Source organism: Chlorocebus sabaeus, chromosome 19, assembly GCF_047675955.1.
Source record: "Chlorocebus sabaeus isolate Y175 chromosome 19, mChlSab1.0.hap1, whole genome shotgun sequence".
Classification (NCBI taxonomy): domain Eukaryota; kingdom Metazoa; phylum Chordata; class Mammalia; order Primates; family Cercopithecidae; genus Chlorocebus; species Chlorocebus sabaeus.
Window position 1 is genome coordinate 9,877,104 of NC_132922.1, and position 243,793 is coordinate 10,120,896.

Here is a 243,793-nt window from a genome sequence, read left to right on the forward strand (position 1 = left end):
GCTTCAGGGCCTGGAGGACTGGCCCTCTGCCTCCACCAGAACCTCTGTGGGAGCCGCCTGGCCTCAGCCTGCAGAGCCCAACTGGGATGCTCCTCCCACCACACCTCGTGTCTCTGTTATACTCAGTCACCGTTCAAAATGTCAGCTCCTCTAGTCATCTCTTCTCTTCTGCTGTCATTTCCGCACTGCTAATTCCTCTCTCATCTTGACAACTCCCTGTTCCCCACCTTCTGAGACCTTTTTACTTGGCCCTTCGAAAGCTGACTCTTGGTCAACAAACGTGCTCTCAACCCCACCCTTCACACCACAGTCTTCCCCTGCCTGGGGTTTGCTCTGGGGCCCAGCAGGTAAGGAAAATACCTGGAGGTTCACGCCTGTAATCCCAGCACTTTGAGAGGCCAACGTGAGCAGATCACCCGAGGTCAGGAGTTTGAGACCAGCCTGGTCAACATGGTGAAAACCTGTCTGTACTAAAAATACAAAATTAGCCAGGCATGGTGGTGGGCACCTATAATCCCAGCTACTCAGGGTGCTGAGGCAGGAGAATTGCTTGAACACGGGAAGCAGAGGCGGCAGTGAGCCAGGATACCGCCATTGCTCCCCAGCCTGGGTGACGACAGCAAAACTCCGTCTCAAAAAAAAAAAAAAAAAAAAAGAAGGAAAGAAAATGTATAGAGCATGAAGGGCCAAAGGCAGTGGGTAATGTCTGTGCCTGGACTGTGAGTAGTGAGAACCCGGGAAGGTGAGCGCCCACGTTTCCTGATCCAGTTCCAGGCTGAGTGCTGGCATGTGGGAATGTAGACCCAGCATGGCCAGATCTTCAGATAATTTAAAAGAGGCAAGAAACCCTCATACAATGCTGGTAGGGATGTAAAATAGCACGGCACTGTGGAAGACAGTTCGGTGATTCCTCAAAAAGTTAAACATAGAGTTACCATATGACCCCGTAATTCCACTCCTAGCTAGGTATCTACCCAAGAACTGAAAACATATGTCCACATGCCAGCTTGTACACGAACGCTTATAGCAGTGCTATTTATTTTAATTTTTTAATTTTTATTTTTTGAGATGGAGTCTCACTCTGTCACCCAGGCTGGAGTGCAGTGGCACAATCTCGGCTCACTGCAGCCTCCACCTCCTGGGTTCAAGTGATTCTCCTGCCTCAGCCTCCCGAGTAGCTGGGACTACAAGTGCGCACCACCATGCCTGGCTAATTTTTGTAATTTTAGTAGAGACAGGGTTTCACTATGTTGGCCAGGCTGCTCTTGAACTCCTGACCTCATGATCCACCCACCTTGGCCTCCCAAAGTGCTGGGATTACAGGTGTGAGCCACCGCGCCAAGACATTTTTTGTTTTGTTTTGTTTGGTTTGGTTTGGTTTTTGTTTTTGTTTTTGTTTTTTTGAGACAGAGTTTCATTCTTGTTGCCCAGGCTGGAGTGCAATGGTGCAATCTCGGCTCACTGCAACCTCTGCCCCCTGGGTTCAAGTGATTCTCCTGCCTCAGCCTCCTTTAGCTGGGATTACAGGGGCCCTACCACCACACATGTCTAATTTTTGTATTTTTAGTAGAGATGGGGTTTCACCATGTTGGCCAAGCTGGTCTTGAACTCCCGACCTCCCACTTCTCTGCCCACCTCGGCCTCCCAAACTGCTGGGATTACAGGCGTGAACCACTGCACCGGGCCAATTTTTGTATTTTTAATAGAGTTGGGGTTTCTTTATATTGGCCAGGCTGGTCTTGAACTCCTGACCTCAGGTAATCTGCCCGCCTCAGCCTCTCAAAGTGCTGAGATTACAGGTGGGAGCCACCAGGCCCAGCCTTCATTGGCTTAATTTTTGAGCAGGCAAAGCGAACTACTGTTTGGCTTATTGGCTACCAGTTTGGAGCCTATGTTTTAACAGAAACCATGCGCTCATCTGGGGTTCTCACTTCCCAGCACCCCTCCCCCGGGGAGGCTGCTCCTTCTTCCTCATCCCTTGACCCTCCAGAGCCAACCCTAAAGCTTCTTCCAACCATCATCACTCACTATCTTTTATTTTGTTTATCTATTTATTTATTTTTAGAAACAAAGTCTTGCTGTATTGCCCTGGATGAAAGGCAGTGGCACGATCTCAGCTAACTGCAGCCTTGAATTTCTAGGCTTAAGAGATCCTCCTGGCTCAGCCTCCTGAGTAGCTGGGAATACAGGTGCGCACCAGTGCCCCCAGCTAATATTGTCTTTTAAAGATCTTGTCACCTTCGAAGTCCTTGCTTCTCAGTTATACTCATTCACTGACAACATTAGACCCAGGTGTACTTTCCTTTTCTTTCTTTCTTCTCTTTCTTTCTCTTTTCTTTCTTTCTTTCTTTATTTATTTTTTGAGACACGGTCTCATTCTCCAGTCTCCACCCAGACTGGAGTGCACTGGCATGATCTTGGCTCACCGCAACCTCCTCCTCCCAGACTTAAGAGATTCTCTTGCCTCAACCTCCTGAGTAGCTGGGATTACAGGCGCGTGCCACTATGGCCCACCTAGTTTTTGTATTTTTAGTAGAGATAGGGTTTCATCTTGTTGACCAGGCTGGTCTTGAACTCCTGACCTCAAATGATCCACCCACTTCAGCCTCCCAAACTGCTGGTATTATAGGCTTGAGCCACCATGCCCACCCCCAGACATACTCTTTCTCTTTCTTTTTTTTTTTTTTTGAGACGGAGTCTCACTCTGTCGCCCAGGCTGGAGTGCAGTGGTGCGATCTCGGCTCACTGCAAGCTCCACCTCCTGGGTTCATGCCATTCTCCTGCCTCAGCCTCCTGAGTAGCGGGGACTATAGGCACCCACCATCACGCCTGGCTAATTTTTTGTATTTTTAGTAGAGACGGGGTGTCACCGTGTTAACCAGGATGGTCTCGATCTCCTGACCTCATGATCTGCCTGCCTCGGCTTCCCCAAGTGCTGGGATTACAGGCGTGAGCCACCGCACCCAGCAGACATACTTTCTATTTTCCTCTTTCTTGCAGTCCCTGACTCTGTTCTGGGTATCTCTGATGTTCGCTTAGATGACCCCTACAACCACCAACCTCTGTCAGTTCCCTGACTTCCTTCCCCCCCAGTCATTTCACCTTCCCTGGAGCTCTGCCCCCTTCGCAAGGCCAGAACTTGCAGCCAAGGGTCCCACCCTGACTTACTGCATTCTGGGTGGTCCTTTCTCTCTCTGTGGTCATCTACTCTGCTGCTGTTGGCTGCTCTCACTTCCATCCTTTCTCCTGCAAGACAATCTTTGACTTCAATCCTCCTTTCTGGCCTCTTTCTCCAGTCTTTGCTTCCTTCTCCAGCATGGATTCCACAGTTCCCCATCTTGGCCAATCTCTTAACAACATCCTGACTTATCTTTTTTTTTTTTTTTTTTTTTTTGAGATGAAGTTTTGTTCTTGTTGACCAGGCTGGAGTGCAATGGCGCGATCTTGGCTCACCACAACCTTCGCCTCCCGGATTTAAGCGATTCTCCTGCCTCAACCTCCTGAGTAGCTGGGATTACAGGCATGTGCCACCACGCCTGGCTAATTTTTGTATTTTTAGTAGAGACGGGGTTTCTCCATGTTGGTCAGACTGGTCTTGAACTCCCGACCTCAGGTGATCCACCCACCTTGGCCTCTCAAAGTGCTGGGATTACAGGTGTGAGTCACCACGCCTGAAATCCTGACTTTTCTTGACTTGTCTCACTGATGCACTAACCTGGAAGCCCTGACTCAGAGCCAGTCTCCTCATCCTTCTTGGCTACCGCTGGGTCCTAAGCTGTGCTGGAGAAAATCACATCACTGCAGAATCTGGTGCTGTCAATCCATGGACATCAACCGTAACTGTGTCCTCCAATGCTACCTGCCAGCCGCTGGACTCTCCTCGTCAGCTCACCCCCAAAATCTTCCAGCATGGCTATTGAAAACCTCACTTTCTATTATACTCAGAAACTGGCAGCCTTCAGATAGGAACTCTCCCATCATCCTGCCACCAAGGTGCCTACCTGACTGCCCCACCTGTCACCTCCCGGAGGGGAAATGTGTCCTTTTCCCACTGAAGCCAGTCCTCCCTGCTGTGCACTGATTCCTAAATTCCACCTTTGGCTCCTGGATGCTCTTGAGCGTCTTCCATCTCTCTCTCTCTCTACTGACTCCTTGCCAAGAACAGACAAGAACCCTTCCATGTCTACCTCCCTCTCTCAACCTTGTGTCTTTTTCTAACAAGTAACCTGGCTCTGAAGCCAAACCACTTTTTTTTTGATGTTGTTGTTGTTGAGACAGGGTCTTCTTCCGTCGCCCAGGCTGGAGTGTAGTGGTGCAATCACGGCTCACTGCAGACAACCTCCTGGGCTCAAGCGATCCTCCCACCTCAGCTTCCCAAGTAGCTGGAACTACAGGTGCATGCCAGCACGTCTGGCTAATTTTTTTTTTTTTTTGTACAGACAGGGTCTTCCTATGTTGTCCAGGCTGGTCTTAAACTCCTGAGCTGAAGCAATCCTCCTGCCTCAATCTCCCGTAGTGCTGGGATTACAGGCATGAGCCACCGCAACCGGCCCCAAAGCACTTTTTCAAAGAGTTGTTTACATTGGCTGCCTCAGTTTCCTCACATACCACATACTCCCCAGAGCCACTTGGCTTCTGCCAAATTCCACCGAAACTTTTATTGCAGGTCACTAACAACTTCTTTATTGCCAAATCAAACCAATTTGGGCTGAAGAGCATCCCAGCTGGATGGCCCACGGGTGACGTGCAAGCAGCTGGTCCTGAAAGCCCTCGCCCGAGGGCAGATGCATGGCTCAGTCCTCCTGGATGCAGGGCACAGGTGAAATGCATAGCAGAGCTCTTTCAAGCAGCAGGTGTCTCCTGGTCCTAGCAGCTGGTTCAGTCACCTGCAGAGTCCTTGGCACTGGGAGAGAATTGCTACTCCTGCTCTTCTCCTGGGTCAAGAAGACCCCAACAAACTCCCTACAAGCCCCTAAAAGTAACTTCCTCCCACCCTGGTGAATCTCTGGTGAATCTCTTCCCTTCTAATGTACTGTCAGTGGATAAATACCATGTCCTTCCCCATTCAGGGGCTCAAACTGAGCGTGTGACATCAAAATCTCTGGCTCGGCCAGGCGTGGTGGCTCATGCCTGTAGTCTCAGCACTCTGGGAAGCCGAGGCGATGGATCATGAGGTCAGGAGTTCAAGACCAGCCTGGCCAACATAGTGAAACCCTGTCTCTACTAAAAATACAAAAATTAAACGGGCATGGTGGCGCATGCCTGTAGTCCCAGCTACTCGGGAGGCTGAGGCAGGAGAATCGCTTGAACCCAGGAGGTGGAGGTTGCAGTGAGCCGAGATCGTGCCACTGCACTCCAGCTTGGGCAACAGAGTGAGACTGTCTCAAAAAAACAAAAAACAAACAAACAAAAAAAATAGCTCTGGCTCTGCTTCAGCTCTTTCTGCAGCGGGACAGTGGGCATCCTCAGATTTGTAGTGAGACGGTCGTGCCCTCCCGACAAGGCCACCCCACTTCATCCCAACAAACTGCCTAAGCAATGAGTGCTAAGGAGGAGGCCGTGTTTCGTACTGATTACTTCTCTGCCTCTCAGAGAGGTGGGAGAAAAAATGGACCAGAGAAGGGTGATTGGGTTGCTGACCAGAACTGAGGTTCTATTCAGCTTTGTGTCATAAAGTCAAAGTGAGGACGTTCAGCATGGCTGAGTGTTCTCCAGCCACTTTCAGCTGTTCCGCAAGGAAAGAGTTAACATGATGGCGCTTGGATCTAATCTGGGTTAGGACATAAGAATAGGAAAGGGGGTCAGGTGCGGTGGCTCACTCCTGTAATCCCAACATTTTGGCAGGCCGAGGTGGGTGGATCACCTGAGGTCAGGAGTTCGAGACCAGCCTGGCCAACAAGGTGAAACCCTGTCTCTACTAAAAACACAAAAATTAGCTGGGCGTGTTGGCGGGCACCTGTAATCCCAGCTACTCAGGAGGCTGAGGTAGGAGAATCGCTTGAATCCGAAAGGCAGAGGTTGCAGTGAGCTGAGATTGTACCACTGTACTCCAGCATGGGCGACACAGCAAAACTCTGTCTCAAAAAAAAAAAAAAAAAAAGAATAGGAAAGGGGATGGTGACTAGTTAAAAGATGTGGCTTTTAACTGGTGGCTTAAAAGTGGCTTAGGGGCCCCAAATATTAGGAGGTTGTCACATCAGGAGACTAAGAGGAAAAAGACAGAGTATCGTTTGGAGGTGGAGGTCTGAGACGGGGGATTAAAAGTGGCAGTTCTGCAGCTGCTACTGTTCTTGCCAATGATAATATGACCAGGTCAGCAGGTGGCCAAAGAACAGATCCTTGGCAGCAGGGAGGTCTAGGCCCTAGGTCCCAGGTTGGATGGGCCGTCTACATCCACGATGCTGAAATCATGGCGAAGGGAGGTGGAGGGAACAGCGGCCAAGAGACGGACGGGGAGCCACTGCACGTGTGATCCTGGCTTACGCGGAATGCCTGGGAGGAAGGCATGCGACTGGAACCAGGGAGATCACCCCAGGGCCTGTGCACCAAAGGCGCTGCGAGGCTTGAGGAAGGAGAGAGGGACAGTGATCGTGAAGAGGCAACCAGGAGCTTGGGAGAGCCTGACCCCACCTCCAGCCTTTTAGGACAGGGAGCCTGGAAGGAAAAAGCCCCCTTGAAGGGTTAAAAGGAAGCAGTGTCCTCACTCAGGGAAGAGTCAGGCGAGCAGAGAAGAGGGTGGGGACATAGAGGGCTTTGCTGTGGGCAGGGGTTGGGGCCTGAGGACAGGTGGAATTTGTTTATTTGTTTTTTTGAGACAGAGTCTTGCTCTGTTACCCAAGCTGGAGTGCAGTGGCACGATCTCGGCTCACTGCAACCTCTGCCTCCCAGGTTCAAGCAATTCTGCCTCTCCTCCCAAGTAGCTGGGCTTACAGGCATGCGCTACCATACCCGGCAAATTTTTTATATTTTTGGTAGAGATGAAGTTTTACCACATTGGTCAGGCTGGTCTCGAACTCCTGACCTCAAGCGATTCGCCTGCCTTGGCCTCCCAAAGTGCTAGGATTACAGTTGTGAGCCACCTCGCCCAGCCAACACTTTGATTTTGGACTTCGAACCTCCAAAACTGTAAGACAATGCATTTCCATTTATTCATTTATTCATTTATTTTTTGAGATGGAGTCTCACTCTGTTGCCCAGGCTGGAGTGCAGTGGCACAATCTTGGCTCAATGCAACCTCCGCCTTCCAGGTTTAAGCGCTTCTCGTGCTTCAGCCACACAAGTAGCTGGGATCACAGGCATGCTGAAGCGTGCCCAACTCATTTTTGTATTTTTAGTAGAAACAGTGTTTCACCATGTTGGCCAGGCTGGTCTCCAACTCCTGGCCTCAAGTGATCTGCCCACCTCGGTCTCCCAAAGTGCTGGGATTACAGGCGTGAGCCACCGCGCCCGGCCACATTTCTGTTTTTAAACCACCTAGTGTGTGGTCCTTTGTTATATCATCCCTAGAAAACTAATATAGTAAATTAAAACAATGTTGAGATCACTTTAATTTTTTTTCCATCAGTTGGCAAAAAAATGAAAAATATTATTATATCCAGTGCTGGCAAAGATGTGAGAAAACTCTCACTGTAATTCTGATGGGAGTTGGATTTAGCGACACCCCTTGGGTGGCAATTTGGCAGGACACCATCAGATAAAAATGAAAAGGCTCTTGTCCTACAACTTGGCAATTCCAGCTCTTTCTGTCTAACCTGGAGAAATACTTACGCATGTTCACAAAAGACTTGCGTATTAGAATGTTCTTTGCGGCATTTTTGTAACAGCAGAAAACCTGACAAATCTATGACATCCACGGACAGGAAATGGCTCATGAACTGGTCTCTCTCCTCAGGGGGGATTCATGATGAAGTTGCTGAAGTTTATTTATTTATTTTTTTTTTTGAGGCGGAGTCTTGCTCTGTGGCCCAGGCTGGAGTGCAGTGGCCAGATCTCAGCTCACTGCAAGCTCCGCCTCCCGGGTTCACGCCATTCTCCGGCCTCAGCCTCCCGAGTAGCTGGGACTACAGGCGCCCGCCACCTCGCCCGGCTAGTTTTTTGTATTTTTCAGTAGAGACGGGGTTTCACCGTGTTAGCCAGGATGGTCTTGATCTCCTGACCTCGTGATCCGCCCATCTCGGCCTCCCAAAGTGCTGGGATTACAGGCTTGAGCCACCGCGCCCGGCCGAAGTTGCTGCAGTTTAAGCTGCAGGTGTCCCACTTGCACCACCCCCTTCCAAGGCCCAATGAGGGGCTTTAGCAATTTCTATGTGCAACGCTGTATTATGTCTTAAAGAGGCTCCCCCTGAATGCATAAGCTCCAGGCTCCATAACATTTGAGCCTGCTTCTGTCATACTCTATAATGGATGATGGCAATTAACAAAGAAATAGGGCCAGTGGGCCAGACATGGTGGCTCACCCCTGTAATCCCAGCACTTTGGGAGGTCGAGGTAGGCGGATCATTTGAGGTCAGGAGTTGGAGACCAGCTTGGCCAACATAGTGAAATACCATCTCTACTAAAAATACAAAATTTAGCCTGGCATGGTGGCGCTTGCTTGTAATCCCAGCTACTCGGGAGGCTGAGGCAGGAGAATCGCTTGAACCCAGGTGGCGGAGGTTGTGGTGAGCCAAGATCACGCCATTGCATTCCAGCCTGGGTGACAGAGTAAGACTCCATCTTAAAAAAAAAAAAAAAAAAAAAAAAGATAGAAAGAAAGAAAAAAAGAAGTAAGGCCAGTGGCTAGAGAACAGAGGGTTTCACTGAGCAGAGCCTCTGAGTTCTTGGAGAGGGTTGGAAGTGACAAGTTGAGAAACAGAGCAGGCATCACCTCCTGCCACCCACCCTGGGCAGCTGGCGTGGGCATGTGACACAGATTGGGTCAATCTGAGAGGCTCCTATATAGAAGGTGGGATTAGGGGCCAGTGGTGGGCAGTGAGTATCCCAGGGGCCACCTGCTTGCAGGCCATGATGATTGTCCAGGAGTGGTGGTGTTGGCCCACAGTTCCTGTGGTTTGGTCTCAGCTGCCTTTTGTCCCTCTTGGTTTGGCCTTTTTTTTTTTTTTCTAAGTTTCTTCTCTAGCTTTCCTGCCATTTGTTCATTTTGTTTGTTTGTTTTTGAGAGAGGATCTTGCTCTGTCACCTAGGCTAGAGTGCAGGGATGTGATCATGGCTCACTGCAACCTTGACCCCCCCGGGCTCAGGTGATCCTCCCACCTCAATCTCCCAAGTAGCTGGAACTACAGGCATGTGCCACCACACTTGGCTAATCTTTGCATTTTTTGTAGAGATGGGGTTTCACCAGGCTGGTCTCGAACACCTGAGCTGAAGCAATCCTCCTACCTTGGCCTCCCAAAGAGATGGGATCACAGGTGTGTAATCCTCACCTGACACTTCCTGCCATTTGCTGAGCTTTCTGATGGTCTCCTAATAAATCCCTTCCTGCACAAGCTAGCCAGTTGGTTTCTTCTGTTTGCCACCAGGAACCTGACTGGTACCAGTAGCTCACCCCAGTTCCCAGAAATATTTAAGGGAATACATAGAATTCTTTTCAGTCTAGTGCTTTTCTCCCGCAAATTTTTCTGAAATCTTTGATGTCTACTATGACTCATCTCCACTACAATTTCATAAAAGGTATTTAATCTGACACGAGAGGTATAGGTTTATTTATTCTGGCTTTGGCACACAGCTCAACCATGGTGCTCTGCCACTGAGGAACCCAGAGCCCTGGAAAGCCTGAGGTTCCCTGGGCAGATCCCTTTCTATTGGGAGATGACCCCCGCACACCCCAAATAGGAAGATTGCTTTCTTTTTTTTTTTTTTTTTTAGGTGGAGTCTTGCTCTGTCGCCCAGGCTGGAGTGTAGTGGTGTGATCTCGGCTCACTGCAACCTCCACCTCCTACGTTAAAGCAATTCTCCTGCCTCAGCCTCCCGTGTAGCTGGGACTACAGGCATGCATCACCACGCCTGGCTAATTTTTGTATTTTTAGTAGAGACGGGGTTTCACCATGTTGGTCAGTCTGGTCTTGAACTCCGGACCTCAGGTGATCCACCCGCCTCGGCCTCCCAAAGTGCTGGGATTACAGGCGTGAGCCACTGTGCCCAGCTCCAAATAGGAAGATTTTCATAACACTTAACACTTGGAGAGTTTGTTCCCTGCATAAGAGGTAAAGTCACTCAGTGGAAAGAACATGAGATTTGGAGTCAGGAGACTGCTCTCAGGTCCAAATCTGCCTCCGGGCACAGTCTCTCCAACACTCTGAGCCCTGTACTCTCATTTGTAAAGGGGGTAACAGTACTTACTACAGATCAGCCATCCAGGAGACCCTGGGCACTGCCACTCCACAGCCCCAACTAGAGAAGGTGTCAGAAATTCTTTTTCTTTTTCTTTTTGAGACAGAGTTTCGCTCTGTCACCCAGGCTGGAGTGCAATGGCACAATCTTGGCTCACTGCAACTTCCATCTCCCAGGTTCTAGCGATTCCCCTGCCCCAGCCTCTTGAGTAGCTGGGAGTACAGGGGCCTGTCACCACACCCAGCTAATTTTTGTATTTTCAGTAGAGACGGGGTTTCACCATGTTGGCCAGGCTGGTCTCAAACTCCTGACCTCAAATGATCCACCCGCCTTGGCCTCCCAAAGTGCTGGGATTACAGGCGTGAGCCACTGCACCCGGCCCACAGATTGTTTTTATGAACAAGTTGGTATGCTCTATTCCTCGGACTTCAGACACGTGGACTAGAAGAGGATCAGGTGACTGTGGCAAGGGCAGCCATCTCTGGAGGTCAGTGCCCTGTGAGCTGGGCTAGCGTGAACAGTCCTGCCCGATCACCTGTTTCTCGTGGACACATGAAATGCAAGGCTTCCGCGGAGATTTGTGCAGCAGGGACACAGAAACCCAGAGATCCACAGAGATGACAGCTAAAAGTAGAGGCTGAGGCAGTAGAAGCTTTAAGCATGCAGGAGTATGCAGGAGTAAGGCGGCAGAGAGGCCGTGGTGGTTGCTGGAGCTGTTGGTCCCCTGCGCTGTATCCCCTTGGGCCTTCTTAGTCCACTGCAGGTGTAGGCGGTGGTTCCCTGCACACACAAAGCTTCACTTCACTACCCCCATCTCTCTGCTTCTCAGCCCGAGGGGTTTTTTCTGGAGCAGTGAACACTTGTTCAGCCTTTTGTGCAGGGGAATCCAGAAGGGCCAGGTATTTAAAACCTCCAGGGCCTGGCTCAGTACCCGGCTTCTCATCGCTGGGTGAGGAGTGCTGTGGTGTGCTCTGCACGACCCCTCAGCGGGCCCAGAGGGGGACTGAGCCCAGTTGCCCACAGAGGTGACCCGCCCAGTGCCTTTCCTCACTCCCCTGTCTCACATTCCCTCTCCCGCGCTGTGCTTCCTGGAATCAACTCCAAAATAAGCTACCAAGTTCTCGTCTCAGGCTCTTCTTTAGGGGAATCTAAATTTAGACAGTGGCACTAGAAGAAAAGAGAAACAGCAACAAAAATCTGCTGTGGGTGCTGCGAAGCAGCGGACACTTCTGCAGGGACAACCAGATGGAGGCCTGTGGCCTACTAAGCGACATTCCGGTCTCCCAGGCCAGACTGTGCAGACAGGGAGCATTTCCTGTGAGCCTGCTGTGCTACCAGTGTGCCTGAGGGAACCCGAGGAAGACTCTGGTCCTTTCAACCTGAAGACACCAAACCAGCATTCTCCTAAGGAGAGCTGCTGTTTATTGAGCACCTACTATGTGGCCAGCTCTGTGGCAGGCACTTTCCTTTCATCTCTCATTCTCTTGACAACTTGCAAGGGAGGTAATATCTTAAAAAATAAAGTAGGCCGGGCGTGGTGGCTCACACCTGTAATCCCAGCACTTTGGGGTGGGTGGATCACCTGAGGTCAGCAGTTCATGACCAGCCTGACCAACATGGTGAAACCCTGTCTCTACTAAAAATACAAAATTAGCCAGGTGTGGTGGCACGCGCCTGTAATCCCAGCTACACAGGAGGCTGAGGCAGCAGAATCGCCTGAACCTGGGAGATGAAGGTTGCACTGAGCCGAGATTGCACCATTGTACTCCAGCCTGGGAAACAAGAGCAAAACTCCATCTCAATAAAAATAAATAAATAAATAAATAATTTTAAAAAGCCAGGATTGGTGGCACATGTCTGCAGTCCCAGCTACTCAAGAGGAAGAGGCAGAAGAATCGCTTCAACCCAGGAGGTGGAGGTTGCAGTGAGTGGAAATTGCGCCACTGCACTCCAGCGTGGGGGATAGAGGGAGACTCTGTCTCCAAAACAACAACAACAACAACAACAACAACAACAACAACAAAAGTAAGAAGTAGGTCAGGCATGGTGGCTCATGCCTGTAATTCCAGCACTTGGGGAGGCTGAGCTGGGCAGATCACTTGAGGTCAGGAGTTCGAGACCAGCCTGGCCAACATGGTAAAACCTGGTCTCTACTAAAATTACAAAATTTAGCCAGGTGTGGTGGCAGACACCTGTAATCCTCCTAGCTACTTGGGAGGCTGAGGTAGGACAATCGCTTGAACCTGGGAGGCAGAGGTGGCAGCGAGCCCAGATCTCACCACTGCACTCCAGCTTGAGCAACAGAATAAGACTGTGTTGGTCAGGTGTGGTGGCTCACGCCTGTAATTCCAGCACTTTGGGAGGCCAAGTGGGCGGATCACAACGTCAAGAGATGGAGACCATCCTGGCCAACATGGTGAAACCCCATCTCTATAAAAATACAAAAATTAGCTGGGTGTGGTGGCATGCGCCTGTAGTCCCAGCTACTCAGAAGGCCGAAGCAGGAGAATCGCTTGAGCCCTGGAGGCGGAGCTTGCAGTGAGCCGAGATCGCGCCACTGCACTCCAGCCTGGCGACAGAGTGAGACTCCGACTCAAAAAAAAAAAAAAAAAAGAAAAAAAAAAAAAGACTGTCTCAAAAAACAAAACAAAAACCAAAAATGGCTAAGAAAGAAGCCATGAAAAGATGCTCAACAGCATCAAAACCACAACTAGTTCTCATTCCCCAGGATTTATTATCAAAATTCGTAAAATGACAAGTGTTGGCAAGGATGTCGCTGTGGACTGAATTGTAACCCTCCCTGCAAATTCATATGTTGAAGCCCTAGCTCCTGGTACGACTGTATTTGGAGATAACGTGTTTTGGAGATAATTAAGGTTAACTGAGGTATATAGTTGGGGACCTAATCCAATAGGACTGGTGTCTTAGAGGAAGAGAAAGAAGAAGAGAAAGAAGAGACTGGGCTTCCCATCCCTTGGTGTGCAGTGCTGTGGTGTGCTCTGCACGACCCCTCAGCGGGCCCGGAGGGGGACTGAGCCCAGTTGCCCACAGAGGTGACCCGCTCAGTGCCTTTCCTCACTCCCCTGTCTCACATTCCCTCTCCCGTGCTGTGCTTCCTGGAATCAACTCCAAAATAAGCTACCAAGTTCTCGTCTCAGGCTCTTCTTTAGGGGAATCTAAATTTAGACAGTGGCACTAGAAGAAAAGAGAAGCAGCAACAAAAATCTGCTGTGGGTGCTGCGAAGCAGCGGACACTTCTGCAGGGACAACCAGATGAGCCCTGGGCTATCACCCAGAGCTCGCTCTCTCTCTCCAAAGGCCATGTGAGGATGCAGCAGGAAGGCAGCCGTCTACAAGCCAGGAAGAGAGCCCTCATCAGAAACTGAATTTACTGGCACTTTGATCTTGAACTTCCAGCCTCCAGAACAGAATAGAAAATAAATTTCTGTTGTTGAAGCTGCCCAGTCTATGGTATTTTGTTAGAACAGCCTTAGTAGACTAATACAAATTTGGAAAAATTGAAGTGCATTACTGGCGGAAATGTAAAATAGTATACCTGTGGAAAAATCTGGCAATTACTAAAAAACCTAAACATAGAATTTACTGTATGACCCAACAATTCTACTTCTTGATATATACCCAAAATAACTGAAAGCAGGGTCTTCTAGAGACATTGGTACACATTGTATTTATTGCGACATTATTTGTGACAGCCAAAAGGTTAAAAAAAAAAAAAAAAAAAAGCAGTCAGACATGGTAGCTCATGTCTATAATCCCAGCAATTTGGGAGGTCAAGGCAGGCAGATCACCTGAGGTCAGGAGTTCATGACCAGCCTAGCCAACATTGAGAAACCCCGTCTCTACTAAAAAATACAAAAATTAACCGGGCGCAGTGGCTCACGCCTGTAATCCCAGCACTTTGGGAGGTGGAGATGGGCGGATCACGAGGTCAGGAGATCGAGACCATCCTGGCTAACACAGTGAAACCTTGTCTCTACTAAAAATACAAAAAAATTAGCTGGGTGTGGCGGTGTGCGCCTGTTGTCCCAGCTGCTGGGGAGACTGAGGCAGGAGAATGGCGTCAACCCAGGAGGCGGAGCTTGCAGTGAGCTGAGATTGTGCCACTGCACTCCAGCCTGGGTGACAAAGCAAGACTCCATCTCAAAAAATAAAATAAAATAAAATAACATAAAATAAAATAAAATAAAATAAAATAAGGCCGGGCATGATGGCTCACGCCTGTAACCCCAGCACTTTGGGAGGCTGAGATGGGCAGATCACCTGAGGTCAGGAGTTTGAAACCAGCCTGACCAGCATGATGAAACTCCGTCTCTACTAAAAATACATATATTAGCTGGGCGTCATGGCGCATACCTACAATGCCAGCTACTAGGGAGACTGAGGCAGGAGAATTGCTTGAACCCGGGAGGCGGAGGTTGCATTGAGCTGAGATCACTGCACTCCAGCCTGGGCAACAGAGTGAGACTCTGTCTCAAATAAGTAAATATATATATTGCATAAAAAATAAAAATCTTGTCTACTCTGAATCATGAATGATGATACTGCGGGGTGGGCAGCCCACCGCAAAGGGTAGGGTGAGGTAAAACCATCATCACCAAAGACCAAGAGAGGGTAAGCAAATCCTCTGGGTGGGTAAGGGGACAGGGCTTGGTATCAACCATGGGCCAAAGATGAGGACGCCAGCCTTGGAGTCAGATTCTTGATTCAAATTCTGAGCCTTGATTCAAATTCTGCCCCTGCCATTTCCTATGGCGGGAACTTAAACGAGTCACTTAGCTCTCTGGGTATCAGTTTCCTGATGTGCAGCATCGGGGCAATAGCAGAACTAATTTCACAGGCTCTATTTTTGTTGTTTTTTGTTTTTTGAGATGGAGTCTTGCTCTGTTGCCCAGGCCAGAGTGCAATGGTTCCATCTTGGCTCACTGCAACCTCCACCTTCTGGGTTCAAGAGATTCTGCTGCCTCAGCCTCCTGAGTAGCTGGGATTACAGACATGCACCACCACGCCTGGCTAATTTTTGTATTTTTAGTAGAGACGGGGTTTCACCATGTTGGCCAGGCTGGTCTCAAATTCCTGACCTCCAGTGATCCATCCCCCTCAGCCTCCCAAAGTGCTGGGATTACAGGTGTGAACCACAGTGCCTGGCCCACAGGCTCTATTTTTGTGATGAATAAGTGGATGGTGCAGTTTCCCCTTGTGCCTGGCACATCATTGAAAGTCAATGAATAGGCCAGGCACGGTGGCACACACCTGTAATCCTGGCACTTTGGGAGGCCGAGGCAAGTGGCTCACCTGAGGTCAGGAGTTCAAGACCAGCCTGACCAACATAACAAAACGCTGTCTCTACTAAAAATACAAAAATCAGCCAGGCATGGTTGCACACGCCTGTAATCCCAGCTGCTAGGGAGGCTGAGGCAGGAGAATCGCTTGAACCTGGGAGGCGGAGGTTGCAGTGAGCCGAGATCGTGCCACTGCACTTCAGCCTTCTGGGTGACAGAGCCAGACTCTGCCTCAACAACAACAACAACAACAACAACGACAACAACAACAGAAACTTCTTACCCAGCCCAACATACCTCCAGGTGAACTGGCCCCAGTCTTCCTCTGTAAAAATGATGCTCCCTCCTGTGTTCACAGAGCTCCAATCACACTGGAGCAAGTCATCATCTGCCCCGGGGACTTGATCTTGAACTCCCCACCTATCTCCGATGACTGGCTTCATCAAGTCTCAGAACTTGTGTATCATGTCCTCAAAGAGGACTTCCCTGCCACTCTGTTAGAAATGGCCAACAAGTTTTACTCTATGACACCTCAACCCGCTTCACTGTCTACATGACACTTAGCACTATCTAAAACACTAGTCACATATGTGATTACTTCTTTTTTTTTGAGACGGAGTCTCGCTCTGTCGCCCAGGCTAGAGTGCAGTGGCCGGATCTCAGCTCACTGCAAGCTCCGCCTCCCGGGTTTACGCCATTCTCCTGCCTCAGCCTCCCGCGTAGCTGGGACTACAGGCGCCCGCCACCTCGCCCGGCTAGTTTTTTTGTATTTTTTAGTAGAGACGGGGTTTCACCGTGTTAGCCAGGATGGTCTCGATCTCCTGACCTCGTGATCCGCCCATCTCGGCCTCCCAAAGTGCTGGGATTACAGGCTTGAGCCACCGCGCCCGGCCATGTGATTACTTCTTTACAGCCTGTCTACCCTCCTGGTTGTGAGGCTTCCTTCAGCAGAGCGAAAGCCTTGTCTGTCCCATTCACCTGTGAATCTCCAGTACTCAACACGGTACCCTAATGGATACCAGCTGAATAAATGAACGAACGAATGAACAAATGAGCGGCCCTGACTTTGACTTCATTCGTGTCTGCCAAGCCAATTATCTGGTCAGGATCTGGCGGTCCACTAGGAGACAGTATTAAACTGATGGTATAGAAGTAAGTATTTGTCCTGACCCTGTAACTTTATGTAAAGTTATGGTTCACTTTGAAATAATTTTTTTTTTAATATGTGAGTCTAGGAGCTTGATAATTATTGGCATTGTTATTATTGTCATGCTCTATTACTCACTGACTTTTTTTTTCTTAATCTTTTTTTTTTTTTTTTTTTTTTTTGAGACAGAGTCTCACTCTGTTGCCCAGGCTGGAATGCAGTGGCACAATCTTGGCTCACTGCAACCTCCACTTCCTGGGCTCAAATGATTCTCGTGCCTCAGCCTCCTGAGTAGCTGGTACTAGAGGTGCCTGCCACCACGCCCAGCTAATTTTTTTTTTTTTTTTTTTTTTTTTTGTATTTTTAGTAGAGACAGGGTTTCACCATGTTGGCCAGGCTGGTCTCGAGCCCCTGACTTCAAGTGATCCGCCCGTCTCGGCCTCCCAGAGTGCTGGGATTACAGGCGTGAGCGACCATGCCTTGCCTTTGTTTTTCTTTGTCTTTTTCCGAGACAGAGTCTTGCTCTGTCGCCCAGGCTGGAATGCAGTGGCGTGATCTTGGCTCACTGCAACCTATAGGTGAGCGCCACCATATCTGGCTAATTTTTTTTTTTTTGAGATGGAGTCTCATTCTGACACCCAAGCCGGAGTGCAGTGGCGCGATCTCGGTTCACTGCAAGCTCTGCCTCCTGGGTTCACGCCATTCTCCTTCCTCAGCCTCCCATTTAGCTGGGAGAGGTGCCCACCACCACGCGTGGCTAATTTTTTGTATTTTTAGTAGAGACAGGGTTTCACTGTGTTAGCCAGGATGGTCTCAATCTCCTGACCTCATGATCCACCTGCCTCGGCCTCCCAAAGTGCTGGGATTACAGGCGTGAGCCACCGCGCCCAGCCTGTACAGCTAATTTTTATATTTTTTACTAGAGACAAGGTTTTGCCATATTTGCCAGGCCGGTCTTAAACTCCTGGCCTCAAGCGATCCTCTCACCTTGGCCTCCCAAAGTGATGGGATTACAGGCATGAGCCGCCGTGCCCAGCCAATTCATTTTTTAAAGAAAGAACTTGGAGTTGGTCCCTTGCCTGTGGCAGAAGCTGTGGGAAAGGTGGCAGAGTCTTTGGCATCCAGAGTTTTCCTGTCATGTCTGAAGCTGGTCTCTGTGAGAGAAACAGTGAGGGCCGGGTATGGTGGCTCACACCTGTAATCCCAGCACTTTCTGAGGCTGAGGTGGGCGGACCGCCTGGGGTCAGGAGTTCGAGACCAGCCTGGCTAACATGGTGAAACCCCGTCTCTACTAAAAATACAAAACTTAGCTGGGCATGGTGGCACATGCCTATAGTCCCAGCTACTCAGGAGGCTGAGGCAGGAGCATCACTTGAACCTGGGAGGCAGAGGTTGCAGTGAGCCAAGATCACGCCACTGGATCCCAGCCTGGGTGACAAAGCAAAACTCTGTCTCCAAAAATAAAAATAAAAATAAAAAAATGAAAAAGAGAAGCAGTGAGAATCCCAGCAGCATAGATTCCCTGGTTCTCTTCAGTCTTAGATCCAGCTGCGTCTCCAGCCCTTTCTGCTGTTGCATTGCAGACCTCTATAGCCCTCCAAGAAATTTCCCTTTTGCCCAAGCAGAAGCTGGATTTCTGTACTTTACGCAAAGAATTCTGATCAAAACCCAAGCAGAATTCTGCAAATATGTAATGTGTCATCTGTGCAAAAAGCAATGTGTTTTTCATTAATGAAAGTATTTATGCAGTCTGAATACTGCCTGGAAAGGGTTTAAAAGAAGGAATTTCTGCTGAGGATGGTAGTACCAAAATGATACAAAAAGGAACAGTAGCAGCTGCCTCCATTTGAGTGCTTGCTACATACTAGGTACTGTGGTAGTTTAGTGGGGAAGTCAGTTTTGTTCCAGGTTAGACTTTGAAGTTCTTTTAGTTCTTTTTTTGAGGTTTTTTTTTTTTTTTTTTTTGAGACAGAGTCTCGCTCTGTCACCAGGCTGGAGTGCAGTGGCGCGATCTCGGCTCACTGCAATTTCCACCTCCTGGGTTCAAGCGATTCCCCTGCCTCAGCCTCCCAAGTAGCTGAGACTACCACCATGCCCAGCTAATTTTTTGTATTTTAGTAGAAAGTTTCCTCATGTTGGCCAGGATGGTCTTGATCTCCTGACCTCATGATTCACCCACCTCGGCCTCCCAAAGTGCTGGGATTACAGGTGTGAACCACCGTGCCCGGCCGAAGTTCTTAATGACTAAGCTAAACAAAGCTTTTCAAACTTTTTAGTATCAGGACCCTTTTATGATGTTAAAAACTGAGGACTCCAAAGAGTTTTATGCGGGTTTTATCTACAAATATTTACAATAATGGAAACCAGAACTGAGAAATTAGCCTGGGGAACACAGTAAGACTCTGAGACAGGGTCTCCCTCTGTTACCCAGGCTGGAGTGTAGTGACAGGATCTTGGCTCACTGCAACCTCCACCTTCTGGGCTCAAGCAACCTTCCTGCCTCAGTCTCCCCAGCAGCTGGGACTACAGGTACATGCCCCCACGCACAGCTAATTTTTATATTTTTTGGAGATGGGGTTTCACCATGTTGCCCAGGCTAGTCTTGAACCATTGGATTCAAGCAATCCACCCATCTTGACCTCCCAAACTGTTGGGATTACAGGCGTGAGCTACCATGCCCGGCCAAGACTCTACACAAAATTTAAAAATTAGCTCAGTGTGGGGCCTGGTGGGGTGGCTCACACCTGTAATCCCATCACTTTGGGAGGCCAAGGCAAGTGGATTGAGGTCAGCAGTTTGAGACTAGCCTGGCCAGCATGGTGAAACCTCGTCGCTAATAAAAATACAAAAATTAGCCATGTATGGGGGCATGTGCCTGTAATCCCAGCTCCTCGGGAGGCTGAGGCAGGAGAATCACTTGAACCTGAGAGGAGGTTGCAGTGAGCCAAGATGGTGCCACCGCACTCCAGCCTGGGCGACAAGAGCGAGACTTAAAAAAAAAAAAAAAAAATTAGCTGGGTATGGTGGTGCACGCATGTAGTCCCAGCTACTTAGGAGGCTGAGGCGGGAGGATCACTTGAACCCAGGAGGTTGGGGCTGCAGTGAGCTGTGATCTCGCCACTACACTCCAGCCTTGGGGACAGAGCAAGACCATGTCTCAAATCCCGCCCCCCCCCCACAAAATAAAAGCCCCAGAAATTTGAAAAATGACTGAAAAGAATAAAAACCCATCACTTATGAACATATTTTTATTAAAATTATTTTTTAAAACAAAAAATGTGAGACTCGCATTGTTTTTGTATTTTTGCTAATCTCTTTTACATCTGATTTAATAGAAGACAGTGGATTCTTAAGTCGGTTTCTTCATTGGATATGCTGCTTTGGTTGAATATAAAGAAAAACTGCTTTCACATAGACTTGCAGTTGGAAGAACTTCATGAACCCCCTGAAAGGGTTTCAGGTACCCCCTTGTCAAGAATCCTCAGATGATACTTTGAGAGCCACTGCAACAAACTATATTGCTTCTCAGTTAAAAAATCTGTATTATTAACCATTGAATTAGTATTAGAACTGACAATTCCTTCCATCTCCCAAGATTTTTTTTTTTTTGAGACGGAGTTTCACTTTTGTTGCCCAGCCTGGGGTGCAGTGGCGCGATCTCGGCTCACTGCAACCTCCACCTCCCAGGTTCAAGGGATTCTCCTGCCTCAGCCTCCTGAGTAGCTCAGATTACAGGTGCACACCACCATGCCTGGCTAATTTTTGTATTTTTAGTAGAGATGGGGTTTCACCATATTGGTCAGGCTGATCTTGAACTCCTGACCTCGTGATCCGCCCGCCTGATGGTAGGCATGAGCCACCGCCCCGGCCAATATCAATTTTTTTTTTTTTTTTTTTGAGACGGAGTCTCGCTCTGTCACCCAGGCTGGAGTGCAGTGGCGCAATCTTGGCTCACTGCAAGCTCCGCCTCCCGGGTTCACGCCATTCTCCTGCCTCAGCCTCCCGAGGAGCTGGGACCACAGGTGCCCGCCACTGCGCCCGGCTAATTTTTTCTATTTTTTTAGTAGAGACGGGGTTTCACCATGGTCTCGATCTCCTAACCTTGTGATCCGCCCACCTCGGCCTCCCAAAGTGCTGGGATTACAGGCGTGAGCCACCGCGCCCGGCCTTGCCAATATCAATTTTTAACTTGAGTTCATAAATTGTCCTTTTGCCAGCCACGATTATATATATCTTTATTTTTCTAAGCCAAGAAAAGAAAGAAACATGTCGTACGCCAGGGGTCCCTAACCCTTGGGCTGCAGAGCGGATACCAGTCCATGGCCTGCTAGGAACCCGGCCGTACAGCAGGAGGTGAACAGGTGCTGACCAAGCATTACCGCCTCAGCTCTGCCTGTCAGATCAGCGGCGGCATTAGATTCTCACAGGAGCTTGAAGCCTATGGCGAACTGTGTATGTGAGGGATCTAGGTTGTGGAGTCCATCTAGTGCCTCATGATCTCAGGTGGAACAGTTCCAGAACCATCCCCAGGCACACCCCCACCCCATCCCCACCCGTGGAAAAATTGTCTTTCATGAAACCAATCCCTGGTGGCAAAAAGGTTGGGGACTGCTGTCATACACAACCAAAGGTCACATTTGTATAGTGGTTTTACATTTTACAAAGCTTCTCTCTGTGACCACATGATGCCACTTAGTCCTCAGAAGCCCACAGTACAGACAAAGTTCAGAGTAGAGAGGCAACTTTGCCAAGATTGCCATCAGTAACCAGGCTGTGGAACCAGGACTCAGAACTGGGTTTGACGACTGAATCCCACATTCTTCCCTCATTCAGCTGCCCGCTGCTGTCACACAGGAGGAGAAAGAAGGGCTGACTGCTGTTTTCGGGTGCCAGCGATCCATACTTTGCCTCTGTCGGATCCCTCATGACTAAGTGATGCGCTCAGAGGACAACCCTGCTCTGGCCCCGATGAACGAACATTTCACTTTCGAAAGCTGAGTTTTCAGCCTTGGAAGGGGAGACTCTTCATTTATGTTCACTTTGTTCACATACACAAGAGAGAGCATCCGTTCTAGAATCTAACTGGACTTTATTTGACACAGAATACAATATGGCTACAGAAACAGCAAACTGAAAAAACAAAGCAGAAAAAACACGGTTCCATCTAATCTGTAATTAGGTAACAGCAGGGAAAGTCATTAAATGAATAACAAAACAATTAAGCTTGATGGAAGAAGTCTTTTCCTAGTGCCCATACCTGAAAGACAAAGCAAATTACTCTGATTAATTCCGTGGTAATTTCCTGTGTGAGACATAAAACCTGCTTAAACACCAGCAACTTTAGTTAGAACCTAAGTGATCACAGTCTGCTCCAGGACTGAGTGAGACACTGACACTAGCTTAGCTGTTATTGTGATCCCCTTTCCCCTCCCCATCTTTCAGGACTCCTTGCCTACTATCCCCTCTTAGTGACAGGCTCTCCCTGTGACTCAACCACGCCCACCTGACAGGTGCGAGTAGCTGCTTGGTGGTATTAGGGAGGTGAGAGGGAAAAGTCATTGGCGGGTTGTGAAAGGCAGCTCCACCTGCTCACTCCAAGCAGGGGCTCAGTTTAAACTTTCGGGCTCCCCTGATCATGGCGGCCTATGTTCACCTGAACTCCGTTACTCAGGCATGTTCAGGGTAAAGCTAATAGTGAGAATAGCGACTGATCAGCCTTCAATTTCAAAATCTGTCATCAGCTCCAATTACAACTCTGATTACATTCAGTTCTATACAAAGAGAAGAGAAGCTAGGCGTGGATTTCAGGGGTTTCTGTTTTCCCCAGAAACTGAAATTTGGCTCTAAAATTATAAAAAATAAACAAGGGGCTGGGTGCAGTGGCTCACCCTTGTAATCCCAGCACTTTGGGAGGCTGAGGTGGGCAGATCATATGAGGTCAAGAGTTCAAAACCGGCCTGGCCAACATGGTGAAACCCTGTCTTTATTAAAAAATACAAAAATTAGCCAGGTGTGGTGGCAGGTGCCTGTAATCCCAGCTACTCGGGAGACTGAGGCAGGAAAACTGCTTCAACCCAGGAGTTGGAGGTTGCAGTGAACTGAGAGATCACACCACTGCACTATAGCCTGGAGGACAGAGTGAGACTCTGTCTCAAAAAATATATATATAAATAAAAATAAAGAAACAAGGCCAAGGAATTTCTTCCACATATGAACAGATTTCTTGAACACAAGATCCCTCATTATCTTTTGTCCTGGATCTTTTTAGGCAGTTAACCTGATTAAAATAATTTGTTGTATGGATAGAAACTAGGGCACTGGAACTCTTGATCACAGCTTCTCTTAAGAAATCTACTTGAATATTGTCTTAAAAAGAGCTGTTATGCCAAATTCCACATAGGTTAGGTTCTAGCACGTGATATGGGTTGTAGAACAATCCTATCAGATTAAAGAATACTGAAGAATTTGTTTTCCCAATGCACTGATAACTACCACCTGGGAAAGTCACCAGTTAGAGTGGCAGTCAAAGCCCCAGACAAGGAATTCTTCATACCCTCGCCAATTCTCAGATTTAGCCCTGGGCACATGTACGGGCAAAACAAGAACGTTTTGGTCTAAAACGGAACCTTGAGCCTGCTGTAGGGCAGAGCCAATTACACAGGCCCCCTGAAAACTTAGAAAAGTCCTCTGCCGGCCGGGCGCGGTGGCTCAAGCCTGTAATCCCAGCACTTTGGGAGGCCGAGACGGGCGGATCACGAGGTCAGGAGATCAAGACCATCCTGGCTAACACGGTGAAACCCCGTCTCTACTAAAAAATACAAAAATCTAGCCGGGTGAGGTGGCGGGCGCCTGTAGTCCCAGCTACTCGGGAGGCTGAGGCAGGAGAATGGCGTGAACCCGGGAGGCGGAGCTTGCAGTGAGCTGAGATCCGGCCACTGCACTCCAGCCTGGGCGACAGAGTGAAACTCCGCCTCAAAAAAAAAAAAAAAAAAAAAAAAAAAGAAAAGTCCTCTGCCTTGACATGTATTCCTGTTATGGTTTTCCGTAGAATGCAAGCTCCAAGGGCTGGAAGGACCATCTCAAATGTTTTTATACTTTACACGGCACTTAGCATACATTTTGCTGAAGGAAGCCCAACAGTACCACTCAGATACTGAGTATTTGGCAGGTTTCTTAAAAACTGAATATACACTGATAATACTTCCAAATGTTTTACCAAATAAATTATTGAATTTAAAAGCAAAATCACTGTACTAATAATAGATTTCTAAATATTTCACAAACAAAAGGATCCTATTTTTTTGTTTTTTAAATCCAAGAATAGCCTAATAAAGACTTATATTTAAATTTAAAAACTCCTTTCCCAGAAAAAACTCAGTAAAGAAAATGACCAGTAATTCAAAAGAAAACAACATGCAGGAAGATAAACACAGTGGCTCACAGAAAAGCGTAAGAGATATAAAAACATGAACAACTGCCCAACCTCACTGAAAATTCAAAAATGAAAATCGAATACTGATTGTCACCTATTAGAGTGGCTAAGATGGAAAAATTGTATAAGGAAGCCTTGGCAGGAAATGAAGAAAGGGGAGTTCTGCTTCACTGTTTGGAGGGGATTGTAAATCAGTGTATATTCTTAGGAATGGAAAAACTGACACTATTTCTCAAAAATAAAAATACATATTTTTTTTTTCTGAGACGAAGTTTTGCTCTTTTGCCCAGGCTGAAGTGGTGTGATCTCAGCTCACTGCAACCTCCAGCCCTCCAGGTTCAAGCGATGATTCTCCTGCCTCAGCCTCCCGAGTAGCTGGAATTACAGGCGTGCACCACCACGCTTGGCTAATTTTTGTATTTTTAGTAGAGACAGGGTTTCACCATGTTGGCCAGGCTAGTCTTGAACTCCTGACCTCAGGTGATCCACCCGCCTCAGTCTCCTAAAGTGCTAGGATTATAGGTGTGAGCAACTGCACCTGACCTTTTTTTTTTTTTTTTAATTGGCTCTGTTACCTAGGCTGGAGTGCAGTGGCCTGATCTCAGCTCACTGCAAACTCCGCCTCCTGGGCTCAAGCCATCCTCCCACCTCAGCCTCTAGAGTAGCCAGGACTGCGAGTGCATGGCAACACATCCAGCTAATTTTCTTTCTTTTTTTGAGACAGGGTCTCACTCTGTCATCTAGACCGGAGCACAGTGGCGCGATCTCAGCTCACTGCAACCTCTGCCTCTCAGGCTCAAGTGATTCTCCTGCCTCAGCCTCCTAAGTAACTGGGATTACAGGCACGCACCACTACCACCCAGCTGATTTTTGTATTTTTTTAAGTAGAGATGGGGTTTCACCACGTGGGCCAGGCTAGTCTCAAACTGACCTCAAATGATCCACCTGTCTCAACCTCCCAAAGTCCTGGGATTACAGGCACGAGCCATCACGCACAGGCTAATTTACTATTTTTTGGTAGAGATGGGGTTTCAACATGTTGCCAGTTGGTCTCGAACTAGTGGACTCAAGCAATCTGCCCACCTTGTCCTCCTAAAGTGTTGAGATTACAGGTGTGAGCCACCAAGCCCAGCCATGCTCTTTACCCAGAAATTCCTCTTTTAGGAATTACTGCTCCAAATACATCTACACATTTACATAAAGCTTCATGTATAAGGATGTTTCTCCCTTCACATTGCTTGCATCAGTGAAAAACTGGAAGCCCAAATGCCCACCAATAGGGACTGACTTGTTTTTTGAGACGCAGTTTCGCTCTTGTTGCCCAGGCTGGAGTGCAAAGGCGCGATCTCAGCTCACCGCAACCTCTGCCTCCCGGATTCGAGTGATTCTCCTGCCTCAGCCCCCTAAGTAGCTAGGATTACAGGCATGCACCCCCACGCCCAGCTAATTTTGTATTTTTAGTAGAGACAGGGTTTCTCCATGTTGGCCAGGCTGGTCTTGAACACCCAACCTCAGGTGATCCACCCGCCTCGGCCTCCCAAAGTGCTAGGATTACAGGCGTGAGCCACTGCGCCCGGCCAGGGACTGACTTTTTAAAAAATGTAAAAAATGTTAAAAACATGCAAACAAATAAAAAAAAGAAAAAAGTTAAGGTACATTTACATAAAGAAATACTCTGCAACCATTAAAAATGAGGTAGTTTGTTATTTGTGGAAATGGAAAATCTCCAAAATGTACAAAATGGAAAAAAAAAAAAAAGGTGAATTACTGTATAGGATACTCACATTTATGTTAACAAAAAAATATATATACACACAGCCATGTAAATGCTGGGACATATAAGAGATAGTCAGAAAATCTACTAAGAAGCTGTCCTGTCGCTGATGGCTAGCTCCAGCAAGCAGGAGCAGGGGCCTATAGTGGGAAATTCATGTTTTGTGATATACACTTTCAACCATTTAAATTTTTAAAAATTTACCAGGCCATGTTTTATTTATATAACAATAAAATCTAATCAGGATAGCCATAAATGCTATATTAGAATTAATCAGTATGGGATAAACTACTGAAATATGATAGGTGGATACAAGTCTAGTCAAAAGCTACCTGACATGAGGTAGCCCATGGAACCTCATTAGGATGTAATTTATGAAATATTTAAGAGTTTATAGATTATCACATTTTCTACTTTCACAGACCCTAGAAGGCTGGGAAACCTGCTGGGCACAGTAGCTCACACCTGTAATCCCAGCACTCTGGGAGACCGAGGCAGGCAGATCACTTGAGACCAGGAGTTCAAGACCAGCCTGGCCAACATGGTGAAACCCCATCTCTACTAAAAATACAAAAATGAGCTGGGCATGGTGGCACATGTTTGTAATCCCAGCTACTTGCTAGGCTGAGGTGGGAGGATTGCTTGAACCCGGGAGGTGGAGGTTACAGTGAGCCAAGACAGCACCACTGCACTCCAGCCCGGGCAACAGAGCGAGATTCCATCTTAAAAAATAAACCAAAAAAAAGGTTGGGAGACCCTAGGCTGCAAATGTCTAATGTTGGCTAATCCTCTGTGCGTTTTCCATACAGATAAGTCCTAGCTTAAGTAACCAAAAACCAGCTTTACAAAAATAAGGCATGTATCATGTCTCCATCCCCCAAGACCACACTCCTTTCAGCCTGAGGCAAGTCAAAAAGCCCCGTCAAAACAACCAAAGATACCTACTTTTGGAATTCCCACTCTCTGTTGTCCAATGGACACACCTGTCGTGTTTTGAGCCAGCGAGAGATGCAGTGGAAGTGAAAAGCATGCTGGAAAAAAAGATATTTTATTAAAAATAACTCCGGTTTTTTTACAGGTCCCACAGGGCAGTGGCATGGGTGACACATAGTGGGCTAGAAAAGGAGGTAACAACGAGAGGCAAAAGTTCAACAACTGACTGTATCTTGGTTAGATGCGAGGATATTTCCAATAAAGCATTTGTTAGAAATGTCACTACTACTAAAGGAAATCATTCAGGAAGCACAGGAGTATGTGCTAGCACTGAGCTCTCTTCTCTTTAAGAGAACATGGAATGTGGCTCCTTGGTCCCATTCAGTCTGTAAGGGGATACTTCCACTTTCCCTGGGAAAGGAGGCCCCTGATCAATGCAGATTTCAAATATCGCCATTCCTGGTCTCTAGCTTCCCTCCCACCCTCCTGCCCCTGCAGAATACGACCTGCAGGAGCAGAGCCTTCTTCCCAGCCCTTGGTAGAGAAGTGCACGGTCACTGCCACCCACCCAGAGTTGAGACGGGCACTTCCCCAACCTCCCCACACCCAGCTCAGCTCTGGTCAAAGGAACTTTATTTCCAGACTTATTCACAGACATATTGATATTACAAGAGCTCAGTACTTCACATGCCTGTAATGGGTGAGGGACTTCGTCTTAGGGAATGAGATAAAAGAAAATTGGGGTAAAAGGAAGTATTCTTACGAGGGACAAACAGCACACAAGCAGCCTAAAGAGCATCAAAAGGCTTATTTCATAATCAAGACAAGAAGTAAAAAGACAAGAGTACCAAGACCACCGGTAACTGACAGGGAGCTAGAAGTCTGCTTAGATTTGGGAAAAGGACAGGCTGCGTGCAGTTTTTTGGTGTGGGCTCATGACATGCAGATGCTAATCACAATGCCTCTACAATAAGCACTTCTCCCCCTGCTCATGTGCGTATTAGGACAGGTGTAGCAAGTGCTTCCTTCACTTCGTCTGTGACTGGTGCGCTGTGATGGGGCACGGGGAGAAATACACCCTAACAAAACAACAAAAGCTTTGCAAGCTTCATTTAATAACAACTGAAATCTGGTCAGTACATCTCCCAAAGTATGTATGGAACTTAAGGGATTATATAATATGGATTATTATCTTGGGAAATATCTTTTGACAAAGACAAAAACATAATTCAGTAATTAAGAGTGGAATCCATAGCTACTACACTAAGGATACCCAAGAGGACAAATATTCTCCTAGAGTACAGCCTTTTGGAAGATCCCTTTTCTGTTGACTCTTGTATAACTCACTGTGAAAAAGAGAAAAGGCAGAATTTCCAAAAGGCAGAACGCGGCGACATTTTTCTTAACCACCAGGTTTTAGGGTCGGGTTCACCGAAGGGTATTCGACAGCTTCTCCCTCTCTCTCCTCAACCACTAAGCACTTTGCAGCAGTACAGGGTCCTGGTATAGCCCAACTAAGTCAGAGAACACCAAGCGCTGGGGAGAAGGGGGCTGTAATGAGGTGTCAGGGAGGTGACAGCACCCTGAACGTTTACTAAGACGTGTTAATGGATATATTCAGCGGTCAGAGTATAATTTACAGAAGATAAATTTACAGTACTTGACAGTTTACAGAAGATGTTGACATGTATTACCTCATTTGAGGCCTCACATCAACCCTGGCAGGCAAGCATGACAGATATTTTTATCTTCATTTTACAGACAGGAAACCGAAACCCAGACAAGTGACTTGCCTAATTCATGGAGCTGGTTTGTAGAAGACCCAGAACTGGAACCCAGGACTAATCCAGAGGCTTCTGCCACACCATGCTGGCTCTCTTTTACGGCAGGCTCTCTGAGAGAATCTCTCCTTAGCGAAATTGAAGAGGACGTTCACTCTCTTTTCTTTCCACATAAAGGAACATGGTTCTTAGTATGTCTGCATGCCAGGGAGGGCAAAGAGCCCGACATACTTCTTTTATCCCCATAAACGATTGAAGTTCCCCCACGGCCAACACGGTCTACTGTGAGCCTGGCCAAAGGGTCACAACAGAGATGGAAGAAGGTGTACCAGAAAGTGTGGGTAGGGGCTGGGCACGGTGGCTCATGCCTGTAATCCCAGCACTTTGGGAGGCCGAGGTGGGCGGATCACCCTGAGGTCAGGAGTTCAAGACCAGCCTGGCCAACATGGTGAAACCCCATCTCTACTAAAAATATAAAAATTAGCCGGGCGTGGTGGTGCACACCTATAATCCCAGCTACTTGGAAGGCTGAAGCAGGAGAATCACTTGAACCCAGGAGGTGAAGGTTGCAGTGAGCTGGGATTGCGTCACTGCACTCCAGCTGGGGCCACACAGTGAGACTCCACCTCAAAACAAACAAACAAACAAACAAAAAACAGTGGAGGTAGGAAAAAGGGTTGCAAGGCAACAGGAAAAAATACCGAGAACACCATCTACACAGTAACACCTCTACCTCTAATTTGTATTTATTTAGATTTTTTTTTTTTGAGACGGAGTCTTACTCTGTCACCCAGGCTGGAGTACAGTGGCACAGCCTCAGTTCACTGCAAGATCTGCCTCCTGGGCTCACACCATTCTCCTGCCTCAGCCTCTCAAGTAGCTGGGACTACAGGCTCCCGCCACCACGCCCAGCTAATTTTTTGTATTTTTAGTAGAGACCAGGGTTTCACCTTGTTAGCCAGGATGGTCTCGATTTCCTGACCTCGTGATCCACCTGCCTTGGCCTCCCAAAGTGCTGGAATTACAGGCGTGAGCCACCACACCTGGCCTATTTAGATTTTTTTTAAACAAGCATTTGTGCTTACTATGTGCTGGGAGCTGTTTAATCACATTTTAACATAAATCATCTAATCCTGATTACAATTTTATGTGGTCTACTATCAGCCCCATTTTACATGAGGGAACCCAGGATTAGAGATGTTAAACGCCTTGCCTAACGTCACTCAGCAAGTCAGTCACAAAGACAGGGAATGGTGGTCTGACTCTAGAATCTCTTAGCCCTGTGTCATGCTGGAAACTGTGGGTATTCTGTCCCCATGACACAGGAGGCCCTGACAAGACAATTTTAGCTCATGTGACTGGGACTTTACAGCTTAAAGGATGAATTTTTAACACATGCTAGAAATAACATATTTGGTATTTGTTATCCTTCACAGCTGTCACACTCTTGGAAGGCCATTCAGTCCAATAAAGCTACACAAAGCATTTCTGGTATAAGCCATGTTTAAAAAAAAATCCTATCTCAGTACATATGCCACACTTCACACACACACACAAACACACATACACAGAAACTTAAACACTCAATTTACTCATCAAACTTAGTTCCATTAGACACGTGGTCTTTAAAAAAGTCTGTTTCAAAGGTACAAAGTTCTACCAAGAGAATATTCCAAAGGGTGCACGCAGGTTTTGAAGGCAATTCCCATAGATGAAGCCCTAAAATATTGCTAACAAAAGTGGGTCCACTTTATAATTAAGACAAGTAAGTGCCTTTTTGCAGTAACTGTAATTTTTACCCTGTAACAGGTGAATAGTATCATGATTTAAAATTTTTTTTATTATTTGTATACCTTTTAGGAGAAAGCTGGACTAGTCAGTTTTTTTCCCTAGTTATTTTCAAGACTAGCAAAGCAGGAAAAGTGGAAATATGTTTACAAGCCATGCTGACAGGTAAAGATGCTTCCTTACGTTACAGACTCCCCATGCGACGGTACATTCTTCTGAAGTAGCAGACGCCTGGTTAGCTTGACATTCTATGCCTGTGGGAACAAGAGCAACAGGATCACTGGACCTTGGGAGCAGGAACGTTTCAATCTATAGCAGCCAAAACAATTCTCAAGTGGTTAATTAGCCATAATTGTTTTTTAATGAATGTGGGAAAGGACGAACAGAGAAGACAGAGGTAACAGTATGCTTTCTGATGATTTCCTATCCTTGTTTAAAAAGAGTAACAAATGGGAAACGCACATCTCACTCCCGCTGTCCAGGCTACAGTGCAGAGTGACATGAGCATGGCTCACTGCAGCCTCAACATCCTGGGTTCAGGTGATTCTCCTTCAGCCTCCTGAGTAGCTGGGAATACAGGCACGCACCACCATGCCCAGCTAATTGTTTGTATTTTTGTAGAGATGGGGTTTCACCATGTCGCCTAGACTGAGTTTTTTTCCTTTTTTTTGAGACGGAGTTTCCCTCTTGTTGCCCAGGCTGGAGTGCAATAGAGCGATCTTGGCTAGCTGCAACCTCCGCCTCCCGGGTTCAAGCGATTCTCCTGTCTCAGCCTCCCAAGTAGCTGGAATTACAGGTGGATGCCACAACACCCGGCTAATTTTTTTGTATTTTTAGTAGAGACAGGGTTTCATCATATTGGTCAGGCTGGTTTCAAACTCCTGACCTTAGATGATCCACCCGCCTCGGCCTCCCAAAGTGAGCCACTACGCCCTACCTACCCATCAGATCTTGATCACAGTCAAGAACTCATCGAAGGCCAGGCAGGGTGGCTCACGCCTGTAATCCCAGCACTTTGGGAGGCTGAGGCAGGTGGATCACGAGGTCAGGAGATCAAGACCATCCTGGCTAACATAGTGAAACCCCGCCTCTACTAAAAATACAAAAAATTAGCCAGGCGTGGTGGCGGCCGCCTGTAATCCCAGCTACTTGGGAGGTTGAAGCAGGAGGAGAATGGTGAACCTGGGAGGCAGAGCTTGCAGTGAGCTGAGATCGTGCCACTGCACTCCAGCCTGGGTGACAGAGCAAGACTCCGTCTCAAAAAACAAACAAACAAACAAAAAGATCTGATGGGTAAAGTACAACTGGGTATAAATATTTAAAGAACAAGAATTACTAATGCATAATTTGCTTTCTCTGATGATAGTAACTAAATGGAGTCTCCCTTCTGAAGAATAAAAAGCTTCAGGAGAAACTATTTAATAGGGGAGAATCACTTCAAACCATTACAGGTGAAAAATAGTAAAACTATGGTCAGGCGCAGTGGCTCATGACTGTAATCCCAGCACTTTGGGAGGCTGAGGCGGGTGGATCACGAGGTCGGGAGTTCAAGACCAGTGCACCCAACATGGTGAAACCCTGTCTCTACTAAAAATACGAAAAATTAGCTGGGCGTAGGCCAGGCGCAATGGCTCATGCCTGTAATCTCAGCACTTTGGGAAGTCAAGGCAGGCAGATCACGAGATCAGGAGATCGGGACCATCCTGGCCAACATGGTGAAACCCCGTCTCTTCTAAAAATACAAGAAAAAGTTAGCCGGGCGTAGTGGCGGGTGCCTGTAGTCCCAGCTACTCAGGAGGCTGAGGGAAGAGAATTAATTGAATCCGGGAGGCAGAGCTTGCAGGGGGCCGAGATCGCATCACTGCACTCCAGACTGGGCGACAGTGTAAGACTCCTGTCTCAAAAAAAAAAAAAAAAAATTAGCCGGGCATGTGTGGTGGTGGGCGTCTGTAGTTCTAGCTACTCAGGAGGCTGAGGCAGAAGAATTGCTTGAACCTGGGAGGCAGAGGTTGCAGTGAGCCGAGATTGCGCCACTACACTCTAGCCTGGGTGACAGAGCTAGACTTGTCTCAAAAAAAAAAAAAAAAAGGAAAACTAAACAAACAAACAAAAATAGATGTTAATGGGCATATGTGGTTTTAGGGGAAGAGATACCACAATAATATATTTTTTTTCACCCTTCAAAAATTTAGAAACTGGGCTGGGCATGGTGGTTCACACCTGTAATGCCAGCACTATGAGAAGCTGAGATGGGCGAGTCACATGAAGTCAGGAATTCGAGACCAGCCTGGCCAATATGGCAAAACCCAATCTCTACTAAAAATACAAAATTTAGCTGGGCGTGGTGGTACATGTCTGTAATCCCAGCTGCTTGGGAGGCTGAGTCAGGAGAATTGCTTGAAACCAGGGGGCAGAGGTTGCAGTGAGCCGAGGTTGTGCACCATTGTACTCCAGCCTGGGCAATGCAGCAAGACTCTATATCAAAAAACAAAAAATCAAACAAAGGCTGGGAGTAGTGGCTCACGCCTGCAATCCCAGCACTTTGGAAGGATGAGGCTGGCAGATCACTTGATGTCAGGGTTTGAGACCAGCCTGGCAAAATATGGCAAAACCCCCTCTCTACTAAAATAGCAAAAATTAGCCAGGCCTCGTTGTGGACATCTGTAATCCCAGCGACTCAGGAGGCTGAGGCAGGAGAATCACTTGAACCCAGGAGGCAGAGGCTGCAGTGAGCCCAGATCACACCACTGCATTCCAGCCTGGGCGACAGAGTCACACACACACACACACAAAAGGAAAGCAAAGAACTTACTTTTGCTAGCCAGATTTACACTACAGAGTAACTTGGCTTGCCAACTGATAAAAATAAAGAATTGGGGCCAGGCGCGGTGGCTCATCCCTGTAATCCCACCGCTTTGTGAGGCTGAGGTGGGTGGATCATGAGGTCAGGAGATCGAGACCATCCTGGCTAACATGGTGAAACCCCATCTCTACTAAAAATATAAAAAAATTAGCCAGGCGTGGTGGCGGGTACCTGTAGTCCCAGCTACTCAGGAGACTGAGGCAGGAGAATGGCGTGAACCTGGGAGGCGGAGCTTGCAGTGAGCCGAGATTGCACCACTGCACTCCAGCCTTGGTAACAGAGAGAGACTCCATCTCAAAAACAAAAAATAAAATAAATAAAATAAAAATAAAGAATTGGGCCAGGCACAGTCACTCACACCTGTAATCCCAGCACTTTAGGAGGCCACGGCAGGAGGATCACTTTAGCCCACTCAAGACCAGGCTGGGCAACACAGCAACATCTCATCTCTAGAAACAAAAAAATTAGCCAGGTGTGGTGGCACATGCCTGTGGTCCCAGCTACTAAGGAGGCTGAGGCAGGAGAATGGCTTGAGTGCAGGCAGTTGAGGCTGCCGTGCACCATGATTGCACCACTGCACTCCAGCATGGGTGACAGAGCAAAACCTTGTATTTAAAAAAAAAAAAAAAAAAAAAAGCCAGGCATGGTGGCTCGACCAGGCATGGTGGCTCATGTCTGTAATTCCAGCACTTTGGGAAGCTGAGGCAGGCAGATCATCTGAGGTCAGGAGTTCAAGACCAGCCTGGCCAACATGGTGAAACTCCATCTCTTCTAAAAATACAAACAATTTGCCGGGTGTGGTGGGTGGCACATGCCTGTAATCCCAGCTACTAGAGAAGCTGAGGCAGGAGAATTGCTGGAACTTGGGAGGCAGAGGTTGCAGTGAGTTGAGATCACGCCACTGCACTCCACCCTGGGTGACAGAGTGAGACTCCATCTTAAAAAGAAAAAAAAAAAAAGGATCTAGGGTCTATGCAGTGTATTTAATAACTTATTGGGACTAGAATACACTACTATATTTAAAAGAATGGAAGAGAAAAGTAAAAATATCCTTTAAGTTGGATCCTCTAACTTAAGAGGAGGACTATATATTATAAAATTAAATAACAGTCACAATTATTAAAGTGAAAATTAAAACTGTTTCAAGGTACATCACCATGTTTAAATTTGATCTGGGTCTTTCTTTTGACTGTGGCCATGGCACTACTAACCTAAAGAATCCTTCAGGCTCCCTTCATGGTATAGTTCTTTCCTTCCTCTCTGCCACACCTGCAACATGCTCCTCCTCCTATCACTCTCAATTAATCTCCACCCTTCAAGACCCAGCTTAAATCCCACTTCTTGACTGAAACTTTTCCTGACGCTTCCACCCTGAGTCATTTTCCTCTCCTTCAGGCACTCTTAACACATCAATTATGAGTATCTCTTTACATACCTGACCTCCCTCCTTCCCCCTCAACTCAAAGCTCCCACAGAGCAGGGACCTAGTCTTTGCCAAGTGCCAAGTAGGCTCTTGGTACTTGAACAAGCAAACAAAAACTATTTCTATAAATAGAAGAAATACAAGACAAATACAGATTCATTCTTATTCTTTTTTTTTTTTTTTTAAATTTTTTTTTTTTTTTTTTGAGACGGAGTCTCACTCTGTTGCCCAGGCTGAAGGGCAGTGGCACAATCTCTACTCACTGCAACCTCCACCTCTTGGTTCCAGCGATTCTCCCACCTCAGCCTCCCAAGCAGCTGGGATCACAGGTGCGTACCACCACACCAAGCTAATTTTTTGTATTTTTAGTAGAGATGGGGTTTCACCATGTTGACCAGGCTGGTCTTGAACTTCTGACCTCAGGTGATCTGCCTGCCTCGGCCTCCCAAGGTGCTGGGATTACAGGTGTGAGCCACTGCACCCGGCCAAGATTCATTCCTTTTTTTTTTTTTTTTTTTTTTTGAGACAGAGTCTAGCTTTGTCCCCTCAGGCTAGAGTGCACTGGCGCAATCTTGGCTCATTGCAACCTCCGTCTCCCGAGTTCAAGTGATTCTCCTGCCTCAGCCTCCCAAGTAATTGGGACTACAGGCGTGCGTCACCATGCCTGGCTAATTTTTTGTATTTTTAGTAGAGATGGGGTTGCACTGCATTGCCCAAGCTGGTCTTGAACTGAGCTCAGGCAATCCACATGCCCTGACCTCCCAAAGTGCTGGGATTACAGGCGTGAGCACCGCGCCCAGCCAGATCCATTCTTTGCTAGAAAATTCCTAAGAAAGAACAAAAAGATATAGGAGTGATATTACAGCAATCTAGAATGCCAGATAAGAAGGGATATAGCAGGGAAAACGATTGGTGTAAAATGTGCTCAATACAAACGTTTTCCAGCTTTTGTTGCAGAGAGTAAGTAAGGGGTTGGGTCCAGTTAGTTTAAACAGGTGCAGGAACTGTTCACTGTCAACCCAGAACAGGTAGACAGTGGCACACAATGCGTTCATGTCACACCCCTGCCAAGGCCGAAGGCTATCATGTGATTCTAAAGCTTGGGGACCTTTTGGCTTTGATAGAAAGGCTATGCCACCAAAGAGCTGTTAAGGAAGCAATGGCTTCATCTCAAGAGCAGACAGATTACACTTTCAAAACACTGATAGGGCCAGGCGCAGTGGCTCACGCCTGGAATCCCAGCATTTTGGGAGGCAACGCCGGGTAGATCACTCGAGGTCAGGAGTTAAGAGACCAGACTGGCCAACATGGTGAAACCCCATCTCTACTAAAAATACAAAAATTAGCTGGGCGTGCTGGTGCATACCTGCAGTCCCAGCTAGTCGGGAGGATGAGGCAGGAGCATAGCTTGAACCTGGGAGGCAGAGGTTGCAGCGAGCCGAGATCATGCCACAGCACTCCAGCCTGGGCAACAGAATGAGACTCTGTCTCAAACAAACCAAACCAAACCAACCAAACCAAACCAAATCAAACCAAAACACTGATGGATCTGTAGTTTTAGGTAGATACTAACATCTTCTGGGCCAAGGCTGGGTCTAAGGTGATGAAGATTCCCCATCATCCGGAATAAGATTACCAGAGGTAACAGAGAAAATAAAACCTAGCATATTTGATTTTTCAGCAACTCCTTAATACAACCAAGAAAGGAGACAAAGTAAAATAAAATAAATACAAAGCTATAGGAGGGCATGTAGAATCAATATGGACTTAAAAGAGGAAGTCTTCAGAATCCTACTGAGGCACAGCCATATCATTGTTATTTACTTAGAGCTATGTATATAATTACTCATTTAAGGCCAGAAAAGATTTATTAAAATACAGCCATTGCTAAATCTAGATTCTTACTTTCATCTTTAACAAAAATTGTCTTTACAAAAATAAATCCATTTTTTTGTTTTTCTTTACTAAGTTCTTTTCCCATATAAATCCTTTTTTTTTTTTTTTAAATGTTATGATACTCAGACTTCTCCTTAGTGTGTACAATAGAAGTGTGTGGCCAGGGGCAGTGGCTCACACCTGTAAGCTCAGTGTTTTGGGAAGGTGAGGCAGAAAGATTGCTTGAGTCCAGGCGTTCAAGACAAGTCTGGACGACATAGCAAGACCCTATCTCTACAAAAAATTTAAAAATTAGCAGCCAGACATGGTGCTTCACACCTGTAATCCCAGCACTTTGGGGGCCGAGATGGGTGGATCACGAGGTCAGGAGGTTGAGACCAGCCTGGCCAACATAGTGAAACCCCGTCTCTATTAAAAATACAAAAAATTAGCCAGGTGTGGTGGTGGGTACGTGTAATCCCAGCTACTCGGGAAGCTGAGGCAGGAGAATCGTTTGAACCCTGGAGGTGGAGGTTGCAGTGAGCCGAGACTGCGCCATTGCACTTCAGCTGGGTGACAGCGTGAAACTCCGCCTCCAAAAAAAAAAATTAGCTAGGTGTGGTAGTGCACGCCTGTGGTCCCAGCTACTTAGAGGCTGAGGCAGGACTGCTTGATCCCAGGTCAAGGCTATAGTGAACTATGATTGTGCCACTGCACTGCAGCCTGGGCAATTGAGTGAGACCCTATTGCTAACAAAAAAAATACATAAAAATAAAAAAAAAAAAAACAGTGTTTCTCTTGAGATAGAGTCTCACTCTCTCACCTAGGCCGGAGTGCAGTGGAGAGAAATCTTGACTCACTGTCACCTCTGCCTCCCAGGTTCAAGAGATCTTCCCACCTCAGCCTCCCAAGTAGCTGGGACCACAGGCATAGGCCACCATGCCTGGCTAATTTTTGTAGAGACAGGGTTTCGCCATGTTGCCCAGGCTGGTCTTGAACTCCCAGTCTCAAGCAATCTGCCTGCCTCACACCCAAAGTCTTGGGGTTTACAGGTGTGAGCCACCTCACCTGGCCAAGAGTGTCTTTTTTTTTTTAAGACAAAGTTTTGCTCTTTTTTTCCAGGATGGAATGCAATGGCAGGATCTTGGCTCACTGCAACCTCCACCTCCCAGGTTCAAGTGATTCTCCTGCTTCAGCCTCCCATGTAGCTGGGATTACAGGCGTGCACTACCACGCCTGGCTAATTTTGTATTTTTAGTAGAGATGAGGTTTCACCATGTTGGCCAGGTTGGTCTCGAACTCCTGACCTCAGGTGATCCACCCTCCTCGAACTCCCAAAGTACCGGGATTCCAGATGTGAGCCACCATGCCCGGCCCAAGAGTGTTTCTTAAAGGTAAAGACTTGAGGTCGGGCATGGTGGCTCACAGTTATAATCCTGGCACTTTGGGAGGCCAAAGAAGGTGGTTTCCTTGAGGCCAGGAGTTTGAGTGGGTCACGTCTGTAATCCCCGCACTTTGAGAGGCCAAGGTGGACAGATCACTTGAGGTAAGGAGTTCGAGATCAGCCTGGCCAACATGGCGAAACCCTATCTCTAGTAAAAATACAAAAAATTAGCCGGGTGAGGTGGCCCACACCTGTAATCCCAGCTACTTGGGAGGCCGAGGCAGGAGAATCACTTGAACATGGGAGGCAGAGGTCGCAGCGAGCCAAGATTGCATCACTGCACTCCAGCCTGAGAGACAAACAGAGACTCTGTCTCAAAAAAAAAAAAAAAAAAAAAAAAAAAAAGGTAAAGACCTGATCTCTGTCATTGTTTTATCCTGGTGCCTACCAGGATGCTCAGGATATATTCATTGGATAAATAAAAGATACGACTTAGAAAATACTTTCATAAGGTTTTTGTTATAAGATTTCAATATCCTACTTCATCTGACATTCGAAATATGTTATGAAACAAAACAGGTATTCCACTGAAAGCCTAATGTGATGTCTCAAGCATTTCACTCTAAGAGAAGACAGAATATGGATTGCCTTTGTCTTCTGTGGTCCTTCTAAGAAGTACATTCTCTCATATCCAGAGACACATATACACTGACTTAAATATAGAGAAAAAAAAATCAGGGTTGTATATAAGATCATTAAAAATCGTTAACTATTTTCAAAATAGAGCCCCAGTAAAGTAAAATTTTCTCTGGGTATAACTCCTTGTGAAAATGCAAGGCCCAGAAACTGGCAAGCATGTAATCAAAGACCCCACCCAAACACATTTGAAACCAATGCATATGTTTTTCTGTGATGGGCTCATGTCATCTATATTAAACATCATGGTAGCTGCTGATCTCCCTTGGCTGTAGTGTGAAGAGATAAACAGTGTCAAAGCTCAAAGAAGCCAAGGGCAATACATGACCAGTATATGCCGTGACTGCTTTCCAACAGAAAATATTTGATTCGTGCTTTCCAAGTTGAAAACATCTGAGCAAGTTTAAGATAAGATCTAAAGCTCAACTCTGGGTTAGTGTTACATTGCACAATAAAGTAGTTATTAACCACATGTGACTATTGAGCACTTGAAGTGTGGCTAGTCTGAATCCAGATGTGTTGTAAGTGTAAAATACACACTGAATTTCAAAGATGGTGCAAAGACAGAATGTAAAATATCTCCTTTTTTTACATTAATTACATGTTGAAATAAAAATATTTTGGCTATAAAAGGTTAAATAAAATAGATTAATTTCACCTTTTTATTTTCTTTTTACTTTATGAATGTGGGTACTAGAAAATTTCAGGCCAGCCACAGTGGCTCACGCCTATAATTGCAACATTTTGGAAGGCCAAAGTGGGAGGATCACTTGAAGCCAGTTCGAGACCAGCCTGGGCAACAAAGCGAGATCCTGTCTCTGAAAAAAACAAAAGAAAAGGAAAAAAAACCTTAAAATTATATATGTGTTTGTATTTGTGGTTTACATTCAGATTGGACAGTGCTGGGTTAGACAAAACCAAGGAAGAGAACAGGTGAAGAATATTCTAGGCGAGAAAGAATAGGCTATGTAAGGGCTCTGAAAAAGAGCATGGACACTTAAGAATGAAAAAGCAGGCCGGGAGCGGCAGCTTATGCTTGTAATCCCAGCACTTTGGGAGGCCGACGTGGGCAGATCACCTGAGGTCAGGAGTTTGAGACCAGCCTGGCCAACATGGTGAAGCCCTGTCTCTACTAAAAATACAAAAATTAGCTGGGCATGGTGGCAGGCGCCTGTAATCCCAGCTATTGAGGAGGCTGAGGCAGGAGAATTTCTTGAACCCAGGAGGCAGAGGTTGCAGTGAGCTGAGATCACGCCACTGCACTCCAGCCTGGGCGACTCCATCTCAAAATAAGAAAAAAAAAAAAGGAAAACCGGCCAGGGGCCATGGCTGCTTTGGCCACCGTAGTTAGTTTAAAAAAAAAAAAAAAAAAGGGCCGGGCGCGGTGGCTCAAGCCTGTAATCCCAGCACTTTGGGAGGCCGAGACGGGCGGATCACGAGGTCAGGAGATCGAGACCACCGTGGCTAACACGGTGAAACCCCGTCTCTACTAAAAAATACAAAAAACTAGCCGGGCGAGGTGGCGGGCGCCTGTAGTCCCAGCTACTCGGGAGTCTGAGGCAGGAGAATGGCGTAAACCCGGGAGGCAGAGCTTGCAGTGAGCCGAGATCCGGCCACTGTACTCCAGCCTGGGAGACAGAGCGAGACTCCGTCTCAAAAAAAAAAAAAAAAAAAAAGTGTCCAGGTAAACTAACAGAGTGAGCAGGAGTGACTCAAGATGAAGTTGTAAAGGCAGGTGAGTGATCTGAAAAGTAAGTTCCTATAATTCCAATTCTAGAAACTTGAAGTTTCTTTCCTCCATTTCTGGCCTCAGTAACAAATCATTTTAGTTCCCGGATGAAAAAGTAATCTCTACTGTTTCTGGTGTCATCAACATTCTTGTTCCTTCTATTATAAGGACAGGAAATCAGTCCATCAAAGACTATAATCGGATCACTATGTGTTGACCACTACATGTAATAAAATATGTGGAGATTTAAATGAAATTTCTTTAGTGCAATCAATTACCTATTTAGATGTTGGCAATGATTTCCTTTTTATTATGTTTGGGCCTAACATACAAAATACTTACTCCTTAGGCTTCTTTCCTTTGTAAACAATGACGAGCAAAAATCAGCTCAGATAGACTTTTTTTTTTTTTTTTGAGACTCTGAGTCTCAAAAAAAGACTGTGAGTCTTGCTCTGTCGCCCAGGTTGTAGTGCAGTGGTGTGATCTCAGCTCACTGCCACCTCCACCTACCAGGTTCAAACAGCTGTCCTGCCTCAGCCTCCCAAGTAGCTGGGATTACAGACATGCACCACCACGCCCAGGTAATTTTTGTATTTTTGGTAGAGACGGGGTTTCACCATGCTGGTCAGGCTGGTCTTGAACTCCTGGCCTCAAATAATCCGCCCGCCTCAGCCTCCCAAAGTGCTGGGTTTACAGGCATGCACCACCACACCCGGCTAATTTCTGCATTTTTAATAGAGTATTTTTGCATTTTTAATAGAGTCGGGGTTTCACCATGTTGCCCACCTTGGCCTCCCAAAGTGCTGGGATTACAAGCATGAGCCACCGCGCCTGGCCTCAGATAGAATATTTTAGCTCAAAGTTTATTTTCCTCCTTTCACTATTTCTACCTTTTAGTCTAGGCACAAGATGGGAGATATGCAGGAAGAATCAACAGTGCCTATTGTCCACAATTAATTCTAAATGTGTCCCTGCCATCTTTATATTGAGTAGATTTATTCTGAAAGCTGGGTATGCCTCCAGGACATCATAAAAAAACTACTCTATTTCAAACACACCAAGAGACTAGACACAGAAGACCGAGTGCTCAGAGTAGGCTTGATATCTGCTTGTGAAGGAGAAAATCGGTCACATCAAGATAGCCACAAGCTCTGCAACCTTCTCAACTTCCTCCCATCCTCCTCCAATTACTTACAAAGATCCATAATGTGGTTCCTGCAGATGGCACAGTTATCAACCACAATATCCCAGGCCCAGAGGGCTACTGCATTCCACTGCAAAGACAAAAAGAGGGAACAATGCATTCTCCTTATAACACACATACAGTCTTTAGGACTTCAGGCTGCAGTTGTAGTTATCATCTCTGGCCACAGGGAACCACCAAACAAAAGTTTTTGGATATTATGTTAATCTTATTATACCAAAGACAACAGTAGACAACACATATGTTCTCCTATTCTCCAAAAGACTGAGTATATGAACACATAAATTAATGTCATCTTTTAATTTGTTTCCTATAGTTTAAAACAATTTAGTCTGGCCGGACGCAGTGGCTCACGCCCATAATCCTAGCATTTTGGAAGGCTGAGGCGGGTGGATCACCTGAAGTCAGGAGTTCGAGACCAGCCTGGCCAATATGGTGAAACCTCGTCTTTACTAAAAATACAAAAATTAGCCAGGCCTGGTGGCGGGTGTCTATAATGCCAGCTATTTGGGAAGCTAAGGCAGGAGAATTGCTTGAATCTGGGGGACAGAGGTTGCAGTGAGCCAAGATCGTGCCACTGCACTCCAGCCTGGGCGATGGAGTGAGACTCTATCTCAAAAAAAAAAAAAAAAAAAAAAAAAAGCACAAACTTGAATTTCTGTGCAGGTTTTGGTGGCAGTTGCAGAAGAGCTCAAAATCTGAATAAGTATCTGCTCTTCCAGGCAGCTTTGGAAGCATGAGCAATGAAGTGAAAGCTAGGGAACAGAATGAACTAAGATGATGACTGGATCATAAAACGGGTAATCGTGGGATAAGCTGGATAATTAACTACCCATGTCAGTACACAGAACAAGGTCATCACTTAAATCTTACATTACTTCATAACAAATTCTACAATTCACTAGAATTTTGTTCGATTCCTACCATAAAATAAACTGATGTTCTCAACTTTTATATGTTTAGACTCTTCTATTAAGATAATAATTCCAGTAAGAGTTTAACTAAAAGTGGCATTTCATTCATTCAACTCTGGTTTCCTCAATTACAAATACTCCCAAACCTTCATCGCTTTCAAACCCCAGTCTCAGTGCCTAGTAACTTCTTCACCACTTTTCACATCACAGCTTCAACTTGGAGGAAAAGCCCCTACTTCTATTATTCTTCAATATGGCTGGCTGTAACAGCAGCAGTGGCCACAATGAGACACCAAAAAGCACTAGGAGGCGGGATATTGTCAGTGTTTAGCCAGACGTTCCAGGAATATCTTCCCTATTTCAGAATCTCCATTTTGAACAGTTTTCATGTTAGGTGGGAATCGACACTTTTCTCCCAAACTGTGGCAAACCACTAAAAGGCATTTCATGCAAAAAGACACGTTCCATTTTTGCTTTCCCCTCTTACCAAGTCATTCGCAACTAGTACTCAACCCTCCCGAAATGCCACAGGATTTGGGCTCGGATTTTCTTAACCAGTTCCACCACGCTTTTTATTATTATTTCGGAAGGGGGAGATTCTGGACGTGACAGAGAATCCAAGAGTGGGGTGGTTGTAAAGCCAACAGACGTCTCAGAACAGCCAAGCATTACACTCCAGACTCTAACTCGGCGGTGTGAGGCCCAGAGATGGGGTTAATGGAGGCCTCGGTTCAGCGGGGACCAAGTCTGATCCCTTCAAGTGAGAGGACCCCAAGCTTCAAAAAGGGGCGGAGCAAGATCACCAGCGGGGCTCCTCAGAGGCCTCCAATGCGGTAGGACCTCAGGTTCCAGGCTTTCGCCGCACTGCCCCATCCTCCACCGCCGCAGTAGCTCTGACTCCCCATTCCACCCACCCCACCCCACCCCACCCCACCCTGTCCTTCCCCCACCTCTCAACCACTCCAGTGACAGCTCAGGCGCTTGGCTCCCGCCGCCAAGTCGCAACCCCGCGTATCTCAACAAGCAGCTCTGTGATTGGCCCCTCAGCCTCACAGCGAAACCAACACTTGCCCTGACAGTGGGCCGCCGTCACGCCGATCAACTCTAAGACCCGCCCCCCAACTTCCTTTCGTGGTACCCGGTCCCAGGAACGCCCTGAAATGAAACCCTTTACTCCGCGCCTCGACCATCCTCGGGCCTGCCAGCCAGATCCGCGCCTCTCTAGATTCCCTGAGGAAGGCGCTGGCGAGACCCAACCTTTTTCACTTCAAAGCGCTTCTTGCCCGCGCCGCTGTTGGTGCCGCTCGGGGTATCCACATCCATCGCTGCCGCCATTTTGGAAACACACGGTCTGTCGTCCGACCACCGCGCCTGCGCAGCAGCGCACACCTCGTTCCCCCAGCCTCCCCGGCACCTCCTCCCGCACCCCACCCCTTACTGGCGCGCGAGGGGGAGGTGGGGGCGGAGCACGTGACCACGCCTCTTAAAGGGACTGTCGCAGGTCGCCCCACCCGCGAAGTATCGGCCGGGGAGGGGGCGGTGGCCGGAGTGGGTGGGGCGGGGCCGGGCGGGGCCGAGGGTACGTGAGCTAGCCTGGTAGCAACGTTCGAAAGGGCTCGATGTCGCCGCCTCCTCTGGGAAGCCCCCGGCCGCACTCCGTCAGCTGGGGCGGCGGCTGCTTCCTCCGCCTGAGCCGGACCTGCGCCGCAGTCCTGTCCTGCCTACCGGGCTCGCCGGGTCGCCCCGCGACTCCCAGTACTAGCCGGGGTGGGCGCCCGCCGCCTGCCCCGAAACCTAAGAGCCCTCGCTGGTCTTTCGCAGACTCTGACCCGCCTCCGAGCCAGGCCCAAGGTGCAGTCCCCGTGGGAGGGCTGGGGCCCAGGCACCGTCTGGTCTCCGATTTCTGTTCGGGAACTGCGCAGGGATCGATGGGGAGAGAGGAGACCTCCGAAGGTCCTCCCTAAGGCCAGACTGAGCAGGCCCCCAATGCTGTCCTCACCCCCCCCGCCAAGCCTGGAGGGTGGCCTCTGCGCCCGCTTAGTCGCAGTCCTAGGACCGCGTTTGGTCGTGGTGCGCGGTTTCACCGTGGCGTGTGTTAGTCCCCACTCCTCATTCCTCAGTTGTCATCTGTGTGGGGTGATTTCTCCCCAGTCTGCGTCCTCTTTCCGCTACTTATGCTATAGTGAAACCGACCCATCTGCAGTCGCTGTATTTCTTTAATTTTTGTGAGGCATTCTGACTTTTTGGTTTTTTTTTTTGAGACGGAGTTTCGCTCTTGTTGCCCAGGCTGGAGTGCACGGGCACGCGCGGTTTCGGCCCACTGCAACCTCCACCTCCCGGGTCCAAGCGATTCTCCTGCCTCAGCCTCCCTAGTAGCTGGGATTACAGGTGTCCGCCACCACGCCCGGCTCATTTTTTGTATTTTTAGTAGAAACGGGTTTTTACCATGTTGGCCAGGCCGGTCTCGAACTCCTCACCTCAGGTGATCCGCCTGCCTCGGCCTCCCAAAGTGCTGGAATTACAGGCTAGAGCCGACTTTTTTTGTTTTAAATAGAGACAAGGTCTCACTATGTTGCCCAGGCTGGTCTCGAACTCCTCGGCTCAAGCGATCCTCCCGCTTCGACCTCCCAAAGTGCTAGGATCACAGGAGTGCGCCACCGCGCCCGACCCAAGCACCTGTACTTTGTATCACTCTTCCATTTCTCGCTAGACCAGGACTCCCTTTGACATCTCTAACCTTGCAGAGGTGTGACTCCGCCAGAGCACTCCTAGATCTTGTACAGGTGATTTGAAGCCTTTTATTTTCTCTTAAAAGATAACTGGAGAGTAATGGAGTGTGCTGACACTATTGCTAAAGAGAAAGAATTGGCCAGGCGCGGTGGCTCACACCTGTAATCCCAGCATTTTGGAAGGCCGAGGCGGGTCGATCACCTGAGGTCGGAAGTTCGAGACCAGCCTGGCCAACATGGCGAAACCGCATCTCTACTAGAAATACAAAAATTAGCTGGGCGTGGTGACACGTGCCTGTAGTCCCAGTTACTCGGGAGGCTGAGGCAGGAGACTCTCTTGAACCCGGGAGGCGGAGGTGACAGTGAGCTGAGATCGAGCCACTGTACTCCAGCTTGGGTGACAGAGTGAGACTCCGTTCCCAAAAAAATAATAATAAAAGAAAAAGAATTGCCATTTGTTTATTTGTTAGTCATAAACAGGCACAACAGATCCGGGAAAACACCACCACAGCTTTAACCAGACTTGGAAAGAAAAATTGTGTGAGACAGACCTTAAAGGGCTACAAGAACCCTACGAAGTTTTTTTTAGCCCAAGTTGTAATGACTTTATGTTAAAATTTCTGTTGTTAATTTATTGTGCGCCTACAGGCCCTGACAGGAATACTAGAAACCCATTGTAAATTAAGGTATTGAGGACATATTTATCCATCATTCAACAAAAGTATTGATATTTACCAGGTTCTGTTTTAAACAGAAGAGACATAATAACAGTCAAACCCCTAGTTAGGGAATAAGATACAAGTCAACAAATAAATACATCAGGAAGTTTCAGGGCCAGTCGAGGTGTCTTGCGCCTGTAATCCCAGCACTTTGGGAGGCCAAGGCAGGTGGATCACTGGAAGTCAGGAGTTAAGAGACCAGCCTGACCAACATGGTGAAAGCCCATCTCTACTAAAAGTACAAAAACAAAAATGAGCCGGGCGTGGTGGCGGGCACCTGTAGTCCCAGCTACTGGGGAGGCTGAGGCAGGAGAATGTATTGAACCCAGGAGGTGGAGGTTCCAGTGAGCCGAGATAGTGCCACTGCACTTCAGCCTGGGCAACAAAGCGAGAGTCTATCTCAAAAAAAAAAAAAAAAAGTTTCAGGTATTTGCCAGGCAGGGTGGCTCAGGCCTGTAATCCCAGCACTTTGGGAGGCCAAGGCAGGCTGATCACTTGAGTCCAGGAGTTCCAGACCAGCCTGGCCAACATGGCAAAACGTCGTCTCTACAAAAAATACAAAAATTAGCTAGGCAAGGTGGCACATGCCTGTAGTCCCAGCTACTCTGGAGGCTGAGGGGGGAGGATTACCTGAGCCCTGTACATGGAGGTTGCAGTGAGCTGAGATGGTGCCACTGCATACCAGCCTGGGTGACAGAGCAAGACCCTATCTCATAATAAATTAATAAAAAAATGCTGCATTGAAAAAAGTCTCTGGCTAGGCACAGTGGCTCATGCCTGTAATCCCAGCACTTTGGGAGGCCGAGGCGGGTGAATTACCTGAGGTCAGGAGTTCGAGACCAGCCCAGCCTAAATGGCAAAACCTCGTCTCTACTAAAAATATAAAAATTAGCTGGGCGTGGTGGTGGGCACCTGTAATCCCAGCTACTTGGGAGGCTGAGGCAGGAGAATTACTTGAACCTGGGACGTGGCAGTTGCAGTGAGCCAAGATTGTGCCACTGCACTCCAGCCTGGATGACAGAGTGAGGCTCGTTCTTAAAAAAAAAAAAAAAAAAAAAGTGTCAGGTATCAGTAAGTGCTATGAAGAAAACAAGGTAATGAGATTGAGAGGAGAAGGAGGCCACAGTAAATTGGGTGATTGAATAAGGCTTCTATGAAGAGTGACATTTAAGCTGAAGTCGTTTAAATGGCCCTACATGATCTGCTTCCCCATCCAATTTACATATACCTTTGAAAATATCTTTTCTAAGTTGGGCATGTGGTCCCAGCTACTCAGGAGGCTAAGGACGTGGGAGAATCCCTTGAACTTGGGAATTCGAGGCTGTAGTAAGCTGAAATTACACCACTGTGCTCCAGCCTGAGTGACAGAGAAAGACCCTATCTCCTAACAAACAAACGTATTTTGGTATTTTGACATTTACTTGTATATTAGGATTATTGTTTTTTGTGTGTCCTCTGCAAGAAGAGGAAATTTTGATTTGTTTATTGGTAACAAAAACTGGTACATTGTATGTGCTCATTATGTGTTGAGTAAAGAAATTTGGAGCTTACTGAGCAAGCAGAAAGTAGTAAGAGATGTCAGAGAGGCAGGCAGGGGCCAGAGCATCTATTTTATTGTGGATCTTATGGGAAGGCATTGAAGGTTTTTTTTTTTTTTTTTTTTTGAGAGTCTTGCTCTGTTGCCCAGGCTGGAGTGCAGTGGTCTAATCTCAGCTCACTGTAGCCTCCACCTCCTGGGTTCAAGCAATTCTCCTTCTGCAGCCTCCCCTGTAGCTGGGATTATAGGCGCCCCCCCCACCACACCTGGGTAAGTTTTTGTATTTTTAGCTCAGGTATCTGTGCCTATAATCCCAGCACTTTGGGAGGCCAAAGCAGGTGGATCACTTGAGGTCAGGAGTTCGAGACCAGCCTGGCCAACATGGTGAAACCCCATCTGTACCAAAAATATAAAAAATTAGCCAGGTATGGTGGCTTGTGCCTGTAATCCCCGCTACTTGGGAGGCTAAGGTAGGAGAATCACTTGAACCCAGGAGGCAGAGGTTGCAGTGAGCTGAGATTGTGCCACTGCACTCCAACCTGGGCGACAGAGAAAGACTCTGTCTCCAAAAAAAAAAAAAAAAAAAAAAAAAGAAAAGAAAAGAAAAGAAAAAGAAAAAAGAACCAAGTGGAAGTCTTAGAACTGAAAAATGCAAATAACTGAATTTAAAAACTCTCAGTGGATGGGATCAACAACAGAATGGAAGTGACATTTTTCCCAACAGAAGCTGGGAGGAAAAAAAGACATGGAAGTGACAGAAGAAAAAAAAATAATTGAACTGGAGGATAGAACAATAGAAATAAGGCTGGACGTGGTGGCTCACACCTCTAATCCCAGCACTTTGGGAAGCTGAGGCAGGCGGATTGTCTGAGCTCAGGAGTTTGAGACCAGCCTGGGCAACATGGTGAAACCCTGTCCCTACTAAAAGTACAAAAAATTAGTCAGGTGTGATGGTGCGTGCCTATATTCTCAGCTACTTGGGAGGCTGAGGCAGGAGAATCACTTGAACCTGGGAGGCAGACCTTGCAGTGAGCTGAGATAGCACCACTGCACTCCAGCTTGGGCAACAGAGTGAGACTGTCTCCAAAAAACAAACAAGAAACCAAAACAATAGAAATTACCTGATCTGAACAAGAAAGAGAAAATAGACTGAAAACAAAATTAAAAACAGCCTGTGGACCTGTGGAAATACTACAGAAGATCTAATATTTGTGTCATCAGGGTTCCAGGAGGATAGGATAAAGAGGGCCAGGTTGAAAAGGTAGTTGGCAAAATAATGGCTGCATACTCGCCAACTATGGCAAGAAAAATCTATGGATTTAAGAAGCTGAGCAAACACTACACAGAATACACCCACAGAAACCCATACCACAACGCATCACAATTAAACTTCTGAAAACTAAAGAGAGAAGAAATTTTGAAAGCAGCCAGAGAAAACACCTTACCTAAAGAGGAAAAATCATTTGAATGGCAGATTTCTCACCACAAACCACAAAGGCCAGCAGAAGTGGCAAAATGTTTTTCATGCAAAAAGCGAATACAAAAAAACACTTGTCAACTCAGAACGCTGTATGTAGTGAAAATGTCCTTCAGGAATCAAGGGGGAATCAAGACATTTGGTTGTCTCTGTCGCTCTGTCACCCAGGCTGGAGTGCAGTGGCACGATCTCAGTGGAGTGACAGAGAATATGTCACCAGTAGGCCTTCCCCAGAAAGGGCTAAAAGAAGTTCTCTAAAAAGAAAGAAAACAATAAAACAAGGACTTTGGAAAATTAGAAAGAAAAAACAAACCCAGAAAGTAAAAATATGGGCAAATACAATAAGCTTTTCTTCTCCTTTTGAGTTTTCTAAATTATGTTTGACAGTTGAAGTAAAAAATTTTTTTGGAGACAGAGTCTTGCTCTGTTGCCCAGGCTGGAGTGCAGTAGTGTAATCTCAGCTCACTACAACTTCCACTTCCCGGGTTCAAGCAGTTCTCATGCCTCAGCCTCCCAGGTAGCTGGGATTACAGGCATGTGCCACCATGCCCGGCTAATTTTTTTTTTATTTTTAGTAGAGATGGGGTTTCACCTTGTTGGCCAGGCTGATCTCGAACTCCTGATCTCAGGTGATCTGTCCGTCTTGGCCTCCCAAAGTGCTGGGATTACAGGCATGAGCCACTGCACCTGGCCTAAAATAAAAATTACAGCATTCCCAGAACTTTGGGAGGCCAAGGCGGGCAGATCACGAGGCCAAGAGATCGAGACCATCTTGGCTAACATGGTGAAACCCCATCTCAGTGAAACCCTATCTCTGGCCGGGCGCGATGGCTCACGCCTGTAATCCCAGCACTTTGGGAGGCCGAGGCGGGCGGATCACAAGGTCAGGAGATCGAGACCATGGTGAAACCCCGTCTCTACAAAAAATAGAAAAAATTAGCCGGGCGCGGTGGCGGGCGCCTGTAGTCCCAGCTACTCAGGAGGCTGAGGCAGGAGAATGGCGTGAACCCGGGAGGCGGAGCTTGCAGTGAGCCGAGATTGCGCCACTGCACTCCAGCCTGGGCGACAGAGCGAGACTCCATCTCAAAAAAAAAAAAAAAAAAAAAAAAAGAAACCCTATCTCTACTAAAAATACAAAAAATTAGCCAGGCATGGTGGCACATGCCTGTAGTCCCACTACTCGGGAGGCTGAGGCCGAAGAATCGTTTGAACCTGGGAGGCAGAGGTTGCGCCCGGGATGCAGAGGTGGCAGTGTGCTGAGATCGTGCCACTGCACTCCAGCCTGGGTGACAGAGCGAGACTTCGTCTCCAAAAAAAAAAAAAAAAAAAAAAAATTATAGTATCATCTAATATAGTCCTAAGTCTATATGGAGAAAATATTTCAAACAATTATAAACTGGGAAGGGTGAAGGGACACAGAAGGATGTAAAGTTTTTATAGTTCTCTCAAACTGGTAAAATGATGACATTAGTAGACTGTCATAAGTCATGTATATAAGAGCAGCCACTTAAAAAGCTATACAAAGAGCTGGGGGCGGTGGCTCACGTCTGTAATCCCAGCACTTTGGGAGGCCGAGGCGGGAGGTCAGGAGATCGAGACCATCCTGGCTAACACAGTGAAACCCCGTCCCTACTAAAAACACAAAAAATCAGCCAGGCCTGGTGGTGGGCGCCTGTAATCCCAGCTACTCGGGAGGCTGAGGCAGGAGAATGGCGTGAACGCGGGAGGCAGAGCTTGCAGTGAGCTGAGATCGCACCATTGCACTCCAGCCTGTGCAACAAGAGCAAAGCTCCGTCTCAAAAAAAAAAAATGAAATAAAATAATCACTTCAACCTGAGGAAGCTGATTAGAAAAATAGAAAAAATTAAAATTAAAAAAAAAATGACAGAATTTGGCCCTAACATATCAACAATTACATTAAATGCAAATAGTCTAAATATACCAATTAAAAGACAGAAATTGGCAGAGTGGATTTAAAAAAAAAAAACCGGTTGTATGCTATCTGCAAGAAATTCACTACAAATACGATACAGGCAAGTTGCAAGTAAAAGGATGGAAAAAGTTATGTCATATAAGCATTCATCAAAGGAAAGCAAGAGTGACTATACGAAAATAAACTAAAGTGGACTTTGGAGCAAAGAAAATTAACATAGAAAGAGCGGGACATCGGCCGGGCGCGGTGGCTCAAGCCTGTAATCCCAGCACTTTGGGAGGCCGAGACGGGCGGATCACGAGGTCAGGAGATCGAGACCATCCTGGCTAACACGGTGAAACCCCGTCTCTACTAAAAATACAAAAAATTAGCCGGGCGTGGTGGTGCGTGCCTGTAGTCCCAGCTACTCGGAGGCTGAGGCAGGAGAATAGCGTGAACCCAGGAGGCGGAGCTTGCAGTGAGCCAAGATGGCGCCACTGCACTCCAGCCTGGGCGACGAAGCGAGACTCCGTCTCAAAAAAAAAAAAAAAAAAGAAAGAGCGGGACATTATACATCGCTGAAAGAGTCAATCCACTAAGAAGACATAGCAATCCTAAATGTGTACGCACTAAAACACAGCACTGCAAAACGTGAAGTGAAAACTGACAGACCTAAAAGAAGAAATAGATAAGTCCAAGCCAGGTGTGGTATCCCACACCTGTAATCCAAGCACTTTGGGAGGCCAAAGTGGGAGGATTGCTTGAACATAGGAGTTGACTGGTCTGGGCAACATAGTGAGACCCTGCCTCACAAAAAATAAAAAAAAATTAGCCAGGCATGGTGCCACACACCTGTGGTCTCAGCTGCATGGGAGGCTGAGGGTGGGAGGCTGCAGTGAGCCATGATTGCCCCACTGCACTACCGCCTGGGTAACAGAGTGTTTCAAAAAAACACTCATTTTTCCTGTTTCAAAAAAAAGGAAAAATGTAATGACTCAGGCAAAATTGATCACTTTCTCAAAAAACACAAATTACCACAACTCATCGAAGACAAAATAGATAATTTGAATAGCCATATAACTTTTTATTATTTATTTATTTTTTTGAGACAGAATCTCACTCTGTTGCCCTGGCTGGAGTGCAGTGGTGTGATCTCGGCTCACTGCAAACTCTGCCTCCCGGCTTCAAGCGATTCTTGTGCCTCAGCCTCCTGAGTAGCTGGGACTACAGATGCATGCCACCATGCCCGGCTAATTTTTGTATTTTTAGCAGAGGCAGGGCTTTGCTATGTTGCCCAGGCTGGTCTCAAACTCCTGCCCTCCTTGGCCTCCCAACGTGCTGGGATTATAGGCATGAGCCCGGGAGGTAGAGATTGCAGTGAGCTGAGATGGTGCTACTGCACTCAGCCTGGCCAATAGACCCAGAAATTGTCTCAAAGGAAAAAACAAAAAGTTGAGGATCATGTATAATTTTAGTTTTATCCTGATAACAAAACCACACAGAGTACAAAAAAGAAAGCTACAGAAACAGTAACTCTCATGAATATACACACAAAAATCCTCAACAAAATATTAGCAAATAACACCTACAAAAATTTAAAAAAATTTTGTTAATGGGACAAAATTAGCAAATATAATCCAACAATTTATAAAAATAATTATTCATCATGACCAAGTGGGGGTTTTTCCAGGGATGCAAGGCTGGTTCAGTATTTCAAAATAAGTCAATGGATCCTTCCATATTAATGGACTCGAAGAAAAATCACATGATTATGTCAATAGGTGCTCACAAAACATTTGCAAAATTAAACATCCATTCATGATATAAATTCTCAGAAAAATAGGAATAGAAGAGGAACTTCCTCAATTTGATAAGGAGCATGTACAAAAACCCTACCGCCAACGTTATACACCTGGTCCTCCGTATCTGTGGATTCAACCAACAAGGGATCAAAAATACTTGGGGAAAAAAAACCCCAATAAGGATGTTGTGTTTGTACTGAACACGTACAGCCTTTTTTTCCTTGTCATTATTTCTTACCTAGACTATAGGGTATGTGAACTATTTACGTAGCGTTTACATTGTATTATAAGTAATCTAGAGATAATTTAAAGTATGCAGGAAGATATGCCTAGGTTATATGCAAATACTACACCATTTTATCTCAGGGACTTGAAGATCCCAGGATTTTGGTATATGTTGGGGATCCTGGAGCCAATCTCCCATGGACATCAAGGGACAAGTGTACTTAATGGTGAAACGCTGGATACTTTCTCCTAAAATTGGGAACAAGGCAAGAAAGGCCTCATCACTCTTTCACTCTTATTCATTATAGCACTGGAACCTCTAGTCAGTGGAACGAGACCAAAAAAAAAAAAGGAAGTAGCCAGGTGCAGTGGCTCACGCCTGTAATCCCAGCACTTTGGGAGGCTGAGGCAGGTGGATCACCTGAGATCAGGAGTTCCAGACCACCCTGACCAACATGGTGAGACCGTTTCTACCAAAGATACAAAAATTAGCCAGGTGTGGTGGTGTACACCTGTAATCCCAGCTACTCGGGAGGCTGAGGAGGCTGAGGCAGGAGAATCACTTGAACCAGGAGGTGGATGTTGCAGTGAGCCCAGATCGCGCCATTGCACTCCAACCTGGGTGACAGACCGAGACTCCATCTCAAAAAAAAAAAAAAAAAAAAAAAAAAGGAAGTAAAAGGCATACAGTTTGGAAAGGAAGAAATAAAACTGTCCATTTTTAGACGACACACGGTTTATGTAGAAAATCTCAAGGAATCTAGCAAAACTCTTACAACTAAATGAGTTCAGCAAGGTTACAGAATACATGATAAACATACAAAAATCAATTGTATTTGTATACACTAGCTAAGAACATGTGGACACTGAAATTGAAAGGAATATGCCATTTCTAATCATCCAAAAAGTGAAATAGTTAGGTGTAAATCTAACAACGTATTTCAGACTTGTGTGCGGAAAATTACACAACACTGATAAGAGAAATAAACAATATATGCATATTTTTGCGACACAATCTCCCTTTGTTGCCCAGGCTGGAGTGCAGTGGTGTGTGATCTCAGCTCCCTCCAGCCTTGGACTCCTGGGCTCAAGCAATCCTCCTTCAGCGTCCCAAGTAGCTGGGACTATAGGCATGTGTCACCATGCCCGGCTAATTTTTTGGTATTTTTTGTAGAGATGGGTCTCACTAAGTTGCCCAGGCTAGCCTCCAACTCCTGGTCTCAAGCAATCATCGCTCCTCAGCCTCCCAAAGTGCTGAGATGGCAGGCATGAGCTACTATACCTGGTCTAAACATTTTTTTTTTTTTTTTTTTTTTTGAGGCGGAGTGTAGCTCTGTCGCCCAGGCTGGAGTGCAGTGGCCAGATCTCAGCTCACTGCAAGCTCCGCCTCCCGGGTTCACGCCATTCTCCGGCCTCAGCCTCCCGAGTAGCTGGGACTACAGGTGCCCGCCACCTCGCCCGGCTAGTTTTTTGTATTTTTTTAGTAGAGATGGGGTTTCACCGTGTTAACCAGGATGGTCTCGATCTCTTGACCTCGTGATCCGCCCGTCTCGGCCTCCCAAAGTGCTGGGATTACAGGCTTGAGCCACCGCGCCCGGCCTAAACATTTTTAAAAAAATAAATAGACACACGGTGTTCATGGGTTGGAAGATTCAACATTGTAAAGATGTCAGTTTTCACCAAATTGATATACAGTTTAACAAAATTCCTATCAAAATCCCAGTAAGTTTTTTTTTATTTATAGACAAGATTATTATTATTTTTCTTTTTTGAGACAGAGTCTCCCTCTGTCACCCAGGCTGAAGTGGAGTGGCAGGATCTCAGCTCACTGCCATCTCCACCTCCCAGGTTCAAGTGATTCTCCTGCCTCAGCCTCCCAAGTAGCTGGGATTACAGGCACCCACCACCACGCCCGGCTAATTTTTTTTTTTTTTTTTGGGATGGAGTCTCATTCTGTTGCCCAGGCTAGAGTGTAGTGACATGATCTTGGCTCACTGCAACCTCTGCCTCCCAGGTTCAAGCAATTCTCTTGTCTCACCCTCCCTAGTAGCTGGGTCTACAGGCGCCCGCCACCATGCCCAGCTAATTTTTGTATTTTTAGTAGAGACGGGGTTTCACCATGTTGGTCAGGCTGGTCTCAAACTCCTTACCTCAGGTGATCCGCCTGCCTCGGCCTCCCAAAGTGCTGAGGTTACACGCATGAGCCACCGCACCTAAGCCAATTTTTGTATTTTTTAAGTAGAGATGGGGTTTCACCATGTTGGCCGGGCTGGTCTCAAACTCCTGACCTCAGGTGATCTGCCTGCCTATGCCTCCCAAAGTGCTGGGATTATAGGCATGAGTCACCAACTCTGGCCTATTCTAAAATTTATATTAAAAGGCAAAGGAACTAGAATAGCTAAAACAATTTTGAAAAGGAAGAATAAAGTGGGAGGAATCTTTTTACCTGCTTTCAAGACTTATTTTTTACAGCTGCAGTAATCAAGACTGGTGTTGGTGGAGGATAGACACGTAGATCAGAGGAACAGAATAGAGGAACCCAGAAAAAGACTCACTCAAATATGCCCAACTGAATTTTGACAGAGGTACAAAAGTAATTCCATAGAGGAAAAACACACCATTTTTAACAAATGCTGCTGGAGCAATTGAACATCTATAGGCAAACAAAAACCAAACCAAAACAAAACACCCTCGACCTATGTCTCACATGTTATTCAAAAATTAACTCAACCTGTATCAAGAACTTAAACCTAAAACTATCAAACTTTTAGAATGACGGCCAGCCGCGGTGGCTCATGCCTGTAATCCCAGCAATTTGGCAGGTCGAGATGGGCGGATCACTTGAGGCCAGGAGTTCGAGACCAGCCTGGCCAACATGGAGAAACCCGATCTCTATTAAAAATACAAAAATCAGCCAGGCATGATGGCGGGCGCCTGTAATCCCAGCTCTTGGGAGTCTGAGAGGCATGAGAATCACTTGAACCTGGGAGGCAGAGGTTGCAGCAAGCTGAGATAATGCCAATGCACTATAGCCTGGGTGACAGAGTGAGACTCTGTCTCAAAAACAATAAAAAAAAAAAAAAAAAAAAAGCCAAAAAAATAAATAAATAAATAAAACAAACTTAGAATGAAAGAGGAGAAGATGTGCAGGATCTAGGGTCAGACAGAATTCTTAGACTTGGCACCAATAAATAGCATGATCTATAAGTGGAACAATTGATAAATTGAACATTAGAATTTAAAATTTTTGCTTGGTGAAAGGGCCAGTTAGGAGGAACAGACAGCTACAGAGTGGGAGAAAGTATTTGCAAACCACATATCTGACAAAGCACTAATAGGCAGAATATATAAAGAAAGAATTCTTAAAATTCAGCTGTCAAAAAACAATCCAATTAGAACATGAGCAAATGGCATGAAAAGATATTTCATTGGAGAGGATATATATAATACTAATGGCAAGTAAGCAGATGAAGAGATGTTCAACACCATTAGCCATCAGAGAAATGCAAATTAAAACCACAATGAGATATCACTACCCATCAGAATGGCCAAAAAAACCTAAACACAAACAAAAACAAAACTGTGACAACACAAAATGCTGGTGAGGATGTGGAAAAATAGAATCACTCATACACTGCAGGTAGAAATGCAAAATGGTACAGTCACTTTGGGAAAAGTTTGCCAGTATCTCCAGTATCTTTTTTTTTTTTAAATGGAGTTTCACTTCTGTTGCCCAGGACGGAGTACAATGGTGTGATCTCGGCTGACTGCAACCTCCGCCTCCTGGGTTCAAGCAATTCTCCTGCCTCAGCCTCCCAAGTAGCTGGGATTATAGGCATGCACCACCACACTTGGCTAATTTTTTGTATTTAGTAGAGATGTAATAGGGGTTTCACCATGTGGGTCAGGCTGGTTTCAAACTCCTGACCTCAGGTGATACAGCTGCTTCAGCCTCCCAAAGTGCTGGGATTACAGGCGTGCACCACTGGGCCTGGTGGTAGTGTTTTGTTTGTTTTTTTTTTTTAGACAGGGTATCACTCCCGTTGCCCAGACTGGTGTACATGGTCTGCAGTGGCATGATCATGGCTCACTGCAGCCTTGACAGCCATGGGCTCAAGCGATCCTCCCACCTCAGCCTCCTGAGTAGCTAGGACTACAGGTGCGCGCCACCATGCCTGGCTAATTTTTTGTATTTTTTACAAAATAAAGCAGGCAGAGGTGGGAGGACTGCTTGAGACTAGGAGTTTGAGATTAGCCTGGGCAACATAGCAAGACTCTCCACCCTGTCTCTAAACTCTCCTTCTCTCTCTCTCACACACACACACATGTACACACACACATATTTCACTGAGTGTGGTAGCAGGTGCCTGTACTCCTAGCTACTCAGGAGGCTGAGGCTGGAGGATCACCTGGGCCCAGGAATTTGAGGCTGCAGTGAGCTGTGATTGTACCTGCATTCTAGCCTAGGCACTAGAATGAGGTCTTGACTCTAAAAGAGAACAAAAACAGAAACAGAAAACCCCAGCTATTGCACTCCTGGCATTTATTCCAGAGAAATGAAGACCTCTATTTACATAAAACCCATGCATAAATGTTTATAGCACTTTTGTTCTTAATAGCCAGATATCCTTCAACGGATGAGTGGCTAAACTGGTAAATCCATACCACTCTGCAATAAAAAGGAATGAACTATTGATACGCAACAACGGGAGGAATTTCCAGAGAATTCTGCTGAATTAAAAAAAAAAAGTCAGTCCCTCAAGGTTACACACTGTATGGTGTGATTCTATTTACCTAACATTCTTTTTTTTCTTTTTTTTTTTTGATACTGAGTCTTGCCCAGGCTGGAGTGCAGTGGCGCGATCTCGTCTCACTGCAACCTCTGCCTCCTGGGTCCAAGCATCAGCCTCCCCGAGTAGCTGGGATTACAGGCACCCACCATTATGCCTGGCTAATTTTTGTATTTTTAGTAGAGACAGGATTTTGCCATGTTGGTCAGGCTGGTCTTGAGCTCCTGACCTTGGGAAATCCGCCCACCTTGGCCTCCCAAAGTGCTGGGAATACAGGCGTGAGCCACCATGCCCGGCCGGCATATCTTTTTAAAAACAGGTGCCCCAAAATGCACATGATACTTCAGACATAATAATCTAATTATTGCAGGGGACCATGAGATTATAAACTCCTGGTTTTTGTTTTCATTTTTTGTATTTTTTTGAAACAGAGTCTCACTCTGTCACCCAGGCTGGAGTGCAGTGGTGTGATCTCGGCTTACTGCAACCTCTGCCTCCTGGTTCTCATGCTTCAGCCTCCCAAGTAGCTGTGACTACAGGTGGTCACCACCAACATTTTTTATTTTATTGATTGATTGATTGATTGATTGATTGATTGTAGAGATGGGGTTTCACCACATTGTCTAGGCTTGTCTTGAACTCCTGCCCTCAGGTATTCTGCCTGTCTCGGCCTCCCAAAGTGGTGGTGTTACAGGCACGAGACACCACGCCTGGCCAAATTCCTGCTATTTGATTTTATTCTCATTTTAGTTACTTAAATACTGTCAACCTCAATCTGCCTTTAGTCCTCCTCTTCCTGTTGCCCACATGCAGATATAGTGTGGTGGTGTTGTTGTTGTTGTTTTGAGAGTTTTGCTCTTGTTGCCCAGGCTGGAGTGCAATGGCGCCATCTCAGCTCACCGCAACCTCTGCCTCTTGGGTTCAAGCGAGTCTCCTGCCTCAGCCTTCCGCAGATATAGTTATTTTATTAAAAATTGTTATTGCTGGGCGCGTTGGCTCAAGCCTGTAATTTCAGCAGTTTGGGATGCCGAGGCGGGTGGATCACGAGGTCAGGAGGTCGAGACCATCCTGGCTAACACGGTGAAACCCCGTCTCTACTAAAAAATACAAAAAAATTAGCAGGGCGTGGTGGCCGGTGCCTGTAGTCCCAGCTACTCGGGAGGCTGAGGCAGGAGAATGGCATAAACCTGGGAGGCGGAGCTTGCAGTGAGCCGAGATCGCACCACTGCACTCCAGCCTGGGCTGCAGAGCAAGACTCTGTCTCGAAAAAAAAAAAAAAATTATTGTGGCAAAATGCACATACAATTTCCCAATTTTACGCATTTTTCTTTCTTTCAAATTTTTCAGTTCAAAGGGCACCTGTGCATGATTGGTACATGAGTAAACTGCTCATCATGGGAGTTTGGTGTGCAGATTATTTTGTCACTGAGGTAATGAGCCTAGTACCTGAGAGCTGGTTTTTCGATCCTCATCCTCCTTGTTTCAGCCTCCAGTAGGCACCGGTATCTCTTGTTCCCTTCTTTGGATCCATGTGTACTCAATGTTCAGCTCCCACTTATGAGTGAGAATATATATATATATGTTTTTTTTTTTTGAGAGGGAGTCTCGCTCTGTTGCCCAGGCTGGAGTGCAGTGGCGCAATCTCGGCTCACTACAAGCTCCGCCTCCCGGGTTTACTCCTTTCTCCTGCCTCAGCCTCCTGGGTAGCTGGGACTACAGGCGCCCGCCGCCACGCCCGGCTAATTTTTTTTTGTATTTTTAGTAGAGACGGGGTTTCACTGTGTTAGCCAGGATGGTGTCGATCTCTCCTGACCTTGTGATCCACCCACCTTGGCCTCCCAAAGTGATGAGATCACAGGCCTGAGCCACCGCCCCCGGCCATGCCTGGCTAATTTTTGTATTTTTAGTAGAGAGGAGGTTTCACCATGTTGGCCAGGCTGCTCTGTAACTCCTGACCTCAGGTGATCCGCCTGCCCCAGCCTCCCAAAGTGCGGGGATTAGAGGTGTGAGCCACCACACCTGGCCTCAATAGAATATTTAATAACATCTTTCAAAAAGATGAGTATTTTTTTTATTTAATTGCTAAAATGTGAAGTGTTAAAAATTTTAATTTTTCTTTTTTTTTTTTTTTTTTTTGAGACGGAGTCTCGCTCTGTCTCCCAGGCTGGAGTGCAGTGACTTGATCTTGGCTCACTGCAACTTCCACCTCTCAAGTTCAAGCAATTCTCCTGCTTCAGCCTCTCCAGTAGCTGGGACTACAGGCTCCCACCACCATGCCCAGCTAATATATTGTTGTTGTTGTTGTTTTTGTATTTTAGTAGAGACGGGGTTTCACTACGTTGACCAAGCTAGTCTCAAACTCTTGAGCTCAGGTAATCCGCCCACCTTGGCCTCCGAAAGTGCTAGAATTACAGGCATGAGCCACCGTGCCCGGCCATTTTTTTCCAGGATACATGTGCAGAACTGTGCAGAACGTGCAGGTTTGTTACATAGGTAAATGTGTGCCATGGTGGTTTGCTGCACCTATTAACCCATCACCTAGGTATTAAGCTCTGCATGCATTAGCTGTTTATCCTGATGCTCTCCCTCCCCTTGCCCCTCCAAGATGAATATTTTAATAAAAATGTTTGTTCTAACCTTGAAGGCTTCCCACTTTCAACTTTGTTTCCTAGGAAAACGTAGTATTTAGTGACAACCATTCAGTACCAATGGGGTTTAAAAATTGGTTTTATATATATAAATCAATATTACATAGTGACAGATACTTTTTTTTTTGAGACAGGGTCTTGCCCTTGTCACTGAAGAGTGTAGTGGTGTGATCATAGCTTGTTGCAGCTTTGGGCCTTGGACTCTTGGGCTCAAATGATCCTGCCACCTCAACCTCCTATGTAGCTGGGACTGTATGCGTGCACCATAACACCTAATATAATTTTTTTTTGTAGAGATGGGGATCTAGCTATGTTGTCCAGGTTGGTCTTGAACTTCTGGCCTCCAGTGATCCTCCCACCTCAGCCCCCCGAAGTGCTAGGATTACATGCATGAGCCACTATACCTGACCAGTCACACAAATTTTTATGTCCAGAATAATTCTTACCAGTATAATTCTAGATCTTACGACCCTAAATTAAATACCCTAAATGGTATTTCAATTAGGGTATTTAATTTAAGGTCGTAAGATCTAGAATTATTTTTCAAGAGCTCACTGAAACACGGAGAAAGAGGGATGTTACCATTTGGTCATCTACTTCAGTGGCAGCAGTTGAGCACAGTTTCACATGAAAGACAAGGCAGCCGTGGAATTGCTAGAGTGGTTGGTGTTTCAGATGTGTAAGGGCTGCTAGCCATAGGTGTCATGGGGGCTGAGGACTGGGCCAGGGCTGCTTCCAGATACAGCTTCAGACAGCCCAGATCTCTGCTTTACATATGCTGAATACTTATGACTTTTTTGGATGAAGTACCTCTTAGTGGAGTCCAAGCTGTGAGCAGGGTGACTGTTCTTACATGTAATATGCTGCAAATTATAGCTTCATTATTTTGAAATATTTGATATAAAATATTTCAACTGGATTAGAAATCCATTCACATTATAAGAAATTTTATGTTTGTTGGTCAGCCATGGTGGCTCACGCCTATAATCCCAGCGCTTTGGGAGGCTGAGGCAGGTGGATCACAAGAGGTCAGGAGTTTGAGACTAGCCTGGCCAATGTGGTGAAGCCCGGTCTCTACTAAAAAAATACAAAAATTAGCCAGATGTGGTGGTGCACACCTGTAGTCCCAGCTACTTGGGAGGCTGAGGCAGGAGAATCACAGGAGAACCGCTTGAACCTGGGTGGTGGAGGCTGCAGTGAGCTGCGATCACTGTACTCCAGTCGGGGCGACAAAGCAAGACTCGTCCCAAAAAAAAAAAAAAGAAAGAAAAAAAAATCACATTTGTTAGTTAAAGGAAGAATTGCTAGATTCTTTTTTGTTGTTGTCGTCGAGATAGGGTCTCACTCCACTTGGCCAGGCTGGAGTACAGTGGCGTGATCACTGCAGCCTTGACCTCCTGGGCTCAGGCAATTCTCCCACCTCAGCCTCCTCAGTAGCTGGGACTACAGGCACATGCCATCACGCCTGGCTAATTTTTGGTATTTTTAGTAGAGATGAGGTTTTGCCATGTTGCCCAGGCTTAGATTCTTTAAATTTTACTTCAATGGTAATAATTATTTTTTCAGTTTTTAAGAAATGGAGTCTTGCTCTGTCACCCAGGCTGGAGTACAGTGGCATGATCATAGCTCAATGCAGCCTCAAACCCCTGGGCTCAAGTGATCCCTCCTACCTCAGCCTCCTGAGTTTCTGAGATTACATGCATGGGCCACTGCATCCAGCATAAATTATATTTTAAAAGATTTATTTAACATAAAGTGAACAATTTAATGGTTTTCACAGAGTTAGACATCTATCACCACTATCGAGTTCTACATTTTCATCACCTAAAAAAGAAACTCTGGGCCATGTGCAGTGGCTCACACCTGTAATCTCAGCACTTTGGAAGGCTGAGGGGGAAGGACTGCTTGGGCCCAGGAGTTTGAGACCACGCCTGGGCAGTATGATGAAACCCTGTCTCTACAAAAAGCACAAAAAAATTTAGCCAGGCATGGTGGCTTATGTCTGTAGTTCCAGCTACTTGGGGGGCTGAGGTGGGAGAATCACCTGAGCCTGGGAAGTCGAGGCTGCAGTGAGCCGAGATCACACCACTGCATTCCAGTCTGGGCAACTGGAGTGAGACCCTGTCTAGAAACAAAAACAAAAACAAAAACAAAAAACACAAAACAACCCAAACAACAAAAACCAAACCCCAAACCCCACAAAACTCTGTACCTGTTAGCAGCCACTCTCCATTTCCCCTGCCCTCAAGTACCTTGTAATCACTAACCTACTTTTTGTCTGTATGGATTTGCCTCTTCTGGACATTACGTTTAAATAGACTCCTGCGACAGTCCTCTTTTTGTGTCTGGCTTCTTTCCCTTAGCATAATGTTTTCAAGATTTATTCATGTAGTAGCATTAACTATTCCTTTTTTTTTTTTCTTTTCTGAGACGGAGTCTCGCACTGTTGCCCAGGCTGGAGTGCAGTGGCACGATCTCAACTCATCGCAACCTCCGCCTCCAGGGTTCAAGCGATTCTCCTGCCTTAGTCTCCTGAGTAGCTGGGACTACAGGCTCGCACCACCATGCTTGGCTAATTGTATTTTTAGTAGAGATGGAGTTTCACCTTGTTGTCCAGGCTGGTCTCAAACTCCTGACCTCATGATCTGCCTGCCTCGGCCTCCCAAAGTGCTGGGATTACAGGCGTGAGCTACCGCGCCTGGCCTACCTATTCCTTTTTATGGCTGAATATCTTAATGTATGGATATACCATATTTTATCCATTTCATCAGTTCAGTGGTAATGTATTTTTTCTTTTCAGATTGGGGGTCTTGCTATGTTGCTTAGGCTGGACTCAAACTTCTGGGTTCAAGCGATTCTGCTGTCTCAGCTTCCTAAGTATGTGTCTGTCTCAGGCTATTCTGCTGTCTCAGCTTCCCAAGTACCTGGGACTACAACTACTACTGTGCCTGATGGTAAATTTTTGAACGGTCCTAAAACTGGTTTAACCTATTTTTTTTTTTTCTTGAGATGGAGTTTCGCTCTTATTGCCCAAACTGGAGTGCAATGGCGCGATCTTGGCTCACTGCAACCTCTGCCTCCCAGGTTCAAGAGATTCTCCTGCTTCAGCCTCCCAAGTAGCTGGGATTACAGGTGGACACCACCCGGCTAATCTTTTGTATTTTTAGTGGAAACGGGGTTTCACCATGTTAGCCAGGCTGGTCTCAAACTCCTGACCTCAGGTGATCTGCCCACCTTGGCCTCCCAGAGTGCTGGGATTACAGGTGTGTGAGTCACCGTGCCCGGCCTGGTTTAACTTTTTCTTCTTTTTCTTTTTTTTTTTTTTTTTTTGAGACGGAGTCTTGCTCTGTAGCCCGGGCTGGACTGCAGTGGCCGGATCTCAGCTCACTGCAAGCTCCGCCTCCCGGGTTTACGCCATTCTCCTGCCTCAGCCTCCGGAGTAGCTGGGACTACAGGCGCCCGCCACCTCGCCCGGCTAGTTTTTTGTATTTTTAGTAGAGACGGGGTTTCACCGTGTTAGCCAGGATGGTCTCGATCTCCTGACCTCGTGATCCGCCCGTCTCGGCCTCCCAAAGTGCTGGGATTACAGGCTTGAGCCACCGCGCCCGGCCAACTTTTTCTTCTTTTTCTTTTTTTTTTGAGATAGAGTCTTGCTCTGTTGCCCAGGCTAGACTGCAATGGTGCAATCTTGGCTCACTGCAACCTCTGCCTCCTGGGTTCAAGCGATTCTCCTGCCTCAGCGTCCCGAGTAGCTGGGATTACAGGCATGCATCACCATGCCTGGCTAATTTTGTATTTTTAGTAGAGACGGGGTTTCTCCATGTTGGTCAGGCTGGTCTCGAACTCCTGACCTCAAGGTGATCTGCCCGCCTTGGCCTCCCGAAGTGCTGCGATTACAGGCATGAGCCACCGCACCTGGACAACTTTTTCTTCTTTTTTGAGATAGGGTCTAGCTCTGACTCCCAGGCTGGCGTGTAGTGGCATGATCTTGGTTCACTGCAGCCTCAACCTCACAGGCTCAATAAATCCTCCCACCTCAGCCTCCCTAGCAGCTGGGACTATAGGTGTTACACTACCATGCTTGGCAATTTTTCTATTTTTAGTAGAGACAGAGTTTCACCATGTTGCCCATGCTGGTCTTAATATCCTGGACTCAAGCAATCCACCTGCCTTGGCTTCCCAAAGTGCTGGGGTTAAAGGAATGAGCCACCGTGCCTGGCTGATTTTAAGTTTTTTATCACCTACTTGTGTAAGAAGAATCTGAAGACATTATCGCTAAAAAGTCTGGATCAGGTATAGTGTATAGGTGTTTCAGCCTGATAGCAAAAACTCACAGGTTCCCAGAAAGCTCAAATCTTTCATTAACATTTTAAAAATTATTTTTTTGGGACATATAACATTTAGGATGGATGCGGTGACTCACGCCTGTAATCCTAGCACTTTGGGAGGCCGAGGCAGGCAGATCACTTGAGGTCAGGAGTTGAAGACCAGCCTGGCCAACATGGTGAAACCCCATCTCTACTAACATACAAAAATTCGCTGGGTGTGGAGATGTGTACCTGTAATCCCAGCTACTCAGGAGACTGAGGCAAGAGAATTGCTGGAACCTGGGAAGCAGAGGTCGAAGTGAGCTGAGGTTACACCACTGCACTCTACCCTGGGTGACAGAGCAAGATTCTGTCTCAAAAACACAAAACAAAACAAAAATGGCTGGGTGAGGTGGTTCATGCCACCCTATCTCTACTACAAAAATTAGCCAGGTGTGGTGGCAGGCAGCTGTAATCCCGGCTACTTGGGAGGCTAAGGTGGGAGAGTCGCTTGAGCCCAAGATGGCTACACTTACGATTCATTATATGGTTGACAAAGTTCAAATATTCCTAATTTTGCAACTTGATCCTATTTCCCCACAAAATTCATCCTTCATAAAATGTGCACGGCTAGAGTTTACAGTCTTGAGTACTATGGGGACTTTCTGGAGACCTTTCAGTCACTTTTGTGTCAATCAGTTTAACAGGCTGGATCAAATCCATCAGATTCTTCCTCTATAAGACTGATAAAATCATTTCAAGTTTGCTATCATGATTTTGAGACAGCAGCTAATGAATACTTTGTAAAATATTTTGTAAAACCAGATAGTCTCATGTTTACACTAAACAGATTGTAAACTCTAGATTCTAAAGTAACACACACACACCATACACCTCTATATTGTTTTATAGTTTTTTTTTTTTTAAATGACAGTTACAAATGCTTTTCCCTTGATGGGGAATGACGTATCTATTTTCAGTGAATAGTAATGCCTTAAAAAGTAACAGCATTTTGTCTAAATTGAACTTATATAATTGCACAAAAGTCATGGAAAGCATTAAGAAATGCTAGTAAAGATTGAAGTTTCCTCAGATTCTTGCGCAGCAACTCCAAGAAGCCTTAATCCCAGTGGGTCCTCTGATTCAAACAATAATGATGTTCGAACTCAGTGACACACAGGCAGAGAACAGCAGCACAACCAGGAGGACCTATGCGGTTTGTAACAGTGAAATTCTGCTCTACTGTTAAGGTGTAATGATGCATTCATTCATCTTTTCATTAGGAGCATAAAAAACACCTCAAATTATATTTTCTCAGGCTTAAAACTTGTTTTGGGCTATGGATTCTACTTCAGGAAACAACAATTAAAAAAAAAAAAAACACAATCACACCATAAAAACCTCTTCTAAGCAGGTTCCTTCATGCTGCTACTGTCGGTGGGGCCTGCCTAATTTTCTTTTCTTTTCCTTTTTTTTGAGACAGAGTCTTGCTCTGTCGCCCAGGCTGGAGTGCAGTGGTGCTATCTCGGCTCACTGCAAGCTCCGCCTCCCGGGTTCACGCCATTCTCTTGCCTCAGCCTCCCGAGTAGCTGGGACTACAGGTGCCCGCCACCATGCCCAGCTAATTTTTTGTATTTTTAGTAGAGACGGGGTTTCACCAGGTTAACCAGGATGGTTTTGATCTCCTGACCTCGAGATTCGCCCGCCTCGGCCTCCCAAAGTGCTGCTAATTTTCTAATAGACACACAAACAAATTACATTCTCGGCTATCAGACACTAGTTGAGGGACAGCAGATAGGTTCTAACTCAAATTCTAACTGTTTTATTGGCAGCAGTTATTGGAAACACTGTTACAAAGGACTCCAAGGTCACTGCTGGACTGGTGAACAGCTCACTGTGCTTTCTTCTCCATCTCTGACATGGGAACAAGAGGGGGAGAAGCAGCATTTGTGCTTCACATTTGTGATCTTTGTATTATTAACAAAGCTGAACAGGATGTGGGTATGGATATTTGGAAAGACATAACAAAGGTATATTTTTCCGTTTTAATGAGTTGCAATGTCTTTATATGGAGGTTTAACATGTTTTATTTGGATCTTAATCTCAATTAAGACAGTACTTCTATGGTAAAGGTTTTTCCCTTTCTCACCTTACAAAAACTGAGAAAAAAGCAAGGTTTTGAAAGAAGATGCACACAGAGTACTTTAAGTTACTCTCAGAAGCATTTTCCTAACGTGGATACTATGATTATGAGAGGAGGAGAGTTCTCACTCCAGTTTTTCTCTTCTCTTTTATTGAGACAGGGTCTTGCTCTGTTGCCCAGGGTGGCATGGAGTGGCACAATCTTGGCTCACTGCAGCCTTGACCTCCTGTGCTCAAGTGGTCCTCCCACCTCAGCCTCCTGAGTAGCTGGGACTATAGGTGCACACCACCACACCCGGCTAACTTTAAATTTTTTTGCTGAGACAAGGTCCCTCTGTGTTGCCTAGGCTGGTCTCAAACTCCTGGGCTCAAGTGCTGGGATTACAGCCGTGATCCACTGCACCCAACTTTACTCCAGTATTTATACTGTTGTGTTTCCAATAAAGAACACAGTCTGTTTCCTAATTATGGAGACAAAATAGTAATTCCTGAAATAAATACATAAAAGTATATAACACTGGATATCCAGATATGTTTCCTTCATTTAGAGGGTATTGCTAATGATCTAACCACATACCTTCAATTCAGGGAGAAAAATTCCAGTGGTAACATTTGAGTAATTTTTTTAAAGATTTTTAATAGGAGTGACTGGTATAGGTATTATTTACTTAGAACTAAAGGCTCAGCTGGGCATGGTGGCTCACGCCTGTAATCCCAGCACTTTGGGAGGCCAAGGTGGGCAGATTACAAGGTCAGGAGATCAAGACCATCGTGGTCAATATGGTGAAACCCTGTCTCTACTAAAAATACAAAAATTAGCTGGGCATGGTGACGCGTGTCTGTAATCCCAGCTACTTGGGAGGCTGAGGCAGGAGAACTGCTTGAACCAGGGAGTCGGAGGTTGCAGTGAGCTGAGATGGCGCCACTGCACTCCAGCCTGGGTGACAGAGTGAGACTCTGTCTCCAAAAAAAAAAAAAAACAAAAAAGACTCCGTCCCAAAAAAAAACTAAAGGCTCAACACAAATGATAATTGTTCAATGTGATGGATATGCTAATTGTTCCGATCTGATCATTATATATGTCTCAAAACATCACTATGTACCCCGTAAATATGTACAATTATATGTCAATTAAAAACTTTAAAAAGGCTGGGTGCGGTGGCTCATGCCTGTAATCCCAGCACCTTGGGAGTCCAAGGTGGGCAGATTATGAGGTCAGGAGATTGAGACCATCCTGGCTAGCATAGTGAAACGTGAAACCCCATCTCTATTAAAAATACAGAAAACTAGCCAGGCATGGTGGCATATGCCTGTAGTCCCAGTTACTCAGGAGGCTGAGACAGAAGAATTGCCTGAACCCAGGAAGTGGAGGTTGCAGTGAGCCAAGATCGTGCCACTGCACTCCAGCCTGGGTGACAGAGTGAGACTTTGTCTCAAAAACAAAAACAAAACAAAACAAAACAAAACAACCTTAAAAAAAAAAAAAGCTAATATAAAGCCCTTACCTTAAAACTCTGAATTTATCTTATTCACTTTGTACCCTTACAAGTTTATGAACTTGCAAGGCGGCTGAAAACTATGGTAAGTCTTTTAAGTCCCAGCTTTATTAAATGTAAGAGATCAGCAAACTTTAATCTAAATTTTAAGAATTTTAAGAAATATTTGGAAACATTTTATTTCTGAAGTATTTTTTAATTATTTGGAAAACTGACTTAAGTGGAATGGGTCATTTCCTGACATTAGAAAAATAAAATTATTTGATATCAAATAACAATTAATAGCATTCTCTGTATAAAAAAAATAACTAAAGGGAAATGTGGGGTATGTCTGTGGCAAGGCTGAGAATGAAAAAGATCACACACAGCACTGTGCATAATTATCTGCTCAACAAATCCTGAATATATCAGACAGCCCATAATATTGCTATGAGAAGTCTGATTCAAATGCTTAGCTGCTATAGTTAGTTAATCTGGGACTCAAAGGACAATATACCTGGGTCAGGGACTAAAAGCAGGGACTAAAAGTCACCAGAAGAATTCCACAACAGCCTTTCTGCCTACCAGTAACATCTATAGAACTTGACTGGAATCTAACCAGAAGTCTGTTTCATGTCCAAGCATGCTGCCATACATACAAGCCACCTAGGCTTTTAGCTAGAAAAGTTTAGACCAGAGACAATGATGCAGGAGGCGCGGTGGCTCACGTCTGTAATCCCAGCACTTAGGGAGGCCGAGGCGGGTGGATAATGAGGTCAGGAGTTCAAGACCAGCCTGGCCAACATCGTGAAACCTTGTCTCCACTTCAAATACAAAAAAACAGCCGGGTGTGGTGGCAGACGCCTGTAATCCTAGCTACTTGAGAGGCTGAGGCAGGAGAATCGCTTGAACCTGGGAGGCGGAGGTTGCAGTGAGCTGAGATCTTGCCATTGCACACCAGCCCGGGTGACAGTGCGAGACTCCATCTCAAAAAAAAAAAAAAAAAAAAAAAGAAAAAAGAAAATGATACAAGAAGAAAAGGAAATTCCTTATTCCTGGATTATAAATGAACAAAGGAAACACAATCCAAGGAAAGGGCTGCTGGTGGCACAGAGCCTGGGAAGTGAGAAGCCAGAGTTGTGGAGTTGTTTCCCTCCCCTTCTTTTAAAAAGTAGTGCTGGATTGAGAAGTTGGAGGGAGGTGGGAGGGTGGGTATGGGGCATGGAGACTCCAGCTGTGCAGCCTCCATTCTGAGAGCTGCTTAGATAAGGTGCGCAAAGCCAGGCGTTCCTGGGCTAGCACTGTCAGGATACGATTTATATCACTTTTGTTTTCACATTATCTGTCTCTTGAGGAAGTCACTGCCTGTCTGCTTTTCACTGTGTACCCTGGGTTTCCCTGATAAGATAGGCAAACTTCCAGCACTGCAGAGATTGTTAATCCCCTAGCTTGTGCTTCCCTAATACAAATTGTTTTTTAAGAAACCCTCAAATTTGTGTTCTAACAATTGGCATGCTTTATACATCTTGAGCTCATATCCAGGTTTAAAGGAGGTGAACATACTGGTTCTTAAAGCTTCCCTCTATCACAGAAGCTCCTAAATAAGCTATCTGTGGTAATCTAGCCCTGTTCACCTTGCAAATTGACTTGTTGTATAATTGTATCCAATGTTTGTTTTTAAAGAAATATGACTCTTACGCCAGGTGTGGTGGCTCATGCCTGTAATCCTAGCACTTTGGGAGGCTAAGGTGGGCGGATTGCCTGAGCTCAGGAGTTTGAGACCAGCCTGGGCAACAGGGTGAAACCCCGTCTCTACTAAAATACAAAAAATTAAAATACAAAAAATTAGCTGGGCGTGGTGGTGTGCGCCTGTAGTCCCAGTTACTCGGTAGGCTGAGGCAGGAGAATTGCCTGAACCTGGGTGGTGGAGGTTGTAGTGAGCTGAGATCACGCCACTGCACTCCAGCCCAGGTGACAGAGCAAGACTTCGTCTCCAAAAAAAAAAAAAAAAAAAGAAATATGACTCTTTACCACTGCACTCCCAATGCTAATATCAGAGAAAGATAAGAATCATAGGATATTTATGGGTATTTGGTAGATTCCGTATTTTGTTTCTATTAGCACTAGAGGAAATCACAGAATAACAGGGGTACTTCTCTGAAAACTGGGCGCCACTACTGTGACTCTGACAGGGTAAGTAAGTAGAGGATCTGCTTCTGCGTAGCACAACAGCTACAAGGCTAACCTGTGAGGGTCAGTGCGTCAAGAATCTATAGAGGGAGCAGGGATGTCTGGGAAAGAAATCATTTTTTTTCTTTTCTTTTAATTAATTTTTGAAGCCATCATTAAGAAATCATCTTTAAATCGAAGAGAAAAGATGGCAGGATGTCAGGATTTTTTTTTTTTTTTTTTTTTTTTTGAGGAAGAGTCTCACTCAGTCACCCAGGCTGGAGTGCAGTCACATGAGTTCAGCTCACTGCAACCTCCAGCTCCCAGGTTCAAGCAATTCTCATGCCTCAGCCTCCCAAATAGCCAGGATTACAGGCATGTATCACCACACCCAGCTCATTTTTGTATTTTTAGTAGAGACGGGGTTTCACCATGTTGGCCAGGCTGGTCTGGAACTCCTGGTCTCAAGTGATCCACCTGCCTCAGCCTCCCAAAGTGCTGGGATTACAGGCGTTGAGTCACTGTGCCCAGACCTGATGTCTGGATCTTTAGTATATACATATACAATTTTCTTTCTCTTCCATTTCCTTCTTTATCTAGAATCTAAACACTTTCCAGGTCCCAGGCAACCAAATGGGAAGAAAAGCTCAAAAGTTTTTTGTTTGCTAGGTAGCTAGTGTTGCTGGAACCTGGACTGTGGCTGACTAGTAAGACTGCAGGACGCCAGTGCCCCTGAGGGCTCATATGGCTCCAGTAGATATGCAGGATCTAGAATAGGTAGGGAGGAGTTACAGAAGGTATGTATTGGCCACCCACAATCACCAACAGATGAATTTTCGCATAGGCAGAGACCTTGGTAATTACCTAAAAATACAGGGATCACACAAACTTCTTATGATATTGGGTGGATCTCAGCAAAAGTATAGAAAGGGAAGGACTTGAAAGAAGAAGTGAAATTTCTGTATGTTTAAATGTGTTAACTGGAATGCATGGATATATGTAACTAAGACCTTTATGTTTAAAAATTAAAATTGCTCTGGTCATTAATTCTATAGAATTAATGTTACCAAAGCTGCAGTAACATACTATTCCAAAATTCATTTTTCCAGACTTCTAACTGCTTAAAACAAAAAAACCCCACACACACGATTACATACATTCACACAGCTGCTGTGCTCCCAAATGGAACCCATATATTCCTGCATACACAGAGACACTCAGAAAGCACACGTGCAGGGCTGCCAGCATACACCCATCTTGAACCTGAGGTGCATGTGGGCCACAGTGAAGGTCAAGAAGCCCGGCTGCATATCTGTTCAATGTCATTCATCTCTTTGGGACAATCTGCAGAAAGGATGAGAGGTGAGTCCTGAGTCACCACTACATCATCCTCAATTCGTACACCAAGACCCCGAAACTTCTCTGGGGCATCTCTGTCATCCTCTGGAATATAAATGCCTGTGAAGTAGAAAGAAGAACATGCTGTTCAGGAATGACAGTAACTGGGTGGTTTGGGGCAAGTAAGTTAACCTCTGGGTTAAAATTCCTTCCTCTGTAATACTGGATCTTTATGGTACCTACCTAGTAAAGCTGTGAAGATTAAATGAGATAATACATGTCAAAGTGCCTGGCATATAATGGTCAACACATGTTGGTATCATTACTAAAATTATGATTGTGGTTATCTTTATATTGGACTACAAGCTCAATACAACTATGGCAATGCTGATCATGATTCTGTCATATTCCAGTGGCTCAAGCAGGCCAGTAAAGTTACTTAATTTAAAAGTACGTCAATATATGTGGGGTACAAGCAGATTATATAAGTGCTTTCTTCCCCTGCCTAAGAGTCCCCTGGAAAAAGAGCACTTTGCAAAAATGAAGACAAAATATATTTAAACTGTATGAAAAGAAACATTTAGAGATTATTAGCCTTGACAACTGGAAGCTGCAGAAATAGTCATTATAAGGTTTAAATATATCTGATGTGTATAATATAAAGTAGAAGAGAAACTGAAAGACTTTAATGTACATTTGGAAAAATGTAGGAACCCCAGGTACCCTTTCTAATCATGAAGTTAGACACACACCAGGGCTTTGTATATTAAACAAGTTGTAAACTTCCTCCACTATCCTCACAGATCCTGCTCTACGATGAAAAAACAGAAAAAGATCGGCTGGGCGCGGTGGCTCAAGCCTGTAATCCCAGCACTTTGGGAGGCCGAGACGGGCGGATCACGAGGTCAGGAGATTGAGACCATCCTGGCTAACACGGTGAAACCCCGTCTCTACTAAAAAGTACAAAAAACTAGCCGGGCAAGGTGGTGGGCGCCTGTAGTCCCAGCTACTCCGGAGGCTGAGGCAGGAGAATGGCTTAAACCCGGGAGGCGGAGCTTGCAGTGAGCTGAGATCCGGCCACTGCACTCCAGCCTGGGCGACAGAGCCAGACTCCGTCTCAAAAAAAAAAAAAAAAAAAAAAAAAAGAAAAAGATCAGCAAAGGAAAATGGAGCACAGTTAAGGAAGCGCTCATGTACCAACCAGATTGAACCAAACGATATAGCTATGGCCACAGATAGCAATGTATGACTGGGTTCAAAGGGTGGCATAAAAGACATTTCACAGCCATAATTTATATAGAGATTACAATACTTGAAATCTAAAATTTAGATCTGTTTTCAAAACAAAACCAGCATTAGTATTTAACCATCAACTCTGACAACATCAATCTTCACACACCACTGTGGCCACTGCTCCTCTTCCGAATCCTGCTCAACACCCAGGACCATTCAAGTTAGGTAATGTATCCGACTGTGAGCTTCCTCTGAAGCTTACAAGGAAGGCGTTGGGTACTAACGAGTGGGATGGTGCTGGGTAGTTCAATGCAGCTTGCAGAGGTGTTGAAACTGAGAGCATAGTGTGTCTGCCTGTCTTTCTGCACACAAGCACTGGGGGCTCTGGAAGCTTGAGCAGCCCCCAGCTACTAAATGGGAGACCAGTACAAACTGGCCCTGGGAAAGGCAGGATTAAAAAAGATTCATTTCTTAATATCTATTCATTTCTATATATCTATATATAGGAAGTATTCTCCATCAGTTGTTTATTGGAGGAGTCAAATTGAACAAATTGTGTGATGTTAAATAAGAATACGAAAGATAAATCTAAAATAAAATTATCTTCCACACTGGAGAGACTTTTTTTCTTGTCTCTTCTAACTTAATTACATTGGTTGAGGTAAAAACAAACAATGTGGCTGGGCATGGTGGCTCAGGCCTGTAATTCTAGCACTTTGGGAGACCGAGATGGGTGGATCACCTGAGGTCAGGAGTTCGAGACCAGCCTGGCCAACATGGCGAAACCCCATCTCTACTAAAAATATAAAAATCAGCCAGGCGTGGTGGCGGATACCTGTAATCCCAGATACTCAGGAGGCTGAGGCAGGAGAATCGCTGAACCTGGGGGGCAGAGGTTGCAGTGAGTGAAGATCACACCACTTCACTCCAGCCTGGGCGAAAGAGCAAAACTCCATCTCAAAAACAAACGTTTACCTCATAGTAGTATTATAACTCCTTACCTGGCTCAATTGTGATTACCATCCCAGGCTGCAGAGGGAGAGAACGGGGCATGTCTGGAGTGTCATGGACATCCATCCCGAGGTAGTGGCCAACATGATGAGGGCAGTATTTTCGAGCAGCCTGGAAAGATAATTATCACAGTATCATCAGAGCAATGACCTCTAACGGGGAATGCTGGGCAAGTATAAATCAGTGAGATATGTGTTATTATCTCCCCCATGGTTCTGCCACTTCAGTTTAATTCCTCCTTGGGCTAATACTTAAAGGCACCTGAAAAACTGCAACCTCTTATATGCAATTCTGCCAATGGCATTCTCATCAATCCACACTTCCATTCCCACTATTTAATATACTACCTACATGCTGACTTGGGTAATCCAACTAATGACTGTGGCAAATGAAAGTCTGTTTTCTTCAGTACCATAGGAAAGGTAAAAATAAAAGAGAGAAAAAAAATCTCTTTTTTTGGGAAAGAGAGGATGACTATTACCACAGTTCTCTTTCCAATGTTCCTTCACACATCCCTCTCAGGAATCTACTCTGGAGACCCTAAATATCTCACAGCAACTTGTGGAGAAGGCATACTTTTGGGCACGTACCAGCTTGGGTATTTCTTTTTTTTTTGAGATGGAGTCCTGCTCTGTTGTCTAGGTTGGAGTACAGTGGTGTGATCTGGGCTCACTGCAAACTCGGTCTCCTGGGTTCAAGCGATTCTCCCACCTCAGCCTCCCCAATAGCTGGGATTATAGACTTGTATCACCATGCCTGGCAAATTTTTGTATTTTTAGTAGAGACAGGGTTTCACCATGTTGGCCAGGCTGGTCTCGAACTCCTGACCTCATGTGATCTGCCTGCCTCAGCCTCCCAAAGTGCTGGGATTACAGGTGTGAGCCACTGTGCCCAGCCAGCTTGGGTATTTCCATCAGTTAGTTAAAGATTTGTTGGCCCGAGCAACAGCCAATTTATAGCTTCGTTTTTATTGATAATAGAAGTCCTAGAAGCCTTAACTTGTAGGTAGGAGATGCCTAATGGTCTATCTGACTTGGGCATCTAGCATCTTAATTTTAAAGCTGAGGTTTTACATTTTTACTGAACATCATCACATTTGGGATGCAGAAAAAAATTCACTAATGACATGGCCTTTGGGAATATTGCTGAAGTCTCAAAAATGTCACTTAAACAAATACCTTCTCCTTTGACCTACAGAATAACCCATAAAGGGATTAAAAGTTAATCTCTCTCTCTCTCTTTCTTTTTTTTTTGGACACAGGGCCTTGTTCTGTGGCCCAGGTTGGAGTGCAGTGGTGCGATCATAGTTCACTGCAGCCTTGAACTCCTGGGGTCAAGTGATCCTCCCACCTCAACCTCCCAAGTAGCTGGGACTTGAGATGTGTGCCACCACACCTGGCTAACTTTTAAATTTTTTGTAGAGACAGGGTCTTGCTATATTTCCCAGGCTTCTCCTCATTTCTTGTTTCCTTTTTCAGCCTGTCTACACCAGACTTCATTTTACGTTTTCTGAATACTGAGCTAGTTATGCAGCATGTAATGAATCAGAATGTGCTGCCATCTTCTGGAAGAAGTAAGTACTGACTTCCTTTGTTTTAATCTATGTTAAAGCTAAATCCCTCTTATAGATCACAAAGATGATTTCTAAATCTTTTCTTTTTACTTAAAAAACCCCGTGTGTGTATGTGCATATATATATATCTATGTGTGTACGTATATATATGTGTGTGTATACATATCTATATGTATATACATATAGATGGGTCTCGCTATATTGCCCAGGCTGGCTTCAAGCGATCCTCCTGCCTCAGCCTCCTAAACTACTGAGATTACAGGCATGAATCACTGCATCTGTCCCATTTCTAAATTGAATTAGCTTTATATACGGTAAAAGCCTAGCAGCATGCTAGGTGTTCTTGAGAACTGGGGTCAAGAGAAGTGAAATACCTTGAAGACATTATTTTCCTTAATGTTCTTCATGATTCCCAAGTCTTTAAGCTTCTGTCCTATCAGGGTCAGCATCATGCTGTAGATGTTCTCCAAGCTTGTCCCAGGGAAGCAGAGGGCCAAACAATCTCTCTGGATCTCTAGAACAGCTTCATAGAGTTCTGCCTGAGGTGCAGTGAACCTAGGGATGGGAAAACCAAATAATCTGAACTTAGATAATCTGATACTCTAAGAAGTTTGCTACTAAGTTTGATTAGAAAAACCCCAAGATGCTGCTGCTGGGGCACTGTTGATGTTTAATAAGTACCAATCTATCAATATGGCCAGGAGCTCAATCATGTCCTAGGTGCTCAGCAGGAAGGGCAACAATCCTTCAAAAGCTGGAGCAGCAACACAGTCTCTTCCTCAAATGGTCAGGAGAGACATGAAGTAGGGCCAAAAGCAGCACCCAGCCACGAGTGCAGTCAGTGGGCAGACGAGGCTCAGCCTTGATCCTGTCTAATCCCTTACAGCACAGACTACCATTAAAAAAAGGCAGGAAAGCCTAGAGACCCACTTCTGACAGGTGAAGCAGATACCATGGGATAAACTAGTCAACATCTGGGCTACTAGTAACATACTAGCACTTAAGTGTCTTTAGAATAACAGTTTCTTTAGCAATTATGAGATAAAAAAGTGACCTGGGATAATATATGATATGTATTCTCACATACTGTTGATAGGAGTATAAACTAATACAGCCAATTACATCAAACGCCTTAAAGATGCTCATATAACTAGAGCTTATAATTCTACTCATATATCCAAAGAAAATATTTGAAATTCAAAAAAGCTGAATGTATGAAATGTAATTTTATTGTTGTAAATTATGTATAATTTGAATATATAAATGAATGTAATGTAAAATGAATGTAATTTGATAATTGTAAATTATTAAACTCTAAATGTCCTCTAATAGAAGAATGGTTAAATATAATAGCATAAGGAACCCATAGCATAATATACCCATACCCCACCCCACCACAGTATTACTAAATAATTATTTCTGTAACATTTTTTTTTTTTTTAAAAGAGACAAGGTCTCACTATGTTGCCCAGGTTGGTCTGGAACTCTTCAGCTCAAACGATCCTCCTGCCTTGGCCTCCCAAAGTGTCTTTATATACACTAAAATGCATACATTTGAATGGTACAATTTTGACAGATGCATGTACCAAACCTATTGAAGCTGAGGACAATGAACTCCTAAATTCTTCTGAGTCTTCATTGCCAGCAGAAGCGGCCCTTCCACCCCTGTCTGAGAAGGCTACCCTGTTTTCCTGAAAACCTGTAGGTATGTCCCTTGAGGTAGTTGCCTTGGTTCTTCTAGTCCGAGCAGTCCTCAAGTCCCAGCAGGCTCCAAATTAGGTAGAAAGTATGACCCACGAGGAGGTCCACTCCACTCCAAAAAGAACTGTATGAGGGGCCGGGCATGGTGGCTCACGCCTGTAATCCCAACACTTTGGGAGGCCAAGGTCGATGGATCACCTGAGGTCAGAAGTTCGAGACCAGCCTGACCAACATGGAGAAACCCCATCTCTACTAAAAATACACAATTAGCTGGGCGTGGTGGTGCATGCCTGTAATCCCAGCTTCTCCAGAAGCTGAGGCAAGAGAATTGCTTGAACCTGGGAGGTAGAGGTTGCGTTGAGCCAAGATTGCACCATTGCACTCCCACCTGGGCAACAAGAGTGAAACTTCATCTCAAAAAAAAAAAAAAAGAAAAAAAGAACTGCACGAGGTTTCCAATTTCTGACACACAAAAATCTGGGAATATGGGTGGGAATGAATATTTATGGTGTGGGATAATGGTAGAAGGAACATAGTTGCATCAGGCAACTTTACTGATATGGGTCCACTAATCAGAGATTCTGGATTCAGTGTTGTAGCTGAAGGGGTCAGAAAAGTTCTAACAGTTTGGTTGCCTGGCTGGCTGAAACACAAACCAAAAGGTCATCCATAATACATAAACACAAATGCCACAACTGCTTTGGTATACTGGAGAAGGAATTCTGCCTCAAGACTATAATATAAATCCTGCCTGAGTTTGGACTGAAGTCTGCCCTATAGATTTTGGACTCAAGCCTTATACAGAGCATTTCCATCTCCCCCGAAAGCTTCCTCATGTTCATTTCTTTTTTTCCTTTTTTGAGATGGAATTTCACTCTTTTGCCCAGGCTAAAGTGCTGTGACCTCGGCTCACTGCAACTTCTGCCCCTACTGGGTTCAAGCGATTCTCCTGTCTCAGCCTCCCAAGTAGCTGGGATTATAGGCGCCTGCCACCATGCCTGGCTAATTTTTGTATTTTGAGTAGAGATGGGATTTTGCCATGTTGGCCAGGCTGATCTTGAACTCCTGATGTCAGGTGATCCGCCCACCTTGGCCTCCCAAAGTCCTAGGATTACAGGTGTGAGTCACCATGTCCATTTCTAATCAATATCCCTACTTTCCGAGGCAAATGCTGTTGTGATTATTTTGACCTTAGTTTGCCTAATCTAGAACATCATATAAATGGAATCATATAATATATACTATTTTGTGTCTGGCTTCCTTCACTGAGCATAATCTATGCTCTGTGCACCACTGCACTCCGGCCTGGAATGCAATAATCTATGCTCAGTGAGGGTAGAATGATATCTATGCAGTACATCCATGGTGTTGCTTCAATCAATAACGAAAAACATTCAATCAGTAATTAAAATGTTCCTTTTTATTACTGAGTGGTATTCCATTGTATGAACAGACCACAATTTGCATATTCATTCTCCTGTTGATGGGACATTTTGGTTGTTATGCTATTGTGAATAAATGCTGTTATGAATGTCCTTGTGCAACTCTTTTTGTTGAGAAATGTTTTCATTTCTCTTAAATACCTAGAATTTGGCTGGGCATAGTGGCTCATCCCTGTAATTCCAGTGTTTTGGCAGGTCAAGGCAAGAGGATCGTTTGAGCCAAGGAGTTGCAGACCAGCCTGGGCAACATAGCAAAACCCTGCCTCTATAAAAAAACAAAATATTAGCCAGGCATGGTGGCATGTGCCTATAATCCCAGCTACTTGGGAGGTTGAGATGGGAGGATCGCTGTCTGCCTCAGCCTCCCAAGTAGCTGAGATTGCAGGCACCTGCCACCACGCCCAGCTAATTTTTGTTATTTTAGTATGGACAGGGTTTTACCATGTTGGTTAGACTGGTCTCGAACTCATGACCTCAAATGATCCACTCGCCTGGGCCTCCCAAAGTGCTGGGATTATAGGTGTGAGCCACTGCACCTGGCCTTTTTACAATGTAGTTCTATTCTTCCAGCTGGATAATTTCTTTTTTCTTGTTTTTTTTGAGATGGAGTCTTGCTCTGTTGCCCAGGCTGGAGTACAGTGGTGCGATCTCCACTCACTGCAAGCTCCGCCTCCCGGGTTCAAGCCATTCTCCTGCCTCAGCCTCCCAAGTAGCTGGGACTATAGGCACCCACCACCACGCCTGGCTAATTGTTTCTATATTTTTAGTAGAGACGGGATTTCACCGTGTTAGCCAGGATGGTCTCGATCTCCTGACCTTGTGATCTGCCTGCCTCAGCCTCCCAAAGTGCTGCGATTACAGGAGTGAGCCACCGCACCCGGCCCCAGCTGGATACTTTCTTTTTATCTTCAAGTTTGCAAACTTTTGCAGCCTCCAATCTACAGTTAAGTCCACCCAGTGAATTTCCTATTTCAGTTAATGTACTTTTTGGCTTTAAAATTGTCATTTAAAAATTAAAAATTTTTTTATTGTAAAACAAAACACAGATATAGAAAGTCAAACAAATCAATCAAACATAAACCTTAAGAAATTATTTGGTGGCTCTATTAGAAATACAAAAATTAGCTGGGCGTGGTGGCACCCGCCTGTAGCCCAGCTATTTGGGAGGCTGAGGCAGGAGAACTGCATGAACCCGGAAGCTGAAGGTTGCAGTGAGCCAAGATTGTGCCACTGCACTCCAGCCTGGGCAACAGAGTGAGACTCCGCCTTAAAAAAAAAAAAAAAGAAAAGAAAAAAGAAAAAAAGAGAAATTATTATAAGGTGAATACCAGTCAGACAAAAAAATAAAAATAAAAAAAAAACAAACTTAGCAGACTATCCCAGAAGACCCTTCTATAGGTCCCAGAATAATTACAATCTTACTAATAAGTAACCCTCATCCTTTTTTTTTTTGAGATGGAGTCTCGCTCTGTTGCCCAGGCTGGAGTACAGTGGTGTTATCTTGGCTCACTGCAACCTCCACCTCCTGGGTTCAAGTGATTCTCCTGCCTCAGCCACCCAAGTAGCTGGGACTGCAGGGGCCTGCCACCATGACTGGCTGATTTTTTTTTTTTTTTTTTTTTTTTTGGTATTTTTAGTAGAGACAGGGTTTCACCATGTTGGCTAGGCTGGTCTCAAACTCCTGACCTCAGGTTATCCACCTGCCTTGGCCTCCCAAAGTGCTGGGATTATAGGTGTTAGCCACCGTGCCCAGCCTTTTTTATTTTGGAGATAAGAGCCTTGCTCTGTTACCCAGGCTAGAGCACAGTGACGTGATCATAGTTCACTGTAACCAAAAATTTCAGGGGTCAAATGATTTTGCCACCTCAGCCTCCTAAGTAGCTGGGATTACAGGTGTGCGCCACCATAGTTGGCCAATTTTTTGTATTTTTTGTAGATATAGAGGTCTTGCTGTGTTGCCCAGGCTGGTTTTTAACTCCTGGCCTCAAGTGATCCTCCTGCCTCAGCCTCCCAAAACACTGGGATTACAGGTGTGAGCCACCACGCTAGCCGTATCAGTTTGTAGTCAGTTAATTGTGATTTTTTATTTGTGTGTACTATTATTTACACATGAATTTAATTTTTTTTTTTTTTTTTTTTAAAGACAGGGTCTCACTCTGTTGCCTAGGCTGGAGTGCAGTAGTGCAGTCACAGCTCACTGCAGCCTTGACCTCCAGGCTCAGGTGATCCTCCCACTTTAGTCTCTCTAGTAGCTGGGAGTACAGGCCCATGCTACCATACCCAGCTAATTTTTTTCTTTCATGATTATATATGAAATGCTTCACAAATTTGCATGTCATCCTTGCGTAGGGGCCACGCTAATCTCTGTATTGTTCCAATTTTAGTATATGTGCTGCTGAAGGAAGCACTTTTAAAGTTTTTTTGTAGAGATGGGGTTTTGCCATGTTGCCCAGGCTGGTCTGGAACTCCTGGGCTCAAGTCATCTGCTAGCCTTGGCCTCCCAAAGTGCTGGGATTACAGGATGAACCACAATGCCTGACCAAATTTATAATTTTTATTGAGATATAATTCATTTATCATAAAATTCCTTCACTTAAAAAAGTGTACAATTCAGTGGTTTTAAGTATATTCACAATGTTGTACAACCATCACTACTACTAATTCCAGAAAATTTTCATTACCATCTCCTCCCAAATCTTGTATCTGTTAGCAGTCACTCCCTTTTCCTTGCTTTTTTTTTTTTTAATTTTAATTAAAAAAAATTTTTTTTTTTTCTTTTTACAGATGGGGTCTTGCTCTTTTGCTCAGGCTGGAGTGTACTGGCTATTCACAAGCTTTTTCCCACTACTGATCAGTACAAGAGTTGTGACCTGCTCTGTTTCTGATCTGGGCCAGTTCAGCCCTCCTTAGGTAACGTGGTAGTTCCCTGCTCCTGAGCGGATACCATATTGATGATGGACTTGTTGCAGACACCTGATCAACATAGTGGACTGCAGCTTAGAACCCTTGGACTCAAGTGATCCTCCTGCCTCAGCTTCCTGAGTAGCTGAGACTATAGGTGCATGCCACTATGCTTGGTCATTGTGGGGTTTTTTCTTTTTATTTTTTTTTGCGACAAGGTCTGGTTCTGTCACCCAGGCTGGACTGCAATGGTGCAATCTTGGCTCACTGCAACCTCTGTCTCCTGGGCTCAAGCAATCCTCCCACCTCAGCCTCCCAAGTAGCTGGGACTACAGGCACGTGCCACCATGCCTGGCTAATTTTTTTGTATTTTTTGTAAAGACTGGGTTTCACTGTGTTGCCCATGTTGGTCTTGAACTCCTGAGCTCAAGTGATCCTCCTGTCTTGTCTCCCAAAGTGCTAGGATTACATGAGGCACCTCGCCTGGCTGTCCTTTGTGTTTTAAAAAATATTTTTATCACCCAAATATTCACCCCAAGATAATTTTCTTTGTGCTCATTTTTAATGTATTTGATACACTCATTTGTAATATATTTGATATAACTAAAACCTCTTTTAGTTAATAGGCTTCTCCTCCACCTCTTTTCATTTCCTTGTAATGTATTTGTTAAAGAATCCAGGCTGCTTGACGTAGTTTATCAGTCTAGATTTTGCTAATTGTGCAGTTACAGACTGAATGTTTGTGAATTAGGAGGTAATTATTCTGAGGTAACAAATATTACCTAGTGTTTGGTTTTGTTAGCTAGTTGCTCTATGTTTATGTGACAATTTGAAAAGTTTGAAAAACTATCCTGCTGCTGCCGTCTTCCCAGAATCCCTGGTTCTTTTTAGTTTCTATTTCTCATTGAGATTCTCCATCTGTTCGCTCATTATGTCTACATCTTCCTTTAACATATCTGTAACAGCTACTTTAGAGTCCTTCTGTTAATTGGAACATTGAGATCATTTCTCTCTTTTTTTTTTTTTCCCTTTTTCTTAAGATGGAGTTTCGCTCTGCCGCCCAAGCTGGAGTGCAGTGGTGCAATCTCAGCTCACTGCAACCTTCCCCTTCCCGGTTCAAGAGATCTTCCTGCCTCAGACTCCTGAGTAGCTGGGATTATAGGCACCCGCCACCACGCCCAGCTAATTTTTGTATTTTTAGTAGAGACAGAGTTTCACGTGTTGGCCAGGTGGTCTTGAACTCCTGACTTCAAGTGATCCACCTGCCTCGGCCTCCCAAAGCGCTAGAATTACAGGCGTGAGCCACTGTACCTGGCCGGGATTATTTCGTCATCAGATTTTCTTGAATACAGGTCACAATTACCTGTTTCTTCTTACGTCTAGCAATTTTGTTAACTTGGATAGATTCAAACTACAAACTCTGTTTTCACTGGGAAGCAACTAAAATATCTTCTCAGTTTATTCTGCTTCTAGCTGCTGGTATTTTGCTGAGCCTCGTGAGGCCTCCTCAGAACACATAGTTTAGTGATCAGCCAAGGATTTTTAAATATTCTGTATGCAGATTTTGGGGCTCACAGTTTCTGTGAGCCCTTCTCGTCAAGGATTTTCCTTCATCTTTCTGGCTTTTCTGCCAGCACCTAAATCTATCCTTTGATATCTTAAATCAATAAGGCTGTGGCTTTCTGCTGCCCAAGCTATGTGCACTGGGCAATGTCCACAGGCAAAAAGCCCTATTCACCAAATTTATCCATTATAGTTTTTCTTTTTTTTTGAGACAGAGTCTTGCTCTGTCGCCCAGGCTGGAGTGCAGTGGTGCGATCTCAGCTCACTGCAAGCTCCGCCTCCCGGGTTCATGCCATTCTCCTGCCTCAGCCTCCCAAGTAGCGGGGACTACAGGTGCCCACCACCACGCCCGGCTAATTTTTTGTATTTTTAGTAGAGACGGGGTTTTACCGTGTTAGCCAGGATGGTCTTGATCTCTGGACCTTATGATCCGCCTGCCTCAGTCTCCCAAAGTGCTGGGATTACAGGCATGAGCCATTGTGCCTGGCCAGTTTTTCTTTTTTTTTTTTTTTGAGATGGAATCTCACTCTGTCACCCAGGCTGGAGGGCAGTAGTCCAATCTTGGCTCACTGCAACTTCTATCCCTTCGGTTCAAGTGATTCTCCTGCCTCAGCCTCCCGAGTACCATGCCCAGGCTAATTTTTGCATTTTTAGTAGATACGGGGTTTCACCATTTTGGTCAGGCTGGTCTTGAACTCCTGATCTCAGGTGATCTGCCTGCCTCGGCCTCCCGAAGTGCTGGGATTACAGGTATGAGCCACCACGCCTGGCCCATTATAGTTTTTTAAAAATGGACTTTTACCTGGCTAACACAACAGTCTTAGAAAATAATGAGGAGCTTTGCAACCTAACTTGACCAGGAATGGACCTATAGTATTTCTTTAGTCATTCACTCCAAATATAGCCATATTCCAACTCATACTCCTAAGAAGCAGTGGGGTATGTTACTCTGTAGAAACCCTACCTGCCATTGACTGGCCAGGTACGTGTGATGTCACTCACATAGCAGGAAGACTCACAACCTCCATCCAGAAGCACCATTTCCCCATCCTGGAACAAAGTAAGACAGGTTAAAGTGGATAAGCTCATGATTATAAGTTGTTTCTAGTAATCCTAATCCAAAGTATGCTTTTTTTTTTTTTTTTTTTTTTTTGAGACGGAGTTTCACTCTTGTTGCCCAGGTTGGAGTGCAATGGCCTGATCTTGGCTCACCACAACCTCCACTTCCCAGGTGCAAGCGATTCTCCTGCCTCAGCCTCTGAGCAGCTGGGATTATAGGTGCTTGCCACCACACCTGGCAATTTTGTATTTTTAGTAGAGATTGGATTTCTCCATGTTGGTCAGGATGGTCTAGAACTTCCGACCTCAGGTGATCCGCCCGCCTTGGCCTCCCAAAGTGCAGGGATTACAGGCGTGAGCCATCGCACTTGGTCCATTTTTTTTTTTTTAAAGCTCTAATTTGAAGGACACTAATTGCTGGTTTCTTCTTTTTATCTACACAGCATCTAAACTTTTCAGATGTTTGAAACGGGGCATGTGAAAATAAAACAAAACTTTTCAGATGAATTCACACTGCCTCAAGAAAGTTGGCAATGCATAGTATTTAAGTGTATAGGCTTTGGAACCAGATTCCTTGGGATTGAATTACTAGGTATAAACATTAGCACATCATAAATATCACTATTATCGTTTTTTTAAAGAAAAAAAACCCATATGCTTTTGCTTTGTTGGTATATGAAAAAAGAAAAAACTAATCCTATATACGTTGGTATGCCAGGCCTTATTCAAACACAGCCACCCTTAAACATTTAACCTTGGAATATCAATTCCCTTTTTTTTTTTTTCGAGACAGAGTCTTGCTCTGTCGCCCAGGCTGGAGTGCAATGGTGTGATCTCAGCTCACTGCAACCTCCGCCTCCTGGGTTCAAGCAATTCTCCTGCCTCAGTCTTCCAAGTAGCTGGGACTACAGGCGCACACCACCACGCCTGGCTAACTCTGTTGGCTAGGATGGTATCGATCTCTTGACCTCATGATCCGCCCGCCTCAGCCTCCCAAAGTGCTGGAATACAGGCATGAGCCACCGCGTCAGGCCCCATTCCCCTTTTGCTCTCCATCATAATACATGTGGGGAAAGAAGAAAACTTTAAGTATATCTCTAACTTTCTAATTGTCATGTTATGCTGAAATTATCTCTCTATGCCCGTGAAGACAGAGTATATATCATTCATATCTAAGTAAGTACAACATTTGACAAACAGTAGAATAATGAGTAAATGATAACATACAGTAACGGCAACTTAAAATAATGGATGTGATTTTTCGTTTTTGGTAAAAGATTGAATAAATTTCTGCTAATAAACAACTAAATCCTGGATAAAATGTATTTTATGAAATGTTGACTTTTTTTTTTGAGATGGAGTCCTGCTCTATTGCCCAGAGCTGGAGTGTAGTGGTGCAACCTCAGCTCACTGCAATCTCTGCCTCCCAGGTTCAAGAGATTCTCCTGCCTCAGCCTCCCGAGTAGCTGGGACTACAGGCATGCGCCACCACGCCCAGCTAATTTTTGTATTTTTAGTAGAGACAGGGTTTCACCATGTTGGCCAGGATGGTCGTGAACTCCTGGCTTCAAGTGATCTACCTGCCTTAGCCTCCCAAAGTACTGGGATTACAGGCATAAGCCACTGTGTCTGGCCTATATTTTATTTTTTTTTTGAAGACAGGGTCTTGCTCTGTTTCCCAGGCTGGAGTGCAGAGGCGTGATCACAGCTCACTGCAACCTTGAACTCCCCAGGCTCAGATGATCCTTCTCACCTTAGCCTCCCAAGTAACTGGGACTATAGGCATGTGCCATCATGCCTGGTTCATTTTTGCATTTTTTTGTAGAGAAAGGGTTTCACTATGTTGCCCAGGCCAGTCTTGAACTCCTGCGTTCAAGGGATCTGCCCGCCTTGACCTCTCAAAGTGCTGGGATTACAGATGTTAGCCACCTCACCCAACCTATGATATTTATGAGTTAAAAAAAATCCCTCCAAACTACATATACAGTATACAATTTGTATAGAGTTTATAAACAAACAGTAGCTAATTAATACTGTTTGGGGAGTCCTATGTATGTAATACAACTATTTCTTAAAAGTCAAGGGAAAAACAAAATTTAGGTTACCAGTTACCTTTGAGGAAGTGGGATGGGACAGCATAAGGGTAGGTGTGCTGTATTGCTACTGTTCTAGCTCTAAAACTGACTGCCTGGTTCATGGGTATTCATTTTTGTTTTTGTTTGTTTAAATTATGCTGTATAATTTACATGTTTCCTATATTTTTTTCTTTTGGATTTATTGAATACTAAATCAGTAAAGAAATGGACTTAGTAAAGGAATACACAATTCCTTCACTTGTAGAGTCACATGGGAAGAAAATCATAGAAGATATGTTCCCTCACAGCTAATAGCGATTTCTTAAAGTCTTTCTGCCCAGAAAATCCGCTTGGCTCACTGTTGTTGCTGCAAGTCCTTAGAGAATGAGAGTTATAGTGAAATGAGCAGAGGCTTTAGAGTAGAATACTTGGCTCTGCACTAATATGTTGTTTTAGGTTTTTAAATATTTAAATATTTATTTATTTATTTAGAGACAGAGTCTTGCTCCGCAGCCCAGGCTGGAGCGCTGGAGTACAGTGGTGTGATCTCGGCTCACTACAACTTATGTCTCCCGGGCTCAAGCAATTCTCCTGCCTCAGCCTCCAGAGTAGCTGGGATTACAAGCACATGCCACCACGCCTGGCTAATTTTTTGTAGTTTTAGTAGAGACGTGTTTCACCATCTTGGCCAGGCTGGTCTCGAACTCCTGACCTCAAGTGATTCACTTGCCTTGGCCTCTCAAAGTACTAGGATTACAGGCCTAAGCCACACCTGGCCTATTGTTTTATTTTTTAAAGTTCATTTTCCTCATCTATTAAAAAGTCATGTTAATATTTGCTCCTTTCTAACAGAGCTAATTTAAGGATAAAATGAGATAATGTCTGTAAAACCATTTATAAGCAATAAAATATTTTTAAAATGTCAGCTAATTTGTGAAAGCTGAAGGTTAGGGGACCATGAAGTTAGCAGGTTTTCTACTAGGGTATCTGGACCTAGTGGGAGTAGCACTGAGGGCATTTCACATACCTTGATGAGTTGATTATTCTTCACATAGTGCAAAGTGTTTGACCGATTACCACCAGCCACCACAGGTGGATAGGCTAAGATGTCTGCACCACGAGCCCGGCATTCAAATTCAAACTGTGAAAAACAACAGCAAGGTATGACTCAAAGGCTTTCTGTAGGGCTGCCCCAGCCCAGGCTCTCTTCAACAGCCCATACCTCCATACCAGTACTTATCTTAAGTCACTACTGGAAAACTATTCATCATACCTAACCAAACCTTTTATGCTGTAATTTCAGTCCATCACTTTTATTCTCACCCCATGTACTATAATCTATGTTAAGTATACTCTTTTATTCCCATAAATCCTGTTATTTCAACCCTATTATTAAATCCGTTCTTTTTTCTTTAGTGTTCTCTAAATCTCTTATAATTTTCAAATTAAGTCCAGAAGACAGAAAACTATGATGAAGGCTGAGCCTTGAAATACAATCATGTAAGGTTACTATTTGTTTATTCTTATTTAGCTAAACACTGAAATGTGACTTACATTTTTAACAACAGCTCTAAATTACTAATTCCAATCTTTCAAATAGCTACGAATCTAAATGCTCTGGAAAAGTGAAAATGGATGCTAGGAAAATTGCAGTCCTACTAATTTCACTACGTTCTAGGATACAGGATGGAGCTGGAGGTTGGTGAGTATCTGCTACTATCTACAGCACTTTCTCAACCTCTATTTTTTTTTGGAGACACGGTATTGCTCTGTCACCCAGGCTGGAGTGCAGTGGGGCAATCATAGTTCACTATAGCCTGAATCTTCCAGGCTCAAGTCATCCACCCACCTCAGCCTCCAGAGTAACTGGGCTATAGGTGTGTTACCATGCCCAACTAATTTTTTAAAATTTTTTGTAGAGATGAGGTGTATGTTGCCCAGGCTGGTCTCGAACTCCTGGACTCAAGTGATCCTTCCCTCTCAGCCTCCCAAATTTTACAGGCATGTGCCACCACGCCTGTCCTCAGCCTTTTTTTTTTTTGAGACAGTCTTGCTCTGTTGCCCAGACTGGAGTGCAGTGGCATGATCTTGGCTCACTGCAACCTGTGCCTCCCAGGTTTAAGTGATTCTCGTATCTCAGCCACCTGACTAGCTGGGATTATAGACATACGTTACCACACCCAGCTAATTTTTGTATTTTTAGTAGAGATGGGGTTTTGCCATGTTGGCCAGGCTGGTCTCGAACTCCTGGCCTCAAGTGATTCACTTGCCTTGGCCTCCCACAGTGCTGGCATTATAGGCATGAGCTCCACGCCCAGCCCTCAGCTTCTTTTTGACATTGACCTAAACAGTATTACTTTTGTCACCTCGCATTGCTAAATTTTCCCTTCATCATCATCTGTTCTACTTTGCAATTTTCTTCCTTTAATTGTAACACAGTATATTTTAGACTTTAAAATGACCAGTGATATTTCAGAAACACATCCTCTCCAATGACATGCTGGTCATCACTATCATGAAAGCAAATTGCACTACCATTTCTGCAAATCTAATTACTTTATTATATTCACCTCCAACAAGACGGTGAAGCTAACCATCTGAATCTCACCTTAGCATAAAGAAAGCCTTCTTCCACAGGGGCTTTACTGGCAAACATGGTTTCTATGAAAGCCTGCAAAGAGAAAGGAGGATGAAAAGAACATGATCTCATTCTATGTTGCTTACTTGAACATTCAAAATACTGGAGCTCAAATGAAAAGCACCTTTCCCCACAATTTTGTCAACCTGAAGTTGTGACTTACTGGGGATAATAATATAGATTTCTGAAAGGAAAATATTTTGCTTTGATGTGAATGTGTCGCCTCCAAAATTCACGTTGCAATTTAATCCCCATTGGGGTGATAGTAAGAAGTGGGGCCTTTTGGGTAGTGATTAAATCATGAGGGCCCTGCCCTCATAGATGGGATTAGTGACCTTATAAAAGGGCTTGGGGCAGTGAGTTTGGCCCCTCTTGGTTTTCTGTCCCTTCTGCCATATGAGGATACCTAGAGGGTGTCATCTATCAGGAATGTCCCTTCACCAGACACTGAATCTGCTGGCACCTTGACCTTGGACTTCCCAGCCTCCAGAACTTTGAGGAAATACATTTCTATTGCTTATAAATTATCCAATCTCAGGTACTTTGTAATAGCAGCACATACTAAGATACACATTTGTGATTTACGTAACAAAATGCCTCAATAGCACCATGTATGAAATTATGGATTGAATGGTCTAGTCTACATCAAGGTTTCCCAACCTCCGTACTACTGACATTTGGGGCCAGATAATTCCTCGTGGGAGAGCTGTCCTGTTCTATGTAGGATGCCAGAAGCATTCCCAATTGTGACAACAGGACATTACCAAAATGCTCCCCGGGGGACAAAACTGCTCCCCCACTGAAAACCACTGGCCTATAGTATAAGTACTTTTATTAATTCTCTGTGATAACCACACCATATGCGTGTGCATTTTTTTTTTTATTTTTTTTTTGAGACAAGAGTCTCACTCCATCCCACAGGTTGGAGTGCAATGGAGTGATCAGAACTCACTGTAGCCTCAAACTCCTGTACTCAAGTGATCACTTTAGCCTCCTAAGTAGCTGGGACTACAGGTGCACGCCACCATGCCCAGCTAATTTTTAAATTTTTTGTAATTTTTAATTTTTTCAGCCTCCTAGGGTGGCTCACACCTGTAACCCAGCACTTTAGGACGCTGAGGTGAGAGGATCACTTGAGCTCAGGAGCTCAAGACTGGCCTGGACAATATAGTGAGACCCTCTCTCTCTAAAGAAAACAAACAAACAGGCCGGACATGATGGCTCACGCCCGTAATCCCAGCACTTTGGGAGGCTGAGGCGGGCAGATCATGAGGTCCAGAGTTTGAATCCAGTCTGTCCAACATAGGGAAACCCCATCTCTACTAAAAATACAAAAAATCAGCTGGATGTGGTGGTGTGCGCCTGTAATCCCAGGTACTCAGGAGGCTGGGACAGGAGAATCACGTGAACCAGGAGGCAGAGGTTGCAGTGAGCCAAGATCGCGCCACTGCACTCCAGCCCGGGCCACAGTGCAAGACTCTGTCTAAAAAAAAGAAAACATGAAAACATTTCTTAGTATGAGGTAATGGCATTGCCAAAATGCCCAATAGAGTAAAAGCAAGTGGGGCAATGGTGGGAATATTTGCATGGCTTGCTCCCTCTAGATTCAAATCTGTCCTCAAATGTTTCCTCCTCATAGAGGCCCTTCCTGACTATCCCATCTAAATTAGCACCTTCCATCACATTTCATCCCCCTTCACTGCTTTGTTTTTCTTCATAGCATTTAATTCCAGATGACTTCATGTCGTTTGTTTACTGTCTCTCCTCCGCCAGAATGTAACTGTGGAGAATGAGCGTGGATAGTCTGTTGTGCTCACTAACGTATCCTCGGAACCTAGAGCAGTGCCTGGTACATAGTTGGTACTCAGTAAATATCTGCTGGATAATGAGCAATTAAAATCAATTAAAGGGGCCGGGTGTGGTGGCTCATGCCTGTGATCCCAGCACTTTGGGAGGCCCAGGCGGCAGATCACGAGGTCGGGAGATTGAGATGATCCTGGCTAACATAGTGAAACATGGTCTCTACTAAAATACAAAAAATTAGCTGCGCGTGGTGGCAGGCACCTGTAGTCCTAGTTACTTGGGAGGCTGAGGCAGGAGAATCGCTTGAACCTGGGAGGTGGAGGTTGCAGTAAGCCAAGATCATGCCACTGCACTCCAGCCTGGGTCACAAAGCGAGACTCCATTTCAAAAATAAAAATTAAACAACTGGGTGTGCTGGCTCACGCCTGTAATCCCAGCACTTTGGGAGGCTGAGGCAGGTAGATCATTTGTGGGCAGGAGTTTGAGACCAGCTTGGCCAACATGGCGAAACCCCGCTGTCTCCACTAAAAATACAAAAAACTAGCTGGGCATAGTGATGGGCACCTGTAATCCCAGCTGCTCAGGAGGCTGAGGTAGAAGAATCACTTGTACCCGGAGAGTGGAGGTGGCAGTGAGCTGAGATTGCAACAGTGCACTCCAGCCTGGGTGCCACAGCAAGACTCCGTCTCAAAAAAAATAAAAAAATAAATTAAAGGACACTTGCACACACAATCACAAATGTTGACAAATAACTTATTCAGCACTATATTTTTAGCATGAAACCTAAAAAATATGGCAGTCCTAGTGGCTTCACTCACTCAAAAGAGGGATTTGTCTTTTTATTAATTTTGCTTTTAACCCTTATTGCCTGGCATAGATAATTGTTGATGTCATGGCTTTAAAAAAATTTTTTTAAAGAGATGGTGTCTTGCTATGTTGCCCACACTGGAGGGCAGTGTGGAGCACAATCATGGTGCACTATTGCCTTGAACTCCTGGGTTCAAGCGATCCTTCTGCTTCAGCCTCCTGAGTAGCTGGGACTATAGGTGCACACCATTGTGCCAGGACAGTTGTGACTCTTTCAAACTGTTACGCAGACTCAACAGGATAGAAAAGTTCCTCTTCCTTCCTAGGTGATCAAATGCCTAATCTTGCTTTACTTCTTTTCGTAATGAATGTGCCTCCTATGAGTCAATTTCTTTACAGAGCATTCCAGGTACACATGACACGCAGTTCAAATGCTACCTACCCTTACTATATACTTGATGTCCTTCCAGTAAAGATCAAGAGTTAGACTGTATGATTGGCACTTCTTAGGATTGTCTTGTCACAACGTAGTCCGCACTCCCAATAAAGATTTAACACTCTTACTTCACTAAGTGCTACCTGAATGTATTTTGACTGTTAAAAAATGTAAAATGGGCTTTCTTTGCATTTCACCCTGCATCTCATAATCAGAACACATCACAAACGAACACTGTAAAGCTAATGGAGAAGGGAGAGTAGAGAGAAAAAGCATTTCACAAACCATTTCATGAAAGGTGTGTGTGTGTGTGTGTGTGTGTGTGTGTGTGAGTGACAGAGAGAGAGATAGGGGGAGGCAGCCCTTAATATTGTCCCATGGATCGTTTCTTAGCTTCCTTATTTTAAAAATTAGTGATTTGAGGCCGAGCGCAGTGGCTCATACCTGTAATTCCAGCACTTTGGGAGGCTGAGGCAGGTGGATAATGAGGTGAGGAGTTCCAGACCTGCCTGGCCAAAATGGTGAAACTCTGTCTCTACTAAAAATACAAAAATTAGCCAGGCGTGGTGGCGGGCACCTGTAATTCCAGCTACTCGGGAGGCTGAGGCAGAGAATTGCTTGAACCGGGGAGGCGGAGGTTGCAGTGAACCTAGATCGCGCCACTGCACTCCAGCCTGGGCTACAGAGTAAGACTCCATCTTAAATAAATGAAAGGAATGGTTAAGGAAAACAAGAATGTTTAACTTTGGAAGACTAAAGGTAGAATATAGAGAAGCAGGCCTCAAATGTTTGTGTGCTATTATGCTATGAGGCTTAATTCTAGCAGGTCTGAAATTAGCCTGAGCTGTTTTGCTAAAGTTCTGTATGACACTGATTCGGGCCAAGGCCTGAAGCACACTGATAAACAGTGTTGCGGGGAGTTTCAGAGCAGTTTGTATGCGCTTGTCAGTACTTGATAACAGATCAATGCTTTGTACTGGGTCTCCATGAGCTCGCCAGAGGGCTTTACTATTACATAGCAGGGATATGCCTATGTGACCAAAATCAAAAATCCTAAGTGAGATTCCATTTTAGGCTCTTGGGTTCTGAGGTGTTCTGGGCATTCATCACTGGTTCCTGGTCTGTAAGAGAACCACCAAGCCCTTATCTAGGGAGAAAAACAGGAGCCTGCACCTGTCTTCTCCAGACTCCTTGCTGTGAGACAGACACAGGCTGTGATACGTATCTTTAACTTTAATGCAGTTGCTCTATGAAACCTTTTTCCTGTAATGACTGTGTATTTGTAAGCACTGTCTCTGGGTCTTCTTTAACAATTGAACTCTAACTGCCACTTAGAAGTAGGAATGTTGGCCAGGCGCAGTGGCTCACATCTGTAATCCCAACACTTTGGGAGGCAGAGGCAGGTGGATCATGAGGTCAGGAGTTTGAAACCAGCCTGACCAACATGGTGAAACCCCATCTTTGCTAAAAATACAAAAATTAGCCAGGGGTGGTGATAGGCGCCTGCAATCCCAGCTACTTGGGAGGCTGAGGCAGGAGAATCGCTTGAACCCTGGAGGCAGAGGTTGCAGTGAGCAGAGATTGCGCCACTGCACTTCAGCCTGGGTGACAGAGAGAGACTCTGTCTCAAAACAAAACAAAACCAAAACCAAAACATAGTAAGGAAAAGAAAGGAATGTTTAGAAGACAACTAATTCATTCTTGATTTTTTTACTGAGATACAATTCACATCATATAAATTAACCAATAAAGTGAGCAACCTAGTGACATTTAGTACATTCACAATGTTTTGCAACCACCACCTCTCTCTAGGTCCAAAACATTTTCATCACCAGTAAAGAAAATCCCTTACCTATTAAGCAGTTAATTTCTGTTCTCCTCTCACCCTGTTCCCTGCTTTTTGTCTCTACGGGTTTACCTGTTCTGGATATTTCACATAAATGGAGTCACACAAGCGGGCGCAGTGGCTCACGCCTGTAGTCCCAGCACTTTGTTTGGGTGGACTGCTTGAGTCCCGCAGTTTGAAACCAGCCTCAGCAACATGGTGAAATTCAGTATTTACAAAAAATACAAAAATTAGCCAGGCGTGGTAGCGCGAGTAGCTCTGCCTCTCAAGTAGCTGGGCCTATAGGCATGAGCCACTGTACCTGGCCTGTTGTTGAACTGTAAGAGTTCCTTAAATAGGCTGGGCACGGTGGCTCATGCCTGTAATCCCAGCACTTTGGGAGGCTGAGGCGGAGGGGAGGGTGGATCACCTGAGGTCGGGAGTTCGAGACCAGCCTGACCAACATGGAGAAACCCCATCTCTACTAAATATATAAAAATTAGCCAGGCGTGGTGGCAGACGCCTGTATTCACAGCTACTTGGGAGGCTGAGGCAAGAGAATTGCTTGAACCTGGGAGGCAGAGGTTGTGGTGGGCCAAGATCAGGCCATTGCACTCCAGCTTGGGTGACAAGAGTAAAATTCCATCTCAAAAAAAAAAAAAAGTTTTTTGTTTTTTTTTTTTTGAGACGGAGTCTCGCTCTGTCGCTTAGGCTGGAGTGCAGTGGCCGGATCTCAGCTCACCGCAAGCTCCGCCTCCCGGGTTTACGCCATTCTCCTGCCTCAGCCTCCCGTGTAGCTGGGACTACAGGCGCCCGCCACCTCGCCCTGCTAGTTTTTTGTATCTTTTAGTAGAGATGGGGGTTTCACATGTTAGCCAGGATGGTCTTGATCTCCTGACCTCGTGATCCGCCCATCTCGGCCTCCCAAAGCGCTGGGATTACAGGCTTGAGCCACCACGCCCGACCAAAAAGTTCTTTAAATATTCTAGATACTAGTAGAACCTTATCAGATACATGATTTGCAAATATTTTCTCTCATACCGTTTTTTCACTTTCTTGATAGTGTCCTTTTAAACAATTTTTTAAAAGTTTTTTAAATTCTTTTTTTTTAATAAAAAGAGAGGAGGTCTCACTATGTTGCCCAGGCTGCTCTTGAACTCCTGAGTTCAAATGATCTTCCCGCCTTGGCCTCCCAAAGTGCAAGGATTACAGGTATGAGCCACCATGCCCAGTCCCTTTGTTTTTTATTATTTTAAAAAATTATTTTGTTTTGAGACAGGGTCTCACTCTGTTACCCAAGCTGAAGTGCAGTGCTTCGATCTCAGCTCACTGAAGCCTCTGCCTCCCAGGCTCCAGTGATCCTCCCGCCTCAGTCTTGTGAGTAGCTGAAACTACAGGAGCATACCACCACACCCAGCTAACTTATTTTTGTATTTTTCATAGAGATGGGGTTTTTCCATGTTGCTCAGCCTGGTCTCAAACTCCTGGGCTCAAGAGATCCACCCACCTTGGCCTCCCAAAGTGTTGGAATTACAGGCGTGAGCCACTGCGCTCAGCCTTTTCATTTATTCTTAAATTGTTTAATTAATTACTTTGTTTTTGAGACAGAGTCTTGCTCTGTTGCCCAGGCTGGAGGGTAGTGGTGTGATCTTAGCTCACTGCAATCTCCGCCTCCCAGGTTCAAGAAATTCTCCTGTCTCAGCCTCCCAAGTAGCTGGGATTACAGGCACCCACCACCATACCTGGCTAATTTTCTGTATTTTTAGTAGAGACAGGGTTTCACTATGTTGGCCAGGCTGGTCTGGAACTCCTGACCTCAGGTGATCTGCCCACCTCAGCCTCCCAAAGTACTGGGATTACAGGCGTGGGTCACCACGCCCGGCCTTTTTTTTCCTCTAAGGCTGTTTCTCAGTGTGAGAAAAGTGTCCTTTGACGTACAGAAGTTTTAAACATTGATAAATTCTAATTTATCTGCTTTTTCTTTTGGTGCCTGTACTTTTGGTATCATACTTAAGAATCCTGTGGCAAATCCAAGGTCAGGGAGATTCACCCTTATGTTTTTCCCTAATAGTTTTATAATTTTAGCTCTTAAGTTTAGGTCACTGATCCATTTTATTTATTTATTTACTTAATTTGTGAGAGAGAGTCTTGCTCTGTTGCCCAGGCTGGAATGCAGTGGTGTAATCTTGGCTCACTGCAATCTCCGCCTCCTGGTCTGGGTTCAAGTGATTCTCCTATTGCCACACGGCAGCCTGGGAACAAAGGGAGACTCTGCCTCCCGAGTACTCAGGATTACAGGCATATGCCACCACACTTGGCTAATTAATTTTTAGATAACGTATGAAGTAGGGGTACAACTTCATTCCTTTTTTTTTTTTTTTTTTTGAGACGGAGTCTCACTCTATCACCAGACTGGAGTGCAGCAGCATGATCTTGGCTCACTGCAACTTCCACCTCCCAGGTTCAAGCAATTCTCCTGCCTCAGCCTCCCAAGTAGCTGGGATTACAGGTGCCCGCCACCACGTCCAGCTAATTTTTGTATTTTTAGTACAGATGAGGTTTCACCATGTTGGCCAGGATGGTCTTATCTCTTGACTTCGTATCTGCCTGCCTTGGCCTCCCAAAGTGCTGGGATTACAGGTGTGAGCCACCATGCCCAGTCACAACTTCATTCTTTTGCATGTGGCTATCCAGCTGTCCCAGCACAACTGACTCATTTTTTAAAAAATTCATCCTTGGTTTGCTGTGGTACATGTTTGAAATCATGGAGTGTGGAAATGATAGACCCTGAACTTCATGAGCTAGCAAAATGGATTCAGAGGGAATTCTGAATTGCTGGTAGGTCTAAATATTCAGTAGTTTGGTTAGTGCCTTCAGTGCTGGCTGAAAGTAAGCTCAGAATCTCTTTTAGATGAGCTTCTCTTTTTGATCAACAGATGGAGCTCCAACCCAACCCAAAGAAACTGTCCTACTATCATTTTTTTGATGAGTCAACTGAGACCAACCACAGCTAAAATAATTCGAGCAGCAAGTTGACAGCGATGGGTAAAAAAACACGGATATAAGGGGCTATTCAGTGAAGAAAATGAGCCATTTTCTAGATTACTACATGCAATACCTTGAGGAACTCTTGTTAAAAATGGTTCCTGAGAATTTTAGATCAAAGAACAGTATCTCTCATTCTGAATACTGCTGAGTGAGAGAGAATGGTTCACAGGGAAACCCCTAGTTTATTAAAATGGATGAAGGGAGGGGCCTATCATATGTTATCTAGATATGGGCGACTGTCCTGCCCCACCCTTGTCATACAGTCAGTGCCTCCTGAAGTTGCAGAAATGCTATGGATGCAGACGGTATGGTTCTGGTTGTATGAGGACAGAAATGAACTCCATTATGGGCTACCCCTCACCCAGGTTATGACTGATACTGTGATAACAGGCATCCACCAGCATGAACTTCATATGTGACTTTGCTGTTAGATCTCAGGAAGATGTAAAAAGGCAGTTTAAGATCTTTTATCCCAACTTCCTGGATAATAAAAAGATAGTAAGTTTAGGACTTTACAAAAGAAATAAAATCAAGAAAGAAAGGGGGCATGAAAAAGAATAAGGTTAGACCCTTAATTTACACCATATATAAATATTAACTCAAAATGGGTCAAAGATCTAAACAAAAAACTATAAAACTCTTAGAAGAAAACACAGGGGAATATCTTTATGACACTGGGTTTGGTAATATTTTCTTGGATATGACACAAAAAGCACAGTTAATAACAACAAAAAAACAAACTGGACTTTATAAAAATTAAAAAATCTTGAGTATTAAAGGATGCCATCAATAGTAAAGAGCCAACCCTCATAATGGGAAAATATTTGCAAACCATATATCGGATTAGGAATTAATATCAAAAACATATAAGGAATTCCTACAACTCAACAACAAAAATACCCAGCCCGATTTAAAAAATGGGCAAAGGAACTGAACTGGTATTTCTCCAAATAAGATATACAAATGACCAATAAACACATGAAAATATCCTCAACATGTTAAGGAAATGCAAATAGAAACTATGAGATGTCATTTCATACCCGTTAAGGTGGCTAGTACTCAAAAGGCAGAAAATAACGAGCATTGATTGGCAAGATGTAGAAAAACCGGAACCCCTGTGCATTGCTGGTAGAAATGTAAAATGGTCCATGTGCTGTGGAAAACTGGATGGTGGTTTCTCAAAAAATTAAACATATAATCAGGAGGGTGAGGTGGGAAGATCACATGAGCCCAGGAGATGGAGGTTGCAGTGAGCTAAGATGGTGCTGCTGCACTCCAGCCTGGGAACAAATGGAGACTCTGTCTCAAAAAAAGAAAAAAGAATTAAACACAGAATCACCACAGATCTAACAATTCTACTTCTGGGTATATACCCCAAAGAACTGAAAGCAGGGACCTGAACAATTATTTGTAAACCCAGGTACATACCAGCATTAGTCATCATAGCCCAAAAGATGGAAACAACCCAAGTGTCCAAAGACAGATGAAAAGATGAAGGAAACGTCTATACATACAATGGAATAGCATTCAGCCACAGAGGAATGTCATTGTGATAAATGCTACAAAATGGATGAACTCTGAAAACATTTTACTAAGTGAAGTAAGCCAGTCACAAAAAGACAAATACCGTATGCTTCTACTTATATGAAGTACCTAGAATAGGCAGAGTCACAGAAAAAGTAAAAGTTACCAGGGGCTGGGAGGAGGGGAGAATGGGAAGTTATTATTTATTGAGTACAATTTCTATTTGGGATGATAAAAAAGTCTGAAAAAAGATAGTAGTAATGGTCACACACAGTATGAATATACCTAATGTCACTGAATTTCCATTTTTAGCCATTTTTAAGACATGCATTTAAAAATGGCTAAAATGGAAATTTTTTTTTTTTTTTTTTTTTGAGAGTCTCACTCTGTTGCCTAGTCTGGAGTGCAGTAGCATGATCTCAGCTCACCGCAACTTCCACCTCCCAAGTTGCTGGGATTACGGGCATGTGTCGCCACACCCGGCTAATTTTTTGTATTTTTAGTAGAGACAGGGTTTCGCCTTGTTGCCCAGGCTGGTCTCAAACTCCTGGCCTCAAGTGATTTGCCTGCCTCAGCCTCCCAGAGTGCTGGAATTACAGGCATGCGCCACCGTGCTCGGCCTAAAATGATAAAATTTTATATGCATCTCACCACAATTAAATAAAAAACACATAGAGGCCAGCCGTGGTGGCTCATGCCTGTAATCCCAGCACTTTGGGAGGCCCAGGTGGGCAGAGTGCTCAAGCTCAGGACCTCATGGCCAACATGGTGAAACCCTGTTTCTCCAAAAATAATGATACAAAAATTGACAAAGGCCAATCCTGATAGAATTTTACAGGAAGGTTTGGGATCCACAACTGCCTGTCATTAAACTCCTCAGACTATAAAAATCCCAAGGCAGATATGTTTATTATCTGAGTTAAAAGGAAGTTTAGAAAGAGAAAGGTTCCAATGAGTCTCTAACATCAGATGTCAAAATGCTGTGTTTTAATACCAGCATAGTAATAAATGAAGAATATTGATATGCAGGCCAGGATCTCATAACCCCAACTCCTGGCAGGGAACACAAGATCTTTCACAAATGTGTGAGTAAAATGCCCTGGAGGTGGAGAAGAAACTCTTTTACGTCTACTGGATGGAGTAAGACAGTGTACAATACTCTCTGGGCCTCTTAATGAAGCATTTACGAATGACAGAATTAACTCATGGGATATGGGGATGCTGCTGTGAAAGGGATAAAAAGTCTGGCTAGAAGTCTGCATAGCTCAGTTGCTGGAGCATCAGATTTTTAATCTGAGAGTCCAGGGTTCAAGTCTATAATTCAGTTTTTTTTAAAAGTTATAAATTTTTTAATTTAAAAAAGTCTGGGCCAGGTATGGTGGCTCATGCCTGTAATCCCAGTACTTTGGGAGGCCGAGGCGGTTGGATCACCTAAGGTCAGGAGTTCAAGACTAGCCTGGGCAACATGGTGAAACCCCGTCTCTACTAAAAATACAAAAATAAGCCGGGCGTGGTGGTGGGTGTCTGTAATCCCAGCTACTCAGGAGGCTGAGGCAGGAGAATCACTTGAAACCGGGAAGCAGAAGTTGCAGTGAGTCGAGACTGCGCCACTGCACTCCAGCCTGGGCGACAGATCAAAACTTTGTCTCAAAAAAGAAAAGAAAAGAAAAGAAAAGAAAAGTAGTAATCTCTATTGGAAAGAAAAAGAAATGCATTTCAATAAGATGGACAATGTCCAAAGAAGCTGTGTCATAAAATGGAAATGAACTATATGCAGCTACCAGGGGATCTATGTGGAAGAATCATCAGATTCATGAGCAAGTAGTCTTTTCCCCCTAGGATCCCTCCTTTCTATTATTTGCCCATGAATGCCAGGCAACTGGACTGCTTCACAGATGGCTGTTCTAGAACTGAGGGCAATTCTGTATGAAAAGTAGATGTTCAGAGTCCAGCAGACAGTAAAATCCTATGGAAAAAGTTAAGTACAAGTTGGTCAACAGGGCTGAATTACAGGCTACAATCATAGTCCTGATAGAAGAACTGGACACAAAAGCCCTATTATTTGGGTAAATATTGATTTTTGGGCTGTCACTAATGGACTTGCAATTGGTCTAACAAGTGGGTCACAAATAACTGGACAATAAAAGAGCCCTCCATGTGAGGAGCTGCTCTTTGGAAATCTCTATGAAAATTCTGAGGGAAAAATCAAAGTAGGGCATGCTGATACCAAAGAAACTCTATGCCAGAATTTTAAGGTGATTGGAACCAACAGTTGATGGCCTAACTTGATCTCTTGAAATGGCAACCAAGTCTATGAAATGGGTGGAGGAACTCAAGTCAACCAGTGATGCACTGAACAATGACATATACCAGTGGGCTCCACTGAAGCTTAAACTATTAATAAAAATTGTCCTAGCTGCCAACAGTATAGTGCCATTTTCTGTATTTATCCAATTTATCTCCCTATGATTGGACTACCTCAATAGCTGACTGAGGAAGTTTCCTTCAGCGGGAAAAGTTTGCATTCAAATTAATAATAAATGCATTTTCTTGACTGCAGTAACCACTGTATTACGCATATGTACATCAAAATATGTTGTACACTTTATATATAAATAAAAAAATTTAAAAATGATTAAGAAAGGCAAGGTTGTTGCTAAGGGGAAGGAAGTCAATAAATGAGTGTACAGAAGCTCAACAGATGCTTCTGGTGCCTCAAGAGATGCTTAAAGCAAGAGAATAATATTCTCTCTTTGCTTTAACTCAGATACCCCTTGGGGTGAAGAACTTATGAAATCCCCTCCTTTTTAAGAAATAGAGTCTTGCTGTGCTGCCTGTAAGTGCAGTGGCTACTCACAGGCACTATCATAGCAGCACCTGTATCACAGTCTACTATAGCTTCTAACTCCTGGCCTCAAGTGATCCTCCTGCCTCAGCCTCCCGGGTAGTTGGGACTACTGGCATCACCACCATGTCCGGTGTTCTCCTCCTCTTTTGAAGAGCCAAAAAGAGAGCTAGGCAATAGCCAACCTAACAAGCACACTTCCAGGAGTGACATATGTCCTCAAAATGGATGAAGAAATGGAACAGCTGCTGGACGTGGTGGCTCACACCTGTAATCCCAAAACTTTAGGAGGCCAGACAGGTGGATCACCTGAGGTTGGGAGTTTTAGATCAGCCTGACCAATATGGAGAAACCCCATCTCTACTAAAAATACAAAATTAGCCAGGCGTAGTGGCACATGCCTATAATACCAGCTACCTGGGAGGCAGAGGCAGGAGAATCACCTGAACCTGGGAGGCGGAGGTTGTGGGGAGCCGAGATTATGCCATTGCACTCCAGCCAGGACAACAAGAGCGAAACTCCATCTCAAAACACAAAAAACAAAAAACAAAAAGAAATGGGACAGCTATCCATGACTATGTGGAATAATACAAATAAGGCTATATCTTGATTCCTGTTTCACAGGATACATCTTTTTTTTTTTTTTTTTTTTTGAGATGGAGTTTCACTCTTATTGCCCAGGCTGGAGTGCAATGGTGCTCTCTCTGCTAACTGCAACCTCCACCTTCTGGGTTCAGGTGATTCTCCTGCCTCAGCCTCCTGAGTAGCTGGGATTATAGGGATGTACCAACACGCTTGGCTAATTTTGTATTTTTAGTAGAGACTGGGTTTCTCTGCATCAGTCAGGCTGGTCTCGAACTCCCAACCTCAGGTGATCCGCCTGCCTCAGCCTCTCAAAGTGCTGAGATTACAGGCGTGAGCAGCTGGCCGAATGTATCTATTATAAAGGATCTGTGTTAGGAAAGCAACCTGTGAGAATATTTAGCCAGTTAAATTTGAAAATCAATGAATAATCATCTCAGTTAGCACATATAACCATTAATTGAGATAATAAAGGTTTTACAAAGCTACCAGAATATGATAGAATGCTATCTCATGCCATGTTCCATCTATTATAATATCTGTAAAAATAGCTATTTGCATTGTTATTGTGGGTGAATAGGCATAAGGAGGTAGAGAGAAAATTGGGACACTTGGCTCAGTAACAAAAAGAAATAACAAGGTATAACCTGGTGGGCCTACATTTCTGAGAATTCAAAACTCAATGTGGATGATTCTGGAAAGCATATTCAAACGACTCTATTTGGATGTGACTACCACTCATATGACCTAAGCCTGGGGGACTCAATATTTTGGGGTCTCAAATTTATTTCCTAGCTGTAGTAAAGCAGCTGTACAAATGAAACAGTTGTACAAATATTAGTTGTACTAATATTTAATGGTGACAACATGTTATGTTCCCATACTCAAAATTAGAGCCTTAGTGTAATTAGGAGCCAGGCTAGGAGCAACTGGCAGGTGGATTTGTTTTTAATGAGGAAAGACATACTGATAAAATAATTTGCTGGCCGGCCATGGTGGCTCACACCTGTAATCCCAGCACTTTGGGAGGCCAAGGCGAGCGGATCATAAGGTCAAGAGATTGAGACCATCCTGGCCAACATGGCGAAACCCTGTCTCTACTAAAAATACAAAAACGTTAGCTGGGCGTGGTAGCGCATGCCTGTAGTCCCAGCTACTTGGGAAGCTGAGGCAGGAGAATTGCTTGAACCCAGAAGGCGGAGGTTGCAGTGAGCTGAGATCGCGCCACTGCTCTCCAGCCTGGTGACGGAGTGAGAATCCATCTCAAAAAATAAAAAAAAAGAAAAAGAAATAGATTTGCCAATGAGAATAGGGCGCCTTGAAGGCATCCTATTTCAGGAGTAAGAACAAAAGTGGCAAGCTGAAATGACAGACAGTGCTATCAAAATGGGTCTTAACAATTTAGAGCATGCACGATGACAACATACCCAAACCAACCCAACAACAGGAATAAGCTTGCATGTGAACACAAGCTGCATTACAGATACCTTACTTTAAATGGAGTCCAAGGGATCCCAAGCACGACTGCCAGTGATTCATTCCCATGGCAGAAACCCACGTTGTGCATGCATGGGAGACTCGGACTCTCTGGTCTATGGAAATTCTAACTAAAGGATGCAACCGGTTGAGACGCTTTTTAACAGCTCCAACAATGCAACTGAGTGCCAAGCATTATTTTCCTGTAGTGCAGTTTGTGGATCCTGGACAAACTTTAAACAGGACTAGGGTCGTGTCATGTCTTCTATTCTCTTCTCTTGTTTCTTTTGAGACGAAGTCTCACTCTGTCACCCAGGCTGGAGTGCAGTGGCGCTATCCCTGCTCACTGCAACCTCCGCCTCCCGGGTTCAAGCGATTCTCCTGCCTCAGCCTCCCAAGTAGCTGGGACTACAGGTGCCCGTCACCACAGTCGGCTAATTTTTTTGTATTTTTAGTGGAGATGGGGTTTCACGGTCTTAGCCAGGCTGGTCTTGATCTCCTGACCTCGTGATCTGCCGGCCTCAGCCTCCCAAAGTGCTGGGATTACAGGCGTGAGCCACTGCGCCCAGCTAAACCATGTAACCAGTGGCATGATCATGGCTTACTGCAGCCTTGACTTGTGGGCTCAAGTGATCTTTCCATGTCAGCCTCCCAGGTACTTGGGACTACAGGCATGTGCCACCACATCCAGCTAATTAAAACATTATTTTTCTGTAGAAATGGGGTCTTACTATGAGGCTGAGGTTGGTTTCAAACTCCTGAGCTCAAGTGATCCACCCATCTTGGCCTCCCGAAGTGCTGGGATTAAAAGTATGAGTCTCCACATCTGGCCAAATCATGTAACTTTTCAAGAAGGAAATCTGGCTGTTTTCAAGATGTTTTGAATCTTGAAATAGCAGAGATATGGTTTCTGATCTAGGCTCCTATGAAAAATAATATATGGTATATAAGAAGAGGTAAATTGCACAGGGAGGGACAAAATAATTACACCATGATTTTGTCTTCTTTTATTTATTTCTTTATTGAGACAGGGTCTCACTCTGTCACCCAGGCTGGAATGCAGTGGTGCAATCTCAGCTCACTGCAGCCTTGACCTCCCTGGGCTCATGTGATCCTCCCATTTCAGCCTCCTGAGTAACTGGGACTATAGGTGCATACCACCATGCCCAGCTAATTTTTTTGTATTTTGCAGAGACAGGGTTTTACCATGTTGCCCAGGCTGGTCTTGGACTCCTGGGCTCAAGTGATCTGCCCGCTTTGGCCTCCCAAAGTGTTGGGAGTATAGGCGTGAGCCACTGCATCCAGCTGTCTTATTTGTTAATTTTATTTTTTAAATTTTTATCATTATTTTTTGAGATGGGGTCTCACTGTGTTGCCCAGGCTGGAGTGCAGTGGCACAATCAAATCTCATTGCAGCTTCAACTGCCCCAGCTCAAGTGATCCTCCTTCCTCAGCCTCCCAAGCAGCTGGGACCACAACACCTGGCTATTTTTAAAAATCTTTTGTAGAGATGGGGTCTCTCCCTGTTGCCCAGGCTAGTCTTGAACTCCTGAGCATAAGTGATTCTCCTGCCTCATCCTCCCAAAGTGCTGGGATTATAGGTGTGAGCCACCACACCTGGCCTTAATTTTTATTTTAATGTAAGCCTTTAGCAGCTAAATTTTGTCTGACTTCTCGCTTCAATGGTACTGCTACATGATGTAAGATGGGGTCAGGTAAAATTGATATTTTAGGAGCTTATAAAATTTAGTATAATACTGATGATGATGATCAAATATACTGAAAGACTGAATTAAAGTCCTGTTGGGATGTTATCCCTTTGGAGGAGAATTGGTTTCATGAATATTTAGACTTGATTAATGATAGATTATTATTTCTAATAACTCAGCAGATATATACCATAAAGTGCAGAAAACCGTGGATCAGGGAGTCCAAAGGACTGTACAGTTCACACAAAAACACAAGAAAGTATAATTGGGCCGGGCGCAGTGGCTCAAGCCTGTAATCCCAGCACTTTGGGAGGCCGAGACGGGCGGATCACGAGGTCAGGAGATCGAGACCATCCTGGCTAACACGGTGAAACCCCGTCTCTACTAAAAAAAAATACAAAAAACTAGCCGGGCGAGGCGGCAGGCGCCTGTAGTCCCAGCTACTCGGGAGGCTGAGGCAGGAGAATGGCGTAAACCCGGGAGGCGGAGCTTGCAGTGAGCTGAGATCTGGCCACTGCACTCCAGCCCAGGCAACAGAGTGAGACTCCGTCTCAAAAAAAAAAAAGAAACTATAATTGGATAATTCAGCTGTCTCTTTATTTTTTTTATTTTTATTTTTTGAGGCGGAGTCTTGCTCTGTCACCCAGGCTGGAGTGCAGTGGCACTATCTCGGCTCACTGCAAGCTCCGCCTCCTGGGTTCACGCCATTCTCCTGCCTCAGCCTCCCGAGTAGCTGGGACTACAGGCGCCTGCCACCACGCCCGGCTAATTTTTTTGTATTTTTAGTAGAGATGGGGTTTCACCGTGTTAGCCAGGATGGTCTCGATCTCCTGACCTCGTGATCCACCCATCTCGGCCTCCCAAAGTGCTGGGATTACAGGCTTGAGCCACCGCGCCCGGCCTCAGCTGTCTCTTTAAATCAGTACCAACCCTTCACTGATCATTGTAAATGTTTGGATTCTATGTATGCATTTTTTTAGAGACAGGGTTTGCTTTGTCACCCAGGCTGGAGTGCAGTGATGTGATAATACTTCACTGCAACCTTAAACTCTTGGTCTAAAGTGATCCTTCTGCCTCCAGAGTAACTAGGACTACAGGCGTATGCCACAATGCCTGGCTAATTAAAATATAGTTTTTTTTGTAGAGGTGAGGTCTTGCCATGTTACCAGGCTGGTCTCTAACTCCTTGCTGCCTCACGTGATCCTCCCACCTTGGCCTCAGTGCTGAGATTATAGGGGTGAGCCACTGTGCCCTGCTTGTCTTTATATTTTGATTATCTATATGATATTGAGAAGTAAAGTTAACTGTTGTCAACTCAGAATTACTGTTTTATCAAAAAATAGAGTTAATATTGGTTATGGGGGCAGAGTGAACTGTTCTGCTAATTCTGGGCTTAGAATTAGCCAGAGCTATTTTGCTAAAGTTCCTTCCTTGGTCGAGGTGTGGCAGGAAACATACTGATTGAAATTGTTAAGAGGAAGCTGGGCATGGTGGCTTATGCCTGTGATCTTAGTGTTTTGGGAGGCTGAGGACGGAAGATCTCTTGAGGCCAGGAGTTCAATACCAGCCTGGGTAATATAGTGAGACCCCATCTCTACAAAAACCTAAAAAATTAGCTAGGCATGGTGGTATGTGCCTGTAATCCAAGCTACTCAGGAGGCTGAGGCAAGAGTCTCCCCTAAGTCCAGGAATTCAAGGCTGCAGTAAACTATGATCTCACCATGCACTCCAACCTGAGTGACAGCGAGACACTGTCTCAAAAAGAAAGCAAAAAACAAAAAACAAAACAAAACAAAACCATTAGGAAGGCAGCAAGCACATAAAAAGATGCCCAATACCACTAATTATTAGGGAAATACAAATCCAAACCATGATAAGATACCACTTCACACCCATTAGGATTGGCTATTACCACAAAAACAGAACAAATGTTGGTGTAGAGTGGAGAAATTGGAATCCTTGGTGTGTTGCTAGTGGGAATGTGAAACGGTGCAGCCACTATGGATAACAGTATGGTGGTGCTCAAGATATTAAACATAAAATTATCATTTGATCTAGCAACTCCAGTTGTGTGTATATACCAAATAGAATTAAAAGAGACTTGAACACAAGATATTTGTACACTTACATTCACAGCAACATTATTCACAATAGTAAAAAAAAAAAAAAGAAACATAGAAGGAAACCAAATGTTTATCAATGGATGAATGGACAAATAAAATATGGCATATGCATACAATGGAATATTATTCAGTCTTTAAAAATAATGAAGCTGGGCATGGCAGCTCACACCTGTAATCCCAGCACTTTGGGAGGTCAAGATGGGCGGATTGCTTGAGCTCAGGAGTTCGAGACTAGCCTGGACAACACTGATAAACCCTGTCTCTATAAAAAATTTTTAAAAATTAGCAGGCATGGTGGCATGCGCCCATGTTCCCAGCTACTTGGGAAGCTACGGTGGGAAGATCACTTGAACCCAGGAGGTCGAGACTGCAGTGAGCTGTGATCATGCTACTGCACTCTAGTCTGGGCAACAGAGCGAGACTCTATCTAAAAAAAAAAGAATGGGCCGGGCGCGGTGGCTCAAGCCTGTAATCCCAGTACTTTGGGAGGCCGAGACGGGCGGATCACGAGGTCAGGAGATCAATACCATCCTGGCTAACACGGTGAAACCCCGTTTCTACTAAAAAATACAAAAAACTAGCCGGGCGAGGTGGTGGCGCCTGTAGTCCCAGCTACTCGGGAGGCTGAGGCAGGAGAATGGCGTAAACCCGGGAGGCGGAGCTTGCAGTGAGCTGAGATCCGGCCACTGCACTCCAGCCTGGGCAACAGACCCAGACTCCGTCTCGGAAAAAAAAAAAAAAAAAAAAAAAAGAATGAAATTCTAACGGAAGAATCTTCAAAACATTATGCTAAGTGAAGTAAGCCAGTCACAAAAAGCCAAATGTTGTATGATTCCATTTCTATGCAGTAGCTAGAATAGGCAGATTCATAGAGAAAGGAGAAGTTACTGGGGGCTGGAGAAGGGAGAATGGGAAGTTAAGATTTATGTAGTTTCTATTTGGAATGATGGAAAAAGGTGGGAAAAGTGGGCACAACAATGTGAATATCCTTCATGTCACTGAATTGCAACTTAAAAATGGTCACAGCTTCCTTTCCAGCTTGGAGCCGGCAGAATGGCTCCCGCAAAGAAGGGTGGCGAGAAGAAAAAGGGCTGTTCTGCCATCAACGAGGTGGTGACCCGAGAATACACCATCAACATTCACAAGCGCATCCATGGAGTGGGTTTCAAGAAGCGTGCCCCTCGGGCACTCAAAGAGATTCGGAAATTTGCCATGAAGGAGATGGGAACTCCAGATGTGTGCATTGATACCAGGCTCAACAAAGCTGTCTGGGCCAAAGGAATAAGGAATGTCCCATACCGAATCCGTGTGCGGCTGTCCAGAAAACATAATGAGGATGAAGATTCACCAAATAAGCTCTATACTTTGGTTACCTATGTACCTGTTACCACTTTCAAAAATCTACAGACAGTCAATGTGGATGAGAACTAATCGCTAATCGTCAGATACATCAAATAAAGTTATAAAATTGGAAAAAAAAAAAAAAATGGTCACAATGGCCGGGCACGGTGACTGAAGCCTGTAATCCCAGCACTTTGGGAGGCCGAGACAGGCAGATCACGAGGTCAGGAGATCCAGACCATCCTGGCTAACACGGTGAAACCCTGTCTAAAAAATAAAAAAAAAACCTAGCTGGGCGAGGTGGCGGGTGCCTATAGTCCCAGCTACTCGGGAGACTGAGGCACGAGAATGGTGTAAACCCGAGGAGGCGGAGCTTGCAGTGAGCTGAGATCCGGCCACTGCACTCCAGCCTGGGTGACAGAGCAAGACTCTGTCTCAAAAAAAAAAAAAAAAAAAAAAAAAAAAAGGTCACAATGATATATTTTATGTTATGCATATTTCACCACAGTAAATTTTTTTACATTAAGTCAGTGGCCAACACCCTGGAGAGAATAAATGAAATAAGGAGTTTTGGGGTAGTTTGTATCAGTTTGCCAATGAGATTTATGGTTTACACTTGGTCTCTGTGAAACCTCTGGGGGGCTTTACTGTTATATAGCAGGAATATGATTACGTGACCAAAAACACAAAAATCCCTAGCTGAGATTCCATTTTGGGGTCTCCGATTCTGAGGTATTCTGCTGCATGTGCCATGGACTGAATTGTGTTCCCCCTAGAATTAATGTGTTTAAGCTCTACTCTCTCTGTCTTTAGGAGATAAATAAGGGTGGGGCTCTAATTTGACAGGACTATGGCCATACAAGAAGGCCCTCTTTCATTGTCATGTAAGGACGCAGCAAGAAAGCGGCCTTCTGTAAGCCAGGAGAGCCCTCACCAGAAATGGACCATGATGGCAGCTTCATCTCGGACTTCCAGACTGCAAAATTATGAGACAATCAATTTCTCTTGTTTAAGCCATGCAGACTGTGATATTTTGTAATGGCAGCCTGAGCAGAGTATGACAACACTGGTGATTCCTAATCTGTAAGAGAGAGATACATCCTGCCTGGCCCTTACCTAGGGAGGACCACTGAAGCCTGCACCTGGTTTCTCTCGACTCTTTGCTTTGAGATAGCCATTGGCTGTGATAGATATCCTTACTTTCATACTATGATTATTTTTCACCCTTTTCCTATAATAAACTGCAGATCTGTAAGCACTGTCACTTTGGGTCCTGAGTCTTTCTTAGAAGCAAACTGTTTAACTGACGCTATTAGTGTAACTATAAGGAAAGGAAACAGTATAAATTTCTGTCGTTCTAAGGAGAAATAATTAAGATTGATGGGTAAAAGAACCACCTTCACAGAAAGCAGATTTACTTTGTCTTGCAAGGTATTAAGCAAGTCTCTAGGTATGTTCACTACACACTGGAGCAGAAGCCAGATGCCCATCTGCGGTGAGGAGACTGCTGCATTGGGTATATGGCCTCAAGGTGCTTACTGAACGTTAAGAGCTTATGATTTTTCCAATCTGGAAAAAACTTTTTCAATAGGAATCATACCTGTGATGTCAGCTTCCCAGCAATCTGCATTCGTTCAATTTCTGCAGGAGATTTGATGAGCCGGAGGCGCTGTATCAGCTGCTGAACACCCCGAACCTTGTTCTTGCTCCTGGCTTTGGCCTCAGTCAAGGGCTGAATATAGTCAGAGTGAAGCTGTGCATGCGAGGGCCTCATCCAGTCATACCAAACCATGTTCGTCTCAGCTTAGAATGAGAAGCCAAAAAATAAATTTAAAACAAAACTCCCAGCAACAAGAAATATCAACTGTCATAACAACTTCAACAAGAGTCAAAACTATAAAACCTGTAATGTGGAACTCTAAAGTGTTGAGAGTAAGACTCTCTCAGGACTAAAGCCATAAAGGTTTGATTATAAATCACTAAAAAGGTAATTCCCTGGAAATGGCAAGACATTCTAAGACGGAATATCCAGCTTTTCTGTCCCTAAACTTCAGTGTTCTTTATAAAGGACGATACATGGGACTAAAGCTTTATTCAAGCTTTGATTTTCTCTCTTTCTCTCTCTCTATTTTTGAGACAGAGTCTCGTTCTGTCACCCAGGCTGGAGTGCAGTGGCACGATCTCGGCTCACTGCAACCTCCACCTCCCAGGTTCAAGCGATTCTTCTGCCTCAGCCTCCCAAGTAGCTGGGACTACATGCGCCCACCACCACGACTGGCTAATTTTTGTATTTTCAGTAGAGATGAGGTTTAACCATATTGGCCAGGCTGGTCTCAAATTCCTGACTTTGTGATCCACCCACCTTAGCCTCCCAAAGTGCTGGATTACAGGCGTGAGTCACCGCGCCTGGCCCTTCATTATTAAATTAATTAAACAATTAAAACAACTGTTCTTCACCACCACTTACACTGAGCTAGAGGCACCTGTTGAATAATTGCACACAGAAGGACAGAAAAACATAATCATACTCAGATTATGACTTTATGGGTAAAGTGTCCCATCCTTTCACATAATGATCTCAGAACTAGAGGAAAGGGTTCTCCTTCCATTCTGGAGCAATTATTCATTGCTATGGAAATACTACAGTTGGTATTTCCTCACTTCTCCCTTTGCATCTGCTATACATTCTCTTTGTAAACAATCACAGTTCAGCTTTCAACTTTAGAGACCTAAGGAAATGGTCTATATTTGCCTAAGATATACGATATAAATGCTCATTATAAAAACGATTTACACTTAATACCAGATCTACATTTGTTCTTTTTTTCTAACAGTAAGCTATGAACAGTTTTCCTAACAATCCAAGTGAGAAGGTCTGTATATTTTATATGACTAAAAAGTACTTTGGGGAAAGTAGAAGGGAAAAAATCCAGAAAACTTTGATTGGATATGCACTAGTGATTCTATGTCCTACATATTTTCATTTTTAAAATAAAAATAGTTCTAAATATATATTACATGGGAAACACTTCCCTACTTACGATAGATAGAAATTTAATTGTTGCATATTTTTTTTTTTTTTGAGACCGAGTCTTGCTCTGTCGCCCAGGCTGGAGTACAGTGGCGCGATATTGGCTCACTGCAACCTCCACCTTCCTGGTTCAAGCAATTCCCCTGCCTCAACCTCCCGAGTAGCTGGGATTACAGGCGTACGCCACCATGCCCAGCTAATTTTTTCATACTTTTAGTAGAGACGGGGTTTCACCACGTTGGCCAGACTGGTCTCAAACTCCTGATCTCAGGCAACCCGCCTGCCTTGGCCCCCCAAAGTGCTGGGATTACAGGCGTTAGCCACCGCATCCGGCCAATTGTTGTAATTTTTAAAAAGTAAAACAATCTCTACTACCTGTTCAAAGTGTATGAAATCATAGCTCACCTTTCTAAAGGTTTTAAAATAAATGATTTCAGCCAGGCGTGGTGGCTCACGCCTATAATATCCTGGGAGGCTGGGGGGTGGGGGAGTGGATCGCCTGAGGTCAGGAGTTCGAGACCAGCCTAACATGGTGAAACCTTGTCTCTACTGAAAAAACACAAAAATTAGCTGGGTGTGGTGATGTGTGCCTGTAATCCCAGCTACACGGGAGGCTGAAGCAGGAGAACTGCTTGAATCTGGGAGGCAGGAGTTGCAGTGAGCCAAGATCGTGCCATTGCACTCCAGCCTGGGCAAGAGTAAAACTGTCTCCAAAAAAAAAAAAAAAGGAATGGTGACCGAGAAGTACTTTTGAGAAATTTATTTTACATGAAATTGTAACTATAGTGAGTTAATAAAATTTAGACAGTAGAATAGACAACTAGCAACTAATGTAAGAAATAAAAAAGCTACAAAGAAAATGATTCTATGCCCCATATTTATTGTGGATTTTGAAGACATAAGAAAGTTCAATGAATTGAACAGGCTAATTATCTATAAAATGGAAAATATTTCTATAAATAAAAAGAATATAATCAGATGTTAGAACTTATATATTCAAATGAGTATTTTCTCCCAAAAGAGCCTTTACAGGAAACAGTCTATTTCATGATTGCGAAAAACATTTTTGGAATTCTCTTTTAGAAGCTAACTTCAGAAATGATTTATAAGCCATATGAGAAAAATCAAACAAAAACTTTACAATTATACATTATCTTGGCCTGAAATCAGTATTTTTAAACTTGATCATCTATCTTATTTTCCAAATAAGATACTTCAAAAAATAAAATGCTCCCAGAGCTAAAGTTTTATAAGAATTACTAAAGATAGTTTATAATGTGGTGTAGATTCTGAAAAAATTCCCAGAAGGAAAATCTCAAAACATTCAGAATGATTAAAATTTCACCAGAATAACTGTAGAGAAGGTAATTTCTTTGAGGGACAAGAACTCAACTGTGGCCAGGCATGGTGCCTCACACCTGTAATCCCAGCACTTCAGGAGGCTGAGGTGGGAGGCTCATTTTGAGGCCAGGAGTTCAAAACCAGCCTAGGCAACAAAGTGAAACTCCATCTCTACAAAAAATAAAAAAATGAGCCAAAAGTGGTGGTGTTCCCAGGTAGTCCCAGTATTCTGGAGGTTGAGGCAGGAAGACTGCTTGAGCTTTGGGGTTCGAGGTTGCAGTGAGCCATGAGTGTGCCACTATACCTACATCCCAACCTGGGTGACAGTGAGACCCTGCCAAAAAAAAAAAGAACTCAACTGTATATGAACCACACAGGATCTTGTTAAAATGTAGATTCTGATTCAGTAGATAGGACGTGGAGACCTGAGATTTTAATTTCTATTACGTATTATGCATTTTAAATTTTAATATGCATTACCAAGTGATTCTGATGCTGTGACACACGGATCGTTCTTGGAGAACAGTACCTCCTTTAGAAGAGTTGGCAAGAGCACTAAGAAGTAGTAGTCAAATATCAAGACTGGTCAGTAATCTTGAAGAGTGGTCCATGTCCATCCTGTCCCTAATTTATTTTTTGGAGATGGGGCCTCACTACGTTGTGCAGTCTGGACCCGAACTCCTGGCCTCAAGTGATCCTTCTACCTCAGCCTCTCAAGTAGCTGGACTATAGATGTACACCACTGTGTCTGGCTTATCCTTTGCTTTAAAAGAAAATTCTCTCTCTGAGATTTCAAACTAGGATAAGTAACAGTCTCCATTAATGAATAATCCAATGAACATGGAGTTTTTTTTCAATGAAGTGTTCTAAAATTCATTGTGATGGTTGCACAATTCCGTGACTATACCAAAAACTCCTGAATTATATACTTTTATTATTTATTTTTTTGAGATGGAGTCTTGCTCTGTCGCCTAGGCTGGAGAGCAGTGGTGGGATCTTGGCTCACTGGTTCACTGTAACCTTCTGCAAATGAGTAAATGAAATCTTTTTTTTTTTTTTTTAAAGACAGTCTTGCTTGGTTGCCCAGGCTGGAATGCAGCGGCATGATCTCGGCTCACTGCAACCTCCACCTCCCGGGCTCAAGTGATTCTCCTGCCTGAGCCACCTGAGTAGCTGGGATTACAGGCGCATGCCACTATGCCTGGCTAATTTTTGTATTTTTAGTAGAGACGGGGTTTTGCCATTTTGGCCAGGTTGGTCTTGAACTCCTGGCCTCAAGGAACCTGTCTGCCTCGGTCTCCCAAAGTGCTGGGATTACAGGTGTGAGCCAATGCAGCAGGCATAAATGAAATCTTTAAAGAAGCTCAATCTTCTGGAAAAGGCTTTACATTTCTTTCATGGTGCTCATGGTCTTTTCACGGTGGTGCTACGATAATGAAATTAAGGACTTGTCTAAACAGGCAAGAAAGGTCTCAATCCTAATCTGGTTTGTAATGTGACTTCTGCCCCCATTCGTTACCTTTCATTTTTGGTAGAAGATGTTGAAATTCTTCTAGCGTATAGGCTTCGTCCACTCCAGTTAGAGCTATTGCTCCATCAGTGCCAGATCGTGGACCATCCCAAAGTTCTCTACTGGGATCTCGCCGAGGCACAAAAAGTATGGCTTTGTGTGATGGTAATTGTTTGCCAGGGAGGCTTTGAAGGACAAGAATGCTATCAGGCTCTTGGAATCCACACAGGTACAGGAAATTGTTGTCCTGGTGGAAAGTATAGGGAATATCGTTGCTCATGTAGTACGTAGGGTTGGAGAGCACAACCACCGTCTGGTCTGTCCCGCTGTGCCCTTGAGCTTCCTTCTGGATCAGAGACATTAGTTTGTGTCTGCGAAGTGCATATTCCACCTGAGATAGTCCTGGAGTTACCTCCCCTAGAAATGACAAATAAAAGGGATGCTTTACATTTCTGCATTGCCAAAGTACTTAAGGTAGTTTGATATTAGATGGAGATACTCAAGTCCAATTGTTCAACTTATGCCAAATCTCCTCCCAGCACATGGAGAATTAAGGAGATAACCCAGGTTTCAAATTTCTGTTCCACTGCAAAAACTTGGAAGAAATGATAGTTGAATGTGGCCCCGCGTGAAATCTGGAATCACGGACCCCTTAGATCTCTTCCAGGTCTTTGGCTCATTCTTTTACTCACTCAGTTATATTCATTGAATATAATTTTTTTTTTTTTTTGAGACAGAGTTTCGCTCTTGTTGCCCAGGCTGGAGTGCAGTGGCATGATTTCGGCTCACTGAAACCTCTGCCTCTCAGGCTCAAGCAATTCTCCCACCTCAGCCTCCCAAGTAGCTGAGATGGCTCACGCCTGAAATCCCAGCACTTTGGGAGGCCAAAGCGGGAAGATCACCTGAGGTCAGGAGATCGAGACCAGCCTGGCCAACATGGTGAAACCTCATCTCTACTAAAAAAACACAAAAATTGGCCAGGCGTGGTGGCTCACGCCTGTAATCCCAGCACTTTCGGAGGCCAAGACGGGCAGATCACGAGGTCAGGAGATCGAGACCATCCTGGTCAACACGGTGAAACCCCGTCTCTACTGAAAATACAAAAAAATTAGCCGGGTGTGGTGGCGGGCGCCTGTAGTCCCAGCTACTCAGGAGGCTGAGGCAGGAGAATGGCATAAACCTGGGAGGCAGAGCTTGCAGGAAGCCGAGATCGTGCCACTGCACTCCAGCCTGGGTGACAGTGCTAGACTCTGTCTCAAAAAAAAAAAAAAAAATTAGCCAGGTGTGGTAGTGCATGCTTGTAATTCCAGCTACTCGGGAGGCTGAGGCAAGAGATCGCTTGAACCCAGGAGGTGAAGGTTGCAGTGAGCCAAGACCCCGCCACTGCACTCCAGCCTAGGTGACAGAGCAAGACTGCATCTCAAAAAATAAAAATAAAAATAAAAATAACAATAATAATAAAATAAAAGTATATAATTCAAGAGTTTTTGGTATAGTCACAGAATTGTGCAACCATCACCACAATGCATTTTAAAACATTTCAATACAAAAAAAAAAAACTCCATGTTCATGAGCAGTCACTCCCCATTTTCTCACAATCCCCCAGCCCTTGGCAACTCCTAATCTATTATCTATCTCTATGGATTTGCCTATTGCAGAGATTTTATATAATGAAACTATACAATATAGGGCCTTTGCTGACTTGGCCAACTGTTTTTTTTTTTTTTTTTTTGAGACGGAGTCTCGCTGTCTCCCAGGCTGAAGTGCAGTGGCACAATCTTGGCTTACTGTAAGCTCCGCCTCCTGGGTTCACGCCATTCTCCTGCCTCAGCCTCCCAAGTAGCTGGGACTACAGGCACCTGCCACCATGCCTGGCTAATTTTTTGTATTTTTAGTAGAGACGGGGTTTCACCGTGTTAGGATGGTTTCGATCTTCTGACCTCATGATCTGCCTGCCTCGGCCTCCTAAAGTGCTGGGATTACAGGCATGAGCCACCATGCCCGGCCTTTTTTTTTTGAGACAGTCTCACTCTGTCACCAAGGCTAGAGTGCAGTGGCTTGATGTTGGCTCACTGCAACCTCTACTGCCCAGGTTCAAGCGATTCTCCTGCCTCAGCCTCCTGAATAGCTAGGATTAGAGGTACCTACCACCGCACCTGGCTAATTTTTTTTGTATTTTTAGCAGAGATGGGGTTTCACCATATTGGCCAGGCTGGTCTTGAACTCCTGACCTAGTGATCCACCTGTCTTGGCTTCCCAAAGTGCTGGGATTACAGGCGTGAGCCTTATTCCTTATTTTCTTATTTCCTATTAATTCCTTATTTCCTTATTATTTCTTTATTATTCCTTATTATTTCCTTATTATTCCTTATTATTTCCTTATTTCCTATTAATTCCTTATTAATTCCTTATTTCCTATATAAGTAAAAAATCTGTTCTTTCCCTATTACCTTGCTTACAATGTGTCTTCTTTCTAAAATTTCTTCTTCCTCCACACTAACTCCACTCCAAAATCTTGGCTTAATACATGTTTGTTTTCAGACTTTTCTCATTCAAAAAGTTTTCTTGATTAGCCCAAGTAATGTTGATTTATCCCTTTAAAAAAATTTATTTTAAACAGGGTCTCACTCTATCACCCAGGCTGGAGTGCAGTGGTGGCATCTCAGCTCAAGGCAATGTCTGCCTCCTGAGCTTAAGCAATTCTCCCACCTCAGCCTCCCAAGTAGCTGGGATTACAGGTGTATGCTACCACACCCAGCTAATTTTTTTTTTTTCCCAGACAGGTCTTGCTCTGTCGCCCAGGATGGAGTACAATCTGCCTCCCTGGTTCAAGCAATTCCCCTGCCTCAGACTCCTGAGTAGCTGGGACTACAGGCGTGCACCACCACACAGGGCTAATTTTTGTATTTTTAGTAGAGACAGGGTTTCACCACGTTGGCCAGGCTGGTCTCGAACTCTTGACCTCAAGTGATCCACCTGCCTCGGCCTCCCAAAGTATTTGGGTTACAGGTATAAGCCACTGCACCCGGCCCCCTCTTAATTTTAAAAAGGTAACGATTTCAGTTCCTTAAATACACACACTGTATAGTTGTATATAAATGTAATACTGAATTATTTCAATAAATGTTTTTCCCTTCAATGTTTGGCTCCTTACTCCTATTCTTTCCTCCTACTCACATCAACACCTTGCCCAGGTTTGTAATCTAGTATGTATCTTTTCTGAGTTTCTCAACACTCACATAATCATACATACATGCATTTGGGGCTTTTTGGATCACTAGTGTTTTACAAAATGGGACACTACACACTCTTTTCAGTATCTTCCTTTTCCAACAGAACAATATGTCATGGAATTCTTTCCCTTCAAGTCATTTGGTATCGCTTCAATTCATTCTTCTTGATGCCTCCATGACATTTCTTGGGGTAAATAGACCATAACTTATTCAGCCATTTCTCTACTATAGGAATTCAAACTGCTTTCAGTTTTTTGCTGCTATAATAAATATCTTTGTACTTATATCTTAGTACTTTCACGTCCCATGTACTGGTGCTTTAATTACTATGGGGATAGTCCCAGGAGAAAAACGGCTTGGTCAAAGATCTTTGAATTTCCTTAGTACTCATGTTCAGTATATGATTACCTTAGATCTAATTTTTTTTTTTTTTTTTTTTTTGAAGACAGAGTCCTGCTCTATCACCCAGGATGGAGAGGAGTGGCACAATCCTGGCTCACTGAAACTCTACCACATGGGTTCAAGTGATTCTGGTGCCTCAGCTACCTGAATAGCTGGGATTACAGGCGTGAGCCACCAGGCTTATCTTTGTATTTTAATTTATTTATTGCTATTATTTTTATTTTTTGAGAAAGAGTCTTGCTCTGTCATCCAGGCTGGAGTGCAGTGGTGCGATCTCACCTCACTGCACCCTCCGACTTCCCAGTTCAAGTGATTCTCCTGCCTTAGCCTCTCGAATAGCTAGTATTACAGGTGTGCACCACACGGCCTGGCTAATTTTTGTATTTTCAGTAAAGACGAAATTTCACCATGTTGGCCAGGCTGGTTTCAAACTCCTGACCTCAAATGATCCACCTGCCTCAGCCTCCTAAAGTGTTGGGATTACAGGCATGAGCCACCATGCCTGGCCTAATTTTTGTATTTTTAGTAGAGACGGTGTTTCACCATGTTGCCCAGGCTGGTCTCGAACTCCTGACCTCAAATGATCCACCTGCCTCAGCCTCCTAAAGTGTTGGGATTACAGGCATGAGCCACCATGCCTGGCCTAATTTTTGTATTTTTAGTAGAGACGGTGTTTCACCATGTTGCCCAGGCTGGTCTCGAACTCCTGACCTCAAGCAATCTGCCTGCCTTGGCCTCCCAAAGTGCTGGAATTACAGGTGTGACCCATGTCCCATGGCCCAGGATCTGTTTTACCTATATAAGTTTATCTCGCCAGCAAATTCTGTAACTTGTATTCCATTAATAAAATATTTTTATTTAACTTTTCAGACATCTACACTTATGTTTTTGTTGATGAAGTTGGCAAGAAATAAGAGAGAGGGATAAGTGAAGGCCTTATGGGCCAATGTAAAGCAGCTGAAGCAACAAAATGGGGCCAAGAAGAGCTCATATCACATTTTTTTCTTTCAAGATTGAGCTGGCTAACAGTCTCCTAGGATTCTTAGAATACTGAACTTTGTACTAGAGCTATTTATCTCCTTGATTATTATTCCTGTTAAGTCTGCCACTGTTACTTAACATTGAAAATTTCCTAATTTACTCAAGTAGTAAATATTCTTACAAAAGCAGAGGCTGGTTATAGTCGGTGAATTATCTGACCTTTCCTTTATTTCATCTTTTTATTTTCTTCCTTTCCTGAACTTTGCTTTTGGTTATTTCACAGCTATAGTCCATAAAATAAAAAAAAATTAAAAAATCAGCTGGGTGAGGTGGCTCACGCCTATAATTCTAGCACCTTGAGAGGCCGAGGCAGGCAGATCACCTGAGGTCAGGAGTTCGAGGCCAGTCTGGCCAACACGATGAAACTCTGTCGCTACTAAAAAGACAAAAAATTAGCCAGGTATGGTGGCGCACACCTGTAGTCCCAGCTACTTGGGAGGCTGAGGCAGGAGAATCGCTTGAACCCAGGAGGCAGAGGTTGCAGTGAGCTGAGATCACCCCACTACACTTCCGCCTGGGCGACAGAGTGAGACTCAGTCTCTAAAAAACAAGAAAGAAATTTAAAAATCAATTATTTTTTTAAATTTCAGAAGAAAATTCATAATTTTAATAACTTTATATGTTATCTCTCATTCTCATTAATAACAGTATATATTAACGCATATCAGGAAGTTACTTCTGAAACAAGAAAATTATTTGGAAATCAAAGCAGGATCAAAAAAAACTGTCTTTTATACCCTTCAAAGCATTCCTATGTTTGCTGAATCCAATTTCATACAAATTGACTAAATGAGAAATATTTAAAACACTGGCTATATTTTCCCAAACCTATCAGTTATCAACACTACTGAGTGATCATTAAGTAAATGCTTGTAAACTTCTAAAATCTCAACATGACAAAGCACTCTCCATCACAACAATTTTCTTTCTTTTTTTTTTTTTTTTTTTTTTTTGAGATAGAGCTTCACCCTTATTGCCCAGGCTGGAGTGCAATGGCACAATCCCGGCTCATTGCAACCTCTGCCTCCCGGGTTCAAGCAATTCTCCTGCCCCAGCCTCCCAAGTAGCTGGGATTACAGGAATGCGCCACCACGCTGGGCTAATTTTGTATTTCTAGTAGAGATGGGGTTTCACCATGTTGGTCAGGTTGGTCTTGAACTCCTGACCTCAGGTGATCCACTGGCCTCGGCCTCCCAAAGTGCTTGGATTACAGGTGTGGGCCACTGTACCCAGAAACAAAAAATTTACTCAAGGAAAAAGAAACCTTAAGCCGGGCGCAGTGGCTCACACCTGTAATCCCAGCACTTTGGGAGGCCGAGGCGGGTGGATCGCCTGAGGTCGGGAGTTCGAGACCAGCCTGACCAACATGGAGAAACCCCGTCTCTACTAAAAATACAAAATTAGCTGGGCCTGGTGGCACAAGCCTATAATCCCAGCTACTAGGGAGGCTGAGGCAGGAGAATTGCTTGAAACTGGGAGGCAGAGGTTGCGGTGAGCCGAGATCGTGCCATTGCACTCCAGCCTGGGCAACAAGAGTGAAACTCCGCCTCAAAAAAAAAAAAAAGAAACCTTTTCATTTGAAGGAGAAAAAAAAAATGTGTTAAAGCAATGACCTTTAAACCCTGGGAGTAAACTTGGAAGGTGTTATGGCCTTTGATCACAGAACTCAACTTTATAGTCAATCTGACCTGGATTTCTTCTGATAAAACTATACCTGAATAGATCCTCTGGCAACTTTGTAGAATTGTAAAGAATTAAAAAACAAAGTCAGCATTTTATGACGTGGAACCACTTAAGAAGGAAAGGCTCTTCTAACAAGTTTATTGAGCCAATCAAAAGCCTAGATATTGGAAGCTGGACTCTGCAAAGTCTCACTATCAGTTCTGAGATTCTGCAGCCAAGAAGGAAAGCTCTTCCAGGACCCTTAGGATCATGCCTCTTGAAGAGAAAAGCAGTAATGTTCTTCATACTTTACCAGCTACACAAAACACCCAGAAAGGAAGATATAACAAAGACTGAAAATGGATGGAATGATACAGGTCTTTGCTACAATCTAGGTATGTATTTTATTTCCTGAAACTAACTAGATTAGAATTTTAACATGGTCTGATTTTGAAAAAAAGTCTGCTTAATATTAGGTAGTTTTCACAGCATATAGGGAAGTAATTAATAAACTATCACTTTGCAGTTGGAGAATGGGGAGAAAGAAAAAGCTAGTGTTTCCTTTATAATGTAAAACAGGCCTCTCAGAAAAAATGCAATGACCAAATAAAAAATACTCTAAATATATTTGCATATATTGAGCAAAACTAAACAAACAGAAAGGCTACATACATACATATTATGATTCTGTATGATTCCTCTTACATGAAGTCAAGAAAAGGCAAAACAGTCTATGATGACAGAAACCAAAAGAGTGGCTGCCTATGAAGGTGGAGACTGACTGGAGGAGCATGAGGGAACTTTCCAGGACGACGGAAATGTTCTATATCTTGACTGAGCTGTAGGTTACCTTTGTTAAAGCTCACTGAACTGCATATGTAAGATCTGTGAAATTTGCTGCATATAAATTTTACCTTATTTAAAAAAAGTATACTACTCTCCAAACAAAATAACTTTTATACTAAGACTTCTCTCAGTTGGATATCTTCTTATAAAAAATGTAATGAGAAAATACTTTAAAAAATATTCCCAGATAGTATTTTTTGGCATTGGTATTATGCACTGTTTTGTGGTTGAAAGTGTAGATTCTGAGTTAGGCTTTTGTGAGTTGGAATCCTGGCTTAGCAATTCACTGAGTGACTTGGAAAGAGCTACCAAACTTCCCTGTGCCTCAGTCTCCTCAAGTAAAATGGAAATAACAATAGCACTGACTTCACAAAGTTGTCAGGTGGATTGTGTAAGTTAATAAAACACTTAAAACACAACACTTAGCACTATATAAGTATTAGCTATAATTATTATCAAAATAAAAAATTTACACTTGAACTGGTTGTCATCCTGGTAATCCAAAGCCAAGCAGGACCTTAGAAGAGTAAAATTTACATGGACAACCACTATTATGACAACAAATGAGATCAAAATAGAAGACCTGGAAGTCTTTGGCTTTTTCACATGTTAGGAATGCATCTCCACTGACCATTCAGAAACTTTTCATTATTATTCATTTCTTTAGGTAGCTCCTGATTCTTGTCTAGGGCTGATTCTTGCTAATCTTTACCTCAGAGAGTTTCTCAGTGTTAATGAGGACTACACACAAAGGTAAAAAAGAGAAATACAAATGTCATTTATTTATTTATTTTTTGAGACAGAGTCTTGCTCTGTTGCCCAGGCAGGAGCAAAGTGGCGCGGTCTTAGCTCACTGCAACCTCTGCCTCCTGGGTTCAAGTGATTCTCGTGCCTCAGTCTCCCGAGTAGCTGGGATTACAGGCATGTGCCACCATGCCCAGCTGATTTTTTTTTTTTTTTTTTTTTTTTTTTTTTTTAGTAGAGATGGAGTTTCGCTATTTTGGCCAGGCTGTTGTCAAACTCCACGCCTCAAGCAATTGGCCCACCTTGGCCTCCCAAAGTGCTGGGATTATAGGTGTGAGCCACCATGCCCAGCCAAAGTCATTTATTTTTAATTTTCTAGTATTTACACTACATGAAAACTTTATTATATTTCAAGATTTTCTATTGGGCTTAAAAACAAACAAACAGGGAAATCCTCTACAATTCTTCCCTAGATGACAGTTTATAGATTATTGGTATAATGGCATCCTGAAATGGTCTGTCAATATGTACTAGATGTGTAAGTAAAAAACAGGTTTATTCATCTATAAATTTATTTACATAGTGACTACATTATTTACTCTGTATTAAAACTGAATCAGGAGATAAAGACAAGAGGAAAACAATCACTATGAATACGGTGATTTTAAAAAATTCTATAAGTAAGCCTGGGCAACACAGTAAGATCCCATCTCTACAAAAATTTAAAAAATTAGCCAGGCATGGTGGCTTATGCCTGTAGTCCTAGCTACTTGGGACACTGAGGCGGGAGGATCGCCTGGGAGGTCGAGACTGCAGTGAGATATGATTGTGCCACTGCAGTTCAGCCTGGGAGACAGAGCAAGACCCCATCTTAAAAACAAAACAAAAACAAAAACAAATAAAATTACATAGGTACATTGGGGTGAGAAAAGAAAATATATTACTTTATAAAAACAGGTGGGCTTCATGGTGAAATACTTATAGAAAAAGTAGACCTTCAACTTAAATTTAAAACCTGTAGGATACAAAACTTTCAGTCTACTATTCTATCAGGTATAATCTATTTAAAAAGTGTTTTGAAATGGTTAGATAAATGTAATGTCATCACTCATTTGATGGTGGTGGTGATGATAAAGATGTGAATGAATTTAAGGACTGAGTGACTGGGGATAAGACTACAGAGGCATGGGGAAGGCACGTTCTCTGTTTCAAAACATGGCCAATGGCCATAGATCTGGCCTGTCCCCTTAAGTCATCAGGCATCTCATGCACCTAGCTAAATGAGTGCCCACTAGGTTAGTGGTATATGTGAGAAACGCCTGGGGAGCTCTTCAAAACACGTGTTCCAAAGGCTGAGTATGGCAGCTCATGCCTATAATTCCAGCACTTTGGGGGGGCCAACGTGGTAGAATTGCTTTAGTCCAGGAGTTCAAGACCAGCCTGGGCAACGTAGTGAGACCCCATCTCTATAATACAAAAATTAGTTGGGCAGTTGGGCATGGTGGCACATGCCTGTAGTCCTAGTTATTCAGGAGGCTGAAGCAGAAGATTGCTTGACCCCTGGAGGTCAAGATTCCAGTGAGCTGTGATCTCGGTACTGTACTCCAACCTTGGAGACAGAGTGAGACCCTGTCTCAAAAAAACAAAAACAAAAACACATGTTCTAAGCCCTCCCTTTGAGATTATCATTCAACAGTTCTTTAGAGTCCTAGCATGTATGTATATTTTGAGAAAGCTTACCCAACAGTTTAGGCAGGTCCAAACTACTTCCAATTTCTGTTATTTCTTTATACATTTTACTTTTTAAATTCTTCTGAGATAGGGTAATACTCTGTCACCCAGGCTACAGTGCAGTAGCGAAATCATGGCTCACCACAGCCTTGACCTCCTGGGCTCAAGCATCATTTTATTTATTTTATTTTTTATTTATACTGGAGCGCAGTGGTGCAATCATGGCTCATTACGGCCTTGACCTCCTGGTCTCAAGCATCATTTTATTTATTTTTTATTTTTCTTCCTGACTCCCCAAACTTGTTATCAAGCATCATTTTAATCTTTTAAATAGTATAAAAATCTTACCACCACAAAATAGTATCTTTGTCTTTTAGATATTATTAAAATCAACCATATTTAACAAGTTTTAACAATAAAATGCATCCCTTGCTCAAGAGACAGCTACAATTAAACTATCACTGAAAGATGGGCAGCTGATTTTGAAACTCTTAAGGGAAAAAGATTTGGGAATAATTATCTATAACCCATTCTAGAATCAATCTTTTCATCATTTTAAATATTATATTCACTGCAACTGTATCGTCTCTGCCATTATATACATTTTTAAATTTTTATTTCTATTTTATTTTATTTTTGAGACAGGGTCTTGCTCTGTTGCCTAGGCTGGAGTGGAGTGGCACAATCTTGGCTGACTGCAGACTTGACTTCCCAGGCTCAAGCAATGCTCCTACCTCAGCTTCCCAAAGTGCTAGGATTATAGGCGTAGCTAGCACTACAGGCATGTGCCACCACACTCAGCTAATTTTGCTTACTTTTTTGTAGAGATAAGGTCTCACTATGTTGCCCAGGCCTCCCAAAGTGCTGGGATTACAGGCATGAGCCACCACACCTGGCTTCTGCCATTATAGTTGACGATAGAGATGAAAACGTAAATGGTGAAAGCATTGTCTTAAATTTTATGCCACATAGTTGCATTCTGATTGTTTCCCCAAAAATCTGTTCGCTGCTGTAGTTGAAAACCAAGAAGTGGGGCGGGCTTGGTGGCTCACACATGTAACACCAGCACTTTGAGAGGCCAAGGTGGGTGGATCATGAGGTCAGGAGTTCAAGACCAGCCTGACCAATATGGTGAAACCCTGTCTCTACTAAAAATACAAAAATTAGCCAGGCGTGGTGGTGCACACGTGTAGTCCCAGCTACTTGGGAGGCTGAGGCAGGGGAGGCGGAGGTTGCAGTGAGTTGGATCACGCCACTGCACTCCAGCCTGGGCAACAGAGCGAGACTCTGTCTCAAAAAAGAAAAAAAAAACAACCATGAAGTGGTTCTACATATGTTAGACAAGTTATTCTGACAAGCCCAACTCCCTGAGTAGCCCTTTTTAAATCTAGCACTCCAAACTATACCACATATTCTAAAACTAATTTTGTTTAAGAATGTAAAAATTTTAGAAATAATGCCTCATTAGGTATCCCACTGATTCTTTCCATTCATTCTCTAATATGTTTCAGTGTTTCTTTGAGATGAATGTCTTGCTGTCCTGCATAATGACAACATTACTCCTTTGACAATAATCAGGGAACCATGGAACTATCTTTCCCCTACAGATAATATAAAAAGTAGACTCGTTGGGCACAGTGGCTCACACCTGTAATCCCAGCACTTTGGGAGGCTGAGGCGGGCAGATCACCTGAGGTCAAGAGTTCGAGACTAGCTTGGCCAACATGGTGAAATTCCATTTCTACTAAAAACACAAAAATTACCCGGTGTGGTAGCAGGCGCCTGTAATCCTAGCTACTTGGGAGGCTGAGGGAGGAGAACTGCTTCAACCCAGGAGGCGGAGGTTGCAGTGAGCAGAGATTGTGTTGTTGCACTCCAGCCTGGGCGACAAGGAAACTCCGTCTCAAAAAAAAAAAGTAGACTCACAGTTCAGAATGCCACTTGCCTTCCCACATGGAATCATTTTCATGTCTGAGTGTCAAGTGTGAGACACAGTACTAATCAAAGAGACTGACCAACATTTTCCATCCCTACAGATACAGTCCTTAGCACAGAGATGGCACTGTCATAAAAAGCAGAAATGGTCTACAATGCTCAGATTTAAGGAAATGACAAGTTTTGAAAATCACTAGAACCTAGCAGTAGCACAGCCAAAAGAGAATTTATTTCCCGTGTCATCCTGCTAAATATTTTCCAAGCTATTGATGCTTCAGGAAACTTGGATAGGTAGGTATGGCAAAGAAAAATCTAGGAAAAATAGCTCCCAAGAATTCAGAGGAACTGGCCCAGTAATTACACTTTTTTTTTTTTGAGAGGAAGACTCACACGGTTGTCCAATCTGGAGTGCAATGGCGTGATCTCAGCTCACTGCAACCTCTGCCTCCTGGGTTCAAGTGATTCTCCTGCCTCAGCCTCCTGAGTAGCTGGGACTACAGGCAGACACCACCAAGCCCAGCTAATTTTTATATTTTTAGTAGAGATGGGGTTTCACTATGTTGGCCAGGCTGGTCTCGAACTCCTGACCTCGTGATCCACCTGCCTCAGCCTCCCAAAGTGCTGAGATTACAGGTGTGAGCCATCAAGCCCGGCCTCAGTAATTTCACTTCTAAGAATTTAAGGAAATAATAGAGCAATATACAGAGAGTGTGTACACATGTACACTTACACACACACCTATATAAGAAATAAGATTATAAAGAAACATATACCAAAATTTTCTCAACAGTGTCTTTCTCTGAGTTGTGGGATTATCAGTAATTAAAAAAAAAAACTATGCTTACCTGTATTCTCTTTTTCTGTATGCACAGAACTTGCATAATAATTAGGAAAGGCACTGAGATGTTTCCCAAAAGTACTAAGTACATACTGCCATGTATTAGGGAAATATGCAAAACATGAAACCTTTGGAGAAACCAAGTAGCACATGACATAATTTTATATCCTAAACTAACAAACCAACTGCGTAAGAGACTTTTTTTTGAGAGACACGGTCTCACTCTGTCACCCAAGATGGAGTGCTGAGGCATGATCACAGCTCACTGCATCTTTGACCTCCTGGGCTCACGCAATCCTCCCACCCGAGTCCCCCGAGTAGCTGGGACTACAGGCATGAGCACTAATTGTTTTATTTCTTATAGAGACGGGGTCTTGCTATGTTGCCTGTGCTCGTCTCGAACTCCTAACCTCAAGTGATCCTCTCACCTTGTCTTTCCAAAGTGTTGGGATTACAGGCATGAACCACTGTATCTGGCCTACAAGAGACTTTTTAAGTATTATATGCCTTTTAATTTTTTTTGTTTTTTCTTTTTCTTTTTTTTTTTTTTTTTGAAGAGGGAGTCTCGCTCTGTCGCCCAGGCTGGAGTGCAGTGGCCGGATCTCAGCTCACTGCAAGCTCCGCCTCCCGGGTTTACGCCATTCTCCTGCCTCAGCCTCCCGAGTAGCTGGGACTACAGGCACCCGCCACCTCGCCCAGCTAGTTTTTTTGTATTTTTTTAGTAGAGACGGGGTTTCACCGTGTTAGCCAGGATGGTCTCGATCTCCTGACCTCGTGATCCACCCATCTCCGCCTCCCAAAGTGCTGGGATTACAGGCTTGAGCCACCGCGCCCGGCCAATTTTTTTTGTTTTTTCTTATTTTTATTTTTGAGACAGAGTCTCCCTCTGCCCCCTAAGCTGGAGTGCAGTGGCGCAATTTTGGCTCACTGCAACCTCCGCCTCCTGGATTCAAGTGATTCTCCTGCCTCAGCCACCCCAGTAGCTGAGATTACAGGCATATGCCACCACACCTGGCTAATTTTTTTTTTTGTATTTTTAGTAGAGATGGGATTTTTTTTTTGTATTTTTAGTAGAGATGGGATTTCACCATATTAGTCAGGCTGGTCTCAAACTCCTGACCTCAGGTGATCCACCCACCTTGGCCTCCCAAAGTGCTGGGATTACAGGTGTGAGCCACTGTGCCCAGCCCCTTTTAATTTTTCTTAAAAATTTACTCTTCTTCACCCTACGATCATTTTAACACTTCCACAAGTTTTCCAACTCTGGAAGGAGAAAGACAAATGATTAACTCTTTTGATACTTTTGTCTGCAGAAAAATTGGTACCTAATGGCATACCTGATAGTTTGAGGTCTAAAATCCTAATAATTCTGTTTTAAAATTCCACTTCCATCCCTTCTCACTTACCCCACTGTCCAAGATCCCATGTCTAGGAGAGTAAAATTAGGACAGACATCCCTTTTCCCCAGATATTCACATATGTATGTATATGAACATACACATGTGCATATTTATTTATATTCACTTATACTTAATATGCACTTAAGGTATAGAGCAAAAAAGTCTAGATACAGAGACCATTATCTTGACAATATAATTACTGGGTTTAAGGCCTGGAAAATGCAGCTTACCATGTAAAAATATCTCACCACAAGAAATCAGTAATTTTCAAAGCTGGTAAAACTATCAATTCTACTAAAAAAAAAACTCGAGGCTACAGGTAGGTTGATAGGGTAAATACTAAAATTAATACCAACTGGGTTGCTATTAAGCTTACCTTACAGCTTTGAAAAACTCTGATTTCTTGTGGGTTTCAGTGGTGAGCTGCATTTCCTTAGTTTCAGCAGACCTCCCAGCAGGAATTCGAGTCTGATGAAAAATCAGCAAAAGGAAGCCCTCACTGAGAAACATACTGGTATCATTCACTGAGTGGACACAGTGAAAAAGGAACATATTTCTAAAGGCAAATTCACATTAGTAATATATATGTTTATGTGGCAAAGACGGATTTAATTTCTTATGGCAGAAAGAACAATTAATTTTCCTTGAAAACCTGATTGCTTTTTCTACAACGTGTTTGCTTTTACCCTACCTATCTCTTTGAGATATTCATTAGTCACAGTTCACCCCTTAAGTGCCCTTTAAGAAATCAAAACAAAAAACCTTTAGGTCTAAATTTGAGCAGTAGTTATTACACATCTTCTGGCAGTAACGCTGGGATCTTATAGCAGAAAAAAAAATTAGTAAAACAAACCTTTAACAATTTTTTGCATCACCTTTATCAACTGGGATACTATCTCTCAAATCTGTGACAAACAAATCTGGAAATCTTGCTTCATCTATATAGAAATCGGTTAAAATTTTAAAGTAAGTATTTGATAATTTCAAGAAAAAACACGTTTTCTAAAATGTCTTTAACACAGTAATTCACAATAGTATACAGTTCTAAAAACTTAGAAATAGAACTTTGCTTTAAAAACATCCTGAAATACATACCTTTCATTAATTATTCTGAATTATATGGTTTATCATATTTAAACCTTGTTCTAGACTAGTACTGTCAATAAAGCACCAGTACCCACAGGTAGTTAAATTTAAATTTAAATTAATTAAAATAAAATAAAATGTTCAGTTCCTTAGCTGTACTAGCAACCTTATTAGTGTACAATGGCCATGTGAGGTTGGTGGCTACCTTATGGAACAGCACAGATCCAGAGCTTACTGCAAGAAGTTCTATTCAATAGCATTGCTGTAGACAAAACCTAAATGGGGAGACAGCATAGTTAAAAGGCCTTACCTGGTCTGAGGAGGTGTGGGTGTGTAAAGGGGCTGGGCTGGCCTAAGTATCGGTTTGGAATCCTCCTTTCTGGGACAGGATGAAGGGAGTACCTTCGCTGTGAACACAACATACATCCTGAATGAAGAATAAAGAGGGCGAAATGAAACAATAGATCTAAGAAGTCTTCATGGTATAAATACACTTATCCATCTCCAGCAGTTTGGATGCTTTAGAAAAATGCAAACTAGTATTTCCTTCCTTCTCTCCTTCAATATTCATTTATTTATTTTTAAGACAGAGTCTCACTCTGTCGCCCAGGCTGGAGTCAGTGGCTCAGCCTCCCAAGTGGCTGGGACTACAGGTATGTGCCACCAAGCCTGGTTAATTTTTTTTATTTTTGGTAGAGATGAGGTCTCACTATGTTGCCCAGGCTGGAAACCCACACCATTTTTTTTGTAATCATCTTAGAAACTATGATTTTTCTTTTTTAAAAATCTTTTTAGAAGAAACTATGCTTTTTCTAAACAATCCTCTACAAACTTAATTGGAATTAACTTTTAAGACTCCTCTCTCCCAAATACATATATTATTATTCATAATTCGTAGTCCTTACAGAAATTGTGTGTTCACAAAGAGATTGTACAGTATTGATCGTTGAGATCAAACAGAGAGGACCTAGTGAGCAGCAGCGGGGAGCGATAACAGCAAAGATTACAAAGTCAAATAAACCTGAGTTTGAATCTCAGCTTCTCTGGTACTAACTGTGTTACCTTGTCCAGATTACTTCTCTGAGTCTGATTCCGTGTTTGTAAAACAATGATGATAATGCCTACTTCACGTGACAGTTAAAAATCTAATTCCTTAATTTAGAATGCAAAGCCTTCAAAGCTCTCTTATCTTCCTAATCTTTTTATTTCCCTCCAGCAGCACTAACCCGCTGGTGGAGTAGGCTGCTGCTGCACTGGTGAGTTCTCTCCTGATTTCTCTCTCTCCTCTGGCACCTTCTCCACATGCACGCTTGTGCACACATACTCGTGCACACACAGTATCTTCTGTAATCTCATTCGGGAGTGAAATTTCAGAATATAAAAAGTTAACTGATTCCTTTTTCAATGCTCATATGAAATAATCCTAGCATATCCTTCTATTTTGGACCACTCTCAAGCAGAGGGAGCTTAACTTTAATAAGTTCAAAGCAAACAAGTGACACTTTAACAGGAGACATAAATTGAGATGTTTATTCCCAGTACATTTTTAAAAAAGGTCTCAATAGCTTTTTACTTACATTAAACATCTTTTACCCAAAGTCATATAATTAGTAGCAAAGCTGGTGTGTTAAGTTCTATTTCAAAAATATCCAGTTCATTCGTAAGTTTCAAACTCTTTTGCTTAGGAAACTTCGTGATTTGGATCCTGCTCCCTCATCTGACCTAATCCTCAAAAAACATAATTGCAGCCACACTAAGCTACTTGAAGAATTCCGGCTAAATCATTCTGTATCATAATAGCATTTGCATGAAAAAATACAGTTCTCTTAAAGTGGACACTGCCTGCTTATATGATTACACAAATTCTAAAAAAAATCAGCTCAAATAGCACTTATGCGGGAGACTTCTCTTACTCTTCTTACACCTACTGCTTCTGTTTCAGATGTCTTCGCCAATGCTCCTATGGTTTCTATTTTAATACCTACTACACTTCACATAATTGCTAATTAGTTTGCCAGTCTACTATGAACAATCTTTGGAAAAAGAGATAACTTGTTACTTATTTTCCCAGTGACTTGATTTGGAACGTATTTTGAAGTTAAAAGTCAATGAGTCTGGCTTCTGATTGGACATAAGAAATAAAGAAAAAAGAGGAATTAAGAATAATTCTTGATTTTTGACTTCAACAAGTGAATAAATGGTTGTACCATTACGTGAAACAGGAAAGCCTGAGATATTTATTGGAAATAAATTTAATGGAGAGGTCAAATGAGCAATCTTAATTTCAGGGAGAAAAGTGCCAGGCTAGATATATAAATTAAGGTGTTATAAGCACACAGATAGCATTTAAAGCCCTGGGAATGGGTATTACCCAGGGAAACTGAACAAAGCCTGGCACTGTAATATTTTAGTGTGAGAAGGAACACAGGAGAAAGAAGGAAAATAAGAAGAATGTGGTATTTAGGGCCGGGTGCGGTGGCTCACACTTGTAATCCCGGCACGCTGGGAGGCCGAGGCAGGCAGATCACTTGAGGCCAGGAGTTCAGGACCAGCCTAGCCAACATGGCTAAACCCTGTCTCTACCCGCCAACCCCTACCCCCCACAAAAAAAGTGTGTGGTATTTAGGAAGTGAAACAAACAAGTGTTTTCAGAAGTGAGGAGGGCCAGGCCAGGCGCGCTGGCTCACGTTTGTAATCCCAGAACTTTGGGAGGCCGAGGTGGATGGATCACCTGAGGTTGGGAGTTCGAGACCAGCCTGACCAACATAGAGAAACCCCGTCTCTACTAAAAATACAAAATCAGCCGGGCACGGTGGTGCATGCCTGTAATCCCAGCTACTTGGGAGGCTGAGGCAGGAGAATGGCTTGAACCTGGGAGGTGAAGGTTGCGGTGAGCTGAGATCACACCACTGCACTCCAGCCTGGGCAACGAGAGTGAAACTCCATCTCAAAAAAAAAAAAAAAGAAAGAAAGAAAGAAAGAAAGGTGGGGAGGGCTCACAGTGTGGCAAGTGCTTCAAAATATAAGGAAGCCAAAAGGATGACCACTGGATATGGTAACATCAAAGTCACTGGAGACCCTGGCGATTTTAGCAGAGTAAAGAAGACAGAAGCCAGATTGGAGCGTGCCAAGGAGGGAATATGATGTAAGAAAGCAAAGACACTGAGACAATACTCTGGATAAGTTTTGTTGTGAAGAGGCAGAGAAAATGGCACAGCAGATGGCTGGGAGGCAAAGGATCATCAAAGTGGGGGATAACAGCAGAAACAAGTGCTCGTCTTATAACTTTATACTCCACTGAAATTAGTTTTTTCAAACTATATGAATTTCTTAAGAGCAGAATTTCCTATTTTCTACCTTCTCTCTGTATCATAGTGTCAGAGGTGTTCAAACCAGAGCAACTCCATCTTCAGTAGGGGTCTGGTAAAACAAGGCTAAGACCTGCTAGGCTACATTCCCAGTTTAAGTTAAGGCAGTCTTAATCACAGAATGAAATAGGAGGTCGGCACAAAATGCAGGACATAAAAACCTTGCTAATAAAACAGGTAAGTTATAGTAAAGAAGCTGGCCGGCTGGGCGAGTTGGCTCATGCCTGTAATCCCAGAACTTTGGGAGGCTAAGGCAGGCAGGTCACCTGAGGTCAGGAGTTCGAGATCAGCCTGACCAACATGGAGAAATCCCCTCTCTACTAAAAATACAAAATTAGGCCAGGCACGGTGGCTCATGCCTGTAATCCCAGCAATTTGGGAGGCTGAGGCGGGAGGATTACGAGGTCAGGAGATCGAGACCATCCTGGCGAACATGGTGAAACCCCGTCTCTACTCAAAATACAAAAAAATTAGCCGGGCGTGGTGGCAGGCGCCTGTAGTTCCAGCTTCTCGGGAGGCTGAGGCAGGAGAATGGCGTGAACCCGGGAGGCGATGGAGCTTGCAGTGAGCGGAGATCACGTCACTGCACTCCAGCCTGGGAGACACAGCGAGACTCTGTCTAAACACAAGGTGGTGCATGCCTGTAATCCCAGCTACTCAGGAGGCTGAGACAGGAGAATGGCTTGAACCCAAGAGGTAGAGGTTGTGGTGAGCTAAGATCCCACCATTGCACTCCAGCCTGGGCCGTAAGAGTGAAACTCCGCCTCAAATAATAATAATAATAATAACAAAAAATAAAAAATAAAAATAAGCCCGTCAAATTTAGACATTGCAAACATCTTCTCCTAGACTGTCACCTTCCTGAGAACTTTACCCGTGATATTCTTAGTAATAAAAATGTTAAAAAAAAAAAAAAAAGCTGGCCAAAACCCACTAAAACTAAGATGGCAATGACAGTAACCTGATTGTCCTCACTGCTACACTCCCACCAGCACCCTAAGAGTTTACAGATACCATGGCAACGTCAGGAAGTTACCCTATACGGTCTAAAATAGGGAAGCATGAATAATCCACTTTCTGTTTAGGATCAAGAAATAACCATAAAAATGGGCAACCAGCAGCCCTTGGGGCTGCTCTGCCTATGGAGTAGCCATTCTTTATTCCTTTACTTTTTTTTTTTTTTTTTTTTTTTTTTTGAGACGGAGTCTCGCTCTGTCGCCCAGGCTGGAGTGCAGTGGCGCAATCTCGGCTCACTGCAAGCTCCGCCTCCCGGGTTCACGCCATTCTCCTGCCTCAGCCTCCCGAGTAGCTGGGACTACAGGCGCCCGCCACTGCGCCTGGCTAATTTTTTGTATTTTTAGTAGAGACGGGGTTTCACCATGGTCTCGATCTCCTGACCTTGTGATCCGCCCGCCTCGGCCTCCCAAAGTGCTGGGATTACAGGCGTGAGCCACCGCGCCCGGACTATTCCTTTACTTTCTTAATAAACTTGCTTTAACTTTACTCTGTGGATTCCACTGAAATTCTTTCTTGCACGAGATCCAAGAACCATCTCTTGGGGTCTGGATTGGGACCCCTTTCCAGTAACAGTAGGTTCTTAATACCTGTTTGTGGAATGCCTAGAACCTAAACTCTTTAAGTCCTGGTCTGAGAAATGCAGTAGAGTGGAATGAGGAGAACCTGGAATTAGACTCAAGTTTAAAAATGAGGTTTTTCACTAACAAGCTACGTAGCCTTAGACAAATTACTCTATCTCTCAGAACGTCTGTTTTCGTATGGGCATAAAATACTTATTTTGCTAGAATGCTGTGTCAGTGAAATGAGCACTTGCTGCAGTGTGACTCAGAGGGTACCCAAAAATGTTCAACATTATTAGTTACTATTTCCAATGGCAGGCAAATTATAATCATGGGTATGCCACACATAAGTACATGTAAGTACATATACTGGAGAGAATTTAAATGGAGTTTTAAGCGTTTCACAATACCTCTCAAAAACAAGTATATAAAAAAATTAACGCAAAGCAAAAAAATATTCAGACCTGACAAATGGTCTTGAAAGACCAGAAACATACACTGCAGTTTTAGATTTCATTATAGTATCATTTAAGTGAGGGGTTATAAATGTGATGGAAAATAAAATAAACACAACATAGAGGAGGAAAAACAAAGATCATTATAGGGAATTTTCAGAGACAATAAAATGAGCCAGGTATAGAATATAAGTTCTTTAAATTTGGGTCTAGACTACTGGTAATTTATCCCCAAAGAAATCCACCTTTGGTCTGTTTCTACCTGGGCTCTTGAATTCTACTTTCCCATACATGACTGAATTTCCAAATAGTAACCACTGATCCATCACAAATGTAAATCACATCATTAAACTTGCATATTCCCCACTCCCCACGAAGGCTTCCCACTGAACTCGAAATCAAGCGCTAGCTTTAAGTGCAACAGTCCCAACTGGCAACAACCAAAACGTCCATCGACATGGCCAGTGGCTACCATATTAGATCACTATGTGGCTGACTCTCACATAGGTCTCAGCAATAATCTTCTCAGGCTTCTCCTCAGAGGCCTTCTAAAACCAATCTAAAGTAGCGCTCTCCCCCAGCACATTGTTCTTTATTTTTTTTGGAGCACATATCACAGTATCTCAAACTATTTTATTTGTTCAATTATTTGTATTCTATTATAATGCAAGCACCAGGAAAACTGGTGTGTTTTGTTCAATACTGTTATCACCAGTGGCTAAAACGGTGCCTGGCACAAAGTAGACATTCAATAATTATATAGTGAATACATAAACACGCAACTTTCCAAATCTTTAATTACATGTTGTATAGCAGTAAACCTTGGGTGGACAAAATACTATAATCTCAAAATGACTTACCACTGGCATGCAGAAAGTTAACTTACCAGGCTACTTCCTCCAAAAGGCTTTCATTGACAACCCCAGCCTGAGCTGTCTCTCATATAATTGTTTAGCATCCAGTACTTCCTCTCATGGTAACTCTTATTATATTGTAACTAAGTTACTTGGTTGTATCTCCCACTGAACTGTCTCTTGACTGAAATAAATATGTCAACTGTTTGAGTACTTTTTTCACACATAAGTCACTACTTCATTTTTCTAAACCAAAGCATGGAAGAGCTGGGAAGTAATTAAGGCCCAGTAACCTAGAGGTCATACTATGCAAGGGATATGGTGTGTCTATTAGCAACAGGTTCCATTGGCTTATGAGGCACTGCCTGAAGCTTCCAGGGAAATATATAGGGGAAACAGTCCAGAGGATTCAGGATGGTCTGGTATGACTCTGGACTAGCTCTATCTGGACAGCCCAGTCCCTACACTGACCCCAGAATGACACCATAATGCAGCCCTCTCTGACATATTTGTAACTCTGCTTGCCACATAATCAGTATCCTCATCTCCTAGCGCATGGTAATAACATTGTCTTTAATATAAAGATGTACCTATTTGCAGTCACTACTTCTATCACCACCACCAGCAGAGCCTGAGCTGAGGAAACCACGGTTCTCAATACCCAGCACACCCACTTCCAATTATCTGTTAAAACATGGTGGATTACTATGAAGTTCTAGGAGTGCAAAGATATGCTTCACCTGAGGACATTAAAAAAGCTTATCATAAAGTGGCACTTAAATGGCACCCTGATAAAAATCCAGAAAATAAAGAAGAAGCAGAGAGAAAATTCAAAGAAGTAGCTGAGGCATACGAGGTATTATCAAATGATGAAAAACGGGACATTTACGATAAATATGGCAAAGAAGGATTAAATGGAGGTGGAAGTCATTTTGATGATGAATGTCAGTATGGCTTCACATTCCATAAGCCAGATGATGTTTTTAAAGAAATTTTTCATGAAAGGAATCCATTTTCTTTTCACTTCTTTGAAGACTCACTTGAGGACCTGTTAAATCATCCAAAAAGCTCCTATGGAAACAGAAACAGAGACGCAGGATCCTTTTTCTCTACCTCCAGTGAATATCCAATTTTTGAGAAATTTTCTTCATATGATACAGGATATACATCACAGGGTTCACTGGGGCATGAAGGCCTTACTTCGTTCTCTTCCCTGGCTTTTGATGATAGTGGAATGGACAACTACATATCTATTACAACTTCAGACAAAATTGTTAATGGCAGAAATATTAATACAAAGAAAATTATTGAAAATGATCAAGAAAGAGAAGCTGAAGATAATGGAGAGTTGACATTTTTTCTTGTAAATAGCGTGGCCGATGAAGAGGGCTTTGCAGAAGAATGCAGCTGGAGAAGACAGTCATTGAACAACTATTCGCCAAAGTCTCACAGCTCCAAACATGTATCTCAACATACTTTTGTGGACAATGATGAGGGAGGTATATCTTGGGTTACCAGCAACCGGGATCCCCCTACTTTCTCAGCAGGAGTCAAAGAGGGTGGTAAGAAGAAAAAAAAGAAGCGTAAAGAGGTGCGAAAGAAGTCTACCAAAAGGAATTGTTAAATTGACTCTTCAAACATAACATTTGAACACAATTGTGTGTGTTTTGGTTAATCACAAATTTTGTAGATAACACTTGTTTAATACTATACTAAGAGCTTTTCAACACTCTTAGCAGGATTGTGGACATTTGGTTAGTAGTTGTTTGGATTGGGTATGTCAGAAAAGGATGAGTTTGTTGTGACAGTTGGTGCTATTAAGAATTTGCCTGGGTAATATAGTGAGATCTTGTCTCTACAAAAAATTTAAAAATTAGCCAAGTGTGGTGGCACGCACCTTGTAGTCCCAGCTACTCAGGAAGCTGGTAGGACTGCTTGAGCCTGGGAGACATAGGTTGCAGTGTACTGAGATCACGCCACTGCACTCCAGCCTGGGCGACAAAGTGAGACCCTGTCTAAAAAAAAAAAAAGAATTTGGAAAACTGCAAAGAGTTTTTTACCTCAGAATTTTTCTTTAGTAGCGTGTATAGCCTATTTTATTTCTTTTCTCTAATTAAAACCACTATACACATTTCTGAAACATGCATAACATTAGGAGACAAGAAGGTATTGAGACACACAGGTTCAGACTATATAATTATCCACGAAATGACTTTTTTCCAATGGAGGTACAGCATTTGATGCATAACTTAAAGGTATTACAAATTAAAAATTAAAGTATAAAATATTTTAAGTTAAAAAGACTTGGATAGACTTAGTTGAGTGCAGTGGCTCACACCTGTAATCCCAGCATCTTGGGAGGCCCAGGAAGGAGGGTTGCTTGAGGTCAGAATTTCACGACAGTCTGGGTAACATAAAGAGACCTGTCCTCTATGAAAAAATTGTTTAAAAACGTTAGCTGGGTGTGGTAGTGCGTGCCTGTAGTCCTAGCCACTCAGGAGGCTGAGGTAGGAGCATTGCTTGAGCCCAGGAGTTTGAGATTGTAGGGAGCTATGATATTGCCATTGCACTCCAGCTGACAGAGTGTGACCCTGTCTCTAAAGAAAAACAATAAAAAATTTAAAAATGGGTAACATTGTAAATTTTATGTAGTATATTTTACCACTTTTTTTTTAAGGCCAGTCTTACCCTGAACTCAGAGCAGTCTGTATGGTAGGCCATCAGGGAATCACTCCAGATAGGAAACTTTCTATTTTTGTTTAGAGTTTGTACACAAAATCTAGAAATACGTTACATTGAAATACCACCTATAGCCATTTTAATTTAGTCACGTTGGGAGAAAAACAGATGGGTTACAAATACATCAGATATCGAGCAAATCGTTTGAGTTAGGTCTAGCAGCACTAAAACTTATTCACCTTTGACAAAATACAAATACAAAATTGGAAAAAAACGATAATATCTGCTTTTTTTTTTTTTTTTTTTTGAGACGGAGTCTCGCTCTGTCGCCCAGGCTGGAGTGCAGTGGCCGGATCTCAGCTCACTGCAAGCTCTGACTCCCGGGTTTACGCCATTCTCCTGCCTCAGCCTCCCGAGTAGCTGGGACTACAGGCGCCCGCCAACTTGCCCGGCTAGTTTTTTGTATTTTTTAGTAGAGACGGCGTTTCACCGTGTTAGCCACGATGGTCTCGATCTCCTGACCTCGTGATCCGCCCATCTCGGCCTCCCAAAGTGCTGGGATTACAGGCTTGAGCCACCGCGCCCGGCCTAATATCTGCTATTTTTAAAAGACAGTTATAGTCAAGAACTTGTGTTTTGTATCGGTATTTGATTTTTAGTGGGCAGATGGGAGAAGGAAAGGTTATTTATTCTACAGAAGAGACTGGGGACAATTCACATTAAAAGTTTATTTTCAGAAAATAAAATAATAAAAGCCCAGGGTATTTTAAATGCTTCTTATATAAGATGTGATATTTAGTAAAGTTTATCTGTTATCATGTATGTGGTAGTAAAGTTGAAAAAAATTGCAATTTTCCAAAAACTAAAGCAAAAATCAGTATCTCAGAAAATTTAAGAATGTAATGACGGCCGGGCACGGTGGCTCAAGCCTGTAATCCCAGCACTTTGGGAGGCCGAGACGGGCGGATCACGAGGTCAGGAGATCGAGACCATCCTGGCTAACACGGTGAAACCCCGTCTCTACTAAAAAAAATACAAAAAACTAGCCGGGCGTGGTGGCGGCGCCTGTAGTCCCAGCTACTCGGGAGGCTGAGGCAGGAGAATGGCGTAAACCCGGGAGGCGGAGCTTGCAGTGAGCTGAGATCCGGCCACTGCACTCCAGCCTGGGCGACAGAGCGAGACTCCGTCTCAAAAAAAAAAAAAAAAAAAAAAAAAGAATGTAATGACATGCCCTGTAGTCCATTTCTTCACTCTTAACAGAAAACCAAAAATTTAGATTTAATCATCTTACTCAATAGCTTAAAATTCCTCAAAGTTTTCCCACCATCTAAAGGAAAAAGCTAATTGTTTCTTAACATAATATACAAGGCTGTCCATGAGCCAGCCACCAGCTTTTTCCCAACTTGATTTCCTATCAGCTCCTTGCGCCCATCTTACGCTCTAGCTCAACTTTTTCCAAAATCTGTTCCAGGGATACCAGTTCAAGACTCATCACAGAAAAGGGGTCCATGGTCAAATACATTTTTACACATTTTGCAAATTACTGCTGAACACATCTCTTAGAAACCTAGACTATTAAGGGCTAGCTGCAGTGGCTCACACTTAAAATCTCAACACTCTGAGAGGCTGAGGTGGGAGGATCACTTGATCCTAGGAGTTCAAGTTTACCCTGGTCAACATGGCGAGACCCTATCTCCAAAAAAAGATTTAAACTATTATGTACATTATGAAATGCAGCATTCTCCAAAAGTATTTGATCACAGAATCATTTTCGTGTAATGCCTACTATTTTGTCTAAGAACATATTTCAAAAAAGCTTTTCCTAAACCGGGTGCGGTGGCTCACGCCTGTAATCCCAGCACTTTGGGAGGCCGAGGCCGGCGGATCATCCGAGGTCAGGAGTTTAAGACTTGTCTGGCCAACATGGTGAAACGCCGTCTCTACTAAAAATACATAAATTACCCAGGCATGGTGGCGAGCACCTATAATCCCAGCTACTCGGGAGGCTGAGGCAGGAGAATCGCTTGAACTCCGGAGGTAGAGGTTGCAGTGAGCCAAGAGATCGCGCCATTGCACTCGGGCCTGGGCAAGAGTCAGACTCAGTCTTTTAAAAAATAAAAATAAAAAAAAAAAGCCGGGCGCAGTGGCTCAAGCCTGTAATCCCAGCACTTTGGGAGGCCGAGATGGGCGGATCACGAGGTCAGGAGATCGAGACCATCCTGGCTAACACAGTGAAACCCCGTCTCTACTAAAAAATACAAAAAAACTAGCCGGGCGAGGTGGCGGGCGCCTGTAGTGCCAGCTACTCGGGAGGCTGAGGCAGGAGAATGGCATAAACCCGGGAGGCGGAGCTTGCAGTCAGCTGAGATCCGGCCACTGCACTCCAGCCTGGGTGACAGAGCAAGACTCCATCTCAAAAAAAAAAAAAGCTTCTCCAGCCATACTACATGATTGCAATGCTTAGTGCTGGCCATTCCTTTTCAGAGTTCTGTGCCTTTGCAAGCGTTCCTTCTGGTAGTACGGCTCTTTTAGTCATGTTGGTGAGGGCCTTTCAAATAAAAGCAAATTCCAGGCCGGGCGCGGTGGCTCAGAGAGGAGGGTGGATCGCTTGAGGCCAGGAGTTCGAGATCCGCTTGGCCAACATGGCAAAACCTGGTCTCTACTACAATTACGAAAATTAGCTGGGCGTGGTGGCACGTGCCTATAATCCCAGTTACCTCGGGAGGCTGAGGCACGAGAATTGCTTGACCCCAGGAGGCAAGAGGATGCAAATGAGTAGAGATTGCCACTGCACTCCAGTCTGAGGGACAGAATGAGGGCCTGTCTCAAAAAAAGACTGAACAATTGCACATCTTTCTTTTCACCTAATCCCACGGAGACTTACGTCTTTCTGTAGCTTTACTATGAGAACTGAAGTACAAGTTCTGTGCACTGGACAATAGCTTTTTATTTTTTATAGTAAGAAGTCGATGTAATTAACATTCCATTTTAAATGAATTCAAGTATATCAACATAAACATATGCCAAGACATAGCTTTGATGTCAAATACCATACGTGCTGGTTCACACATTGTTTATATATTGGCCCAAAAAACTGAAATACAATCCAATGGCAGATCCGCCTGCAAGGAAGGTGATTCAGATTTCACTGATTAAGCTTTATGTTCATCAGAATAATTGCTCGCAATAGAGGACACCCTACAAAAAATTATTCTCCTTAATCCTTCGTCTTGTCTTTACAAACAGGACTTTCAGACACAGAATGCCCCAGGAGTATTTCCAAACAGTTACCTTTCCTAAGAGGAGCTGCTTAAATAATTTGTGTTACTAAGACATGCTTCGTGTATATTCTGGAGCAAGCTCTCATGCCTAACAGAAACCAGAGCTACTTGATGTGAGACACTTTGTCACTTATATCACTTATTTGTGATAATTGCCACAACTTCGGAGTCCGAGTAACTTGGAAGACAGCCCCTCTGGGGGATGGCACACTTTTTTCTCTGCAGTCATTTCGGCTTCACAGAATACCTGAACAGTAGAGAACACACCGGGACCACCCCTTTCCAGGAGCAGCCGGTAGAGAAGAAATCCGCGGAGAGCACAGAGGGTTGGGGAGCGGAGGCCCCACCAGGAGAAGAGTCGGCCGAAACAGGGATCGCCTGAGACCAACTTGGGTCCCTCCAGGGGACACCATGGGAGGAGACGGTGGGAGGAGAGTCTAACCTGAGAAACCGCGGATGTTTGCTACAGCGGGAACCAGCTTGGGGGCTGAGAGCAGCCAAGGCATGACGGCCTAACTCACGCGTCGGGAAGAGAAAGAGGTTAACAGCCTGCAGCGCCGCGTCGCCAGGAAACCGGGCCAGGCCCCCCCCTTCCGGCAGGCGTCGCTCCCGGGCCTTCCTTGCGCGGCGGCGCAGGGTGTGACGTCATGCCCCGAGGTGGGACCGCCCCTCCGATGCCACACCCTTTTTTAGGTCGGGGTGTTGAGTTCTACTCGGTGCACGCAGCCACACAATGTGTTCTTGGACGTCGCTCCCTGGAGGGGATGCTATCTACCGCCTCCTTGAAGGCGCCCATTTCTGGGGTTGGCCCATCCAGGGAGCTGGTTCCTAGTTAAGAATATGAGAATGCACTCGCAGGGAGGCAGGCAACAGCACGAACAGCCACGCTTCTAGAAGGTTCTAGGGAGCGCGCAGGAGCAGCGCAGAGAGAGTAGGAATGAGCAGGAGGACCCGGGGTCACGAGACCGTTGGGTGGGAGGAGCCAGCGGCCGGGGAGGTTCTGGTCTGTTCTGCCTCGCGGCAGCCGCCCCCTTCTGCGCGGTCACGCCGAGCCAGCGCCTGGGCCTGGAACAGGGCCGTAGTACCCCAGCTTCGCCCACCACCTCTCTACCATGGACCCCCGCAAAGTGAACGAGCTTCGGGCTTTTGTGAAAATGTGTAAGCAGGACCCGAGCGTTCTGCACACCGAGGAAATGCGCTTCCTGAGAGAGTGGGTGGAGAGGTGAGACCCAGGCCTGAGGACCGTTGGGGGCGGGGAGAAGCACGGCCCCAGGGGGAGCCGGGCCGGAGCTGGCTGCGGCCGGCGGGCGAGGCGGGGTCGCAGCGCCTTCTTTGCCCGGGAAAGGGAGGCGACTTCGATGGGTCATGGAGGATCGCGAGCCCTGGGTAGTACAGGAGCTGCGGGGAGCCGGAGGCAGACCGGGTTCCTCGCACCCTGAGGTTGCCAGGGGTGTATCTTGGGCGAAATACAAAAACAGGACTGCGGATACGTCGACACTGGAGACGCGAGGAGTGAGAACTGCAAGACTTAGTTTTTGCGTGGGGTGGTTTTTTCTTTCAGTCTCGTGTGCCTTGCTCAGGTCTCATTGGTATATAGCGGTTCCTTTACGCACTATGCCTTTACATTGTGTTACAATAATATAACACTAGTAAGTTAAAAGTTACAAAATTATTATATTTAGTAAGTTAGAGTAAAAATGATAACTGTAAAAATGATTGTCTTTACCTTACAGCGTTTCTAGCTGCGTAGGATTAATTATCTTGAGAATCACTATACCTCCGTTACTTGGCAGTGTTATCACTCCAAACACTTCTGAGAAAAATAATGTTTCAAGTCCTGGCATGTTTCCAGGATGTATTCTTGTTGTCTTTAACTGTAGAGTACTTCGCTACGTGCAAGGAGTTAATTGCCAAGGCATTGTGCCAGGTGCTAGGAAACAGTATAAGTACTATTTAGGGATACAGACGAATAAATAAAAAAGTTCGTTTTGATATTTAGTATATAATAGTAATTAGCACTTTACGTATTGAAGGAGCACCGAAGAGAGAAAAAGTGAGAAGGAAGTCTTCCCTAAGATGACTTTTTAAAAAGTTACTACTCATGGGTAACTGAAAAGATGACATACAAATTGCACTAAATAGGGATAAATAGCAACTATGCAGACCATTGCGACTCCTAAGAGGTGCTATTGTGAACATTATCTATCTAGTGGTTTTTCTCTTTTAGAGACAGGGTTTGGCTGTATCATCCAGGCCGCATACAGTGGCGGGATCACTGCAGTCTCTGATTCCTGCGCACAGACGATCCTCCTGCCTCAGCCTCCCAGGTGGCTAGCAATGCGGGATCGAGCCACCATACTTGGCTAATTTAATTTTTTTGTAGAGGTGGGGATCACGTTAAGTTGCCCAGGCTGGTCTTGAATTCCTGGCCTCAAAGGACTCCCCTGCCTCCCAAAGTGGTGGTATTACAGGCGTCAGCCACTTCACCCAGCCTGATATTTTTATATGGGAAGATGAGCTCATGATTACCAAATAGCTCAAAGAATATTAACATTAGGCTGGTTCTAAGGAAAAAACTCGTTGCAATCTCTCAAAGTTGTATATTGTTTCTTCTAAGTAGTTCTTCAATCTTTAACTCCCCACCAATTGTCTTAACCGCTGAAAGACTTTTACTTACATGTGAAATTCTGAGACCATTTAATGTTATTGTGTTAATAGTGACTATGACTATTGGTAAGAAGTCTATTTTGCAAACTCCTCAACCGGGAAATGTCAGGATTAGGAATTGAGGGCTAGATTTTAGTCGTTTTCTCTATTGAACAGCTTGATGATCCAAAAGCCTTTAAGATATTTGTATGCTTTTATCCTAATTACAGGAAAGAGCCTGCAGTTAATAAATTCTTTCTAAAATTCCAGGTAAAGTAAACAAGTATCACAGGAAGAAATAGCTAGCTCCAAGAGCTGACTCCACTTTAAATGGATACAATGTTTTTGTTCCATTCTTACTAGTGAGGAAGAGGAAACACAGAAGGAAAAATTAACGCGTAAGAACAGTGTCCTCCTGACTTGTGCTGGAGTGATTGTGCCTATATAGAGAATTCCAGTTGAAGGTCTGCAAAATATTTATTTGTCAGGCACTACTATCCCCCCTAACCCCCAAAAAAACCAGCAAATCGTCATATATTTTATTTTAACATAGGTAATTCCAGTTTTTCTTTCTGATTCCACTTACATTCTTGTGGCATCCTGAGTTGGCTTAAGTATGGGGTGAAGCATCATGGCATACGTTGGGACTTTATTCTGACCTTAAATTGAGATATTTAATATAGAAGCTTTTTCTCTTTATTTCTGTATTTAAACTAAGATTTTTATAAACTCTTGAGGCGTTTGAGTTTGTGTCCGTTTCTCTCTCTGCTTTCATCAATCTGCAGTTCAAGATTATGGCTGATGGGGCTGAATACCGAGACTTCTAGGTCCAGATGTATTCCTAGGCCTCAAGTTGAAAGCATCTCAGTTTCTCACAGGCTTAGCTGTTGAAGAACAGTACATTTGCCTATTTGCTGTAATTGCTAGCATTGTTTATAGCTTAGTTTTATTTGATATAAGGATTTATTGGTTTAACAACCTTTTAAATTGCACAAAGAGAAGTACTAAAAGTCTGAACTAGTTGTCAGTGAGGATCCAGGAGACTGTTCTTTTCAAGAACTGTGTTTTGAGATGTTTTTGTTTTCCCCATTTTAGAGACAGAAGCATTCTCCCACTCTATTTTCTCCCGTTTAACAATTTAGTATCTTGTATGTGCATTCATGGCTTTACGTGATGGTAATTAAGATCAAAGAGAGTGTCTTTGTATTCTACTCGCTAGCACAGTACATGGCACATGGCTTTTCTAAATATTGTAAAGGAAATGAACAGAATGCATTTTTACCCTCAATATAGGATTTAGAGTGTAGCAACCAATTTTTTTTGTACATGTGTATAAATAACCATAGCACAAAGCAGATTAGAAGGTTATCAAATTAAGAGAATTGTGAATGAAGTTTTGTGTGATACTATGTGAGAAAGGTCTCTACACTGGTCCTACTTGATTGTGTAACATAAAAGCCTGTAGTGGCAAAGTCCAAGTGGCAGTTTTTGGCCAGAAAGTAGCTTGTTCTGAGGCTTGGAAGCATTAATTGAAATTTCGGCCGGGCGCGGTGGCTCAAGCCTGTAATCCCAGCACTTTGGGAGGCCGAGACGGGCGGATCACGAGGTCAGGAGATCGAGACCATCCTGGCTAACACGGTGAAACCCCGTCTCTACTAAAAAATACAAAAAACTAGCCGGGCGTGGTGGCGGCGCCTGTAGTCCCAGCTACTCGGGAGGCTGAGGCAGGAGAATGGCGTAAACCCGGGAGGCGGAGCTTGCAGTGAGCTGAGATCCGGCCACTGCACTCCAGCCTGGGGGACAGAGCCAGACTCCGTCTCAGGAAAAAAAAAAAAAAAAAAAAAAGAAATTTCGTACCTCCCAGTTGGTGTTTTCTTCCATTAGTTAACTAGAATTTAGGATGTGAGAAACTAAATCTAGCTTATGAGTAAATCCTCTTTTTTTTTTTTTAAGTTTTTTTTTTTGCAACAATTTCTAGCTCAGAGAAAAATTGCAGGTATGGTACAAAGAAATTTTTTCTGAACTAGTTGAAAGTAAGCTGCCAACATTATGCCCCAACACCATTGAGTGTGTATATTTCCTACAAACAAAGTCTTTACAATACAGATATTAAACTTAGGAAACTAATACTGGTGAATGCATGCTATCTAATCCTCAGATTTATGTGTTGCATTTAGTTGCCATGTCACCTAGTCTCCATTCTGATACAGTTCCTCAATCTTTCCTTGAGTTTCATGATCTTGACAGTTTTAATATTATAGTCAAGTTATTTTGTAGACTTACTCTAAATTTGGGTTTGTCTGGCCTTCCCTGAGGATGGGATTTAGCTTAATACATTTCTTGGCAGGAGTATCACTTCCCCAAGTTAGTGTACCGTAAGTTATACTATGTCTGGATGTCACCCTGAATACATTCCTGACACTGCATTTTGAAACTTAGGAAGAACATAGTGTAAGAAACCTTGTGTCTTCGTTAAAATTTAACTACAAAGGACTGGTGATTACCGTGCTCTTTCGCAAAGTAGTATCTCCATAGAAAAGAATTTTGTGGTGTCTGTATGCCTGTTCCTTATCATTAAATCATTTTACTTTGCTGAACTGCAGATTAGGATGTTTTGGATCATATAACCTTTATTGTTGACATGGGAGCTATTCCATATTAAGAGTACTGAGTAACATTTTTTTCTATCATATTAAGCATGATGGTAAAAGTAGGCATATTTTGTTTGAATGGTGCTTATAAGAAATTCCAAATTCTGTTTCTTTTCGTTCCATTTGCTACTTTGCATTTATACTTTTGCTTCATATTGGGATCCTCAGATGATACTAAAAGAGTGAAAAGGCAAGCCACATGGTAGGAGAAAATATTTGCAACACATAAAGCTGACAAGGAGTTCATATGCAGAATATACAAATGACACCTTCCAATAAATAAAGACAATCTTTTAGAAAGCTGGATGAGAGTTGAACTTTACAAAAAAGTCTTTTCAAATGAGCAGTAAATACATGAAAAGGGACTTAACTGCAATGAGATGCCAGTAGACACCTATCAGAATGGCTGAAAAAAAGATGGACAGTAGCTAAGTGTTGGCCAAGTGGTGGAACAGTTGGAATTCTCATGGGTTGCTGATAAAAGTGTAAATTGATAAAAGGAATTTCGGAAAACTGATAAGTCATTTAAATTCAACCTGCACATACCCTTATGACCACAAATTCCACCCAATTGAAATGAATGTAAATGTAGATATGACAACTGTAGTTACAAAGAATCAGGCCGGGCCTGGTGGCTCACGCCTGTAATCCCAGCACTTTGGGTGGCCGAGGCGGGCAGATCACAAGGTCAGGAGATCGACACCATTCTGGCTAACATGGTTAAACCCTGTCTCTACTAAAACAAAATATTAGCCAGGTGTGGTGGCATGCTCCTGTAATCCCAGCTACTTGGGAGGCTGAGGCTGGAGAATCACTTGAAACCAGGAGGTAGAGGTTGCAGTGAGCCAAGATCATGCCACTGCACTCCAGCCTGGGTGACAGAGCAAGACTCCATCTCGGAAAAAAAAAAAAAAAGGAATCAACCCTTTCTGTTTTCAAAGTTAATATATCCCTTGTTTTACATAGTTAATGACTTTTTTCTTTCTTTTTTTTTTTTTTTTAAACATGTACACTTTATTGAATGCCATTGTAGAAAAGTGTGTGAGGATAAAGGGCTGATACAGGACTTGGCTCCAGGGGCAGGGCGAGGAATGGAAGGTGGAGCACGTAGGATACAGGTTATGGGCAGAGCTCCTGGCCTGAATGATGTCTCCTGATCTATCAATGGACTTGGAAGATCAATACTGGGATGACGACGAGCAGAATGGTCATGAGGAAGCCCAAAATCAGGGCCCAGATGTTCAGGCACTTGGCAGTGGAGGCATAGGCCTGGGCCCCAGTCAGGTCACCAACCATCTTCCTGTCCCTAGACTTCACGGAGTAGGCGAATGCTATGAAGCCCAGGCAGCAGGGGTTCATGAAGAGGGTGCTGAACAGGGACCAGACGATGTGGTCAGGCACGGAGGTCTCACTGCGGATGTGGATCATGGTGGACGTCAGGGGAGCAGGGTTGTGGGGCACCCCCAGCACAGCCGTCTCGTGCTCCTCCTTGAGCATCTCATAGTTGTGGGGCTGGCTGCTGTTGACAGGAGAGAAGAAGGTTTGGACTGTGTGGTTCATGGTGTCCTACGAAGGCCATCGGTGGTCGGGTTAGTCTTTTTTCTTTGTTTTTAAGGCAAATTTTAATAATGTCTGTGTTGCTTCCAACTGTTGTGAAGTGTTCTCAAATCTATCAACCATTTTAGTAACTGGAATGTCACAGGTAGCCTATATGCTATAGTGTCTGCACCAAATTGGAGCATGTAATGCTAAGTCTTTGTGTTGTTTGTTTGTTTGTTTTTTGAGACGGAGTTTCACTCTTGTTGCCCAGGCTGAAATGTAATGGTGCGATCTTGGCTCACTGCAACCTCTGCCTCCCAGGTTCAAGCAGTTCTCTTGCCTCAGCTTCCCAAGTAGCTGGGATTACAGGCATGCGCCACCACGCCTGGCTAATTTTGTAGAGACATGGTTTCTCCATGCTGGTCAGGCTGGTCTTGAACTCCCCACGTCAGGTGATCTGCCCACCTCAGCCTCCCAAAGTGCTGGGATTACAGGCATGAGCTGCTGTGCCTGGCCACTTTGTATCTTTTTTCTTCCTCTTCTAGTTATTTACTTCTAATGAATTGTGTTGCCCTGGACTATTTGGGAAAGAAGAGTTTGTAGGGCCAGGAGGAAGTATTAATGGATGAGGTCGGAAGGGGTGTATAAGAAGAAAATGTATAATGTAATGGGCATGCAAATATAAGCAAGAAAAGTCCTCGTAGGTCTCAGTCACAGGAAATAAACATTTTGAGTTATTATATCATGACTGCATAATTATTTCATAAACTACATATTTAAATTTAATTGAACTACTCTTATTTCAAGTTTCAAATTTTGGATTCAAATATACTTACTGAGTTGAATTCTAAGTTACCAGCTTGTACAAATGATTTTGTCATTCCATGTTGACATATCTGCCCCTTTTCCTCTGGGAAGAGGCACAGAGAAGCTATAAATTATGTTTATTAGACTTACTGAGGCAAAGAAAGGGGTGGATTAGCCAGTAGCCTAAAAATAAATAAAATTTTAAGCTGGAAAAAATTTGACCATAATAATACCACAGATTCAGATTAATTGAGAGTTTACTTTTAAATTTTGAAAAGGTGGTCATCTAAATGTCTAACTTTATTACTTAGGTATAAATAGGTTGCGTGATAGTGAATTTTAATTTTCTAAACAAATTTCTTTTTTCTCCTCTTCTTCAAGCATGGGGGGTAAAGTACCACCTGCTACTCAGAAAGCTAAATCAGAAGAAAATACCAAGGTAAGTTTTAATTTCGTTTGTATGTTTTGTGATAAAGTACTATAAGATTTTGTAGGGATTGTTTTTAAGCTGCTGTTCTCCAATTATCACTCCTGATTTCCCCAAGATCACTTGGAAATAAGATCTTTTAAGACCTCTTTATCTTTATAAACTTTGTAGACCGAATTCACTGGATTCTGATTTAGAACTGAGAATTTAGGGTTGGATGTTCACTGTTTTAGAATGCATGACAATAAAAGTTATATGTATGGCCTATAAGTGGTAAGCTCCGTGATGGTATGCATCCGTAGTCTTCATCATTGCCTTACAGTGTGTCATATACGTTGTAAGTACTTTGTTTATTATTTGCAGAGTAAATGAAGAAGTATCCCAGGTCAGGAATTTAATTTTTTTGCTCTACCACCTGAGTGATATTTCTGAATGTGAGTCATGGTGTTAGGTTAGCATATTTGCTTAAAGGATGTGTAAGATTAGGAGAAGGCTACCGGTAGCTGAAGTTGAGAGACAGGTGAAGGGGAAAATACGTGTTTAAGAACGTTTTCTTTTGTTTTGTTTGTTTGTTTTTTCTTTTATGAGACAAAGTCTCACTGTGTCCCAGGTCCAAGTGCAGTGGTACACTCTCAGCTCACTGCTACGTCAGCCTACTTGGGTTTAAGCAATTCTCCTGTCTCAGCCTCCCGAGTATCTGGGATTACAGGTGCATGCCACGATGCCCGGCTAATTTTTCTATTTTTAGTAGAAATGGGGGTTTTGCCGTGTTGGCCAGACTGGTCTGGAACTCCTGACCTCAAGTGATCCATCTGCCTCAGCCTCCCAAAGTGCTGGGACTAAGGTGTGAGTCACCGCACCTGGCCAAGAATGCTTTCTTCATAATTTTTTATTTCTCTCTTCTGCCTTCATATCTAAAAGGCTTTTTTTTTTTTTTTTTTTTGCAAATTTTCTGATTGGCTGTCTTAAATTGTTAAGAAAATTAGCTGTTTTATTATTTAGAAACTTAAACATTGATATCTATTTGGATCTTAAAGTAGAAGTTAATGTCTCTTAAGAAGAATGAGAAAAGGTAAGCAAAAGCCCAAAAAGTAGTTACCTTTTTTTAAAAGAGTCATTTATCAGAGTGGTATTTTCTGAGCCTTAGGTATTTTGCCATTTGGCAAATGCATATGAAGGCAAAATTATATTTAACCTATGTGTCAGCTGAAAATTTTTTGTAAGAAAAACATATGACTGGTCTTTTCAATATATTCTAGAATACCTAGACTTTGCATATTTTTTTAGGGACTCAACAAATATTTTGTGACAAGGTAGGTCTTTGGTTCTAATTTTTTTTTTAATTTTTTTGGTTGAGACGGAGTCTCGCTCTTATCGCCCAGGCTGGAGTGCAGTGGCGGGATCTCGGCTCACTGCAAGCTCCGCCTCCCGGGTTCATGCCATTCGCCTGCCTCAGCCTCCTGAGTAGCTGGGACTACAGGTGCCCACCACCACACCTGTCTAATTTTTTTGTGTTTTTACTACAGACGGGGTTTCACCATGTTAGCCAGGAGGGTCTCCATCTCCTGACCTTGTGATCTGCCCACCTCGGCCTCCCAAAGTGCTGGGATTACAGGCATGAGCCACCACGCCCGGCCTTGGCTCTAATTTTTTAAGTAACAATGAAGCAACCTAAAAAACTGGTTAATGATATATGGTTGAGTGAATAGATGAAGATAGGCTGATAATGGTATATAATTCACAAGATACACAGCATTGTTAAATGCAAAAGGCAAAGGATAGAGTTGTTTCTTATACAGAGAGACTATCCTAGGATGGGATATACAAGAAACCACACTGATTACTTATAGGATGGGAAGAAAATGTTGCTTTCTATAATGTCATGTGCACTTTTAAATTCTTTGAATTTTCATTGTTTATTATTATAGTTCCACAGGTTCTTATTTGCAGTTCCAAAACTCAAAAACCCTTGTAAAGATTTTTACTAAATTTGACAATAAAACATAATGTGAGTGGACATGAGGCTATTTATAATCTCTAAACTGTTCATTGTCAATGTTCAAACTTTATTTTGAACAGTTTTTTTGTTTTTGAGACAAAGTCTTGCTCTGTCACCCAGGCTGGAGTGCAGTGGCATGATCTTGGCTCACTGCAACCTCTGCCTCCCAGGTTCAAGTGATTGTCCTGCTTCAGCCTCCCAAGTGGCTGGGATTACAGGTGTGCACCACCACGTCTAGCTAATTTGTATTTTTAGTAGAGACAGTTTCACCATGTTGGCCAGGCTGGTCTTGAACTCCTAACCTCAAATGATCCACCCACCCCAGCCTCCCAAAGTGCTGGAATTCCAGGCATGAGCCACCATGCCTGGCCATATTTGAACAGCTTATACATAGATTTGTAGAAATTAGTATAAATATTGGATATGTTATTAAATACTGATACTGTTTGCCTTCCCTTTGCTAGGAAGAAAAACCTGATAGTAAGAAGGTGGAGGAAGACTTAAAGGCAGACGAACCATCAAGTGAGGAAAGTGATCTAGGTGAGGAGATGGTAGTTGGTTTGTATTTGAAAACTTATGATGTGATCCTTTATTGATTTTTATTAAAGTGACTTAAATCAGCACTGTGTAATAGAAATATAATGGCACATATGAAACTTAGAATGTTCTAATAGTCACATTTTAGGAAGTAAAAGGAAACAGATGAAATAAATTCAGATATTAATGTCATATTGGTTGAAATATTGACATGTGTAATCAATATTTTTGGGGGGTTTTTTTTTTTTTTTTTGAGACGGAGTCTTGCTCTTGTCACCCAGGCTGATGTGCAATGGCACAATCTCGGCTCACTGCAACCTCTGCCTCCCGGGTTTAAGCAGTTCTCCTGCTTCAGTCTCCCGAGTAACTGGGATTACAGGCACGTGCTACCACGCCCGGCTAATGTTTGTAATTTTAGTAAAGACAGGCTTTCACCATGTGTGCCAGGGTGGCCTTGAACTCCTGACCTCGTGATCCACCCACTTCGGCCTCCCACAGTGCTGAGATTGCAGGCGTGAGCCACTGTGCCTGGCCTCAATATATCGTTAATAAATTATTTTCCTTTTTTTAATAGCATTCAAACTCCAAAGGGTGTTTTACACATGTGGTATCCCTCAATTCAGATTTTACATTTTCACTGATAATAAATCAGACTTCGTAATGTTTGTATTAGAAAAAGTTGGGTTACATATTAAAGTTGTTCTAAGCGTACTTTAAAAGTAACCTTTTTTTTTTTTTTTTTTTCTGTTTTTGAGATGGAGTCTCACTGTGTCGTCCAGGCTGGAGTGCAGTGGCATGATCTCAGGTCATTGCAGCCTCCACCTCCCAGGTTCAATCAATTCTCATGCCTCAGCCGCCCTAGTAGCTGGGACTACAGGCATTTGCCACCAGGCACGGCTGATTTTTTTTTTTTTTGGTAGAGACGGTTTCGCCGTGTTGGTCAGGCTGGTCTTGAATTCCTGATCTTAGGTGATCCACCTGCCTTGGCCTCCCAAAGTGTTGGGATTACAGATGTGAGCCACCACGCCCAGCCAAAGTTTTCCCGTGACTGAATTGAGTACCAAAAAATAGTATTCGTTTAGTACTTACAACCATGTTGATAAAACTGGTTCATATTTAGAGGAATTGTTATCTGTGCTATGAGTTTGGTTGGTTTTTTGCCACAAATTGACAAAATTTCTTCATGAATTTGAAAGTCCTTTGGGGTATAAGTATACCCCAGTTTATCAATTGGGAAATCTCTTATATCACAGAACCTAAAGAAAAGTACTTGAAATGTTTCAAACTTTGAATCTTTTTTTTTTTTTTTTTGAGACTTGAGTCTTGCTCTGCCACCCAGGCTGGAGTGTGGTGGCATAATTTCGGCTCACTGCAACTCCTCCCTCCTGGGTTCAAGAGATTCTCCTGCCTCAGCCTCCCGAGTACCTGGGACTATAGGTGTGTGCCACCATGTCTGGCTAATTTTTTTGTGTTTTCAGGAGAGACAGGGTTTCACCATGTTGGGCAGGCTGATCTCAAACTCCTGGTGGTGATCTGCCCGCCTTGGCCTCCCAGAGTTCTGGGATTACAGGCGTGAGCCACCACGCCTGACCTGAATCAAATGATCTTTGATATCATTAGAGGTCTTATATTGTATTGGCAGTTGTTCGAATGCTAAATGGAAGATCTTTTACTTTTTATAAAATGCTTTTTTAGTCTTACTTTCTAGCAGTTTCTAAAACTACAATAAAGTTTTTAACCATCTCTCCATCCAAAAGTGTTTTCCTTTTTGTGTACAAATCAAACTTTGACTGTTAGACAAGCTTAGTTGCTGTTAAAAATTGATTAAATTTTTTTTACCCTGTTAAAGGGCATAAACTTTCAGCTATAATCTGAATGAATTCCGGAGATCCAGTATACAGCATGACTATAACACTGTATACTTGAAATTTGCTAAGAGACTAATCTTCAGTGTTCTAACCAAAAATAAATAAATATGTGAGATGCATAGGTTATTAATATGATGGGGTGAGAATCATTTCATTATGTGGGGTGCAGTAAAGTGAAACACAATAAAATGAGGTATGCCTGAGGCCAGGCGGTGGCTCACACCTGTAATCCCAGCACTTTGGGAGGCTGAGGCAGGTGGACCACCGGAGGTCGGGAGTTCGAGACCAGCCTGACCAACATGGAGAAACCCCGTCTCTACTAAAAATACAAAATTAGCCGGGCGTGGTGGCACATGCCTGTAATCCCAGCTGCTTGGGAGACTGAGGCAGAAGAATTGCTTGAACCTGGGAGGCAGAGGTTGCGGTGAACCAAGATTGTGCCACTGCACTCCATCCAACCTGGGCAACAAAAGCGAAACTCCATCTCAAAAAAAGAGACAGATATGCCTGTATGTTAAAACATCACGTTGTATACTATATATATACAATATAGTTTATTTGTCAGTCATGCATCAGAAGTTTTGTTGGTGGACACTGATTCTGATTTTAGGTGGGTGATTTTAAGTCCTCTTTTTTTTGACTAAGGAAACTTCTTATCAAATTAACTATTTGCAAATATTTTTAAATGGTATATGTGTATATATATAAATAAATATATAAAACGTTTTCCTCTTGCAACAAATTACAGTTGTCATTTAACATGAAACTTGCAAGATACTGCTTTTCAATCTTTACTGTTTTGGTTGTAAATACTAGCCTTGGTAGCTACTGTATATATGGAAACTAAATATATTTTTAAATCTAGCCTTGGTACTTGATGCTGCATCAGCAGTAAGCCTTTATTTTAAAATTAAAATTTGTCCATGCTACTTTTTTTTTTTTTTTTTGAGATGGAGTCTCGCTCTGTCGCCCAGGCTAGAGTGCAGTGGCCGGATCTCAGCTCACTGCAAGCTCCGCCTCCCGGGTTTACACCATTCTCCTGCCTCAGCCTCCTGAGTAGCTGGGACTACAGGTGCCCGCCACCTCACCCGGCTAGTTTTTTTTGTATCTTTTTAGTAGAGACGGGGTTTCACCCGGTTAGCCAGGATGGTCTCAATCTCCTAACATCGTGATCTGCCCGTCTCGGCCTCCCAAAGTGCTGGGATTACAGGCTTGAGCCACCGCACCCGGCCTGCTACTTTTAAAAATGAAAGTAATTAGGGACCAGGTACAGTGGCTCGTGCCTGGAATCCTAGTACTTTGGGAGGCCGAGGTGAGAGCATTTCTTGGACAACATAGTAAGATCTTGTGCCCCCCAAAATATTTTAATTTTTAAAAAGGAAGGTAATGAAGATAATTATATTAAAATATTTTGATTTACATTAAAGTATCACTGTAGCTTGTGTTACCTATATAAAGTGTTTTTGAAAAACGTATAGTACATCAGTGTGTAGAAGAAAATTATTTGAACTAAATCAGTTTGTTGATAATGACTAAATCGTTGGTGTATTTATATACAAAGACTAAGTGGTGTATTTATGTGTAATACTAGAAACTGCACGTGCCAACAACCCGCCTACAACCTGATGATAAATATCTTACATGATGTGACAGTTAATGTACTTGTAGTCTTACCAAAGCAATGAAATGTTTAATGGGAACATATTTTTAAATGCATCAATATTTAAATCAAAATTAATTAAAATAAAATATTCAATTAATTGTACTAGACATAGTACATCAGTTTTTAATAATCTTGGGAGTGGCTACTATATTGCACAGTGCAGGTATTATTGTCATTTTCTCAACTTTGGCAGAAATTGATAAAGAAGGTGTGATTGAACCAGACACTGATTCTCCTCAAGAAATGGGAGATGAAAATGCAGAGGTAAGTTCGGTGACTTGATTTCCTGCTTTCCTGCTTATTCTAAGAAACGTGAAAGGTCCTCTTGTTGGAATTATTTTATGACACGATTCTTCCAGGAAAAGTGCGTAGTAAATCTTTCTCTGACTTCAGGCATTTAGGCAAGCATTGTATTTTACTACTTAAAATACTTGTGAAAATAAATACTGTTACTTTCTGTTTTATCTATTTTTTAAGTTTGCGTCTGGTGTGACTGCTTGCTTGCACTGTAACGCAGAATTCACTTAAAATACATATCTACTAGAATTCACTTAAAATACACGTTTACTAGTGGAGTTGCTCTTAATGGAATATCTAATGCCAAATTGTATTCCAAAATGGTTTTGTCATAACGGGCCCTCAAGGGAGTGAAAATTGGTTCTTGGGAGGAGGGCTTGAAAAAAAATTCTACGTATTATAATGGTTAGTGGTCCTCCAAGGACTCATAGAATATTAATATGTAGTGTATCTGTGGTATTAAAGTTGGGGATGTGGAAATGAGGAAAAGATGTCTAAAAAGGCTCCTTGGTGTCTGATAAAACAGTTGAGAAACTCTAATATAGTAATAGCGGTTTTAAAAGATAGGTTTTTATCCTCAAAGCTTGATATTATCAAATTTCATCTTTGCCAGTATTGTGGGAAATAGTATCTTTTTTTGGCTTTTAGTTTGCATTTTCCTGGGCAGACACGGTGGCTCACACCTGTAATCCCAGCACTTTGGGAGACTGAGGTGGGTGGATATCTGAGGTCAGGAGTTTGAGACCAGCCTGGCCAACATGGTGAAGCCCCGTCTCTACTAATAATACAAAAATTAGCCGGGCATGGTGGTGCACGCCTGTAATCCCAGCTACTCGGGAGGCTGAGGCAGGAGAATCACTTGAACCCAGGAGGCAAAGATTGCAATGAGCTGAGATCGCACCCCTCCACTCCAGCCTGGGTGACAGAGCAAAACTCTGTATTTAAAAAAAAAAAGAAAAAGAAAAATTGCATTTTCCTGATTCCTAATGAGGCTGAGCATATTTAAATGTTTATTGGCCATTCACCGGCATTTGCGAAGTCCTGTTTAAACTCTTTTTCCTCTTTTTGCTGAATCTTTTTCTTATTACTTTGTATTTCGTTTCAATATTTTGCATGCTAATGATTTGTTGCTGGTGCTGCATTTATTTTCTACTAGTTTGTGACTCATCTTCACTCATCGTCATGTTGTTTCAAAAATAGCATCTTTTAATGCAGATATTTTCTGCTTTATTACTTTATGGTTATAATCACTGTAGTGCATTGTTTTTTCTTTCTGAACACTTTATACACTCACCTTTCACCTTTAGTCCGCCGGTCCCACCAGTACTGAAATACACCGTTTCCGAATATTGTGGGTCTGTCTGAGGACTCTCGTGTTCTGCTTGTCTATTTTTTTTCTGTTCACTAATGCCACATTGTTTGATACTGTCTTGTTATTTTGTAGAACAAGGACCCCCAAAACTTTTTAGTCTTTTAGCTGTTCTTGACTTTTTGTTTTTCCAAGTAAATTTTAGAAATAGGTTGATCAAGTCTCCCCCGTCCCATTGTTTTTTTTCCCCTTTGTTAGAATTGTCTTAAATCTAAATCAAGTTTGGGAAAAGATACATCTCCTCACCATTGAGATAAAGTATCCATAAATAATGTTATCTGCCTAATTTTTAGGTGTTTTTAAAATGTTTTAATAACTTACTAACATGTTCCCCTTAAGTCTTGTGCTTTTTTTTTTGAGACAGGGTCTCACTCTTCCATCTGGGCTGGAGTATAGTGGTACAATCATAGCTCACTGCACCCTTGACCCCCTGGGCTCAAGTGATCCTCCTGCCTCAGTCTCCTGACCAGCTGGGACTATAGTCATGCACCACCATGCCCAGCTAGTTTTTTATTTTTATTTTTAAAATTTTTAGTAGGGACAAAGTCTCAAACCCCTGGCCTTCCAAAGTGCTGGGATTACAGGTATGAGTCGCTGCACCAGACCTAAGTCTTGTGCATTTTTGTTAAGAACAAATGTAAGTACTTTCTGTCACCATTTGTCAAAGGAAACTTTAAAGGTTAAATATTACGTTTATTGATGGTATTGCTGCTTTCATGATGTGTCTAGGTTTATAATTTTTTATTTATCCTGCTTGGGATTCATTGAGCATCAAATTCTAGGGTTAACTTTCTTTAGCTCTAGAATATCTTCAGCTATTATTTCATTCAAATATTGCCTCCTTCCTGTTTACTTTATGCTCTTAATTCTGAATCCCTGGTTATGTTAGACTTTTTCATTATTAAGTTTCATTTCTTTATCACTGTCTGCTGAAAAGCATCTGTGCTTTCTCTGTTCCATTGATGTTTGAATTGGAGTGCTTGTATTCTTCATTTTGGCACTTCAAATCTTTTTGAAGTCTACTTGGTTATTTAGAAGTCTTTTGCTCATTACTCATTTTCAGAATTTTATTAAACACATTAAATTCCTTGTTGAACTCTTTGCTGGTCTTACTCTGTTATTATTCATGGCTCTTGCTCATTAAGGTACCTTGTTTACTTTATGATGTGTGTGTTTGTGTGTTGTGTGTGATATTTTGAAAATGTGTTCTTTGGAACTTAACCTGTAGAAAATTTTTGAGGCCTAGTTAAGAAGGTGATGGCTTCCATCAAGTCTCTGAATTGGTGCTACCAACTCAAGGCCCCCTGGAAATTCTTAGCATGGTGTTTTTTTGTTTGTTCCAGTTACTTTGGTAATTGGATGAATTCCAGATGAAAGGCTGGCCGGTGGCTCTGAATTTTCAGGGAAAGTTCTTTTAATCTCACTACTCAACTGTCCATTTCTGTAGGACAGGTTTATACCATTATGCTTGCCAGTGTTGGCATTTGGAGTTTCAGATTTATTTTGGAAAGTGTCTGGTTAGACCACATACATTATTTTCCTCTGAATATAGACTTTGTATCCTATGTCCTGCATTACCTTCAAAATGAAATTGCAGCCAGGAGTGGTGGCTCATGCTTCTAATTCCAGCACTTTGGGAGGCTGAGGCAGGCAAATCACTTGAGTCCAAGAGTTCCAGACCAGCCTGGGCAACATGACGAAAACCAGTCTCTATAAAAAAATGCAAAACATTTAGCTGGGTGCGAGCCTGTAGTTCCAGCTACATGTGAGGGGAGGCTGAGCCCAGGAGATGGAGGTGGCAGTGAGCCGTGATTGCACCACTGCACTGGAGCTTGGGTGAGAGAGGTAGACCCTGTCTTTCAATAAAGAAAAAATAATTTTTATATTTAATACTTATTTTTTGTTTATTTTTTGTAGAGACGAGGTTTTGCCATGTTGCCGAGGTTGGTCTTGAATTCCTGGGCTCAAGGGATCCACCTGCCTCGGCCTCCCAAAGTGCTGAGATTACAGGCATGAGTTGTGTATTTTTTTCCTGTGGTTAAAGATCTCCTGAGCTTTCCGTTTTAGGAGGACGTTTGCTATAAGTCTTTGTGGTTTTTTTTGCAGGGGTAGGGTGAGACATGGTCTTGCTCTGTGTCACCCAGACTGGAGTGCAGTGACACAATCACGACTCACTATAGCCTTGACTTCCTGAGCTCAAGTGATCCTCCTAAGTCAGCCTCCTGGGTAGCTGGGACCAGATCCATGTGCCACCATGCCCAGCTTGGTTTTTTTTCTTTTTTTTTTTCTTTTTTTTTTTTTTTTTGGAGAGATGGGATCTCCCTCTGTTGCCCAGATGCACATGTTGTTGTTCTTAACTAATCTTTATACTGTCAGCATCTTGTACAGTGTTTAGTCTATCTATATAGTATAGGTGCTCAGTAGTTGTTTGTGGGAACAAAGGAATGAGACCTTTCTCTTCTGAGAATTCAAACCTAAAAGGATCTAGTTATCTCTGTGAGGAGATTGGGTTTAATGTTTACGGATAGCTGGGAAGGAGGTGGTATGCTTTGGTTGGGCGGGAAGGTTAAGCAAAGGTTATGTCTCGGGCAGAGTGTAGGAGTGAAATTTGTTTTGTATAAAAGGTTAAAACTCATACGTAGTTTCTCACTAATGAGTTATCATAATTGTTTCTCTGTTCTCTGGAGACTAGAGAAGAATGAATGAAAATGGGTATTGTGACTGCACCTCATCCCTAAGAAAGTACAAATTGCTTCCTTCTCTATCTCTCTCTACCAATTCTAAGAGGACTTTTATTTTCTTCCTAGATAACGGAGGAGATGATGGATCAGGCAAATGATAAAAAAGTGGCTGCTATTGAAGCCCTTAATGATGGTGAGTAATCTTTTTGCTACGTTTCTATGGTAGTCAGAATATTTATTGCAGTAACTTAAATCGTGGTAAAGTAGAAGAGAAGTTACATGTACCTATCCTGTACTGGAGAAGATAGTGTCCTATTATCCAGTCACTCCTTCCTCATTGATAAAGAGGCTGAAATCACTCAGTATGTATTACCTTCGCTCTGCAAGGACAGATCCTGATTTGATTCAGTGCCTCTGATTTCCTGACCCTATCATGGTGTTTTTCTACTGAGAAGAGGCTTTAAAGGGGTGAAAGGCTTTAAAGAAAAAAAAAAATAGTAGTATTAGAACAGTGACCCTTAACTTTTTACATGCTAATACCCTTGACAGATGATGATGTTCATAGGCATAACAATCTTATTCCTAGTCAGAGCATGTTAGATTCCCTTCAGAAAATCCCCTCAGAGTGAGAAAAGTGCTGATAGTATTCGGTTTTGTTTTTTTGTTTTTGTTTTGTTTTGTTTTTGAGACGGATTCTCGCTCTGTCACCCAGGCTAGAATGCAGTGGCGCGATCTCAGCTCACTGCAACCTCTGCCTCCCGGGTTCAAGCAATCCTTCTGCCTCAGCCTCCCAAGTAGCTGGGATTACAAGCGTGTGCCACCATGCCCAACTATTTTTTGTATTTTTATTAGAGATTGGGTTTCACCATGCTGGCCAGTCTGGTCTCGAACTCCTGACCTGGTGATCTGCCCGCCGTAGCCTCCCAAAGTGCTGGGATAACAGGCATGAGGCACTGTGCCTGGCCTCTTTTTTTTTTTTTTTGGGACAGAGTCTTGCTCTGTCACCCAGGCTGGAGTGCAATGAGGCCATCTCGGCTTGGACTACAGGTGTCTGCCACCACGCCTGTCTAATTTTTTTTTCGTCTTTTTTAGTAGAGACAGAGTTAGCCAGGATGGTCTCGATCTCCTGACCTCATGATCCACCTGTCTCGGCCTCCCAAAGTGCTGAGATTACAGGCGTGAGCCACCACACCCGACCCCGGCCTCTTTTTTTTATATGTTTATTTTTTTAACTCTCCAAGGTAACAATAGGTTATTTTTTTCTCTTTTCTTTTTTTTTAGTTGTATTTTATTTTATTTTTATTTTTGAGACAGAGTAGTGCTTTGTCACCCAGGCTGGAATGCAGTAGTGCGATCTCAGGTCTGTGCAACCTCCACCCCGAGTCAAGCAATTCTCCTGCCTCAGCCTCCCTAGTAGCTGGGATTACAGGCGTGTGCTACCAGCTCCAGCTAATTTTTGTATTTTTAGTAGAGACGGGATTTCACCATGTTGGCCAGGCTGGTCTCGAATTCCTGACCTCAAGTGATCAGCCCGCCTCAGCCTCCCAAAGTGCTGGGATTACAGGCGCGAACCACTGTGCCCGGCCCATGGTAGTATTAAATATAATGTATGATCGGTTATAATTTTAAGAACAAATCATGTATAAACTTGGGTACTGTGACTGCTTGAGTAATATTTCATTCTTTATAACTGTGATAGTGTGTTACAATGCCATAGTCGACTAGATGCTATTATATAGTGCTCATGTGCATTTGGACTTCATTATTAGATTTAGAAGGTGACTGAAGTTATTTTTAGAATGAGTTCAGTATTGATGTTCTGAGTTGGTACATATTTTAAACATTTTGTGATTTTACCACCTGATTAGCTCCTTAGAAATTGTTTATACTATTTTATACTGCAGTTGCCTTAATAGTTTACTTTCCTGAAAAATATTACTCCTTTATTGCTTTCTGTTTACTTTCCCTAGGTTATTCTTTCTTAGAGCTGTTGCTTGTAACCTGTGACTAAGTTTTGCATACGTATTTAAGATGTTCATCAGAGGATTATAGAACTGCCAGACTCAGACCCCTTATTTTACTTCTCCAGCCTTGTTTTCTCCAGTCAGACTTTACTGTTCTAGAATGTTTTTTTACTTGCGCTATACTGTTTTTCTGGAAAGCTTTTCTTCATATATTTCAACTTTTAATTCATACCTATCAGTTGTTCCCAGCCATTGCTCTTCTATACCATTCCTTTTCTTCACACGAAAGTTTTGCTGATTTCCCTACCACCTAAGTTTTAAGAGACAGAGTCTCACTCTGCCACTCAGGCTGGAGTGCAGTGGCATGGTCATGGCTCACTGCAGCCTCAAGTACTCCTCCTGAGTAGCTGGGAATACAGGTGCGTGCCACCATGCCTGGCTAATTATTATCTTTTTTTTTTGGTAGAGATAGGGTTTCACCCAGTTGTCCAGGCTCGTCTTGAACTCCTGGCCTCAAGCAGGCCTTCCAGCTCAGCCTCCAAAAGTGCTAGGGTTACAGATGTGAGGCATTGTGCCCGGCCCATTTTAAAATTTACTGTCTCGGTAATATATAACAAAAGGAAAATGAGGCTATCACCTAATCATGTTTTTGTTTTCTCGTTTTTTTCTGAACTCTCTGTTCATGTGCCTTTGTAAGTTTAATCTAGTTCTGATTTTAGAATTTATGCAATTTTCTAGTGTATTCTAAAGGATAAAAGATTAGTATTCTAAAGCAGGGATTGTGAATCCAAGCCCCACCAAGGGTTGGTGAAGGCAGTTTTGTTTGGAGAATGTAGTTAAAACCTGAGAGTATGGAGCCAGAGTGCTATGGTTTGAATCCCAGGTCTGGCAGTTAACTGTGGCTGCTTTCCCACTACAACAGCATCATTGAGTAGTTATGACAGATTGTATGGTCTGCAGAGATTAAAATAATTCTCATTTGGCCCTTTGCAGAAAACGTTTACCAACTCCTGAACTAAATGTATGGAGGAACCATTTATTTAGTTGGGAAGATACAGATTGGGAATAGATTTGGAAATGGGGTGGGAAATAGGAATTCAGTTTTTCAGTTTTGGCTGGGCGTGGTGCTTCACACTTATAACCCCAACACTTTGAGGGGCCAAAGTGAAAGGATCTCTTGAGTCCAGGAGTCCAAGATCAGCCTGTTCAACACAGTGAGACTCCATCTCTTAAAAAAACACAAAAGATTAGCTGGATGTGGTAGCACGTTTCTGTAATCCAAGCTACTTGAGAGGCTGAGATGGAGGTTCCCTTGAGGCTGGGAGGATCCTTTGAGCCCAGGAAGTTGAGGGTGCAGTGAGCTGTGATTGTGCCACTGCACTTCAACCTGGGTGACAGAGCAAGACTTTTTTTTTTTTGATATGGAGTTTCGTTCTTGTTGCCCAGACTGGATGGAGTGCAATGGCGCAACCTTGGCTCACCGCAACCTCCGCCTCTCGGGTTCAAGCAGTTCTCCTGCCTCAGCCTCCCAAGTAGCTGGGATTATAGGCATGTGCCACCATGCGTGGCTAATTTTGTATTTTTAGTAGAGGTGGGGTTTCTCCTTGTTGGTCATACTGGTCTCGGGATTTCTCCATGTTGATCAGGCTGGTCTTGAACCCCCGACCTCATGTGATCCACCTGCCTCGGACTCTCAAAGTGCTGAGGTACAGGCGTCAGCCACTGCGCCCGGCCAAGACCCTGTCATAAAAAAATTTAGGTTTTGAGGCCGGGCGCGGTGGCTCAAGCCTGTAATCCCAGCACTTTGGGAGGCCGAGGCGGGCGGATCACGAGGTCAGAAGATCGAGACCATCCTGGCTAACACCGTGAAACCCCGTCTCTACTAAAACTACAAAAAAACTAGCTGGGCGAGGTGGCGGGCGCCTGTAGTCCCAGCTACTCAGGAGGCTGAGGCAGGAGAATGGCATGAACCCGGGAGGCGGAGCTTGCAGTGAGCTGAGATCCGGCCACTGCACTCCAGCCTGGGCGACAGAGCGAGACTCCGTCTCAAAAAAAAAAAAAATTTAGGTTTTGAACATGGTGGGTCTGAGTTGCTTATTAGACATCCAAGTGTAATTACCTATAATAGATACCTGTAATAGTAATTAATAAGACTGAGCATTTTTATGTGTTGTTTTCGTGAGTTCCTTTCAAGTCCTTTACTCATTTGCTAACTGGCTAAGTATCTTTCACAGTGAATTGTGATATTTATTTTAAAATTTCTGTGTTCGGCCTGGCACAGTGGTACTCCCAGCTAATCAGAAGGCTGAGCCGGCAGAGGGGATCACTGGAGTCCAGGAGTTCGAGAGCAGCCTAGGTGACACAGTGAGGCCCAGTCTCTAAAAAAATTTTTTAATTAGCCAGGTTTAGTAGTGTGGGCCTGTATTCGCAGCTACTCAGGAGCTGAGGTGGGATGATCACTTCAGTCTATAAGCTGTGATCTTGCCACTGTACTCTAGCCTGTGTGACAGTTAGACCCTGTCTCTTTTTTTAAAAAAAATTCTATATTTGTTTTACTTCCCCAAGATTTAGACTTCGTGCAAAGAACTGTTCTGGTTCTATAGGGTGTTTTATGTGTCAGATTACCTAAAGGATTAGTAAAGAAACTATGAGAATAGGACACAATGAATTATAGGTTATAGTCTTTTATGAATTCTAGTTTTCTTGAACTTTTATACCATTTCTTTGAATTCAAATAATGAGCATATTGTTGTTTTCTTTTAAAATCAGCCCTGTGAAGTTAGCATGGGTTCCTTTTCCTAAACTTAATTTTATCTTTTTAATTTAATGGATAAAAGAGAATCAATGGAATAAATTTATCCTTTAAATTGATTTTATCTTTTTACTTTATTTTATTTTATTTTTATTATTATTATATTTTGAGATGGAGTCACGCTCTGTCGCCCAGGCTGGAGTGCAGTGGCGCAGTCTCTTTACTGCAAGCTCAGCCTCCCAGGTTCACGCAGTTCTCCTGCCTCAGCCTCCCGAGTAGCTGGCACTACAGGCACCCACCCACACGCCCAGCTAATTTTTTGTATTTTTTAGTAGAGACGGGGTTTCACTGTGTTAGCCAGGGTGGTCTCAATCTCTGGACCTCGCGATCCGCCCACTTTGGCCTGCTGAAGTGCTGGGATTACAGGCGTGAACCACCGCGCCCGGCTACTTTTTTCTTAAACCTAATCAATATGAGTCATACTAAGAATGTGCTATTCTATTGTTAGTTAGGGGCTTATGTACCCAGAAATTGTCTTACCTCATGAGTTACAGTATAGATGTGCTAAGATTTGCTTTCAATAGCCAGTCTTTGTATAACTTAGGTGTCTTTTTTATTTTTACTTGATTAAAAGAAAAATGTAGAAGACTTAACTGGATAAGAGATAAAAACTTTTTATTAATATTTTTATCCTCTCAATATTTCGATAACTTTTGTTTCACTTTAGGTGAACTCCAGAAAGCCATTGACTTATTCACAGATGCCATCAAGCTGAATCCTCGCTTGGCCATTTTGTATGCCAAGAGGGCCAGGTGAGAACTCTAAACAGAAAAGCATTCCCTGGCGAATAATTTCTGCACATTTGTTTAAATAGAGTTGCTTCTGTGTTGATCCCAAAAGTTTTACTGAAATGAATACTTTTTAATAACACGCTTATTTTGCAGTGTCTTCGTCAAATTACAGAAGCCAAATGCTGCTATCCGAGACTGTGACAGAGCCATTGAGATAAATCCTGATTCAGCTCAGCCTTACAAGTGGCGAGGGAAAGCACACAGGTAAATAATTGAATTTAATTATTTTCAGAACTCTTTACATTTAAATCTGATGTTTTAAGATGCTTTGTTTAAACAAAAATATAGAAGTTCCTAATGACTTAGTTTTCAAATTAGTATGTACTTAGTGTCAAGAAATGAGATAGCTTGTAGACAGCTGCTTAAAAGGCAAAAGAAAAAAAGGAAATTTTTTAAAAAAGGAAGTGAGAATATAGGAAGGAAGAAATAAAATAAAAATTCTTTTCATTTTTTTCATTCAAATGAAGCTACTTTTACCAGTTTTTGACTACATATGGCCAAATACAAGGTAAGGATTTTTCCTTAAAATTAATTCCAGGAAAAGAAAGAATGATCTTTTATCAGTGTCCTTACAAATTTTCTCTTACTTTCAGACTCTGTAAGTTAGCATTGAATTACTAATGTATTATAGAAGATGGAGTATGCCAGCCTGAAACTACTTCAGTCACTGCTAGGCCACCTGAAAAATTAGAAAAAGGAGGGGGCATAAAGAGGTGAATTTAACCCAGATTAGTAATTATACCTTGCAGCAAAACTTACGAATATTTGTATCTTGGGGATGAAGCGTTCAGTGACTTTCACATGTTACATGAGTTGAAAGGTCTTACACCTCAAATGTGGATGGAAGTAAAGATGGATATGTTTAGGACAACTATATTAGCTGACTCAGAGTAGCTCTAGTGCATTTTATGATGCATTAAAGATAAACATTAAAAGTTGAAATAAAATTTATTAATGCTGTGTCAGCACAGGAAAAGCGCATGCATTGCTGTTGATCCCTTTTGAAATCCCATTAGTCCAAGTATTTCTTTCCCTTCTAATACAAGACAGTGTTGGCTCATCTTGTGCTTTGCTTGTCTTAGACTGAAAATAAGCCATTTCTGTGGGAAATCATGGTTCATTATAGTGGAAACTAAGATTTGATCACTATGCGTGTTCATTGCTTCTGGTATGTACTGTCATTTCAGTGAACAGCTAGAAAAAGACATTTTAAAAATCATGAATTTAAGGAAAAAATGCTTGAAATTATGAGTTTATACTGATATTTTCTATTAAAATTTAACATTAAATGTTTTGTTTTACCTTTTAGTTTGTATTTTTGACACTTAATGTGGTAAAAATTTTTGTGCTAGTTTTACATTTACTTACTACAGTGCTATGATATACATAAAACTGTTTCAGAATTATAATACCTTAAAAACAGTATACGCCCTAAGTAAAGTTTGAAGGTTTTTTTGGAAGTTTTTGTTTTGCTTTGTCTTTTGTTTTTAGACAGAGTCTCACTCTGTCACCCAGGCTGGAGTGCAATGGTGCGATCTTGGCTCACTGCAACTTTCACCTCCCAGGTTCGAGTGATTCTCCTGCCTCAGCCAGCCTCCTGAGTAGCTGGGATTACTTACAGTCGTGCCCCACCATGCCCAGCTAATGTTTTGTATTTTTGGTAGAAAGGGGGTTTTGCCCATTGGCCAGGATATTCTCAAACTCCTGGCTTCAAGTGATCTGCCCTCCTTTCCCTCCCAAAGCATTGGTATTACAGGCATGACCCAAGGATGTTCTTATTCTTAGAATATATATCCCACTTGAAATATACAGTCAAGATAATGGTATGAAAAGTTACTTGAATTCGTTTTTTCTGTGTAGCTTATGTTGTTAATAAAATACACAGTTTTTTGTTTTTTGTTTTGAGGAGTTTTGCTCTTTCACCCAGGCTGAAGTGGTGCAGTCTCGGCTCACTGCACCCATTTCACCCCGCCGCGGGCTCAAGCGGTTCTCCTGCCTCAGCCTCGCTAGTAGCTGGGATTACAGGTGTGCACTACCACGTCTGGCAAATTTTTTATTTTAGAGATGGGGTTTTGCCATGTTGGCCAGGCTGGTCTTGAACTCCTGACCTCAGGTGATTCACCAGCCTCAGCCTCCCAGAGTGCTAGGGTAACAGGCATGAGCCATTGCACCTAGCCATAGCTTATTTCTGGGTTTTTTTTTTTTTTTTTTTTTTTTTTTTTTTTTGAGATGGAGTCTTTCTCTGTCACCCAGGATAGAGTGCAGTGGCGTGATCTTGGCTCACTGCAAGCTCCGCCTCCCGGGTTCATGCCATTCTCCTGCCTCAGCCTCCCGAGTAGCGGGGACTACAGGTGTCTGCCTCCACAGCTGGCTAATTTTTTGTATTTTTAGTAGAGACAGGGTTTCACCATATTAGCCAGAATGGTCTTGATCTCCTGACCTCGCGATCTGCCCGTCTCAGCTTCCCAGAGTGCTGGGATTACAGACATGAGCCACCGCACCCAGCCACACAGCTTGCTTGTTTGTATTGAGGTTTAGGATTTGCTTTATTTCCATTTTTCTGATTTTATTTCTTGAGTATGTAAAGCATTTAAATGTTTGAAGAGTTACACCTGAGTTAAAAGGTATACCCAGAGAACTGTCAATTTCCGTTGCTGTCTCCTCTACCCCATTCTCACCTACCCCCACGAATCTTTAGTTTCTGGCTTACCTGTTCTGTGTTTTTCATAAAGCCTGTACACGTGTATTTTTTTCTCTTCTGTCTTACTTAGAAGGTAGCTAAAAGCTAACACATTATGTTAGTCCTGGTTTGGGTGAGTTGAAAGTTACTGCTCTACATACTTTTTAGAAAATTTTATGATATTCTGAATTAAGAAAAATTTTGTTCTTTAGCTTTTAGTAGGAGATCAGCTTTAAATAGAGGAGATTTAAATATTTTTATAGAGTTAACTAAAGTGGGATATAGTAATTGAATTGGTTGGTGAAAGTTTATAGTTAATATTTAACTTAAGCCCGTTTTAGAACAATCTTTTTTTTTTAAGGAGGAAAAGATACCATGTCACATAGGTGAATATGTATAAAAGGCTCCTTTTAAAATGAGTGTAAATCTGTTTCAGACTTCTAGGCCACTGGGAAGAAGCAGCCCATGATCTTGCCCTTGCCTGTAAATTGGATTATGATGAAGATGCTAGTGCAATGCTGAAAGAAGTTCAACCTAGGGTATGTTAAAGTAGAGAAAGGAAAGTCATTAGTTTAATACTCCATCGCTCGAGTGCTTAGCCCCTGACAGCTGTAATTCATCTGAAAAATTGGCAAAGAAATTATCGGAAGATATAATCTGTAATTGCTGAAGTTTGTGCTCAACTCTGGAGATCTCATTAGGTTTTCATGCTTTCATTTCTCATGCATTATTAGAGCCAACTTTGTTACTTTGTTTGGAAGCTTGCAGTGGAATTATAACCAGAAAATTAGAAAAGAGGGTATCAGGTTTACAACAAGGAAACAAATAGAAAATCTATAATTAGCATTACCCAAGATTGAATCTGATATGTCCTTAGATATCATAGGTGTATACAGCCACTTTATAAAGCAAGAAGGCCTTGTGGAAGTTAAGAAGTTTCAGTCTTTCCGGCCGGGCACAGTGCCTCACGCCTGTAATCCCAACAATTTGGGAGGCCAAGGCGGGTGGATCATGAGGTCAGGAGTTCAAGACCAGCCTGGCCAACATAGTGAAACCCTGTGTCTCCTAAACACAAAAAATTAGCCGGGTGTGGTGGCACGCGCCTGTAGTCCCAGCTACTCGGGAGGCTGAGGCAGGAGAATCTCTTGAACCTGGGAGGTGGAAGGTTGCGGTGAGCCAAGATCACGCCACTGCACTCCAGCCTGGGTGACAGAGCAAAGCTGTCTTAATAAAGAATTTTCAATCTTTAAAAAATAATAATGTTGAATCCCAAAGATAGAACATTCCAGCTTTTAAGGATGATTTTTCTCTGAAATTGTTGGTTAAGATAATATTAATGTGTTTACATGGTAAATCTTTCATTTTGTGGGAAGTTCAACTGTCAGGAATTTACTCTCAGAGATTTTAAGATAGTGGAAATTGTATTGAATTTAATTATTTACTGCCAGAGAGTTCATTTGGTTTTCTGTTTTCTTCTTAAAATAGGGCAAAGTTGTAACTTTCTCAGCAAAGTGTAAACAAGCTAAAGTGACAGTTGAATATGAATCTCTTAAATTTACTTTATTCTCTGAGGAAATAACAGATCCAGAGCATTTATTTGATACTACTAACTAGTGTCTGGTACACATATTTACAATTTCCCCTCTTAATCCCTATAGCAATTTGATAAGACTAAATATTTCTTCCTCTCCTATTTTATGGATACAGAAACTTAAATATACTGTGACATATACTTGGTGTATGTGTTCCCAGTCTTTGCCTTCCCAGGGTTGACATCCGTAATGATACTCTTTCCACTGATCTCAGCTGTCCTTCTGAAACCTAAACACTGTATCTGGTAGAAACTAGCAGGCAAGAATTGTCATGCACTTAGAAACCTATTTGTTAATCTTTGAGCTTAATTGTTTGAGATTGTAATATTTCTAACTTCAAATCCCAGGCCCCTTTACTCTGTTTTACAGCGCCTCGTGCAGTTGAGGTTGGTTTTGTTAAAGCTTGAGCTTGTGTTAGGTCTTTTTCTACAAGACAAATCTGTCATTTTTCTGAACTGCATGTTGAATTAAACATCTCTCCACAAAAAATATTTGTGTTGATGTTGTTCAGCTTTTGGAGCAGGCTTATTTTGCTATGGCTCTTTTTTCTAGGCACAGAAAATTGCAGAACATCGGAGAAAGTATGAGCGAAAACGTGAAGAGCGAGAGATCAAAGAAAGAATAGAACGAGTTAAAAAGGCTCGAGAAGAGCATGAGAGAGCCCAGAGGGTAAATTTCCTATAGCAAAGCCATGAAAGGAAAATACAGCAAATTATATAGAGGTTTTAGGACACTAAAATTCTAATTGCTGGCTCTTTTATTTAATGCTGGCTACAGTTCTATAGATTAATGATATTATGTATAAGGAGTCTCCTTTCACTGTGTCTAATTTTGGGGGCATTTTTAGTCTTAAATTCTTCAGTGAGCTTTTATTTCACCATTTTATATTCTTGTTTGTGTTTTTATAAAATCAGGAGTTTTTCCAGGTCAGGTAATTGAAACGTGGCAGTATTATTATTTGATCTTTTGAGGATGCTTGGCCAGATTAATTCAATTTATGATTCCTCCTCTCTTCCAACAGTGGATGCGTTGCTATTTATAATTGATTCTAGCAGGGTAAGGTGGCAAGTGCCTGTAGTCCCAGCTGTTTGGGAGGCTGAGGTGGGAGGTTCACTTGAGCCCAGGAGTTCGAGACTAGCCTGGGCAGCATCGTGTGATGCTGTCTCTTTAAAAAATAACAATAATTCATCTACTTATTTCTAACGTTGAATGAAGGAACGTAAGGCTGTATTATATAATGCTTTACATAATATTTAAAAGTAATTTATCTCCTTGATATTTAAAAGCAATATATCTCCTTGATAATTTTATAACTACATGTGAGGGAAATTTATTTTTCGTTCATTTTCTCTTTTAAAAAGCAGCAAAAACATCAATAAATCTACGTTTGTATTATGTAGGGAGAGTATGGAAAAGATGTACCTAGGAAACAAAAGTCATGGTAGTCTTGGTAATCTAGCCACGTCCTTCCCTGTAGGTGTTTTAAAACCAGGATGAATTTAGAGTTTTCATATTAATACTGTAAATTGTTTTCCAGGTTTGTTTCCAGAGTAGAAGTAAAACACTTGAAATTGTTACAGAGAATAATGCCCACTGAGAATCCAGTTGGAAAAAATGTTGGAAGGGGGTATGGGGTATATCCTTTAGTTCAGTATTGCCATCTACTAGGTTATTTTACAATTTTTTCATGGTCTTGCATGGACAGGTTGAATGGACAGCACTTATTTCTTCTTTTATTATATAATTTATTTCCTTTTTTATCAAAGGAAGAAGAAGCCAGACGACAGTCAGGAGCTCAGTATGGCTCTTTTCCAGGTATATTTAAAGAAACGTTAAAACTTGTTCTATTATACAGTGATATTCTAATATAATACTCAGTATTTATAATGTGATGTTCTAATTTTGTTCTCTTATACAGTGATATTCATGAAGAACCTAGGTAAAAGAAATGATGGAATTATTAGGCATAAAAATGATGTTTTGAGTCCAGTGTAAAAATAGCATATTATTCTTTTTCTTTCAAATGTGATCAGAAATTGCTAGTGAGGCAAATCTTTGAATACCAGAGGACAGGACTAACACGGAGATAGAAGAGACGGAAAAGGCACGCAGAAGATTTATTGAGTACTTCCTGATTACAACAGTGTGGAATTTATATAAAGACTAGGACAAGACTTACTTTTTTGCTTTTTACACAGCTGTCTCCAGTTGTTCAATGGTAACTAGCTTTCTCTTAAGGAAAGTTTTTAGAGGCTATTTATGTTTATATGTCACTGGTTAGAACTTAGCTGCATGATCTGAGACTAGAAAATCTAGTACACAGCAACAGAATTCAAACCTAGAACAAATACTGAGGATGACCTGATGTTTGAAGAAAAAGCAAGAAATTAAATTTAGCTTATAGTTTACTTCCTATTTAAAATATAAATGATCTTATTGTCAGATACCTTTGTTTTAGAAAGTGACTGCTAATGTTGGGCTAGTACTAGAGATAATTTTCTGTTATGTACATTTTATTTAGATTGACAAGCCTTGGGTCAGTAATTTTGTTATGGGTAGGCACTAATTTTTCAAAGCATTGGGGTAAGTAGGGACAGCAAGAGAAGCTAGAAGTTGTTTTATGGTCCCCTTAGATTTCTTCATCTGTGGTTGTTAGTTATTAATGGCCATGTTTTAATTACTGTTGAGGCAGGTAGAAATGACTTTATCATGTGTTTCCTTCTTTAAAACGGCTTTACTTACAGTGACCCTTGGTAGAATACATTGTTATCTTTCTCTATATTATTAATTGTAATTTTAGAATATCTCCAGTAGACATAACAGGTTTGTGATACTTAAGAACAGAGTAGATTATTTGGGTTTATAATCTAACAAATTATACTGGGAGGATAAAATCCTTTTTGCTGGAGCATTATTCTCTGTAAAGAAGCACCAGGATTTCTTATTAAAAATGCAGGTTTCCAGTTTAACTTTCAGATAATTTTTATTTTATTGGAGATGGAAATGAAAAATCAACAGATAAACAAGCCTTTAAAGTAGTCCTTAACTGAAGGAAGATCTATGCTAGATGAGTATAATTGAAACAAAAACCTAAACTCATATGAATCAATTTTAAATTGAAACAGACAAATACTCAAGAGTGGAAAGTTGAAAGATGATCAAAATGACTGTAAGGAACTGTTAGATGACTCTTTGTTTTTAAGGTGAGATTAGTCTTTTTTTTAACAGTGTTATTACTAGAAAACAGTTGCTGAGCACGGTGGCTCACACTGGTAATCCCAGCACTTTGGGAGGTTGAAGCAGGCAGATCACCTGGGGTCAGGAGTTCAAGAGCGGCCTGGCCAACGTGATGAAACCCCGTCTCTACTAAAGATACAAAACTTAGGTGTAGTGGTGCGTGCCTGTAGTCTCATCTACTTGGGAGACTGAGGCAGGAGAATTGTTTAAACCTGGGAGGCAGAGGTTGCAGTCAGCCAAGATGGCACCAGTGCACTCTAGCCTGGGTGACAGAGCAGGATTCTTGTCTCAAGACAAAGAAAAATAAAAAACTGTTATTACTAGAAAAATGCTGATCCAGGAGGTAGCAAAGTGAGATTTACAGCCTTGTTTTTAAAGAGATAATTAGAAGCTATAACTTGTGTCTTGTGTCAGTCTGATTAGAATTTTCAGACTCTTCAGATTACTTTGTGCTTAGTGGCACCCTTATTCGTTGAACCTGTGCTTTTTGTGGATGAAGTACTGTGACAGAATATTTGGGAGTATGATTAGTGTCTTCATTTTTTATTACAGGTGGCTTTCCTGGGGGAATGCCTGGTAGTTTTCCCGGAGGAATGCCTGGAATGGGAGGGGCCATGCCTGGAATGGCTGGAATGCCTGGACTCAATGAAATTCTTAGTGATCCAGAGGTTCTTGCAGCCATGCAGGTAAGACTTGGAAGAAGAGCTTTGGACTTTGTATCATTAAGGCAATTATTTCGTAATTCTGTCTGGAGACAAAGGTTACTCTTGTAGCTATTTTTTATTTATCACAGTTCTCAAATAGCTAATTATGCAGGAGTGACATTTATGTTCTTTATGCAGAGTGAGTAAATTAAATTTTTAAAACTAGGAAATACTTAATAATAATTGGCAATTATATCCAGTTGTCCTTTTCTTTGTATCACAATTGTGCTTTTTTCATCATGTAGTTCAAATGACATAATTCAGCTTGATTTTGATACTTCAAGCACTTGTCTAAACCCCATTTAACTTAACTATGACCAAATTATAGGTCTAAATAAGAGATGGAATTTAGGATAATAAACTTACTGACCCAGTAGGGATACTTTTTAAATACTAACAAACCCTTTATTTTCAGGATCCAGAAGTTATGGTGGCCTTCCAGGATGTGGCTCAGAACCCAGCAAATATGTCAAAATACCAGAGCAACCCAAAGGTTATGAATCTCATCAGTAAATTGTCAGCCAAATTTGGAGGTCAAGCGTAATGCCCTTCTGATAAATAAAGCCCTTGCTGAAGGAAAAGCAACCTAGATCACCTTATGGATGTCGCAATAATACAAACCAGTGTACCTCTGACCTTCTCATCAAGAGAGCTGGGGTGCTTTGAAGATAATCCCTACCCCTCTCCTCCAAATTCAGCTGAAGCATTTTACAGTGGTTTGCCATTAGGGTATTCATTCAGATAATGTTTTCCTACTAGGAATTACAAACTTTAAACACTTTTTAAATATTCAAAATATTTAAAACAAATTTATAGGGTCTGTTAATTCTTATATTTTTCTTTACTAATCATTTTGGATTTTTTTTCTTTGAATTGGGCAGGGAAGATATGTATGAAAGATTATTGCTCTAATTTGAGTGAAATAAAAGTTACTAGTGCGAGGCAAACATAACTCATTTGAGGATAAAATTTGTGTTGGATATGTGGTTCCTGATGCATTTTGACTTGTCTTTTTAAATGCTTTATCTTTTTCTTTAAAGATTTATTTCAATAAAACTAATTGGGACCCACCTGTATTTCAGTAGGACCTGGGTAGGGATTGGAAGTACTTAGCAGGGCAGCAGCAATCTTGTTGTGTTTTATATAACATGCATCCTTGGGCAGGTTGCCCTTAAATCTTACACTGTGGTGAAGGGATGATTTTTTTTTTGTAATGCTGCAGTAGAGTTGGAGTTCTCTTCTTGTCCAGTATATCTAATAAGTGTTTCATATTATTTCCACATAAGGGAAATAAGGGAGTACTTTTCTTTTTATATTTCTATGCTTAAAATTCTCTTTCCTAGTCAAAAATTGCCCAACTCTGTGTTTGTTTTCTGCTTGTTACTTTTTTCTCCCTTACTTTTCTTGGGCTAAAGACAGGCTTTTTCCACCAGCATCATCACTGCTATCATCATTAACAGCATAATTATACAAGCATATTTAATGCTGAGTTTAATTTAATATGTAATACATATGGTAATTGTAGGGTAATACCCACAACAACTGTAGTTTCTTACTTGGCCAAGAGAATGCTTATTTAAGTGTTAGACTTCCATTCTGGCAAAATCTTGCCATATCAGAAGACATTGGAAAGAGGGATTCCCTTTGGTGTTTGGTCTTCTACTTAGAAAATACTTATTGCAGTTAGAGTTTATCTTGTAGTATTCATCTTTATATTCTGAAGATAATATGGTTTGAATTAAATTGATATACACAGAGGGGAACCAATTTTTTTGATCCAATGTGAATTATAAATGAGATAATCCACAGTTATTCATTGTGGAGTTGTTGAGACTATGAAAGACTCATTGTCTTTGTATTCGGCTCTTAAATAGTGTAACCATACCCCCACCTCTGCTTGCTTTCTTTCCCTCCCCTCCGATGATAAAGAAAATGATAAATTTTCTGTTGTGCATTCAATTCTTATTTTAAATAAGACTAAGTATAGGCATTGTACCTGACATTGCTACGTTTCTACCAGTGTTTCAATTTAAAGTGCTAGTGTTTAAAAACATTTTCAAGGGATAAGACCTTCTGTATTTTGCTTATTTGAAGAATCAGTGGTAGGAGCAGTGAAGTAAATTCTATGGAGTACATTTCTAAAATCATAAATAAGTTTATTCAGGTTCTAACCCTTTGCTGTACACAAGCAGACAGAAATGCATCTGTTACATAAATGAGAAAAAGCTATTATGCTGATGGAGCATGCTTCTTAAATCCTTTAAAAACACTCACCATATAAACTTGCATTTGAGCTTGTGTGTTCTTTTTCTTAATGTGTAGAGTTCTCCTTTCTCAAAATTGCCAGTGCATACTTGGCTTAACTCAAGAACAGTTTCTTCTGGATTCCTTATTTGATTTATTTAACCTAATTATATTCTAATATTGCAAATATTACCATAAGTGGGTAAAAGTAAAATTCCTCTTCTGAAAATGTGTCCTGTGCTTTTAGATTTTTAAATTCCATAATATACATTCTTAATTTTCAACTCAATATTCTAAACTAGAAATGTTTTCTTGTACTAATGATGCTATCAGAAGGAAGTTTTTTTCTGCTTAAAAATATAGTTATGTTTCTAGCTATGTTAAAAAACACGGTTTCAAACTAGATATTGGGCAGGTGCAGTGGCTCACGCCTGTAATACCAACACTTTGGGAGGCCGAGGCAGGCAGATCAGGAGTTTGAGACCAGCCTGGCCAACGTGGCGAAATCCTATCTCTACTAAAAAATACAAAAATTGCTGGGCGTGGTGGCTCACTCCTGTAATCCCAGCACTTTGGGAGGCCAAGGTGGGCAGATCACGAGGTCAAGAGATCAAGACCATCCTGGCCAACATGGTGAAACCCTGTCTCTACTAAAAAATACAAAAAAAACTAGCCAGGCGTGGTGGTGGGTGCCTGTAGTCCCAGCTACTTGGGAGGCTGAGGCAGGAGAAGGGTGTGAACCCAGGAAGAAGAGCTTGCAGTGAGCCGAGATCGTGCCACTGCACTCCAGCCTGGGTGACATAGCAAGACTCTGTCTCAAAAAAAAAAAAAAAAAAAAATTTAGCCAGGCATGGTGTTGGGCACCTGTAATCCCAGCTACTCGGGAGTCTGAGGCAGGAGAATCACTTGAACCTGGGAGGCGGAGGTTGCAGTGAGCTGAGATTGTAAAACACTGCCTCAAAAAACAAAAACTAGATATTGATTCCCCCACCCCCCTGCCCCTGCCTTTTTGTAGCATATGTTCTATTTATGTCTCTGATACTCAAGTTAATTTACTAGGTATATTAGGCTGAAGACTATTAAGTGCTGCAAACAAGAACCCCTAAAAAACAGGTACTTTATTTTGGGTAGCTGTTCAGAGGCAGGCATTCTGCCATACATAGAAGGTAGCTTCCATTTCTAGGTCCAAAGTTGCTTGCTCTGGTGCTCATCCTCCAATTGAGGAAATAGGAGAAAGGGGGTCTGGAAAACATGTTGAGATACTGAAGCTAATATGTGAAGTTAACATTTTATTACTTCTAATATCCCATTGGTCAGTTTGTGTGTTGAGGCTATGTTTAGCTGCAGCGAAAGCCAGTTTGTCATCCATAACTGTGTGGTCACGTGCTCAAGAAAAAACTTACAGTAGAAACAGGAAAGACTTGGGGTGACACCTAGCAGTCTGCCATACTAGGAAATACTAGTATGATAAGATAAAGGAGAAACAATTTCAGAGATTTGCTAATGACTAAAATGAATGCACTTGAGTAGGCACAGGTAAGTAGTGTTTGTGCCAAACCCTGTTACCCGTTTGCAAGTATTGTATCAATTCTGATAATGACCATAAGGGTAGATACTGTTAGCACCACTGTACAATTTTATAGATAAGGAAACTGAAGCACTTAATAAGTAAATTGCCCAGGATAACACAGCTGATTATTTGGAAAGCTGAAATTCTTGAATACAGAGGTTTGTGGCTTCAAAGGGCTTCCTCCCAAACTCTCTACTGTGCTGCCTGTGTACAAGGTTGATTCTTGCAGAATTGTTTAAAGAACTGAAAACAACTAAAATGTACATTTGAATAAGGTTGGTTAAATAAGGAATGTCACACACTTGATGTGCTGATGTGTACATCCAGGGAGTTTCTTCCTAATAGTAAGGGAAACAGTGTAATTGAAGTACATGACAAGCCCCCAAATAAGGGCAAGAATAAGTAAAAGAATTATAGCACAGTAATTCTAAAAAGGTCATTATGTGCCAGTATTTACAACCAGTATATAATGTACTTAATAGAGCTCATGCAGTTTGGGGAGGAAAATACCCTAAGGTTAATAGGCAACAACAGTGAATAACTGTGTTGAGCTTTAAAAAGCAAATGTAAATAGTATGCCTGTCAAGTTGGCAGTTTTTCCGTGAGACCTTTTGTATAGTGCTGGTGGAAGTGGAAGTTTATGGTTTTCTATAAAGTTGTTTAGCAGTAAACTAAAAATTATGATGGTTGGTGAAATCCTGATTTTAAAATTACGGCTTTAAGAAGCCAGGAGGTAAGTAGAACTAATAGAAATGTCTATGGTGCTTTGAAAATCTAGGACTCTCATACATAATTAAGTAGTTCACTCACACACATCACTGGGACATTTTTAGATTGCAGGGTAAGTAACCTGACCATACTTAAGCCAGTGTAAAAGCAACATACATGAAATGGCAAGTACTAGCTAGGTTCCTTTAATTCTTATAGCATGGGTGTATACAGAATGGCCCTAAATTTTTTATATACTTTATGTAGTGTCAAGGGATATGATGCTTATATAATTCAAAGGACCCTCTTTAAGGAAAAGAATGTAATTATGAACAACAAATTGGACACACAAGTGGATATTTGTTTAGAATGAAAAAAGCAGCTAAAAATTACAGTCCTTAGGTTTTTTGAAACAGAATCTTTCTCTGTTGCCCACACCGGAGTGCTGTGATGCGATCACAGCTCACTGCAGCCCTGACCTGGGCTCAAGCAATCCTCCTACCTCAGCCTCCCAAGTAAATGTGACTGCAGGCATGCACCACCATGACCATCTGTTTTTGTTTTTAACAGCAATGAGGTCTTAACTTTGTTGTCCAGGCTGGTCTGGAACTCCTGGTTTCAAATAATCCTCCTGCCTTGGCCTCCCAAAGTACTGGGATTACAGACGTGAGCCACTGTGCTCAACTAAGTTATAATTTTTTAGAATTATGTCTCAACTGGGCACAGTGGCTCATGCCTGTAATCCCAACACTTTGGGAGGCCAAGGCAGGGCGGATCACTTGAGGTCAGGAGTTCGAGACCAGCCTGGCCAACATGGTGAAACCCCGTCTCTACAAAAAAATACAAAAATTAGCTGGGGGTGGGGGTGCATGCCTATAGTCCCGGCTACTTGGGAGGCAGAGGTTGCAGTGAGCTGAAGTTGCACCACTGCACTCCAGCCTGAGCGACAAGAGCAAAACTGTCTCCAAAAAAAAAAAATACATATATATATATACACACACATATATATATATATGAATAAACTTATGCCTCAAACGTCACAACTTCGTAGTTCCATTTAATAACTGATGTAGCTATGCAATGTCTACATTTTTCAGTGCATACTCTGATTATGTGAAAATGACACTGGCTGGGTGCAGTGGCTCATACCTGTAATTCCAGCACTATGGGAGGCTGAGATGCGTGGATCACCTGAGGTCAGGAGTTCGAGACCAGCGTGGCCAACATGGTGAAACCCTTTCTCTACTAAAAATAGAAAAATGAGCCAGGTATGGGGGCGTGCACCTGTAGTCCCAGCTACTTGGGAGGCTGAGGCAGGAGAATCACATGAACCCAGGACATGGAGGCTAAGGTGAGTCGAGGTCGCGTCACTGCACTCCAGCGTGGGCGACAGAGCGATACTCTGTCTCAAAAAAAAAAAAAAAAAAAAAAAAAGTGTACTGTTCTCAGTATGTCAGTCTTTAGTTGATCAGGCCGGTGGTGGTGGCTCATACCTGTAATCCCAGCACTTTGGGAGGCCGAGGCGGGTGGATCACGAGGTCAAGAAATTGAGACCATCCTGACCAACATGATGAAACCCTGTCTCTACTAAAAATACAAAAATTAGCTGGGCGTGGTAGCGCGTGCCTATAATCCCGGCTACTCGGGAGGCTGAGGTAGGAATCACTTGAACCCCGGAGGTGGAGGTTGCAGTGAGCCAAGATTGCGCCATTGCACTCCTGCCTGGGCCACAAGAGTGAAACTCCATCTCAAAAATAAAAAAGTTGCAAGGCCCAGTACAGTGGCTCATGCCTGTAATACCAGCACTTTGGGTGGCTGAGGCAGGTGGATCACTTGAGCCCAGGAGTTCGAGACCAGCCTGAACAACGTAGAGAAACCCTGTCTCAGGTTTAAAAAAAAAAAAAATGATCAAAATGTGTGTGGTAGATAAGATATAAAAACGTCAAAACGAAGTATTAATGTTTTGATAACTATGATGCATAATCTAGTATATTCTTGACAGCAAGCTCCCAATTTGATCAGGAGTCAGTGAGAACTGAGTTTTCAAGTTTTACAACCAACTAGTTTCTGTCTACGTTCCCGTGCCAAAATCCCTCTTTTTTTTTTTTTTTTTTTTTTTTTAAGGAGTCTTGCTCTGCCCCAGGCTGGAGTGCAGTGGCGCAGTCTTGGCTTACTGCAACCTTTGCCTCCTGGGTTCAAGCGATTCTCCTGCCTCAGCGTCCCTAGTAGCTGCAGTTTCTACTTTGTAATTTCTACAAGGCACGTGCCACCATGTCCGGCTAATTTTTTCTATATTTAATAGAGACAAGGTTTTGCCATATGGTCCAGGCTGGTCTCAAACTTCTGACCTCAAGTGATCTGCCCGCCACAGCCTCCCAAAGTGCTAGGATTACAGGCCTGAGCCGCTGCGCCCAGCCCAAAATCATCTTCGCTTCACTTTTGCTCCTGCACGTTCATGTCATGATTCTATGGCGTGATGGGAATTTTCCTGGAAGCAGTATCTTCTGCAAATTTTGTGAAAACGGCCAAGTTAAACTTTGTTAGGACCCTCTCCTAGGGATTAAGTGTGACGATGGGCATAAAACACTAACCCTGGCATGTAGTCAGCACTCAGGAGTTATCACGAGGGTATTCTAAAAGGAAACATGGTACAGACAAGTGGTGATGGTGTCTCATGAAAGAGTCCCTGAGGAGCATCCTGAAGCAGAATCTCACAGTATGACAGGTTAAAGCTGAATGTGGCTTCTTTAGTACTATGTAATTTTGTTACTCACTTTGCAACATGGAAAAAAATTTTTTTCCTTCAGTATTTTATGAAGTACTGCTACATAAACTGGCTTTCATAATCCTCACAGCAAACGGGGATTGTTGGGACTAGTACATTGTCATTTCACAAAGTTGGAAACCCAAGAGGTTAAATGACTTCCATAGTTGCCAACTAGGGGGAGGCTCCCACTCGCGTCTGGTATCTTGGTCTCCTGAGCTCAATATCCCTTCCTACCACACTCAAGGGTTTTTCGGGAGGGAGAAGTTTCCAAGTCCACAATTAAGCTGTTTTCCTCTTGGCCAAAATGTGACTCAGAATAGAAAAGAGCTCAGGCGCAGAGAAACAGGGAGACTGGAGTCTCCTTGAGTTTCTCCATCTTTGTCACCAGAGTAAAAGAGGGCCATTAAGATTTCTGAGATGGAGGGACTGGTCAGGGCCCGGGAACACGAGAGAACGTCGTGGGACCCGGGAGCTGGGAGCCGGGTACCTGGTATCAGGCCGCCCTGAGCCTTGGAGCCCGGCCCCCGCTAACACTTCGCTGTCCCGCCCCGCGCCCACAGGGGCCAATCAGCACCCAGGGAGGTTCTTAGGCCCTCTTTCCCACCCCGCGACCCGGAAGTGGTTCTAAGGCAGGCGGGCGGGTTTGAGAGGGTGGGGTTTGCGACTTTCACGCCCCAGGCTCCGGCGCTCCTTTCCTAACTCCACTGGCTGCGGCATCTGTGGGAAAAGTGTGGCTGGGTCTTCGAGGAGCCGCACCAATGGCCTCCGTGCTGTCCTACGAAAGCCTGGTCCACGCCGTGGCCGGAGCCGTGGTGAGACGGGGTTTTCACGCCCGGGCCTTAACTGGTTGTAACGCTTCTCGGCAGCCAGTCCCGGGATATGCCTGGGGGATGGGTCTGAGAGGGAGGTAGTGTGGGTTGGGGTTCTCTGTCGTGACTGTGGGGCAGAGAGGAATGGGCCATAGGCGGAAAGTTGTTGGAGGAATTCGGGGTAAGGGCCGAGACTCCGCCACGTCCTGGTCTCCTAGAGACTGTGGGGTAGAGAGCCGTGGTCACACGTGCACAATCAGGGTCCACATCTTTGCCTTGGGAAATTTAAGATCAGTCCACCCCCGCACACTCACACACTTTGCTTCACTGACCCGGAGGAGAACGTAGGTGTGAAGCCGTGTTGCTTAGTCACATGCTTCCCTACAGCCTGTCTTCACGCTTGCCGCGGGCAAGTGGCAATACCTAGTAGGATAGCTCTGGGCAGCATTATTGGCAAGAGAAGATAGTTGTTTTTTTTTCTTTCTTTCCCCGGACAGGGTCTCGCTCTGTTGCCCAGGCTGGAGTGCAGAGGCGCGATCACGGCTTACTGCAGCCTGGATCTGCCGAGCTCTAGCAATCCGCCCACCTCAGCCTCCTGAGTAGCTGGGACTACAGGTGTGAGCCACCACACCTGGCTACATTTTTTTTTTTTTTTAATTTTTTGGGTCTGGCAATGTTGCCCAGGCTGGTCGCGAATTCCTGGCCTCAAACGAATTTCTCTTTGGCGTCCCAAAGTGCTGGCATGAGCCATTGTGCCTGCCTTTTTTTTGTTTCTTTCTAAATCAAGATCTGGGTTCCTGTCTACCACAAGTGTGGTTTGTTATGAGGTATACACTTGATTCTTGGGCTTCTGGCGTCTAGGTTCCACTTGACACTTCCCCTCTCCCCGCTTTTCCTTAAAACTTTCCACTTGTGGCTTGGGTAACTCCTCTTGTGATTGTTTTATCTCTTTGACTGCCTTTTCTCATATCCTTCACCAGTTAGCACACACCTTTAGCTGTTAAAATCACTGTGACTTCAGAGGAACATCACTGAATCCTCTGTTTAGCCTCCAGAAACTTCACTGAGAGCTCATGTTCTGTGTAGACTAATCTGGATTGAACCCTAACTCCATCATTTGTTAGCTGGATGCCCTGTAAACCTCACTTTCCTGATGTGTAAAGTGGGGGAAGTGATACCTACCTCACAAAGTGTAGAGAATTAAGTGACACAGCATTTCATGAAAATGCCTAATTCAGGAAGCCTGGTTCGTTCAGTTCAGCCAGAAGAGCCTTTCAGCCAGTATGAAGGCCGAGATGGACGCTTGCGTGACTTGCTTTAAGATGGGCATGGAGGCCTGGGTGTCCGGAGTGGAGGGAACAAAGAGGCAAATAGTTTTCAGGGGACCAAATTGTGTGCGACTTTCGCTCTGGCTAACTGTTGAACTTGCTGATTTACCTTTAAACGTGATCACCCTGGCTGCTGTGTTGAGAGTAGAATGTAAGGGAACAGGGGACAATTAATTATCAGGCGAGAGATGATGGTGACTTGGATCAGGGTGGTAGCAGACATAGTTGAAGTGGTCATTGACCTGGAATATATTTATAAAATGAGGGTTGGTTGACTCCAAGAGCTTTTGGCTTCAGTAAATGGAGGGATGGTGTTATTTACTGGGATGGCAGAGGCTGTGAAGGAGAAGGTTTTGGGGGAAAAGATAGATTTGGCTTTGGTTATGGAGGAGTTTGAAATGCCTAAGAGTAGTCGTGAGACTGGATGAGCTTACTAAGGATGTGAGTATGGACTGACAGAAGAATCTGAATGACTGAGTCTTGGAGCAGGCTAACCATTAAGAGGCCGGGAAAATAAGATTGCACTAGCAAAGGAGACAAAGGAAAGATGGATCAGTACGATAGGAGGGAAGCTAAGAACTAAGAGTGAAAGCCACGTGAAGAAAGTTTCCCGGGAAGGATGTAGACCAGCTGGGTCCGATGCTGCTGAGGGGTCGAGTAAGGTGAGGACTGAGAAATAACTGAGAATTTATCATGTTGAGAAATCCAGTGGTTAATTGAGAAGACCAGTTTTGGTGGAGTGGTGGGGTAAATGGTTGGAGTGCATCTAAGAGAAGAAAGCAGGGAGATGGGAAATGTTTTTCTTTTCCTTCTTGCAATAAATATTGTTCATTAAATACCTTTACTGAGTGCATTCTATGTGCCACACACTGTTCTAGGTGCTAGGAATATATAGAGAAGAAGGTCTTTTTCTTCATAGACTATGCATTCCAGTAGGGGAGTCAGACAATAAACGAATGGGCCGGGCACAGTGGCTCACGCCTGTAATCCCAGCACTTTGGGAGGCTGAGGTGGGCGGATCACCTGAGGTCAGGAGTTCGAGACCAGCCTGGCTAACATGGTGAAACCCCATCTCTACTAAAAATACAAAACTTAGCCAGGCATGGTGGTGGGCGCCTGTAATCCCAGCTACTCGGGAGACTGAAGCAGGAAAATCACTTGAACCCAGGAGGCGGAGGTTGCAGTGACCCGAAATTGTGCCATTGCACTCCAGCCTGGGCGACAAGAGCAAGACTCGGTCTCAAAAAAATAAATAAATAAATAATAATAAATAAATGAATACATAAAAAATAAGTAGAATAGTTTTAGATACAGTTAAGTGCTATAAAAGAACATAGAGGTTGGCAAACTCTTTAAAGAAAGCAGATGGGAAATATTTTAGGCTTTGTGTACAGTCGTCATAGCTACCCAACATTGCCATGGTCGTGTGAAATCAGCTGTAGACAGTAAATGAATGGACAGAGCTGTGTTCCAGTAAAATCCTGTTTTCAAAAACAGGTGGTAGATTGGATTTAGCCCATAGGCCATAGTTTTCTGATTCCTGCTGTAGAGAGAATGACTGGCAATAGTGGTAATATATTTCTATTTAATCTATAAAGATATTTCTTTTTTCACTTGTTGCCTGTTTTTCTCATTTTTTCTTTTTCTTTCTTTCTTTTTTTTTTTTTTTTTTTTGATATGGAGTTTCGCTCTTGTTGCCCAGGCTGGAGTGTAGTGATGTGATCTCGGTTCACCACAATCTCCGCCTCCTGGGTTCAAGCAATTCTCCTGCCTCAGCCTCTCGCCCAGTAGCTATGACTACAGGCAGGCGCCACCACATCTGGCTAATTTTGTGTTTTTAGTAGAGACAGGGTTTCTCCATGTTGGTCAGGCTGGTCTCAAGCTCCCGACCTCAGGTGATCCGCTTGCCTTGGCCTCCCAAAGTACTGGGATTACAGGCATGAGCCACTCCATCTGGCCTGGAATTGCTTTTCTAATTTTGTTTGTTTATGCCTGAATCAAAAAAGATTAATGAAATTATATCGTCATACATAGTATTCTATAACTTAATTTTTTTTAAGAAGCAAATATGGCATAATAGCTGAAAAAAAAGTTCTGTAGTAAAGCTTAACTATGAGTGTTATCTTTAACCAAACTATAAAACAGGGACGATAACAACACCTCACTTAACTGGGTTCTTGTGAGAAGTAAATGTGATTATATTTGTGGAGCATCTACCTTAATGGAGCATTGTAGTAAAACTATAATTATTCATTTCTGTCTCAAGTATATTCTTGCAAATACAGCACTATACCCAGTTTTAGAAATTTAAGGGAATTGAAATGTTCTCTTGCCTCATGGCCATCTCCACCCATTCCCTTCACTTGTTGCAGATTACCTTTTACTCTCTAGATAAAATAGAACCAACTTGGGATGAGGTTTTTCATTTTTTTCTAATTACAGTTGTACAGTTTTCTACGTTCTGCTGGTCTCAGAGGAAAAACAGACATATTCAGTGTCTGCTACCTTCGATCTTGGTCCTCCCTTCCACCCCACTGCCAGTTTTCTTCTAGGACCTTGCTCCAGTAATCTTTCACCTCTTTGCTATAGCTTTAACCTAGTGTCTGCTTCTGTTCAGACTGCAAACATGGTCAGGCCTGTCCCATCGGAAAACTGTACCAATCTGATCTGGAATCTGGCAGCTTCTTCAGCCTCTGCCTGCTCTCCTTCCCTTTATGCTAAGCTTATTTAAAGAATATCCTGGGCCGGGCGCGGTGGCTCATGCCTGTAATCCCAGCACTTTGGGAGGCCGAGGTGGGCAGATCATGAGATCAGGAGATCGGGACCATCCTGACTAACACGGTGAAACCCCATCCCTACTAAAAATACAAAAAATTAGCCGGGCATGGTGGCGGGCACCTGTAGTTCCAGCTACTCGGGAGGCTGAGGCAGGAGAATGGCATGAACCCGGGAGGTTGAGCTTGTAGTGAGCTGAGATCGAACCACTGCACTCCAGCCTGGGCGACAGAGCAAGACTCCGTCTCAAAATATATATATATATATTTTTTATATTATATATATAATATATATTTTAATATTTTATATATATTATATATTTACAAATATATAAATATGTATTTTTTTTCACGTGTACTGCCTTTCCTCGTCCTACTTTGACCACTGGAACTGCTCTTCCAAAGGTCAACTCTGACTTCCTGACAGCTTAATCTACTATTGTGAATGGTATAAGGTCAGGGATAACCAGGTACACACATGTTTGTGTCTTTTCACAATGTCAGACTTTTACTGTGTTATTTCAGTTACAGAAGTCACAAGTTACATGGAGTTCTCAAGGAGGCGATTTTTTTTTAGCACTTCTTATTCACTAGTCAGTCAATATTGTAAATCATACATAATAGTATACCTAATTAATATATAAATGTTGTAGATTAAACATTCTGCAACAAAGTAACATTGAACATCAAGAGAAAAGGATTAGGAAAAAGGGTTACCTAACCAGTCCAGGGAAAGCGATATAGACAAGTATCCTGTTCTGGTCATGGCGTCATGGCGGTGTGTTGGTCTTGTAGGAAATAATCCTTAATGTAGGCAGAGCCTTCGGACACAGATATCAGGCTTTTTTGTTTTTTTTTTTTGAAACAGAGTCTCGCTTTGTCACCCAGGCTGGAGTGCAGTGGCCAGATCTCGGCTCGCTGCAAGCTCCGCCTCCCGGGTTCATGCCATTCTCTTGCCTCAGCCTCCGGGTAGCTGGGACTACAGGCGCCTGCCATCACAACCGGCTAATTTTTTGTATTTTTAGTAGAGACGGGGTTTCACCATGTTAGCCAGGATGGTCTCGATCTCCTGACCTCGTGATCCGCCTGCCTCGGCCTCCCAAAGTGCTGGGATTACAGGCGTGAGCCACCACGCCTGGCGTGATATCAGGCATTTATAACAAGTGACAGCAAGACAGTGTCTGTTAAGAAGACCATTTTGAGTATTTTCAGTCCTGCTGTTTTTATGGTTACAGAGTCTTCTGGTGAGGACTGATAGTGGAAGAGTATGCTTGGTTGTGTCTTTATGTGGAAAAGCATCTGGTCCCTGTTGTCGAAGTGCTTTTTAAAATGTAAGATGGAGTCTTTTTCTAAGATGGAGTTACTTATGTCAAGAGTGCTCTGTACATCTCCTGTTTTTGCATTCTTAATTGATTCCAGTTCTTTGTAAGTATTCAATACTGTTGACCCTTCTACCTTTCTGAAGCTCCTTCTGAAAGAGCAGTTGGTGTTTATTTTTTACTAAACAACAATTGCTCTTTTGGAAGGAACTTGAGAAGATATTACTCATTTTAGGGACCTAAAATTAACACTGGCTTCTAGTACTAACAGATGCTACAGCTATAAAGGACATGTAGAAACCAGCAATTGTTGAGTGCCGACTGTGTGCCTGGTATGATGCTAGGTGCTTTCCATAATTTGTTTTCTTTTCTTTTTTTTTTTTGAGATGGAGTCTCTCTCTGTCGCCCGGGCTTGAGTGCAGTGGCGTGATCTCAGCTCACTGCAAGCTCCGCCTCCCAGGTTCACACCATTCTCCTGCCTCAGCCTTCTAAGTAGCTGGGACTACAGGTGCCTGTCACCATGCCTGGCTAATTTTTTTTTGTATTTTGAGTAGAGATGTGATTTTTTGTTTTTTGTTTTGTTTTTGTTTTTGTTTAAATACAGAGTTTCACTCTGTCACCCAGGCTGGAGTGCAGTGGTATGATCTTGCCTCACTGTAACCTCTGCCTCCTGGGTTCAAGTGATTGTCCTGCCGCAGCCTCCAGAATACCTAGGACTACAGGTGTGCGCCACCACTCCTGGCTCACTTTTGTATTTTTAGTAGGGATGAGGTTGCACCATGTTGGCCAGGCTGGTCTCGAACTCCTGACCTCAAGTGATCCACCCACCTCAGCCTCCCAAAGTGCTGGAATTGCAGGCGTGAGCCTCCACGCCCAGCTACTTTCCATAATTTGATTCTAACTTCTCATAGCAACCTTGACAGATACTGGTCTCAAAATTACAAATGAGGAAATTGAGACATAGAGATTTGAAGTTACTTAGATAATATATACTATTCTCGGGACCTGAACCTAGATTTTATCCCAAAGCCCACAGTCTTTCCATTAAACACTCGAGAGTGTCATCCATGAGGCCATTTGTGTAACTTGCCTGTCTGTGTACGTATGTGAGTTAGCTTGATTGTTATGTCAGGGAAAAGACTTACAATAACTGTGATAAGGTGAATAACATTTTTAAATATGAAAGCCACAGTAAGTGACTTTTAATCTTTAGAATTTTATTAGCTCAAACCACAGAAAACATCTTAGGTGGTTTAAAATTTTTTTTTTTAAATTTTTATTTATTTATTTATTTTGAGGCAAAGTCTCACTCTGTTACCCAAGCTGGAGTGCTGTGGGATGATCACAGCTCACAGCAGCCTCAATCCCCTGAGCTCAAGCCATTCTCCCACCTCCTAAAGTGTTGAGATTATAGGTGTGAACCACCGTGCCCGGCTTTAAAATAATCTTTCTGTTCTATAATGCAGTGTTCTAAATCAGGAGAGGCTGTACACTGATTTCAGTGGTGCTGCTGTGACTCAGCCACTTCTGGACTCCTCTGGAAACTGATTTTGGACTAGCCATCAGTTGTCAGTTTGTCTCCCCCCAGCCCCCAACTAGTTTTCACCCTGCTAGGATGAATCAGCATTTTAGAAATAGTCACATTTGGTGATTTGGTTGGTATACCAACCCAAACATCGTTGTTTTATGCTTAAAAGACATGAAAATCTGCTTCTGTATTTGTGTATGTTCCTGTCTGTTATTCCCATAAGATTGCACTCGCTGGGGGGACCAAGTCTTGACCAGATTTACCCAGTGTTTCATTCTTACTCTATAAGCTCAACTTCATGTGTGGATTGTGTTGGCCAAATTTAAAAGTATACTTTAGATATTTATTGCCGTTTTACAGGAGAGATATAGCCCAGAATGAATAAACCATCTGTTTTTTTTTTTTTTCAGTAAGTAGCCTGAAGTGTAGATGATGATGCATTCTTAAGAAATCCAGGTGCCAGGCTGGGCGCAGTGGCTCACGCCTGTAATCGTAGCACTTGGGAGGCTGAGGCAGGCAGAACACTTGAGGCCAGGAGTTCGAGACCAGCCTGGGCAATGTAGTGAGACCTCATCTCTAAAAATAAATAAATAAGTTAAAAAGAAAGAAAGAAAGAGAAAGAGAAAAAGAAAGAAATCTAGGTGTCAGTTGCAGAATTGTTCACAAAAAAGAGGAACCCCCAAATCCCCAGGAACTTAGGCTAAAAATCGTTTATGTGACTGATACAGTTTGGCTGTTTGACCCCTCCAAATCTCATGTTGAAATGTGACCCCCAGTGTTGGAGGTGAGGCCTAGTGGGAAGTGTTTGGGTCATGGGGACGGATCCCTCATAAATGGCTTGGTGCCATCCCCTTGGTGATGAGTGAGTTCTCACTGATAGTTCATGGGAGAGCTGGTTATTTAAAAGAGCCTGGTACCCACTGCTCTCTCTCACTCCCTCTCTTACTGTGTGACATACCTGTTCCCCTTTCACCTTGCACCATGATCATAAGCCACCTGAGGCCCTCAGCAGAAGCAGATGCCCAGCACTGTGCTGGCTCATACCTGTAGTCTCAGCTACTCAGGAGTCTGAGGCTGGAAAATCGCTTGAGTCTGGGAAGCCAAAGTTGCAGTGAGCCACGATTGCACCAGTGCACTCCAGCCTGGGCGACGGAATGGGACCCTGTCTCAAAAAAAAAAAAAAAAAAAAATCTAGAAATAAAATGACTACAATTTAAAAGTTACTGCACAGTTGGCCAGGTTTAGTGACTCACGCCTGTAATCCCAGCGCTTCGGGAGTCTGAGACAGGTAGATCACTTGAGGCCAGGGGTTTGAGACCAGCTTGACCAACACAGTGAAACCCTGTCTCTACTACAAAAAAAAAAAAAATTTTTAAATAAAAGTTAATACATGATAATCATGGGAACACCAAATATTGATTTAAGCAAAAATCTTAACTATTAGAAGGATGGATAGAATAAAGAGAGGAATTTGAGGCCAGCGTGGGCAACATGGCAAAACCCTGTCTCTACAAAAAATACAAAAATTAGCTGGATGTGGTGGCTCACGTCTGTGGTCCCAGCCACCTGGGAGGTGGAGGTGAGAGGATTGCTTGATACCCAGAGGTGGAGGTTGCAGTGAGCTGAAATCGTGCCACTGCACTCCAGCCGGGGCAGTAGAGTGAGACCCTGTCTCAAAACAATAACCACAAAAAAAGAGGGAATGTGGTATAAGAGAGCTGAATTTTCATTCCCCATAAGAGAATGTAAATAATGTCTAATAGTGATTAATAAGGTATCAGTATATTATTATATGAAGATGTATAAATTCCAAAACAAACAACTAGAAGAATTTAATTGCCTCTGTGAAGGAAGATTGGATAAAATAGACAGGAGTGGGGCAAAAACTGCTGAATTTGGTCATTTATACTATGTGATTTTTTAAACTATGTGCGTGCTTTGCTTTGATCAATTAAAAATTTACAATGAGAATATTTAATGCACAGTGGCACATACCTGTAATCCTAGCACTCTGGGAGGCCGAGGCGGGCAGATCACCTGAGGTCGGGAGTTTGAGGCCAGCCTGACCAACATGGAGAAACCCGGTCTCTACTGAAAATACAAAATTAGCTGGGCGTAGTGGCACATGCCTGTAATCCCAGCTACTCAGGAGGCTGAGGCAGGAGAATCACTTGAACGCGGGAGGCGGAGGTTGCAGTGAGCCGAGATTGCGCCATTGCACTCCAGCCTGGGCAACAAGAGTGAAACTCCATCTCAAAAAAAAAAAAATATATATATATATATATATATTTAATACATAGCTATGAATTTATGTTAATTGTGGAAGTTTAGTGATATGTTCAAATTCAAGCACAGATTTCTGAACATACTAGATACAGCTGAAGATGCAATTAATGCACTAAAAGATAGGGGCCACCAGCATACAAAAAGACACTCTTAGCACTCTGGAGATTCCAAGAGTCTTGGACGCTCTTGTATCAGAAACCAGGGACTAAGACACTGTTGTAACAAAAGACATTCCTATCATTCAGGAAATTACAAGAATTTTACCAGGAGTTCTGTGTCAGGAGCCTGGGATGAGGACCAAATATATACTTTGCATCATAATACCACATCCCGTCATTAAAAAAAAAAACCCCTACTAAATGATCATCTGTAAGACATTGATTATAGGGTATAAGTAATATCCTATATAATATATAGAGATAATAAATTGTATAATTTATTTTTCCTAGTGGTATTTACCTTTTTATAGAGTTTTCTTGGAAAGGACAGTGGCCGGCCGGGCGCGGTGGCTCACGCCTGTAATCCCAGCACTTTGGGAGGCCGAGGCGGGCGGATCACAAGGTCAGGAGATCGAGACCATCCTGGCTAACACGGTGAAACCCCGTCTCTACTAAAAATAGAAAAAATTAGCCGGGCGCAGTGGCGGGCGCCTGTAGTCCCAGCTACTCGGGAGGCTGAGGCAGGAGAATGGCGTGAACCCGGGAGGCGGAGCTTGCAGTGAGCCGAGATTGCGCCACTGCACTCCAGCCTGGGCGACAGAGCGAGACTCCGTCTCAAAAAAAAAAAAAAAAAAAAAAGGAAAGGACAGTGGCCAACCCAGAGGTAGTGTGATGATGTCAGGTTCTGTTTTTTGTGACACTGGTGTGATAAGATTAGCTGAAGGGAGTATTAGAATTGATAGTAAATAATAATGAAGTTTGTTAATAATGTATTTTTTTTTTTGTAGTTAATGGCCTGTGTTCAGACTATGGTCATAGGACCCATTCACACTCCTAAAAATTTTCGCCTACCCCAGAGTCTTGCTTATGTGGTTATAACTATCAGTATTATTGTGTTGGAAATTAAAACTGAGAAATCATTGAGATACTTGGTTTTGTTTTTTGGTTTTTTTTTTTTTTTTGGAGACAGGGTCTCACTCTGTCACCCAGGCTGGAGTACAGTGGCGCAATCTCAGCTTACTTCAGCCCTGACAGCCCAGGCTCAAGCAATTATCCCACTTCAGCTTCCCAAGTAGCTGGGATTACAGGTGTGCACCACCATGCCAGCTAATTTTTTTTTTTTTTTTTTTTTTTGTAGAGACTGGGCTTCTACATGTTTCACCATGTTGCTCAGGCTGGTCTCAAACTCCTAGGCTCAAACAATCCGCCCACCTCGGCCTCCCAAAGTGGAATTACAGGTGTAAGCCACCGCTCCTGGCCTTTTTGTTTGTTTTTTTTAAGAGATGTGGTCTATATTGTTGGCCATGGTGGTCTTGAACTCTTGGCCTCAAGCAGTCTTTCTGCCTCACACTCCCAAAGTGCTAGGATTACAGGCATGAGCCACTGAGCCCGGCCAAAGTATTTGTTAATTCTTTAAAAATCATTAAAAATACATTACCTGGGTGTGGTACCTGTAATTCCAATGTTCTCTCGCCTCTACAAAAAAGAAAATAAAGGTAAAATACATCCATTGCATGTTAACATATGTAAGCTGTATTTTTTAAACCGTATTTTCCAAAACGTTGTAAGGTGAATGGCACTGATGTATAGTTTTGCAAACACCTCTCTTTGACATGGTAGAAGATAGCTGGATCCTTTTCTCTGCTTCTGAATTCAGTCTGTTGCAATATCACACGCTTATGCATAGCTTTTGGAAAAGTTTGCTACACACTGTGAGAGAATGAGAATGAGAAAGGCAAATAGCATCTTATTATTTCATAATGATTCTTATGAAAAGATTTTTAATCCTACAAAGCCTCCTAGAAAGGATTTGGGGACTTTTAGGGATCTCCAGACTATAGTTTGAGAATAACTAGACTATATTATATCTTGTGTTCTGATGTCTTTTACAAAAAATATTTGCCTCTTACCCACTTCAAAACTGAAATGTTTAACACATGCTTCTTTATAAAAAATTGTACAGAGATGCGTAACATGAGAAATAGAAACCACTCTTAATTCCCTCCCTCCGCATATAATCATTCTTAAGAATTAGCTGTTTGATTTTCCCAGATCTTATGTGTATGTGTTGTGTACACTTTTATTAGTGGAAGAGAAAATTTCAACATCATGTGTGTCTTGATTGAAAAAAGATTGAGAACTTTGGTAGGAGAGCAACAAACAGTAGGAGTAGGAGTCAGAGATCTTGGTTGTAACCTTGCCTCTGCCACTCTGGCTTTGGGCAGACCCCTTAACTACCCTGCCCAGTCTCCTCATTTCTCAACTGAAGGGACTCCTCTGCTTCAAGTACCGATGTAGTGTAGGAAGTCACTTACTCTCCCAGCACTGAATGGTTAAATGCTGCAGGGGTGGAAAGATGGAGTGTTGTAATTAAAAATGTTTTGAGTGAGATACAAAGAATAGTGTCTCTTGGGAAATAGACTCTTTAAAATTGTAATTGCTGTCAGCGATAGAACTCCCACTCAGGTAGATGGTTAGAATTCTGTGGGACTCCAAATGATAGATTTATTTTATGCCTCTCTGGCACAACAGTATTGTACATTGTGGTTATCTTCTTGGTATTTTATGCCTTCTAATTTTATGTAAGTGAACAGACAGTCCTCAGGGGAAAAAAAAATGAATATTTATGTTAAGACAAATTTAATTCAGATTCTGAAAAGTTTGTGCTTATACAGCTTGGCATAAGACTCATATATATAACAAATATTTTGCTTCAGGTAACAGCTGCTTATAAAAACAGTCATCTTTGTGTTTGCTTGGCTTGGAGACAAATACAGCCAGCCCCTGAGGTATAGAATGCTGTGTTCTAAATTTACCTTTAGCATTTGGAGTACATTATCTTTTTTTTATTATTATTATTATTTTGAGACGGAGTCTTGCTCTGTCTTCCAGGCTGGAGTGCAGTGGCGCGATCTCTGCTCACTGCAAGCTCTGCTTCCCGGGTTCAAACCATTCTCCTGCCTCAGCCTCCCAAGTAGCTGGGACTACAGGTGCCCACCACCACACCTGGCTAATTTTTTGTATTTTTATTAGAAATGGGGTTTCACCATCTTAGTCAGGATGGTCTTGATCTCCTGACCTTGTGATCTGCCTGCCTTGGCCTCCCAAAGTGCTGGGATTACAGGTGTGAGCCACTGCACCCGGCCTGGAGTACATTATCTTGTAGATATAAACTTGTCTGTAAAGGTACACATTTATACATTCATTAACAAGTTCAGGGCTTATGCTATACCAGGCTCTATGCTGTATTTTCAGACTAGTTCATTAAAAAAAATTGACACATAAAATAGATTCTATATTAAGACTATTTTCTAATTTTTTATTTCTTTTTTTTTTTTTTTGAGACAGAGTCTCGCTCTGTTGCCCAGGCTGGAGTGCAGTGGCGCGATCTCGGCTCACTGCAAGCTCCGCCTCCCGGGTTAGCTCCATTCTCCTGCCTCAGTCTCCCGAGTAGCTGGGACTACAGACGCATGCTGCCACACCCGGCTAATGTTTTGTATTTTTAATAGAGATGGGGTTTCACTGTTTTAGCCAGGATGGTCTCGATCTCCTGACCTCGTGATCTGCCCACCTCAGCCTCCCAAAGTGGTGGGATTACGGGCATGAGTCACCATGCCCAGCCTCTAATTTTTATTTCTATATTATTTTTAATTTATTTTTAATTTAATTCTATAATTTTTTAAAAGTTTTCATTATAGCAAGAGCATGAGCTGTGTAGTCAGGCTGCCTGTGTTCAAATACTGATTCTGTCACAAACTATCTGACTTTAGGAAAATTGCTGTACCTTTGGGCCTTTGCTTCCTCGTCTGTAAAATAAAGAGAATGATAGTGCCTGCTTCATTGGGTTGTTGTGAGGATTAAATTTTTTTAATTGAAATATAATTCATACAACATAAAATTATTTCAAGTGTAGTTCAGTGGTATTTAATATATTCACAATGTTGTACAACCACCACCTCTATCTCATTCCAAACCATTTTGAATAGATAACATGTGGTATATACACTCAATGGAATACTCAGCTATAAAAAGGAATGAAGAATTTGTATGTGCTACAGAATGGGTGAACCTTGAAAGCATGATAAGTGTGAAGAAGCTATGGCTGGGCGTGGTGGCAATCATCAGTAGTCATAGCTACTTGGGAGAATGAGGCAGAAGGATCACTTGAGCCAGGAGTTCAAGGCTGTAGTGTACCATGATTGTGCCTATGAATAGGTACAGACAGCGCTCCAGCCTGGGCAACATAGCAAGACCCTACCTCTAAGACAAGAAAAGAAAAGCCAGTAGCAAAAAGTCACAGGTTGTGTGATTTCCTTTAGAGTAAATATCCAAAATAGAGACAGAAAGCAGATTAGTGGCTGCCAGGAACTGAGTGAAGGGGGAAGTGGGGAGTACCTGCTTAATGGGTATGAGATTTTCTTTGGGATGATGAAAATATTTTGGAACTTTGGTGGTGGTTGAACAATATTATGAATTTATAGAATGGAATACTTTAAAATGGTTGATTTTATAATATGTTAATTCCACCTGTTTTTTTAAAGCCCCTTGAGCAATTAGACTGGCAAAAAAATCCTCAGACAACCAAAATAGAAGAGACTTCATAACCCTGTAGGTTTTTAATCTTCTTCCTGGCCCCAGTGGATTTCCCTTACTTTCTTGTGAGCTCAGCTAAGCATTTAAAGGATATTTGTTATATATATTTTATTCAACATTTCTAGGTATTTTGTAGCATGTTGTCTAGGCTACCATATTGCTGGAAATGGAAGCCTACATTTCAACTTTAAATATTTAACCCTCACATTTACACTTATGTTTTCTAACAAAGCCTAAAACAAATCCATATGTGTGTGTAAACAAATCTCCTTTAATTGGTTAAAACTGGTCAGCTTTTAGTTTCCTCCCCACTTCACAGCTTTCCCCCTGCCTCTGCCTATCTGTTTACTGCTTCCAGCCTCCAGGGATTGTGGCAAAAAGGTGGAATGGGTTTCTGGCAAAATATGATAATGGTTAGCTTTCTGGGCACAGAATTGCCTGTTCCAACTGGGTGCTCCAAGTCACCTTTGGCAAGTCAGGTTCCCGTGCTCACAGTTACTAGCTGGGACTGGTACTGCCTGTCTGGTATTACTGTGGCACCCAGCCAGTCAACCTGAAAGCTGGCCCAGGGCTTCCTTCTGCTTCCCAGGGTTTGTGTCCACCATTTGTATAGTAGTAATTCTGTTGTATTATTAGTTTTCTATTGCTGCTGTAACAAATGACCACAGACTTAGTGGCTTAAAATAACACAAATTTATTATCTGTAGGTGTTGTAGATCTGTAGATCAGACCGATGCGGGTCTCACAGAGTTGAAGTCAAAGTGTCAGCAGAGCTGTGTTCCTATTTGGAGGCTCCAGGCCTGCAACTGTGTCCAGTCCTTTGAATGCAAAGACTTTTTTGCTTATCTGTTGTAGCGGATATCACAAAAATTATGCATGGATCTTTTTTTAAACTCATCAGCTTTCATTAGTATTCGTGTATTATATGTGGGCCCAAGACAATTCTTCTTCCAGTGTGTCCCAGGATTATCCCTAAAAGGCTGAACATGTGTGCTCTAGGGTTTAATCCATTTCCTTGCCTTTTTAGGTTCTAGAGGCCGCCACATTCCTTGGCTAGTGGCTTTTTATCCCATCTTCAAAGCTAGCAATGGTGGGTTGAGTCCTCATCACAATGCAACATTCCCACTACTCTTCTGTATTCCTCTGCTACCTTTTTTTGAGACAAACTCTCACTCACTCTGTTGCCCAGGGTAGAGTTTAGTAGCACAAACTCAGCTCACTGCAACCTCTGGTTCAAGCAGTTCTCCTTCCTCCCAGGTTCAAGTGATTCTCCTGCCTCAGCCTCCCAAGTAACTAGGATTACAGGTGTGTGGCACTATTCCCAGCTAATTTTTGTATTTTTAGTAGAGACACGATTTCACTGTTTTAGCCAGGCTGGTCTCGAACTCCTGACCTCAATTGATCTACCACCTCGGCCTCCCAAAGTGCTGAGATTACAGGCGTGAGCCACTGTGCCCAGCCAATAATGCTTTCTTCAGAATAGCAGTTCTAAACCATTGTCTTTTTCTTTCCTTCCTTCCTTCTCTTTCTTTTTTCACCTTTTTTATATTTATTTTTTATAGAGACAGGGTCTTGCTATGTTGCCCAGGCTGGTTTCAAACTCCTAACTCAAGTGATCCTCCTGCCTTGACCTCCCAAAGTGCTGGGATTACAGGGGTGAGCCACTGCACCTGGCCTTGGACCATTTTCTGACAAGACAACAAATGATGCCCACAGTTGACACAGACCCGGAGGCTCTCCTGCATGTCAGCCGTAATCCCACCCTTTTCTCACAGACTCAGTAAAACACTTCAGGCCTGGCACAATGACCTGAGTGAAGAGACAACCTATACAATAGGAGAAACTATTTGCAAACTATGCATGTGACAAGAGGTTAATATCCAGAATATATAAGCAACTCAACTCAATAGCAAAAACAAAACAAAGCAAACAAACAAAAACCAAGTAAATAATTAAAAAAAGAAAGCTCTGAATAGACATTTCTCAAAAGAAGACATAGAATTGGCCAACAGATATATAAAAAAACTTCAACATCACTAATCATTAGAGAAATGCAAGTCAAAATCACAATGGGATATCACCTCACCCCAATTAGATTGACTATTATAAAAAGGACAGAAAATAGGGATCCCATTCTTTCACAGGGGCCCTGGTAGAATGAACTTGCATGTCTGGGTACCAGAGAGCCCCAAGTACTCACTTGCTCTAGGGTTGGGTGGGTAGATGGGCAAGGATGGATTGTCTCTACCTTCCCTCAACCAGCTGAGGCCCTGAAATCCTCCCTTAGCCAGATTTCAGGACAAAGGAGCACTAGATATTATTAAAAGGACTCCTTTTGCTATTCCTTTGGAACCCGAATTGGGATTGAAAGTGAGAGGAACAGGGCCTGGGCTCAGAAGTGGGATATAAGGAAAGCAGAACCCAGTGTGCCTATGTCCATGTTGTCAGGAGAAAAAGCTCTTGAGATATCTAATAGCCATTATTCGCACCAAAACTCTCTAAGGTCCTCCACCTATTTTCTCATTTATGGGAAATGAAACATTCGGAGAAAGGACCTGCCCAGTCACCTCAGATGGCTCAGCTAGAAACGAGAAGTGAGATCCGACATAGTGGAAATGTGTAGTATACGGTGAGCCACTTTCCAAGTTAGCCATTAAAAAAAAAAAAAAAAAAAAAAAACCAAAAACTAGCAAATGCTGGTGAGGATACAGAGAAAAGGGAACTCTTGCACACTGTTGATGGGAATGTAAATTGGTACAGCCATTATGGAAACAGTATGGAGGTTCCTCAAACAATTAAAAAATAGAACTACCGTATAATCCAGCAATCCCATTACTGGGTATATATTCAAAGCAAATGAAATCCTCATGTCAAAGAGACCTCTGCGTATCTGTGTTAATTGCAGTGCTATTTGCAATAGAAAAGATGTGGAATCAATGCTTATCTACAGATGAATGGATAAGAAAAATGTAAATATACACAATGGGAATTTTATTCAGTTGTAAAACAATGAAATCCTGCCATTTGTGGTGACGTGGATGAACCTGGACAATAAATATTATGTTACGTGAAATAAGCCAGGCACAGAAGAACAAACACCGCATGATGTTACTCATAAGTAGAATCTAAATTGATTTTATAGAAGTAGAGAGTAGAATAGTGGTTACCAGGGACTAGAGATGGTACGAAGGAGAGGGGTACCAGGAGAGGTTAGTTAAAGGGTACAAAGTTTCATTTAAGCTGGGTACGGTGGTGGCACAGGGCTGCAGTTCCAGCTATTTGTGAATCTGAGGCAGGAGGATTGCCTGAACCCAGGAGTTCAAGGCCAACTTGGGCAACACAGGGAGACCCCATCTCTTTAAAAAAAAGAAAAAGTTGGCCGGGCGTGGTGGCTCACGCCTGTAATCCCAGCACTTTGGGAGGCCGAGGCGGGCGGATCACGAGGTCAGGGGATCGAGACCATCCTTGCTAACACGGTGAAACCCCCGTCTCTACTAAAAATACAAAAAATTAGCCGGGCGTGGTGGCGCACGCCTGTAGTCCCAGCTACAGAGGAGGCTGAGGCAAGAGAATCACTTAAACCCGGGAGGTGGAGCTTGCAGTGAGCTGAGATTGGGCCACTGCACTCCAGCCTGGGTGACAGAGCAAGACTCTGTCTCAAAAAAAAAAAAAGAAAAAGTTAGACATGAATAAATTCTGGTGTTCTACGAAGTGTGGTGATTATAGCAAATAACAATGTTGTGCTTATTTCAGCATAGCTAGAAGATTTCAAATGTTATCACCACAAAGAAATGATGTTTAAAGTAATGGGTGTGGTAATTACCCCAGTTTGATCATTATACAGTATGTACCTGCATTTAAACACCACACTGCACCCCATAAACATGTACAGTTATTACATGGCACTTATAAATAAATAAATTTTAAAATGTCTCACTCTGGTATTCTTTTAATTCTCATCTACCAATTAGACCCCTTTTTATTTTTCTATATAGTCCTTTTATATATAAATCTGTTCTCATTATTAATCATTGGAGTAGGGAGGAGGCAGTGGCGGGTTTTCAGCTAACCCTCTTGATCCAGTCTTTCTAGTACTACTAAATTTATAAAACTGTTACTTGGTGTTACTCATTTGAATTTGCTGTTTTTCTGTTTTTTGAGATGGAGTTTCCCACTTGTTGCCCAGGCTGGAGTGCAGTGGCACGATCTTGACTCACTACCTATTGAGGTCTATTACTACCTCAAGAACTGGCATATGAAAATTCAAATCATTTCGGGCACGGTGGCTCACGCCTATAATCCCAGCACTTTGGGAGGCCGAGGCAGATGGATCACCTGAGGTCAGGAGTTCGAGACCAGCCTGGCCAACATGGTGAAACCCCTTCTTTACCAAAAATACAAAAATTAGCCAGGCGTGCATGGTGGCGGGCGCCTGTAACCCCAGCTACTCAGGAGGCTGAGACAGGAGACTCGCTTGAACCCAGGAGGTGGAGGTTGCAGTGAGCCAAAATCCTGCCATTGCCCTCCAGCCTGGGCAATAAGAGCAAGACTCCATCTTAAAAAAAGAAAAAAAAGAAATGCAGTACCATGCGATGGAAAACCAATGCCAGAGCCGTAATAAACTTAATAAGCTTTCTCTAACTTTCCAGCTCCCGTTTTTCTTGGAAATTGCCTCCTGAAGATGAGCAAGGATGCTGGATGCAGGGATTTGTAGGATTTGTAAAGCTTTGTGGGTTCAGTGTTTTGTGAAACATTGAATATCATTTAGTCGTTGAGTATCATTTCTTGAAACATTGAATATCATTTAATCATTTATCATGACTAGAAAAGAACATTTATGTTAGGGTCATCAAAACATAAGTGAAAGTACAGTGAATTGAATAAATGTTTAATTGAGAATCTAGGATGTGCACAGATACAGAATGAATATTCTCACAAATTAGCAGAAGAGTTGGATTTCACTGTAGTATATGTGCTGAAAGAGCCATAAATAAGTGCTACGGCATCCTAAGGACTGAACAACCAATTGTAAGCTGATAGGTAGGGAGAGGTAACATTTAATATGCGTTTTGAAGAATACAAATATTAGAATATTCTCCCTTGTCTTGGAGGCTGACCTATTTAAATTGATAATAGGCCTGCCAAATTTTCTTATTTATCGTTAAAGTTGACCTAGTTCCTAGTTACTTATCTTAATTTATGTATACGTGTGTGTGTGTGTGTGTGTGTGTGTATATATATATATACACACACGCTTTTTTTTTTTTTTGAGACAGAATCTTGCTCTTTTGCCCAGGCTGGAGTGCAGTGACATGATCTCGGCTCACTGCAGCCTCCACCTCCCTGGTTCAAGCAATTCCCCTGCCTCTGCCTCCCGAGTAGCTGGTATTACAGGCATGTGCCACCAGGCCTGGCTAGTTTTTTTGCATTTTTACTAGAGGGGGGTTTCACCATGTTGGTCAGGCTGGTCTCAAACTCCTGACATGATCCGCCCATCTCGGCCTGCCATAGTGCTGGGATTGATTACAGGCATGCGCCATCGTGCCTGGCCTTTCTTCAATTTTTTTTTCAATTTTTTTTTTTTCAATTTTTTTTTTTTTTGAGACGGAGTCTCTCTCTGTCCCCCAGGCTGGAGTGCAGTGGCGCGATCTCAGCTCACTGCAACCTCCACCTCATGATTAAAATATTGTATGAAGCCAGGTGCAGTGGCTCACACGTGGTACTCCCACACTTTGGGAAGCTGAGGCCAGAGAATCACTTGAGGCCAGGAGTTTGAGGTCAGCCTGGGCAAATATAGTGAGACTGTCTCTAGAAAAAATAAAATGAGCTGGGTGTGGTGACACACATCTGTGGTCCTAAATACTTGGAATACTGAGGCAGGAAAATTGCTTGAGCCCAGGTGTTCAAGGTTACAGCGAACTGTGATCTCGCCACTGCACTGCAGCCTAGATGACATAGCAAGACCCTGTCTCTAAAATAAATAACTAATTCATTAGTTATTTTTTTTTGTAACCATTATTAGATCAGCAGTCTGAAACTTGCTATACCAGTGGGTATGCATCTGGGTTGAGAACCATAAGCCAAAATGGAAGTTTCATGCATATAGGTTTCATCCCTAAATATATGCTTGTGGTTTTTATATGTGACCTTCTGAGTGGAAAGACTGTTGTTTGCTTGTTTTTTTCATTGATAATTTGTGTCATTGTGTTATCCTGGATGAGCTTAAAGAATTGTTAGCAAAGAGATTGTTCCTATTTGATTTAAAACACAAGCAAACCACTCTTTCAAAGACAATATGATTCTTACATGTCCTTTCACTTTGTGGTGAATGTATTAAGCACAGAATAAAAGTATGTCTCTGTTTAATTACTGGGTATTTTGGTTTTGGGGGTTATCAGGGAGTGCTCATGATAGCAGAAACTGACCTGTAGAAGGTTAAAAATCCGTTTGCTTGCTATCTTTGACATGTGTCCTAGGTTGCAAACCCCTAAGTTTGTCATATGCAGGGAAATGCATTTTCTTTTTCAGTGTCTGAGAGGAGAGAAACAGGAGTTTTCTTCTGAAAAATTAAATACTTCTACTAAAGCATAGTAGAAGCTTCAACATTACTAATCCTAATAGATTAAAATATTGTGTGCATTTGTTCACTGAAAATCTGATTTGATCCATTGCTAATAATAAACTTTTGTTCATTTAAAAGTTGTGACTCCCAGCCAGGCACAGTGGCTCACGTCTGTCATCTCAGCACTTTAGGAGGCCGAGGTGGACAGATCACGAGGTCAGGAGTTTGAGACGAGCCTGACCAACATGGTGAAACCCCATCTCTACTAAAAATACAAAAATTAGTCAGGCGTGGTGGCAGGCGCCTGTAATCCCAGCTACTCAGGAGGCTGAGGCAGGAGAATCACTTGGACCTGGGAGGCGGAGGTTGCAGTGAGCCGAGATCACGCCACTGCACTCTAGCCTGGGCAACAGAGCGAGACTCCATCTCAAAAAAAAAAAAAAAAAAGTTGTGACTCCCAGCCTGGGCAACAAAGTGAGACCCCCATCTTTGCAGAAAAATTTAAAAATTAGCCAAACATGGTGCTGTGCACCTGGATGGTATGTGCTTGTAACCCCAACTACTTGAGAAGCTGAGGTGGCAGGCAGGATCACTTGAGCCCAAGAGTTTGAGGCTGCTGTAAACCACACCCACGCCACTGCACTCCAGCCTAGACAACAGAGCAAGACCCTGTCTCAAAAAAAAAGAAGTTGTGACTTACTATGTTTGTGATACTGTCATGGCCTTTTTCAAACTTTTCAGGGAAGCGTGACAGCAATGACAGTGTTTTTTCCCCTGGATACAGCTAGACTTCGACTTCAGGGTGAGTATTTATCTTTTGTAGAAATCATATTCTTACTCATTTGGTGTCAGGAGGCAAACGTTTTCTCTAGTAATTTCTTTTTTTCTTCTTCTTCTTCTTTTTTTTTTGTTGAGACGGAGATTTACTTTTGTAGCCCAGGCTGGAGTGCAATGGCGTGATTTTGGCTCACCGCAACCTTCGCCTCCGGGGTTCAAGCGATTCTCCTGCCTCAGCCTCCCAAGTAGCTGGGATTACAGGAACCTCTTTTTTAGTAGAAATGGGGTTTCACCATATTGGCCAGACTGGTCTTGAACTCCTGATCTCAGGTGATCTCCTGCCTTGGCCTCCCAAAGTGCTGGGATTACAGACATGAACCACCGCACTCAGCCTCTTTTTTTTTTTTTTCTTTTTTAATGTATGTGTGATTTTATTTTTTTAGCAGGGATAGAGTTAAGGGGGAACAAGTTTTGGCTGAGAAAATAAGCTTTTCAGCTGAAACTGTATCCCAGAAGTTTGAAATAAGTTGTAGAAGCGGGAGAAGATAGATACCTGGTAGACTGGGGCCTAAGGTTGCCACCCCCTTTCCCACTCTAGAGGCCCCTTGACTTCCTGCTCCAGATTACAGTGGGGAAGGAAGCTTTCACTCTTTCTTCTGCCCATCGATGATCTGAAAGAGGCAGATGGGGAAAAGCCTCCGAGGAACCAATGGTGCACATCAGGCCATGTTACTTTGTCTGTCTGAGATGAGTTCTCTAACACCCAGGGTAAAGGGTGGACTGTAGCTCTATGGACTCAATTTGCCTCCGACCTTTTCCAGAGCTTTTTGCCCAGTTGTTGCTGACAACTGATGACAAGACAGGCAAAGATCAAGGCCACATCAACAGCCCCTTTGAATTTCCAGAGCAGGTGTATTTCTATCAGAGCTAAGCGGGGAGCTTTCAGACTCATTCCTTAGATGAGCTGCTTGCAGTTTTCTCCACACACCCTGTGAAGCCACACTCTGGGGTGGCTTTAGCCTGGAAATGAGAATGGGCAGTGCCCCCTTCTATGCAGATCTAAGACGCTCAGGACCGCTGCTCCTCCCGGAGTACAGAGGCAGTGCTTACTGTACAGCCCTCTTGGAGGTTCCAGGTCAGGGCGGGAAAGCCAGAGGTGCCCATGGGGCAAAGGCTTTATCAGATGTCCCTGTGGCCACAGCAAGAAAAACTCATGGGCTTTTGTTGGCTGCAGAGGAAGGGCTGGCCGGGCATACAGGCCTGGCTCACCTTAGCCTCCACCCCAGTCTAGTGATTTCTGAATTAATCTATGATTTCTGATACTATAGAGATCCAACATTGACTTTAAATACTGGTCATCATTGTTTCCTTTTTTTTTTAAGTTTTATTTTCCTTTTCTTTCCACAAGATATGTTTCCTAATTAACAGAGTCATTCCTGGATGAGTCATAGCCTCAGCCATTTTCTAATCTAAGAACCTGAGTGGGCTTGCATTAATAATTTTGAATTGTTGACAATCCTTTTCTAAGAAGCCATATGACTTTTTTAAGGCACACAGTGGAGAGTTTTTTGAGGGAGTTAGATGGTCTCAAAAGAAGAGGCAGAACAGGAACATACTGGAGCCACATACTATGCCATTGCTAATGTAGGCATGTAGTCCTAATCTGCCTTTGCAGCTTCATGGGACTCTGCAACTCACTGTGATTCTTGCCTGTTTTTTCCTCAGATTTGTTTAAGTTGAAATTGTAAACCTATGCCAGAAATTGCATGAAGAGATGAGTAAGATTAGCTTCGAATAGTAATTCAAAGGTTAAACCCTTCATGCCTACTATTTTTTGTTAATTTTAGAGTTTTTGGATAAATAATTTTATATTATTCAAAAGGCAAAATATATAAAAAGGTATACAGTGCAGTGAAAATGCTCACTCTGAGTCTGCCCTGTCTCCCTTCCCTCTTCACTGCAGGTAACATGTTTATCAGTTTCTTGAGTAGCCTTGCAGACTTTCTTTATGGGATACCAAGCGAATAAGAATATGTAGTCTTAATTTTCTCTCTTTTTTACACAAACAGCATACTTTACATGCTGTCCTATACTTTGAACTTTTCACGTAACAATATGTTTTAGACGCCTTCCGAATCAGCGCATTGGGAGCGTCTCCGTGTGTCTTACAGCCGTGGAGTGTTGCATGGTGTGAATGCACCATAATCTGTCACCCTTCCCCGTTGTAGATTCTTGGGTTGTTTCCACCCTTTTGTTATTACAGAAATGATGTAAGAATAGATTTGTTCCTGTGCCACGTTGTTTCTGTGAATTCTATGGGATAAATTCCCAGAGGTAGGATTACTGCATTGAAGGGTAATTGTGTTTGTAACTTTGATGGTTATTGCCAGATTGCCTTCTTTTTTTTTGAGACAGAGTCTCTCTCTGTCGCCCAGGTTGGAGTGCAGTGGCGTAATCTCGACTCACTGCAACCTCCGCCTCCTGGATTCACGTGATTCTCCTGTCTCAGCGTCCCGAGTAACTGGGATTACAGCCTTGCGCCACCCTATCCAGCTAATTTTTGTATTTTTAGTAAAGACGGGGTTTCGCCATATTGGCCAGGCTGGTCTCGAACGCCTGACCTCAGGTGATCCGCCCGCCTCGGCCTTCCAAAGTGCTGGGATTACAGGTGTAAGCCACCGCGCCCGGCCTCAGATTGCCTTCTATAGGGGTTTGCCAGTTTGCCATCCCACAAGCCATACTGGTACCAATTTTAATTCTTAGGAAATTGGTTAATTTGCATATTTTATGTTCTAAAATTGCTTTTCAGGTATGGGTAGGAAATTTGAAGTTAATTAAGGTGAGTTTTGTTTTCAGTGAGAATGCCAGGAAAAACACAGTCCTCATCCTTTTGAGACTTTTTATTTTTTAGGTTAGGAGACAGAACACAAGGCTAAAACCCTTTAAGAAACTTGAATTTTAGGTTGGACATGGTGGCTGATGCCTGTAATCCCAGCACTTTGGGAGGCCGAGGCGAGTGGATAACAAGGTCAGGAGTTTGAGACCAACCTAGCCAGTATGGTAAAATCCCGTCTCTACTAAAAAAAAAAAAAAAAAATTAGCTGGGCATGGTGGCAGGAGCCTGTAATCCCAGCTACTCAGGAGGCTAAGGCAGGAGAATTGCTTGAACCCAGGAGGCAGAGGTTGCAGTGAGCCGAGACCACACCACTGCACTCCAGCCTGGGTGACAAAGCGAGACTCTGTCTCAAAATAAAAAAAGAAAAAAGAAACTTGAATTTTAATACTGGCTTTGCTGCCGACCACATCTGTCCTTCCAGTTTTTGTGTCTATAGCCTCTCTTGTAAAAGGTAGAGAGTAATTTATTTCCTCTCTGCTTTATAAGATGCTAAAATGAGAAAATATATACATTAATTGAATAAAACAAGAGAGCTTTATGAAATACAAGAAATATATTAGGCTTGGTGCGGTGGCTCACGCCTGTAATCCCAGCACTTTCGGAGGCTGAGGCAGACAGATCATGAGGTCAGGAGATCAAGACCATCCTGGCTAACACAGTGAAACCTTGTCTCTACTAAAAATACAAAAAATTAGCCAGGTGTGGTGGCGGGCGCCTGTAGTCCCAGCTACTTGGGAGGCTGAGGCAGGAGAATGGCATGAACCCGGGAGGCGGAGCTTGCAGTGAGCCAAGATTGTGCCACTGCACTCCAGCCTGGGCGACAGAGCAAGACTCCATCTCAGAAAAAAAAAAAGAAAAGATATTGCTTCTGTCATGTCTTTTCCTTTGGAAATTAGGAATTACATTAGATTGCTTTATGGTTCATGAGTAACAGATGAAGGCCGAGGGATCTGCAGTGGGAATTTAGCACATGGTCACACAGGCGGATCATTTAGTTCTGGGGCAACCTAGGGAGCTCAAAGGTGAGGTAAATGGCATTTTAGTGAAACTTGCTGATGCTGACAATTATAATTCTCAAAGGATTTAGTTTAAACATACACAGGCCAGGTGTGGTGGCTCATGCCTGTAATCCCAGCACTTTGAGGAGGCCAAGGCATGAGGATCCCTTGAGCCCCAGAGTTTGAGACCACCCTGGGCAATATAGTGAGACTCCGTCTCTAAAAGTATTAAAAAATAGACGGGGCACAGTGGCTCATGCCTGTAATCCCAGCACTTTGGGAGGCTGAGTTGGGCAGATCACCTGAGGTCAGGAGTTCAAGACCAGCCTGACCAAAATAGCGAAACCCCACCTCTACTAAAATACAAAAATTATCTGGGCATGGTGGTGTGCACCTGTAATCCCAGCTACTTGGGAGGCTGTGACAGGAGAATCGCTTGGACCCAGGAGGTGGAGGTTGCAGTGAGCTGAGATCACGCCACTGCACTCCAACCTGGGTGTCAGAGTGAGACTCTGTCTCAAAAAAATAATAATAATAATAATTTAATTAATAAATAAAATAAACATGCATTGTTTGGTCTTGTAGTTGATGAGAAAAGAAAATCCAAAACTACACACATGGTGCTCCTGGAGATCATTAAAGAAGAAGGACTGTGAGTACTAACTCATTTCACCTTCGTTAAACAAAGCAACTTATTAGGAGATTCCTGTGCCTCCAGTAGAGTTATGCTTACTTTCTATCTATTCTTATAGCACTATAATGTTGTAAATTTATAATTGCCTGATTTATAAGTACATAATTGTTTTCAGTTTCTTAAAGATCTGTAGTAAGGCATTTGATTCTTTTTATTTATTTATTTTTGTACAATATTTATCTTAAGCCATTTGATTCTTGATCATGGAGTCTTCCATGAAACTAAAATGTATTGTTTTATATACAGTAAACTGAAAAAAATATAATAGTTGTTTAGTTCATTCCTGTCAGGTGCATTAAGACAGATGATGTACTTCTTTTTTTTAGCTTTTTATTGGAAATAATTTTAAATTTACAAAAATTTGCAAAACTAAACTTAGTACAAAGAAGACAAGTATATGCTTTACCCATATTCATCTGTTAACATCTTTTCCTGTTTGTTTTACCATTTTTGCTCATGCTCTCTCTCTCCCACCTCTCTTTTCTCCTTCTTACTGACACCACACACAAATTTTCTCTGAATTATTTGAGAGTAAGTTACATACATCAAAGCCTTTAGCCCCATGATGTTGACACTTTTAAAGAATACAGTCCGCCTGTAATCCTAGCGTTTTGGGAGGCCAAGGCAGGCGAATCACCTGAGGTCAGGAGTTAGAGACAGCCTGACCAACATGGATAAACCCCATCTCTACTAAAAATACAAAATTAGCTGGGCATGGTAGTGCATGCCTATAATCCCAGCTACTGTGGAGGCTAAGGCAGGAGAATCACTTGAACCTAGGAGGTGGAGGTTGCAGTGAGCCTAGATCACGCCATTGTATGCCAGCCTGGGCAACAAGAGTGAAATTCAGTCTCAAAAAAAAAAAAAGAATGTTTCTCATTTTAAGTTTACCTCACATTTCCTCATGATTCCATTGAGGTTGTACATTCTTGGCCTGAATAATGCACAGGTGATATTGTGTCCTCAAGGTATCACATCTTGACTCACATATTGTCTGCCTGCCCTTGGTTGGCTAATTATGATTTCTTAAATTTGATTTGGCCACTGTGCGATTACTTTTTTCTTCTCTTGCAACTGTAAGCAGTCTGTGTGGAGATACTTTAAAACAATACAAATATCCTGCACCTTGTCAACATTTATCCGCTAAATTTACCACGAAGTTGCAAAATGACAACTTTCCAACTCCAGCATTGCCTCCACAGTGGCAATTTTACCAGTGTTGGCATTCTGCTATAAGCAGGACTTCCCCTTCTCCTTCATTTATTTATCTACTTATTATTGGTATAGACTCAGAAATGTCTATTTTTCAGTGATTTACAATTGATTACTTAATTATTTTGGTATTCAAATTGCCCCAGATTTGGCCTGTAGCCAAATCCTGTGAGCTCCTGTGCCCTTATGAATTCCATCTTTTTTTTTTTTTTTCTGGTACTTATTTTCTATAACTACTTCATTTTAACTGTTCTTGCCCTGTCATAAAACATGAGTGGTACTCTGTTAACTAACAGCCATAAGGAAGTTGTCTCTAATTTTATATACCAACGTTACTAAAGAAAATTAAGGGAGGGAATTAATAAATCGTCAGACTTTGTGTTGTTTCTTTGGTATCATTAGTGCTAGAATAGATTCCTTGATTTGGACATCCTTTAGAATGTGAGGTGTGTGTACAGTTTGGAGTCGCTTGTATTCTTGTAGGAGTGAAGCTTGAGACCATGTGAGTGCTGGTCAGCCTTTCCCAGGATTTCTCTGCCAATTTCTAATTTGTCCATGACCTTTACTTTGCTTATTGTGTTTTTTCCCACTAGCCTGGCACCATATCGAGGGTGGTTTCCAGTGATTTCCAGTCTCTGCTGCTCCAATTTTGTCTATTTCTACACTTTTAATAGCCTCAAAGCAGTCTGGGTCAAAGGTCAACGTTCTACCACTGGAAAAGATCTGGTAGTTGGGTTTGTTGCAGGTAACAAGGTTTTCTGGGTATAAAATGTTTTTATATTTACCTTGTGGTTTTATATACTCTAAGAGGTTATTTAGCCCAAAGTAATGCTTACAAAGAATATAGCCAGTTTTCCAACTTGGTTTTTTTTTTTTAATTGTGTTAAAAAACATGTGACATAAAATTTACCATGTTAATAATATTAAGTGTAAGATCAGTAGTGTTAAATATGTTCACAATGTTGTGAAATAAATCTCCAGTACTTTTGCATATTGCAGACCTGATTCTATTCTCATTAAACTCCCCTTTTCCCTCTCCCTCAGCCCCTAGTAACCACCATTCTACTTTCAGTTTCTAAGAATTTGACTACTTTAGATACTTGATACCGGTCGAATCATATACTACTTGTTTTTCTTGTGACTGGCTTATTTCACTTAGTATAATGTCTTTGACTTTCATCCATGCCATATAGCGTGTACTATGACTTCCTTACTTTTTTATGACTGAATCCATTATATGTGTATATCACATTCTATTTATCCATTCATCTGTTAATGGGCACTTAAGTTGCTTCCATCTTTTCACTATTGTGAGTAGTGCTATGAAAATGAGTGTGTAGCTATCTATTTGAGAGCCTGCTTTCCATTCTTTTGGGTATATACCCAGAAATGGGATTGCTGGATCATTTGGAATTCTGTTCAGTTTTCTCGGGAACCTCCATACTGTTTTCCATAACACTGTAACATTTATAATCCCACCAACGGTACACAGAGGTTCCCATTTTTCCGCATCCTTGCTAACACTTATTTTCTGTTTTATGATAGTAGCCATCCTAATGGGTATGAGGTGATATCTCACTGTGGCTTTGATTTGCATTTCTCTGATGATTAGTGATGTTGAACATCTTTTCATATGTTTGTTGGCCATTTGTATATTATCTTTGCAGAAAAGTCTGTTCTGGTTCTTTGTCAATTTTTTAATTGGGTTATTAGATTTTTCTGCTTTAAAGTTATAGGATTTCTGTATGTGGTATAATAAAAAATATATGTGGCCTTTGTCCCTGGTTCCTGGCACAGTTCCTAAAACCATTAGAATTTCCTGAGTGGCAGTATCTTTTGTTATTCCTAATGAGCCCCTTTTAACTATCCCTGAGTTTAGGTTAATAAGGTTACTATTGGATGGCTCCTAGATAGCTTCAGGATGGAGGCTGGTGGCCAGAAGAACCAGCCATGTGCTTAGAGAGAAGTGGGGAGAGGTTGAATTGTGGATAAATAACTCAGGATGGAAGTCTAGGAGTCATCACAGGCTCTTCGTGCCTTCACCCACTCCACATCTGCTTCGCCGTCCAGAACCATTGATCTCCTCAGTATCTCTTGGATCCATTTCCTCTTCTCCATATCCATATCCATTTCCCCAAATCAAGCCTTATCATTGCTCACCTGGACTATTGCACTAGTCTGATCTTCCCTTTGAGGTCTTCCTCGTGAACCCACTTTGCAGTTTTGCAGTCTTTCTAGGAGAGTAGTTTTCAAAGAGTATCACGACTCAAAGAACTCAAGTTTGAGATTTGTTCACTTGGGGAAAAAAAATTAGAATAGTTCCTGTACAGAAAAAGACTTGTTTTTTACATAAATTACAACAAATGGCAATCTAGTGGGATCTTCTATACTTGAGACCAGTTATTTGTAATACCTTGATTTTAATCGCTTTAGATTAGTTTATATGTATTTGCATTTGAAAGATCATAACTCACAGGGATGAACTCATATAACTTTCCATGAAACTTCTAATTTATGGACTGTATGTTGAAATCTTTTGCTTTTTAAATTGTCCAAAGCTGTTTATTTCCTGTGTCTGCCATCCCATTACCTACCAGATATATACCACCCCTGTGTTACTCTCTGTGTCCTGTTTGTCTCCTTTCTAGCTCTTTGCGCAATTTAGGATTACAGCAGACTCCCCCATATCTAACACTGCGCCCAGCCTGAAGTGTTTTCTTGAGTGTGTGAGAAGAGGGTAGGATTACAGTTGACACATAGGAGAGCCTACGGGTCTGTGTTGACTGTGAGCATCATCTGTTGTCTTGTCAGAAAATGGTCCAAGGCCAGGTGTGGTGGCTCACCCCTGTAATCCCAGCAGTTTGGGAGGTCAAGGCAGGAGATTCATTTGAGCCAGGAGTTTGAAACCAGCCTGGGCAACATAGCAAGATCCCGTCTCTATAAAAAATAAATTTTGGACCAGACGTGGTGGCTCATGCCTGTAATTCCAGCACTTTGAGAGACTGAGGCAGGTGGATCACCTGAGGTCAGGAGTTCGAGAACAGCCTAGCCAACCTGGTGAAACCCCATCTCTACTGAAAATACAAAAAATTAGCCAGGTGTGGTAGCAGGTGCCTGTAATTCCAGCTACTTGGGAGACTGAGGCAGGAGAATTGCTTGAACCTGGGAGGTGGAGGTTGCAGTAAGCCAAGATCATGCCACTGCACTCCAGCCTGGGCAACAAGAGGGAAACTCCATCTCTAAATAAATAAACAAACAAACAAATAAAATACTTTAAAAGGTGGGGGAAGAAGGAAAGAAAATTAAAATGGTCGGGAGACCCAGCTCCTGAGTTGCCGACATCAGGAATCCTCTGTGGCGTGTCATCGGTGTCACCTGGCCCCTGGTGCCCCCCCACCACCCCCCCATGGCAGACAGAACTCACACCCCTTCCCACCCTGCAGCTGGTCCAGGGTCCAGGCACCGCTTGGACGGCGGCTCCTTAGGACGCAGGGACCGGGCCACAGCCCATGCCTCGAGCAGACTGCATTACGAGGCATCTACCCTACTACTGCCAGGACCAAGTGGTGTGGGGCTTCGGCCGTGGCTACAAGCAGCTGGGCATCCCCCCACAGCTAATTTTCCTGAGCAAGGTAAATAATCTGCCAGCTGATACATCCAGTGGCATTTATTATGGTTGGGCCAGTGTTGGAAGTAGAGATGGTCAGAAGATGGTGGTGAGCATAGAATGGAACCCATACTATGAAAATACGAAGAAGTCCATGGAACCACATACCATGCATACCTTCAAAGAGCATTTCTATGGGGAAATCCTGTGTGTGGCCATTGTTGGCTACCTCAGACCAGAAAAGAATTTTGATTCATTAGAGTCACTTATTTCAGCAATTCAAGGTGATTTTTGAGGAAGCTAAGAAATGACTAGATTTACCAGAACATTTGAAACTCAAGACAATTTCTTCCAGGTTTCTAGAAGCAAAATAATGAATGACCACTGATGAAAAATCATATTATTTATTCATTCACTGTTTTCTAGTATTTCAGTGTTTTGTTTTTATCTATTTTATTTTTTTGAGACAGAGTCTCACTCTCTCTCCCAGGCTGGAGCACAGTGGCGGCCTGATCTCGGCTCACTGTGACCTCTGCCTCCCAGGCTCAAGTGATTCTGCTGCCTCAGCCTCCTGAGTAGCTGGAATTACAGGTGCACACCACCACGCCTGGCTAATTTTTGTATTTTTAGTAGAGACAGAGTTTCACCATGTTGACCAGGCTGGTCTCAGACTCCTGACCTCAAGTGATCTGCCCGCCTCGGCCTCCCACAGTGCTGGGATCACAGGCGTGAGCCACTGCACCCAGTCAGAGTCTCCTAACTGATCTCTCACTTCCTCCTTAGTCCCCTTCAGTCTGTGTTCAGCATGGCAGCCAGTGTGATCACGTTAAAACATTAATGAGGGCTGAGTGTGGTGGCTCATGTCCATAATCCCAGCAGTTTGGGAGACTAAGGTGAGAGAATCACTTGAGGCCAGGAGTTTGAGACAGCCTGGGCAACATAGCAAGACCTCATTTCTACAAAAAAAAAAAAAAAAAAAAAAAACAATTAGCTGGGCATGGTAGCATGCACTTGTAGTCCTAGCTATTCAGGAGTCGTTCAGAGTGAGCGCCTGTCTCTTAGAAAAAATTTTTAAAAAGTGAATGAGATCATGTCATTTCTCTGTTGAGAGCCGTCCAGTTGCTTCCCATCTCACTAAGAGGAAAAGCCAAAGCCCTTACCTTGTCCTGCAAAGCCTGTTTAACCTGGCCGTCCTATTCTCTTTACTTCACGGCTGCAGCCACCCTGACCTCTTTTCTCCTTCTTGAACACTCCTGGCATGTGTCTGCCTGTGTGCCTACTGTGACCTCTGCCTGGTAACCATGTGATTAACTCCTTCACCTCCTTTTAGGTTTTTCCCTAAATGGCCACTGTTAAATGATAAACTTTAGACAAATTATGTTTAACAGAGTTTGTTTTTGTTTTTGTTTTTGTTTGAGAAAGAGTCTCACCCTGTCGCCCAGGCTGGAGTGCAGTGGTGCACTGGCACGATCTCAGCTCACTGCAACCTCCGCCTCCCAGGTTCAAGCGATTTTCCTGTCTCAGCCTCCCAAGTAGCTGGGACTACAGGCGCATGCCATCATGCCCAAAAAATGAAATTTTTTGTATTTTTAGTAGAGACGGGGTTTCACTGTATTGGCCAGGCTGATCTCAAACTCCCAACCTCAGGTGATCCACCCGCATCAGCCTCCCAAAGGTATTATAGGCGTGAGCCACCATGCCTGGCCTTACAGAATTTGATCAAGCAAAGAATAATTAGGGGCCGGGCGCGGTGGCTCAAGTCTGTAATCCCAGCACTTTGGGAGGCCGAGACGGGCGGATCACGAGGTCAGGAGATCGAGACCATCCTGGCTAACACGGTGAAACCCCGTCTCTACTAAAAAATACAAAAAAAACTAGCCGGGCGAGGTGGTGGGCGCCTGTAGTCCCAGCTACTCGGGAGGCTGAGGCAGGAGAATGGCGTAAACCCGGGAGGCGGAGCTTGCAGTGAGCTGAGATCCGGCCACTGCACTCCAGCCTGGGCGACAGAGCGAGACTCCGTCTCAAAAAAAAAAAAAAAAAAAAGAATAATTCACAAATTGGGCAGCCCTCAGAACCAGAAGGTCAGAGTGACCCTGGAGCTGTCACATGGTAGAATATTTATGGACAGAAACAGGAAAGTGACATATAGAAGTCAGAAGTGAGGTTTAAAGACAGCCAGATTAGTTACCACTTGTTTACCTTAATTGAACAGTTGGCTGCCTGCGATTAACTGAAACTCTATGATTGGCACAAGATCCAAGTAGGTTATACTTCACTATATACTGAGAAACCTTCAAGGTTATTTTTTTTCCTTTTTTTTTTTTTTTTTTTTGTTGCTGTTGTTGAGACAGGGTCTTGCTCTGTCATCCAGGTGCTGGAGTGCAATGGTGCAGTTTGCTGCAGCCTCCAACTCCTGGGCTTCAGAGATCCCCCTGCCTCGGCCTCCCAAGTAGCTAGGACTACAGGTATGCCACCACACCCAGCTAATTTTTTTTTTATTTTTTGTAGAAATGGGGGTCTTACTGTGTTGCCCAGGCTGGTTTCAAACCCCTGGCCTCAAGCAATTCTCTTGCGTCGACCTTCCAAAGTGCTGGGATTACAGGTATGAGCCACTGCACCCAGCTGAGTATTTATTTTAAAAAATAAAAATAATATATATTGTACTGATATTAAATCTACCTTCTTAAAGCAACTAGAAACAAAGATGAAACTTAGTACATATGTTTTCTCCCCCCACCCCGCAAAGGTATGAGTTAGCAATTCCAAAATGATGTTTTGTATACTTTAGGATAAGTAAATATATTGTGATCCTGGCCTAGTTCCCTTGGACAATGAAGAAAAAGTATATACCCTCTCCCACAAGCCATTTATTCATCATGGTTTGTTCATCAAATATATATTGGGTGTCTAGTATGTGCTAAATATAGTTCTAGATGCTAAGGATATGCCAGTAAACAAAAAATGAAAATCTCTGTCCTCATGAAGCTTACAATCTAATAAGATAGACAATAAACAAGGAAAATACATAGTGTGTTAGAGGATACGGTTACAGACAAAATTTAAGCAAAGAGGGGGTAGAGTACTGAGGGTTAGAAAGAGGTACCACTGGCCGGGCGCGATGGCTCGTACCTGTAATCCCAACACTTTGGGAGGCCGAGGCAGGTGGATTACCTGAGGTCAGGAGTTTCAGACCAGCCGGGCCAACATGACAAAACCCCCTCTCTACCAAAAATATAAAAATTAGTTGGGAATGGCAGCACGCACCTGTAATCCCAGCTACTTGGGAGGCTGAGGTAGGAGAATCACTTGAACCCAGGAGGCAGAGGTTGCAGTGAGCAGAGATCGCGCCACTGCACTTCAGCCTGGGAGATGGAGCGAGACTCCATCTCCAAAAAAAAAAAAAAAAAAAGAAAGAAAGAAAAAAAGAGGGCCGGGCGCGGTGGCTCAAGCCTGTAATCCCAGCACTTTGGGAGGCCGAGATGGGTGGATCACGAGGTCAGGAGATCAAGACCATCCTGGCTAACACGGTGAAACCCCATCTCTACTAAAAATATAAAAAAATTAGCCAGGCGTGGTGGCAGGCGCCTGTAGTCCCAGCTACTCGGGAGGCTGAGGCAGGAGAATGGTGTGAACCCAGGAGGCGGAGCTTGCAGTGAGCCGAGATAGTGCCACTGCACTCCAGCCTGGGCGACAGAGCAAGACTCCGCCTCAAAAAAAAAAAAAAAAAAGAGGTACCATTTTAGATAGTGTGGTGTTAAGTTAAAGCTGTATCTACATATTTTAACTTCAGTGCTGGGAGTGGTAAAAAGGTTAAAAATAAATTAGCTGACGTGTGCCTGTAGTCCCAGCCACTTGGGAGGCTAAGGAGGGAGGATCGCTTGAGCCCAGGAGTAGGAGACACTGCAACAAGACCATGTCTCAAAAAAACAAAACAAAATAAAATAAATAATTGTAACAGCTAATAGAATACAACAGGTGTGAAAGTGAATTCCTGTGTTTTGAAGTTGTAAAGAATAAACTGAATAATCACTTGGTGATTGTATTAGATTAGTGGTTTTGCTGATTAGCCTCAATGAGCAAAATTGAGGCTGATTTTGACCCACAGGGTCAAATGTGGCATTTAGTGGGTAGAGGCCAGGGAGACTGCTAAACGTCTTACACAAGAGCCCACATGCACACACAACACATAATTTTCCACCTCAAAATATCGGTAGTGTCACAGTTGGGAGACTCTGGGTTAAAGAATTTTACAATCCTTTGTAATTGTGAGATTCTCTGATTGTAGGTCTTCTCTTTTTCTGAAGGTTGGGAGTTCCTTGAAAATTACTTTTGTGAGTTTTAAACTTCTCTTCATAACAAGTTTTTATGTCTTAATATGTACATATTTTTATAATAATTATAACAGCTTTCTCTCTTCCTGCTGTATTATAATCACTGCAGAAATGAGTTGTATCATCTCTAAGGAGAACTAGGAACAGCATTGTTGTTCTTCAAATTCTTCTTGAAACTTAGAAATTTATTATTTGTTGTATTTTCCCAGAAAAACCAGCCTATAAAGCTTAATATCCTGGGGAATAATTTGGGAACAGAACCTTAACAGATAAGTGAAGAGACACGCATTTTTATGAAATTGGAATTTTTACCAATAAACTCTTACTGAATGCCAAAAGTATTATTGTTGTGATAGTTAAAAATGCATTTCTTGCCCTCTGGCCTTAAATCTGGCAAGACAGGTTTGTTCCTGTTGTGTGTAAAGCTTCATTCCTTCCTACGGAGTCAAGTGAGATTTGTTAGATTTGTGCCTTTGTTTTGCCATTTTCTTATATCCATGGTCGTTGCACGTATTTCCCGGGAGTGCATACCCAATTAGCATACTTCACTTGTGTTTTCTCTCCATAACAAAGGAGACTCACTGCTGATAAAACTATCAAGATTTCAGGAGTAAATAGCTGTGTTCTAATTGTTCCTTGATTAGATTCTACTGTTCTACTGTTCTAATTGTTCCTTGATTAGGTTCTACTGTTCCTTGAAGAACAGTAAGAACAATTACTGTTCTTCATCTCTTAATTTTGGTTTATTCTTTCTTGTAAATGATTTGTTACATAAAAGAAAGAAAGAAAATAGAATTATAGACATTAGAATTAGGAAAAAAAACAGTCTTCTGCCCTTTGGTAGGTAAAGTATTAATTTGTATGCCCACTTTAGACTGAAGTAGCACCCACAGCTTGGAACTGGCGGAAGATTTTTCTTTTTTGTTTGTTTGTTTGTTTGTTTTTGAGATGGAGTCTCACACTGTCACCCAGGCTGGAGTGCAGTGGCGCAATCTCGGCTCACTGCAACCTCCGCCACCCGGGTTCAAACGATTCTCCTGCCTCAGCCTCCCGAGTAGCCGAGATTACAGGCACCCGCCACCATGCCCTGCTAATTTTTGTATTTTTAGTAGAGAAGGGGTTTCACCATGTTGGCCAGGCTGGTCTTGAACTCCTAACCTCAAGTGATCCACCCACCTCGGCTTCCCAAAGTGCTGGGATTCCAGGCGGGAGCCGCTGCACCTGGCCGGAACTGGCAGAAGAGTTACATGGGCTTATAAAAAAGCAGACAATTTTCTTTGTCCTTTGGGCCTGTCAGGAGTTGGTACTCACGAATGGTTTGTGGCATGCTTCTCTCAGTGGAATGCTGACCTTTGCTTGATGATACAGGTTGCAAGTTTTAGTAAAGTTTTGGATTCCCAAGTATTTTGAGTAGCTTCTCTCAGAACTCATAAAATTATAGTGGTTAAAAAGTACTCCTCCATTTATTTTGACTTAGAGGGTGAAAAAAGTACTTGAACTTCTTAGATAAAAAGCTTTGAAATACCAAATGTTCTTACAAGGACTTTATAATCCGTTATGTAAGTAATGTAGTTCATTTTTGTACTTGAGGTTGTCCTTTAGAAGAATCCTTTTAGCTTTTCTGCTTGTGTTAATAATGGAGATAGGAAAGCAGTTTTGTTGTTGTTGTTGTTTTTTAATAAGAAAAGGTCTCACTCTGTTGCCCGGGCTCTGGAGTGCAGTGGCACGATCACAGCTCACTGCAGCCTCAACCTCCTGGCTGAGGCGATCTTCCCACTTCAGCCTCTTGAGTAGCTGGAACCACAGGAGTGTGCCACCATGCCTGGCTAATTTTTAATATTTTTTTTAGAGATGGAGTCTCCCTCTGTGGCTGCTATTGAACTCCTGGGCTCAAGTGATCCTCCCACATCGGCCTCTCAAAGTGCTGAGATTACAGGCATGAGCCACCACACTGGGTGTGAAAGTAGAATTTTAAAGAATGGTTAGATCTTTATCTTAGTTGCATTGCCCCCTAAGTGTTTTTGTATGTGCCTACCTCTTAAATGAAGAAAATTTTGATTTCTAAAGAATTTATTTAACAGCATATTTCACTTGTTTAGAAAGGTGGGTGCACTTTGCCTTTCTACCGTATCTGTGGAAGCTTGTGATCTCTGCTCCTGAGCTCTCCTGTCCTCCTTTTCTCTTAAAACAAATGTAGTAGACTGCTCAATAGCACTTTCTAGTCTGGTTTTTCTGACTGTTAGTTTTTCTGTGTGAAGTGAAGTGTGCATTGCATTGAATAGGAATATGTTCTAAAATCTAGGCAAATAGGAATGTGTTAATATCCTTCTATAATGGCCTCTGGGGCATGGGTGCTTTTGAAAAAATGAGACTAGCAAGACTCTGTAACTAAGGGTTTTTTAGATTATGTATGTATTAGACAATGTATGAATATTTTAAGTTATAACTAAAGATGACTTCTTAATGTTCTGTGAATCTATAAAAATATAACAAATATGACTGATAAAATTATTAGGTGATGTCTTTTATTTTGAGAAACGTGCTCTCATAATGCTCCTTAGAGACAGGCAGCAAAATATCTTTAACAACTGTATGCATCCAATGAAAGCATTGAATTTGAATCTCTTGGCTGTTTTGTCAAGTTTATCCTTGGTTAGACTGTATTTGCTATATATAATATTTTGAGATTCTTAAATCAAAACTTTATTTCTTCAATTGTCTTTAAATGAATTTTAGTAGAAGACTTCTCTCTTCCTTAGTATTTTTTCTCTTGGTTCTTCAGATCTTGAATAGAGCCAGAGAGCTGGATGTGTACTTTTTTACTGAGTTTGTTCATTGCTTCATTTGTTCCACTATTTATTTAACAACTATTTATTTATAAAGTCTATACTATGTGTCAGGCACGTTGTTACAATTCTATCTGGTATTTTTTTTTTTAATCATTTCAGGACTGGTGAGGAATATTTTAATATCTCAAGATGGTGTTAAATTGGGATCATGTGTTTTCAAAAAAGAAGCACCTGGCTCATTGTATTGTTCTACTCTGAGGCAACCTTGGGGGGCCAAGATCCCCATCTTTAAGCTTGTAAGGATCATGATGCTTGTGAAGCTGTTTCAGGTGTTTTGTGACACTTAACTGATGCTTGCTGCCTGCCTATCCTAATTCTCTAAGCAATGAGGAACTCTTCAGTGAGCTGTCTCTGTGAGGGCATTTTTAAATGTCACCACTTCCTGTCCCACCCCTGTCACTCATTGTACCAGATCCATACTCACTTCAAATCATGTGAGCTACTTAAGTAAGAGTTGTAAATTGTGTGTTTTATCTGATATTGTTATGGACTTAGCATGTTAGCTATAAGCCACTCCCATCTCTAAAGCTGTTATGTTAAAATTATATTTAAAGCCATGACTATATTGCAATTGCTACTTTGAATGGTATGTAAGTTGACATATAGATTGCCTATTGTACAAATGAGGGAACTTGTTGCTCTTCGTCTGGAGAGGTGCTTCTGCCAGTCATTTTTGCTATCAGCAAAGCTTCCAAATCGCTTCTAACAGTAGTGGCTTGTGTTGTACCCTGGCACAAAGAGACACCTTACCTTAGGTCTCCTAAGAGGTCAGTGACAGAGATAAATGAAATATTAGTATGTAGCTTTAAAACAGCAAAGCTTAAAAGCTGACATTTTGCTTTCCCTTTTTCTCTCCATCTTTCTTGTTAAAGGAGTAGTTAACGTGTTGCTAACAACTCCACTCTGGGTGGTAAACACCAGACTGAAGCTACAAGGGGCAAAATTCAGGAATGAAGACATTGTACCAACGAACTACAAAGGTATCATTGGTAAGTATCTCTTCGTGGAATTCCTATTTCAGGGTTTTCTTTCTTCTTTGTATCTGGAATATGTTGCCACATAAAGCTACATAACGTTATCCTTTGCCCGCTTTTTGATGGGGTTGTTTGATTTTTTTCTTGTAAATTTGTTTAAGTTCTCTGTAGATTCTGGATATTAGCCCTTTGTCACATGGGTAGATTGCAAAAACTTTCTCCCATTCTGTAGGTTGCCTGTTCCCGCTGATGGTAGATTCTGTTGCTGTGCAGAAGCTCTTTACCATTTGTCTATTTTGGCTTTTGTTTCCATTGCTTTTACCTAATGTAAATGACGAGTTAATGGGTGCAGCATGCCAATATGGCACATGTATCTATATGTAACCTGCATGTTGTGCACATGTGCTCTGGAACTTAAAGTATAGTTTAAAAAAAAAATAGCTATATAACAGACAACCTCAAATCTCGGCATTCATCAATAACATTTTTTTTTAACACATGTGTCTGTGGATTGACGTGGATTTGGCTCATCTAGGCTGAGCCTAGCCTAATAGTCTCAGTTCACATGTCTCTCTTTCTGGGACCAGCATGAGCATATTCTTCTCATTGCGATGGCAAAAGGTCAAGAGGACACACCCAACAGTATAAACACCTTTCAACCCTGTTGGCACCTTGTCTGCTGACATCCCAGTGGCCAAAGCACATCACATAGCCAAGCCCAAGACCAGGGGTAGAGAAGTATGCTGCTCCCAAGGAGTATCAGTGGGAGGGGATGAATATTTTTGAAGAATAATCTATACTTTTTTATTCTAGTGTTGTCTGTGGATAAACACCAGATTGGTATCTGGTATCTTTGAGCTTCTGCCTTTCAATAGTATGACACTGCCAGGTTCTCCTTTCCCATACATCAATCTTTGTAGTGAAATAGTGGTTTTTAAAAGTCAAATCCTGTATAATAAACTCCAGGAAACGATCTTATCTTTTCTTGTACTGGACTTTTTTGTGAAAGATGTGGGCTCAGTTCACAGTTTTGTGTAATCCAGAATTCCCAGTGATGCTGATAATGACTTAGGAGAATTGGACGTTCTAACTCCGGATCATCAGGAACAGTTGCCTGTGATTGAAGTTGGTCTCTCAATAACTTGGTGACTGTCAGTGTCTGATTATCAAAAAGTAATTAACTGATAAACTTGCCCCCAAACTATCATTGCAAGAAATACATCTTGTTTTGTTTTTTTTTTTTTTTTTTGAAACGGAGTCTTGCTCTGTCACCCAGGCTGGAGTGCAGTGGTACAATCTTGGCTCACTGCAACCTCTGCCTCGTGGGTTCAAGGAATTCTCCTGCCTCAGCCTCCCAAGTAGCTGGGATTACAGGCGCGTGCCACCACACCTAGCTGATTTTTGTATTTTTAGTAGAGACAGGGTTTCACCATGCTGGCCAGGCTGGTCTCGAACTCCTGACCTCGTGATCCACCCGCCTCAGCCTCCCAAAGTGCTGGGACTACAGGCATGAGCCATTGTACCCAGCTGCCAGAAGGAAATCTTTATAGAACCAGTATGGTTTGTGTTCTGGGTACATTTGAACGGAATTCACGTTGTCTTCTCTAGTTAGGGGGTTGTCATCATGCTTTTCAAAAGTCCCTGATTTCTTGTTTAGATGCTTTTCATCAGATCATTCGAGATGAAGGAATCTCGGCTTTATGGAATGGCACATTTCCCTCATTGCTGTTGGTCTTCAATCCTGCCATCCAGTTCATGTTCTATGAAGGTTTAAAACGGCAGCTTTTAAAGAAACGGATGAAGGTAATCCCTGATTTTGAAAGCAGTAAAATAATTCTGACACCTTCTTGTTGACTTGATTGATATGGTTTATTCTTTCTTTGCTTTCCAGCTTTCTTCCTTGGATGTGTTCATCATTGGTGCAGTAGCCAAAGCGATTGCCACCACGCTCACCTATCCAATGCAGACGGTACAGTCAATTCTGAGGGTGAGTGCTGGGGTTCTCTTCACATCTAGTCAAACAGCATTCTAATATATGTGGTCTCTTGATTTAAAACAGTGTTAATAAAGCAATAAAGCAGTTAGTTGGTATGCCAGAGTATTCCTTATCCATTTTTTTTTCTTTTCTTTTCTTTTTTTGAGACAGGATCTCCCTCTGTCACCCATGCTGGAGTACTGTGGTGCAACATGGGTCTCTATAGCCTCGACCTCCTAGGCACAAGCAGTCCTCCTGCCTCAGCCACCCAAGTAACTGAGACTACAGGCATACACCACCTTGTCCAGCTAATTAATTTTTTTTTTTTTCTGAAGATGGGGTCTCACCATGTTTTCCAGGCTTGTCTCAAAGTCCTGGACTAAAGCGATCCTCCTGCCTTGGCCTTCCAAAGTGCTGGGATTATAGGCATGAACCATTGTGCTGGCCCCCATTTTTTTATTTGATATTCTGCTTAACTAGGCTGGCTGTCATTGGTTTAGAATGAAGTTTGCATTTGTGATTTCTTAGGTAACATAATGTCTCACAGAAAATACAAATGTGGAGACAAGTTCTTTTTTTTTTTTTTTTTGAGGCAGAGTCTTGCTCTGTCGCCCAGGCTGGAGTTCAGTGGCACTATCTCGGCTCACTGCAAGCTCTGCCTCCTGGGTTCACGCCATTCTCCTGCCTCAGCCTCCCGAGTAGCTGGGACTACAGGCGCCTGCCACCACGCCGGCTAATTTTTTTGTATTTTTAGTAGAGATGGGGTTTCACCGTGTTAGCCAGGATGGTCTCGATCTCCTGACCTCGTGATCCACCCATCTCGGCCTCCCAAAGTGCTGGGATTACAGGCTTGAGCCACCGCACCCGGCGGAGACAAGTTCTTTAAAGACCTCAGGAAAGCATAACTTTGCTTCCTTCTCATTCAAGTTTATTGGTTTGGTGCCCCAGGGGGGATTATCCTTTGCAAAGTCAGAGGCTGATTCCTTTAGTTCACTCAGGAGGAATGAATGATTTAGCTTTTCTGAAGCACTCTCAAATTTCTGTTTTTTAATTCATTCAGTTATTTATCTGTTCAAATATTTACTAAGCACCCACACTGTGGGAGGAACTGGGCATGCAGTGGTAAATAAAAGTCATAATCCCTGTCCTCATGGAGCTAGTGGAAGTTAGAATGAACAGGTAAACAAGCAAAATAAATAGGTAATTACAAATTGAAAAAAGAGCTATAAAGGAAATTATTTACTGGAAAGGGGCATGGTGGGGATCTTCTTAGCATGATTGGAGGTGGGCTTCTTTGAGAAGGGATGTTTAAATCAAGATGCAAAGGAGGGCAAGGCCCTAGCCAGGCACAGTGGAGGAAAGTGCATTCCAGGCAGGGGGAGCATGGTGTGTGTATTAGTCTATTCTCATGCTGCTCTAAAGGACTGCCTGAGACTGGGTAATTTGTAAAGGAAAGAGATTTAATTGACTCATGTTTCAGCATGGCTAGGGGGCCTCAGGAAACTTACAATAATGGCAGAAGGGGAAGCAAACATGTCCTTCTTCACATGGCTGCAGCGTGGACAAGTGCAGGGGGAACTCCTCCTATAAAACCATCAGATCTCATGAGACTTACTACCACAAGAACAGTATAGGGGAAACCACCCCCATAATTCAGTTATCTCCACCTGGCCCTGCCCTTGACATGTGGGGATTATTACAATTCAAGGTGAGATTTGGATGGGGACACAGCCAAACCATATCAATGTACTAAGAATTTGGTGCATCCTAGGGACTGAAAGAAGGCCTCTATGGCAGTAGAGTGGCTCAGGGTGAGATTACAAGAGTAGCAGGGAAACTGTAGGTGAGGAATGTGGATTTTTATCCTCAGCACTTTAAGCTGAGAATGTGTGATGGGAAGGGCTTTAAGCTGGAGAATATGTGCTGTGATTTACAATTGGAGAAGATTGTTGTGGCTATGATGTGGTGAACTGGTCAGAAAGCTAAGAGAGAAAGCCAGGGGCAATCTAGTAGGAGACCATTTCAGTAATACAGGCGAGAGAGGATGGTGGCCTGGACCATGGCGGCACTAAAGAGGAGAGGGGTAGGATGAGGACAGATTCAAGATCTGTTTTGGAGAAAAGTTTCAAAAGGCTTATTGCTAGCTAAAATAGGGGTGTTAGTGAGAGTATTCCAGTTCAGAAAAATTAGTACTTTCTGTTAAAAGCATTTTTACGGCCGGGCGCGATGGCTCAAGCCTGTAATCCCAGCACTTTGGGAGGCCGAGACGGGCGGATCACGAGGTCAGGAGATCGAGACCATCCTGGCTAACACGGTGAAACCCCGTCTCTACTAAAAAGTACAAAAAACTAGCCGGTTGAGGTGGCGGCGCCTGTAGTCCCAGCTACTCGGGAGGCTGAGGCAGGAGAATGGCGTAAACCCGGGAGGCGGAGCTTGCGGTGAGCAGAGATCCGGCCACTGCACTCCAGCCTGGGTGACAGAGCCAGACTCCGTCTCAAAAAAAAAAAAAAAAAGCATTTTTACTAATGTATTATTTTAAAATTGGTACTTAATATAAGGGAATTTAGTAGCATCCTTGTAAATGTATTTTAACACTTTTATAATGTAAACACATAATGTGAAGAGCTTAGACTGCAGAGGTCCTAAATGATTTGTTTCTCAGAATTTCCTAAAGAAGTAGAAGTTATTACCATCAATATCTAAATCATCATCCTGGGCATATTTTTTTCTTTTGAGGTAGAATTTTCCTATATATTTCTATAAAATGAAAATTACTATGCTTGCTTCATTGAAAACTTTTTCTTAGATCGGACGTGGTAGCTCACGCCTGTAATCCCAGCACTTTGGGAGGCCAAGGCTGATGAATCATTTGAGGTCAGAAATTTGAGACCAGCCTGGCTAACATGGTGAAACCACGTCTCTACTAAAAATACAAAAATTAACCAGGCGTGGTGGTACATGTCTATAATCCCAACTACTCGGGAGGCTGAGGCAGGAGAATTGCTTAAACCTGGGAGGTGGAGCCAGAATTGCGCCACTGCACTCTAGCCTGGGTGGCAGAGTGAGAAGATGTCTCAAAAAAAAAAAAAAGAAAAGAAAAGAAAAATTTTTCTTATTTTCGCTTATTTAATTGAAATATTTCACTCAGTTGAAAAATACAGGCTTAATGAAATCTATGATACTAACTGGATAAATTTATTAATGTATGCTATAAGATACTGCTCCAACATAATATCCTCTCCAGGTAGTAATGAAGATTTTAAAAACCAGCAACAGTACTTACTTTTTTTTCCCTCTTTCCTCAGTTTGGGCGTCATAGACTAAACCCAGAAAACAGAACATTGGGAAGTCTTCGGAATATTCTCTATCTTCTTCACCAACGAGTAAGGTGAGCTTTGCAGATGCCTCGCATCCCGTGCTCTCCTTCAGCAGCTGTCTCTGCCAGGGACAGGTTGCATTTCCCTCTCTCACACTACTGCCTTGGTCCAAAACCTTTCCCTTGCTTGCTGTGCTTAGATGTTTCCCATTTTAGGAGCCTAGTACAGTATGACAGTATTTTGGGAAATTATGGAAAAGTTCAGGTTGTTATTCTTTGTTAGTTACAAATATACAGAAATCCTGGCCGGGCGTGGTGGCTCAAGCCCGTAATCCCAGCACTTTGGGAGGCCGAGACAGGCGGATCACAAGGTCAGGAGATCAAGACCATCCTGGCTAACACAGTGAAACCCTGTCTCTACTGAAAAATACAAAAAACTAGCCGGGCGAGGTGGCAGGTGCCTGTAGTCCCAGCTACTCGGGAGGCTGAGGCAGGAGAATGGCGTAAACCCGGGAGGCGGAGCTTGCAGTGAGCTGAGATCCGGCCACTGCACTCCAGCCTGGGCGACAGAGCGAGACTCCGTCTCAAAAAAAAAAACAAAAACAAATATACAAAACTCCTTCAGAAAGAGAACCCTTCTATACTCCAGTCACCCTGAGTGGTGCTTTCATCAGTGGCATATCCTATGACCCCTCTTAGCAATGTAACATCTGCCTATAGAATAGGAGTACTGGAGAAGGGAGGGGGCAGTGGTAAAAGTAATAATAGTGATGATGATGATGATGATGGTAAGAGTAGCTAACATTTTCATTGGTTTGCTACGTGGCAGACACTGAGCTAGAGGCTACACATAGGTAATCGCAATCCTAACAATAGCTCTGTGAGTTAAGAACTCTTGCCATTTCCTGTTTCATTTAAAGAAACTGACACTTAGTGAAGTCAGGTATGTCAGGGACCTCCTTTGAAGCAGAAGCTCTTATAACTTTATTAGTGTTCCTAGATACAAGATATTTTGAAAATGAATTTGTTATTAAAATAAAATATGCAGCTGGGCACAGTGGCTCATGCCTGTAATCCCAACACTTTGTGACGCTGAGACAGGAGGATGACTTGAGGCCAGGAGTTCAAGACCAGCCTGGGCAAAGTAGTGAGATCCCGTCTCTACAAAAAATATTTACAAAATTAGCCAAGCATGTGGCACACATGTATAATCACAGCTACACATGAGGCTGAGGCAGGAGATTCACTTGAGCCCGACAGATCGAGGCTATGCTGGGTTATGATGGCACCACTGTACTCCAGCCTGGGCTATAGAGGCAAGACCTTGTCTCAAAAAAAAAAAAAAAAACATTATTCAAGGGACTAAACGATAAAATTAGGCTGGCATGGTGGTGCACACCTATAATCCCAGCACTTTGGGAGTCCGAGGCAGGCAGATCGCTTTAACTCAGGAGTTTGATAACAGCCTGGACAACATAGTGAGACCCTGTCTCAACACAAATAAAAAATTAGCTAGGCATGCTGGTGCGTACCTGTAGTCCCAGCTGCCCAGGAGGCTGAGGTGGAAGGATTGCTAGAACCCAGGAGGTTGAGGCTGCAGTGAATCGTGATTGTGCCACTGCACTCTAGCCTGAGCAGCAGAGTGAGACCTTGTATCAAAAAATAAAATACAATAAAAGACAAAGAATAGGTATAAAGTAAAAAATAAGTACTTACTATATCAAGTATTGGGAGGGATGTTGGAGCAGCCAGAACTTACTTTCTCATGCTCCTGGTGGGAATATAGAATGGTACAGCTGCTTTGGAAGGCAATTTGGCATTTTCTTTAAAAAATTTATATGTACCACACCTATTATAGGACCCAGCCATCCACTTCAGGGTATTTACCCAAGAGAAATGAAAGCATATGTCTACACAAAAGCTTGTATACAGATGTTATTAATGGCTTTTTAAAATTTTTTAATTTTTGATTTTTGTGGGTACATAGCAGGTGTATATTTTTGAGGTACGTGAGATGTTTTGATACTGGCATGCAAAGCATAATAATAACATCATGGAAAATGGGGTATCTATCCTCTCAAACATTTATTCTTTTTGTTACAAACCGTCCTATTATACTCTTTTAGTTATTTTTAAATGTACAATTAAATTATTATTGACTCTAGTCACCTGTTGTGCTAGCAAATACAAGGTCTTATTCAAACTCTCTATTTTTGTACTCATTAACCATCCCCACCTTCCGCCCGACACTACTCTTCCCAGTAGTCTCTGGGAACCATCCTTCTACTCTTTGTCTCCATGAGTTCAATTGTTTTGATTTTTAGGTCCCACAAATAAGTGAGAACATGCGATATTTGTCTTTCTGTTCCTGGTTTGTTTCACTTAGCAGAATGACCTCCAGTTCCATCCATGTTGTTACAAATGACAAGCTCTCATTCTTTTTGACGGCCGAATAGTACTGCATTTTATATAAGTACCACATTTTCTTTATCCATTTATCTGTTGATGGACATGTAGATTGCTTCCAAATTTACGACATTATTTGTAAGAACCAAAATCTGTGGCTGGGTGCTGTGGCTCACACCTGTAATCCCAGCACTTTGGGAGGCCGAGGCGAGCAGATCACGAGGTAAGGAGATCGAAACCATCCTGGCTAACATGATGAAACCCCGTCTCCACTAAAAATACAAAAAAAAGGCCGGGCGCGGTGACTCACGCCTGTAATCCCAGCACTTTGGGAGGCCGAGACGGGTGGATCACAAGGTCAGGAGATCGAGACCATCCTGGCTAACGTGGTGAAACCCTGTCTCTACTAAAAATACAAAAAATTAGTCGGGCGTGGTAGTGGGCGCCTGTAGTCCCAGCTACTCGGGAGGCTGAGGCAGGAGAATGGTGTGAACCCGGGAGGCGGAGCTTGCAGTGAGCGCAGATCATGCCACTGCACTCCAGCCTGGGCGACAGAGCGAAACTCCGTCTCAAAAAATAAATAAATAAATAAATAAAAATAAAAATAAATTAGCCAGGCGTGGTGGCGCATGCCTTTAGTCCCAGCTACTCAGGAGGCTGAGGCAGGAGAATGGCTTGAACCCAGGAGGCGGAGGTTGCAGTGAGCCAAGATCTCGCCACTGTACTCCAGCCTGGGTGACTGGCATCCACCTCCTCCTCATCTGGGAGCTTGTGAGAAATGCACATTCTTGGGCTGGGTGCAGTGGCTCACGCCTGTAATCCCAACACTCTGGGAGGCCGAGGCTTGGAGGATCACGTGAACGTAGGAGTTGGAGACCAGCATGGGCAACATAGTGAGACCCTGTCTCTAGTAAAAAGAAGAAATGCAAATTCTTGAATTTCATCCCAAACTTAGTCAATCAGAAACTCTGGGAATTGACCCAGCGATGTATGGTTTAAGAAGCCTTTCAGGTGATTTGAATGCCTGCTAAATTTGAAAACCACCGAGTGAGAGGATGAAATGTATGGGAAGTTTGAGAATCAGGTAGCTTTTCATTTTTCTCTTTCGTTATATTGAGCTGAAATGATCTAAACATATTGGTAGCTGTCCTGCCATTTAGGGACTAAGTTGAAATAACTGAATTAGCATTAAAGTGAAGATCCAGAAGTTCTTAGTTAGATCACAGATTTTGCCATTAAGATGGTTTCAGGAGGTTTCAGGATCTGCATCCTCAGTGGGATACTGTCAACATTCTGCTAATTAATGGTGACTATAAAGACAAAGTAGGCCGGGCGCGGTGGCTCACGCCTGTAATCCCAGCACTTTGGGAGGCCGAGGCGGGCGGATCACAAGGTCAGGAGATCGAGACCATGGTGAAACCCCGTCTCTACTAAAAACAGAAAAAATTAGCCGGGCGAGGTGGCAGGCGCCTGTAGTCCCAGCTGCTCGGGAGGCTGAGGCAGGAGAATGGCGTGAACCCGGGAGGCGGAGCTTGCAGTGAGCTGAGATGGCGCCACTGCACTCCAGCTTGGGCGACAGAGCAAGACTCCGTCTCAAAAAAAAAAAAAAAAAAGACAAAGTATTAGTGGTTCATGAATACTAAACTTTCATCAGTCCCCAAATACCTTTAAAGATAAGAAGTACTTTGACAGCAGAAGTCTGTGTTGAATCTAAAACCTCCACTGCTTGTTCTCCTCAAAGTGCCGTAGCTATCTAGGCAGCATGTTCTCTGATGCAGGAGCTGACTTCTGCTTTTTCAAACCTCTTTCCCTTTAGGCGTTTTGGAATACTGGGACTCTACAAAGGCCTGGAGGCCAAACTGCTGCAGACAGTCCTCACTGCTGCTCTCATGTTCCTTGTTTATGAGAAACTGACAGCTGCCACCTTCACAGTTATGGGGCTGAAGCGTGCACACACACACTGAGACGCCTTCCCATGAAAAATTCCGAAGATGCTCAAGAGGGAGGTTTCCTCGTGAGTGAAGAGAAATGATTCTCCTTTGACTCTGGCTCCTCCCACCACAAATGTTACCCTCTTTGGCTTGAAAAGCATCCAAGGGTGTACAGGGAGTATGGCAAACTGGACCTGTTGTCACCTTAATTGTCATGCTGACTGGTTGGATTTTGGGGTGGCAGTTGGACTAATATGAAAAAAACATTGTTGAAAACCTAAAAATGAAAGTTTGTGAGTGTTTATTGGTTTTCTTAAGAGAAATGGACTATTTTGCTCTCATGTGTAATATTTTCTATTTAAATTTTTCTTAAACATACCAGCTGTTTGCTTTCCCTGAACTCCCCCAGGTTCTAGGACAAATTTAATAACGTGTAATTCTCCTCAAATACTTTTGTATGTCTCAGTGTTGGCGTTTTCCTCCCTAAAACTAACATTAAGGCTGTGCCACGGGCATGACTTGATTTTTATTGGGCTTTTGTTTTCCTGTTTAAGGAGAGGTCTCTTTTTAGCATATGAGTGATTTATTTTGTGAAATGAAAATTGTTCATCCAAAACGATTCTCTTATAAACTATTGGTAAATGTCACTTATTCATTAGTGTTTGACATAATTTTTAGAATATTTATTTTGGGCCGGGTGCGGTGGCTCAAGCCTGTAATCCCAGCACTTTGGGAGGCCGAGACGGGTGGATCACAAGGTCAGGAGATCGAGACCATCCTGGCTAGCATGGTGAAACCCCGTCTCTACTAAAAAAATACAAAAAACTAGCCGGGCGCCGTGGCGGGCGCCTGTAGTCCCAGCTACTCGGGAGGCTGAGGCAGGAGAATGGCGTGAACCCGGGAGGCGGAGCTTGCAGTGAGCTGAGATCCGGCCACAGCACTCCAACCTGGGCGACAGAGCGAGACTCCGTCTCAAAAAAAAAAAAAAAAAAAAAAAAAAGAATATTTATTTTGAATCAATCCTTTCATTACGAAAGACTTGAAGTTTTGTGTCCATCCTTACAAGCCCTGGTCAGTCAAGTCCCAATAAATGGTCAGCACAAAAAAGATATTCTTGAAAATTGCTCTTTATTAAGGTATTACGTTGAGTTTGCAACCAGATGGGAAAAATCACAAAAATGAGAAGAGGGGGAGCAGGTATCTTGTTGAGGTCTGGAATATTATCTCCCGTTATAAACTTGGTGTAGGCTGTATATTTTGAAAATAAACATCTGGTTGAGGTTATTTCATTTGGAAACCTTCCTTAGCGTCCTATTGCTCAGTGTAGTCCATCAGACAGTGACACTGCCGCCAGCTTGCTGGGCATGCAACCCAGAGTTTCTGAATCCTGCTCCGTATTTTAACATCCCTGGGGTATTCTCAGCCACATTAAAGGTCCGGAGACCACAGGACCCCCTGACCCACCAGAAGTGATTGGTTTCAATTATGGACATCAAGATGAAGATTTTTCTGAAACGAAAGAGATTAATGTATTCAAACAACCTCCGAAAAATCTAGGAGTCCTATGTCATCTTTTGCTTTCTACTCACAGCACGTCGTTTAGGTGGTAGGGCTTTTATTATGCGGCTAGGAGTGGATTTAGATATCTCGACCCACTCAAGAAGCAAATTTTCTTGACATTAGTAGAGTAGTTCTTTGGATTTCTGTGACTTCGTGTTTGTCCCTATAACAAAATGGCAGGTTTTTTATTTATAAGTCCATGATTCAGTCAGAGAGAGTAATAATGAAATACTTCATTCTTTAGGATTTAGTTCAATTTTGAGAGTGGAAATTTCCTTCTCTAATTTCTTCTTTAGTCCCTGTGGTAATTTCAAAGTATATGATTGTTAAAGATCATCGTATTGTTCTAGCAAACAAAAATTAGCAGGAGCTAATAATCTGGGAAGAGGACTGAACATTCATCCCCTATTTAAGTCAGAGAATTGAAGACAGAATTGTTTTTACTACTTTTTAATTTTACTTTAAGGTTTTTATGTGCCTGTGGCAGACCTTGAGTGGGAAGTACAAAATTATTTTGATTTCTGAATAGGAGAAGAATGATCATAAAGGTGCCATGTGTGTTTTCATTATTGTTTTAATTATGCTGTTCCCTTTGGAACTTGAATTTTGAGCTTAGAATACTGCGAGTTGGTCTGTTAAGATAATTTCCAATTCAAATTATATAGCTCTATTAGGTATTTATGATGTGAGAATGTGTTTGATGCTTCTCTTTTTCTGATTTTATGAGGAAACAATTTAACATTGAGGGTTATGTTCCTTATGGAAATTTACAGACTCACTAGTTGAAACTAGTTAGTAACCCACCTAGTTTTGTAACCATAAGTTGTTTGAGAAAACTGAAGAGCTGAAGTCTGTACTAGGGAAAAGGGAATTTTTTATTTTTGATACTTTGTGCAGTTTCTCTAGAATATGAGGATTAAGAACCTTAGGGATTGTACTAGTGTCACCGCAGTAGAAAATTTAATTTCTGTAAGTATTTAATGTGTGTTTTGAAGCGGGCACTGTCATATTTCTACCCTTGTCTGTTCTACAGTTAAGTAAGAAATGCAGAAATAGATCTATCATAAGAACATATTCATTGGGAGTTAGAAATCTTGGGTTTTATTCCCATCTCTGTTGCTGACTAGCATTTTACGCCATCTCTTTGTAATTTGCTGTTTGATAAGTGGAGATAATACTCTGCACTTCAGAGGGCGTTTGAGAGCTAATGATGTCAGCCAAATCCCTTGGTGACTGTGGAATAGGGAAGATCTGAGTGAAACTTTAGACAGTACCTAGATTTATATAGCAATTTCCCTTTTGAAAGCTTATATACTTTCTCATTTTATAATCCTAATATTTCAGTGAAATAGGTAGGGACAAGTAACAATATCCCCATTTAATTAGCAAGGAAATTGAGAGAAAACTATCAAACGACTTGCCTCTTTGGAAGCAGGACTAGAGTTTGAGTTTCCTGCAATCTAGTGTAATGATTAAGAGAATGGGTTCTGGAATTAGATAGACCTAGGTGCAAACTTGCCCTACTCCTTACCAGCTGTAGGAACGAAGCAGTTACTGAGCTTTTATGAAACTTGGTTTCCTCAACTATGAAATGGAGATCGTGATAAACCTGCCTCATAGGGTGATTGTGAGGATTAAATGAGATCATATACGTAAGTCCAGCTTAGCACAGGGCTTGCCACATGAGAGGAGCTGGATAAATGTTGGCGACAACTATTATGATATCATTGTTACTGGTTAGGGATATGGCTATTTGAATAGATGTATCTGTGGTTTAGTGGAAGCCACTCTGGATTTTGAGCCAGATCTGGTTCCAGTTTTCATTCCATCACTTTTATTAGCATTTGCAGCTACAGACAAATCACTTGACCTTTTTGAGCTTCCAGGTCTTCATCTGTCAGGTAGAAATGATGACCTCTCAAAGCCGTTCTGATGATTAACAGCTGTAGATACGGGAGAGCATCTGGCACGGTATAGGGCATATCTATGTGCTTAATAAAAGCTGTTTGAACCAAGCAAATGAACTAGGTTTTGCTTTGGGGCAGCTTTTCCACTTTCCGTTTAATTGTGAACATTTCTTTTTTGGGAACTTTCCTTTGTTGTATCTTCTCAAAAAAAGCCAAATCCAGTAATTCTATATTTTATTTAGTAGTCAAGTTTCCCAAACACTTATCAGTTAATCAGTAAAACATGAACTGGTTTAATGGCAGCGTCACTGACTGAGCTAGTGACTCACCTTGGCTCTTTAGAAAAGCTAAAGAGGCCGGGCGCGGTGGCTCAAGCCTGTAATCCCAGCACTTTGGGAGGCCGAGACGGGTGGATCACAAGGTCAGGAGATCGAGACCATCCTGGCTAACATGGTGAAACGCCGTCTCTACTAAAAATACAAAAAACTAGCCGGGCGAGGTGGTGGGCGTCTGTAGTCCCAGCTACGTGGGAGGCTGAGGCAGGAGAATGGCGTGAACCTGGGAGGCGGAGCTTGCAGTGAGCTGAGATCCGACCACTGCACTCTAGCCTGGGTGACAAAGCGAGACTCCGTCTCAAAAAAATAAATAAATAAATAGAAAAGCTAAAGAATGGTGACTTGAGGAGCCAAATGCCACACACCTAAGAAGAGCCCTTCTCTGGGCAAGTGAATCAATTACTTGCCTGGCAGTGTGGAATGTCACCAGAATACCCAACATACACAAAGCCTCATTTGTAGGATATTTATGTATGCACTAAAAGTGGCTGATTGAGGCCAGGCACCAGGGCTCACACCTGTAATCCCAACACTTTGGGAGGCCAAGGCAGGAGGATCACTTGAGTCCAGGACTTTGAGACCAGCCTGAGCAACATAGTAAGATTCCGTCTCAATTGCTTAAAAAAAAAAATCAGCTGGGCACCACAGTTCATGCCTGTAGTCCTAGCTTCTTGGGAGGCTGAGGTGAGAAGATCGCTTGAGCCCAGGAGGCAGAGGTTGCAGTGAACTGTGGTCACACCACAGCACTCCACTCCAACCTGGATGACAGAGCAAGAACCTTTACCCCGCACCCCCCACCCACCACAGAAAAGTGACTGATTGAGACCCTGATTGTTTTGTTTTGTTTTCTTTTGTTTTTTGAGACGGAGTCTCCCTCTGTCACCAGGCTAGAGTGCAGTGGCGCAATCTCAGTTCACTGCAAGCTCCGCCTCACAGGTTCACACCATTCTCCTGCCTCAGCCTCCCGAGTAGCTGGGACAACAGGTGACCGCCACCATGCCTGGCTGAATTTTTTTTTTTTTTTAAGTAGAGATGGGTTTTCACCGTGTTAGCCAGGATGGTCTCGATCTCCTGACCTCATGATCCGCTCGCCTCGGCCTCCCAAAGTGCTGGGATTACAGGTGTGAGCCACCACGCCTGGCCTGTTTTGTTTCGTTTTGTTTCGTTTTGTTTGTTTTGTTTTGTTTTGCCTTCACAGGAGCAGTGGGAGGGCTTTATTACTATGTAAATTGACGGTTAGTGCTGATCTTTCTGGGACATACTTGTTGCCCCTGAAAAGTGCATTCAGTGGGCTTAATGAGCAAAAAAAAGAGTTTTCTAGAGGCCAAGTGGGAGAAGAGGGAAAACTACTAAAGACAGAGTGAAAAAGAAATTAGGAGATGGTATGAGAGTCAAGGAAAGGGAGAGACCAGTGCCTACCACAACACTCAAAGAGATGTTCAAAAAATGTGTGGCAGGTACATACTGGACAGTGAACTGTGGGACCCAGCAAATGGGGTTCAGTCTGTAATGACATTGAAAAGGAAGGAGAAATCTGTTTGAAACTAGTTATAGAGCATGAGAGTGGGTCCTGAAAGTTCCATGCAAGAAACTGAATGTGGCCGGGCGTGGTGGCTCAAGCCTGTAATCCCAGCACTTAGGGAGGCCGAGACGGGCGGATCACGAGGTCAGGAGATCGAGACCATCCTGGCTAACACGGTGAAACCCCGTCTCTACTAAAAATACAAAAAACTAGCCGGGCGAGGTGGCGGGCGCCTGTAGTCCCAGCTACTCGGGAGGCTGAGGCAGGAGAATGGCGTGAACCCGGGAGGCGGAGCTTGCAGTGAGCTGAGATCCGGCCACTGCACTCCAGCCCGGGCTACAGAGCAAGACTCCGTCTCAAAAAAAAAAAAAAAAAAAAAAAAAGAAACTGAATGCCCACTAAATGCTAGTTACGATTAATTTATATACATCTTCATATCCTTGTAACAACTCCAGTGTATGGAGTTTATTTCCATTGACAGATGAAGTAGTTGAAGCTTAAAGGGTAATTTATCTACAGTCACACGTGTCATGAATAGGGGTAGGGATTCCTAGTTGAGGCTGACTTTTTACCCTGCCATACTACATTCTTCAGATGTCCTTAAAAGTAAGCCATCTAGACCGGGCGCGGTGGCGCACGCCTGTAATCCCAGCACTTTGGGAGGCCAAGGCGGGCAGATCACCTGAGGTCAGGAGTTCAAGACCAGCCTAACCAACATGGTAAAACCCTGTCTATACTAAAAATAAAAAAATTAGCTGGGTGTGGTGGTGGGTGTCTGTAATCCCAGCAACTTGGGAGGCTGAGGCAGGAGAATCACTTGAACCCAGGAGGCTGAGGTTGCAGTGAGCCGAGATCGTGCCACTGCACTCCAGCGTGGATGACAGAGCAAGACTCCATCCCCCACAAAAAAAAGTAACCTTCGTTTATTTCTTTGCTTTAATTAGAGTCACCAAAATGATCTACCCTAAGGGCACTGCTTATGTAATCATGTCACGTGCACCTCATTCTTGCTTTGCTTTGGTTTCTGTAGAACCCGCTGGCAAACTGGATGGCCAGTCAAGTAGGTGGTTCCCTGTGTGGGTATCATATGGAGGACCTTTTTAAATTGCAAATTCCTCTTCTAAGAATAATGTTATATTCATTTAGGAAATCATTTTTGATTGTCTGCCATATCCAAACACTGTGCAAATTGCTGGGATTATACAGATGAATAATAGTCTCTGCCCTCATGTATCTCATTGTTCAGCGTGGGAGTCAGACAAAAACAACTTAAAATTGTACCACTGGTGAGTTCTGATGAGAAATGTGCTGTAAACATTCAGGAGTTGCTTTGAGAGCATGAGGAAGCGGGACCTAACTCTTGTGTTGAACTGTGGGACCAGAAGGTGTCATTTGAACTAGAAACACACCAAGCAGTGGGTGGAGGACCTCCACAGGAAATAAATAGCATATGCAAAGTAAGAAGAGGATGATAACTTTATTATTTGTGCATTAGTCTGAATGAGATCCAGAAGCTTTCCAGCCTGGACCTCTGGATTGAACAAATACTGAAGCGGAGGAGAATAAACAGCATCAGGTCACAGAGGGCCTACAACGAGGGAGGAGGGGTGATTAGGATCCCCATTCTACTTAGCAGTTATGTCTACATGTAGACTCGGGAAGGAAGATAAGGTGCTTGTACTCTAAGAATTTAGAATCTAGGTCAGGTGTTACGGCTCTTGCCTTTAACCCCAGCACTTTGGGATGCCAAGGCTGGCGGATCACATGAGCCCAGGAATTGGAGACCAGCCTGGCCAACATGGCAAAACTCTTCCTCTACAAAAAATACAAAAATTAGCCAGGCATGGTAGTGCACGCCTGTAGTCCCAGCTACTTATGAGGCTCAGGTGGGAGGAACATCTGAACCCAGGAGGCAGAGGTTACAGTGAGCCATGGTTGCACCACTGCACTCCAGCCTGGGCGACAGAACAAGACCCCGTCTCAAAAAAAAAAAAAAAAAAAGAAAGAAAAAGAACAGGCACAGTGGCTCATGCCTGTAATCCCAGCACTTTTGGAGGCCAAGGCCGGGGGATCACTTTAGGCCAGGAGTTTGAGACCAGCCTGGCCAACAAGGAGAAACCCCATCTCCCATCTCTACTAAAAATACAAAAGCTAGGTAGATTTTGTGGCAGCCATCTGTAATCCCAGCTACTCGGAAGGCTGAGGCAGGAGAATCACTTGAACCCAGGAGGTGGAGGCTGCAGTGAGATCATGCTGGGTGACTCTGTCTCAAAAAAATCATAATAATTAAATCTAACTTTATTTCATTTATTTTTGTAGAGATCTTACTATGTTGAGGTCTTACTATGTTGCCCAGGCTGGTCTCAAACTCCTGGACTCAAGCAATCCTCCCGCCTTGGCCTCCCAAAGTGCTAGGAGTACAGACATGAGCCACCATGCCTGGCCCAAAATCTAATTTTAAATGTACTTTAAAAATTAGACATAGGACTAGGCGACAGAGTGAGACCCTGCCTCAAATAATAATAATAATAATAAGACATAGCATTAATTGTTCCGTTTTACCTTTATGAAGATTGACCAGGAAGAACAGTTTAGGCTTACTATCAAGGTCTGGAATTGGATTTATCTTGATTAATACAGAAATGTTTACTTGGAAACTAGTACAGAGACTAGATGAGGTTTTTTTTTCCCCCCTCCTAATTTGTGTGTGTGTCTGGGTGTGTGTGGTAAAATACACATGGCATACCATCTTAACCAATTTTTTTTTTTTTTTTTTTTTGAGCCAGAGTTTCTCTCTTGTTGCCCAGGCTGGAGTACAATGGCACAATCTCGGCTCATCGCAACCTCCGCCTCCCAGGTTCAAGTGATTCTCCTGCCTCAGCCTCCCCAGTAGCTGGGATTACAAGCATGCGCCACCACGCCCGGCTAATTTTGTATTTTTAGTAGAGACGGGGTTTCTGCATGTTGGTCAGGCTGGTCTCGAACTCCCAACCACCGGTGATCCACCCGCCTCAGCCTCCCAAAGTGCTGGAATTAGAGGCATGAGCCACCGCGCCCAGCCCCATCTTAACCATTTTTAAGTGTAGAGTTCAGTAGCATATAACATATTCATAATATTGTTCAACCAATAGCACCATTTATCCTAGAACTCTTCATCTTGTAAAACTGAAACTCTATGCCCATTAAACACTAACTCCCCACTCCCCACCTTCCCCTGTCCCCTGGCAGCCACCATTCTAGTTTCTGTCTCTATGATTTTTGACTACCGTAAGTACCTCATCTAAGTGGAATCATACAGTATTTGTCTTACTGTGACTGGCTTATTTCACTCAGCATAGTGTTCTCGAGGTTCACCTGTGTTGTAGCATAGGTCAGCATTGCCTTCCTTTTTGAGGTTGAATAATATTCCACTGTATGTATACTACATTTTGCTTCTCTATGGACATTTTGGTTGCTTCTACATTTTAGCTATTGTGAATAATGCTGCTATGCACATGGGTATACAAACATCTCTGAAACCTGGCTTTTAATTCTTTTGGACACATACCCAGAAGTAAAATTGCTGGATCGTATGGTAATTCTATCTTTAAATTTTTTTTTTCTGAGACAGAGTCTTGCTGTGTCACCTAGGCTGGAGTGCAATGGTGCAATCTCAGCTCACGGCAACCTCCACCTCCCGGGTTCAAGCAATTCTCCTGCCTCAGCCTCTCAAGTAGCTGGGATTACAGGTGCCTGCCACCACGTCTGGCTAACTTTGTATTTTTAGTAGAGACAAGGTTTCACCATGTTGGCCAGGCTGATCTCGAACTCCTGACCTCAGGTGATCCACCCGCCTCAGCCTCCCAAAATGCTGGGAGTACAGGCATGAGCCACTGCACCTGGCACTATTTTTAATTTTTTGAGGAATCACCATACTGTTTCACAGCAGCTGCACCATTTTACACTCCCACCAACAGTGTACAAGTGTTCCACTTTCTCCACATCCTCATCCACAGTTACCATTTTCTGCTTTTTTGATAGTAGCCATCGTAATGGGGTGTGTGGTGGTATCTCATTGTAGTTTTGATTTGCATTTCCCTAATGATTAGTGATAATGAGTATCTCTTCATGTGCTTATTGACCATTTGTATATCTTCTTTGGAGAAATGTCTATCCAAGTCACTTGCCTACTCCCTAGTGAGCCAACTCAGAATTTAAAAAAAAAAAAAGTTATTTGCCTGTTTTTGAATCAAGTGTTTTTTTGTTGTTGAGTTTTAGGAATTCTGTATATATTCTGGATATTAATCTCTTATCAGATATATGATTTGCAAATATTTTCTACCATTCTGTTGCCTTTTTACTCTGTGATAGTGTCTTTTGATGCATGCATTTTAAAATTTTCATGAAGTCCAACTTGTCTGTTTTTTGTTGTTTTTGTCTGCTACTTGGAAAGCTGAGGCGGGAGAATATTGCTTGAACCCAAGAGGTGGAGGTTGCAGTGAGCCAAGATCATGCCATTGCACTCCAGCCTGGGTGACAGAGTGAGACTCTATCTCAAAAAAAGAAAGAAAGAGAGAAAGAAAGAAAGAAAGAAAGAAAGAAAGAAAGAAAGAAAGAAAGAAAGGAAGGAAGGAAGGAAGGAAGGAAGGAAGGAAGGAAGGAAGGAAGGAAGGAAGGAAGGAAGGAAGGAAGGAAGGAAGGAAGGAAGGAAGGAAGGAAGGAGAAAAGAAACTAGTTGAGTTTTTATTTGATTTCTTTATTTTGCATTTGTTAGTGTATTAAATATTATAAAAGATTGGGTGCAGTGGCTCATGCCTGTAGTCCCAGCAATCTGGGGGGCCGAGGCAGAAGGATCGCTTGAGCCCAGGAGTTTGACCAGCCTAGGCAACAAAGCAAGACCTCATCTCTACAAAAAATAGAAAAAATGGCCGGGCACGGTTGCTCACGCCTATAATCTCAGCACTTTGGGAGGCCGAGGTGGGCGGATCACGAGGTCAGGAGACTGAGACCATCCTGGTTAACACGGTGAAACCCTGTCTCCACTAAAAATATAGAAAATTAGCCGGGCGTGGCGGCGGGTGCCTGTAGTCCCAGCTACTCGGGAGGCTGAGGCAGGAGAATGGCCTGAACCTGGGAGGCGGAGCTTGCAGTGAGCCGCGATCGCGCCACTGCACTCCAGCCTGGGCGACGAGCGAGACTCCGTCTCAAAAAAAAAAGGAAAAAGAAAAAATTAGCTGGGCGTGGTGGTGCGCACCTGCAATTCCAGTTACTCGGAAGGCTGAGATGGAAGGATTGCTTGAGCCCAGGAGCCAGAAGGTTGAAGCTGCAATGAACCATGATCATGTCATCACCCTCCAGCCTGGGTGACAAAGCAAGATACTGCCTCAAAAAATATATATAATATGTATATATAAATTAGACACATATTTATATATAAATGTATTAAATACATATTATATGTAATATATATATAGTATAGAAATTATCCTTTACCTTAAGTCTTCAATGTTTTTAGATATATATTTTATACATATTTAATATATGTTATACATATTAAATATACTTACATATATGTTATATTTAGTAAATATATATAACATATTTATATTTTTAATTTTTTAAATTGAGAAAATCCTGTTTCTTTTCTTAATTTGCAACCAGTTTATAGGTGTAGTGTTTATAGATTTTTCTTCTAATGTACTCATTCTCATTTTATTCTCTCTAGTGTGACATTTATTTTAGTTACTTCATACCGTATAGATGGAAAATGGAGACACAGGTCTGGCTCAGGTCATATAGCAAAGGACTGGGAGTCTAAAACAGGAATTCAAACGTCCTGATGTTCTTTCTACCCAAGAATCTTATAGTGTCTTGTCCTACTTGGAGCTATCTGTATTTATTTTATTTATTTATTTTTTAGAGATGGGATCTCACTCTGTCACCCAGGCTGGAGTTCAGTGGCATCAGCACAGCTCACTGCAGCTGTGACTTCCTGGGCTTAAGCAATCCTCTTGCCTCAACCTCCTGAGTAGCTAGGACTGTACCATACCTGGCTAATTTTTTAGAATTTTTTTGTAGAAACAGTCTCACTGTATTTCCCAGGTTGATGTATTTTATATTTTGGTTAAAATTTTTGTTTAGCTTTAGACATTTTCTTTCCTTACCAAAGTAATACATAGTCATTATAAAATTTTTCAGAAAATACAGAAAAGAAGAAAGAGAATGAGGAGATATATATTTCTATATGTTTCGCTAATATTTCAGTATATCCATTTTCACACTTGTTTAAATGTATACATACACAAGTATATTTATAGATAAGGGTTTTTTTATTTATTTTTTATTTTTCATTTTTTTTTGAGGCAGAGTCTCGCTCTGTTGCCCAGGCTGGAGTGCAGTGGCCGGATCTCGGCTCACTGCAAGCTCCGCCTCCCGGATTTACGCCATTCTCCTGTCTCAGCCTCCTGAGTAGCTGGGACTACAGGCGCCCGCCACCTCGCCCGGCTAGTTTTTTGTATTTTTTAGTAGAGACGGGGTTTCACTGTGTTAGCCAGGATGGTCTCGATCTCCTGACCTCGTGATCTGCCCGTCTCGGCCTCCCAAAGTGCTGGGATTACAGGCTTGAGCCACCGCGCCCGGCCAAGGGTTTTTTTAAAAAGCAGGATTATATAGTTGCTGCATAGAATTGCATTATATGAATATATATAATTATTTAGTTAGACTCCCATTGATGGACTTCTAGGTTATTTTCAATTTTTGCTATTATAAATGAAGTGGTGATAAAAATCCTTAAAATATGTATCTCTTTACACTTTTCTGATTATTTCTTTCTTTTTTTTTTTTTTTTTTTTTTGAGACGGAGTCTTGCTCTGTCCCCCAGGCTGGAGTGCAGTGGCGCCATCTCAGCTCACTGCAAGCTCCGCCTCCCGGGTTCACGCCATTCTCCTGCCTCAGCCTCCCGAGTAGCTGGGACTACAGGCACCCGCCACCTTGCCGGGCTAGTTTTTTGTATTTTTTTAGTAGAGACAGGGTTTCACCGTGTTAGCCAGGATGGTCTAGATCTCCTGACCTCGTGATCCGCCCATCTCAGCCTCCCAAAGTGCTGGGATTACAGGCTTGAGCCACCGCGCCCGGCCTCTGATTATTTCTTTAAGAAAAATTTCCAGGAATTCAGTTACTGAACCAAAAGGTTTGCCTACCATGATATCATGTTATTAAATTAAAAAAGCAGTTCTGTCCTTTGGGATTTGGTTTCATGTCTTCATGGCCTCCTAGTTTACGTGTCTTTGTTAGATGGCAAGGTCACAGGGCAGGGACTTTCTATAAATCTCTTTGTTTTTTAAGAGACTGAGTGTTGCTTTATTTCCCCGGACTGAGTACAGTGGCGTGGTCGTAGCTCACTGCAGCCTCAAACTCCTGGGCTCAAGTGACCCTCCTTGCCTCAGTCTCCTAAGAGGCTGGGATTACAGGCTAAATTATTTTAAGGTAATTCCTTGAACCATGGAGTTATGTTCTGCAAAGTGCATCTGTAGAAGTGCTTTATGATTATTATGATAGTCATGGAAATCAAAAGGAAGTTTTATGGCTTATCTTTGTTGATGTTTTCATTTATAAACAAACTCCCATTTGATAGAAAATGGCTGCATTTTTTTTTTTTTTTAACTTTGCAGTTATAGATACGAAGAAAGCTTTAAACCACCAGAGGGCATCGCAGTCAGCTTCTTATTATAAATCATTATAAATCACTGCTGTCAGAGATGTCTAGTGAAATTTGTTCCCAATTAAACCAGAAAAAGAAGCATTTTTAGGCCGGGTGCTGTGGCTCACGCCTGTAATCCCAGCACTTTGGGAGGCCGAGGCAGGCGGATCACGAGGTCAGGAGTTCGAGACCAGCCTGACCAACATGGTGAAACCCCATCTCTACTAAAAATACAAAAATTAGCCAGGCGTGGGGGTGTGTGCCTGTAATCCCAGCTACTCAAGAGGCTGAGGCAGGAGAATTGCTTGAACCTGGGAGGCGGAGGTTGCAGTGAGCCAAGATCA

The 243,793-nt window shown here is 43.1% G+C and overlaps 6 protein-coding genes, 1 non-coding gene and 2 pseudogenes across 14 annotated transcripts; 5 read left to right on the forward strand and 4 right to left on the reverse strand.

The window, feature by feature from the left end:
* Positions 1-21,845: 21,845 nt before the first annotated feature.
* RBX1 (ring-box 1) lies at positions 21,846-43,955 on the reverse strand. 2 transcript variants are annotated; one of them, XM_007975888.3, is made up of 5 exons: positions 43,830-43,955; positions 41,650-41,728; positions 30,668-30,738; positions 26,928-27,013; positions 21,846-22,033 (listed from the first exon to the last, which is right to left on the reverse strand). In XM_007975888.3, exons 1-5 carry the CDS (start codon positions 43,905-43,907, stop codon positions 22,021-22,023), a joined length of 327 nt encoding a protein of 108 aa, XP_007974079.1. In that variant the 5' UTR covers positions 43,908-43,955; the 3' UTR covers positions 21,846-22,020. The 2 variants fall into 2 exon arrangements, with proteins under 2 accessions (XP_007974079.1, XP_007974080.1); XM_007975889.3 differs by lacking the exon at positions 26,928-27,013.
* Positions 43,956-65,609: 21,654 nt separating this feature from the next.
* XPNPEP3 (X-prolyl aminopeptidase 3) lies at positions 65,610-142,457 on the reverse strand. Of its 5 annotated transcripts, XM_073006686.1 has the most exons (11): positions 142,014-142,450; positions 137,509-137,626; positions 129,668-129,784; positions 114,449-114,856; positions 110,158-110,360; positions 89,009-89,071; positions 87,428-87,541; positions 84,231-84,316; positions 76,034-76,214; positions 74,077-74,197; positions 65,610-71,962 (listed from the first exon to the last, which is right to left on the reverse strand). In XM_073006686.1, exons 3-11 carry the CDS (start codon positions 129,777-129,779, stop codon positions 71,796-71,798), a joined length of 1,455 nt encoding a protein of 484 aa, XP_072862787.1. In that variant the 5' UTR covers positions 129,780-129,784; positions 137,509-137,626; positions 142,014-142,450; the 3' UTR covers positions 65,610-71,795. The 5 variants fall into 5 exon arrangements, 4 of the variants coding, with proteins under 4 accessions (XP_072862787.1, XP_037863308.1, XP_072862789.1 ...); XM_038007380.2 differs by lacking the exon at positions 137,509-137,626; XM_073006688.1 differs by lacking the exons at positions 137,509-137,626; positions 142,014-142,450 and adding an exon at positions 128,648-128,739 and having other exon boundaries at positions 129,668-129,778.
* On the reverse strand, positions 81,107-81,210 carry LOC119627374 (U6 spliceosomal RNA). The gene has a single exon (XR_005243577.1). It is a non-coding gene; the product is annotated as a U6 spliceosomal RNA (small nuclear RNA).
* Positions 108,248-108,703, forward strand: LOC119627309 (large ribosomal subunit protein eL31-like). The gene has a single exon (XM_038007385.2). It carries the CDS (start codon positions 108,270-108,272, stop codon positions 108,645-108,647), a length of 378 nt encoding a protein of 125 aa, XP_037863313.2. The 5' UTR covers positions 108,248-108,269; the 3' UTR covers positions 108,648-108,703.
* On the forward strand, positions 136,306-137,496 carry DNAJB7 (DnaJ heat shock protein family (Hsp40) member B7). Its single transcript, XM_007975886.3, has one exon. The coding sequence runs from the start codon at positions 136,306-136,308 to the stop codon at positions 137,233-137,235; it is 930 nt and encodes a 309-aa protein (XP_007974077.1). The 3' UTR covers positions 137,236-137,496.
* An 82-nt stretch (positions 142,458-142,539) lies between the features above and the next one.
* ST13 (ST13 Hsp70 interacting protein) lies at positions 142,540-176,308 on the forward strand. Its single transcript, XM_007975887.3, has 12 exons — positions 142,540-142,793; positions 149,596-149,653; positions 152,105-152,180; positions 155,902-155,972; positions 160,182-160,248; positions 165,499-165,583; positions 165,716-165,826; positions 168,739-168,841; positions 170,447-170,563; positions 171,661-171,709; positions 173,684-173,817; positions 174,251-176,308. Exons 1-12 carry the CDS (start codon positions 142,684-142,686, stop codon positions 174,377-174,379), a joined length of 1,110 nt encoding a protein of 369 aa, XP_007974078.1. The 5' UTR covers positions 142,540-142,683; the 3' UTR covers positions 174,380-176,308.
* On the reverse strand, positions 147,843-148,428 carry LOC103223365 (interferon-induced transmembrane protein 3 pseudogene; annotated as a pseudogene).
* Positions 176,309-181,730: 5,422 nt separating the features above from the next.
* On the forward strand, positions 181,731-230,731 carry SLC25A17 (solute carrier family 25 member 17). 3 transcript variants are annotated; one of them, XM_038007387.2, is made up of 10 exons: positions 181,755-181,936; positions 196,947-197,009; positions 203,223-203,283; positions 207,738-207,804; positions 209,652-209,803; positions 220,718-220,834; positions 222,477-222,622; positions 222,711-222,806; positions 226,100-226,182; positions 230,333-230,731. In XM_038007387.2, exons 2-10 carry the CDS (start codon positions 197,007-197,009, stop codon positions 230,478-230,480), a joined length of 873 nt encoding a protein of 290 aa, XP_037863315.2. In that variant the 5' UTR covers positions 181,755-181,936; positions 196,947-197,006; the 3' UTR covers positions 230,481-230,731. The 3 variants fall into 3 exon arrangements, with proteins under 3 accessions (XP_037863314.2, XP_037863315.2, XP_072862790.1); XM_038007386.2 differs by lacking the exon at positions 196,947-197,009 and having other exon boundaries at positions 181,731-181,936; XM_073006689.1 differs by lacking the exons at positions 196,947-197,009; positions 203,223-203,283 and having other exon boundaries at positions 181,757-181,936.
* LOC103223361 (riboflavin kinase pseudogene) lies at positions 212,479-213,157 on the forward strand (annotated as a pseudogene).
* Positions 230,732-243,793: the final 13,062 nt, after the last annotated feature.

What these genes read in the sequence shown, in the direction of transcription:
- RBX1 (XM_007975888.3), bottom strand. Translation starts at nt 43,907, where the DNA reads ATGGCGGCAGCGATGGATGTGGATACCCCGAGCGGCACCAACAGCGGC. An exon ending in AGCGCTTTGAAGTGAAAAAG is followed by an intron (nt 41,729 to 43,829) that starts GTTGGGTCTCGC and finishes TTGTCTTTGCAG; the next exon opens with TGGAATGCAGTAGCCCTCTG. An exon ending in GAACCACATTATGGATCTTT is followed by an intron (nt 30,739 to 41,649) that starts GTAAGTAATTGG and finishes TTGTTCCCACAG; the next exon opens with GCATAGAATGTCAAGCTAAC.
- LOC119627309 (XM_038007385.2), top strand. Translation starts at nt 108,270, where the DNA reads ATGGCTCCCGCAAAGAAGGGTGGCGAGAAGAAAAAGGGCTGTTCTGCC.
- DNAJB7 (XM_007975886.3), top strand. Translation starts at nt 136,306, where the DNA reads ATGGTGGATTACTATGAAGTTCTAGGAGTGCAAAGATATGCTTCACCT.
- XPNPEP3 (XM_038007380.2), bottom strand. Translation starts at nt 142,077, where the DNA reads ATGCCTTGGCTGCTCTCAGCCCCCAAGCTGGTTCCCGCTGTAGCAAAC. An exon ending in ACCTGGCCAGTCAATGGCAG is followed by an intron (nt 76,215 to 84,230) that starts GTAGGGTTTCTA and finishes TCCCATCCCTAG; the next exon opens with GTTCACTGCACCTCAGGCAG. An exon ending in GGTAATCACAATTGAGCCAG is followed by an intron (nt 71,963 to 74,076) that starts GTAAGGAGTTAT and finishes TCTACTTCACAG; the next exon opens with GCATTTATATTCCAGAGGAT.
- ST13 (XM_007975887.3), top strand. Translation starts at nt 142,684, where the DNA reads ATGGACCCCCGCAAAGTGAACGAGCTTCGGGCTTTTGTGAAAATGTGT. An exon ending in TGGCGAGGGAAAGCACACAG is followed by an intron (nt 165,827 to 168,738) that starts GTAAATAATTGA and finishes AATCTGTTTCAG; the next exon opens with ACTTCTAGGCCACTGGGAAG. An exon ending in TGAAAGAAGTTCAACCTAGG is followed by an intron (nt 168,842 to 170,446) that starts GTATGTTAAAGT and finishes TCTTTTTTCTAG; the next exon opens with GCACAGAAAATTGCAGAACA.
- SLC25A17 (XM_038007386.2), top strand. Translation starts at nt 181,883, where the DNA reads ATGGCCTCCGTGCTGTCCTACGAAAGCCTGGTCCACGCCGTGGCCGGA. An exon ending in TTTTAAAGAAACGGATGAAG is followed by an intron (nt 222,623 to 222,710) that starts GTAATCCCTGAT and finishes TTTGCTTTCCAG; the next exon opens with CTTTCTTCCTTGGATGTGTT. An exon ending in CGGTACAGTCAATTCTGAGG is followed by an intron (nt 222,807 to 226,099) that starts GTGAGTGCTGGG and finishes CTCTTTCCTCAG; the next exon opens with TTTGGGCGTCATAGACTAAA.